At 41.3% G+C, this 257,848-nt stretch overlaps 1 protein-coding gene and 1 long non-coding RNA gene across 6 annotated transcripts; one reads left to right on the plus strand and one right to left on the minus strand.

The window, feature by feature from the left end:
• Positions 1-3,602: 3,602 nt before the first annotated feature.
• LOC137482570 (uncharacterized) lies at positions 3,603-7,349 on the plus strand. Its single transcript, XR_011004141.1, has 2 exons — positions 3,603-5,057; positions 6,289-7,349. It is a non-coding gene; the product is annotated as an uncharacterized lncRNA (long non-coding RNA).
• A 4,147-nt stretch (positions 7,350-11,496) lies between these two features.
• On the minus strand, positions 11,497-187,930 carry MAMLD1 (mastermind like domain containing 1). Of its 5 annotated transcripts, none has more exons than XM_068204980.1 (6): positions 187,803-187,930; positions 138,328-138,401; positions 44,670-46,376; positions 15,326-15,472; positions 13,964-14,045; positions 11,497-13,680 (listed from the first exon to the last, which is right to left on the minus strand). In XM_068204980.1, the coding sequence occupies exons 3-6, from the start codon at positions 46,254-46,256 to the stop codon at positions 12,665-12,667; spliced, it is 2,832 nt and encodes a 943-aa protein (XP_068061081.1). In that variant the 5' UTR covers positions 46,257-46,376; positions 138,328-138,401; positions 187,803-187,930; the 3' UTR covers positions 11,497-12,664. The 5 variants fall into 5 exon arrangements, with proteins under 5 accessions (XP_068061081.1, XP_068061082.1, XP_068061083.1 ...); XM_068204981.1 differs by having other exon boundaries at positions 138,328-138,404; XM_068204982.1 differs by lacking the exon at positions 138,328-138,401.
• Between the last annotated feature and the right edge of the window lie 69,918 nt (positions 187,931-257,848).

Here is a 257,848-nt window from a genome sequence, read left to right on the forward strand (position 1 = left end):
GTTCAGTGACTGACCTGTCCCTTTTTTTCCTCCTACATTTCCAAGACACCTACTGGCACATTTTTGAGGGACTGTTTTTTACATGCCTTCTGGCTTCCGGTCGGTATTAACCAGGCCTGTCTCCTTGGATCTCTGCTCTAGCCACTCCACAGTTTATCCCCAGATAATGTGTATTATGACCACAGCTCAAATGACCTTATACACTAATTTTTTTTTTCCCAGCTATGCCTCCTCAGTGCAGATTGACTTGCTTTCCTAAAAAACTTTAGCTTGTATCTCTAGTACCTTCCTATGACTCTTCGGTGTGATTTCATCTTCCACTGCACTCACAACCGTCCTGTGAATCCCACACATGCATGGTCCGGCACCCAAAGGTGACGTGTACTGGAAGAAATGTGCTTAGTCCCCTGACTGATGATCCACCCAACAGCTTCTTGGATCTGCAAGAGCATAAATTATTAACATTATTAACATTTTGTTAATTAACATAATGTGGGACGTGAGTGGGGTGTGGGGATATTTAGGCTCTCTCTGATTTCTGAGCCTGGTCCTCGTACTGTTGTATTGTAGGATATGGTGCCTCCCTTGTAATCAGTCCAGACGGCACACAAATACTCCACCCTCCAATCCCTGGACCATCTGGATAAAAACTGGTTAATTGACAATGCTAATGTCATTTTCAGCTCAGTACAGTTAAAATAGTGTCAAGCCTTCTCCCACAAGTACTCTCTACTTTATCTATTACGCTATTATCTGCCTGTATGTAATCATCTTTGACTCAGACCTTTCCCTAGCCCTTTATGGTCAGACTATGTCTAAATCTGTCCATATAGCTAAAATTCCCATCGTCTCAAATCTCAATTACTGCAACATCCTTTCCCTTGGCCTTGAAAAATATAACCTTGTCTTATTTATATTTATTGAGAACACTACTAGAGTGACCATTTTTCTAAGTCTGTCATTCTCACCGTGTTATTCCACTCTTTTCATCCCTGTGCTGGCTCAGCCTACTCTATCATGTGGATCCTCACCTACCTGTCTTTGCTTTGGAAGGCCTTGGCAGCCTGTCTACTTGCCATTTCCATTCCCTGCTCATATCTAACTGCAGCTCCAATCAGCTCACGATGCCAGTTTTCACAGCCCACTTGTAATACATTTAAACATGTTCTTTTGTGCATTCTTTTCACTGCCTTTTATTTCCAAGGAGCCTATAAATGGCCCAAAAGTTACTGGCAATTTTCCTTGAAACCTCTCCTTAAAACTTTTCCTTCCTGTAGTCTCTACAATAGAGGATCACAGTTCATTATGCTGCCTCTCATGCCTGTATTCGTCAGTTCTCTAATTTCATAATTTGTAAAGTATAAAAAGTATTGACCCTGATACACACCAGGCTCTTGTAGCACTATGGTAATGCAAATAATAAATAGACACGTAGAACTGAGATGCTGGGGGGAACTAAGGTATTATGAGATTGATAATATCAAAGTGCAGTTTGAGAGCACAACAATACCTGATAATAATATTGACTTGTTTTCCTCCTATTCTGGACAAAAAACTAAGTGGGGGTGAGGAGTCTGCATCTTTAAATCAAGCCCATAGGTCAAGTTAAAGATGATTTATGTCCATTTACCACACAATAATTTTCTCTTGCTGTTTTCAGTTGCTGTCATGACAGATAAAATGGAAAGGACAATGCAGTGTTAAACATCAGAAATCCAGAGATGTGTCTGTATCTTCACATGTGTACATTTTTTTTCCTTTTACAACTTAGATATTAGAAAAGATATGGTATATCAGTTATTCTTTTGCTTTTCTAGCACAGTGCTACTTACACCCTTTGTTTCCTGTCATTGTCCTTTGTTTGCTAACCTGATGTTTATTTTTATCTCTGCTAAATAAAGACCTCCAGATTTAATTCTTTTAAGCTGTACTTTAAGACCTCTTTAACCTATTTCTGCCTAGCTTTCCCCTCAATTAGCCTAATTGTTTCTTTATTAAGTAACACGTCACCAAATAAAACACAGATAGCACCCTAAAAAAAATCTGCCCCTTTCTGCTTGACTCACAATAGCAATAAGGTGAGTTATATAAGAGGTTTCTTGTATTTCTGGATCCTGCGACTCCCAAAGGCTGGAAATAGTAATTGTATTTTGGGAAGCACTTTCAGAAACACTGACTGAATACTTGTTATTGTGATTTCAGGCAGCTGATAGCTTGCCTTTGGATACCTGGGCTTGCATACACAGCACTGCTGTCACCAAAACCTGGCACTTGGCAACTGATGCATACAATATATACCTGTCTAGGTGTATGTACAGAAATACACACATCTGCTGTCACCACTAGGTACACACTGATTCCTTGTCTTCAAAGACAAGGAAAATTAGTATAACGTATTTGTTGATCCCATATTTATGTAGGACACCCCCCCCCCCCCCCGCCTTATCTTCTCTATGCAAATATTAGAAGCAGTTGGTATGTTTTATTTGAGAAATAGCTGCATTTCACAGAAAGGCAAACTCATTCTCACATGTATCATACCTAATTTGCATAGTACATAAAGGTTTTAAGAGAATGGGAGTGTTTGGATTAGAAGAACCAAACAAATGGAAGTTAGTAATATACATTGAATTACCTGATCTGTCAGTGGAATTAATTCTAGTAGAACAATGCTACAAATTAAGAGAAATAGAAGAAAATCTTCAAGCAAATAGAACACAAAAGCATAAGCTTCCAGTACACTTTCTATTGCAAACTGCAATATAAAATTATCTGTTAAATGTATAAATATAGCTTGTAAAAGAGAAGGACCCTCTAGACTAATACCTGTTAAGTGCTTTGGTTTTGCTTTGTGCTCTGAAGTTCTGTGAAGGGCTGAGGTTCCATTCAAATCCTGAAAGAACTCCAGTGACACAACTCAGGCAGCTGAGACTGCAGGAGTGAAGTGGTTGAAGTTAAAACACCTTGTAAAAGCAAAAGCATCTGGGCATCAAACAGTTTTATCAGCAAAAAGAAAACTGTTCAAGATGGACCCCCAAACACCCTCCTCCTATTGTCAAGGTCCACACATGTGAAGCTTTAACTACAGTAGTGTCTGGATCACTTACAATTCAGCATGTAAGAATTATTCTAAGCATCATTTTTAGTATGCGAATGAGCGTGACAGAGACAGGCTGTCACAGCAGAGTTAATACATGCTCCATTCACAAATACTCTTTGTTTTATAGCTTAAGAGTCACAGCAGTTGATAGGGCAGGACAGGAAGCCAGCATTTCCTACTCACAGTGGAATATCTGTGAATTTTGAAAACACAGCACAGCCCCTTTCAGCTGTCATCCCACAACAAATAGGAAGTGGCTTCAAAATTCAGACAAGCTCCAGACAGCAGATTGCAGTTGCTGAATGGCAAAGAGTCTCAAGGTCACAGACCAGCTAGAGAGCCTGCAGTAAGACCAGCATTTTGAAAGCCTTTTCTCTTTCAAATAGTGCATTTAGATCAGATAATTTTTTTGTTTGATTTCCATGATAGTATTTGCTATCACATTGTTAACAGCAGTGAGTGCTTGTGCACCACAGGCAACCAATGAGTGGGCAAACTCTTTCAGGCACCACTGCTCACCAGAGCTTTACTGATTTCTATTTCTCTCAAGCCCAGTTGATCCAATAATTTGGAAGAAATTCTTCACTATCAGGTGTTAGTGATGCCCTTCTTGTTGGATTCAAGCCTCTGTCGGCAGAGGCTGCCAGTGCACAGCTCGAGGAACTGAAAGGAGCTTTGAGTTCTCCAAAGTTCATGCTTTATTGATTCTGGTTTAATGAAAATTTTCCTCTACCATGTTTTGTAGGCAAAATGGATCTAATCTTGTTATTCTGGGGTGTTAATCTTTATAATGAAAAAGAAAACACACCACCATAGTCATTTTGCCTAAATATGTCATGGTGGGAAGAAGAGAAACTGGGTTTCAAATGTAGTTTCCCATTGTTAGAGAAAACTGTCGTTTACAGGCAGGGTTAAAACCAACTGGCATTCATGGTGTTAGCAGGAACCTTTACTGCAACTATCAATGAAGGTCTTTCTCTTAAGTCCTGTGGGACCAAGGATCATTCCTGTGGGACTGAAAAAGCCATACTGTTGTGGATCATTTGGCCTGGCACATCTTTACACTCTGGAATACAGGAGAAAATAACTTTATTATGAAGCAGAATTTCTTTGGTTGTTCTAATGAGTGAAACAAACCCTCTCTCAGCTCTGCAAAATCACTGAGACAAAGTGGGGTCTCAGCTGCCCTGAATATCACATCAGGTGCTGATATGGGTTCTTCAGACAATTAGTAAATCTTCAAGCAGCCACCTGAAAGAAATAATGGCTTTTATTGGAGCTAATGCAGTAATTTCTTCCATGAAGCTTCTTGTGAATAATCCCCGCTGGAAAAATTGTACACAATTTCTTTTCATTTATATTTTAATGCAATTTCTTATACAACAGTGACCCTCATTCAGGGTTCAGAAGATCAGAGCACTTACAGTAATCTTCACAGCACTTTTTATCTCCAGCTACAGCTTACATTCACAGCATGAAAAGAATAAGAAGTTAATGTACCAAATCAGAAGGTCTCTGTGTAGCAGTGTTAATCTCAGTGTAGAGCTATTATTTATTAGTAGACTTATGGTAGCATCTAAAGACTAGGGCCTCATTGTTTGGGCACTGCATAAAATACACAAAAATACATAAAAGAATATATTTGCTCTCTAGGATAGCTCAGAGTTTAAGTTTGAGGATGATTTCAGGATGGGGACAAGAGGTACTACAGCTATAAATACTGCCACAGCCAGAAGCAAAACTTCTCATGCTTATTGTAGATGCTGACAAGAGGAATAAAATTACAAATTGACAGAGAATTAAAATGGAAACATTATTCTGGAATCAGACTTCTAAGTGCAAGAAGATGAAAAGAGTCTCCCTGCCTGATTTCACGCCAGGACAAGCATGGATGCAGATGGTGTCTCACTACATCTTGGGTACATTAACCATCCATTAGAAGCTCAAGAGGCGTCAGGTTTGAGTTTCTGAGCCAGCTGGTCATGGAGATGTCTGCAAGATGAAGCAGGGGGTAGAATGGTGAAGCAGTTTCATATCCCTGTGAATTAGAGTTCTGGAAAAGCATGCTCTTGTGGTGGTAGGCTTAGCATGTTAGCTTTTGGCATGGCAGCTGGAACTGGGGGCATCTTTTCTGGTCTGTACACTGGTAACCATTCCAGGATACAATGACCTTTTTTGCTACCTCTAGTAAATATGGTTTGTCTCCTCTCTGTTGAATGCTGTATCCCTGTAACAGCTCACTTCCAGCCACGTCCCTCTGAGAATGAGTCTGATGCAATCAATTCTTGTGTCTAAGCACACTCCCACTCATCTTCCTCCCCCAGATAGATGACTTTGCACTGTTGGTTAATTGTACCAAATTCAAAATACACTAGATCTAGTCTTAAACAGCTACCCCTCAAACTATCTGTGGATGAGGGACTATCTGAATTTTATGGGTAGGTAAGCTGAGGCACAGGCACTAGTAGCCCCTTATTTATAGTGACAAGCTCACCACTGGGCTAGAAAGCCTCCCCAAAGGAAGGAAAGGGCTCTACAGAGCAGCAGAGGAGTATTCCACAGCGATCAGCTGTGTAAACCCACCTCCCACACTCCCAGCTCTGCACTAACAAAGACACACTTTTACATTTTTGCAGGCTCCACTCTGATGGCAGGCTCCAGGGGAGGTGACTGTGCCACAGGATTTGGGGAAAGGTTGTCCCTGTTCAGAGGGGTCACTTCAGGCTGCAAGTGAAGCTCTAGCCATGCTGTCTCCAGAACATTTATGCACCCTCCCTCCCTTCCTCTGTCCTTCCTTCATATCAGGTTTGCCCCAGGTGATGTTACAGGCCCAGCAGTCCCACTCTGGCCACAGCCAGCTGGGCACTGGAGGGGGATGCTGCTCCCTGTCAGCCAGAGCAGCAGCCATCTTCCAGCCCGTGCTGGAGGAGGTTTGTGCATCACATTGCACTTTGTGCATCACCTCTGTGCTGCACAGAGGCTACAGCCAGGCTGCTTCCCATCCAAACATGTGTCCATCCTCCCCACTGCAAACAGGAAACTCCTGCTTCCTCTGAAGGTGGATCAAAACTCAAATTTGCCCCTTTTCTCCTGCTGTCTCTTCACAGGTCTTTCCCCTGCTGTCTGGGTACTTGCTGCATTAGTGTTAGCAGTGTACCACAGATCATAGGCCAAAAACCTTAGCCAAGTAAATAACTGCAGGTTTGAAGCAGGAGTAGGACTCCACCTGCCCTTCAAGATGCACAAGTGGCACTTTTGAAGAGTTTGTTGGCAGGAATATTGTCCAAGAAGAACATTTTCTGTGTGAGCCCAAGCCCTATGGCAGGGCCAGGTGTGCCACATCACAGAGGTAGGAACAAAGTATTGAGTAAAGCAAAGAGCTTGCACAGAGGAGAGGTGGAATCCATGGCTGCTGCCTACCTGCCAGGCTGCATGCTATCCCTGCCAGAATTAGCCAACTGCCTCTTAAGGTTGGAAAATTAAGACACCAAGGGGCCTGACTCACAGCCCTCTTTTGCCCGCAACAAGCCATACAGAAACAACCAGCTTATCCTCCCAGATCTGCACAGCTACTGCTGGTAACACACAACCCACTGCCCATGAGATGTGGCTGCTGGTCCTGCTTTACTACACTTGAAAAATCCTACTGGTGTCTGTCTGCCTCATTAGGCACCTAAATGTCTTTGGGATTCGAGTCTTGAGCCTTTTGTGCCTCATGGTCCCCCACTGCTAATGGACATCGTCAACTATCCTGAAAGAGCACAGGAAAACATATATATTTATTAAGGATTGTAAGGCTCAAACAGGGGGTTAATGGGAGCTGCTTAGGCAAATAGTGCAGTCAGCTAATAGGTGAGAGAGAATAGTGATTTATGGCCTGAGAAGAGGAAAGGAACAAGGGGCTGTCAGGTAATTCTCTTTCCCTGGCTGCCATACAAAGCCAGCAGGGTTGACAAGGAGCAGTCTGTAAACTTGAAACAAAACATGTCTCTGCAGCTGGATAGTCAAGCACAGCTCTATATCAGCAAAACAAAAAAGAGATTTCACAACTTTTAGATTTGGGCTGGTTTCCCCTCAGGGAGTGAAAATAGGCCAGTCTCACCACCCCTGCCACTGCCCTGGGTCTTGTCTGTTCCAGTCATCCATCAAACACAGCACAGCTCCAGGACAGGGAACCCAGCAGGGTCAGCACACATGTCTTTTCACTCCTTGAAAAAGGATTAAAGCAACATCAGAACAATTAAAATGTCCTTTTTAAACTACAAATGTAACTTTAAGCTTAAAAGGGCATTTCTTTTTTTTTCTCCAGCCAAGCTGGTTAAAGATATTAAATTGCAGCAACAAAAACCTTGATAAGGACAAAACCAATGTGATGCACAAACCTCAGGAGCTTCTCAGTGGTTTTTGGCTTTGACACACGTTGAGACTGGCAGCAGGGTTCAGCCAAGGGCCCTTTGGGCTGTGGGGATAAATCACTGCTGTGGCAGTGGGTTGTTTTAATCGGCATGTAAGCTGTTGTGAGAAACTTTCAAAAAATTTAGAAGGTTTATTATAGCCTTATCAAAAAATACAACAGAAGACTGAATAGAGAAGATAGTACAGCGGCAGGAGCAAAGGATTCTACCACCATATGCTCATCCACACAAGGGATGATCCGCCCTTTAAACCTTTAGCCCCACCCAAAGTCTTGTCAATCTATTCCGTCTTTGCTGTCCAGTGGTGGAGATCACTTTCCTACATGTTGATTGGAGGTCAGGTGCTGCCACAGCAACAAGCCGACCCTCCCAAATGCTCATCTATAACACAACCATGGCTGTGACTAACTACAGCTCCAGTGCTTCAGCCTGACTGCTTTAATAACCTGCTTGTCCCTGGTTTCATGCAGGACTGTACACAGGAGGCCTCTTGCCCAGGCAGAGTCTTAACTTCTCAGGAACTCCTGCATCTGCTGACCAGTACTTCTGTTTTAGCTTGCCCAGAAAAGACCCTTATTGGTATTTAAAACATCTCACTTTTTTCTAGGCTTTTTAATTTTAATTTGCTATCTATCTCTATACCTGTATCTGTATAGCTCTATATATCTATATCTAGCTATATCTATATCTATATCTATCTATACCAGGGAATAGAATGAAACAGGCATTAATCTGGAGTTTAGCACCAAAACCTCAGCTCAGCCGGAATAATTGCCCAGGCAGATGTGCCAGGGCCAGTGTCCCTCCAGGAGCATGTGCCACCTGCCTGTCAGTGCAGACGGCGGCAGAGACGCAGAGCTGGTGCAGTGGCCACTTGCCTGATGCCTCCCCATGTCCTTGCTGCCCTGCAGCACCAGCAGGGAAAAAGTCCTCTCCTGGGGCCACCCTGCACATGTGTGGCGCCTCTCCCACCATGAGGGTCATCCAGGCAGGACCATGAGACAAGTGCCAGCTTCTTGCCAGGTGCTTGCTCTGCTCCCAGAGAGGTGTAAATCAGGGGTTACCCTGCGGCAGGCAGTGGAATAGCTCCTGATTTACAACATCCTACACAAGAGGAGAGCTTGACCTTACACTTCAACATCAGTGCAGCTTCCTTTGTTGAAAGCTTCTTAAGACAGACATGTAATCAATCCTGGAGAGCCACTGAGCAGCAGGGCTCAGGTTCTGCATAAGTCAGGGCTGTGCTTCCCAGGGAAATTGTCTGATCCAGGCTCCCATGACATCTATTCCTAGGCACTCCCTGCCTACTGTCTAATAGGAGAGAGTGTGTTTTTGTTTTTCCTTTGTTATAAATGGGCTGCTTTAGATTAATACAATCCACAATGAGAATTTTTCTATAGTAAGTCTGGCTTACCTATGCTACTAATCTTTCAGTGAGAGAGGCTTTCAGCGAGCTCAGGTCTTTGGAAATTCTGGACTTTATAGGCATTTGATGTTATTTTAGAATCCAAGAGGAAAAGCTTACTGCCTTGCCTCTGTTTTTTCATGGCCATAATTATGAGGGCAGTCTGGTGACGTAACTTGTATGGAAAATAAATGATGGCATTCAACAGTGAATGCTGTCAGACACTTCATTCCTTGTAACTATTTTAGAAATCCAAATTCAGTTTGCACTGCCAGAGCACCACATGCTGCTCTTATTTATGTTTGTATAAAACCCGTACTGTACCACTGCCTTCAGGAGATCTATTGTGTGTTTACACTCCATGGTGGCAGAATTTGGCTCACAGTCTAAGTCCATGTACATCTTGTGGGGTGACCTGCTGGTCCAGCAAATACAGCAGGAGAACTGTGCAGGTATTTTTAGTCCTACAGCTCACTAGCCCTTACTAGCTGTAACTATTTGCCTTAATGATCAGACTGTGAGAGTGAAAGCAGGATGACACTTTGAGCATTTTCACACTTCAAATAGAGAGAAGAAAAGGCAAGGCAAAGTACAGACAAAGGTAGTTTTTCTTCCAGAAAAAACAGACAATTAATTGCCATTAACTGTTACAGCCTGACACCAGCCAGGACTGCAGTGCTGGTACTCCAGCTGCTGGAATGTTTGCCTGTGGTCATCATGCCTTTGCCCTGCACTTCCCTGTGCCTGTGCTCTAGCCCAAGCTGCCGGCAGACCCAGGGAGAGGCAGCAGCCTTGTGCTTGGGCTGCAACCCAAGCAGGGCATTGGTCATTGTGGTTATGTGCCAACTCCCCAAAAGACATGTTTACTAAAGAGTAGTTACAAATACAACCAGCAAGACAATAATAATTATACTTAGTCTGGTTCTTCTTCCAACAACACCTCTGTGGCAAGGAAGGATCATCATTCCCTCTTGAGGCATGAGGAATGGGATATGGAGGGGTGAAAAGCTCTACCAGCTGAAAAGGTAGACAAAAAAAAAACAGAGTAAAACCAAGTGTGTACATAACAGAGGTACAAGATAAACTGTTTTCCAAAAATTCTGTTGGAAACAGTTGGCTTTTGAAGACATCCTCCCCACAGTGTTTGTAACCCAAATCATGCAGAACTGAAAAGATGAAGTGTGTATTGACAAACAAAATGAAGAATGAAAAGAGGACATTTTTGCTGTTTTTATTAATATCCCAAAGAGGAGCATGCGGGCAGTAGCCTTCTCTGCCATCAGTGGCTGCTGTGCTGCCAGCCTGGAGGGCTTGAGTGCCTCTGGATTCCAGACCTGTGTCAGACCTGCCACTCCCTGAAGCTCCCTGTGCCCTGGCAGGATACAGCTCATGACAGAAAAGCTGCTGAAATGGTGCCAGTTTTCACAGCCAAACAAACTCACCTTTGTCCTTACCACAGACTCACTCATGGGCATTTCTCCCCCTCTCTGCTGTCCAGAGGCAAGTCAGCATTTCTGCCTTACTCAGACACTTGCTGGGTTCTACAGCATATTTTTGGCAATTGTTTGATTTCCTTTGCTGGAAAAACTGGCTTTTTAAATTTGTCACCCTGGTTTCATACAAGTACACGTCAAACTTGAGATAAAGCTGGTTAGGGGTCATTCCCCTCAAAACCTCTGGCTCCATGGGATCTGCCTTTGCCATCAGGAAGCCACAAGGATCTCTGACAAGCCTGGAGTGGTTGTACCCATGGAGGTCTCCTGCCCACCTGCGCAGCAACAGCAGAGCATGTGCCTGGCTGCTTTAAACCCTGACTGTCCCCTCTCATTTTTGACTTCAGGAGCTGTTTTCTGCCCTTTGGCTCTGGAGAACAGACTCCTAGAAGGACCCACTCCAGGACAGGAACGTCCTTGCCAAACCCCTCCCTCCAGCAAGGAATCCCCCCAGGAGATTTCCTCATGTTTCAGTTCCCACAGTGTGCCTCAGACAAAGGGCAGGAACAACACATCTCCACCAGAAAGCTGGGGCCATGTCTGGCTCAGTTAAATGGAGGCAATTTTAGCTCCAGATTCTATTTGTGCATTTATTTAACATTGCTAAAGTTTTCCTGTTCTTTCCTACCCCTCCTCTTAGCCTGGCCTTTCCCAGGACAGGCACCAGCTCTCCCATAAGACAATTTCTGTGTCGAAGGAGTGACATTCTGTACCCACCACTTCCCTTGCAGATGTCACAGAATAAGCAAGGTCCCCTTCTCACTGCCTCACACTTGGAATTTACAAACAAGAACTGTCACTTAAATAAACATGGTTCTGTGTAAAAAAAAAAACTTAACAGAGATTAATTTCACATTCACCTATAAATTATACTTGAAAAGGACAGTGGGCCTCAGCAATCCCACCTTAAAATAAAATTAAAGCCTGCTTAAACTCTCTGTCTGGCCCACTGCTCCTACCAACAGCACACATGCATTTGTACATGTCATTAGACTGACATTGTAGCATCCTGGACAAACCAAATTAATTCAAATATCTGCGGGTACATAACACTGTAGCTGAAAAAATGAGCACATAAAGATATGCAATTTTCCCCTGGCAGTTTATTATGGTATGAAGAAAAAAACATTCTGTGCTTGAAGCTGACGTTATATTACAAATGTATTGCGAAGTATGACGTGACTATTAAAATATGATTACACAAAGTATGAACATTTTAAGAAGTTTACAGTACAGCGAATCTTTTATAAACAGACTCTTAAATATACAGAGGACAATAGTAGCTGACAGAGAAACATCAAAAATTAACTATTAATGTTTGTAGACTTTTCCCCTGAAAAAAGTCTTACATTAAAACAGAAATTATGAAAAGCCTTAAAACCAGGAACAAATCACCTGTACACTACAAATATACATGGTAGAGGTGCACAAACCAGAGCTACCTTTTTGCTGAAGGCTTCAGTGGCTGGAAACTGGGCAGTGCCTACCCAGCACCTTCTGTCCAGTGTGGCCACCATGGGCCACACCACGCCGAGCCTGCGACCCCGGGCACACACCCTTCAGCACTGGAAGGTCACGAGCACACACACCCTGCAGGACAGCGCTGGCACAGCGACCTACTGGAGTGTATCAAACTGAAAACATGCCCAGGATCTGGCAAATGGATCTCTGCAGGCAGATCCCTGAATGCACTGGGTGCCTGGATGGGACCTGTGTACCAGGTTCGGTCTGCAAGACTAAGTGACGAGGGAATCAGCAGCTCCTTTTTTGTTTTTTTAATGCAACTTTTCAGTATTTCCTCTTGATATGGGAGAATAGATGCCACGTTTGATTTCTGCTTAGTCTGGTTGCAATGACACCCCTAGATCATGTGTTAAGTTATGTCAAAAACATAAGTATTTTATGCTGTAATACACAGTATTACTGAAACTAACAATATTATTTGCATATTTATAACAAGGTATAATGAAATCCCTATAATAAAACCAAAAGTTATGCTATAGATTTATTTACAAAGAGTCCAGCAAAGAAGTATAAATACTTCTACATTTAAGGTTTAGGAAAACATAATTTACAAAATATTCAAATATATACAGTCGTCTGAAAAACTGCCAATATTAAACTTTGATGCAGGCAAAGAATTGGCTGAGTCTGTTCCCTCTGTATTGAATGAGGCAGTGGCTTTCACAGGTTGTCTGTTCTGTTCAAAGCCATACGTGTGTTATTTACAATGAGGCCGCTTCTCTCCAAGCTAAACGTGTCCAGAGCTTTGAGCATGCTGTCCCAAAATGTCATCTATCATTGTCAGATTGTTCAACCACTCTTCGTCGTTGCTGCTGCTGTTCTTCATGAGGGAGTCGAGGAAGTCAGTGTCGCTGCAGTTGGCAGGCATGATGGAATTGCTGTGCTGGGACACAAAGTCGTACTGGGGCAGCTCGGCGGCGGCACTCATCCTGCTGAAGGCGTCGGGCTGGCCAGTGGAAGGGTAGCTTGGTGGGCCGAGGCCCGGGGCAGGATTGAGGTGGTTAAAACTGGACACTCCTTGGGGCAACGATTTCATAACATTCATAGCTGGCAACGGTCCCCTGGTTAAATTGTGTCTCAAGTTCTGATTACTCACTGAGCTCAAGCCCTGGCCAGACTGTCCCATGCTCAGTTTCTGCATCTGCCTGACCTGGATTCCAGGAGCGATCTGGTTCGGTGGCACCACAGCCTGCTGGGAGAACGCCTGACCCGGTGTGCTCGGCCTCACGCTCTGTTTGGAGAACACCGTGTTCCCGGAAAACTGCTGCATGCTGGTATCCATTTGGCTTTGATTTGGCATTCTTGGCACAGTAGTCGGCGTCCACATCTGGGCAGATGAGTTGGGGTAGACGTTGGGGATTCTTGGCACGCTCGGCTGCCTCAAGTGCTGCTGTGTTGCAGAGTGGTTTGCTAAGGAGCCAGAACTGAAGCCTCCCATTGGCATTCCCGGCCTCACAGTGGAGTGGCTGTGAACAGTTTGGCACCCCGAGTTCATGCCTAGTGAGTTCTGGCTTGGCCGCAGTGGGATGTTAAAGTCAGAATTAGGTGGAAAAATCCCCTGCTGCTTGCCAGGGTTGTGTGGAATCATCACCATCGTCCCACTGCTCTGGCTGGCGGTGGCTGAGGCCATGCCAGAGCCCAAGGTGCTCTGGAGCATGGCTGGGTTTGACGGCAGCATGCGGTGGTTGGGCGGAGGAGCTGGAATCACCTGGTTGCAGTCAGCAGGAATGGGCTGCTGCACAGCTGTGGACAAAGAGACATGTTAGCTGGTGAGCACAGATTCACCCTGTGGCTAGACCTTTAAAAACTGCTGCTCTTTCTTTCATGTCATGGGGGCTTCTCCTTTGTGTTCTTTGTAACAGAGTTATATGGAGGCATAAGGAAACAGGAATCTCACAATATGTGATTAAATGCTAAATGCTTGTAATTCAAGGCAGAGAATCATTAAGTATCTCTATTTAACCAGACACCAGACCCTGGCACCTCAAGGATTTTCAGACCATTTTCAGGCCATTTCCTTCCTTACCTTGAAACTGGTTTATCTGCTGAGCTGCAAACAAGCTCCTCTGTTCAGATGTTACTCCTAGCATGTTTTGTCGCTGCTTTTCCTGGAAAACAAGGGGAGTAATAGTGAAGTTGCAGTCTCCTGACAACCAAAAGAGTAGCAGACACTTGAAGTGTAGCCACTGTCATAACAACCTCTTCCCATACAGCCTTTTCCCCTCCTGCTCTGATGAGACTCAGCCCAGAGAGCTCATTTCAGACTGAATTATAATTTCTCACACTCCCCTTCATGCAAAGGTGTCCTGATGCCAGCCCAGCACTGAGAACTGCAATGTTCAACAGATGCCATGCAGGCAGCCAAAGGGAAGCTGGACAAACATGGAGATTCCTGTGTTCACCAGCTTATGAGTCAAGTGTGCTGCCACTGGAAGCTCTGCCCATGTGCACCATCCCCTTGTGTGCTGGTTGCCACTTCTAACCAGAACACGGGAGCCAGGGATCCACAGCAGATGCTCCTTGAGCAGGCATTGCTGGGCTAGTCCAGATGACCTGATCTGAGTCTCCCACCATTTAGCCCCAGAACCCACTACTGCACTCACATCCCTGCTGTGGGCAGCAGCTGTGACCTGGGGAGCTCTCTGGGGATGGTGGAGCTCTCCCTGTGTTAGAACAGCTCAGAAAAAGTTGAAGCCAAGTGATGGCAGAGAAGCAGAGCCGGGTTTGAAAGGGAGTTTGATCAAGGAGCAGCACGGGACTTCACTGAGGATTTTACTGAGCTACTTCTCATCTCATTTCCCATCCACAGAAATGAGCCTCCTTGACCTAAATCCAGTAGCACTTTCAGACAGTCAGAGGCACGCAGTCAGAGCTGCTTTACCCAATTCATTTGTGGGATTTCTCCATCCCACCTTCCTCACAAAGCCTGTTGCAAACCTCCTACAGGGGCTTCTGTTACTAGAGAGACCAGTCAAATCCTGGACAAATTGGAGCCTAACATCTGCTCTGCTAAATCCCCAGGGAACCAGAGAGAAAGGCAAGCATGGAGAACATCTCTCTGGGGCTGATTCACCTTCCAAGCCTCTCTTCCCTGCATCTTCCCTCCCAACTCTGTGGCTGACCAAAAATGACATCAGGGATACGGAAGTGACCAAATCCTTCCCTTGCATATGAGGGGGCAGATCTGCATTCAACTCTGGCAGAGCAGCACTTGGCCTTGGCCTCTCTTGGCTTCATGCTAGAAGCCACAGCCTTAGTCTGACTCAGCCTAGCAATTCCAGGGTCACTCTTAGTGTTTGCTGACTGACGATTTCCTCATTCCAGTTAGTCCTGTCCTTCCCAGTGAGGTGGAGAGCACAGCAACCCACAGAGGCATTCGGCATCGTACCTGCATCAGCTGCCGTTTCATTATCTGCTGCTTCAGTAAATGGTTCCTCATCGTGTACCCATTGACCGTGGCTGGTGCCGGCACGGAGCCGCCGCTCGGGATGGAGCCTGGCTCCTGCAATCTGGCAACAATTCCAGGGTTTTGATCCTGCCAAGAAAGAGGAAAAAAAGAAAATTAATCTCATCAGGGAGGTAACAACAGAAGCCCTTATCCTCTCTACTGATGCCCTCTCTCCAGTTTTTAGCTGTCCCAAGGCCAAAACACCTCATGGACTCACGTGGCCCTGTGTGTTACAGTGAGGACAGTGAAAGGTGGGGGAGTGCTCTGATTTCTAAGTATCAGCACAAGAAGATGTGAGAGAAGCTAAATATTAAACCAAAATTCCTCGTGTGTTGCCCAAGGCCATGGGGACCCATTCACTACCACTGCTGCAGTCACAGGGCTGCCTGGCTGGCAGAATGGGTGGGAGTAAAGCATCACATTTCTCACAACTTCTCCAACTGCTATACTGAAAGACAGAAGGAAAGGAAAATTGCATCAGGGTAGGATTTGGCATGTGAATATAGAGGAAAAACCTACAGGAAAAGAGTGAACTAAAGGCAAAGGAATGGAAAAGGTGCCATCAGACCCGGGACCCAGAGAGATAAGGAAGATGTGGGTTTGGGATTAAAGTGGTTCTTGTGGGTTTCATGATCGGATGAACAAGAAGAGGTCACTGTGAAAGGAGACAAGAACATACAAAAATGCAGGGCCAGGTCATGCCTAGGCACAAATCAGTAATAAATGCAGTGCGCTCTGCTCCTGCCTAGCACAAACCACTCTCTTTCTAAGTCCTCAGTGAAAGATCCAAATTGACTTTGACAGCTGAGCTCTTGCCTCCAAAGAAAGAGTACGATGCGGAGGAGAGAAAAAATAATTCACCAGAACACAGTGAAGACAAAACCCAAAATGGAAAAAGAATTTAAAAAATACGGAATTCTAAGCATCTTAGGAGCTGGCAGGTATTCAGGGAAATACAAGAGAAAAATGAGGGAAGAAGTCAAGGCCTTGCTGAGTACAAGATCCTGTGAGTGCTGTACCCAGGAACAGCAGCACCAGAGTATTCCCCGTTCTCTGTTTTCACATCCAGCTTCTACATTATTTATGATGTATTGTTATTATTGGAAGGGAGAAGTATGTATATTATATCCAGCATTCTTAGCTGGGCCATGCTTCCTTTGTTTTCAGAGTGGAAGCCTACATCCTTTGTTTGAGAATCAATGTTATCAGGAGATAAGCAAGAAGAAAATGGTTATTGCCTTCTGACACATGACAATTAGAAGCATGTTCAGATGGAGAAAACAGGATACAAGCCATGCTTCAGAGGGGCCAGAAGGAAGCCTTGAAAGGCATTTGTCACCAGGAAAGCTTCTGAGCCTGGGGCACCTTTCCACAGAGGCTTCACCATGAGGAATCATCCAAGTCCTTCCAACGCATCCTTTCTAAGAGGGATTACCAAGAAGGTCACTGAAATTACTCATTTTTATGGTGCCGCCTTTTGTTGTAGCATTTTGGTCTATTATGCAAAAGCACAATTGATGAAATGTAAATGCCTGCTAGATAATTTACTAAAAGACACAAACCTGCAGCTCATCACTGCTCTCATTATCATTCCTATTCATGGGCAGTCTCGTAAGACTAGATTTTATTACTAGTGGTTTGCTTACAATTCTGCTGGACATCTCTTCTCCTCCCCCTTCCCTCCTACCCATTTTACTCCCTCTCTCCCACAGAAAAAGAGGAGGGGAGGAAAAAGTAAATATGATTTACTACAGATGTAAATATGAAAGTTCATTTTAAGCTGGCAGTCTGCTTTCATGTCAGACAGGATTCTGCAACCACAGTTAAGCTTTGAATAATGCAGATTGCCTCTGGGGGAATATTTGAAAGTGGAGAGATTCAGTTTGTGTACTCTGCACATGAGAGATGCTGAAATGTTCATACCACCAAAATCCCTGCCATCTATCCAATTTCCTCCAAACTTGTCTTGTGGCATGCAGAGGGTCTGTGCTTACTGAAGCAGAGGAGTTTTAGTGCAAGGACAATCATTCTGATGTCTTGCTCTGGGCTATTGCATTAACAAGTCATAATATAAAAGTCTCTTTTCCTAATCATGTCCACCTCATTCTAATTTCTCCCAAACATCATCAAGAAAATAATGTTGATGTTTCCATATTATTAATGGTAAAGAAGTGTAAATCACATTACTAATTGCAGCTCTTGTGCTGTGGTGGTACAACTGCTTAATTATATGGGATTTTCTGCAGGCACCCTATAGCAATAATGACAATCAGCAAAGTTCATTTGCAAATACACCAAATAGGTTGCTGAGTTTTTCAAAGCAAAGTTGTATAACACTTAATTAGCCAGTAAAGAAACAATCTAGAGATATGCTGTTTGCTTTTGGGGAAATTAGGACAAAATAGCACAGCTGAGAAGACAAAGAGTGAATTTGAAATCCTGACTTCCACAAGTTCACATTTAGGTTAAGACAAAAAAGAAAAACAGAAAGGAAAAGGAAAAAGTTCTCTCCTTTCACCACTAGTGGGAACTACTGTATTCCTGTACAATAAAAAAAAAACCACTCGCACGTCATGACTAAGAATAGCAATGGTGTAGTCTAAAGGACACTGCAATCTGTACCAAAGGTTAATGAACTTTAAACATTTTTCCTTTTCATCACTTCCCAAGAAAAATCACTTTCCTTCCCCTAGTAAAACCAAGCCAAAGCAGCCATAATCTTAACTCGTCTGTAGTTTGGATTTATCCCATTACAAATCCAGCAAAGACGGCAAAGAGAGGAGGATTCTGGTGCCAAAGCTGGGAGTGTTGGAAGTGGATGTTCCCACCCAAGGGTCTGTGTGGCAGAGCTGTACTATAACACTGGAGGGTGCAGAGAGTTATGGGAGGTTCTGACTCTTTGACTTAAAAAAGAAAAAATTAAAAAAAAAAAAAAGAAAAAAAGCATTTGCATGTGGGTATCAGGGTTTTTTCTCCATTCTCCCCTCCCAAAACTCATATTAAAATGGGCAGAATTCCTAACTAAATGGCACACCCCACAGACCTGGAACTGGAGAGTGAGTTTGAGAACATGTGTTCCTGTTGCCAGGCAAAGTGTCACAGCAGGTCCAGATCTCCTGCAGCACTCCCCGGGCTCCCTAATGGGGCAATTTCTGCTCAGAAAGGCCTTGAGGAAAACTACACAGTTCTGACTTAGTATCTCATGCACTAGTTCCAAGAGCACGGAGAAAAGAGTCATCTCCAGGCTTGCAGGAATGTGTAATGCTTCTGTTCAGGCCAGTTCAGGACTGACTGCCACGGTGAAGGCCATGGCACAGCCCAGTGAAACCAGTGCCCGCAGCCGGCCCACCGGGGCGCGATGGGCAAATCCGCGGCCACCGCACCCAGCTGCAGCCAGCGTGGGCTGCTCCAGCAACCACTCAGGCAACTGCTGGATGGAAAGCGTGCACACAGTGCCACTGAGCCCTACTATGTACATTCATTAATTGACATCCTTCCAAAAATCCACTGACAAACTTGAGCCCCATCATATGACTATGCAGAAAATGCACAGCTGCAGCAAGTAAGCGTGGAGATGAATCGTTCTGTGTGAACACAGTTGATAAACTTCAGCCCTCAATACTTAGTGATATATCCAGTAATCACTTTGTGACTTCACTTAAGCAAGAATGAGTAAATTTATGGCCCCTAATTCCTCTGAATCCTCATTAACAAACAGTCCAAAAAGAATTTAAAAGCAAGACTTTCTGAGGAGCTGAACCAGAGCTGTAATCACTCTTTAGTAAGTATGTAAAAAACCCTCTAATCTTTAATAAAGAGCATTCATTGTTTTTTAGGACTATGTGAAAATACTAAACTCACTGATCATTATTAAACTTTCCCATCTGCTCTTAACGGTGTAACTCCAAAGAATATAACAAAGAAATTGTACATGTTAAACTGTATTGACTTAAGCCCAGAGCTATTGGAGATGTACAATTTTTTTTCAGTGAGGGCAGGAAGGGGACTGCAGGCTGCTAGACAGTCTCATTTGTCCAATGCTGAAAAGACAGTTATCTGCACCAAAATGGCTCTCGGAAAGGCACATTTGCTTTATAAGAAATAAGCTGCCAGGTGAGATCATTCAGCATTATGTTAAAGGCTCAGACAATAAAACTAAGTCATGAATTTGAATAGTTAACAGATGGACTAATTAGAGACTGAATTCTTCATGGTTCTAATAGATAACCAGGTCACAGCAAGGTTATGAGAGAGAGGCAAGCAGCACTGCAAATTTCAGTAGATATCTGCAGAGCTGGGGAAGAGCTGCACTTCCTAACTGAAAGCATTAGCAGTAGTGGAGGAACAGAAAAAGGGCTAATTTAAAATACCTCTAGTACCTGAATTTAAAAAGTTTATTCCATTTCAAAAGACACTGCTGATTTGAGAAATACTCCCTGTACTTCCAATGGGGCATCCAGCTGAATCCAGCGATTTCAGAGCTTAAACCAGAAGGGCTGTTCAGATGAGCCACAGCATAAAAACAAAAGACCAAAGGAAATGAGGCACCCAGGGTGGATGTTTGCTCCAAGCACATGAGTGGGACAAACTGCCTTTTCCACCAGGTTTGGGTTTTTTTTGGCAACCAAAGGTAACTTAGTTTGAAGTATTTACCATGATATCACATAGTAAATAAGAAACACAACAAACAACCAGAAAACCATGGCTACAGGACTTGAGCAGAGCCACTCCTGACCTGCTCTAAGGCCTTGGCTCCTGGGCTGGGGACTTGTGGGCAATCCGTGCTCATGGCAGGGACAGCTATTCCCTGGGGGTGGGGTGAAGTTTCACAAACCAAGTTTTGTTCTGTATTTTAAGAACATCTGTTACATAAAGGGAGTTCTGTACTCTGCTGAGAAAATGCAAATACTAGTTTCAAACTAATGCCCCTGCATTTCCCTGCACTCCCACCTGCCCCCTGATGCATCCTCTTTCATCCAGGAGCTGTGCTGCATCTCTTTGGTGGGGACTTCAAGCTTGGGCAGCACTTCATTCTGAAGCCCAGGACTGAGACCCCAGGAACAACCACACTACAACTACTACATACTAAGCAATTAAAACACCAACAGTATTAAAGCTGTCTCACCCAACTTCATGGGTTTAAGTTTCATGACTTAGAATGACAGAGAAGCCACATGTAGACTCCTGGTGTGTAGTGACTTTGTGCATACCCACAGGAAACCCTGATGCCACCTTTACAAAGAAGGCTCATGGCCTCCACAGCTGTTAATGCACTTAGATACTAAGACAGTGACCTATGCATACAAAAAAAGCCAACAAAATCCAGGGTCAGTTTGTCAAAAGGATCATGTCAGCCCCCTCAAGAGTGTGATATCTGTGAGATGCCACTGTCATTTGCTTCATGCAGAGCTCTGGGGTTACCTGTGCTTCTTGCCTCTGCTTCTTGCTCTTAACAAAACTCTCCATCTGCTCTTTGAAAGTTTTCTGTCTTTTTTTCTCTACTATTCTGTTCACAATTCAGAGATGCTCTTCAAGATAAAACAGCCTTTCAGTTCAGAAATGCTCCAAAGCTTTCTGTTTGTTTGTGTGTTTGCTTTAGCACAATGTATGAACACTGATAAAACAAACTGTGCAGTTCGGTGGATCTGGGGTTTTTTTTACCCATCTTTCAAGCATTTACTTGATACACAAGCATATGAAATACTGCCAGACTCAAGTTTCTAAGCTTATCTTGGGGGCTGTCAATCAGGAAAAGGCTTTGTTTGAAGACTGTAAGTGATCCGTGGGTATATGATGTGGTTAAAAAAAAATCTTCCAAGATTTTTGTTCTTTTCATACAGCATGATCATGTACAGTTTCCTTGAAAGGTAGACCTCCTTCCTTGCTAGAAGCAGTGACAAGATCACCACACCTGGCTAGCAATTTTATCAGGTGCCTTCAAGCAAAGCAGATGAAACACTGATCTCCTTATAGTTGTTCTTACACTTCATGCTGTTCAAAACAACACAAAATTCCTTCTAAGTATGACAAAGTGCTTTTAAAATGCAACCACAATTCTAATATGATGGAAACTGACTCCACTTCCCCTCTTAAAAAAATTAATTGAATTAGATAAAGCTTTTGTGCAAAAACTTTACCAATATTGTCAGAGCTGGTTTCATCCATGAAAACACGTCCTTAAAGAGCAGCAGCAACCAGAGCAACAGAAAGACAGAAAACCCAGAGTGAATTATTGCAATGGGGATTTTTCTCTTAGACAAAAATGCATCCTTTAGCAGGCATGTGGAAATCAAGCTGTGATGCTGTTACCAGCACCAATATAGTTATAAGGAACAGCTTTGGGAGCAGCCAAGAGCTTGAGGAATGGAAGAGTTGGTGTGTAAGAGACAGACACAACCTTCCAGGGACTGCAGTGCTTGCAAAGAGGTGTGATCAAGATTCCAGCAACAGCAGCTCCCTTGAAAATAGTTCCTTTGGCCCAGATAAACTCCCAGGCCATGGGTGAAGGTAGCCTGGAGAACTGTTTTGATCCACGATCCTGAATGCAAGGCAAACCTTTCAGGAAGACTCTCTGCCAGGTCCCTGAGGACAGTGGGACTGAGGTGCCTGCAGTGTTCACACACTTTTCTTCCACCTGAGAGCAGCACTCTGGGGTCAGGCTCATCCAACACCAGCACTCTTTAACAGAAACTGTGTCTGTTACTGTTTCTCTGTGTACGCACCCAAAGATGCAGGGATGGGTGCTTTGTACCTCTCTGTATAACATACAGTCATGATCCAAAATTGAATTCTCTGCACAGAACATATATTTATATTGGGTTGTACAGCTGCCGTGATTCTCCAACCCTTGACACCACTCTCTTGTTCCCACGGAGGGCAGCTTGCCTATAAATTGAATGAGATAATCTAAAACTCTATTTATCTCACCTAATTTCAGCTGGTAGTCCTGCCTGTCTCTACAAGGTTGTGCTAGCTGTGATGACAAACTACAGTATCTTGTATCTTATAAAGTGGTTTGACTTGAGCAATCCTTGTGTTATGTCAAGTCATGCTCTCAGAGGTGTCAATGAGATTCCAAAGGAGTCAAGTTAGCTCAACACCCAGCAGAAGCTGCTACAGGGGAGTGCAATGACTGGCTGGTAAATTTATGTATTAGGGAGAGCAGAAGAGATCTGATAAAATAAATACTGACTATTTCACACTAGCAAAGTGAAAGTCAGAAAATCTTGAGCTAATGGGATAAATCAGTTTTCTCCCTGCCCATTTCTGAAAAGCTCTGTGAACTGCAATGAGGTGTAGATCACTGAGATTTTGAGAATCCCCTGCTTTCTCCAAGTTAACATTTCCATTAATTTCTTTTCCTTTGTCATGCAAAGGATCAATTTGCAGAGGCAGATGCCCAAGTCTTCTTCACTTTCAATAGTAGTTGGCTGCCTAACAACTTCAGAGAAGCCCTTTGCATGAAAAACTCCCCACATGCAAAACCCAGCATAATTACTCCTGATTTCTCATATAAGTGCACAAACAAAGCATGCTCTGGCACAAAGATCACATCACTTTTTCAGTATTAAACTTCTCACACCCTTACTCTTTCCTAACAGATGAAACTAGTCCAACACCTAAAAAGGGTTTCATCAGATCCTCTGCCCAATCAGGTGTCAAAAATCTCCACTGTAACTTACAAAACAAAATGCAGTGATCAAAAATATACTAAAATAATGGATACAAAGAAGGCTGTGACTAGGTAGTCCTCATGATCAAATTTTTAAAACCAAGATATTGACACGTTAAAAATGAAAAATGTGTTAAGGTGACCTTGAGTATAGGGAACAAGGAGCAATTCCATTATGTTTTTAATGGAAATTATTATTAAAACACCTGAAGCTGAACTGTTGTAACCAAGTCAACTCAGTATCCCCTTAAAAAAATCCCTTTTCTCCTTTTCCATTCAGATTGTATTTACAAACTGTTAGATGTCTCATTTTTTTCTTGTGTCATTTCATTATTACAGAGTTGAGACTAGCCATCTGCAGCTTCATTTCCTAAAGCTCTGATTTGCCCTTGGAGCAAGGTCACCCAGAACAAGAACATAAAATTCTGCTTTCCTCAACTGACAGTTCTTTATATCTTCCTGTAAATACTCCCTACTAATTTTAAATAATATTACCACTTCATACTCCCCCTCATACATACTGAAAGGCTGATATACACACATATTAATAAGGATCTTGTCATTTAACCACTGCATGTCATATTAGAAGCAATTAATGGTGTTTATTTGCTGATAACACAGGCATTTTGAGCTCCAGCTCAAGAATCCCTGGTAGCTCCATGTGACTTGCAGGATATTAGCTATGGGTCAGAAGTTGGGATCCCCCCATTCAGCATTATCATATGCTTGGAGCAACTCTATTTTCTATCAAGCAGGAAAAAAAATGCAGTCAATGCACAAAAATTACCAGCTGCTGTAACACCATATGATAGGTGAGTGATAATAAAACATCACTAGGTGTATGTGGGTTCATTAATTGAAATCAACAGACCGGTAAAGAAAGATTTTTCAGGTGCATTGAACAATGTTCCCAGCTAAAAACAAAGAAAACTGAACATGGAATTTCTACACAGATCAGATATGACTTGCGATAAATTCTGGAGCATCTTCTCTGGAGCAGACTGCTGTTCTGGATTACAGCAAAAACCAAGAAAGCAAAACAAAACAAAACAAAACAAGGCAGTGTAAATTAAATTGAGAATCTTCGAGACAGCTACCAAAAAGAAACAGGGAATAACTGAGAATAATCAGCATTAGCTCTGGGGGTCAGTCTCATCCCCGATCTCTGCCTGCAGATGCTGGCAACAGCAGACTGAAGGTCCTGGCTCTAATCTCCAACACAAGGTGCCTATCTTTTGGCACTGGAAAATTCATTACTGAGCGGATGTGGTGGAGTCTGAGATACACTGTGCTGTACGCAGCCATCTGCCTCACAAAGAACCACGTGAGAGCTTTTACCTGGGTGTCTCTAAGGGCCTCAGCAGTCCCAGTCATGCAGACATGAAGAAGGAGGTCTGCATGCAAACACCCCTGGCTCTTTGCTGTGCATGCGAGACTCTGAGGAGTACAGCCACAAAAGCCAGTGTCCCTCTGGACACACAGTGCAGGGTGCGCTCATGAGACAGTAAGCATGTGATTTGTCAGAAGGAGAAGTGGCAGCTGGGATCATGACAGGTGAATTCCCAAGCCTCTAAAGGAGATGATCTTGAACAATTGGTTTGTTTCGTTACTGAGTCACAGGACAAAAGCCATTTGTATGGACTTGGGCTTACTTGACTAGGACCAGTTTCCAGTTCTGTCATACAGAGATTCTTCATGTGACTATGGGCAAACAACTTTATTGCTCCCTGTCTCAGTTTCCCTCCAAAAGGAATTAAAGATCCTCCCAGAAAGAATGAGGGAAATTTCCTGAGGCAATGTGAGGGTTTACTTCTGAAACGTGCCTCTCCCTTGCCCTGGGGTCATGACCCCACAGACCTGGCAGAGCTGCTTTCCTTGTTGCTCACCAGTGAGAGGTAGAAGGGCTTTTCCTGCTTCACTCCACATACAAGTCATTGTCATGTTCTCCTCTCTGCACCTCTCCTCCAGGTCTGGCCACAGCTGATTGCATCTCAGAACAACACTAATGGAGCTGTAATGGTCCCCCAGGACCTCTAACCCGGCTGCACAGCCCAGTGGAGTGCAGCATGTCCCAGCCATATGCCCCGTGATCTCGTGACTTGACCCTTAAATCCTCAAAAAACTCTGCTTGCAACAGCTTTGGACATCGCAGCACCTGGAGAATCCCTCAGTGCCCAGCTGGAAGCTGTGTGAAGAGAGCTTGGTGCTGGGACAAGTCAGCCCTATGTTTTGTCTTTACAAAAATAAGAGACCGGCTGAGGTAGTTTCCTGTGAAAAACTTGGGATCTTCCTGCAAGTCCTGCTTTATATTTTATTATGACAACTTCTACTGCAGGGAGAATGGTCCAGTTTCACTCCACAGCCTCTCACACATCCCTGTCTTTGCCCTGTTCCATCTGCATTATATGTCCTTCTCTGTCATTTGCATTGCAGATGTTTTTCATTCAAAATTTATTCATGATGAGAAAACCTTCCAAGTGCCTCCAAATACCATCTTCTCATGTCAGTCAACATTTCCCTGAAATTCTGTGGGATTCTGGTGTCTCTGTCACTTAAGATAATAGGAGTATAGGAAACACGTGCCTTTGAACATTTGGGCAGCCACACTTTTGCTGTAAGGAAGGAGGGACGGGTACAAAAGAGGCTGGGAGGCTGGAGCTCGGCCACGCTCCCTGCGAGGCAGAGATGCTGCAGAGCACTGCACGTGTCTCTTCTGCGGAGACACCGCGTGTCAACAGTTAACTTCCCTTTGTTCCCATCCAAATGATTAAGCTTAGAAGCTTGCCTGGTGACATCACCAGAGTTTAAACATGCTGGATATGGTCCAGGGAGCCAAAGTTATTGCTGACCCCATGGTTACTGATCCACTCTGCAAGTAGCTGATGTCTGCTCTCACTTTATGAATTATTTAATGGGTTAAAGATTGGTCGGATCTTCTTTATGCAAATACAGCTATACATTGGGCAGGGGGATGTAAACATGCATTAACAAGGTTAAAGTCATATACTGTAACTACACTGTTTTCAGCTTGCAGCTTTATTGACTTAATCATGCCAGCACCGCAGCCAACAAATCATTAAATCCATTCCATTCTTCTGCTGGTTACCAACCACAAAAACAGAGGCAGGCTAACACAGAGCAAATCTGGGAGGGGGTGGGGAGGGCAGCGGGGTGCGGGGCCGGGGAGAACAGTGGGATCACTATGGAGTGACGCTGGCCTGTCACCGCCAGCACAAAGACGCCAAATCTGTCTTTATGGACTAAGTGGTTTCATGGTTTAAAGTGACACACTCATTTGTTCCTGTTTTGCAATGATTATAGAAAAGAAGAAGGGGGGAGTGGGGAGAGGCAATAAAAAGCAAGCTGAGCTTCTTCACACCGTAACGGGGGGGAGTGTGTGTGTCTGTGTCAGTGTCTGTGGGTGTCTGTGTCCATGTGTGCCGTGCATCCTCACAGAGCCACAGACCTCAGCTGCAAACATCCCCCAGGCCAGGGCAGAGGAGATCTGGGTGCTTGTGGCACCCGAGGGGTCTCAGGCTCTGTGCTGCACTCACTGCTAAGCTGCTGCCAAACGCAGGCATGATTTAGAGTTCAGCATAAAAGCAAGGAGACATGGAGCATTAAATCAGTCCTTCCACTGCCCTCCAGGAGCAGCTCTGACCACAGAGAGCCATGGGAGAAGTCTCTGCTCTCAGACTGACCTAACAACTTCACTTTCAGAAAAAGGCTTTCATCTTTGGCCTGGCACTTAACTGTAGCTTTTCAGATCCCTGTTCAGGACCCTCAGAAGCTCCCTGATTGTCAGGAGTGTGCAGAACACAGGTGGTCCACCCCAGTCAGCAGGTTACTAAAATACTGTTTCTAGGTGGTTAGTCGAAGACACCCAGCTTTGGAAATGGAGCTGTCAGCTTATCAGGTTTGAACCTGTAAAATCTTTGTTTGTCACTGCTGTTGTTCCTGTTCATTTTTTGATGGAAATCATCTTTTCTATCACCAATGGCTTGGTGCTTGTGCTAATGGAGCATCCTGTCAGGACACAGGCATGTATGTTACAAGCAGGCTACAGAGTAAGAATTCAGCATGAGCTCTTGGAAACCTTCAGACATCAGGATGCTTCTTTGCTTCTTTTACTGATGCCTATTTGCCAGCTTTCCTCCAGTGCAAGAACATGAAATAGACTCTCTCTGTTTGGGGAAGACTCAGCTACACCAGGAGAGATTCCTGGCCCATTTCTATTTGTTATGAAAAGAAGAAATGGTCCACAAGCTCCCTTTGCTTCGCTTTCTGGGTACAAGCAGCTCAGAGCTCCCTGTGAGAATAACCCAGATTTTAGAATCCTACCAGCGCAGGGGCTTGGCAGATACATTTGCACTTTGTCCTGACATACACCACTCCAGACCTTTTTGAACACCATCATTATTCGGTTTATAGTTGCTTTCTTTAGACCCAAACAACTCTTCTTACAGTTTGAGTTCCAACCTTGCCTTTTTTTGTTTACTAGTCTCCAGATCCCTATCACCCAGAGACAGCTCCTGGCTCCATATGGTGGAAATAAACATATCATTACTTGGTGCAAGAGTCAGCCAGAATTCCTCAGAATTCCAGCCTCCAAGAAAGAGCCTGTCCCCCTGCCTCTCACCTTCAGTGTGGAGGCAGTGGAAGACACCATCAAAGGTGCTTCTTTCCAGCCACCACACTGGAATAACAGACAGAAATTGAAATTATTTTTGGAAGTCAGAAAGTAAAAAGTCAGCTATTTAAGGCACCTGTGTGACTTTCAACTTAATTTACTTTTATGTATTGGATCACCACAGCTGCTGTTGCCTCCACAGAGTGGGAATAAAGGCATCTCCAGCAGGCAAGGGCCAAGCCTCGGTGTGTTTTCCAGGCTTCCCTCACTGCAGCCAGCCCATCACACCTTGGAGGTGCACATAATGGTGAGCTGAAATTATTGTCTAAATATCTTCTCCTCCACTGGCCACAGGAGAAGTCTAAATGATGGGAGCAGAAAGATGCATCCCAACCAGCCACAGAGGAAGACTGACAACAGTGAGCTCTAAATCCACAGCTCACGAGGCCCAAACCAGTGCTCAACCACACAATGGTTTGCCTTTCTTCTGGGGTTCAGCAGCCCCAGCTCCACAGCTTGATCTCAACAGAACCACCTCTGCTGCACTGGGCCAGCACTGCCTCCCTCCACCGAATGCCAGCTCCACAGCTCCCTGCCAGCCTCACCCACCTCCCATTCGTGTGTGCTTGAAGGCCCCAGCTGGCCATTTGGGGGCTGGTGAAGGACTCAGCCTGAGAGCACCTTATCCGTGCCCTGTGCTTATCGGGAGAACGCGGGAATGCGGAGGGGGCTCCCAGCTTCGCTCATTAGTGACAAGCCGCTTCACAGGGAGGTGACAGCTGTGCTGATGTTTCAGGACCGACACACCCAGCCTGGAGTAACACACCACTTGGGCTATTTATAATCCCTGATTCTCGAGTCTTAAAATAGCACTGCTTTTATTTTTACATTTTAGGCACACCGGTATGTTCAAGCAACTCCATTCGCAGGCTCCACACCAAACACATCACAGGCAGTCTCGGAAATGACACCTGGGACTCTGTGCCTCCCCTCGGAAAGCAGAGGAGGATTTCCCTCTCCCCATCACCCCTATCTCCTTGGCAATTGTGAGTAGCCCTATTTCCATGTATTTACATACAGACTGCCTCTTCCAAAAGCATAAACTGAGGGGCCATGCAGGTTGTCTCTGCAGACACCCAAGGAAAGCAAACAGCAGAGGTGTTCCAGGCGGCAGAACCTGGCCACACGTCTGCTGCTCTCATCAACAGGCACCACAAAGCCTCTGAAGGAGTTAATGGGTCCTATAAGAAAGCAGTACTGTTTGTTTGTGCTTTTCTTAAAAAACAAAGGTCAATATACAGAACTAGTCAAGCAAACCAGGGCTGCAGGTCTGAAAGGAGTGCTTCCTCTAGCTGCAGCACAGCCCCAGCTATTTGTTCTCTGCTCCCTGGTGCCACAATGTACCTTGGTTGGCATTTCTTAATGACTGGAGCATCCATGTGCTCTTTGTAGAACAATTATAAAATATTCAGGGCAGGAGAAAAAAATTCCTTGCACAGCCAAGCTCCTCCAGCAGACTGCATAGGTGTCAAATGGTAAATCGTTAGGTGTTTTAATTGCAGAGTTATTTATACCCTGGAACTTGTTATTAACATAGGAAAAATAGAACCCATTGCTACCCATAATTAAAGGGATTATTATGGGACTGCAAAAGCATGGACAGCCCCAGCCAGACCACCTCTTTTGTCAGTGGTGACTATCATGGGGAGGAACATTAAACAGAGGCCCACTCTTCAGCCAAGAAGTTCAGAGGAGTGGTCCCAACATGTGAACCCCAATTTCTTTACTCAGTCTCACCCCATCACCCCTCTGCTGCCTCTGGCCACAGGCCTGGCATTAAGCAGGGGAGCTCTGAGGAGAGGGTACTGCAGGGGTCCAATCCCATCCTTCCCTAACAGCAATGCTTTTCTGACCAAGGGGTGCACAGATAAGACACATCCTGGATTTGGCCTGGAGTTGCATAACTATCCTGTTAAAATTCAGGATTAGCAGGTTATATTTTCATTTGCGAGATCATTATCTGCCCCAAGAAAGGTTTCCAATTTCACCAGCACTAATCAGGAGCCACAATGGATTTCCGGTCTCAACAATGAGCCTCGAGAGCCTTTGTACCTTGTGGAGCCAGTTTCAATTCAAATCTAGCTGGAAGAGCTATCATAGCTGCATGTTGAACAGATTAGGGAAAAAAAAAAGTCACTGCTACTTACTACTGTAACTTATTTCTAAATCCATTTCTTACAGACACAAATCTCTCTGAGCACTGAAGCATCTCGCAGCTACGCTCCCTTTCCTGGAATGACACCCTCAGTCTCCCCAGTGGCACTGAGCAATGATCCCCATTACGGTTCTGTGCCTTAAAAGAAATGTGTCAAAACTCTGCACTGGTGCCCACCTCAAGTTCTGGTATAGGCTGTTAAGGATATAATAAAAAATAAGCAGCAAACAGGTCCAGAATACAGAGATTAGTGTGCCACGACAGCCTGTGCCCCCAACAACAAAGAGCTGCGTGCCCTGCACTGGGCTGTGGGCTCAGCAGCATTTCCCACTGGAATGCTAGCACCCAGACAGGGCATCCCAGCACAGGGGTGCACTGGCATAGGACAGTCAAGTACTACTGGTGCCTTATTTATACCTGGGAGGCCCAACAGTCTCACAGGAGGCACTATCTTTGTGGACAGAGAGGTGAAAGGCTTACTGACAACTGGCTTCACCAGATAAGTAAATTAGGCCTGGGTTACAGTCTTCATGTTCTCTCACTGCCTCCACTCCCTGGACTGCATGAGTCAGTAGAACTGGAGGGAAAATATTCAGAAAATTCTACAAGTTCAGGAATTAAAGAGACATCTCCGAAACTTGCCTGTGGCACTCAATACCAGCTGAAAAATTGGGTTAGCTTGACATTGTTGCTGGAGGTGAACAGAGCTGGGAAGGCTGGCTGAGTAGCAGGCTAGCAGAGCCCCTGTCTGCAGAACAGGTGAGCACAGTGCTGCCCACAGCCTCATTGCTCCAGCATGGAAACACCTTTTAAATTTTTAAATCTGGGAGTGAGAACAATTAAGAAAACAAACTTTGTTTCCTGAACAAACATGAGGTTCAGACAGTTTGGGATTATGAGATACATGCAAATCTGCAAGTCCAGCCTGAGCAGTTTTTGAGGGCTGGAGAGCTCTGCGAGTTCTCCAAGGTTCAAGAGCTTTGCCTGCATAGTCATGGCAGGACCATTTCAGTGTCGAGGCTCTTCTACCATCACCAAACCAGCCCCAGCTGACAGTCACACCGCCTGGCAGGAGGCTGGGAGAGCTCTGTGAAGGGAGCAGCAGCAAACCCCAAATGTCTTGTAAATCCTGCTGCAGGAGTGCCACATCACAGGGGGCTCGTTGGAAGGCTCTCCCGCTTTGTTTGCTCAGACAGGATGCCAGGTCCTGCTGGTGATGACACCTTGCTGCCTCTCCTGATACGATGCTACCCAAGCCACCTGCCTGGTGCTGCCCTGCCCCTGTCCTAGCAGCTTTCAGAAACCAGGGCACCAACTAACCCAGGAAAAAAACAACAAACCACCAGGTTACACCAATTTTTTCCTTAATACTTCACTTTCTGCTCCCATTTGCTGCTGGGCTTGAGGAAAGAGTATAAAGACTAGCAAAAATGAGTCCACAAACCTCTGATACTCTACCCCCAAGTTGGGGAGGCTTCCAGGGGCTGGAGCAGGGGCTGCCTCCAGAGTCAGCTGGGAGGAGGGAGAGGAGGCAGGGGAGGGAGAAGGGGAAAAAATGAACAGCTGCAAAGCAATTAAGCCTGCCTCCCTGCCGTACTGTCCAAAGCAGGAGGCAATCTAATTCAGCCTGGTGCCTCTCTTCCTTCAGCCGTCTGGTGCCTGCCTGGGATTCAGGAAAGGGGCTGTCTGACTGCCCACTTTGTCTGACGAGCCAAAGGGGCCCTTCCCAGCCACAATTTCCAGAGGAAAGAGATCTTGGCTGGTGGTGTCTCTTCTCTTCTGAGAAAAACATGAACTGAATGTAGTGGCAGCAGCTTTATAACCCTCTCCTGCCCTTCCTCAGCAAACAACCAAAGTGGAGCTGGAGCAAGAAAATGACCCCGCCGGCTCTGCGGCTCAGCGCTTGTCTCCCAGCACAATGAATCAATTGGCGTCCCATCATTATTGTGGTAACTGTATCTTTCACAAGCAAGATTTTATATAGAGATAGAATAGGATGTTTTCTTCTCATTTCCTTCCTGTCATTCCAATCACGAACTACTGTTAAAAATACAATGCATTTAAAGGCTGTAACATTTGCAAGCATGTGTTCCAGTTTCCCAGCTGAACGGATGGGCTTTTGCTTTGTGCCCAGTAAAGGTGTGGAGAAACAGTGATGGAGGGGAGCCTGTGGTGCAGCGGGGTTAGAAACGCACATGTACCGAAGGTCATCTCATTTTCATGTTCCTAATATCAGGGATTACTTTAATTCCTTATTCTGGCCAACTGTTTTGCTTTATAATCCACAGCACAGGACTCCTTCCAGCCTGTCTGAGGTGGTACTTGTTCTGCTATTTCTTCAGAAACTGGCAAAAAATGTTTTATTTGGAAAATGTTAGTGAGGCAGGGCAATAAAAGCCTTTTAGTACCCAGTCAGAGGAGCAAATAGGGACTGTTAGGAGAACAGAGAACAATTCAACTCTCAGTTATGTTTGACAGTAATCTAGGCAGCAAGTACATGCCTTCCCCCGGCTTGATCAAGACAGAAATATGCAAAACGTGTGTTTTAAATGCAGCTAGACAGCATTTAATCTTATTAAATTTCTCAATACTATTATCATAAGTCGAAAAAATAAGAAATCATAGAGAAAGCAAGATTTTAGCCCACCATTCTGATAAATGCTTTATAAAGGATGAAGTTTGAGGATTATTATTTTGCTGTTCATAAGCTAAAGCACAGTAACTTTATATATTGTATCAACCTAGAATGGAGCAACACATTGAAAATAGGAGTTCCTTGCTGACCTTGTAACACATAAGGTCCCTCATGAAGGCCACAGTTCTTTCTAAAAATATAATTCATAGACATATAGATATATGCCACCCATCTAAGAAAAAGCTCAGACTCTGGACTGGGCACAAAATAGATCGGTATATATCCCCCCTCAATGCCAAAATTTTTTTCTTATGAAGAAGTTCTTATTAAGTAGTAATTTTTAATTACCTTAAAAAAAACAGTAAAAGGCAACATAAATAAATGTTGGGGATTTTAGTCGAAGTCCTAAACTATGAGAAAACACTGATATGTCTACCTTTTTCACTTAAAGATTTACTCACATTTCACACAGTCTGTGGTGATGTTATCATCATTTCTCTGTTCTTCTGACCTTAGGTGCTCTTAAACTATTATATACATAATATTCTCTGATAATAGAATGCTATTCACATTTCAGTAACAATAATTCACCTTAATGAAATAAGAACTTACACATCAAATGACTCTACCTCTATTTGAGAGATATCAGCACACTTTGGGTAACTGTAGAATCACAAATAATGACATCAAGAGTCTGACTCTATTCCTGGAGAGCTTGTACTCCCAGTTACATCAACAGGAATTTGAGATGTGTAAGAATTGCAAAAGCAGATGTTAATCTGCAGCAAACACCACAGGTATGGGCAGTCTGCATTTTTGCCTTAAGCAAACAAGAAAAACAAGACTATTAATGAGAGAAAACAGCACTAGTTTCTAACTGCATGTATAAATAGGCATTAACACCAACTAGATTCCTGAAGTGACTCATCACAGTGTAAAGAAAACTTTTACAAGAAACTTCATGTTGTTTGCAGATTTCCCGTTTACATTTTAATTCTTGCTTTCCCACTCGTACCGTGTGCCGCAACCTTAGCAAAGATCTTCAAGACACGGAAACTCGAGGCTCAAACTACAACCGGAATCATCAAGATTTACTCCTTCAGTGAACTGGTTCTCCACGTTTCCTGTAGCCAAGTAACTACAGCAATGCAAGCACCGACCTTCTTTCTCGAGCCAGGCCGAGGTTGCCCGGCCTTGTGCCGGCCCAGGGCACGGACGCTGCCCTGGCACGGCTGGCTCCGCGCCGGGCCCCTCGGCGGCCGCTCTGCCTTCGGCACTGCGAGAGCGCCGAGACCAGCACCACAAATACGGCAGGAACAGCCTAATTCCAGCTCTAAATGAGCTCAGCAGGGAATCTAAACAGTCAAGTCAATTGCCAGAATCTGCACTTTTCAACCTCGTTCTGCTCCTTTGATCAGACTGAATTTTGAGCTACGGCGATTAATGGACTAATGGAGGAAGTCACAGGGCATCTCTGGGGAGGGGAGGGAAAGGAGAAAAAGTATCTCGTACTCATCATGCAGCTATGCTGCTGGACACAATTCCGGGTAGAAAACTAAAATCCCACTGCAGAAAGTGTGCTGACTGAGCGGGAAAGGAGGAGAAAAAGGGGGTTGTACGAAACAAAAAAATAATGCTGATGTGATTGCTCATTCATTGCTTAAACACAGCCTTCGGAGCAACGGGGAGAGAAAACAGACTGCCCGAGCACGAGTGTCCTGTAAACTACCCTTCAACCCAGTGCTGCAACTGTTTATTCTTCATGCCACAGAGTAAAGGAAATATTAAACATTTTTATTATGCAAAGAGAAGCTTTCAAAAGCCCCGAGTAATTAAGCACTAAGAGAAATTGATTTGTTTAGGACAGGGATACATACTACTGATATTCCAGGGTAGCATGTCCTCATCTTGCTGGAAAGGGAAGAAACACATTGATATTAGAAGTCTGCTAATCACAAAAGAGAGAGAAAAAGTGTTTTGCCAAGATTTTTTCCCCATTTGCTTTTTTTATTGCTGCTTCTCTTCCTACAAGGGGCAAATTTTCCTTCTGCAATTGAGGAACAATAGGACTTCAAATAACCCCTGGACTGATTAAAATATTGATTTATTTGAAGTTTGGCAAGTTTGTAAAATGCTGGTACTAACCCCTAGAGGGAAAAAAACCCCAGTACCAGCAAGAACAACAACAACAACACCAGAAAAGCCAAAAATAACTCAAATGTAAACTTGAGCTGAGGCAGGAACAAGTGCATCAAAGCTTCCAACCCCCTCTCTTTTTTTTGCTGCAGCACTAATATAGCATTGCCAACGACTGCTGGGCCCCTTGCTGCATCCTTCTGCTCCACCTTTGGTCTTTCTTGAGCATACAAAGCCTAGATACATACATGATTCACTCTGCTCTCAGAAATAATCCTGCAGTCATCCTGGAATGACCTCCCACTGCGTAAATTTAGGTGTGTGTGTTTGAATCTTTACAAGATCAAGCTGTTAATGTAATGTCTTAGGCCAGGATATCACACTATTTTGGCTACATTAAAAGGGCTTACCCTCCTTGTGGGTCTCTCATCAATTCTGTAGTGGGGAAAAATAGCTCAGCACAGCTTGTGCATAACCTGAATTCACATCTGTATCTGCCTGACAGTGGTCCAAGGAATTGCGTTTTCATTAATTCAATGACAAATGTTAAATAATTCTGCTGATTATACAGAGAATATTATTTATACTAAAGTAATGCATTTACTACCTTCGTCCTTTAACATTCCTATATTCCAAGGGTTATATTGTAATACAGTATTACTTCTTGTTAATGATATTAATGGTAGCTTTTCAGAATTATGTACTGGTAATGATGATATTTGCCTTTATATGTGCTATAAAAAATTTAACTTTAAAACATGTAATAGAGTGATTAGCCTTCAAAGCCCTAACAGGAGCTGCTGCATTCTGATTGTGAATTTCTATCAATTATTAGTGCTGGCTGCTTGAAATATCCAAAGTGCTCGAGACAGAAATATTACACAGCCAACAGGGCAGACTGATAGGCTTCCTAAATGTACAGATTTTGAAAACAGCTCATAATAGTGTTTGGCTTTCAAACCTTAATGTTAACAGCTTTGATGGGACTGCTTCTAATTTGTATTTAAGACCCATTACCTCTTCCTCCAAGCAATCTTCATGAAACATCATTTGTTCTGGGGGGATATTTGCCATCCAGTGCAGCTCTGTAATGGCCGTTAATTCACACCATTTTGCTTGCTCCTGTATTAATCAGCAAACTGTGAATCATCCCAGTGTTTCCAGACTCACAGATGTATGAGAGAATCACCGAAGCCAGTTCAGTTTCTCTCCCCATTCAGTCCCACAGACAATATCAGTTCCTGTTTACAGACAAGGCTTTGTTTTCCCCCACCCACACACTGAAATTTCTCCAAAATGCCCTAAGGAAAAAAAAAAAAAAAGAAAAAAAAAACAACCAACCAAAAAACCAAAAAACCCCACCGAGTTCATTTTACCAGTAAAGTTATTTCTAGGTATTGCATCTGAATCAAAACATGTTTGTACTTTGAGCTGGTGTGCAGTGCTCACTGCAGCCGGGCAGGAACGACAGAGGAGCAGAAGAGGAAGGCAAAGGGGCAGCTCCCGTCACCCCGCCCTGCCGGAGCCAGGCACGGCATTAGCAGCATCCCAGGGACTCTCCTACACACTTGTTTGCCTTCATTCTATTTGTTAAATTGGACTTTGGTTCTGCACCTATTTTTGCCTTGTGAAGTACTGATATAATTTTAGACTATAACAAGATGATAGCAGGTAGAAAGCACCCCAAAAATCAAGGGTAGATACCATGCTCTAACAGTGTCACTGTGGAAAGTATTAAAATTATTTATTAATTTAGGCATCAAATTTGAGGAAATAAGTAGGGCATGGTTTTAGGGAAGTGAGAACATTTTCCAAAAGCCAGGCTGCTTTTTTAGTTCAACACAAGCTCCCCAAACTGTCATTTAGTAAGAAAGAGACAGAAAATACAGACAATGTACAACCCTACCTTCCAAAAACATGGGGAAAATGGAATGAAGATGTTCTGATATTAATGGGGATTTACAGCACAGTTGAAATGAGCTGGGTGTACAACAGGGTCATGGAAACCATTTCCTCCATGCTATTCCTCAGCACGCTGGGCCATGAACACACCTTTGCAATGTAAGAATTATGGGTGTGCTGACTTGTAAGTGAGGATGCACCTTACCCATCACTAACCACTCTACAAGTTGTTATTTTTAAGAGTGATACAAAGAAGGAAGTTATGGCATTCATCCTGAAGCCAAGCAGTGAGAAGTGCTCGGTCAAGCACTTAGTGAGAAGTTTGTCAAGTCCTTCCCTAGATTGCCAGGATGTTTAAAACTTCATTGTATCTAAGAGCACAGTTGAAAAAATATGTATGTTCAAAACCTTTTGCTCAACTGCTTTTAATTAAAGATTTCTGTATATGGATTTTTTTCTAATCTGTGATAATAAAGAAAGTAAAATGGGTTATGTGAGAGGAGAAAAAAAAAGCAAGAAAATCTGCAGATGGGGCCTGATTCAGCTGATGTTTAGCCCAGAACACTTGTGAACTGCTACCAAGGTGTCAGGAAAACCTGAGAGGAACAGTCCACCCGGGCTGGCAGGGTCAGAGGGGTTTGGGTACAACAGGTGAATCAGGCATTTTTCAGCATGATAATACCACTTTCCCTACACCTTTGGGAAATGAGGCTGTCTCCCATCCTGCACCGCAGAGCAGAAGGAAGCAATTGCCTCTTGCTTAGAGCTGAAAACCACAGAATCAAAGGGTTTTCAGGGCTCCCAGAGAATCCTGGTGCCAAGGCTCCCCCTCCTCTGCTCACCCACGGCTCTGTGGCCATCCCTGGACTGGAGAAGGGACACAGCCCTGCCACACAGCCCGGGCACAGAACACGGACACAGAGCACGGACACACAGCATGGACACAGAGCATGGACACAGAACATGGACACACAGCCTGGACACAGAGCATGGACACAGAACATGGACACAGAGCATGGACACATAGCATGGACACAGAACATGGACACAGAGCCCTGTCACACAGCATGGACACAGAACATGGACACAGAGCACGGACACAGAGCATGGACACAGAGCACGGACACACAGCCCGGACACAGAGCATGGACACAGAGCATGGACACACAGCCTGGACACACAGCCTGGACACAGAGCATGGACACAGAGCATGGACACACAGCCTGGACACACAGCCTGGACACAGAGCATGGATACAGAGCATGGACACACAGCCCGGACACAGAACATGGACACAGAGCATGGACACACAGCCCTGCCACATAGCCCGGACACAGAACATGGACACAGAGCACGGACACAGAACATGGACACAGAACATGGACACAGAGCACGGACACAGAGCATGGACACAGAACATGGACACACAGCCCTATCACACAGCATGAACACAGAGCATGGACACACAGCCCTGTCACACAGCATGAACACAGAGCATGGACACACAGCCTGGACACAGAGCATGGACACACAGCCCTGTCACACAGCATGGACACAGAGCATGGACACACAGCCCTGTCACACAGCATGAACACAGAGCATGGACACACAGCCCTGTCACACAGCCCTGTCACACAGCATGAACACAGAGCATGGACACACAGCCCTGTCACACAGCCCTGTCACACAGCATGGACACAGAGCATGGACACACAGCCCTGTTACTCAGCCCCGATCCTGAAGCACCTGAACATTGCAAGCAGCCTGCCAGGCTGAAATGCAGCACCTTGCCCTAAATATCTCTGAGGTAACTCACATTTCCCTATAGTGTTCACAGCACATGAGCACCACTTCCTCTTTCTCCACCCTGGACAACCCTCCCTCAGCCCTGCAGGCATCGCTTCATTGTCCTGCACATAACGAAGAGAAAGACTTCCCTGAACACCTCCAGCACCCCTCACTGCTGTTCACAGTACCTCCTGAGCCTCTTTTTTCTTTCCAATTGGATTTTAATTCGTCCAGTGTGAGATTCCCATAGAGTTGTCCATGCCCTAAATGCTCAATTGCTGGCTGAACATTTTCCATTTTATTAAACAGGTCATAACCAAGGGAAAGACCCCTCTGGATGAGGAAAGTGCTGCAGCTTTGGTGTAGTGTCCACATTAATTTCAGATCCAAAAGGTGGGTGATGGTGAGACTGGGGGAGGATGCTCCCCACATGGTGTTTAGGAGGATTTGGTCTATTTACAAGCTTCTTCTCTGCAGATTGCTTCCCCTAATGATGGGCTGTGTGGTGTCCAAGAATGCTATCAGCACAACAGACAGCTAAACTGGAAGGAATTATGAGTGCATTAGGCAGAGCTGTTGGAAACATCAGCGCCTGCAAACATCTTAAAATACAAGCCCAAAGAAGTGGGAAGGTTAAGACATGGCCGCAAGGGCTCCACTACAACAGGGGAATGCTTTGAAATACCCAAAATGGAACACAAGAAGACAACACATGCAATTTATAAAAACACTGCGAAAAAGCAATGGGCTCAGAAGATCAGATGTGAATTAAGGTTTTTGTATCTTGATTACTGAACTTCTGAAAATGTTGTATTACTGTTAACGTGTTGAGGCCAAACATCCCATTTTGTTCCACAAGTTTATTTCTTACTTTCCAAAACTTATCTGACATTATTTATTCACAGGGGAGGGAAGGAAGAAGAAGGCAGTTGACAGCTTCAGTCAAGCTCCTCTGAGACTCTTGAAGAGAACAGAGAATCTCCAAGTTTGAAGAAAATATCAACTCACTGGCAAATGCACAGATAAATATAAATTCAGAAATGACCATTCAAGAAGATGTTTTAACATCTCTGGAGATGTCAAACTCCAGGCTCAGCCTTATTGCTCTCTGTAATCCAGATTCATCACCAGCTTCCTTTATTCCCCTATTCAAAGGCACTTAATTAGCTGAAGGGCTTGTTGCTTTGCCTTCAAAAGCTCTCCATCCCTCAAAGGCTTTGCTTTGGTATTGTGCTGCCATTGTCCTTTGAAATCAAATCTGGTTTTCTCTTCACAGCATTGGTAAAAGAAAAAAAAAGGCAGATTTTAAAAACTTGGTTCCCAAGAAGAAGAGAAGAGAGAGAAGAGAAGAGAAGAGAAGAGAAGAGAAGAGAAGAGAAGAGAAGAGAAGAGACGAGACCAGCAGAACTTCATTCAAAGTGGCTTTAAAAATAAGTTTGACCCTGAAGAAAAAGGGTAGGGCATTGAAGTTGCAAATGAAATCTGGCAAGTACTTTTGGTTTTATTAATAAAGCACGATACTGTAATTGTTTATGCATTAGGAAGATGCCTTGTGATATCTTGGAAATCCCAAATAAAACATAATTTTCCCTGTACTTGCAGGAGGACTGTATGTACTCAGATGATACAGGTTGTGTTCTCTGCTTTTCCAAACTCTTCATCAACCTGCATCAGAGCTTATAAAGTGCTGCTGAGTCAGAACAATCTCACCTAACAGCCACAGTGCACTGACTTTTCACAGGCAGAAATAACTTCCCATAATATATGGCACCCGGAAATCAGGCCACGGTATTACTATTTCTTCATATTAATAAAGGCTGTATTTTGTATTCCATTATAGTTATTTAACCTTTGACATCTAACCTCTGGGTCAGTTTGCTCTTTGTAACAGCACATTTCTTCTTCAGTTTTGTTCCTATATTTAGAAAACTTATGCTCTGAAAGAAAATTTTTTACTTTAAAAAAAAAGTATATTTAATCTAGCTCAGAAGTTTTGGTGTTTCTCTGCAACCTATAGTTTATTCTTCCAACTCAGATACTGTATCGCTGCTTTTACCACAGTCAAAGAAATACTTTGCTTTTCAAAGGATATTTTAGTCCTCAGCATGTTCTTCACTATCCCATATGCAGTCCATATGTAGTAAAAATACAGCCACTTTTACTGCAAATAATGTTAGTTTTCTCTCTGTCTCTTCCCTTGTCATTTTTTCTCTATCAGTATTTTTGGCAATGGAGATGAAACAAATATACCCTTCACTGACAATCCAGTGTACAACTCTCTGGATGTCAGCAGGAATGCAGAGAGCTCTAAGAATAGCACATTGGGTTCCTACGGTGCAAGTGGAGCTCAGAGACACAGCGTGTCCCTCCCAGACAATGGCTGTTTATCACCTACACCCCCCCAACAAAACAACCTTTTCAGCTGTGTTTTGGTTCTCAGCATTTCACACACAGAGCAGTCAGTGGGCAACCCTGCCCTCCTCCCTGAGACTCCCAAGTTTTAACTCAGATCAGCTTGGGCTTGGAAAAGAATAGCCACCAAAGGGTTTATTGTGTTCCAGCCTGACTTCAGCTGTGCATATCACCGGCTGGTTTTCCTGCCTTCAGGGAGGAGGGGATCTCTCCTTCCCCTGCACAGAGCCCTGTGTCTGCTCTTGCACTGGAGGGACTGACAGAACAGCTTTTCTGCAAGTGGGGCGTTGTATCAGCATTGCTGAAAGCAGAATTGGGCCCAGGGTATTGGACATTCCAGAACAAGCAATCTGCAAGTACAAACTCTATTTAGACATGAAAATCAGGGAGATGCCCAACTAGGCAACCTGCCTGGGCAAATGCAGCTTTTCATGTGCCCAGAAACAGCCGACAGAGTCAAGTGGTGAAGCCTTACCCCTGAAAACACTGTGTGATAGTTCTGGAGACTACCTTTGACTCTGGCATTTACTACCATCTTTCTATTAGGATTTATGAGTCCAGACCTTTGAGTATAACTTCACTCACCAGTATCAGCCCTACAGGAATAAAATGAAAACCTGCCCACAGCCAGAGAGCAGCATTAGCCCCACCAGGCTTTGTGCTACCACACAATGCAAACTGTCAGCGCCTCAATCAATACCCGTCCATGCTCAACAATAAAGACACAGTGATTCAGATGGGGGACATGAGCCCTATCAGATTCAGCAGTTGTCCAGGCAAGACAGGATCTGGGACACAGATAGATTACACTTAAAAGATACATCACCACAAAAATGGTAGAGCCGTGAGGCACCAGCAGTAACCCCGCTTTTGGAATGTGGAGTGTTTGCTCTAATACACAGTGAAACAACAGCAAAACGCTCACTCTGGGTCTACGGCTGCTGCTCTGTTCCCCATGTTGCTGTGCCTGCTACAAGGATCAAATTTCATGGTTTATTGTTCTCCCTCCAACTGGCCACCATCCACATTCTTCTTCTGTACAAAGCTGCACCTCTTGCTCCCAAGAAGAGAGAACTGTGCCTTCTTTTTATAAATTTTAGTCACATTTGCAAACACACACACACATAAAGGAGATGACTTAAGCATTAAACAACATTTCTGGGAATGCTGTTATTTTTCTCTGAGCAAATTTCTATGCATGAGGCTAAAAAAGGGCCATTTTCCACCAGAAATTTACTAATTTTTGAGATGCAGAAGTTGTCTCCCCCATCTTCTGAATCTTTAACATTGTTTAATGAAACAACTGCTCTAAGCTTGAAAAGTCCTATTCATCACCTGCCTCAGGAGGGAATTTGCACCGAAATTTTGCAAAGCTCAAATTCAGCTCTGGATACACTGCTGGAAATCAAAACCACAGTCACTGGGGCTATTTCACTCTAATGGAGTAAAATTGGTACAAAGCAGGTGGGGTCCACAATTCAGTACTATCTCTCAATGGAAATAAGAAATCTATTGCAGACGAATAACAGATCTCCATGCTAGATTCCATGAAACACAGTAAGTATCCCAGACTCAAGGATTCCTACACAGAATAATTTTCCTATGTAATCTTTCTTTTAATTCAGCATTCAGGATCCATTGTCTTCTATGAGATTTGCAGTAAAGTTATCAAAACCTTACAAAATGCTCCACTCCTGAACATCCACCATGTTTCTTCAGCAGTTCAACAGACTGTAAAACTGGAGCACTGTCATCTGGTGTGTAATTATTGGTCTAAGTCTTCCCTGTAAAATGAGGGAGGCACCAAAAGCTTACCTAACTAGTCTGAAAATGTAAAATGCTCAGCACCTGTAATCATTGTCTTAACTGTCCTTGATCTTTCCTGATAGCAGCAAGATTATAATAACTCTCTTTCTGACAGTGAGAATCAGCTGAAAATGCAGCACAGGCAGAGCACCAGGAAAGTTGCTCGAAGAAGGAATATTTCGGCCAATTAGGCAGAATGACTTCAGGAATTTTTTTTTTTTTTTATGTCAAATCAGTGATGCAAGGGGTTCAGAGGTATAAACCGAAAAGCAAAGCAGGGAAAACTGGGGCATAGAAACCTCAGGAATCCAACAAGAACACTTCTACTTCACAGACTCAGCGGTGAAGCCAAAAAAAAACCCTCAAAGGTTATGGACGTATGATCAAAAATGATCATGTCACTGTGGTTAACAACTTGTTAGTCCTCATGCAAGATGCAAGAAAACACCATGAATATCGTCTTCACCCACACCTGCCTCCAGAGTAAAACATCTGGTGGGCAGTAATTCATGGAACTGCTGCACTTTGCTCCCTTTCAATCGTATGTCTATCGACAGGCCTGGGTCCCAAGCCAGCAAGACTCTCTACTCTCTGTTTAACCTGGGTCCCGCCGAACACGAGCAGGGTCCTCATGTGCTTGAAGCAACAAACTGCTCTAGGTCTTTGTTGAATAAGGGGCCTTTCACTGGTAACCCTTTAAAGAACACTAGATGTGCCCCCCTGTTACCTGTTCTGCACCTGCATAAGCAAATTCAGTGAGTCACCAGTCCTTCCCAGCCTGTTTTAGGCTGCTGCAATGCAGTAAGGGAGAACGGAGGGAGCACAACTTGGAAAAGAGTGAGCTGATCCTGAAGAGGCACAGTGGCAAAGCACCTCACTGACTTACCACTCAGAAGCTGATATTTAGTAACTAGGCCATATTTCTCATTGCTATCACAGGACATTATGATATTTAGTTACACCAGCATTACACCAAGACTGATGAAATCCCCCTCCTTTAAGAACCAGTCACTTTGCAGGGAAGAAGGGCAAAGAAGACCTGGCTCTGGAGTGCATTTCACACTTCAGCTCTCAAGCAGATCCCAGCAGAATTGCAGTGATCAGTCTCTGCTTTGCTGGGGGAGAAGTGTCTCAGTCCTTCCCAAGCTGCTGATGGAGTGACTGTGTGCACAGCTAAGCAGCTTGGAGGAGTCTGCTTACAAAGTGTTGGTTCAGCCTAACAAAGCCCTTGGATTGGTGGTGAGGTTCGGTGTTTCCAGCTATTCTTCCAAACAAAAAGATGTTTATTCCTCACAGCCAGGCTGCTCCCAGATCCAGTCCCCAAGCCCTTCCCTGCTCCCAGGACCCTGTTCACAGTACAACTCTCTGATCTGGGGTGGTAGCAGATTCACATCTCCCACTGAGTCTCAGGGAGGAGGTCGCTGGACAGAAACCAGGGCTGTGCCTCACTTTTGCCAGCTGCATTTTTGCATTTACTGGCTCGATTGGTATCACAAGATCACCATGGGTGGGGAATGGCCCTCATCCAAAGCAGGGAATGGCTTCTGGCAAATGCTAGTAACAGGTATTTCAAGTCTGCCTCTTTGCTATTCAGGAGCTATACTGTTTGACCTGCTGTCCACGAAGGACACATTTTAACTTCATTTCTCACCCCACCTGATCTCTTCTAGCCTCAGAAGCATAACACAGAGATGAATTTGTTGAAGGGCACTAAGATAAAAAGAAGATATGCCATCTGAAAGGATAACATGAAACATGCAACGAGAATATCTCTGGAGATTATAATATAAGCTAAAAGAGACTATCACCTATACAAATTAAAAAATTATTTTAAAATAGCACAAAATTCTCCACCAGGCTAAAAAACAGGCAATGCATAGTGGAATTACGGTACATTTTTAGTTGAAGAAATAAATAAATCTACTATGATAACACCAGAGTTTGTTATTGCCTTGTCCATGTATGCACTGTGCACACCTCAGAAATTTAGTGACGTTGCATTTGAAACACAATGGAAAAGCAAAGATAAGAAAATAAATGACTCGGTATTTTCACATAAGCCATGTAAGACAGAAGAGAGGTTCTCACCTGTCTGCTTTGAGATGGCAGTGTGGCAGCCTGCATCTGTCTCTGCATCCGATGTGGCTGCATCAGCTGTCGGAACTGCTGCTGGAGAAACTGGCTGTTGTTGGTCTGCTGGGACTGCTGCGTGGCTGGAGTCTGCTGCTGCTGCTGCTGCTGCTGGAGATAGTGAATGAGGGACTGCTGTCCTTGTCCTGCTGTCAGAGGGGACATTTTTTGAGTAGCTGACTCTGAGGCAAAGTGAGACAATGGTTTGGTGTTGTTGAAAGAAAACTGGTCTTGGCTAACAGGGCTCTCATTCACCAGACCTGGCTGTAAGCTACTGGATGGCTGTTGCATAATTATGTTCATATTTTTGGTCTGGTTTGTAGTCATTGATTTAAAAAGCGAGTTCTGCATACTTGTGGGATTGCTGGTGGGAGTGATATTAGACATTAATGTACCTTGAGGACTGAAGGGTTGCTGATGCAGAGCCGGGCTTGACAGCTTTTCTGGCCTGTATGGTGGAGAAGGTCCAGTATTTGTGGAGGCCATGCTGGCAACCAAGTTGTTCTGTGGGCTTTTAATGCTGCTGGCTGGCAAGCTGGCTGCTGTTAGAGCAGGCAGCATGGAGCTCTGAGGGCTGAAGGGCTGCTGGCTCAGAGCTGGACTGGAGAGCTTCTCAGAGCCATAAGGGGGAGAGGGGCCATTGGATGGGGTGCTGCTGGAAGTCATGCTTGAAAGCAGAGTGTTTTGAGGACTCTGAATGTTGTTTCCTGGTAAATTATTAGCAGGCATGCCAGACACCATAACATTTTGAGGACTAAAAGGTTGATGGTGTGGGGATGATCCTGCCCTGTAAGGCGGAGAGAGACCAGGAGGAGACATAGTTGGCCAGCTGGGAGCCTGTACTTGTTGCTTTGTACCAGACACCTGCTTGCTGGCTGCCAGCTGCTTTAGCTGCTGAGCATGCCAGTTGGAGCCAGGCATGTTGGGCAAGGGTACTGGGAGCATCGGTGGCGGCTGGTTTTTGTTCTGAGCTGCTGTAGAGATGGGTGATGCAGCAGGTTTGTTTGAGGGAGGAACTTGGAAGTTAGCTCCAGCAGATGATGGTCTCATCTGAGGGGATCCTCCACTGGCTGGATTGCAGCCTGGAGAAAAATCTTTGTTAGCAACATGGTTCTCCAAGTGGGAAGTCTGTGGGGATGACTTTGGAGTGGTACTTATGTTTGGTTGGGAATGACTCAGACCAAGTGGATCTTCAGCCTTGCTGCACAAAATCTTCTCCAGGTCCAGGTCATTGGGAGAAGGATCAGGCATTTTGGTCAGCTCTTCCAATAGATCTTGCAGTTCCTGGTCCACAGACTGTAAGCTGTTTCCTTTCTCATCATAATGGACGATGTTGTTGGTCTGCCCTCCTATTGACCCCTTCTGATTTATTTCTGTGTTGGCTGGCACTGAGAACGGGGAGCCAATGCCACCACCATTCATGTGATTGTTTTCAAGGAGCACCGGGTGCCCTGCGACTCCCAGGGAAGAAGTGCTGTGACCGCTGGAGAACGGAGAACTTTGCATTTCTGGGCACACCATGTTGGGATTGGCACCTTGGCCCATGGCAAGGTTTACATCGTCAAGACAAAGTCTTTTACTGTCATTTGGGAAAGTGACATCAGGCACGCCACTGGAGGCAGGAGAGCTATCATCTTCCAGTTTCCTTTTAATGGATCCCTGTAACTGTGAAAACATAAAAGGAAGAAGAAAGAATCCATTATTGACCATATTCTGACATGTGCTGAAGCTCCACACTACAACACTGGGTTGGAGGTAAAGAAAATTAAATAATACAATTAAAAAGCCAATCATGTAAGACAAATTCAGTCAGGATTTAAATGTGTGCAACTTCACCAAAATCAAAAGAGTTATAATCAGACAAAGGCTAAATCTCATGAATTGGCTTTAAAACAGATGTTAAAGCTACAAAATACTGTCTGTCATGTGACTATAATAGAAGTTTTAAAAATAGTTTCTGGTTGCATTTCAATTAAGACATTATACTCCCTGCATAACAAACATGCCAATGTTTTTATGGTAACATTTTTTAGGTCTAAATGGCAAATCTGAATGAAACTCTGGACTGAAGTTAGTGACCTTCTGCCAGTGACTCGAATTAAATTTAGACCTGAGACAATTAAATTGTTTTACATTCTTTATAGGCCAAACATCTGAAATAACTAGCATACTTTCTAAACAAACCAAAACAAACCAAATTCTCAGCTATCTATCTAAACAGACTTTCAAACTTCCTATCACAGATGTTTCAAATTCCAGAAAGAGTAAGTAACAGCTAAACTTCTTAATTTTTGTTTATTCTTCTATGTCTAAGGCACTGTGAGCTTCATTCTTTTGAAGGACTGCCACTCATTCATAAAAATGGACATGTTTTCAAAATACAATTATATAAACATCTTGACCTACAAGAAATGATGGAGCTGTAAATTCACAAATCTTAGGGAAAAGAAACTTGCCTTCTACATATCAAGAAAGTGAAACTGGAAACAATGCTTCTCATACTATTTCAGCATATGGCAATCTCTTCCACATAAAATAATCTACGGCTTTCAATTTTAACAAGCATGACCTGTATGTCACAGGATTAATCAGACCTTAACATTGCTGCTTCAAGTGAAGGGAAATAACTATTATGACCTTGTTTATCAATAGAGGGAAGCAGTATATAGAAAAGTATCTGATCAGCACTGGGAAAGTGAAAGAACACTGGTTCCTCTAGGCCAGCTCCCAGTAAAGCATCTCCCAGCTCTGGGCTACAAGTCCAAGTGCTTCCTGTTATGTAGTGCTATAAAAAAAATCCCATCTAATAAAAGCTTATATCAACAGAAAAGTCCCCCCGCCAACCCCAGCATAACCAGATCCACTCTAGGGCTATGCTGCATATGGCCAACTTCTAAATATTACACTAATTTTTAAACACATTGCAGTTATGCCTCAGCCACTGCACAACTGCTGCACTTTGGTACAGTGTCACAGCACTGTCACCACAGGGTGTGTGAAGGCTGCAGGACACAGGGTGGGTACACCATGTGCAGCTCCTTCTGCACTGTGCAAACAGCTGATGCCCACCCCTACATTCAGCCTGTCTTCAGGCAATCACCCCCAAACGTCTATGGCCCTGACCTGGGAACACGGCAGGGCTGCCTGGTGGCTCACTCAGCTGGTCTCACACCTCTCAACACTTATTTCCAAGTTGGTGGGCAGAGGGACAATGGCAGATTTGTGCCTACAGTTGCTGAGGGTGCAGATGCAGTTTGGGATTAGAATCAGACACTGCCATGCTGGTATGCACTTTACAGAGACATTCGGAAGAGAGGATACAAGCTGGTTGTCCATGATCATCATAGCTCACTGCAGACTACAGTGAGCTGCTGAACAGCTTTTAGGAGGTGTTAATCTACCCTCCATCACCAGACACAGCAGCTTTGGCACTGTGGCAAACAGACCTTTGGGTATTTTCCCTTTACTCCCCAAGAGTTGTCCCTTACAGAGTTACTAGTGCTCGTCTCTGGTGATCTCCAGTCACATTGCTTTAACATGGGCTGTGCTCAAAAACCACAGGAGGGGAGAAGTGAGGAGAGCTGCTTCCAGTGCACATTGTCTGGTTACCTGAGAGCCTCTTTGGGCAGCAGGGTCTGTGCTGGGCCAGGATTGCTGTTCTGTGAGAGACTGTCCCAGTGTCACAGCCAGACACTGCTGCACCATCAGACATTTGCTTAGCTTTAGGAAATGGAACCAGGCCTAAATCTTCTCCCAAATGTTAGTCTAATGATGGATGAAATTGTTTTCCTTCATTTTCTCTGCTAAAATTAAGCCAGAGATGCATGTTTCAACAGATGTTGCCCTGTGTAGGCTGAAACATGTTGGTAGAGCCTATCTACATATATTTAAAACTCAGACATGTATAGAGAGTATTAACAGGGGCTTCACACATCCAAAACAAACAGAATGTGCTCCCAAGCTGCACCCTGGGAACCTTCAGGCAGGAAGTGGTGGGGGATCTCCCACTCTTAGCCAGCTGACATGCTGGCATGCATGTCCTTGCCAGCTCTTCCTTTGCCATAGGACATTCCTATGCGCTGAGTTACCGGGGAAAAATGTGGGCTTTCTAAACACTCTGAAAAAACAGTTTTTTAACTGTTGCACTGGGGAATAAGTGTGATGGGAAAACAAAACTTCATTCCCCCTAGACTGTTACTAGATATAAACAGATAAAATAAGGCCATAGCTTTCTGATGGCACAGGTATTCCAAAACTGGGACAGGACTTTTAAATAGGATGATGTTGCTTAGCCCTCCCGAGAAGATTTGCTGTAAGAGAGGCAGTGAAATTAGCTGGGTGTCATGTTCTCTTGAAAAGCAAGATTCCTGTTTCCCAGGTGAGTATTGCACAAGTACCATAAAATCCAGAAGACCAATTTCTCCCAGTGCAGGCAGGTATAACCACAGAATTTAGTAACATTGCTTTTGCTTAAGACAGATTTGACTACAGCCCCAAACTTGAGAGAGAAAGATATGCTCCTTAAAGCAACTAAAAAAATCACAGAATAATTTTGGTTAAAAGGGGCACTTGGGTGCCATCATCCTTCTGCTTCAAGCACATCACCAATGTAAAAAACAGATGATAGTCACCAGGCACTTAAGTATGAAGTTTCCATTATAAACAGAAATACCTCCTTGCTCTGGCTGAGAGGTTGTTTTCAGTGCTCCCCACTGACACCTCAGTGGTTGTTTCTCCCACACAGCACGCTCTGGGCTGGTGCTGGCTGTGAGGAGCCCCAGCTCCCAGTGACTGCTCTCCATGCACATGCTGCTGTGGCAGCCCTGACCAGTGCAGGGGACAGGAACACAATTTCATGTTACTGGGACCCTGCTTGGCTCAGACACACCAACCACAGTGGTGGCAGGACAGCATCAACAAGGCACTACAACTTTTAGGATCGGGAGGTCCTGGCCTCACTAATTCAAGAAGCTGTTTGCTGCAGAACATTCCTTCATCTGCTTCCAGATTCCCCAGGAAGAACCCGATTTATTCCAACTCTTTTTCCTCCTCTTTTTGTACACAATTCGACAAAATCAACAGAACTGAGAACACCAAAGCATGTTCTTCCCCTTTCTCTGCTCATTAGTATATTCGGCAGCTCTGTTTCAAATTGAATACCTGAGAAGTGAGTGGAAATATTTTAGAAATGCATCACACACACACACACACACACACACACACACACACACACACACTCCTAAGCTGGCTGGAGGCTGCCTATGGCTCAGTATGGGAAAGCTTCATTCAGATGTGCAAGCAAGGACGAAGCAGACAAGCAACAAAGGGGCTCTTGTGAATTGTCAAAATACATTAAAATGCACTGGCATGCACAGGCTAACTTCTGTTTGGGAATACCTGGGAAACAAAGGCAGCTCTCCAATTGAGGGCATATCCGATTAGGAGTTCTCCATTATCTCAGGTTTGCTTTTAGCAGTGATCCCAGCACTGCTGTCCTCTCCAAACCAGCAGAATGTCTTTCTGGGAAAGACCCAGTCATGCAGGAGCAATGCTGCTGGCTCGACATGGCTGCACAACCAGAATAAATAATAACTGTTTACGCTGCTCTGTCCACAGAAGCTGCACAGCTGTGGTTACAAACAGCTAATTTGTCACACGCTCCCTCCCTGCACCAAACTGATTCCCTCCAAGCGGGCAGAGCACTCCACAGGCTTCTCTTGTGCAAGGAGAGAAAGGCAGCCTTGGCAGGAGAAGCCAGTCCTTGGCTGTGCCCACCTCAAGCTGCTGGGGCTGCCGTGAGGGTGACCTTGGGCATCGAGCACCTTCCAAACTTAGGAGGTGGTGCTGGCCTTGAGGAACTTACTGCTACTCAGTGAAGGGACAGAAGAAGGCAGGAAGTGGCAAAAACTGAAGCAGAGTGATCAAATTGTTAATAAATACATACTGTGATGTTCCATTGGATTTTAATAACCAACCACATATGGGCATCTCTGGACTGGCTCCCTGCTTTGCCAGCACTCACAGCCTTTCTTCTCTTGTAACATGTCAGTTGTCCTCAGCTGCTACTCCAGCTCTCCCTGTGAGCCAGACTGCCCCATGGCCCTCCTCACAGCCCCTGTTCATTCTCCACCTGGAACTCAAGCCTTCCTTCACCTGCAAGTGGTAACCTGGGAAGGAGCACCTGCATCCTACACTGGAAAGCCTTGTTTCTTTAGCCTCACAATTGACTCCTCCACTAGAAACAAGCCACCTCTAACCAGATATTTCTATTTGGGCCAACATACTGAAGAAATGGGAGAGGAAAAACATTAGGCAAGATATTTCAATGCCTCTTCCTGTGCCTGCTGTCTGTCAGAGAGTCAAGCCTTGATTTACAACAACCGCAGGGTGCTGATTATTGATCTGCACCATCCCACCCCACGCACTGCCACGGACAGATCCAACCTACAGCAGTGATTCCCACACCTACACAGCCTCTTCGAGGGAGCACTGAGACCAGTGGGATGCTGCCATCCACACCCTCCCTTGGCAGCTGCCCCTGTGTCCAGCAGCATGGCCAGAGACTCTCCTGATTTAATAAACTGATGTTCGTGGATCCATGACTGGGGTATCCAGAATGGGAGTCAGATAACCTTTCACTAAGAGTCTCAAGACCCTTGTAACCTTGGGAAATTCCATGTGCTGGTTTTTCTGTTTGTTTCACTGAGGAAAAGAAATTATTGTCAAAGGAGATGAGGCAGGTGGGGAAGATATCAGTCTCACCACAGATCCTGGGATTTGCTAATGTGGTGGCAGCTTTGCACAAATCCTTTCAGAGCAAGACACCTGGGGAATCCAGGTCATTGACAGGCTGCTAAGATCTGGCATATCTGAATTATTTTGACAGATAGAGCACTTTTAATTTTTGGTGGAAGGACTGAGCAAGGCAGAAGCCTGAGATAAACAGAAGTATTCCCCCCCCCCAGTATTTTCTCAAGGCATACTGCAAACTGTTCCCTCTGCAAAGTATAAAACCTGAGTCTAAGGTTTGCTTAACTGAACTGACCAGAGAATCTATCAGTCTCTGTCTCTTTCAAACACTAGACACTGCCAAAACTGGAAGTATGTATTTGCCAGAGGCAAACTGTTTGCAGCATTCAGCGATCAAGACTTCAGCCTCTGTGGCTTCAACAAGCTTCAGCGAGACCTATCTGCCCATCAGCCCAAAATGTTTCTATCTGTTCTGACAAAAACAGTCATGCAATGAGAAAATGGGACTGGCAATTTTCCACATAAAACAAGAAAACGTCACAATTTTTTTTTTCTCCTGTGCCTTAAATTCACAGTTTGGAAAGTTTTGTGCTCTCTATTGCTCATTTATCCACACTCCAGACAGATTTTACTGTCCTGCTAATATTTAGGGACAGTTGGTGAAAAAGAAGTGAGAATGTGCCTGTGTGTTTAAAGGCTGGAAAGTGGATCTGATATGTAATATTACCTTTTAAATAGCAGCAGTTACTTGCAGACCCTCTGTGTTGGGTAGTAGGCTGGCTTGCACATGAACAGCAAATCCCAAATGCTCCTGGGCAACAATCCCACTCCAGTACAGCAGGACCTGGCACTGCAGTAAGTGCATTTAGCACATCTGTAGGTTTCTGTTTGTGCATGCTGGCTCCAGTTTGGTAAAAGACACTCACATTATATACCTGAATCCAAGAAAAATTGCCTCCTGCTGACCAGTGAGCAGCTAAAGCAGTACCTGACTACAAGAAACATAAACTGCATTTTATCAAAATCATATCTCAGGCTACAAGGAGAACTCAAGGAGGCTCAAGCAATTAAAACTACCACTCACTTTTTCCAGACTAGGATTAAAAATAAGCTAAAATCACATTCTTCCTACTACTTTGGGCTGTTTGACCCCTCTGATTTCAAGCAATTTGAGCATGGATGGACATTAAGTTGTCATTTTACAGTGTCAGGAATGAGATCACAATGCAGCTCCAAGATACCAGAGGCATGCACCAGTGTGCTGAAAAATTGCAATTCCCCAATTCTTCAGGTAAGGAATACCAGAGTAAAGTCCACTTTGGGGTCTGTTGGGTACTTGTAGGCTGCAAAGGTGGCAGATCCCTTTGTAATGAGGTGTGGTGTTAGAGAAAGGATTATGAATAGGGAAAATTCACAGGGTGGATTTCCTTCTATTCATCATGCTCATAGATATAGGCAACTGGAAGGGAGGATGTAGGAAGAGGAACTGGGGATGTAGGCAGTCACTTTAACCATGAAAGGATGTTGGTTATTAGCCAGCTTGTATGCATTATGTGGATTGTTTTTACCTGACACTACAGCTTCTCCCAACTCCCATCTTTAAAACAAATATAGTAACAATAGGTACTGGAAGTTGCTACTTAGGTGTGCACATGTGAATCACCTCCTAAACACTGCTGCTACATGTGGAGAGTTTGATCTCTCAGCACACGAGCATCAGTTGACTTGATGACTCCGGAGTGTGTGCTGATCCTTTGTCCCATTTCTTGCAGCACTCATCGAGATCTTCCCCAGTTATTCCCTCAGTAAATCAGGGACCACATACTGTGTTAAAAGAGAAAGAACAAGGTGTGTGCTTTCCCTTAATAAATCTCACACTCCTGTTGTGAGTGCAAAGCTGCAGGAAGCAGGGGCTGTGCTCACACACCCCCTGAGTGGGCACTGTCAGAGATCACAAAACACAGAACTGTGCCCTTTAGCTGGTAAGCACAGAAATCCCAAACATCAAACATCATGACTAAACAAAACCAGAATAATGTGATCTTACAATAAGCTTAAGCCATGGAAACTAACAGGAAATTCAACCTGGACTACCATGAGCCTAAGGTATTAGCGTTCTTTTTTTCTAAATTTTAACAAAAAATAAAGGGGAAGAAAATACTACAAATATGATTTTCCCATTCACCAATTTGTGTGAATGCAATTACACTTATAATGATAGAAAGATGTGTGATCTGTGTCTTGCTTTCAAAGGGAACAACTTACAGCCTACAGAGCAGCAAGTTTGTGAACAAGATTTTTCCAATTACCCCTGTGAAAAATCACAGGAAGCATCATTAATGTCTGAATAAAGGTAACAATGTAGGATGAGTTCCAAGGAGAAAAAAGATGTAGCCAAGAATATACCTATTTTGCCATGCTACACAAGCAAGATGCATGCAAGAGGCCAAGTACCATTCACTATAAAGAAATGCAAAAAAGAAAAACAATCAGCAGCTTTGATATTTTTCAGGTCAGACAGAATTACCAGACTCATTTGGTAGGCACCAACAGAGATCTGCCCTATCAAAACAAATGTTCAGAGCCTTCCCATCTTGTCTTTCCTTAGCAATTCATCTGCTTTCGGTATTAATGTCACTGTTAAAGTGGAAATTTTTCCAGGAGAAAAACTGCCGTTGACAAATGGATCTGGAAGAACAGGACTACTGCCTGCTCCTGCGTTGGGCTGCTAGCAGGAGATCACTGTACAGATGCCTTGTAATTAGTCATCTGAAGACTTACAGCAATCACGTCACGCACATTGTTTGGCTGTAACTTCCACGTTCCATTTAATGACAAGTGTTATTAACTAGACATCTGAAGACAGAACAAGTTCTTTGCCTCTTGGTTTTAAGCTGTAGTACAAGAGCATTTCTTTCGTATCTGGCTGTAAATCAAGATCAATCTTAGACTCAATGCCTCTCCATCAGTATTACCTCATCTTAGCTCAGTTTTAATACCAGCAGTATTGTTTTATATCTTTTTTATAGTCCATTAATTTCAAAGTCCTATGGAACACTTTGCAGTAATTTTGTAGACTACATTAATTTCTCACAGGCTGAAGAATTGTAGATCCTCTCCACTGAGCAAAAAGTGATGTTTTTGCTACTTGGGTCTCCCAGGATTCATAAGATACTTTTCTTTCTTCTTTTTCAGCCCCTAACACTGGCACAGTTATGCAATGACCACAACCAGAAGAAACAGGATGTACGTGTTCCTAAATTATGAGGTAGGTTTTCCATTTAGTAGATAACCAGATAAAACCCAGTCTGACACTTCTTTTCTGCTACATATTGTATTATATTTTTAATATCCCAGAAGACTTAGTCCTGTGGTTTTACCAAATTACAGTTGCCATTCTGTAAAAGGTATAGTTGGGGAATTAATAGCCTGGAGGCAGAGCCTCCAATTAGGTCAAACCTAGGGACAAAAAGCTTTCAAATTCACAGAACAGTACAAAACAATGGGATTTCAGTCTGAAAAAAGGCCATTTTTATTCCAACAGCTGAAGTACTCCCACTTACTCCTCCAAAGAATAACAGCTCCAGCCTCCTGTGTGTGGCTGCCTTGAACACTGAGACCAGCACTCTTACATCTGCCCGCCCAGTGCCCTTCTGCTGACTGCCTGCACTGGAAAAATGATCTATTAATGAATTTAGAGCTTTTCTCTAGGCTTGGGCAGGACTAAACATTTAAAAATTCAGTTTGAGGCTTCTCCTAAGTGGTACCAAAAACTGGAGCACAACTCTTAAGAAGGACGCAACAAGTGGGGGCAAGGAAAGAAACATCCTGAACAGCTCCTCTCCTGCTCCTTTGATGTTGTCTGTCTTTCAGAAAATGAAACAATAAACAGGATATTGATTAATACAGATCCAAAAAACCAAGCCTCACTTAGAGAAAAAAGATAATCAATCTAGTCCCACAGAAAGTGGGTGTAGAGAGAAGTCTGTATAACAGCCAGAAGCAGAAATCTTTTTGTAAGGCATGAGGAATGAATATTTAATTTGTTTTTGACTACTTCATGTTATCCCACCACTTTCATCTTTACCAACCCAGCACCTCTGCTATGCTCAGTGTGCATCAGCTGGAGTATGAATACGATTAATTGGAAAAATGCTGTGTGTACACACCTTTCTTCCTGCAGCAGGGAGATGACCAGCTCAGCATATAGCTCTTTCTCCTGTAGTACCTGCTCTTTGAACATAGCTCTTGAACTCACCCAGGGACCTTTAAAGGGATTCTGCATGTCAGTGGTACTATGAACCCTAAACCAAACACAGATTCCAGTCCTGATGCCTTTGTTCTGTATAAAGCTGCTGTAATCTTGGCCTCAATTAAATAAATCAGCTGGACTTGATGATCTTAGGTCTTTCTCAACCTAAATGATTCTATGAATATTTTGGGATGCTGACTTCATCAGGGATGACATTTCATTCTTTGCTCCTTCATCCTAACTAAAGGAGTGAATTAAAAATACACAGGAGTTGGAGAAATCTCTCTGCCAGAATATGCAATGCCAAAGTTACTTGGGTTTTAACCAGAGAACCTCTTGACTTGCTGATACCAGTTCCCCTCTGTCCTAGAAGCAATGTTAATCACACATTCATCACTGCAAATTGACAACATAAATGCTGACTTATGCAAACAATGTTAGAGAAAATGGTGTTCTTGCTGCAGAAGTGAATTACACAGCCTTTTAAGCTTTCTTCACTTCTCAGTTTTATGTAAACTCTAATTTCTAAGCTTTTGTTCTGCCTTGAAAGGTCACACGGTTGAAAGCCATGAAGCATAGCATGTGTTCCTACTGATATTAAAATACTGTTTACCAAATCATGCATATAAATATAAAGAAGAAACTGTTTGCAACCTACTGCGTTAATAAGAGATGATTTGTAAGACAACACAATTCCAAGTATCAACATGTGGAATGTAAAGATCTGATCTCAATCACACAATGTGATTTTTTTTGGGCTGTTTTTCGAAGCAAAGTCTCTGCACTGCAATCACACTAACTTCTGATGATACTGTATTTGACTGATTAAACTCTTAATCGTGCCAGTGCTTAACTTCAGGAATATAAGTGGCCTTTTCAGATTTGAGCATATGATTGCAAATTTGCAAGATCAGGACTTCATTTGCATATTCAAATTGCAGAACTGCATCCTCCCTTTGTCTGTGTAAGGCCAACTATAGCGCTCCAAATGCTAAACAACCACCGTAGAGTTGGACAGTATTTTTAGCATCGCTGTGGTGCACTCCTATCTTTAGCTGCTGTGTTCACAAACAATCCCACAGGACATTGCATAGCTAACATAGCTCAGGCTCTTCACCACATTCCAACTTTTCTCCCAAAACATGGTGAAAGCAGAGTATAAAACAGATCAGTTCAGGAGCTGCTACAGTTTCCTATGATACATTGTCTTGAGCACAGTCGAAATGTTTTCAAGCACAAGAACAATAAAACCTCAGCACATTCTCCTCTGGAGTGGTGATGGAGCTTGCTGTGACTTCCTCAGGGGAAAATACAGCTCTACACTCTGAGTTTGCACTGTGCAGATAAATCAAGTAGGACAGGGAAGGATTTCTGCATGTTGTTTCCTAGCAGGATGTGCCCATGGGTTCATGGCAAACTTCTGGTCAAAGCTTAACCCTGCAAGAGAAGTTAATAATTGAACTTGCCAAATCATCACAATTTCTAAATCCAACTGCGTCTTGTTTTTACAAAGGGGCATATTAAACCAGTGAGCCATTTTATTAGACTCATGCTCATGTAACAAAAACATGTGTTAGCTCTTGAGTGCCAAGTACCATCCTGGAGGGTTACCAATCCCTGATACAGACTTTGTAGCCAGACTGCAGTATCTGTCATAACAGAGGAGGTAGTTTGGAATACACAGGATAAAGCATGCTGCTCCACTTAGGAATACTTTACATGGTTCTGGTCTCTTTGTAAAACCCTAGGGAGATGAACAGCAGTGGGGGGAAAAGAGCTTGAAACTTACTGTTGGTTGTAATGGGACTATCTCACAGAAGCGTCCTGGATGGCTGGAGCTCCCTCCTTCAGGAGGAGTTCCTCCTTCCCTTTAGGAACTTTTGCAATAGGTGCAGCATCAACATGCAGCTGCAGCAGCTGGGTCAACTCTGAGTGCATAGGAAATGCTTTTAGAGTCATCTGCATAAGGCATTTCAAAACTACAGGGATACCACAAAGAGAGAAAAGACTCATTGGGAGAATGGCAGTATTAATCAGATCACTGACCTTTGAAGCTTTGAATATGAAATGCTTTGCACACTGAGCTGGAGCTGCACATGGAGACAATAGCCTCCAATATCTTGATTTACAGAGGAAGTACTGATGGAATTCCATATATCCTGTTAATGGTGAGAGGAAGGGAATTATGTAAAGGAACTATTTTTTTCATTAAGTGTCTTAGCTAAGCCTTGCAGATGAGCCTAGACACTTGGCTGCAATTTAATTTCAAGGGGACAAGATAACCTGAAAACTCTCAGAAAACCCTAGACCTTGTGAGTGCTTTACAAATAGTCTCCTCATTTCCCCATTTCACTTATCTTCTCTCCCAATACTACGTGTGATCAAACATTCTCTTATTAGAACTCTTTAAATGCTAATGGACTTTCAAACAAACTGTGTTCATTTGCTTCCCCTACCCCACCACAGGTGTGGCTGTACATCTGGAAAGTGAGAACTGAGGAAATAGTACCAAGGCTAGGGGAGTGTCCCTTGGCTCTGCAGCAGCAGCAGAGCAAGCAGAAATGCACAGGAGGCAGTGGCCAGGCAGCAACACGTACCGTGTACTATGGCTGCAATACACCATGTCTATAATATACATGTGCTTTTTTTTTTGTTCTGGTTAGTTTTTCCTTTTAAGCATAGCACAAGTTCAATTCAAAGTATCACAGTTTTTTGTCTGAAGTGTTCACATTACACAACATGAGCATCAGGTTAAAGACAAAACAAAAAAACCCTGCAGGTACTTTGACTTTTTTCTGAGCCCCTTATTAAAAGACAAATTTTCAAATGAGTAGAGGCTTTCCCTCCACCCAGAGAGCAAGGCTGACATCCTGGGTTATAGTCCTTATCCTAGTAACAGCTCCTTAACTGAGAAATGTGGGTTGCAAGACTTGGCCTTTACTAAGAAACAATGATATTGCAGGAAAACTCACTGTATGCTTTTGAACATCAACACTTAATTACCCTTCTATTTTCTAATACAGACACGATGTCTGGAGTCTAACAAACACATTCTTCAAAGGTCAGAACACTTAAACTGTGTGTACCTAGTTTAGGATGACAAACCTGTTGCTGCCTTTTAGCTATGACATTTCAGTTTGCCCACAAGAATTACACTACTTCCCCTAAAAGTTTTCAAGCTCAGGAACAGTGTCTGAAAGTGAAGGCAAAACTCTTTTCAACACCAATCTATCACAGCTGCCACTGAATCCTGTGACTAACTGAGAATTCTGCCTTTCCTCCAAAAAGGGCTCGAGCCACCAGCAGACACAGGCACAGGGGCGCCCTGTCCACTTTGAGGAGAGGGGCTGGCTTGGCTGGCTGGCAGCCAACAGAGAGCTGCTGCCCAGGCCAGCACACACAACCATTCACCAAACTGTGCAAACCTGAATGAACAACTGTGAATTCTCCCAAACCACACAGCTGGAGGGCAGGTAGCTCTTCATTTTTTTCTGAAAGAAAGGGAGGAACTTCCTCTTTCAGCTATCGTTACATGGGTTGGTGAGGGTATAACTGCTGCAACCATCAGGAAACGACTGTCCAGATGGCACCATGGAGCGTTCCTGGGGAGCTGCAAGGACCTTGCAAACTGGGAACTAAAGTTTGGATTTCCTGGAAGTGTTCTCATCTGTCACTAAACACTGTGTTGTGCCCACCTTCAAGTTTCAGGGCACTCAAAGAATTGACGGGGCACCAGGTTTAACCCTAATCCAGAGAGGGGAGGTTCACTTAATTTCAACAGAGCTGTTTGAGATGACCTCATCACTTCAGACCATATTCTTTCCCAGGGGCTCTTTCCCAGAAGCCAAGGCCACACTGAGCTAGCTCTGGGATTAATTAGCATGGGTGGGCACTGTGTTAATGTAACCCACCTGGCTGGGACATGCTGGGACCTCAGCAGGACATTGCATGTGCTGTGCTCAGGTAGTCTCAGCAATCTTAACTGGAATCGTACTGAAAGTCCCCTTAAGGACATCTTAGGCACAGTAAGATGAGTGTCCTCTATAAGAAATTACAGCCTCTCAGGTGGAAGTAGCTGAACCCCAGCTGAGAAGCACTGACTGATTGCAAAAGCGATGGAGATGGAATAGGTGAGCCACTACAAAGTGGCTGAGGGTAAACGTTTTATCTCACATTGGCATAGAGGCTGTCAGGTACTGCTCTGTAGAAGGAAATGAAACTTCTTCAAATGCACTAACTTGAGTACTTCCAAGTGCTTACCCTAGCTGCAACCCCTCACCTCCATCTGTACCTATTCAAAGCTCTGCCAGGCCCCCAGCATTTCCTGCACACATCATGACCATCAACTCACCAGCCATTTCAGCAGCCTCCCATTCCCAAGTTCCTATAAGAGGGCCTACTTCTCTGCTGAAGCAAATTTCCAGCAGCGTCCCTCCTAGTGCCACCAGCACCACTGGTTCCCCACCACGGCACATACCCAGCCCTGTGCACCTCATCCCTGTGGGGCAAGAGATCTCCAGTTCTTCCAAAAGAACTTACTTCCTACTGAACTAAGAGACTGCAAAGGAATTGTACCTGGTTTCCTGTGCTTCAGTCACTACATTTACCAGACGTGATGTAGGAAATGGGCAGGAAACGCCAACCTTATGTATGGCAGCAATTCTTCCCCCTCCCTCCATGACATGTTTTGAGCTCTCCAAAACCTGACCTTGCACTTTTTAGTGCAGCCTTTCTTACACAAACATTTGAGTCAGATCTGGAGCCAAAACCAAATAAAAAGCCAAACACATTAATTTTTTTAAATGAAAAAGGCTGACATCCTGATTTATGCCTATTTGTACTCAAATTTAAAATGTACTGTGTATTTTTAACTGCATGAATTTGGTAATATCAACAAAAATTAAAAAAACTCAACCTATTTTATACTCCTTCCGATACTGATGTAAAAACTCTTAAAGAACTGATATTATTTGGGCTCCATACAGACATCAGAGGTGCTGATGAACAAGAAAGGTGTACTATGATTAAGCACATTCGTTAGGAGGTTTCAGCTGTTATATTTCTCCCTTTTACAGTCATCTTCACTTTGCTTCTATTTCAAAATCTAATCAGAAAACCAACACAGAATTAGTCCTTCACCTTGTTTCTTTGCACAATTGTTTGGGCAATGTATTTAAAATAGCACTGTTCTAACCTGGCATTTTATATTTACTTATTCCTGGCATAAATGACAGCCTAAAGAATAAGGAATTGCAATCAGATACAGCATGTCTTTCTCTAGTAAAACTACCTCTTTTTTCCTCTTGAGCACCTAAAGTTGAAATACAATTTCCCTCTTTTGTTTCCCCATTCATTATATACGAACAGGGACAGATAAATGTCCAGTGTATCTTTAAAGGAAAAATGCACCACAATTTATCAGTCCTCCAATGCAAAAAAACCCTCCTTCGGCTTGAATTTGAAGTACTTTTTCTTTGTATACAACAAGACACCAAAAATAACACATGGGAGAAATGGGGTGACATTGGGGCAGACTGCTGATTTACGGAAGTTTCTGCTCCAGCTGCGCCCTGCGTGTTGCCTTACACAGCGTTTCCTGGTTTCTGTGAGACAAATCTGCTCTGTAACAAGACAGACAGTAAGTCAGAAGTGTCAATATGAGCAACTCCCTGAAAACAAACTTTGCTTATTTACAATACAGCGTTTCTAGTGTGGGACATGGAACTGCACTGCGGGAAGGAGCTCGCCTGGCTCCTGGGAGCAAGCTGCGCCCACGGCAAAGCACAAGGCCCCACTCCTCAACTCTGCCAAGAAAATGGCATTCCTGGGAAAACAATGAGCTGGCCAGAAGCTGGGTCACCAGGTTTCCTCACCAAGCACTTGTGCAAGATGAGATTCTGCTTGTCACTAAGTGCCCCCACTCCCAGGGTTCAGGTGTTGGGGTGCCTCTCGGGATGGGGCCAAGATAGGATGGCACCTTGGGCAGCTCTTGCACAGCAGCTCTGAAAACCACGGGCTCTTCAGGACTGCCCATTTCATGATGCCAAAATGAAGCTGTTACGGGATTCCTAGATGGCTCTCATGTTGCCATGGTCCGGATCTCTCACTGACCCACATTAGTTTTGGGTTTTCTGAAAGAGGCCGAACTTCTTTTCCCCTTAAAATGTGCAGAAGCTCATGGATTGAATAGGAAGGCTGGAGAATTAACCTCAAGTACATTTCCACTATTTTCCAATGATTTGTGCCTAACTCTAAGGGCAATCCAAAAACAAGGAGGAATTTCTATTACCCCTTAAAAACATGTATATCTCCATATAAGAAAACAGTGGCAGCCTTCACCAGCACATAGTAAGCTCCTGGCTTCTGAAGCACACGGCTGTCAAACAATTAAGCAATTTTTATAGAAACCTGGTCCATTAACAAGCTGAACCATCAAGCAGTCACACAAGAAAAGCAAACAACTCCAGGAAGAGCTGCTGTCTTTCCATGCTGAACAAAAAACTATTTACAGTAAGCAAAATAATGCAGCTTCTAATAATGCTTTTCCTCCCTCTCCAATGCATCTGCACACAACTGTCCTTCATTCCTGATGCAAATTTGAAGAAGCAAACCTTGCCCTTGTCTGTGCTCACCTGTCCCTGGGGGTTCCTTCGTGGTGATGTCCTCCCAGCACCCATTTTGCCACATTTCAGTGCCAGCTGCAGATTTCACTGGGTCCAGGCTCTCCACTGCCCCATGCATAAAACACACTTCTGTTTGGGTATCTGTTTGGGTATTGGTCATCCATAATATTTTTTAAAATAAAAAGCAGAACTTGGGCTTTTCCCCTCTGAAATCTGTCTTTAGGATATTCTATACTCAGAACAATCTGTATTCAGATTTATAAATGGACCTGAGCTGGTGAAACAACTGGAAACTTTGCTGCTGATTTCAGTGGGCATTTCTCTGTGTAGCCGCTCACAGTTTGCTCTTTTGAGGATGAAATGATCTCCACATCTTTTACAGCAACACCAGCACTCACCCTCACTTTCCGCATACCTGTGCATCTAGACATGAATAGAGATTTTATTGTTTCTGCACTTTCCATATTTGACTTCTTTCAAACCCCATGTGCAATACAAATAACTGCACTACAAGGAAGAAAAAGTACATGTTTAACACAAATATTTATAACTCCAAAGCCTTGGACAACAATTGAGATAAACCCAGCATCAATGGCAGTACAAGCTGTGCTGTGTGATTCAGGGGGGGTCCTCAAGGTGCAATTTGCATTTAATGCTTCTGCCATTAGCTCAGGCTTTAGGTGAAACAAAACACCCCACCTCATTAGGCAGGTGGAATAAAATGAAGGTGAGGTTTACAACACTCCTCCTCGGTGTGGGAAGAACCACATCACTTGACAGGCAAGGTAATGCTATGTCCTTTGATGAAGATTTAATTTCTGTAATTTTTATTTCTGAAAAAGGATTGACCCCCTCCCCCGCACCGTTTTAAGTATGCTCCCAAAGGCATTCCTAACAACAGCAAATCTGTGTGCAATGCTCTCCTCAAATCTTCTGCCTTTCACATATAGGCCAGCTGCTCTCCAGACACAGCACTGGGCTACAGAATCGGGCTGCTCTGATTTATAACCGAGGTGTTTAAAAGAAGGCAATCTAATTATTGACTTGATAGCCCACAATGTCTGCAGTCAGCAAAGTTTAAAAAATGCAAAATATTGACAGGATCAGACAAATACATAATGAGGGAGTTATTAAAATGCAAATTGCCTGCCTTCTGGTACTCCTGTGGTGCATGGCACGGGACCCCAGAGCCTGCATCCCTCTAGCTTTGCGCTGGTTAGAAGGAAGAAAAGAAACAGAGCTGGGGAAAACAAATGGGTAGAGCTATCGCAGGCCAGCTGGATGGGACCCCACACCATGGGGGTGCCCCAAAGAAAGACAATGACTACATGGGAATGGGAGGCATTGCAAGAAAAGGCAGCCCTGCACACATTTTCCAGACTTTTCCAAGATTTCAGAAGGGTCCTGGAGCAGAGGGAAGCACAACAACAACAGTTAAGTGACACACCTATACATTTATTTTGGGGGAACACCCAGAAGCGAAACTTTTTGCAAGTTGGTGAAACTTGATATCAAAATGCATGAAAGGCACCACATTAGGATTTATTAAAAAAAAAAATAAAGTCCAAATAAAGGATATAACAGAAATCCTCTGTCCAACCTGCTCTAGGATGCTAACACCTGGCTTTATAAGTTGATATGTTCAGAAGAAAAAGTTCACTACCCTGATCCAGTTTGAGAAGTCATAACTGGAAGGTGAAATAGGGTATTGTTACAAGGCATAGAATTCCTTCCCTTCTCATCTCTGTACCCCACTTTTTCTTCTCATTTAAATAGCCTTCTAATCCTGTGGACTGTCTGGTATACACTTATTATTTTACCTTGCAGACACATTCCTTTAAGTCTGAGGGCTGTGTATGTGTCTAGATGTCTATAATAGAACGAGTAAAATAATATCATTCCCAGCTGGGCTGGATGATCTAAGCCCCCACCAGGAGAAAACTTTGATGCATAATATAATTTCATGCAATGCATTTCAGTCATGTTAATATTACTGTAACAACTTCTAAAAATGACTCCAATATAGACAGTGATACCTAATTAACAGGCAAATTCTAAGGGGGAAGTTAAATGCTAATTTTACACTGGCATTTAGCCTAAGAACTTCATTATGCCATCTTCTATTTTAAACTGTAGCCATCCCACCTTGTGCTGTGCTGCCGCCTGTTATCAGGCATATTGCGTGGAGCACAAGAATTCCTTGTAAGACAGACAAGGTCACAATGGTTGGGGCTGGGTACCTGCCTGAAACCAGGAGAAAAGCTGGGCCCTGCCCCCAGGAACCTGCAGGGATTCTGAAACTAAGCTTTCGCATACTTTCATGCTTCCCCTTGAAGGGGAATTTTGTGCAGGGCACTAAAGTGATGGTTGGGACAGATGGATGTAGCTGCTCAGGGCTCCTAAAAAGGCATCAAAAGGAAAAGGACACTGCAGCAATACAATCCCCACTGAATATTGGCCCTCTCCAGTACCTGGTTAGAGCAGCCATGGGCAGTGTGGGGTCAGGCAGCCAAAGGTTGCTGAGCCTTCCACACCACTGGTGAGCAGCACTGATACCAGCCAATTCTCCATCTCATCTTTCGGATAAATAAAATCCTAAATAGATGGTGCTTGAAACACACTGGCAAGGGCAAAGGTGCAGAAAAATATTAAAAAATACTACAAAATACTTGAACTTACAGCCAGGGCTGTGGTAAAGCTGTATCAGATTTGCATAGAAATTAGATGCCTTGTTAGCTGCAGATAGAAGCACAACTGCCCAAATTTAAACTTCCTCCTTTCCCCAGCTCACCACAGTCATTACAAATCATGCGGCTGAATGAAAGCTGAAAAAGCACCAAGAACTTGGCAGTTTTGCTGCAGTGAGTCCCATAATAAATGAGAGACAAGGGGTGGCAGCACTGATAATAACAAAAACACATTTTGTGCAAAGCAACCTACTATTGTTCATATGTAAAATAGATCATGTTGCTAAGAGGGAACAAACTGTCCTGCACTTTATAGATAGCCATTTTATTACAGATTCCCCCTGACTGTGACTCAAAACTCACACAATCTACACACCCTTTCTTTTTAATAAATGCACAAGATACACAACATGGCTGGATGATGTTATGCTGCTCTAGACAGCGGTTTCAAATGCAGAGTTGGAGGTATATTTCTAATGTGCAGTATCACATATAAATTATTAACTAAAGTTAAGGAATGAAAGCAGAGCAAAGCATCATCTGCCCAGCTAAAGTCAGTTCCTGAAACATGCCGAGCAGCATCCCCCTGTACTCAAATCAAACGGGCTGGAGGCAGCACAGTACCCAGGAGCCCTGCTCCCCACGGCATCTCTTCCTTGTCTCCTCATCTTTCTCCCTGAAGCAATTCAAAAATCCTGATGGTTTCTTGGGAAGCCAATTTTTCTCTTTCCCTCCCTCTGAAGTGACAGTGGCTAGGTGGGGTTTAGTTTTGTGAGCACCAGGCCTTTTTCCTAAAGCTAAAAATGTTTATATAGATGTGAACAGTCTTGACCACGTGCAGGAAAATCTAGTGCATTGCTTATCAGTCAATTTGGCTTCACACCAAGAGTAACACACTGCTATAAAGGGCCAACACAGTGTGAAAAAGGAGCTGTTCTACTAGAATACACTCCGTTAATTCTGGTTGAACTGACATTCTCCTAGGACAAGAGCTCAAAACACATTTAGACTGTTGTACTAAGCGTGGCAGGGAAGGGAGCAGCAGGCTGGTTTCTCTGATGCCACTAAACAACAGGCAGACACCTCCCGGCTTCCCCCCATCAAAAAAAAAACCACCAATCTCCTGGAAAGCAAATGTGGGACAAACTCTCACAGCATCATCTTCCACCAAAATAATATACCAGGTTTTGAACAAAAATCCCCGCCACCCTAGCAGGGAAAAAAACCCTGAAAAGTCAAAAATTCCAGCCTTGCTAGACTTACTGTAATTGTCCTTTATAAGAAGAGCCCTCTAGTTATGTGAAATGACATTGCCTCAGCGACCCAGGCTCCCCACGCTCCACACAGGAAGGAAGCAGACACACATCTCTTTAAGAGCCATTTCCTCTCTGCTCTATTAATTTCAGAGATTAAGCAAGCCACTCCTTTGTGGCATAACAGAGCAAGATAGAGCCATTGTGTTCGAGGAGAGTCCAGCTCACTGGCTTCCTACCTTTCAGTGGGGGAATGCATTAGCACTTTATTCTCAGATGAAACACCAGAAAACTTCCAGCAACCCTAAAACCCTCCTTATTCTTAAATTACAGTTTCAGCACAGAAGAGGCCACCAGCACCATTCCTCTACCCCCCACTGATGAGAGTTTCAGCGTCTCACTGACACAGTTCAGGATGCAAAAAACCCAAACTGGTTGCATTTGAGAAGGAATTTTCTTTTCAAGGGCCCTGAAACAACAGGATTTATTTAATCAGGATTATTTTGCTTGGACACATACATCCCACCTCCTGTCCCTCCCTGCCGTGTTGAACCTGAAGCACTAAATTTTACCATAATTTTTTTCCTCTTCTTTTCTTCCTTTAAAATTTATACACCCTTTTTGCTCTTCTGCTTGCACCAAGTCCCTTCAGCTTATACCAGATGCCTGATGACCTTTAATAATAGGGAGGCCATCGCCTCTCCATTTCAAAGACTATCACCACATCTCGTGTTAGAGCCTGGGATCACATGGGCAACCAAAGCAACCACCGGCTGACCAGAGCCTCAGCTGTTCCTAAAGTTTTCTCATGGAAGAAGACAGAAGCAGGAGAAGATTCAGCCAATGAAGGGTAATTTGGGATCCCCAGTCCAAGCCTGGGCTTCCACATTTCCTCCTAAAGTGCACTTAGATGTTTTATCCTCAGCTTTCCAGGTTTCTTTCCAGACTGTTAAGCAAGCGAGGCTGGGAACATGGGACGCTTTTGGAGTCAGCGGCCATAGGAAATACCACTTTGTGGGGGCGCACAAAGCTGCAGAATCCTTGAGACACGTTCACATTTCTTACAGTGTCAACATGGCCCTTACTAAACAGAAATGCCATCAGCAGCAAACAGATACCTTCAGGGGGAGGGGGAAAAAGATAACACACGCTCAGGGCTTTTGAGCAGCAGCAGAAGGAGCGATCTGCTGGCTGAAGCAGGAGCGTGTGAGCCAGAATACTGTTTGTACTGTACCTTCCCTTGCAACACAGTCAGGAACACAAAACTCATCCAGATAAAACAATCTGCCTATTCAGCAGCTTTCTTTTCATGAGCTGCTTCATCTTTGCAGGCTGCCCCCCCCTTCCCCCTCCCCGCTTCCCAGTCACCAACTGAAAAGTTCAGAAAGAAAAGGAGAAAGGAGTTGTTCAGACAAAGGGCTGATTCTCTGCGAAGGGAGGGCACACACACAGAAAACACGGTCACGGTGTTCTGGGCACAGTGCTGGCACGTTGCTCTGCCAGTAGTTGTAGGAGTCTACTCCCCAGGCTCTGCTTCAGGTTTTGGGACCATGCATTTCGAAAAAGGAGGGAGCTGTAGCTCCAGCACCTCCAGCAGCAGCCTCCTGGATGTGTTCTTGGCCAACACTGTGCAGCTGGGTATTTGCACCTCTGTACCTTCTCCCAGCAGCTACACGGGGCAGGTCCCTTGCAAGATTTTGCCTGTCTGTTCTCAATAGAAATCTTAACCCCATCCAGAGGTTTTTCCTCTGGGACAGTCTCTTGCAAAAACTAGTTTGGGTGTTTGGGGGTTTTTTCCCACTATTAAACACAGACACTTTTCTGGTGTATGAATGTAAATCACCAGTTCATATTGCAGAGGTGACTCAACAGCCATTTAGAAGCCAACATGTAGTTACTTCTGGATGGAGCAGGATGTGATTCAGCAACTACAGGCAAGTAGCAGTGTATTCATTTCATCCTCAAGGCTCCTTTTTTTCTTAATTTTTTTTTTAAATTCAGTTTATTAATTTTTAGTTTGTTGGGTTTTTTTTTATTGCAGTCATTACTGGTCTAACATAACTCTTCTTTAGTATTCAGAAAAACTGTGAGGAATTGTAGTATTGCCACACATCAATAAGGCTAAAAATCCTCTGCTTGGCATCACATTTGGCTTAGCCTCTGGAAAGCTTTCTTCTACATTTTATCAAATTTTCACCCAAAATGCAGCCCCCATTACAGCTGTTTTACACCAACAGCTGGAAGCAGCTCCTCTGTTGCTCTGTCCTCTTAGGACAGTGCTGGAGCAGGGCACATCAGGTGGTGGCCCCTGCTCCCTGGGCAGTTTGGAGGATCACAGTCACCTTCCACCCACATCCGAGCTGCTGGGAACAGCAGAGATGAGGCGATTGCAAAACACAGGTGAGATGTTTATTTTTTACTGTGTTCTTTAGGAGGTACAGAAATGGCTGCACTGAACATATCAACCTATAAAGCTGAGCAGGAGAAGCCCTGGTTAGCAGGGATGATGCAGGATGTGCACAAGGATACAAGGACAGGCTCAGTGCTTGGAAGCATTCCTTAGCATCTTCTCCTGAGCAATTCTGAGCGCCTTCATCAAAAGCAGAAGTATTTACTTTTACATAGTGCTTTGCATCAAGGCTGGCAGGGGGGAAGCAAACTACCTGAGTCCTGAAGATCTAAAAGGCAGGATTCATTAGTTTTAATACTAAAAAATTAAAAAATCTACCCTAATCATAAACTCAGGAGCTTTGAGTCACTGAAGAAAGAGACAGGGATTTTTTTAAAAATTGTAATTTTGCAGTTTAGAAGCCCAAACTGAGTGACAATATTAAAATCATCAGTCACAGCAACCTCATTTCCAACATAAAAACCTTTGCTCACATCTTCTGTACAGGCAACTCCTGTTCACTTATTGCCTTTATGCCCATCCTGACTAAGGAAACAAACATGCTCTTTGCCACCCACTTTGTGTGTGGCTGTACTTCGCTGTACCACTTCCAGGGATTAAAGGGAATTTGGTGACGGGGTAGGTCTGGACCAGGACTTTGCATTAGCATGCTTATTGACAGGTGTTTTGGTCTCCAAATCTGGAAAACAGCTCCCCATCTACTTAAAGCTTACTGCTAAACAAATCTTCACTGGGTTAGTTAAAACCATGAATTTAGGTGTTTGTATAAGAACCCTTTTTCTGAAGTACAATAATGGCCTATTAGTTTTCATTTAAGTTGGGTCCTAATGGAGGTAAATAAAATGAAAAGGATTGTTTTCACCCTGCCTGCCTGAATCCCAGCACACACCAGCTGATGAGCAGTGTGACTACCTTGCTCAGACAACACCCTAGTCCTCCTGATTTAAATTCTGCCCTGAACAGTTCACCTTTCCGATGTTTTAAATCTCAGCCCTGCATGCAATAGTTACCTTCGTATAGGCTAAAGCAAAACACAGTAGAAATAAACAGGGCTCAGCACTCTACAGGCACTTTGAGGAAAAAAGGGGGAAAAAATTTAAATTAACCATAGGGCATAACTGCTTCAAAATTTGGTTGTTCAGAAAAAATTACCAGTGTTTCTTTGCACACGGAAATATGCTTCTAATCTTTGCCACAGACAACACCAGGAGCAAGGAATTAAGCAATGAGCTAAAATTGGTTCAACTCTAAAAGCAGATTGTAAAGTGAAGGGGAAAACTCCCAGGGAAAGCCGAGAATAAGGTTTCTTAATCTTACACTGAAGGGTCATAAATGTGCAAGCTCAATACCTCACAACCCTTTTTGAGTAAATAAAGGTTTAAAATGTTCTTTCTTTAGTGGGACTGAATTCCTTTCCAATGTGACCTCAACATGCCATTCCTCTGTCTTTATCTGCCGACACAGCAGAGCTGTTGACCTTTCACCAATGACCTGAGCAATCAATAAACAGCCCACAAACTATCTCCACAGAAATTCTTCACCAACCAGTTCCTCCTTGGCTCTCTGCCGTTCCTGAACTTTTCCTCAGGCTCTCGGCTGTGCGTCAGTGTGACTTAACAAACCACACGAGGCTCAGAAATACATTTTCTTGGGCATTTCCTATCCAAACATATTAAACCTGTAAGTGCTTTTGCTGTTGTTTGCAGTGCCACAAGCTGCTTTCATTTTACTGTAGGATCTACAAGATCTCTGCCTCATGCTAAGCACTTTGTGTTGACTTCCAAGGACAGAATCCAAACTCAAAATAACTCAAATATGCTCAAACTGTTGGAGAGTAAGATTAAAAAAATCAAGAAAAAAAAATCTTATTAAAGATTTGCCTGAACAACAACTGACAAAATTTCATGTTAAAGAACATCATTAAACGAAAAATGAAGAGAGTCAGTTACAGATGCCTGGAATAGGAAGAGAAATTAAGGCAGGTCAGAAAATACTAGTGTTACTGTGGGTGTCTCTCAGATGAGCTCCAATGCTATAAATTCTGTTGTACTGTCACATTACATGAAAAAGGATCGACTGCAACTTTTCTATCAATATGATTTATGAAATCCTGGCTCAAACAGAGCCATATTTTAAAGGTGTTACAAAACGGGAAACCAGTCAAGTGGTGCAATATGTGTTACTGGGGTAAAGAAGAGAGAACAACCATTCCCTGCAGAGCTTACAGCAAACACACCAGAGCACTGACCAAGATCGGAGAAGCCAAAAGAATGAAAACTATCAGATATCAGCCATAAGCAGAAATGAAATTAATTAGCCCATAGAGTCTGCATCAAACTGAGTGAATAAAAGGTAAAGCAGACCTGCAAGTACTGAAAAGGGACTTAGATTATTAAAACTGAAAGAGTAACAGTTTGAAGAGCTTATTCCCATGACAACTACAATGTTTAACGGAGATGGAGTTTTTCTACATCTCTACATATACATACACTCATATATATAAACTTCTTAGTCTATATATATTTTTATATATACAATATCTAAGGAAGAGCTTGCAATGGCTCTTAAAACATTAATAATATTAGCTGATCCAAGATGCCTGAAGTTTCAAAACCCAATAAACCTGCTAAAATTTGCTTGAATTGCTACTTGCTCATATGCTCCACATACTCCTGAAGACTGATATATTGATTGTCTCCACACCATTAAAAAAAAATTGCAGCATGATTACAACTGTTTTCTGAATTGTTCTCTTACATTAATAATGTAAATCAGTACTAAGTGAAGCATAACATGGTATTCTTTTATATAGATTTTTTCAGTCTCTCTAACTTGAAAGTATGTTCACTGGGCATTGTTACAACCCACTAATGACAAAGATTAGGTCTTTAAAGGGCAATGTCACCAAAATTTTAATAGAAGTGATAAAGTGATTAACCTGCTTGTTGCAGAAGTGTTTGCATTATTGCCTGCACTGAAGAGAGCTGCAATGTGTGCAGCAGCTCTGGGTTATTTATTTATCCTTAATATAAACAAGCCAGAGTGGCTCAAATAGCAGTATTCAACAGATTGCATTGATGGATCAATACAATGTTCCACTGAAATTAAACTTCAAGCAGACAAGAGCTATCAAAGCCTTTAAATAAAAAAAATAACCACTTGGCCTTCTTGTAATTTCTACGTCCAGATCTTGCAGGCTGATCCCTCTAGCAGGATTTCATGGGTAGGAGCCCCTGCATTTCACCTGGGCTGTTTCATGCCTGGTCAGGATGCCTGTGAGAGCTGCTGAGGCTCTGTGTGAGCACAGGAGCCACCTGCACTAAGCCCCAGGCCTTTCTGAGGCATCTGCAAATAACTTGGTGAAGGACAAGAATTACACTCTGCAGATGTCTACACATTACAGCTACTTCTCAGTGTAAGAGTGGGAGTCAAACGTCCTGTTTGGGATTGCTTAAATAAACTGGCACACATTTCCATCTGGCATCTCTCTTGCATGGTCTGTGAGTGCAGGATGCTGGGTCAGGAAGGAAGTGGTGTGACTGCTGGACAAGGTATACAGAAAACCAGGAGCCCTTGGCTATCAGCCCTGGTCCTCACCTGACTCTCTGTGACTGCATCACCCCACAGTGCTGCACAGCCACACTGCTATGACAAGAGGGACGAACTGGAAATAATATGGTGGAAGAAAATGCAAGCCCACTTTCCTTTTTTTTTGCCTCTCAGGATGTACAGAAAAGCCCTTGAGATCCCAGCACTCTCCAGGTCAAAGCTATGTGGGAATACTTGAGCTGTGCTGGGTTTTTGGCTTTAGCTTTTTGTTCTTTTAGTTTTCTTCCTTTTCTTTTTTTTTTTTTTTTCCTTTTAATCTAGATGGAATTAATTGAAAGTGCTGCTTAAGAAGAAAATAAGAATGTAAAACTGGAGAAGCACGATAAGTAGGTGTATTAATAAACAGGCTTCTAATTTCTTATCTTTGATGGTATTCAGTACTATTTTAAATATTCTCAAAAGAATCACAAACATACAGAAGGTCATATAAAAAATCCCTGATGAAGCAATTTAATGCTAAATTAATGCTGAAAATAGGTAAGCCCAACTCTTGGGATCTTGGGTATTTTCAAAGACTAAAAAAGAATCAACACTACCCAAAAATACCGTGTGTTTTTCAGATTTTTAAATATTTATTTCCTAAATTAAATAGAGCAGGATTAGCTGGTTCTTACAGCTTAGCAGGAAACAATTTAATTTCCAAGCCAATTGTATATTGACAGTTGGCAACAATGGGTTTGCTTTTTAAAAAGAGAATGGGAAAATAGTTGTGCATTTCTGAAACATTTCCAGAGAATTTCCTTTGAGAACACACTGAGTGAAAAGTATACAAACAGGCATTAAACATGAATGTAATTTAATAAATATCCACTCAGCTATATGGTGTGATAAATAGGTAATAAGAACATAATACAGGCATTTACCGTTCAGCTTCTAAAGGAGCTGGAAGCTAAAACAATAATACTTTCATTAGACTCTCCTGCCTGGCATCAAGAGCCAATTTCCACCTATTAATATGGATTTCTATTACCTGCCTTGTGAATACTGTTAAACCATTTATCAAGCAAGAAGCCATATTTTGTCACTTATTACAAGCAGAAGGGGAGCAGAAGGATTGCTAAACCATGTCACATTAGAGCATCAGATTAAATCATTTGACCTAGAAGATATTCCACTTACATTTAAAAAGGAAAATTAAAAAAAAAAAAAAACCAAAAAAAAAAAAACCAACCAAAACACTGCAGCCCTGCTTGTCTTATATTCAGTAAGACCTCTTGCAGGACCAAGTTTTTTCTTGTGGTGTCAGGAGAAAAAAAAAAAAAAAGGAAAAAAAATCAGTCTGCAGACTAATTGTAATCTGGGTAATTAAACATGCCTCATTGGTTCTCTTGATCTGTCAATAGTGGGTAGGAGGAGGTTGATTTAAGTTAAACGACTCAAGCCTTATGAACGTTTGTCCCTTTTTGTGTCCTCTAAGCAAAGCATCATTGAACGGAACCACAGCCAAATATGAGGAGCTTGGAATCAAATGTTTATTATTCAGATTACAGGGGATGCCCAGAACACGCCGGGCAGTTTTCTAAGTGCAGAAGGAGGTGCTGGGACAGGTCCCTTTCTCAGCTCCTGATTCCTACCAAGAGCACACATCCCCGCTCACCCTGAGCAGAGGGAGAGGAATGGAGGGACGACAGTGCTATCACAGAGATGACAGGAACACAGCTATTAATCACATGTTTGTTGCTAAACACACTAAATTCCCACTTTCCCACAGCGCTGAGGTCTCCTTGTCCTCACCCGCGGTTCTCAGCTGCAGTGAGCAGTGCTCAGCAGCTAATGGGTCCAAATGAGCATTTAGCTTTAGCCCCCTCCTACGTCCCTGCTCCGCCACTCACCTCTCGCCAGGGTATCACGACTATGAATTTGTCTCGCTACTCACACTGGAGCAGATTATAAAACATGTCTGCTTCCATGCCTGTGATAAAAGCTCCACAATATGCACCTCAGCCACTTTCTCTGGAGCAATGACCCAGGAGCAGTACTTGTGTTCCTCCCACTCTACACAGCTCAGCTACAGATGCCAAAAATACTTAAGACCTCAATCCACAAGGGATATATACAGGAGCCAGTAAAACCGCAGAATGCCAGCAAAGTTTCTGAAGTTATAATACCTCAAATTTTCTGCTCTGTGTTCACTGGAGTCATTGAAGATACTGAAATTCAACTGGGATGTCTCAGCTTTCCTTGCCTCATTCCCTACTGCTGAAAGACCACAAACTTGGTCACTTGACTTCAACCACTTGGTGCTCAGTTACTCCCCTCACCTGGCTATTCTTGTTTCAATTCAATTTTGTCCAGCCACTGAAGTCTCCCTCTGTGTATCTTTCTGTAAGACTTCCATACAACTTCCACTCCTGGCACAGCAGAGAGCTTCCAGCATCACACATTCCAGTGGGGCCAAGGGACCTCCCAAAACTCCCACTGAGAAAATAACATTTCTCTTTTCCTTCCCTGAAACCTCGCAGTGACCCTTAAGTTAGTGAGTTACTCAGAAATCACTGAGCAATCAGGCTGCTCATTATACTCCTCAATGAAATTATTACCACGAGTAATTCTTAGTGCAGTACTACAGGTTAGCCAATCTTACATCCTCTTCAAAAGACTCAAAGAAGTTCTGCACCTTTGTGAAGCAGATTTTTAATTCCTCTCGCACTCTCAGGTAGTAGTTTTATCCCATATTTTACTGTTTCTCATACTGCAAGTTAATGCATACCCATTTATTTCTCAGTGGTCCTTTAATCCTTTTCCGTTCATGCTGCAGCTCAGCATAAGGATGAGGGTATCTCTATAAGCCATGTGCTCAGGAGGCTCTATCAATATGCATGCATGGTGCAAGGCAGAAACATATTTCTGCTGAAGAAGAATCAGAAGTTGGGGTCAGACATTTCATACTTTAGCCAGATTCTGATAAGACATATTAGGAATTCATAGGCCTTTTATCATTTTCAACAGCAAGAGGATTAGACCCTACACTGACAAGAGCAAGAACATCAGTTGTTAGAAGAAGTATGTGCCACACTGAAATACAGTAAAGTACCTGAAAGACAAAATGTATTGTCTGACAAAAACTCGCTAAGCACTTTCAAATTCAACCCAGTGATGACTTGCCGAGTCAGTGCTTCATTTGTCTGGCAGAGTCAAAATGACAATGACTCCTGTTCCAACACTCAAAAATGCAACAGACGTGCAAAGGGAAGCCAGGATTTAAACCATGGCCTCACACAACAGCAAAGATTCAAACTATGCATAATATACTGATGCTTAGGCCATAGGGAAGAAAGGAACAGTAAGACTCTTTATTTGCATTCTAAGATTTTATGCAGCAAGCTTTAAATATTGCCAAAAATCCCAAAGCAATTTTTTTTTAACCCATATTCAGGAAAAGGTAAAGATAATTATTCAAAAAGCCCCAATCTCCTTCCAGTCTGAAGAAAGATCCCAAAACCAAAAAGAATCTCAGTTTCATCCTTCTTTTCCCTAAAATATTGAGAGTGCTGCAAATATGTTACAAACTAAATGACTTTTTGTACAGAACTTTTAAAACCCTTGACTTTTAATAAGGTCGTGCATCATTTGATTTTAATTACAGATTTTTTTATCCCTTAAATTTGACTAAAAATGATGTGATTTACAAAGCAAACAAGCCAGTTAAACAAAGCTAATTAAATTCACTAGAGACAGCCTTGCTTTTCCCCTCAGTGAGTGTTTATTTCAGCTCCCAGTGCTCTGATAGCTCCTGACAGCTTGCTGGGACACAAGAAAGAAGTAGGTCAGGGTAAGCTGGAATCAGCAACAGAGGATCCCATTAGACAGGCTTGTAGGGTAATAGGGAGCTCGAGGAAGTGTGTGATGTAGTGACAGTGTTAGAGACACATAACAAACAGCCTGAGGACAGCCTCCAGCAGAACCGGTACATTTATCTTCTCTGTGTTATAATGACCCCTCACACGGCTTACCCAGTCTGTGGTTTCTCTACAAGAGGTGCTGGATAAACCCAAGGACAAAGCTGCACGCTCGGCCAGGTGGTGCCGAGGCAGCGGCTCTGCTCCCCGGGCAGGGCTGGGCAGGGGCTGTGCCCGCTCGGGCTGGGAATGCAACAGGGAGCTCACTGCGCACACAGATCAAAGGAGAAGGCTGCTTTCTCCTAACCAGCGTCTAAAACGTACTGATGATGGTGCTTGCAGTGCCGACACTGGATCTGAAAATACCAAGCACCCCAAAGGGGCAAAAAAAGCCACTGTGGTAGCTAGGGAGTGCAGCAAAATCGTGTGATGGGGCACAGAGGATGCCTGCTCCCCACTGAGCTGTTCTGGGGAACCAGCACCCTGGTCCTTTTATGGCACTGGATGAGGCAGGAGGGCTTGGGTCTGTCTCCTCATACCACAACACCTCTGCCTTTGGGAGCAGGGACTGGCAGGGAGGAGAGGCTGAGAAATCTGTGGCTTCTGCTGGTTTTCCCAGATGGGTTTGCTGTGAGATGAAGAAACATCAGCAGAACCAAGGAGGAGAACATAATTAAAAAGACCAAAGTGATCCATGTAAAATATAAAATGCTCTATGTACCACTGTTTTAGATGATTTAATGTAACGTGTATTTTTACCACATGTATATATACCCAAATACTTGCTAATGCAACTCCTCATTCCTGAGGAAAAGTATAAAAGTATTTTGTTTAAGTGCCTGAGCTTAAGAGCGGAAAACACAGCACCACAAACTCTCCAGTTTTAATATTAAGTCAGAGGCAAGTGGAAAAGCAGAGTGCTAACTCCCCTTGTTCTTCTGACTACTGCTCACACCATTAAAAGTTCAAAGTGTCCCCACCATCTCTGGTAGTGCTGTACCTACACCAAACATTTTAATTATGAGAGTCCATTTCTCAGGCTCACGCACAGCCAGAGAGATTCTCCCCAAACCCAAACTGTGTGGCTCACATTAAAAGGAGAGAACAAGTGTGTGCTGTCTCAGAAAATAGGTACTTTTGACAGGAACAATTTGAATCGCCATGGGCGTAAACAAACACAAATGGAGAATGTTGTTTTATTTTGTTCAGAGTTCAATACATTCACTCTGCTCAGAGATGTCTCCAGCATCCACTTTACTTGAAGTGCCTGACTTGGTTTGCAGCAGCAATGGGAGGTCATCCTAATAGAACAGGAGTTTCATTTTTCTCACCCCAACTCCATTTCCCCCTTCATTCAGTAAGAGTGCATCATGCTCAGCGTTTATTCCCTCTGTTTCTCATTACAAGCTTTCTGCAGCACAATCCCCATCCGGTGGCAGCCGTGCTTCCTGTTCTTCAGGGGGTCACGCTGTGCAGTCACTCGCACCCACCCATTTTACGACACCACACATCCCTTTCCTGCAATTTTTCCTGACAGTTCCACTGACTTCACAGAGGTTTGGACTGATTGACGCCTATTTGCTCCACCCCTGAGCATGGAGGTAAAATCCCAGCCTAGTTCAATGTCCTAAAAAAAAACATGCATGTCCTAACGAAAATATGCATTAGGATAAAAGCATTAAAATAAAGGAAGACAAAGAGAATCATCAGAGAAGCATTGCCTGCAAGGAAGGAAGGAAGCTTTTAATAGCACTAAAATATAAAATTGATTTGTACACATATTTGATAAAAATCAATACAATTAGCAAGTAACTGAATACTAGAAAGGGAAATTGATTGCTCGAGGGCCCAGAGGACTCAGGGCAATCAGTCCATTCTTCTAGCTCCTCCACTCTTAATAAAAATTTACTTTTTCATAATCCTGCCTGAACTCTTTGCCCATTAATAATGCCACTAAATAGCTCTTCTTTTAGCACTATTATTGCAGACCTGCTTGAATTACATTTGGAGGCAGTTTCGAGTGGCATGTCCTGGCCATTTTGCTATCTGCAGCACAAACCTCCGAGCAAGAGCATAAAAGAATAAGGGCTAATGAACAGCAGCACAGGCACACTTGAGAAGAGCTTATAAATTTAAGTACCAAAGTTTAAATAAACGGATTACCATAGAATTGATTTGCTACATCAATTTGGTCAGCTTTTGCTGATACATCATTCCTGCCTCAAAAGAGAAGAGCCACCGGTTTGAAATAACTAATTAAGCATTTTGAACCATGGCCTTACAAGGGGAGTGGGGCTGCACTGCTTTGCTCTCCTGCCTCCCTTCTCTCAGCCAGTGACTCCTCACTGCAGCATTAAAATCATTACTCCACGTGAAACAGGAGGCTCAATTTACAGTCAAATCTAGACAAAATGAAGTGGCTTCTATGGCCACCATCTCAGAGTGGATTTCAGTTTCAGGCAAGGGCATATTCTCTTTCTTCTTTAAGGTAGGATTGGAGAACTAAAAGGCAATTGCTTTTCCCCACACAGGAGGAGGGAGGCTCCCAGGGGAGCCTCCCAGGTGAGGGTTTCCATTACAGTCAACCAGCTGTACAACCAGATTGAGGATGCACAGAACTCATATGCATCTATCAAAGAGGCTTCTCTTTCAAAAGATCAGATGCCTTCTCAGACAAGAACTTTCTCAGATGTTAAGCTTTGTCCGCTGACTCCTCTTAATAGGAAGCTCTTTAAGCCAAAAATTACCTTTGGGCCCTCAACAGGTCCCCTGCCAGTCTCCAGTTCAGGCTGACATGGCCTTTGCTGCAAACCAGGGCCCTGATGTGGCAGTAAAATTCAGTGTATACTCAAATAGAGCTCTATGAGTAGCCATATCCAAACCAAAGGTAAACAAATATTTTTTCCAGATTAATGAGATCCCTTGCATGCTTAAAATTCAACAATGTGATTTAAGCACTTTCTAATGCAGTAAGCCATTGAATCGATTAAAATAGTATATGCATCTCATCATATTCACTTCAGCAGAGACTCTTATTCCAGAAATCTCAACATACACTTCTCAGTGATCCAACCAGACCAATGACTAAACTGGGCCATTATATAAGCCTAAGGAAAGATCCACAGGTGCTTTGCAACTCAAGTGGCAACCTGTGGGAATGCCTCTGTAAGGGAGGACGAAGGAGAACAGGCTGGCAGGGCACAAGCCTAAGTGATCCCTCACTGAGTTTTTATGATGTTCTTACTCCGAAATCTGTCCTGCTGCTTCTTCTTACTAAGAAGAGACATTAGTCTGGACTCAGAAATAGAAACCTGAAATTACACTGTTTCAGTGCTGGCCTTTCTTTGTAACCATTACCAAACTACTTTAATCTCCTTGCTTCCGTTTCCCTGCCTTTATTAATAAAGCCAAGGGAGTAAAACTTACTTCACCTAACTCATACATCTTTTGTGAAGATGAAATGCTTGTTCTGTGTAAAGTACTTGGAAGATGAAAGACATCAAGTAAATATTAATCACAGTCACCACACCTACCAACAGGATCTTCAGTACACTGATTTGGATCCGTGCTTGAAGAGGCTTTCTTTGTGCAATTCAGGAACTATGCTTTCTTGGAGTAGTAGAGCTGAATTAAAGCTAATCAGGAATTCCCATGTTAATCGGCCTTCTAGCATTCACAAGATCATAAGAAGGATGATGCTTCCATTTCAAAAGACAGCACAGTGCCACAAAATGAATTACATCAAACTGGCTGAAGCCTATTTACAGCATGGTCATGGAGGAAACTATTGGAGTTCATCCACTGACATTCATCTCAGGGCATACACACTTGTAAATCAGCTCCTATTCAGTAATGAAATGTCGAGTGACTCATTCTTTCTACATTTGAAAAAGCTCTCAGAGAGAACCAAAGAGTCTTTTACTTTCATGTCTGCTTTTATAAACACTGAATTACATCTCCTTACTTCAGGGAAGCGACAATGCTTCAGAACCAGCTGTAAAAGAGAACATTACCGTCTTTGGTTAACAGAATCCAAGGCCACCTTAAGATCCCAAATTGCTGTTGAAGGAGATTTGAAAAGATGTTTAATTAGCAGCTCAGATGATCTTCTGACCTAGCTTCCCAGTGCACAGCAAGGTGCACTGGTCTCATGCAGACATGCCCCCGAGGCTGTCCCAGGGAAGGCTGGCCCAGGGAAAGCCAGCCTGGGGCAGGCTGGCAATGCCGCTCCGGGCACTTCTGCTGTTCCATGTGTGTCAAGGGCCAGATTGTTTACTAACATCTTAAGCAACTTCTACAGCTCAAACTCAGCTCACCCAGCCATTGCTGTCCTGATGGCAGTGAACTGCAGTTTGGCCAGGTGAAAGCTGCCCTCACTGTTTCTGCCTGAACCAGCGAATTCACGGAATAAGGACAGCAGGGCAGTCATACCTTGACTTTTGCCCCAGTGTTAGCACCACCTCACATCCAAGGGGCACATCCTGCAGCTGCACAGGGAACAGCAGCTGTGTTTCAGCCAGCTGTGCAATACCTGGGCTGCCCCAGCCCCGTGCTCACCCAAAGAAAAATCCTTCTGACAAAATAAACCCAACCAAGCCATGACTGTGATCATGGGGAGTGCTACTCCCTGCCACAGCTCCGCCTGCCTCTGGAGAGGCGACACCAGGTGAGATCCCAGGAGCAGAGCAACCACAACAAAGGTAAGAAAGGAAGAGTACAAGGGAAAAAAAAGGGTTGCAAACTTAGACAACACAAATAAAGAAAAGCAGTGCCTGGAAGTCAGTGTCCAAGGAGCACAGAACAAGTTTGCACACAGGAAGCACTTACTGCTTGAATGGAAGTTGTAGGAGATGCTGGACCTTGTGGATCCGGCACGTGAGAGATTCCAGCCTTACTGAGGCAGTTCTGGACCTGCTGTGCCTCCATCATCTCCCAGATACCTGCCCAGTTTCCTTAGCTCTCCTGTCTCCTTGGCTTTGCCCTCCCTTTGGTCCCAGCCTATCCCAGCTCTCTCTCCCCTACCATTGCCTCCTTGTACTTGGGACCTCTTCACCTCAAGGTCTCTGGTTCTCCATGTGTGGCTGCAGCAGCCCCAGCCCGCGCAGCCGGGCCGGCCGGTGCCGCAGAGCGGCTCCGCTGGTGCTGGCAGTGCCGGTCCGTCTCCTCGCCGGGATCCAGCAGGATGAATGCACAAACAAACAAGCTACACTACCAACACAGCTATGCTCCAAAAGGAAATGACCACTGGATGTTATTGCATAACCCTTCTGAATAATGAACGCGTATTTCTTGAAAATACATGCCACCTAATCCCCTCGGCATTGCAAACATGTACCACAGGATGGTAATTTAAGTTAATCAAGCCCTAGGCTCCATGCAAAGTTTAACAGTTTGCTTCGCTACAGTTTGAGAAGCAGATGGCAAAGCACTCAGCGGCACATTTTCTGCCATTCTTGTACAAAGGGCTGTACCTGTTTCTGTTCCAGGCATGAACACCAACAAATGGATGTTTGCTGGACTAGCTGGCCACTGAATACCCTGAAATAACATACACGTAGATGCTCCACAGGGAGGTCTTGTGGGCAGCCAGAATTGGTCATTTCCTGGCTAGTTTGCCATTACTGCCATTCTTAGCTATGATAAAATTAAAGCTACAGGCTAGCATAAGGCTCTTTGTAAGTAATCCAGGTCTTATCTGCAGAAGAACCCATATCCACAGTCAGTTCCATGAAGACAAGTAGGTTTTCTTACTCAACAACACATGACACTTGCTGTAGCTCACAGTATTTCTATGTAAACTGTCTTCCAAATGACTGTGCCTGGCATGTGGGCACCAGAAACCAGTCTGAGGGTGTCATTTGGATTTCAAACCACCTCTGTGGACAGTCACCAAAATGCTCTTTTTCTGGCTAGTTTGTGGGATGCTGGGCTGGGGGAGAGAACAACTGACAAGGGGAAAATATGAATTTGTAGGTAATGTGTAAGGCCAAAATGATTTTAAAGAAAGGGTAATTCAGATAGCCTAACTCAAGCTTTTTCTAGGTATCTAGAGAGAATGGGAAGCGAGGTGGTGAGCAATGAACAGTTTATCCTGAGACATTCAACATCTTCATAATTTATAAACAGCAGAAAAAAACACGCTTCTCCTTCAAAACAGGGAGCTCAGCCCCCAGCATGCAGCTAGTGGTGGAGTGTACAGGGGATGCACTTACACTAATTGACTGGGCCATGGCCACGGCTGCCCCAAGCATTTCTGGAACTAGCATTTCTACAGCAGCACCGAGCAGAAACGCTTCACGTTTATTAACTTGTTTGGTTTTGATTGTTGGATTGGCTCCCCATTCCCAAGGCTCTCAGATTTATTCTTTTAGCTTAACACTACAAAGTAATCAAATCACTCTGTTACAGCTGACAGACTGTGGGAGCCCTGAAGGGGAGGGAAGAGCGCCGTCAGAAGAAACAGCTACATTTTCTCTTACATCCTTCGCACTTGCCCTAAACTTCAGATTTGACTCATCTACATTTCTGGAATTCAAGAATATTGAACTTTGACTGACATGGGAAGTTATTTGAAGATGCAGGACTTTCACTTGAAATTAAGTCTGATCTACCTCCTGGGATCAGGGACCAAGATTCACATCTCGTAAGTACTGAAAAGCCCAAATGCACTCTCATTCTGCTTCAAGTCAAACACAAGTGTTGCTACAACCAAGAAAACATCTTTCCAATGCTATGTAAATTCAAACCAACAAATTCATACCTGAGAAGAGGAGATGAGATGGAAGATTCAAATATGCCTTTGTGCCCTTCCATCAAACGTGTAGAATAGGAAAGAACAGGAAGACAAAAGAGATGGCTCAGAGAGTCAAGATTAATATGGAAATGGAAAAAAAGGGTATGCCTTGGGCTGGATTTTGTCTGTCTCTCTTCAGTACAATTTATTTTCAGCTTTACACTATGCAGTATTAGAAAATGCTTAGCACACAACCCTTGATGTGAAAGACAAAGAACATTTTTCTGATTTAGATTAATTTCAATGTCCTTGTCTAATGTTACCCAATGCAAAATTAGAAAGAAATTACTGCTTGCTTGGTCATGTGTTTTTAAAAACAATTTGAATGACCCACTGCTGAAAGTATGGACAGGGTCCCCTGTTATTAAAATCCAAACAAAGTCTGTACTCAAACTGACAGGGTAAAGCTTGAAGAAAATCCCCCAATAGGTTTCTTTAATCGAGAAAAACAAACAAAAAAACCCATGAAGCCTGTGAACAAACAGTCTTACAGGCTTTGGACTTAATATACCAACAATGTCAGGCATTTCAATGCAGTAGCATCAAAAGTAGATATTTACTGCTTGGTAGTGAGTAACCCTCTGAAAAGGGAGGAACAAAAATTCCTTTTTAATGAGTCACCATTTGACAGAGATCAAAACCTTTTGCCTCTATTGCTGACTAGAAGATTGTATAAACTTGAGTTTTTCTCTGTGTGAATTTATTTAAATCAACACAATTAATTAAGAAAATAAGTAAGCTAACAGAAGTGAGTTCCTTAAAAGTACCTGACCATCAGCAAGATCCACTGGGTTACTGAAGTATCAAATACATTCAGAAATTATTTCCTTATATAAACTTGGACTTGTGAAAATCCTAGTAAGATTTTAAGTAACTAGTCCAAGCAAAGTGAAATTATACTCAGTATCCATCCTGAAAACCAAATAAAATGAATGATACATAATTATTCTTAAAATAATGTGAATGTTTACATAATAAATGTTGTACACTAACACTTGGGGACAAAGCTACTGGTATGTTTGGAACTGTTACAAATGTCTTTGTAAAATACTGACTTTTTTACTATTGCTGAAAACTTAAACCATTAAGACCCGTGACAGAGAATGAAACATTAAAATACATGCCTGAGGGTAGATGCCATTTTTGTCTTTAAATATTTTCTTTACCCCTACATGAAATTCTGAAGTTTCAGCAAAAAGAAAGATACTATAATGTCATATTGGGGGAAAAATTAAAAAAAAAAATCCACCTAAATTGGCATTATAGCTAAAGCAAAGAAATAAAACTGTTGTTCACAGTGAGGGGGTTTTCCAGGAGGATATACCTGCCTTTATTTTGAATATAATTTCCAACTATTTGAAAGGACTCTAAAGACCTCATCTGGTAACAAGCACTGATGATTTATGAACTATTTAACTAGTTAAGGAAACTTAGTGTGAAGGCAAAGGTAAAACACCATCATTCCCATTTTACAAGGGACAAGTAAGAACCTAGGAACTATTTACTCCTAAAATTGCCTCCAGCAATACATACATACAGATATTCAGGCCTTTTGAAAAAAAATGTTGACAACTTTGAAATTAGAATAAGTATTACTCAGCCTTGGCTTGTTATATGAAAACTCATCTCCACAAAAAATCCCACTTGCTCCACAGAGCTATCAAACCATCCTGTGGAACTTCTGACCAGCGAGAGCATCTCCAAACCTGACTGTCAGCTCATGGAACCACCCCGTCACTCACATCAGTCAATCTTAATTCACGTTTGATTTACTTGTAGATTGGAAGTAATTAGAGTAAATAATTACAGTAACTGGTTACAGTTTGGAAATTGAGAGAACTGAAGAAAGAATTCAGAGAAATAATCTGATCTACTACTGTAAAGAGAATCAATCATCACTTTCCTCCCATTAGTCTTTTTGGCAATCCTGTGTCACTGTTGTCACAAGCCTGGATAACGATGCCACATTAATTCTCCTTTTGAGAAAGGAAATACAAGCTGTGACTCTGTAACTGTGTCTTACCTGACCTTGGGGAATCTTTATGGGAGTTTCCCATCAAGTACACCTACAGTTTTTACTGAAGGAGATTTACTGAGTTGGGCCCATGCTTTGTAACTCAAATGCATGACACAGAAATATACAACCAATCTTCTGTTTCCATTTGAAATAAACTATTAGTACGTAACTAATGATTTTTCAAGTCCAACCTTACATGAGAAATTACATTTTCAAAGTAATTTTAACAAGCCTGGCTCAGAGTTGATGAACAGAGTGCTGGATGACAAGACTTCTACTGCACATTTCTGATTTAACACCAACAACATTTAGCTACATTTTAGCTACCTAAACTGGAGATAGCCTTCATTTCCCAAACCTAACCTTTCCAAAACTAAAAAACCAACAACTGACACCTTTGTTGTAAATATTACAGAATTGGAAAAGAAGAAAGTCATCTCATGTTTTGTAACAGGAGCGGACTCACTCTCTTCCTTCAAGACAGCAGGCTGCTCTCAGTGTGAACTGTGGCACTGCTGATGTCACTGTGAGCAGGGACAAGAGGACATACGGCCTTTTGTACTGTTCCCATGATGCTGCATGTTAAAAAAATAAAAAATCTAAAATCATTATCCAGGCTGGAAGAAGCCCAAGCCATCATAAATGTTTGTTTACTGCAATTTGGCAGACCTTTTGAGAAAAAACAACAAACTACACTTAGATATGCAATCCTAAACCAAAATGTCAGATGGGAATCCATTAGAAAACATGCAATTACTCTGAGGAAACCATGAATTATTTGGGTGAAACTTTTGCTGAGATGCTTATTTGAGTGTTTCTCTGTAAGCAGATATCACTTCTATTACTGTGGCTATAACTAACGAGTTAACAACACTATTTACACTAGTACTGTTGTATCATTAGAAACAACAAGATTATGTACTTTAATTCTAATGCCAGCACAATTATTTTAACACCAAGTGTGTCAGATCTGACTCTGTACCCCCTAAATTAATTTCAGAGTAGTGGCTAAATAAAATGACATACTTCTTTGTGCTTTTGTTACAACACGCTCATGTGCAGCAAACTGTGAAGAAAATGTAGTAATTAGAGGTTAAATTAATCCCTGACAGACAGGCAGCTTAGTAAAGCTGGGCCCTCTTCAGAAAACAGAGCATAAAGCCTGCCAGTCTTTCAGAATTAGGCACAAAGAACAGGGAAGATTGGCAAGTCCCTCACTGCTGTGATCCAACCAAAGGGATGGAATGCTGAGAAGTCGGTGTAAGTCTTGGAGCAGCCAATACTACCAGGCAGATCTTGTGACAAATGTGATTTAGAGCTCCAAGGGATTGTTGCTGCAGCCGCTCCAACTGCCTGATCAGGATCAACCACTTGAAATTACAGACAGTCTTCTGCCCAGCAGAACAGGCTTCTAACCACCATGTAATCCACCTTGAGACATTAATGAAAGCGAACAATGGCATTGTATTTCACAACATAACTAGAAAGTTACCTTGCTGCTTCAGATTTTAATGCAGGTAATGGGTTTCATTGCCCTCAACAGAGTAAATGTGCTGGGTTACACTGAAAGCAATAAATAGGTAGGTCTGGGGTAGGTGTAACTCCCAAATCTGCTCGGAGTTTTGAGGTACTGAATTCTAAAGAAACTTACACAGAAAAGAAAAACCGTGCAAGAAGAAAGAGGCAGCCAGGTCATGATGATGATACCCACGTAAGTATTTCTTTTGTATGTGTGTCAGCAGAGGTAAATGTTTTTTTCCAGTCTCTGTAGCTGTGGCACATGAAAGTAGCCAGGTTCTAAATCCATGCAAACACAGCCTGTTATCAACAGGAGGGTAAACAGAAGGGCACCTGTTCTGTGCTGTGCGAGAAGCATCTTGGCTCCCGTGCTGGCAAATCCTGGTGCAGGAATCGCAGAGGCACCACTGCCTCCATTCCCACAAGATGCTTTCCCTCCAAAGGTGGACGACACAAGGGACAGGCTTCTCCCTGACTAATGCTGCTGCCACTCAAGAGATTGCCTGACGTGGGGTGACACACCCCCACAGGTAACACCTGGCCCTGCAGAGGGAACCTCCATGCTGCCTGCACCAGGCTGAGTACCCAGCTGTCCCTGACCAAATGGGAAGGCACGCCGGGCACCTGCAGCGCGATCACCAAGAAAATAAAAATAACTCCAAAACCAAATGGGAAAAAAGCAAAATGCCTGTATTACAATTAAAGTAAAAGTCAAGCAGGGGGCCAGCAGAGATTGCAGATCTCTGTGGAAGTGCTGTAACACCACCAGCATTTCTGTACTACTCAGACCATCAATTATTAACAAATTAGGACACGCCTGATGGGGTACTTATGTAACACTCCTTTATCAATAAAACTGCCAAGTCCCTTCAGGGAAAAGCACCGTGGATCTCAACAAGTCACAGTATGACACCTTCCTCTGGACAGGACACTCCAGTGAATTCTGGTCTGCCCCTCCTCAGTCTGGCCACCCATTCCTGAAGAGGAATTCTGGGCAGCCTGGCAGCCCCTGCCAGAGGCCCAGGGCGCACCCCAGCCTCCCGTGAGCAGCAGCCCTTTAATCAGGTCAGCGCTTATCAATGGCTCATTGTAGCGAGGAGGCAGCTCCGAGCAAAGGGCCATATGAAATCCTGCATCCCGCTGCATCTCCCACGCCTGGGCCCCACCGACTCCACTGGCCCCACGGATACAGCCTCCAGCCACACACTCCCTGGGCAGTCTAGCTGGCTAGTGGGTAGTGAGGGGAGGAAGGAAACCCACAGCTCATTCCTCTGCTCTTCCCTTTGGGCACAAAAGGTTCTCCGCAGGAGCCAGGTAAAATTCATCCATCAGAGAGATAGTACACTGAGCCCTGCTTTGCTTCCATTTAGCTTCCCCCATCAGGCGAGGATGAGCAGGGTGGAGGCACAAAACAATTCCCTGTCTGTACTGAAGGGCCTGATCCTTGAGCCCATAATTCCTGAATCAAATCTGAGCCTCATCCACTACAAAATTAAAAAGGACTGCTAGGCTGGGCCCTGAAGGAGAAAGCTGGGCGTACTCTCCTACCACCCAATCCAAAGAACACCTTGCAGTTAACCCAGTGCGCACACCAAGGGTAACAGCTCTGAAAGACCTACTGCACCTTGGCAAGTAAATGCTGCACAAAATAAGTACTTTCTTCTTAAAGGAAAGTAATGACTTAGTAATACTTTCCCCTCTATTTAATAAAATTAAATTGAGCCCAGTGAGAAGGGCTCCCAAGAGGAGTAAGTACTCCTTCCAACTCATTTGCATTTGCAAGTTATCCCACTCTGACTGCACTGCTCTCTGGTAGTGTAACTGGTGACTTCTAAAACCATGGAGTCACATCCTAAGAGCCACAAGCCCTGCTTATGCTGTGACCCTGAGATATACTTTCATTGTGAACTGAGCTAACATACCAGTCCATAGCAACTGCAATGAGAAATATCTACCAGAAGACAAGGACGTAAAGTGAAACCTCTAAATGACAGAGACTTCAATTTTCTGTGCAAAGCACTAGCCGTGATAATGCAGAACAAGGGAAGGAGACCATGATACAAGCACAGACTGTTTTGCAAAGTTTCCCTTCAGCTGCTGGCAGTCCTGAAATGGGTTACAGAAAGTTAAAATTGTGGTACTCATCACCGCCTGTTCTACAGGGCTGTTTTTAATAATTAAACAGCATTTTTCTATTTCTATTTTCACTTAAAACAATATTCCAGTATCTTCCAAAAGCAGTCCAATCCTGAAACAACCCTAATGAGGGCAGTACTATACACCCAACCAGTTTCATCACGTATTTTTTCAGCTATTGCCTTTTCAATGGTACCGCTTTTATGGGTGCACAACACAAAACTTACTACAAGCACACAGTGGTATCATGCACATTTGGCATTTTACAGCTGTGCTCTGAATTTCCCCTTCAAAATTACTGGCAAGGAAGGAAGTTCTGTGTAATTTTAGCACTCAACAGCTGAAAAAATTAGAAATGTCCCAACTGTTTGATATGTATAAAAGAACAGTTGAAAAACTTACAGTTGACTGGTGCTACCTAGGTTACCCATCAATGGCATTGAGACTGGTATATTATTAAGAGAGGTGTATGATGGGAATTGGTTTATTGTGCTGATCCATAGTAACCAACTCCTGTTCGTCCATCATTTATCTCTCTCACCAGCGACATATGGGTTTGTCTATTCACACTCTCAGCATTCTCTCTGCTCCAACAAACAGTCAGCCTTTTCTGCTGGGATAAGGAGATTTTTTAGTTACATCCATTATGTGCGTATCAACATTTATGGCAGGAAGATAATTGCCAAAGAGCTCAGGGGGATAAAAGCTCCCTCTTTATAACACAAACCCCCTTAAAAAATCAATATTGATATAAAACAGTTCAACACAAAGCCTTGGTGTGTCTTCTGCTTCCTTCAGTTCAAAATGCTGGTTTTGGGGTTTTTTTTTAACATTGCAAGTCAAACTGGAACATCAGGTAGAAAGCCTTCATAGTGAGTTACATCACTGCTCTTCCCACAGAGGATGATATAGCAGTGTACAATATTAATTGTTCCTCAAAGAAGTTTGCAGCAAATGTGTCAGATATAAAGAGGGCTCCTTGGAGAGGTGCCAGCACCATTTAAACTGATTTAGCTATCTTTATTTGGAGACCATACCAATTACTAATGAATCGTAACTTATAGTCACCTTCGCCTAAACGCTGAAAAACGCTGACACAGCCAGCACCAGGGAACAATGAAAACCTGGGGATTCTGCCCCTCTCCCTATTTCAGGAGCTCAACCTTCTACTACTCCATCCCCTAGTTTGGATAAACCCATTTGTCACAGCTTCTACAAGATTTACTTCACTTTTCCATAGCTATGTACTCATAAAAGTTATTTTAAGGCGACTTTTATCAGAGTAGCAAGTAACATAGAACATTTATTGATTAAATTACAGGGAACCAGTGAGTTGCACTGTACTTAACCTACAGGACGACTCAGGAATTTTTCTTACTGTTATTCTTGCCCTTGTGTTTCCTTCTGCCTCCCTAACTTTTGTCTCTCTCTCATGAAGCCCATTATTGGGTCAATTCTCGTCCTACAGTCACACCCAGGCAGGTTAGTGACCTCTTAAGTCAGGGCAAGAGTATCACCCTGACACCTGGGATCATGAACTCTTCCAGTAAATCTTCCTGCATATTCAGAAACCATCTAGCACAATAGCTTCCTAATCCCGTTTTAAATCTCCAAATGCTACCACATTGTAATATTTACAACGGGGTCAGTAAAAAATAAAACCAAAACCATTGTATTTATTAAACACTCCTACCTGTGTTAAGAGGAAGTAATACAAAAGAATTTTAAAAATATAACTGCCTCCTTTAATTACTAATTCCTCTCCAAACCCTCTAACAACTACCTTAGCGTTAAAAAAATCCAAGACACTTTACAGTTCAAAATACTTAGTTACAAGGAACCAAAAGCAAAGCCCTGTCAATATGTGCTTTTTTGATTTTGAAGTATTACTTAAAAGGAATAGAGTTGAAAAACCACATGTAAAAAAGAGAAAAAAAAACAATGAAAATAAAAAGCTGGATTGAATTTGAGCTGCTCAATTGTGAACACTGAGCAGCTTTTCACTCACTCGAGGGCTGTTAACTGCATGTTACCTGCCTCACAGTACAGACTATTTGTTTTTTATCCCTGAGCAACAGACTATTTCCTGGTTGAGTTTAAAAACTCTGTGACGTTCCAATATCAACCCACACATGTGTGTCACTGTCAACGTCAGTCGCAGGAAAACATTAGAAGTCACCCCTTGCTAATGCTTTCCTAACATGGAATTTCCTTGTACCTCGCCCCCCAGCCCACCTCCTCCTTCAGCTGAGAGCATCCTTCCCAAAGTGCATTTTTTTTCTCCCTTCTAAACATATGGCAGGGAGAGAGGACTGAAAATGGGCAGTGCCAGCACTAGATCGCTGCTTTTTTAGGTGCGCGCGTGTAACTTACTCAAACTGCTCTCGCTGCCTCGCACCCGGCGAGCGCGGCCGCGGGAAAAGCCCCCCCGTGCGCGGGGGCTTCCCCCCTCTCCCCGGGCCGAGGGCTCCCCCCGGGCACTATCAGCGCCTCGGCCGCCGCTGTCCTCCCGGCACGCGGCTCCGGGAACGGAGGGCACGTCCCGGGCAGCCCGTCTAGGGGGCGGCGGGGCCCCGCTGACCCGGGGATGCCGGTGCGCCGGGGGCAGCCCGCGGCGGGGGAGGCAGCACCCAGCTGCCGGGACCGGCGGGTTCAAGGCCGTTCCGGCTCCCTGTCTCCCGGAGGCACCATATGGTCCATCTTGCACATCAGCAGCTTTATTTCCCCATCAGCTCGGCCCAGAGGGGGAGCTCCGGGAGCAGCAGCCGCCCCCTGCCCCGCAGCCCCCCGGGGCACCGGCATTAGGCATTACCCGAGGATTACGGGGCTAAATAGGGGAAGACTCGCGTTATATAACCGGGGGAGCGTTCCGCCCTCACGGCGCTCCCACAGCCCGCCCTCCGCCCCAGCCGGGGCGGCCGCACGGTGGCGGGGGAGGGAGGGAGCCCGGCGCCTCCGCCCCCGGCCCGCGGAAGGGGCCAGACGCAGTTAATCCCCCCGCTGGCAGGGCGGGGGAGGCACCGCGGGGTGCCCCCGCTGCCCGAGGAGGAGGCGGCGGCGGAGGAAGGCTCTTCCAGGAGGTTCCTCGCAAGCGGCCGGCGCTCGCAGCGTTCAGCGGCTTCCGACGGGACGAGGCGAGACGGCCGCGCGTCCCCCGCACGCCGCAGCGGGGACCTGCCCGCCCGATCGCGCCAGGCCGCGGCTCCGCGGCGCCTCCCGCCCCGCTCCCCGGCCCCGGGCTCCGCCGCCCCCCCGCCGGCAGCACCGTGGAAAACAAAAGCGGCCTTTTAATTTATTGTTCCGGGGGGAGGCCGGGGGGGGGGGAGGGGGGGCGGTGTGAAAGGAAATCAAAGCCCGTTTTCTTCCCAGAAACTGCCGTTCTCCCCGGGATCCCTCCGAGTCACCCTGGTGACAACTCCCCTCCAGCCAAAGACGAACAAAAGCCGCGGTGCCCCCGGCATCGGCGCTCCTCCGGGCCGAGCAACAGGCCGGGAGAGGCGGCGGAGGAGGGACCGGGAGGAGGGACCGGCTATTGACGGGGGAGAGGGGCAGCCCCTGCCTTGGGGGGAAACGTGGGACCGAGCCAGCGAGCGCCGTGTTTACCCTGCCATTGCTCTGAACCCCGATCTTAACCACAGCATCAGAAACCAAAACAGTTTAAAGCGTGAGTCAGCACGCGTTTTGTTCACGCGTTCTGTTCCGAACACACGGACGGTCCGGCAGCGAGCGGCGAAGGCGCCGCGCCGCGCCGGCAGCAGCGCCCGCACTCGGGGCTGTTCCCGCACACGCGCTCCCGCAGCTCGGCTCAGCGCCGCGCTCCACGCTCCCGTCACAAACAACCCAGGGCTCCTTCGGGGCTCGGACGAGCCTTTTGTTCACAATCCTGCCTATCGAACGTGCGCTTCAGGTTCCCAAAATAACCCGGCACGCGGCTGCCAACGCAAATACCAGGAATTATTTAAAAAAATAATACTAGAGGGACCACCGCTAGCCCCTCCACGCGTGACACCCTCCCGGCGGAGTCCCCGGGCGATGACGGGTTTATCCTCCCCTGCCTGTCTGATCCAAGTTTAGCTGGAAATCCCCGGACGATGGCTGAGCCGGCCCGGCCGCACTGACACGAGAACCCGCGGGCTGGCGGTGCCGGGCGCACCGGCGGGTCCCCGCTCCCGCTCGCCCCCGACAGCATCCACCGCCTCTTCCCGCAGCATCCACCGCCTCTTCCCGCAGCCCAGCGCGTCACCACCCGAGCAATGACACGGAAACCCACGGAGCGTCCCCCGCTGCCGCGCACTGGCTGCCCCGCCGCCGTGCCCGGGACCGCACCGCACCGCAAATCACATTCTTCACCACCATTTTAAAGCCCACGGACCCCCTCCCTCCTGCCCTCCTCTCCGAGGTCTGACTTCAGCTCTGACCAGAATGGAGGGCGAAATTCCCCAACCAAGTTTCTGTCCCCTTCCCTCCGGCGGCCCCGGCACACGGGACCCGCGGGCAGAGCGAGCCCAAGGTGGGCACTTTCTTAAACCGCCCCTGCAAACTTTCCAGCCTGGCTGCGACCGTGCCGAGCCCGGTGAGCAACTGTTCCGAGGCTGTTTAAGTCCTTTTAAACCAGCTCCTACTTTCCCAGCCCATATCGATTTCAAATGCTACTTACTGGAATATGTGGCTCCATCCGTGGTGCTTCTACCCGCTGGGAAACCAGCAGCATCTTGGACTGGGGATCAACCGGCTTTTAGATCCACTTTGGCTGTATTGAGCAAACCCAGCGCCGCAGAGGACTCGCAGCCTGTTTTCTCCTTTTAGGTTCCAGACAAGTTCATCCTGGCGTTGCAGTTTGCTAATGATTCACTGTCTGTCTCGATCTGCTCACTACATTTCCATCAACCCACAGCTTCCTCACTTAGAAGGTGGAGTTTGTGGGGTTTAAGTTACTGATAGGCATATCTAAGTGCTGTGTCACTCAAAGAGGAGGAGACACACACACACTCACACACACAGCCCGCACACTCACACACACGAACGGCGCCAGGCTTAAAGGGGAAGTAACACTTTCTTCTCTACAGAAACTGGACACCTCACAGATCCAAGGATTTATTTTTTTTCTCCGTGCATGAAGGCGAAAATTAACCAGCCTATGGTCAAAATTTTACACACAAAATCTGCTTTGAATGTTTAGCACCTTCCTTGTAGAGTTTCAAATTCATTTAGTACAAAGTCAGGTCAGAAAGCTACTGGCAATTAATAGATTTATTTTCCCTTCCAAATCAAAGTGCTCAAATAACTAAAAAGAGAGCCCAAAGCATGAAATGTAAGGGTTTGAGTTATTCTTACAGAGGGTAGTTTCCTGTCCCTTTATGACATATGATATTCAGCACTTCTCACACAAAAGGGTTAAACTCATTTCGCCCAGGTGAACCCAGGTTAGCAAGAAGGAAACAGCAGAGTTCTTTCATTTTCATCTTTTGTGCTATGTACATGTCTTTTTGAAGATAGACACAATTCCAAACAGAGAGCTCCCATAAAGCCACGCACTTCTCATATGACTATAAATGTGCTTGCTACAAGCTGCAACCTCTGAATACTAATTTTGACAGACCGTCAACTGAAAGCTGAGAACCTATTCAGACCTCCTCTTGGACTGTGCAGAAAGAACTGGGAAGAGCAAGCTGCAGGCAGCTAGGAGAGCACACTGGGTCCACAAATAATTGCTGGTATAATTTTGTTTTATTACCTTGCTAAATCACTACAACTGTCACTCCTACCCTGATAAATTGGAGATGCTAGAAACCCTGTCCCAGTACATTGACTCAATGGATGAGGTGTGGAAGACTTACTAGCATTTGTAATAAAATGTCTAGTTTCTAAGATCATTCCTGAAATAGTGATATGAGTAAATTATGCTCTGCAAAATTAGGAAGAAACTTATTTGAATACAATCCCTTTACTGTAACCAAATACATAAAAGTGGAGCCAGAATCTGGCCTCACTTTCCTGAAAGTTTTCCAGACAGCAATCACCTTCAACTTGCAGTGAACTCAGAGACCTCCAAACCCACTTTGTACCCTGAGCTAATAAATATTGGCAATAACAGTTCATCAACAGAGAAACATTGTTTTTTAGCTTTGTTGAAGCCTTTGGCTTGCCTGTGACAGCTGTAACAATGGGCCTGCTTCCCTGAGCAGTATTTGTGGTATTTCAGTTTGCATTGTTTGGAAACTTATTGGTTTGCTTTTCTAGTGCTTTTGCCTTTTATATTATTGAAAATTACTTTGATCTATTTTGTCAATTGAAAAAAAAGAAACACAAAAATAATAAACTTTTGGGGGTGTAAACACCCTGAATTCTACAGCTTCTGAGGGCCAGATCTCAACAGGTTTCAGTGACTAAAGGGAGGTGTGTCAACATCTGATGTTTGGGTTTGCTGGGCTGCCCAGACCACATCTACTACCCTGCCTGAGGTGCTGAGGCCCAAACACAGCATTAGGGCATCCGCATGGGATCTAAAAGAGCCAATATGCTGAGCAGGAGCCACCTAAAATGAGCTCAGTGAAGATACACATTCATCATGCTTGAATTAAGCTCCACCTGGAAGGAAGTGCCACTGTCTGCCCAGTGTGCAATGTCAGAAACCCTCCTCTGAAGATACATGTGTGTGTAAGGGCTCCCATCTTTCTCCCTGGAGATTTTTGAACTAGAATACGTATGTATGGAACATGTAGGGCACCCAGGGATTCACACATGCTGTAGCTGGACCTACTGACAACACCATGATCAGATGATGAGCAGTGGGTCCATGTCAGTTTTTCTGTATCAGTTATTGTCAAGAAGTTTTGTCGTTTATGACTCTTGCCAAACATCTGAAGTTCCTGACAGATGACAACTTCCTAAGAACTATCATTTGCTTTGTTTGTTTCATAAAACTAGACCAAAGGCCTCTCCCAAAAGGAAGATGATGTGGGTAGGGTGTATTGGAGTCCCATCCCTGCTCTGCACAGGAACGATGCTGCTGCCTTTAGTTGCCAAGGGCGTCTGCTTGCCAGGTAGTGGTTTGTATTCTCCTCGGTGAGGTGGGGTGTGCTCTCAGAGGGAAATCAAATCAAGACACTTTTAGCAGTTAGTCCATGACAGAACTGTGGCAACATTTTCCTTCTGAGCCTGCTGGCTTAAGCCATGTAGGCTGTGGATGTCACTCCAGCAGCTCAGTGCCAAGTGTGCCCATGCTGCCAGACCTGGTGCACTGGGCTGATCGGCCTGCATGGTATGTGCTGGGGTGCTCAACAGTGGCAAGGACAGCTTTGGGTGTGCTCAAAAGCCTCATTCCAGCTGGCCTCTGGTGTTCCTGACATCAGAAAGGACAACAGAAGTCTGAGCAGACAAGGGCTGCCCCACAGCACATCTTGTACACTGAAGGGAAGCAGCAACTGAGCAGCACAAGAATTTACCACAGATTCACAGATTCACTGATTTACCACAGATTCACCGAAGGATTCACAAGTTTGTCAGATGGATGGCAAGCATGTGATGCTTTCTACTTGCACATTTGCCTGAAATCAGGTGAAATCAGTGGCTTGGGCTAGATGAACCTTCAGTTGGACTAGTCAGTACTGAATTTCTTATGCTAGATCAGATCAGCATTCCAGCTAATTTGGTATCTTGTCTCTGACCACAGGCAATAACTTCTGATGTTACAGAAGACAGAAAAGAAACTTCTACTGAACAGTTGCAGGACAAATTGCAGGTAGTGGTGCAAGCCTCTTAGCAAGTTTCTTTATAAGCAAAGCCAGTCTGTAATTGGCTGATGCTCAGAACCAGGAAGGCTCATGTCCTTTGGGTACTTCCCCATAGTACAGTGCAATAAACTAGGGATGAAATTACTAATGCATGCAAAATTTCAATTCATTTCAGAAAGTCACAATACTATCAGCATCAGCAACATTGCGTTGAGTAAAACAGCATCTCAGGTCATTTCTGAATGTGTTTAATTGCATGTCCTTTTTCATAGAATCAAACCATTCTTTGATGCTATGGTTTGGGTTGGAAGACATCTTAAAGACCATTTACCTCCAGTCCCCTGCCATGGGCAGGGACACCTTCCACCAGACCAGGTGGCTCAGGACCCCATCCAACCCCACTGTTAACACTTCCAGGGATGGGGTATCCACAGCTTCTCTGGGCAATCTGTGCCAGGGCCTCAACACTCAAAGTAAAGAAATCCTTCCTAATATTTAATATACATCTACCAGCTTGCAGTTTCTCCCTTTTCAGTCCTATCAATACAGGATTTTTTTTCCTACTAGAAGTACATGGAAAATACCTAAAAACAGATAAAATGCACCAATAAACAATTTTAATTTTCTCAGTAATGCTCGCTACACTGAGTAATTCTGTAAGTCATATATAAAAATATATGTATGTGCGTATAATTGGTAATGTAGCAATTCAATTCTTTTAAAGAAACATTGCTTTTAGGAAAATTAGGTTCAGAAAAAAAAAAGCTTTTGATTGTATGCAGCTAACTAAAGGTTTTCAGCATCATCTTCACTGGACATGAATGAAGAACATGTATGATCAACTTTTTATAAGTCTTTCAACTTCCATAAGTCATTATTTACATGAGTTCCCATGGAAGTCTATAGGTAAAAATCATCAAAGCATGGATGCCCATACTAACATTTCAGTGGGTACATGAATTACTTTACAAAATTATATAAATTAAAGTGAATTACAATTTTGTCTTTTATAAAGAAAAATAGACACCAATCTAATCTCTCTGTTAGAAGTTAACAGATGACAACTCTATGAGTAACTTCATATTTTCAGAAAAGTACATCACATAAAGTGTCTGTCTTCTACTAAAGTATCACTTAAAATCAAGTAGTTAATGTCTGCTTAGTGGCTAAATGCTTTTTTCAAATTGATATATTTTGAACTTAATTTTTAAGCTCAGAAATCAATTATTTGCATAGCTCAGAGATCCACTTAGGCACATGCTAACATTATGCATGAGTGTCTCAGAATGGAAGGGATTACCCAAGTGCTGAGGGAAGCACGCAGATGATCAGGGTGGTGAAATGCTGACAGGTTGCTCAGAGGGTTGGGGGATGTCCCATCTCTAGAGACTTTCAAGGTCAGGTTGGACAGGGCACTGAGCAACCTGATATAGTTGGAAAATGTCCCTGCTCAGTGCAGGGGGTCTGGACCAGATGACCTTTAAAGGTCCCCTCTGACTCAAACCATTCTGTGATTCCATGAGCTGCTTTTGTAGAAGATGTATAGACATTTCAATCCTGACCATCTTGCAGCTAATACGATTTTTCATTAAAACCACAGAAGCTGATACAAATGAACATAATATCACATTTAATAGCTCTATTGTCAGCAACAATACATTGAAATGTTTGATAATGCATGACATTTCTCCAATTCTGACTTGTGCATAAAACATCTTCCCTCTTGAATTGTGATGTGTGCTCTCAGCAGGGCTGCTGCTGGCTCTGCCCAGTGAGCACAAACCCTGTGCTGGACTGCAGGTGTGTTGGATGGCAGGTCTGAGGCTGCTGCACATTCCACCTGCAGCCTCAGTCACATCTAAGAATAAAGTGACTGTCATTTGCTGAAGTGAGAGGTACCTGCAAACACTCAGGCATTGTTTAAACAAGCCCCTGTCTCTCCCCAGGAGATGCCTTTTCTCCAAGCATTATGTTCAGCAGCCTTGTCACATTTATCAATTGCTCCAGCAGCCAAATGGGCACAGAGCCAGGTCCCAGCACATGGGGGGTATTGGATCAGGAGCAAACAGTGACAGGCATCACTTGCCAAATTTCCAGGTTAACAGTAGGTCTAGGCAATAGGACACACTTATTTGACTCCTGTACCCCACTGCAAGTAAGACACCACTCAGAATATGTAATAACACAAACAAAGCTTAGCAATAATTCTAGCCTTGCTGTTTCTCACTGCTGGATCACACCGTTCATATACAAGTGCAATGATCAGGGACATACAGACCTGCCTCAGTTCCTCTTGAAGTCAACAGAAAGGCAGAATCTGACCCATACCTGATACAAGATATTCCAAATTCCTTTAAAATCAAAGCATAAGAAAATGCTTCTACATTCACACAATTTTGCTTTCCTCAGAAAACACACAGTTTTTCCTTAATTTTCCCTTTCATTTCTAAAGCTGTCCTCTCTTTGCTAAAGCTATTTTTTAAAACATTCTCTATTTCACGACTGTCAAAGTATTCTTTCCATGCCAGATACATGGCAAAGTTACATATTCTTCAACTCAAAACAATTTACATGAATATTCATAAACTACCTGATGGCAGAATTGGCCCTGAGATTTAAACCCGTAAAACTCACAGAAACAAATGTTACCCTCTTTCCTTTGTCAGAGATCCCTTGGATCATGCTTAGAAATTATACTTTTATGCAGTTGCCAAGAAAATGCAAAACCAGTGCATGAAACATTGTATGTTCTGTTTATTAAAGAAGAGTGTCTGTGATGATACAGATATTCAGCCAGACTAGGATGCTGCCAATGTCAGTTTGTCATTTACTAGAAATTATTGATTTCAATTCTTGGTTTCCCAGGGCTACTGAGCATATCCTGTCATATAAATATGCATCCGTTTGCTAGAGGCTGCAGCCTTCTGTAGAAATGAGTGGTGTCTCAACTAGTGTCAGATTTCTTGAACCAAAAAAATAAAGCTTTACTTCCCTTCAGTAAAGGAATGAATAAAAACTATTAAGATACATTTCCATGTCAAATACAATATCAACAAAACTATGGGATCTATCCAGAATTGTACATTTTGTTATTCAAATAAATATGGTAGCACAGTCCAGAGAAATTGTGCTACCACCCTCCCTGTCCCCCAAAGGAAAGTACAAGACCAGTAACATCAGACTTCTCATATAACTCAAGAAACAGCCTGAACTGAACTACTTTTAGGTACATATAACTTACAAGTCAGTTATGCAACATGCAGGTGCAAAAGGATGACGAGTATAGTTACACTTTGTTATTAGGGCCAAGAGTGATAGTTGAATTGCCAGCACTTGTAAAAAGCAGAAAGACCTGGGAGCCCTTGGGAGCTTCAGCATGTGTGTCCTCTCAAACTGTCCCCCTCTCAGGACCCTCTGTTCTCCTGCCCATCTTCTGCTCCTGGTCACCCAATGCATTCCTGCACAGTGTTTCTTTCATTTAGTCCTACTATTCCTTAAGACTTTCTCTTGGTCCTTGTGCTGTGTTCACACCTCTAATTCCAGCTACTCACTCTGCTGTCTTCCCTTTCCCAAGGGAAGTACTCCAGGGTGGAGACAGGTCTCTCATCTACTGCTGGAGCTGCCAGCATGTGCCACAGGGTACAAAGGCATTTTTGGAATTTGGTGAAAGATGCTGACAATTCTGCTGCATGCAGAATGTGGTCCATACCCATCTTTTTCTCCAAAAAACCTCCCAGTTTTACCATCACTTTTCTCAAGTCAGTTGCATGCCCTAATGAATTCTATGTTTACAAAAATACAAAATATTCAAGGCTGACAGTGGTGGCAGAAATAACAGAATAAACAGGACAGCATTTTCTTTTGTCTTTTCTCTTGTTTATGTACAGTGCAGAATAAATTAAGTTTGGGAACAAGAGAGAGGGCACAGCCTCACAGGACCAGCCAGTGTAACCTTTGCAGGTAAAGACTGTGAGATGGACAAGAATCAGCTTCGCTCCCTTCCTGCTGCTGTGGCTGGTGCAGCTGGGACAGGGAAGGCACTTCCCTCTCAGAGAGGTGATGGTGATCATTCCTGCTCCGCCTTCCAACTATACCCACTGCTGTTTGGAGCAGCATCACCTGCAGTTTACACATTAATTACACTGGGGGAAGGTGGGTTTTGCCATGGCAGGATGGAAAAGGTGGGAAGCAGCTTCCAGCCGTGGTGGATGTTGCCTGGCTGATGCCTATTTCCCACAAACACAACAGCCCCACAGAACAATGACCACCACACTGTGAAGGAAGGAGCCTTCTCATTTGGGGACAATTTTCAACTGGCTTGGAAATGAACCCCTGAATCCCTTCTGAGCACTCTGGCTCTTCCTAAAGTATTTGAAAACAACTTATTGCCAGATTATGGTGAGATCATCTTGCTCTTGCAGGAAAAAGAAAGGAGAGAGAAAAGGAAGCACTGCAGCTTCCAAAGCCACTTCAGTACTAATAGCAGTATGATCCCTAATCAATGCAGAGGGGCTGACAGCAACAATAAGTGTTAACTGCTGAGCTGAAGGGGCTGTTTAACCTGGCTAGGAAAAGTTATTTCTGCCACAACTATTTGAAAAAAAAACATTGGCAATTAAATTAATTCAAGCACATCCTCTCTTTTCCTGGGAAAAACGTGGAAAAAAAATCCAGGCAGAGAATGAATGGCACCTAGATTAATGAGAAACTGCTCAAGAAGAGAAAAATAATGGTTTTCTAAAGTATATTCATATTACATTTTGTGGTAGCACCATATGCTAGTTTCCTAGATGCTGGTAATCCTGATGTATTTTTATCTTGGCTAGTACCAAGGAGGGAGCTGTACAAGGCCAAGTTCTTCCCACATATCCATGTTGAAAGCAGTTTACCTTCGCTCTGCGTTGTGAATATGAACCAAGACAGCCATGCAACTGCTTCAGAGCATGCCTTTATTTTCTGGCTGTATCTGACTGGCTTTTAAAAATCATCCTATTGCATCTCTTGAGTCTTGCATGAAGCCTCTTTTTCAATGATAGAGCCCAGAAATGTTGGACTTAGAAATCACAAGCCTCTACTGCTTCCATTTAAGGGTCAGATTCACTAATTAGATGCAGCAGGAGACTATAAATTGTTCATGTTCCAGACAGAGGAGAACAACAAAAAGCCATTCTATGTTAGTGGGGATGTATTAACATATATGTAGGACTTCATTCTTCTCTAAGTTGAACAAATATTCTTTAATCAGTACTTAGAAATCACTTCTGAAGGTGATGGCATTCTTCCATTACTAGACAGGGACAAACAGCTCTGACTGTACTAGAAAAAAGAACCACCACTAATTAATGTTGTTTAATTGGATACATTTGAAATATCTATACCACAGGTGACCCTAACTCTAGTCTGCTGCTGAATTATCATACTAGCAGCCATGCTGCTCTGCTCCAGCTGCCCCTCTAGACACTTAACCACAGATCTCGATGCAATTTCTGGTGCAGTGATTCTGAGGCTTTTGGGGAGTCAGCAGTCCAAGGATGAAAGTGATCACACATTCAAAATTCACATTATTTTGAAGGTTTTTGAAAGATGCTGGTATAAGCATGTGTCACAGTTTCCACAGGGGCCATGGGAAAGGGGTTTTGAGGCAGCAGGATTGAAGTCAATGGCAATGAAATGCAGCACAGAGCTCAGAGCAGTTTTCTCAGGTGGGGCTCACCTGATACAGAGCAGCCTAAAGAGGTGGGGCAAGAGGCAATTGCAACTTTGGGTGTAATGCCTAGGAGGAAAGCAAGCCATGGTATGTCCCGGAAAAGCATGGGAGCCAAGCAGCAATTCACCCACAAAAAAAAAAAAAAAAAAAAAAAAAAAAGAAATTGTAGATTTGTCTCGGTCAGGGACTTTAGGAGGAAAATCCAAATCCAAGTGTCCCTGACCGTCTGGTTAGCAATTCATGCTATGCTCATCAGCACAGCATGTGACTCCCTGTGACCACACTGCCTTTTGGTAACTTTTAGCCACTCTAAAGATAGGTGTGGTAGCACCTCGGAGTCACTCTGGAAACCAGGAATACACGTTTGGGAGGCATCTTTTATAATTGGCATGGCTGAGCTGCAGCTCTGCCTCAGGCAGAAGGTAGACTCTGTCTCGCTGGGGGTGGTGAAATGAAATCTCTTAGCAGAGAAAGAACACAGAGCAGCTCAGAAGCCTGGAGGAAGGGGATGGCACCTGGGGTTGCACAGAACCTCCTTGCAAAGCAACTGGAGGGAATTTTTTTCCCCAAGTGAGGGAACTGTGCGGAGGATGTTGTTTCCAAAGTCACCAGTGAAGTAGGGAAATTGAAATAATGAGCTACAGGAATCTTTCTGCATTTTGGCAAGATTTGAATCCACAGCTGTTTATAAGAAAGTAATTAGTGGCCTGTCAAGCACTTTGAAGATGTTCTGAGTGCTAGAAAATTGTGATAAACTTATCTTTCTGTGCCTCTGTGTCTTGTGAGCGATTATTCAATCAGTGGGGTTGTTGACTGGAAGACTCAGCCAAACAGTGATTGGGTTTCTAAACTATTAAATTACCTCTAATGAAGAAGGATCAGAGAAACAACCCTTAAACACCTTAAACAGAGCAGCAGTATTAACACACAAAATAACTCTCAGGAGAAACCTCCAGACACTTGCCAAGGTTGGCTTTGGAGCCAACTGTGATACAAATGCATAAAATATTAGTTCCTTAATGGTTGTGAAGTGTTGCTCTTTAAAGGTTACTGTCTTCCTGTCCAGACAAGGCTGCAGTGGAATGATGAATGAAGTGATCCATAAATCTGAGGTTTTCAAGCACCTGCAACTCCCATTGGGATCAACAGGAATTTTGGATTACTGGGATTCAGCCAGTAAAACCTGATTCTGCATGAGATTAAGAATCCCCAGGGCTATTGGCCTCATCAGCCACAGTGTTTACCTGATGAAGTACTTGGAATGATGGCTCCAAAAATGCTGATTATTTGGACGCATGTTTCTGATGGGAGACTTGATCTCTAAAGCACAGGGACCAGGTCTGTGCCAGAGAGGCTGCCTGGAAGTGAAACTGGGAAGAAATCTCTCTGTGGCTGGCAGAGAAGAATAGTAATCCCTGCAAAAAGTGCAAGACAGGATTCTGCTTCTGAGGCAATTTCTCTCTCTTCTCCATTACAAGTCTCACCATATACAAAGAGCTGACTTGTTATTGGAGCTCAAAGGAATGAATGAGCTCAAAAGAATGTGACGAGGAGAGAATGCTACAATTCCACTGGGAAGAGCTGCTTCTTTTTCTTCAGCTTTTCCATTCAGTTAATATTTGACTGTGGCCTTGGAGCACAGTGTCATCGGAATGCCTCTGCCCTGCTGCAGCACCGGACAGGCGGCTGGAGCACAAACACTGCACCTGCCTGTAGCTGTCTACAAGTGCTGTGTGTGTCTGCATTTTTGAAAGTGTCTCACGGTTTTGTTTCCTGTGAATGTGCATTCAGCCCTGCACACTCGTGAAATGCTTAGCTGGGCTTGGGAGCGTGTTCATAGCAGGCCACAGTGGGGGGATGGGGCAGGGGAAGAAAGAGGGGCTGTAAGGCAGCTTGAGAACTGATACCATGCTAGTGTGAAACTTCTTTGTGAAGGGAACAACACTGCCAGGTTTTGGCTTAAAGATTCTCAAACACTCCAGCAGCTTTAGAAACTTGTACGTGTCCTAGGCTCAGCTGTGTGCAGACACAATGCTGGAGAGAAGCCCCCATTTAAAATGGTGCCAAGGCTCCAACAGCTTCTGAAATTCCAGGATCAGGCCCTAAAAATAACAACACGTTTGACCCAACATAGCCAGCAGAGCCAGGGGAGATGACAGGCTGCACAGCATAGTTCTAAGCCAGCTTTCCTAAACTGCAAACCCATTAAATATTTAGGTGGCCATATGCAAATCATTTAAATTCTGTTTCTCAGAAGCACACCATGGTGTACAGATGTGCTTTGTGCTGAGATCCTCATCCTAGGCTTTCAGCAACTATTTATTTTAAACCAGTAAAGGACTTAAGTAATGGCTAATTGTGAGCTTTTTTTAAAGAGTATTTATTTATAAGGGGAGGAAGGGGAGGAAGCAGAAATGCAAAGACCTGAGTTTCTGTCAGAGCAAACTCACATAGAAGAAAACACACTTTTTTGACTGTACCAAAACCCCAGGATGGCTCAGATATTTCAACCCCCTCCATGGGCACCAATTTGCTAATTCAACAAATAAACAGCCCTTTATGTAGGAGCTGTCTCGTGGACACTGTGAACACTTTAGAGACTAGGGCCCCAGATCTTCTTTTCTTAATGTCACTGTGAATTTGCTTGTGGAAGTGTATGACACCGCGGAGCCCAACAGCTGAGCTCATGCTTCAGGCATTCTCCCAGGACCGAGGGGGAGGGGGCTCTCTGCCAGCCCTCGGCCGCCTCTCCCCTCGCATTTACACACACACAAATCATGTTATCATAGTGAAAATATGTAAGAATTCCAGGAAGCAGAGGAAGTTTGTATGTTGACCTTAATTTATTTTTTTTCCAGAGGAAGATCACACCGAATGTAAAAAGGATGGTGGACGCTAGCTAAATTCATTTGCAGATATTTTAATTTTCATTGCAACTCTTTCTTCTGCCGTATTTTGTCTTTTAGGATTAATGCTGTTTTTACTTTATCCCATGTGGCTACTTTGACTGAGAGAATTGCAATCACTTGGTGAGAAGTCTATGAAACCTATTTTTATTAAAAAAAAAAAAAAAATTTGTAAAGGAGGTCCCAGGGCATTCTGGTTCCTATTTTCCATTACAGTACAGTAAAATTGGGTGAGACTGTTTCTGGAGGGAAGGGAAGGAAAGGGTGGATTAAAGAGTGGGCTAACACATTAGGTTTTGTCACATGGAGGCCTGGGTTTTATTTTGTTTTATAGTTCTGGGCTGGAACTCTTAAAATGCTGATCAGTTTGGCCCCAAACTCAATTGCACTTCTAAAAACACACTTAAATTTAAACCTGCAAATGCCTTTGGAAGACTGTGGGACCTTAGAAGCTGCTATTCTGGGAAGTGCAGTTACCTGCACTGGCTGGTGGACAGCACCTTGCAACATCCAATCATTCCCAGCAGCTCATCCCTGATTCCCTGCCTCTCTCCCTGCCACCAGCTCATCCCAGCCTCGCTGCTCCTTTCATTAGTACCCACACCTGTGAGGCTTTGCACACATTCCAACACAGCCACTCCACCACCCCTAGCACACTGATACAGAGTACCTGAGTCCTTAAACACTCATCTCCCTCCATATACTATGGACAATGTGGTCACACACTGACTTGTAAAACGGCAAGTAAAGATACCCCATTCCTCTTAACTGGCCAACAAGGAACCCAAGCATGGAACATATTCCTGTTTAATTGCAGGGGTCAGGTGTCTCTCATCCTGGCAGCCTCCATAAGGAACACCAGCCATGCCTGGTGGAGCACTGGCTGCGCCCTGTGCCCCCAGCACACCTGAGCCTGGTGGTTACTCCTGAGGAACCTCACGCCCTGTTGTGTGCTAGGGCTCTTCAGGTTTTGTAAAATATTCTTTGACCAGCATATTTAACTTGTAATATGACTGGGCATTAATCCTGGACACATCTTGAAGAGTTTGGTTTGAGAATTTACCAGATTGCTTAGAATTTCTTTGCAAACTATTTCATTCCTTATGTTTCTCTGTTGCAAACTTAAGCTCGAAGCCTGATTCAATTTTAAATGAGCAAGCCTGTTCTTCTAGCTAGCAGGCAGTCTGTGATGTATATTTGGGCCAGGCATCCCCACCCAACAGCTCTGCTCAAACAAGTAGGGCCATCACAGCAAAATCTCCTGAACAGCTCCATGTCGGCAGCCTCCCTGAAATCAAGGGATATGTCACTGAAGCTGTCAGTGTAGGACTTGTCCCACAGAATTTATTGCTCTATTCAAGTTTTCCTTTATTCTTTTCTACATGTTTTCTGAATGAACTTTTTCCTCTCTCCCTCTGCTTGCCCCCCATTTTATTCTCTTGTCACATATTTCAAATACACACCTGCCTTCCCTGCCTCAGCTCTGGAGGGCTCAGGCAGAAGGTGGCAGGAAAAGCAGTATTTGAATTATATTTTTGTTTTCAGACTATTCAGACACAGAAGTAGGCAATGCAAGCCTGCTACTTTGCATGTTGCAGCACTGAGGCTTTTTTCTTTTTAAGCCTACAACCCCCTACCAGCTGCAGTCTAGATTTACACCACAGGGTAGAATACAGTAGAACCAGATTGGAGATTAATCAAAGCAAATTCTGACCCGCTGTTACATGTGTCTCAAAGATTTAAAAAGTAAAAATAAAATATGAGGAGGCTTTGCTTTGGTGATAAACATTAAAACAAAAAGGCACAACTTTCCCAAATATGCTGTGAAGAGAAGACAGATGCCTTTCTAAGGCTTCTTGGTGTCTCTGGCCATTGTTGTGGATTCGTGGCCGTATGCTGCCAGCACGGGGAGCTGCCCCAGCAGGGTCCAGCATTCCTGGCTCCAGCACATGCTGTAAACATCCAGCGCCTTCTGGGGTGTCCGAGGCAGACTGCAGAGCCCAGCTCACCTGCCTCCTGGTCACTGGGAAAACTATTGATCCAGAGGTTTTGGTGTAAGTTAACCACACTGCCCAGGAGAGAGCCAAAAAAACCCTGGGATCTTTCTACACAGAAATCCCTTCTAGTCACTTGTTTGTGACTCTAAATCGTATAGCTTGTGAATTATAAAAACAGAATGTCACATACAATGATGAACTATCAGTTATCCTGAAATGTGACATATTCTTCAGCTTTTAGGGGTATTTTTATTCTGTAGGGATTACAATCAGGTGCAAGTTTGTAGTTAGCCATCACTAGAGTAGCACTGCTAGTCTTCATTAAGAACTTCTACTTAAACTTTTGGGCTACCATCCTCAAATGGCATAAACTAACATAGCTCCATTTAAGTTAATGTAGCTCTACTTAGCTGCAACTTCTGGGGAGCCAGCTTGAGCTTTCTTGGGAAGAGAAAAAAAGAACAAAAACCCAAATAATCAGTAGGGTGAATATATTCTATTTTTAAAAAATATATTCACAGGTGGCACAGGTAAATCACTGTGTTTAGATATAAGAATTGAGAAGATACCAGGACTTGTGAAAACCATCTGTATCCAGAAGAAGGAAATACTCCCATCCATACTGGCCTGTATGAGATATTTTAAAGACATCACAAATGGTTTTAAGTATCTTTCTCAGCAAAGACATGGCTGAATTGGCCCATGTGTGTAATCAGGGCAGGGTTTTACAGTAAGGCCCCGATTCAGCTAAGTGCTGGAGCACACCTTCAGCTTTTAGTGCATGAGTGGCTTCATTGAAGTCCATAGTAATTACATGTTTTGCTGAATCAGGACCTGAATTTATTTGGGGCAGGAGGACCTTAATATCTTCCAAGGAATTATACTTATTACAGGGGACAGTCTATAAATTAGTGTTTAAGTTAAAATCAATTTTTAGATAATACATATCCCTAAAAGACAGATTGTTAGTTTGTATGAGCTTTGTAACAAAACTTTAATTAAACCCTTTTTAAATAAAACCTGTCGTACATTATACTGCTAATTGACTTGACCTGGTACAAAGAGGACTCTGCCAGCTAGAGGAGACTAAAGGAGATTATTCTGTCTGGTGCTGCAGTGATTGTGTGTTAATAAAATTTATTTCTGCAGTCTTGCCCAACTCCCTATTGTGTATTCAAGAAATGTGTGGGCTTGAAGCCAATCATCACAAAGCAAAAAGTAATAAAACCTCAAAAGCTGACTTTTTCTACCTCATTCTGCTGCTTTGCTGTAGCACAAAGTACATGGCACAGTCTGCTGCATGTACATCTCAGAGTTCTCTTTTTAAGTTATTTAAATTTATTTTCGCAATTATGTTAAACTCTGCACCTTATTAATGTGTGCACAGTAACAAGCAAAGGACAATTAAAGGATTCGAAAAAGCTCAGTGATGAAATAGTCTGGGTGTGGCAATCATATTTTATTGCCACTACAGTGATTACATACAATATAACACATCTAGCAATTAGAGAAACATGTTAATCCTCCTGGCCCAGACCTATTTCACACAGAATTCATTTCAGGGGGCCAAATTCTTCATTTACCCTCATGTACATAAATCTGAAATAGCTTCTTGCCAATCAATAGAATCATTTGGATTGACATTCATGTAAATGACAGCAAAATACGACCTGCTGACTTCACAGAGTTATTCCTGATAGATGCTGGGTGCAATCACAAAAAACTAATCACAAGAACTTATGCAAGAAATACATGGAATAAACAGGAGGACTTGAAAGTTTTAATACGTGCTCAAAATTATGAATTAATTGGCACAAGAAACTTGTTGGAATAATTCACACGACTAGAATATTAATATATCTAGTGGAATTTGTTCAGGGAGAAGGACAAAATGCTGCCCACAAACACATTCATCCCACAGTGTAAAACATGGGAAGAGATAACCAGCTGAAAATCTCTAGCTAATAACAGAGGGAGTGAACACGGGTGCTATCACAGTAGAGGAGGGGTTGGGGAGGGTGTAGAGAGTAAAGCCACAAAGAACAGATGGACAGAACTTCTTTTGGAGGGCAAGAAGATGAATCATACACACATCCAGGCCACTGGGCTTGGAGACAATGGAGGCACAGGCAGGAGGCTGATGGAGATGCCTGCTGGGACACTGGGATCACAGGACAAACTCCACGCTGCCAATGTCCTGTGGGAGACAAGGCTGGAGAAGCAACTGAAGGGAACATTCTTTACTCTTCATTTTAAGAGTCAGGAGAAACAGGTTTAAAAATAGGCAAACAGAATGAAATTTGGTGACAGTTATCATGGCATGAGAAAACCCACTGCTCCTGGAAGGGAACATGAATAGCAAATAGAAGCAATAAATTCGAAAAAAGACAGATGAAATAAACTCAGAGAATTTTAAGTATTATCTCATGGGGAATGCACTCAGAGTTGCTGACAGTTCCTTAAAATAGTTCTATTAACAGCATGAGTGCAAATTATCCCAAAGCAGCAAAACTATTTGAAGTGTTTTAAGAAACCACCTTAGCTAAATCATGGACTCCTCCTCTCTGACCTCAAACATGAGGAAGGCATAGAAAGGTAAACCTAGGTCAGATTATTGAAGACCAGGAGGAAAGAAAAGAGAAAGTGTAGGGCCCAAATCACAAAGGTCAAATGAAAACACATTGATGCAGAAAGGACAAGAAGAAAATAGGATGTAATCCTACTTCATAAAGAGAGGAAGATGAGGAAAATGTGTTGGCCTTCTATTGAACAAGGCAGGGAAAGTTATTGACAGGTGATGCTTGAAGAGGCTGAGGGCTTGAAGGTTTTTTCATGCAATCTTTACCAAAAAGGTCAAATGAGGTTAGGTGGGAAACAGCAATAGTGACAGAGGTAAAAACACAAGTGGAATCAGGAAAAGACAAATTAAATAGTGCTTAGATAAATCAGCTCTTTCAAATTGGCTGGGCCAGATACAATTCATCCTAAAGTACTCTACTGAACTACCTGAAGCAATCTCAGGGCCATGAGTGGTGTTCTTGGAGATCTTAGGGGATATGGCTGAATATCCACAAGACAGAAAAATAGCAGATAGTGTGTTTTCTTACAGAGAGGGGAAAGATTGTAATGGGGAATTAAAGAGCATTGAGTGAAGGTCAGTTTTTGGAAAAATATGGAAACAATCATATTATTTGTAACTACTCAGGAAATAACAAGGAGATGAGTAACAGCTAGCATGGCTTTGTCAAGAACACAGATTTGTTAAACCAATTTAATTTCCTTCAGTGGGAATGGAGGAGAAGCAACAGATAAATCTCAACTTTATTAAAGCTCTCCAGGATCAGCCTCCTCATGGTCATAAGTAACCTAGGAAAAATACAGTCTCCCTCTACCTACAAAATTCTCTCTCAAACTGGAAGTATGTTAAATACATTTCTGTAGGTATCTGCCCTGGATTTGCTCCTATGAAATACTTCTACTCCAGTCTTTTATGCTAGATCAGAATGACTTAGTTTCTGCATACAGTAAAAGTGAGAAGGGCTGCACAGGTGATACCAGGCCATTCTGAGGAGGTTTGCTTGGAATACAATGCGATTTTTCACAGCTGGGGCAGTATAGGCAGTTTGTGGCAAGTCCTTTCAGTTTTAAAGAAGATACCAAACTGAAAAGATCTAGCAGAGAGCACTGAGAATAGCCAGAGGCCTAGCAAACACAAGCCACAAGGAGAACTGGAAGGAATGCTCTCATATAGTCTGTATGTAACATGCACTTAAAAAAGGAAAGGAGTAAGTAGTCTTCCTTATCCAGTGTGGATAGGATAAGAAATATTGGGTTAAACAGGAGCCCAGGAAATTTAGGTTAAACATTAGGAAACACTGGGTAATAATATGGCTAGTTAAGCACTGGGAAAGATCGCCTGGGGAGGTCGCAGAGCCGCCCTCCTTGGAAGGTTTCAAGAGTAAGCAAGATGTACACTTAACAGAAGTTATGCTTTTAAAGTTGTGGCAGACTTAGATGACCTCTAAAAACCCACTTCCCTTATGGCTACCATACCCCATTTTGAAAGGATAATTCCCTCTAGGGAAATGGCAGCCGTGCCTGGATGCTGGAATGGCACATCACAGCAACCCCAGCCTGCTCTGGCGTCAGCGGCTCAGCAGGTGCGTCAGCCAGTGCCTCAGCTCCAGCAGAGAGGTGACCTCCTGCAGGCACCTCTGTATCTGAACTAACTTCTCAGCTCTTTACTGAACCAGGAGCTCAGCTGGCAGCCCTTCCCCTGCCAAGGTGCAAACACAACTGCCCAAGTTTTTCCCATCCGCCGTTCACACCTATGGCAGTGCTCAGCCAGGAACTGCCGCTGAAGGACACAGAGGGACTTCACTCAATGCTCCATGTTTCCAGAGAAAACTGAACTGCTGGGCAAAAACATAGCCTGCACTCCATGCTCTAGCTAAGAATTCATTTCAGAGGGAAACAAAGTACTGAAGTCCAAGTTAGAGTCTCATGTAGCAGATCAGGTCCTACCCACTGCACCTCCTGCACAACAACCTGTGGGTAACACACTGCAGCCAGAAGACATCGGATCATTGGCCACTAGCCAAGAATTTATCCCTGCAACAAACGTGTTGCAACCAAGACCTAGCCATGTGTAGAATGCTGAAGTAGTTGCAGTTGCTGAAGCTTTCCATTAAAATGGTAACTAGAATATCTATCACCAAGCTCACAGTCACAAAGATATTAATGTTCCTAGCACCCCCAGCAGTCCCAGACATGTCATTCTATCTCTGCCCACTGAAGCCACAGTGCTATAAGAAAGTCACAGCAGTGCTGTAAGAAAGTCACAGCTCCCAGAAAATGAGGAAGTTAGTTTATCTGGACTTACACAGCATGAGATGACATCACTAAAATGATAATAAAATTGGGGAAATCAGAAGAAGATAGAGCTTGTCTGCTGGTTGAAAAGGCAAAGTGTACTAGAATTCTTGCATTCCCATCCTGTACAAACACTGATCTCTATCTTAGGGTGTCAGTTGTAAAGGAGGTGTGATCTGTTACACAACATATTTCATTCAGTTAACAACACTTAGTTACATGCTAATAAAGCATGTATTAAGAATACATCAAACTAATAATTTAATCACAATTTCTTCTCCCATTCCCCTTAGCCTGGATTGGATTTGAGGCATAAAGAGGATCCATTAAGCATTTTTCTGTTTCAGTAGGTTTTTATGGCATATTGGGCCAAGTTTCTCAAATTTGTAGGAGGAAGGAGATAAAGCCACACAATGCATGTGCATACTCACACACACATAAACACAGAGCAGGGAATGAGGAGATGATGTAGCCACTGGCAGCATGTGTCTGCTCTTGATTTCCCAGTGCCACCGAGCCCTTCCCTGGGTTACACAGTGGGTTTTTTTTCCATGTTATTTTGTGTCTCAATGCCAGCACTGATTGTAGTGATTGACTGAGCTGGTGCTGCAGGATTCAAAACAACAACCCTGGTGGCAGCAACTCAGGGAAATGCAGAGAACACTGGGTTAATCCAAGGAGAGAAGAAACAATGCTGGTGATCTTCCAGCTCTGAGCATCCTACAATAAATTAGAAATAGCTATATTCATTGTTTTAAAATGAAAGATGAAAGCAGAGCCTGGCAGAAGCATTTTAAACACTCTTTGCTGGGCTTGAGCCTGTGGGCACCCAGAGAAAAAGTCCTTTTTCCTTCACATTGAGCTCTTCCTCACACATCTCATCCCACCAGCCTCAGACGTGGGCTCACAAAAGCCATTCCCTCCCTCCCATTGGGGCACAGGGGCTTTCTCCCTGCCTGTCCCTGATGTGACCATTTACTGTTGTTCACCTCCACTGAAATGGAAGAGGTGCTCCTCACACAGCAGCTCCTCCTCTGGCAGCAGTGTCCCTCTCCCTGGGGTCTCCCCCTCCTTGCTGAGGATCAATGAAACCCTCTCAGACTTCACACCTGCACCTCCTACCAGGGTGAAGGAAGTGGAGATTCTTTTCCAGAAGCAATGTTTCTCCTTGGGAAAAACCCCTAGAGGATTCAAAGACGATCCTTGAGCTTTATGCTTTTGTTACTTTTCCCCACCATCCCTCTATCTCTTGTGATCTCCTGTTCCTTCTCACTCCACTGCTGCTGCCTCTTAATTAAACATTTTGACACTGACCCTATTTTCATTTTATCTAACTCCCCTCTCACTCCCTTCAGCAGAGTCCCACTGACGTGGTCCCCATTATGTTTCTTCTCCCACTCAGCTTATAGTAGTAGCTACTTGTCTGTTTTCCTGATAGGAATTCAGCCTTCCCCTGGCTGCATTATGAAGATAAGCTGCTCCTGGTGACAAAGGAATCACTAATGGACGTGCCTGCTTTCCCATCCCAGGGACAGCGGCTGCTGCTGCTGGCAGGAACTTTTCCCCTAGCACAAGTAGTTTTCCAGCATGCCCTGTAAAACAGACCACATTTATGATTGCTGGCATACTCACAGGGTTACCAGGCAGCTTTTTTCAGGACAGACTTTACAACTTGCATATAGATGGACCCAGACATGGCTCTGGTTAGAGACAATGGGAGATTTACTATTGCATGTATTTGCACCATGATTTGGTGGCTTTGTATAAACAAAATAGAAACAGAACATAATTATTTGTTTGCCAACCCACTGAATGTAGGGAAGAAGCACAAAGTTTTATTCATCTGCAAGCTCAGCAGATGTCAGTGTATGAATGGCCTGATTTCAGTCTCGTTTTTGGACTAATGAAGATTTAATAAAGCTAACAGAACCATGAGGTAATTCTGGGTTTGAACAAAAAGTGATTCCATATCATCCCATAACTTGTCACGATAAAACATTAACTTAACCCCATGAATTTTGTTGGTGGTGTTTTGTTAGAACAGCTTCTGAGGGGAGTGATAGTTCAGTCATTATTTGAATGTCTGCTATAGTGGAGTCTATCACCACTGAAAGCCCAGAATAATGGCCTGTGTTATTCTTTTGCATCTTTTTCTATACAGCTTTTGAGGGAGCTGTAATTGAAGAGAAATGAAAGGGCAGCCAAACAAGAGACAATACTGCAAGGATCAGTACTGGAATGTGAGACAACATACTTTAAAAGCTGAAACTTTAAAACTCCTGCTATGTGTGTACTTTTGAAAAGGATAACATCAATAGAAAAAAAAAAAAAAGAAACCCTGGCTATTTTCTCCTGATTAAGAAATAACCAAACTACTTTTAAATTTTTTTTTTTTTGGTTTATAATCTGGTGGCCTCCTATGAGGGCATGAAAAAAAGGATTAATGCCTTCACTGGGTACCTATTTTTTACTGCTGTTCTCTTTAGAAAATGTGATTAACTAAAAATGTGAAAAAGAGACACATGGAATAAAGATATGAGAATACCAAGGCAGGGTGTTGCGAAGCAGGGACCCTACAGCAATTTCCACAAAGCTTGCAAAATATGAACTGCTACTTAGCATCAAGTCCTGTGTCAGCTGGGTCTCCAGTGATGTCAGTGTTATACCCCCTGCTGAAAGCATTCCTGGTGCTTACAGAGAGCTGAAACACCACAGACAGCATTTTCCATACTTAAGTTTCAAACTCCAGTACTTAGAGGATTGCAAGAGGATCACCACTGCGCACTGACTGATGCACCAAGCTTAAATTTCCCTCCCGTTTCTACAAATATGAGAAGTAGAAGCTCTTTAGAAACCTGGTGTAAAGCTACTGAAGCCTTTTAAAAGCCACTGAAGTCAGTGAGAATCTTTACATCTGTCTCTTGTGCTCTTGGATTCTCCAAATACTTATGTGTGTACTTAATGTTCACATGAACAATCCCACTGGAGAAATGAGAAATTGTTTGGCTTAAGCTCAGAATAGGGCCAAGTTTAAGATGGCTTTAGCTAAATGTGGCCAGGGTAAGCCCAGACATAAGCCTTTCCCTACTCCAGACAATTCAGCAATACTGTCAATTTCTGAAATTATCTGTGCATCTGAAGATATCTGGAATATGTTTGTGCTCAAGACTTAAAATGATACAGTAAAGGACTGAGCTTGTTCAAAATAAGCTGGATCCCAAACATAGGAGTCACTGGATCATAAGCATAAGAATACTGAGGCTATTTCAGGCTGCAATAAGCAATGTTTCCTCCAGTGTACAACCCAAAAAGATTAAGTTTATGTTGCTTTTAATGATGAAGAGTTTAACAAAGCATAATTTGGAACCAGTTTTCAGTACTCCTGCCAAACTCTGAGTAAAACATCATTTACCTCCTAAGTGAACATTTTTTCTGGCAGTTTTGTATGAATTAAACATTTTGGTCATTTAAAGGAAAAATGTTAAAAATCTGGAGTGTTCTTAAAATAGCATATCAGTATACTTGAAATATCTTTTCTGATTTTAGGGAACTCCCCCATGCATGTAACGTGCTATGAAAACTATTTTGCACAAATTTCAGAGCAAGCTTATGAAAATAGTATAATGAGGCAAAGTGCTCAGCAATGCCAGAGCATGGGGACCACAATGCTGTAGTAGATGATATCAGGATGATGGCAAAATAATGTCACTGCAATCACTGGAGACTACATTACTGTGTCAAGATGATGGCAAAATGAATTTGATGCAAGTCTATTGAAACTCTGCTAAAATATCCAGATGATTGCAACATATCAGGCAAATGCCCCAGAGGCAGTGACTGATACATTTATGTTAAAGTATTTCAAATACACCATTCTAATCTATGTTATCCCAGCAAGATCCTGGTCTGCTAATGCTTTAGGCTGACACCACCAACACTGGCCAAGGCTCTCAAAAGGAAGCTTTGCCTTTTGGTGGAAAGTCCTGATGATCCCAGGCCATTCCAGGATACAGAGTCCATTTGGCCTTCTGTGCATGCACAGCTATTAGTTTGAGATTGCCATAGCTGAAAAAAACAAGTCCACTTCAAATGTGGCCTCATATGAGGTGAGCAGTTCTAGGAGTTTATACTGTGGAGAGACAAAGTGTGCCCTGATGCTCTAGATGTGGAAATGGCAGGTGATAACTAAGAATCACAGCCAAAACAAGGACAAAGCTTTCCCGCTGTGGAGAATGGTAAACATGTCACAGGTAGCAGAGAGCGAAGGCAGCTTTAGCATCTTCTCCCCATATAAAGCAACGAGTTAATCAGCGAGGGATGCTGTCTTAGATGAACTAATCATTCACCCAAAGGGGCTAATTTTTTTGCAGCAGTAAGAGATTGTTCCTGAAAGTCACAGCAGAGTTCATGGACATTGAAAGGAGTTAGCTGTGGAGAGCCTGATGGAAGCAGAGCAGATTACACTGGAGTTTAGCTGAGCAAATTACACTGAAGAACTGTATCAATTACAAGTAACGATGTCTTCTCCTTTTATGCAAGAAAATCTTGCAGAACATCAGCCAGCATTGCTCCCTGCTCTGCCAGAGCTGACAGTCCCTTAGTTTTAAGAGCAGCATGCTCAGCAGGAATGGTGCGTACTGACTGCAGGACTGAGCCCTCGGAAGATTGTTACAGCAATTAGTGCAGAAGCAGCAACATTCCTGCTATCAGAACAAGAAGCTGCAAGAGCTATTTCAACAGAAATAGTCAAAGCTGCTCTAATTATATGTTCTTTGCATAGGCTGGCAAGTACGATGATTTTAGAAACTGGGTTATTCAAGCTTCTGAGGTTACAAATGCTGCTGTGCCAGCTCCACCCACTAAGTAAAAGGTTGCATGCTGCAGTCAGCTCTGGCTGCTTTAGTGCAGCCACAGCCATGGGCAGCTTAGAAGGGGAAATAAGGCTGTTCAAAGGACAGCCAGGTGTGTTTAGGAGGTGGCCTTGCTGGACTTTCAGTTCTACCACAGGTATATTTCAACAGTGGTGAAAAGTGTTTTCTGCCATTTGCTAGTGGAAGAGGCCTTTACTGGTTGTTTTCTAATCTTGCTGCTCTGACCCACTTGTTCCTCACCTCCAGCTGACAATGCTGGGCTGGCCACCGCATTCAGCTGTGCCCTGGATCTTGGGCTCATCATGTCTACTGTGAACAGATGGAGCTTGGGGTTCCTGCAAATCCCATCTGTTCCTGCAGCAGCCAATATTAGTAGTCCTTTAAGAAGTAAGCCTAGGTCCCTCCAGAAATCCCAGTCATCTTTCTTGCTTTCCACTGTCACTTACTGGGGCAGATGGACCAGGGAGAGATGACAGAAATGTCAGCAGCACCCCCAGAACTGGGGGCACCTCGTCTTTCCAAAGAAATATGAGCAGGGTCCTTCAGGCCTTGCTCTGCAAATGTGGACTTGTGGCCACCTCTGCCAGAAAGCTGCCTCACCACAGTGCAAATCCAGCTGCAGGAGCCTGTACCTTATGGGTTAAATGTGCAAAGGAGGCTGATGAAAATACAGGGTTTTGCACAACACAGTTCACAGCCTTAGTTGACCCTGTATACTTTTTTGGCTCAGATTTAAACACCCAATCCTAATTTACAGAATTTTAATTGTTCCTGGGCTAAGTTATGTGAAGACCTACATTCAGGCACATCTCTCCACGCAGCTACACTCACAAAAGAAACCACATCCAGGAATTCTGTCACTCCTGAAACTCCAATAACAGGGAGAACAAGTACCCTGTGGGAGATGAGACTCAACTGGAACCCAGCCTGCTTCAGCTCAGCTTTTCTGCTCAGAAAAGAGGTGAGAGATGAAGGGAGAGAAGGGGAACACAGACAGCAGGAGTCCCTTTGCATGCAGCTCTTCAGGTGAGAGGGTTGCCCATGTTTATGCCACAGGCTCGGGCTCGGCTGGAAGATACAGGAGCACATTCCCATTTCAGATTCCTGCCTCAGCTGTCTTGCTAGTTCCTGTCAAGGGAGACCCAGCCACCCACCACCATCCCTCCCCATTTCCCAGGAAGGAGCCTGGCTGCCTGGGCACCAGGGAACTTCATTTGCATGCCCAGGATCTTGGACCCACAGGGAACTCTCCCAAACCATTTGGTCTAAATGCAGCCCCATACAGGTGAATTATAAACCCCATATTAGAATGGCTGGTCCTATAAAAGTGGCACAAAGGAACAGATATGGCTTTATGTGAACAGAAGAAAACCCTCCCTCACTACAGGGATAAAGCCAAGTGGAAGTGATTTCTGTGCCTTTCCAATCTCATTAGGGATTTTAACTGGGAACAAAGGGGTATTTGGGCTTTGCTCCAGTGATCTTCCACTTCATGTAAACTCCATTCCAGTGGTGGAGAATGGAGTGATCTCGTGATCATTTTTTAAGTCCTCCAGAGTCTGTCAATATAGATTGATCAGCATATAAGAGGCTATAGTTGCATCTTTGACATCTTCCCCATTCTCTAGTGCTAAGCACAATTGTGCTTTTACATCTTTTACAGTAGAATCTGGTAGAAATACAGATTGTTTTGTTTCCTATCAAGACAAAATTCTGCTTTCAATAGCACTAGCTGAATACAGAATAATGCCATTAAATTAAGTGTTGATGGCTATTAAATTATTTGGCCCTCAAACATGCTAGTCAGTGGTTGAAATACAGGCATCTCTCCTGGAGTCACCATGACAGTAGCAGCAAGCAACTGGAATGTGAACACTGTTCTTTCAGCATGAAACTAGCTGTTGTAGCTCAATTATTTCCTTTATTTTTCTACTGTCACTAATATAAATCAATAGTTTTCCATCTGCTGCCATTTCTAGACTTGAACCATGTATCGCCTTCCGAACCATTATGCAATCTCTTGACACAAACCCATTATAAACCTTTCAATTTATTCTGCAGCACAGCTCTGCTAGTGATATTTACATCTATAACATACGCATCTCATACTCTTTCTTGAAGCCTCTTTTATTGCACCACATTTTCACACTGTACTCGCTTCAGCCTCTAGCCAAGGCAAACACAGACAAAAGTATACTTCTTAAACATATTTCCATTTCAACTGCAGACTTCAGTATTTCCAGTGAGAGGATCATAAAGAGCTGTCAACAGAAAAAGGAGTTGACTTCAATTTCTAGTGCAGGAGGCTTGTTAAAGATCACAGCACTGTAGTGGATATTGAACTGTTCCACTCAGTGTATAAAGCTGCCCCTCAGATGAGCAAGACACAGGCACCCACCCCAGCTGCTGTGCCCATCAGACACCCTCTCTTTTCCAACAAACACATCCATACATTAGTTTCACAGCATAGAAGCAGCAGCCTGACAGGACCTCTGTCTTTGGTGGCAGAACACGACAGGTTTCACTGCTGATCTAACAGGACCATACTTGTTCAAAGTCACACCTGCCTTCCTGACAGACCTACTCACAGTTTCTGCTGGTCTTGAAGTAAGGCAGGTGGTAACTACAGAAGCAAGACTCTGCTCAAAGTAGAGCATGAAGTAATTTCCCTCTTCGTATACATATATATATATATATATATATATATATATATATATATATATATTTCCCCCCCAGGCTAACTGCTATCTTGCCTTGAAATAGCACTCTGCTTAGCCCACAACCCAGTCTTCAACAGAAACACACAAGAATGAGAACATTCCTTACTGGACCAGGCACTGGCTAGTTGGGTGTAACATCAGATCAACAGTCAATCCACAGCAATTTTGGAAATGTTTTTAACAAGGTTTACCTGGGAAGGAGCTTAAAAAACAAGATGAAAAACAAGTAAGCGGAACCCCCCATATTGCCTTGGTGAAACCCCCAAACGGGCTGCCCAGTGGCAGTAGGCACGGCTCCAAGAGAACGGGGACTGTCAGCCACGGTTGTTACCTTGCAGGAAGATGGGAGCTGCCACTGTGGATCACACCTGCTGTCCCTGGTACCATGGGCCAGAAGTGGTGTACCTCTAATGGCTGATTATAGAAAAGCCTGCCCTAGAGGGAAATACTTCCTTAAGTCTCATCAGCCAGTACTTACATATGCTGTGAATCATAAACACTTAAATCTCTTAAGATTTTTATCCTAGTTAACATCAGTGTAGATAAGCTCATTACCTGTTTCTGAACATTTAATTGTTCTTTCTTGAATACTAGTAAGGTCTCCATATTTTATTTCTCACAGAGGCAGAAAAACAATACTTTGTTTGTGAGCATGAAGTCTGAGTAACTTTACTCACTGGTGATGTCTTGTGCAAGCAAGACCCAGCATTGCAGGCAGGCTGCTAAATAGGAACAGCATGCAAGAAAATTAGGAAAAAAATTCCATATCTTGAAAGAAAAATGTATTTCCATGTCAGGCACGGCTTTTGGCTTTGTTATTATGAAAGATGTCTTGAGAATTCCCTGATGCACCTTTTGTATCAGATTCATTGTTTTACATATCACTATTCTGTCAGACCTAATTTGCCCATTTCCTGAAGTGTTCTAAAAATTAGTTTTCCTCAGATATTTCCATGTGTTCTTAATGAGAGGAAGCTTCACTTTCAAACAAAGTACAGCCCCACTCACTGTGTTCACCGCTGCTCAGTGGTTTAGCCACAGCTACACCCTTAGCTAACTTGTCAGTGTTAGTCAGGACCTAGCCAAGAACAGCCTCCCCTCTGTGTGCTCGGCAGCATTGTTCCAGCTGTGATCACTGAACGGCTTAAGAACTTGCTCTGGCACATTTGACCAGTTTATAAGAGGGAAGCTGGACTCACCACTTATTGCTGTGTTACTTAGGGGTTTGGGGTTCTTTTGCCTCTTTAATCTCCCTCAATGTTTTAGTCACAACATTTTCTTAGGCCAAAGAAAGAAATATGACTTTATTTATGTAACAGTATTCTCATTGACTTAGGTTTTTTCTGTCTCGTGTTTATAGCATAGTTCAGTTCACACAAAAATGTAACCTGTACACAAACCCCTGGGTTTGGCACTGGTTGCTCTGCTGATGAGCTAGTCTGCTCTTCATATGCACTTTATTCCTTGGCACCATGGCTTGGCACTTGGTCATATTTCAGTGCTGTGTTCACAAAGGAAACAGGACTGTACATAACATGATAGCAGAACTACCCAAAGAATATTAGGGCTGAGGTATCTGCTTGCAAGCAGGAGCATGACTAAGAAATGAAATAATTTTGGTGTATATGGACTGTGCTGATAATCACACAGAACTACTGAGAGCATCCTATGTCTACCAAAAAGGTGAAATGCTGGTTCTACTGAAGTAAAACTTCAGAAGTTTCCAAACACCAGAGTAAAATCAGCCACAGCTGACTGCTCATGCACTTAATAGGTAGTGTGCCTTCTCTCCTGAAAAACCTGCCTCTCGAGTATTTATAAAGCATTACATGGTGTCAGAAGTTATCTTAAGCCAAAGATGGTGCAATTACTTCCCCCAAGTCTGCTGGCTTTATGAGGCAAGTGTGCAGAAAAATGGTATCAGCTTAGCAACATTTTGAAATACTCTTCTCTGCCATGGGGCTGCTGGGGGATTAGCTGAAGGGCAAGTGGTGACACTGCTTGGGGCACGGGGTGCTCAGCAGCCCCCTAAGTACATGGTGGGAAGGGAGAAAAATAATTTAACACAGCATTAGGTGCTAAATAAAAACCTTACAGTGATTGGGAAGATCAATCAGATTAACTTACACTGTCCCAAAGCAGAAGGATCAACTTCAGAATCAGTGGGATATGCTGGGGTGTGCCATCCATACATAAGCATCACAGAAGTACACACAAAGAAGGCAATCACATACACATTAATTTCAAAAATTTCAATCCTCTACTGCCAAAATACAGTGCCAGAGTGGTAAACATATAAGATAAGGTTTTCAGTCACAATCTGATTTCTTTGTGCCTTTACTCAAGGAAACAGGGGCTACAGCAGCTGCTGTAACCCAGTAGGCATCAGGTTTACCTAGCTGTGCTTTGGGTAGAGCTGAAACGTTTGGCTTCCCCTCCTTCCCTAAGTTTTACTCGTCATATTTCCCCAGCCAAATGCGCCCCACTCGCTCGTGTTGACAGTGACCCCGCAGAGACTCCCAGCTTGGCTGGAGCCGCGATGAACTTTCTGCTTCTCCTCACTGGGTGTGCCCTGTCCTGCTGGGGATAAAACGGCGCATTCAGCTGGTGCTCACCACAAGGAATAAATAAAGCCAGGAAGGAACTGGAGGCTGGCGGGAGAGCCGTCGGTAGCGGTGACGTCCGCGGTGTTTGGCCCCGCTCGGGGCTGGCCCCGCGCCCGCCGCGCCCCGCGCGTTGTTGGCGCATCAGCCGCGGGCGGCCCCGGCGGGGCCGAGCTCCCCCTGCCCGGGACACGGCGACGGCTCCTCACTATCCCTGCCCGGGACACGGCGACGACCCCTCGCCATCCCTGCCCGGGACACGGCGGCGGCTCCTCGCCATCCCTGCCCGGGACACGGCGACGACCCCTCGCCATCCCTGCCCGTGACACGGCGGCGGCTCCTCGCCATCCCTGCCCGGGACACGGCGGCGGCTCCTCGCCATCCCTGCCCGGGGGACACGGCGGCGGCCCCTCGCTATCCTTGCCCGGGACACGGCGGCGGCCCCTCGCCATCCCTGCCCGGGACACGGCGGCGGCCCCTCGCCACCCCTGCCCGGGACACGGCGACGAACCCTCGCCGTCCCTGCCCGGGACACGGCGGCGGCTCCTCGCCATCCCTGCCCGGGACACGGCGACGGCCCCTCGCCACCCCTGCCCGGGACACGGCGGCGGCTCCTCACTATCCCTGCCCGGGGGACACGGCGACGACCCCTCGCCACCCCTGCCCGGGACACGGCGACGACCCCTCGCCACCCCTGCCCGGGACACGGCGGCGGCCCCTCGCCACCCCTGCCCGGGACACGGCGGCGGCTCCTCGCCGTCCCTGCCCGGGACACGGCGGCGGCCCCTCGCCGTCCCTGCCCGGGACACGGCGACGACCCCTCGCCACCCCTGCCCGGGACACGGCGACGGCCCCTCGCCATCCCTGCCCGGGACACGGCGACGAACCCTCGCCATCCCTGCCCGGGACACGGCGACGACCCCTCGCCACCCCTGCCCGGGACACGGCGACGGCCCCTCGCCATCCCTGCCCGGGACACGGCGACGAACCCTCGCCATCCCTGCCCGGGACACGGCGACGAACCCTCGCCATCCCTGCCCGGGACACGGCGGCGGCCCCGCCGGCCGGCCGCGGTAACTGCTGGTGGAGCCTCGTGGGGAGAGGACCCCCAGCTCCCCCCTGCCTGGAAAGCAGCTGTGCCGCTGTGGTGCCACATCGCTGCTGTGCCACCACCTAATCCAGATCTGTGGAACCCACAGCAGGAGAGCCCAGAGGTTGTTTTTTTTGTGGTTTTTTTTTTTTTCTTTTTTTTTTTTTAAATTTTTATTTTTAGGAGGAAAAAACGCAGGAGAGAGTTTCCCAGAGCCAGGCTAGCAAGCCAGCACCATACTCCTGAATTAGCACCACTGGAGCAGAGCAATTCCCAGTATCAGCTGGGAAAGGGCAGGAAAAAGCGAGGGAAGCAGGCACAGGGGAAGGTTTAATAGAGAGCCTATCTAAATAAGTACCATGTGCTACTGCCAGGAGCCCCAGCTGTCAGCACCACCTTTCACCTGAGCCCGCCGCAGGACGAGGATGTGTGTAGGCAGTTTCTGGTGACATTCAGGGAGCCGAGGACCACGAGCTGCTGCCTCCCACGAAGTGCTCAGTGCCCGGGTGGCAGCAAAGGATGGGGCTGAGGGGGAAGGGTGCTGGTAAGAGGGATCTGCGGTGGCTTTCATGTACACCGCTTCACCTCTGAGCCACCTGAGGTGTCACCTGAGGTAAGGGACAGTGAACACCATCTCAGCTTACTGGCCACAGGTGCTTTTGATAGCTCAAGGCTGCCCATGCTCGGCCCAGCTGTGCCCTTGACGGGCCCAGCCAGAGGTTCCTCACATTGCTGGGGCACAGCCCAGCAGTGAAGGCACAGAGCAGACAGCCACGAAACCACCCTGGTGAGGCACGTCTGTCTCATTTCTTTGAAGCTGGACAGATTTCAGAATGACTCAATAAAAGTTACAATTAACAGTATTGAAAAAGATACTTTAAGGGAGGCAATTTGAGATAATGCAGCCTGAGACCATATTAGCCTTCTGTGGAAAAAAAAAAAAAAGAAATCACTGTGGAGGAAAATGAACATATTTAAAACACCCCAAAAGTGTTTTGCCACCGAAATTGAGGAAGGAATTGATCACTAATACCTGGATCCAGGACCTGATTTCCTATTTGAAAATTTCTAGATTTCATTATGTCATTAAACAAGTGCCTGATTCAATATTCTAGTTTGCATTCCAAAAAAACCCACAAAACAAGATACTGTGTGAAACAACTTATGTTTATATGTTCTTCCATGCCTTAAAAAAATTTGGCACACAGTTTTCTATGACATTGTTCAAAGCAGTGTTTTATATAATTGCTGTATTTCAAAGGCATATGAAACTGAAAACTTGATAAGAAAATGAGAAGTGGAATGTTTAACTTCAAAGAGAAATAAAACCTCACTTCCTACTTCTGCCCCACTGTTCTACGTTGAAATGTGAAGCTTCATACACAATGCTGTGATTTATCACTAGTCAGAATGTAGAAGCTCGCTTCTACTGTAATAAAGACTGCCCAGCCTGTGGAATTTTGTGATGCCCAACTGTGAATGTATTTTACTCGTAAGTTACATCCACTCAAGAAAAAGACATGAATGAAACTTCAAGATGAAGGTAAGGAGCAGGCATTAAGAAATAGCAGGTTAAACCAGCCCAAGGCTTACATCAAACTTCCATTTTTTGGTTAATTTCTTAAAATGCTAAGCCAAAGATCAGAAGTACAACTCCAAGGCTAGAGCAAAGGCATCAGTAGGGAAAACCACATCAGTAATCAACAATATAGAAACTATTCTATGGGGTTAAATTAGTATTTTTAGGAATCAACATCCTTTACACTCCTCTGTTTCAAGTTAAACCACAAACAACCAAAAAAAAAATCACCAAAAAACCCTAATATCAGAAAAATAATCTTTTTTGTCCCTGCTACCTGAGGCCCACCAAAGACCAGAGGGAAGCAGGATGGTGCTCAGAGGACTCAGAGAGCTCAGCTAAACCAGACAGGGCTCACCAGGGTCTGTTACCCACCCAGTGGGAATCCCATGGAGGAGTGAGTGGGAGCAGGAGCCCAGCTGGGATCTGGATTTCCTGACTGCTTCAGTGCATGCCGCCTTTTATCCAGGGCTTGTGGCAACTGCACAATTAAGAGCTTAATGCATGTAAGATATACTTTGCAAGCAAAACATTATTCATTAACAAATCTGATTAAAGTGCTAATGCAGTGAGCGCTAGCACAAGTTCAGAAAGACAAATAGTCTCAGTGGTGCAGTGTTTGTGAGGAACATTACCTGTAAATGGATTTTAACTATTTAAATTGGCTTCTGTTCAGGAACTATGAAAAGACACAATGTAGCACAGAACACTTCATTTAGCTTACTGGGCTTAATGTGAGGATGAAAAAATCCTGAAAATTAAGGTTTCTGACTTCAGAACACTAATATGTTTAATTCTGCAAAGATATCTGTGTCATAATCTTGGACTAAAAAAAACCAAACCAAAACAAACAAACAAATAAATAAATAAATTCCCCCAGCAGCACTTCACTGATTATTAAAGATTTGTTGGTAAATGGTAGAACATTTAAAACCCATTCCATATAGACTAAATCATGTTCATTCCTGGATTCCACAAATGTGCTTTGCTGCTGTATTAGTAAAACTGTTCAGCTTTCATCCCTTTATAAGCCTTGTGATATTTCAGATCATGGAGGCAAGTTGTTACAGGAGAATTTTAGCTTTTATCTTTTTAGTAAAGGTGTATTTTCATCATTTTGGCAGAACTAAAAAAAGTTCCCACTGGCCACAACAGACATCTGATGGCTTTCCCTCCTTTCACACACCTACTTTTCCCAGTTTTTTCAGAAGCCTGATGTCAAATCCTGTAAGCAAGTAACTCAGGCTGATACATGCAAATAAACTGTAATAGCTACTCCTGCTTGACTGTGGCCCTGCTAAATACAGGTCCATTGTGAGGCCTTTAGAAGAACTATTGCATTGCAGGCAGACACCAAGCCCTTATCTGCAGCTGCTGCGAGTGGCTGGGCAGGGTGTGGCAGCCCGAGGTGTGGGATGTCTCGGAAGGATTCCCGGCGCTGTGTTTTACTGCCTTCCTTTGATCCCTCTCTGGGAGGTGGTAGGTGCACAGCTTTGACCTACTGAACCGAGCTATGCTAATATGGCCAGAACACTGCAATAATTATTAAATCGTATGACCGAGAGTTCCAGTTGCTTCTGTACAATACCAGCCTACCAAAAGGCACATTACTGTGTAACCTGAAAAATGAATAGTTTAAAAAACTCTAGGTGGTTTTTTTTTTTGCTCTTCCCATTGATCTTTTATTTCATTCTCTAAAACTCAAGATAAGCCTCAACTCAAAAGATCTGAGATCAATAGGAGTTTTGACTAAATCAGAGCTATAAGATTTGGCCCACAGTTTCTAGAACTACTCCTGCAGCCTGAGAAACCTTGCTAGTCAAATCTCCCAGTGATAACAAGCTGTGTACACACACTGTTTACAGTGGCCTAATAGAAACTTTACATTATAAACTCAGCACCTTTTCCTCTTATAGCAGCCTTTTTCATATGTTCAAATCTTGTTTGATGGCAGTCACAAAACCAAGCAGTTTGCAATTTCTGAAACATCCAGGGAGACAGAAATCAAATGGTGCTCAAGCTAGTTAATTAAAACATTTCAGAATCTTTCACCTGTGGAGTCAAGCTGTTTTGTTAAGAGAAGAATTGGGAGACTAACAGAGCAGGTGCTGCTGCAAGCACAGATTGCCAGAGAAAATCACTTTATAGAAGCCCATCAGAAGTAGTCTGACTACAGGATCTAATAGAGAGGGCAGTGTATGCTCATTGCTTCTCATTACCTGATTGTGAAATCTTTAGTTGAGGAGAGCTCTTATTGAAGTCAATAGGGATTTTCCCAGAGTCAGACTGCAGGATTGGGACCACACTGTGCCATTATGGTAGATATCACAAAGACCAGGCTGCCTAGATTAGAGTTTTCAATGGCAGCATCTGATCTGAAGCCAAATGAATTTAATAGAACACTTTCCATTGTTTTCCTTGCAGATCAGACCAGGGGAAGAGTCACCTAATGGCTGATATAGTAGAATGAAGCATCCTTGAAGTTGTTTAACAGGTTGTGAATATATATATATATATATATATATATATATATATATATATATATATATATATTCTCCCTCAAGGAAAAAAAATAAAAAGAACAGTTATTAAGGACTATGAAATGATAGCACAGAAAGGAAAAACACCTAAGCTGCAATCAGCTGGAATGATGTGCATCCTGCTTGTTATTTCAGGGCATCATTTATTGATTTTTAATGGAAAAGAATGTTAAAAGGTCAGAAGCAAACATCTGCACACCACTGCACATCGAGCAGTACCAGTGAAGTCAATGATGCTTGATCCATTTGTGCAGAAAGAGTAAGGCCAATGCTTACAACACCAATTGTCCAAGACATGTCCTGCTGGGAGGTCTCTAGAGCCCAGGCTCTGGAGGACCCCCTTGAAATCATTACCAATGTATGCAAGCAAGAGTATTTGCCTCTGTCAGCAATTTGCAGGACACAAGCCTTACTCTGTGTGATCCTTGGGGCAGAGGGGGTAATGTATCTGCATTTATATGGATGCCCCAGTGCTACTTAGGATTGTAGCTAACAGCATAAAAGCACACAGCTTCTTTCCAGAAAAAGTAAGAGAAAGGAAACTAGAGGATATTTTAGAGGACTTGTCTGAAAACATTGACTTCAGGAAGAAACCTTCCCAAAACCTTGTATTCCTACTAGGTTTTTAAAATGCAATCCCACCTTCCTACTCACGCCAATAAAAGTTGTAACCAAGATAAGGCATTTTTACTGGGTTGAATATTGGTTTCCCAGTGAACTCATCCCCTTCTGGAAGTTCATCTTTGCTAGGACAGATGTGTTATCTGTGTTTGTGTTAGCAGTTACCTTTGTCCTTTGTCCAGAAGACAAGAACATGGACTTTACAGAAAAGAAAGGGATATTCAGAAAGAACAAGTGGCAGAAAGGTGGATGTGCAGTAATGAAGCTTCTTTTTCCAACTTACCTCTGTTCCCTCCCATGAGTGAGCCAAACCAGTAAAGCATTCTCCTAGTCTCAACTGTACTGCTTGATATACATGTGTGAATCAAAGCAGATGAACCTAGAGTTCACAAGAGCTGCCTTCTAACATATAGGATTTTTTTCTTAAAAATATCATGAAAAGATGATTCTATTGTAATATATATTCTGTGTTTGCAAATGCACTATTGTTTGATATGTGTCAACTTCCCAGGGCTCCTAGCATGCATTACTGCCAGTAACCAGCCCTCTCAAATGAGCATACCAGTCAAGATGAGATTGTACAGATGTACTTCATTATTTTTCAGAGGCAATCTGTCCTTCTGGTGCCCCCCCCCCCCCCCCTTAGATGTTCTTTCAGAGAAGTAAAGAGCCTTTTAAGCAGTTGCTACCTTTCCATCCCTGTTCTTTTCTAATAGGCGATGGCTCTCTTCTAGAAGACTTGAGAAGGGCACTGAACTGGAGTCAAACTTGAGATTCCCCATGTATCTACTTCTTCACTTGCCAGCTACTGTAACACTGAATCACCTTCCAGGCTAAATTCATGACATGGAAGTCCTTTTATGAAAAGTGGTATGTATTATTATGGTATCAATGTCTGATACCATTTTAAGACAAGTCTTAGTGCAAGATTTTCTCTTCGCTCCTGAAGAGGGAATGAGTAAGTATAACTACTCTTCTAGGTGCATTTTCCTCAGGAAGCAAACCTAGACTTTCTACACCAAAATCCCTAAGCATCACTATCTCATATGAGTGGACCAAAGCTCTGAGGTGGATGAGAAGCCATAGCAGACTGAAGCCTCTGTGCACATATAACTGGGACAAAGAGCCACACGAGTCAGGATTACACATGCGTGCATAATTATATGTTACCCAGCAATTATGTGGAGAAAGCACTGCCCATCTAGATCTGCAACAGCTACTGTGCACGCACACAAAGCATCTACATGCTGCCTTATTGAGGAACAGGAATGAAACAACTTAAAAAAAAAAAATCACCAAAGAGGACAAAAAAAGCATATGTTAAGGTATGATTGACAGCCGCCATAATGGACTGTCATGTCAAAAGAACTGCCTTGCTAATTCTCTTACATAATGAGCTAGATGCTAGGCTCTCCTTGCAAGTTTGATTGTGCACCCTTCCATCAATCTTACCGACATCTTGGCATCTAAAATACAGCAAAACCACTTAACAAGGGCTCTTTAAACAGGAAAGAGGAGGGATGTCTCTGTGTATTAAATGTGATGTGGAGGTTGCTATGGTAAATTTGAACATGAGAACATTGCAGTGCAAAATTCCATACTGGTGGCTAGAGCTGAGGCTAGACATGCCTCCAGGTTCTTTAGGAATACTTGGATTGCATTATTCGATCAGTGGAAAAAATATGGTTCTGGTGACACTTTCATGGTAAGGATAAAAAAAACTGCCTTTGTCTAATTCTTTTCTTTGTGTGTGTCTATAGATCCCCAGAGTATTGATGAGGAATATCCAAAATGTGTTGTAGTATGTTCTTTCTGCAGCTTTCAAATATGGGGCCATCCCCCAGACTCCCTCAGTAACTAGGACTGGGAATATATATGCATTTCTCCCTGTTTTTGTTTTTTTTTTTTTTTTCACTTTGTCTGGTTGTCACAGTTACATAATGCTGCCAGTTGTAATCGCAGCTCAGTGGTGTTGTTAGGCAACTCCGTTAGCTTTAGTTATCGAACTGAAAATTGCCATATAGGTGTCGACTATCTGCCCTGCAGTTCTGGTGATTATAGCTTTAACTATTGGCACTTCCCGCATTACCAGTTCTCCAAGTTCCCATTTTGCTTGCCAGATTTATAATCCACAGAGCCCCTTGAGCTGTGAACTGCTCCCACCCAAGCAATTGGAGATTAATTGCCAGCTCTGCTCCAGGGCCCTGTAACAGAGGGGGACTGAGCTGCTCATCCGAGTGAAGTTTAGTGTATAAACATTTACTGGGATTTACTGTTCTCAGGGTTATTTCACGTTTCCCTTTTAGAAGAAATTCCATAAAAAACCTACTGATTTCCCAGCTCCATCGTGACATTTCTTAGAACATTTTTGTTGTTTCTACTAAATTATTATTGCAAAAGTACCAAAATAAGTAACACACTACAAGCTCACTGATATCTCCATCGTGGCCCACAGCACACAGGAGCTGCCACCACCATTATGCCTACTTTATCCAGTGCCTTTGGAGTTATTTATTATTGTTTATGCTTGTTCCATTTCTCTGTTTCTTCCTATTTTTTCTTGATCACATTTTAAAGTTTTAATAATCAGTTTAGCCTATATTCCCTTTTTCCTTTTGGTCAAGAAACATTCCTCTCCACAAAGTGGCATTTTTTGCATGCACGATTCCATTGTTCTCCCTCTGCAAAAATCAAACTGTCTGGCAGACAAGTCCTGGGCTGACTGAGCACAAATGCTGATCTGACTATTCAGTATGATCCTCACAACTGGAGTTATTTTCAACGCCCTCAAACTTCCCTCTTTCCAGCACTTGGCTGGTTTCAACTTTCAGGGGTTTTGTGCAATTGCTAACAACATCAGAGCCATCTCTGTGCTTTTGTTTAAACACATTTAACAGGATTCTTGACTTTCTTTAACTCAAAAATACTCTCCTAAGGCACCTCCCTCCCATGGCTCCAGAAATCAACCCCATTCTTTGTACTGCATCTGTGACAACAACAGCACCAATTCTGTCTCACCCAGCCAACCTCTACAGTTTTCACAGTCAAAAATACCAGCCACAAAGAAACAAATTTTATACCTGAAATACCATTTCTCAAGCTCTGTCAGTACAACACTTGTTTAGCTGGGATTTCTTACTCATCTCATGCTCCCATCTCTCCTCATTGTAGTTCCAAGCTCCTCCAGTGCTCTGGATTGCTTCCAGCCCCTCAGTGCTGCTTCTTATTCAGCCTTTCCTCTCACCTCTTTCCCAGCAGCACCCAGGAAGCCTCAAAAGCTTCATGTCCCTGCAGGACCCTCCCTTATTTGCCACAGCTGTTGCCAAATTACTGCTTTTACTGTTCAGTTATTAGAATTGCACCAAGGTATTTAAAAGCTTGTGGCTGTACCTTTTAAATTCATGGGGTTAGAGGTGACTTTCTGAAAGCATGAACCGATATGGGGAAGTTACCAAGTCCATTTTATTAACTTTAAATTTCATTGCTGTCCCTTATTTCTTTACCACTTCTGATAAACTTTCCCCCAGTATTTCTGTGTGTATTTTTCAAAGCTGTGTGTCTGTTTTGGCCACATATTTGTTCAATTTGCTTATGAACACTATGGTAACAAATTCATCCTATGGGTTCCTGAATCCTGCTCCCATATACAACAAGTCTTGCCCATTCTGCACATCTCAGTTTAATGTGAGTGAGATATTTGCATAGGCACTGGGAGTGAAATTCGGGGTGGCAAGAATATTTATGTGATGAAAGCACATGTTACAGACTCTATTCAGCTCCTGTCTTCTAGCTCTCACAGGCCTTCTTGGTGATCTCAGATACTGCTTTACTCCTTTATGACTCAACTTCTTACCTGTAAAATAGTGAGGATAATCTGTTTGGAATGAGTGGTGCTTGTGAGGTTGTAGGGAAAAAGCTACTAGACAGGAAAGTAAATAGAAAGATAAAATGATCTTTTGCTCTCATCTGTTGGAGTAAGTTTTTTTTCCACCTAGCCCTCTTCAGAGTACTTGAAAGTGAAAAAAGAATTGTGTTTCTCAGTGGGCTAGATAGTCTCAGCAAGAGCATTTCTCCATTTTTAAAAAGTATTTCTCATTTCAGTTGTCATTCAGGGAATCTGTTTTGTTTGGGTTTTTTTTCCCCCCCACTTGTGTATCTGTTCTACTTCTAGCTTTGTTACCTTGAGTTCAAAAACATTTCCACTCTTACTATTCAGATGGTTTTGTGTTCAAAAGTCCAGACATCAGCAGTATATGACTTGTAACACGACATTTAATATTTTTTCAAGTGTACATTTCTCTATAGGGCTTTTGAAATTGCTTTTAGTAAGGGCAATCTTTTAAGAGAAGAAAAAAAAAATCATGGCTGTCTTGCTTTGCATTACCATGTAAAATCATCTTTCTCCTTTTTGCAGTTTTGTGGTTTCTTCTATGACAGTACAGATTAATGGATGCATTTTTTGTTTCTCAGAAAGATCTAATCATAGCACGGAAAGAGAAGAGAAGCCAGTGAGAAGCCTCTGATCAGCTAACTCTCCCTAGATCAAATGCTCTCTGTTTGGGAACATCTGCCTTAAAACATACCACCTGTTCATAAAAAAATACCAATAATAAAGTGCTCATATGTCAGACATTGCAAGGAATGTTTAAAACCTTATAATAATCATTCCTTGTAAAGTAACTAGGTTATAAATTTATGCTGAAAATACTGAAGAACCAAAGCAAGTACATCTGCCTCTGTGGTTGGTATGACAGGATGGTACATGTAGAGCCATGAGCACATTACAACATTTGATATTTTTAATCAAATCCCATTTTAAGATGTGATGTGTGTTACTCCACTAAAGGTCATTTTAGTTACAGTAGCATTAGAGTTTTCAATAAAACATTTTAAATGCCAGTTATATAACTGCTTTTAAAACATTTAACAGCCACATTGGTTACATGACCTGAGACAAAGGATATTTTCTCAGCACTTTGATATATTGTGGCTAGATTATCCTTATGGGAACGTTCAGTTCCATAATGGCCTCAGGTCATCCCATAATATGTGGTATAGGATTTTTTTCACCAAAACAATAATTGCTAATGAAGCCAATGGTGATGGAAGTTCAATGACATGGCAGAGGATGAAGACTGCAGTCAATAATAGCAGCAGACACTGGCCAGTACAAGAAGTTCATCAGCACTCTTCAAGGACAAAGAGATGTAGCAATAAGGAACGAACACACACAGATCTGGGTCTTAGCACTGCATGGACATTACAGAAAAATAACTCAAGGAAACAGAAATTCTTTCCTCCTCTGCATTTCCAAGAGTTTTTGCACCATGAGTTTTTGCAATATGCTAGAATATGAGATAGATAAGACAGGATATGTAGGATATAGTTTCAGGACTTCCTAGCCAGGTGTACCTGGGCACATACAGAGATACACCACTCCATACCTCTCCTGTGAGGTGAACAAGCTCCACGTGATGTACAGGAGACTCATGCCAGGTCTTATTATGAGGGTAGACAGGTTCCTGTTAGGTTCTCTGCAGAAAGGTATCAGTGGAGCAGCATTTTCAGCTGTGGCATCTCCCCTGCCAACTCCCAGATGCTGGATCTCGCTCCCAGACCCAGCAACCTTTCTGACTCGCAACCCACGTGGCAGATCATCAGCCAGTCAACAGGACACATTCCTCTCTATTTCTTTAATTTTTTCTTTCTTACTTATCTCTTTGGGTTTTGGGTTCTTGTGGTTAGAGCCACCTATCTACCTACTCCTATGCAATCCTGGACTGTGGAGCATGGATGGGGTTGGCAGAGGGTCCTAGCCATGCCTGTAGACTTCTGCTCCCTCAAAGCAAAGCAAGTGGATTTCTTTTTAATAAAAAGAAAATATTTGTTGCAAAAAATGAAATAAAAATAATATATTGTTATTTTCTTCTGCTCTTAGCAGGAGTTATTTGATGACCTTCTGAGGGCCTGTCCAGCCTGAATTATTCTAAAAAAATGTGTATATTTGTTGAAAAGCAATATAAGAAAAACCAACAGTGGCAATCCTTTTTCACTGCTCTCAGGCATCATGTCTTTCTCAGTGACTTCAGGTCATAATGAAATTAAGAAGTTTCTGTGTTTCAGAATATCTTTCACAGCCAATTTTATCACGAGCCAATGAAATAAATGTTTCCAAAGTGAACAGCTGGCATCTCTTTTCATAAAAGATTCCCTTTTAGAACACTATTTCCAAACAATATTACAGTGGCTCCATTCACATGGCTATAGTTAAGACTGTGTCAATACTTCTCTTATAACCCTTGTTTTTCAAGGGTTTTTAACTTTACAGCTGAGCCATAATTAGCTGGGATTTGAGTTAAGGCACAAGAGTTTAGTCTGTCTGTGATGGCATTTTTGCTAATATTAATAAAATCAGTTTTAAATCATAGAAGAGTAAAACACAGTAATTTATATGCATAACAAGGATTCTTGAACATTCAATGGCTTTGATTTTAAAAAAAGGGATTTTGACAAGTGATTAGAATATACTGTGATCTCCATATATTCTGTCTTTTTAAAAGAAAAAGAGCAAAAAAAAAACAACTTTAGAAACTCAGTTTGACAAACATGGAAATTCAAAATCGAAGTAGATGGTCACTCCTTAATTTATGTTGTTATGAAGAATGGGTACAATAGTCTCATTAAAAGGCACAGAATCACGCTTGTGTTCTGTGGCTTTACTCAGTTCTTGCTGGCATGTAAGCAGAGTTTTTAATACTTGATTTCATTTTGTTAGAGAATTTTATGACAATACCAATTTGCATCCTGCCTGTTGTTTTATGGGCACTTCAGTCTCAGCCAACAGCCCACCTTTCTGCCCCCCTTGTTTCCAAAGCCACTCTTCATCACAGTGCAAAACTAACACCTCCTGTTTCTCATCCCAGTCATCCTCAGCTGGGCTCCTCTACCAGCCCAAGTCACCCTTTCAGCACGAGCCCACCCTGGTTTCTGTTGCTGGGCTCTCCTGGCTGCATCAGGATTGCACGGCAAGGAGAGCCAGATTTGGTTCACTCACCACATATCTTAATGGCAGCACCTGCTGGCTGTCTCCAGAGAGGGAACAAACAGTGAGGAATACCTGAGTGACACACAGGGAGGGTACAGCCAAAGATCTCACAGACATTCAGAGTGACCCGTGCATTAATACAACCACATGACCCTTTCTTCCCTGTGTTGGCACTGGCTATGTTTTCCTCCTTCTTCCCTTACTAGGCAGTTCTTCATGCACCCCGAATTTGGTAACATAATCTTGGCTGAGCTAGGAGACCTTTTTCCTAAACACAAGGATAATTGGGGTGATTTAGAAATACACCTATTTTAGCCTAGTATGTTATCTCCAGTGATGCTGAACACAGCAAAAAGGATAGACTTTCACCTCAGCGTTCCAACACTGTGGAAACAAACACAAACCTTTAACGTTAGAGTGCAAACAGCAGCCACAGAGCTCTCCTTGTTACTGCTGCTGACTGATCCGTTTGGGAATTGCAGGCTAGGATGACTGTATCCCTCTCAGGCCAGAGTTAACTGTATTACACAGTCAGAAGCCTTCCTGAACTCCGTGGCCATCACCCTCCACAAAAGCATGAAGTTAAAATTGTTTCTTTGAATTCAAATGGAATCAATACTTCCCAGGAGACAGATGGGCTTTTATTTTCTACACTGAGAAAAGAATCAGTGTCTGGAATTCTGGTTTAAAGTTTTCATCCAGCTACAGGACATCACCACGAAAAACCAGCAGAGACTGGGCACCTGCTTTTTTGCCTTGATCAGCCCTGAATCATAGAATTTGATATTTTATATAAAGGGAGCTTGCTGTTGCTCTTGCATGCATCTTTTTAGACTACACGGTCTGGCTCAGGCAAGAAGGCCATGCTTATTCTTTTTTGGAACTTTTTAATTTTTACATGTAGCTGAATCCTCTAGGTCAATTGTATCTGCAGGGGTGGGAGAGGAATTTAATTGCTTTTACTTCCTACCTTCATCTCAGGGTGACCAGTCCATTAATAATGCACAGGAAGCAACTAGGAAATGCATGGTAGATTAGGGATTAATTGATATTTGGAAAGATTTCAATCCACATTTGAAGGAAAAGGTTATGCACTGTAGTCCAGCTCTAGTTACTATGTGCATTTGATTATTACTTCTTACAGCCCTGCTTCTTCTGGTTTTAGATGTTTTCCCCCTTCTTTGGCCAACAAGGCTTTTACAAAAATTTCCTTGTTTGTTTCTTGCTAGAGGTATTTTCTACATTTCTGATTCACACCACCCAATATCAAATAAATACATATATTCCTCTGTATTTTCCACTAACTATGAGCTTTTTCTGCACTGACACCACCCACAGTTCCGTTATGAACAATTTGACTTTCCAAAATGTTATTGATTTCTCTGCTTGGAAGGTACAAGATTAATAGCTTTAGAGGGAAAAGTCCTTCAATCCATTCACTGAATAGGTGCTGCAAGCTTGCTTCAATGCCTGCAGATGTGCTTCAGCACATCACTTTTAGTTAGAAACATGAGTGAGACACTTCTCAAATCAACAAGGCACTAAAATACAGGAAACAGATGGGTAATTCCAGTGATGTCAGGGCAGGAAGGTATGATTTAGTTGGTTTGAAAAGGACGAGCCTGACAACTTGGCTTGTTTTGCCATGGAAATGATAATGACTTCAGTAACTTCTTTAGCCATTTTAGAGGCTCCAGAACAGCTAATACTGACACCCATAAAACCAGTAACTACTGGTAGCAGAACTTGACTCTAGCTGTCATGAATAAGGGATGAGTGTAAAGAATAGAAGACTCAATAGTAAAGATATATTAGATTCTTTTAAGACCTTGAGAAATTCACCATCTTTTCTCAATGCTAATTACATTAAAAATAGACTAAAATAAGGGATGTAACATAAATGTCCAGTTACAAGCATTTTGATAATGTTAGGTGAATTGGGCAAAGACCTTTTGAGGACCCCTGCTGTTACAGCAGCTTTTATGACGGTATTTGAATTTGAGAGTAATGGATTCTTCTAAGCAGCTAAAGCCAGACTATTTGGAAAAGGTTCAGGGCTGCTAAATGCACACTGCAGAGAATGTAAAATTTGAGTGGCCATCTCAATTTAGGACTAAAATGTCAAAGGAGAGGTAGACCTGTGTTTCATATGTGGTGCCATGAAGTATGTGGAACGCTAATCATGGAAACACTTAAGTACTTTTGTAATGAACTGCCCCTTTGGGAGCAGAGCTAGACTAGTTACAAAAGTCTGTCAAGATCCAGTAAGCGAGTAAAGAAACAGTGATGATGACTATCCTTTGCAGTAATCGGTTGGGATTGGAGAAGTTCATCTCCTGAGCTAGTAAAGGTCACATCATAAGTGACTTTCACAGTCTACCAGTGAGTGTTTTGCACTGCCAATGCAGTTCTGTTTTAATTCCCTCTTTGACAGACCAAGAGAAAGGGAAAGTCATTGAAATATAAGAAGTACCTCAAGAAGATGCCCTGGAGGAATCTTTGCTCACCTCACCACATCACATGGTCATAAACAGCTCTGAAAATGCCACCTATTTGCCATTGCATGACATCTTACTCAAATACCCTCTAATGAGCATGAACAGTAAGCAGCATATCCTATATTACAGTATTAAATTTAAAAATAATGCTTTTTGCAACTATTGTTAAGAGCAGTTTTCAAATCCCTTCAGTATTTTTAATCTATAGAGGTATTTGGAGTATTTTGCTAATTCTGGCTTTACTAATGTATTTGGTGAAGGTTATCTGAGTTTTGTCTCTTAATCTAGGAGACTTTGCAAGCACTGATTTATCTGCTTTGATTCATTAAATAAATGAAGACAGAATTGTAAACTGTAGTGGTGCCACAATGGAGTAGTTATGCTTTATTTTAATTAAAATCAGGATCTAAAAAATATTTTATTCAGCAGCTATCTACCTTGCTGTTCTTGGCCTAGTTTCTTCAAGTACCTAGAGATTCTGCTGAAGTCTTCGTTTGCTCAATCTGCCAAATCCAGAGCTGCATTCTGTGTACAGCTCAGACTGCAGGCACATTTTCAGCCAAAAGAATCTGAATTCTTTGGTCATAAGCATTTGTGTAAAGCCAGTGTTACTTTTAGACAAATCTGCTCTACTTTCCACAATTTCCAGGCTTTGCACCTTGCTGTGGTTGCAAACTTCCCCTGTAACATTTGAGGAAAGAAGACTCTTCCATTTCTATTTTACTTTCCACCCTCCATAATCCTTTCCACCCTTTATTTTCCACCCTCTTTCCACTCTCCATAATCTCTGCAGGAGCCCAGAGATTGTCACGGGCAAATCTCTGGCTCCAGCGAGTTTTCTGACCAAGAATCACAAAAAAATAATGAAACTTGTGCAATCATCACAGCACAAAGCAATACAAGTTCTTTCAAACAGAGGAAGCAGAACCTAAAAAGAGTTTTCTTACCTTTGGTGAAACTCTCAGCTATGTGGTTTATGGCTGGGCCTCTTTTCTTAGTCATGCCCAACATATCCTGAGTTCTGCTGGAGAAAGTGATTGTAATTACCAATCAAATAAATATGAGTTTCCATTACAGCTTATTTTTCATTTTAGTTGGCAATGATCTCATCCCTCTCAAAACTAGTTAGATATTGCCTTGGAGACCACAGGTTACCTGAATGTTGCTAGGATGCATCATTTGCCTGATTCTCTCTCCTTTTCCTCAGCCACACTGCCCACTCTCTGTGCTGTTAATCCATTTGGATATTGCCATTCTGTACCCCTGTGCTGGGAAGTTCCTAAGTGGCCATGTTGCTTACCTTCCTTCTCACTGCACTGTGCTTATCTTGAAACACTGAACAGATAATATTTGCATGTGCATTTATTCCCTAGATGGGCTGTGTCGGCCTTTTGTGGGAAATGTTGCAAACAGACCACAAATGAAGTTGATGTGAAACTGAGAAAAGCAGGTGGACAGTGTTATATATGGACAAATTGAGAGGGGATGTGGAAGACAGAACAACCTACTACCTAAACTTCTATACAATCAGTGCAGCTTATCTGATTGACCTGTATTACCACTGAGCAAAAAGCTCAAGTTGGAAAGCCCTTGTTGGTACTGACAGCAAAGGGAAATGGAGTGGAGAAACCTGAATGAACTGAGTTGAAAAAAATAAGTCACCCAACTACCTTTTCCTTCCTAATCATCATGTTTTAATACAACAGAATAAAGTGGCATATGAAAGGGTAATGTGCATTTTCTTCAAGGACTTGTTGAAACCCATAATACAGTAGCTTTGTAATTTACTGGTAATATGTACACAATATAAAGGATCAGGAGCAGAGCACTATCACTATATTTAGAGATAATGCTGCTTTTCTTTCATAGGCTTGATATAAACTTTGATTACATAGCATTTCTTTAATTTGCTGCTATTCAAGAAAACCCTTAGAGCACTGCAGCATGCAATGCCTCTCTTTTACATTTGCATTTTTTAATTTGCATTTTTTAATTTCCCAGACTGCAGCTCCACACCTACACAGGCTTCCCCTGTGGGAAGGAATAGAATATATTTCAGTATGAATGATACTGTTTTTCTTCTCAAATAGCTGTAATTATTAATTCCAGAGATTTACAAAAAAAATCACTTTGCTACTGTTTCACTTAAGTGTGTAGGTTTTTTTCCTAACTAACATCAGATGCCAATCTATTGCTCCACTGGTACCCATTTTAAATAGGGCAGCCAAGCAAAAAGTTCAGACTGCTCAAATGACTGGCTGCTGCTCTCAGCAGCCTGCTCGTGCATTCCTTGCATACCCCAAAATGACACTGAGTGCAAGAGGAGTTTGGTGCTTTTAAAGGAAGAGCCATTATGTCCATAGTATGTTAAGCCCCCCGTGGCACGTTAATGGCAAGAATCTAGACCAGGTTACTCAGCACCACAGACTATTTGCTAACCAGCAGGGACCAGTTTAGTCAATACTTTTAAACATGTACTAAACCCCACGTTGTAGGAGCTGGGGTACGTGCCTGTGGCCTGGGTGATCCACGTTTTAAACCCTACTGTTACTCTCTTGGATGGGGACCTCAACACAATTCTCTTTCATCTCTTAAGAGTGTCAGGCTCTTCCAAAACATTCAGAAAAGGCTATGACAGGAATATCCTATAAAACAATGGTTGTATCACTCACATGGCAAGTGACAAAGTTGGGACATCTCATCAAGTAATTCAACCACTGGTATTTCACTGCATAAAACACAAATTGTAGCAGTGACACTGGAAGAGGCTAAGAGAGCCCACAGCACTCAAAATATCTGGTGGGCAGAGCCCTTCCAAGACCTAAATTTAATTCCGTATGCCAGATTTAGCAGAGAGACATTTAGCTTTCCATTTCCTAGAAGATGTCCAATAAGCAGAAAAAAAATATTATTTCTTCCTCACTCTGTTTCTAGAGAAGCGTTAGCTTCCTTTGCGTACCAACCTTCAAGAGAAATTTCAGAATCCCAGGTGACACCTATGCACTCAGAAGCCAGAGAGCTGTCCTTCCCTGGGAAATCTGCTCCTGTCTCACCCTCTAGTGCCCCTTTCAATATGCTGGCTCCTGGGACTGTCACTTTAAACTTCCCCACCTGGTCCAGCTTTGCAGGTACAATCAGTGCCTAAGTTGGATTTCTGTATCTCACACAGTCTTGCCCCTTAAAAGCCTGGGATGCTAAATTTGAGGCATGACATAAAGAGAGAAGGCAACAAGCAAAGTTAGACCTGGAAAAAAGAAGGCAGCAGCAGGGCAATGGCTTTGCTCAGGAATTTAACCAAGTACTAATGCCTGTCTGTTGGAGAGTATCTGTCTCCAGAACAACTCCATCCACAGGCTGAGGCAACAAAATGAATTATTTTACTTTCTCTATCCAAGACCTTGCAAAAGAAAATTTACAAACACATTGTGTCTTCCCAAGACTGAACGTTTGCTCACATAATAAGGTGGGGGGGGGGGGGGGGGGGGAAGCTTGGAAGACTTTTATATAACAGTACCATCTCACAACCCCTGCCATAACAATATTTTATTTGTCAGTCTTTTCTTATCCCATGTCTCTTGAAGCTTGGCTAGGTTACTCCATCAAAGGGCAGGAGTAATAGCATCACTTCAGATAAAAGAAGAAGAGGGAAGTGTGCTGTACACAATCTGCCCATCACATCAGCTCACAGTTACATTAACCAAACAGGCACCACTCTATGAAGAGTTTACAGACATGGCAATCCATGTCAGCTGCAGCTTCTTCTCAGGTATGGGAAAAAATGCTCCACTCTTATGTGGTACCTATAACTCAAAACGCTGTACACAGATTAATTAATGGAGTGTTCTTTATGCACATCAATACACTGAGTCAGAGAAAGATTAAATAAATGACAAAGCACAAAATGTAACAGACATAGGAAGTAGCAGAGCCATAAGCAACACTGAACTCCTGGATTTCAGAAAAAAAAAACAAACCCTACTCTAATGCAACTATATCATTTCCCTTTCTTAAAGTATATGTTTCAGACAGCAAATTCTGCTGTACACAGCACTGAGCACATCATCACCTCTTTGCAAGTACTGAACTGAATAAATAATATCATCTATAATTCCAGTACCATGTTCTAAACCACTAAATCTATTGCAATTTGAAACTTTTGTACTTAACTGACTTTGGTAAATATAATTCTGAAAGCTGCACTATCTTAGTACGATTAATTAATATGTAATAATAATGATAATCATGACCAATAATGCTGCTTTAATAAGGATTTAATCCTACAGATCATTTTATGAAAGCACTTTGATAATAATGATTATTTATTCTTACAGTGCGTTTTTCATGTTAGCAACTTCAAGTACCATGATGATTAATAAAGCTAAAGAAATAAGGAGATATAAAAAATAACAATCTTATGAGATGGCTAATATGCTGAGCTTATTTAATAAACCTTATCAAATATAAAACTGTAAAGGACATTCTCTTGGGAGAGGGAAAAAAAAAAACCCAAACATAAAGCCCCTTAAGGCTATGTCAGCAGGATTGAATTGACCTGTGTATCACTGTCATTTCCATTGTCACTCTAGAAAACAAAATAAAATAATACATAGCATTTAGTGCATTATGGGCTAGGCTGTCAGCTGGTGTAAAGAGGTGCACTGGCATTAATCTAAAGGAGCTGTGCATCTGGCCCAACATTTTCAACAGCCTGCATAAGCAAGAGACAATACCTAATATGTCTTGTCCAGGATGACTTCAACACCCAGCAGAGGAAGGTCACATACTGTCAATGCTCACATCCTCTGGTGACAGTGGATATACTCAGCTACTTAGCTAAGCATTGGGACCGGGCATACTGGGATCTTTCAGGGGCTTTTTTGGCTGTAATAGAAGTGTCTCTTGCTTTCCTTCCTGCAGTTAAGCCAAAGGCTTTGGTAGGACCCAAGTTAGATTTTCATAGATATTCATATCAGGCCAATAGAAAAATTCCCCTGGTCCAAAAAAATCCTCCACAAGGAGTCCTTTTAGCCTACAAAACATTGCATAGGCAGCATTTTGCCAAAATAGTTTAGAAAGGAAATCACCTGAGCTGGCACAATTTATAGCAGCAAAAGAAATCTTCAGCAGGATGGTTTATATAATTAGAGAAGTCTGGTTAGCAATACAGGCTGTTTTTATACACAGTACTCAATCCTTATCAAGAAGCTTTTACTGGTTTGACTTTCCTGGCAAAGTCTTGGAAGTAGAGACCAATTTTAAGAGATCTATTCATCAGCAAAGGTCTCTCCTAGAAGGTGAAATTTCTTGGACTGAGTAACTTTCTACTTTAAAGAGTCCCCTGAATTTGTTCCTACCTGGCACAGATTGCTCCACAAGCAATGTGAAACCAGGAAGAAATGGGTTATGGATGCACAAGAGAGGAGAGAAGTCCCAACATGGAGGTAAACTGAGACATGAGATGCAAATGGAAATCATCCACAGTGATTTGCTCATGGGCTCCACACCAATGTCCACATGTTTGAGCCAGGGAAGTGGAGAAGGGAGTATCAACCTCAGGTGTGAGACAGGGATACAGGAGCAAGTCTTCAGAAGAAAAGTTGAAGAAACCATTGCAGGGAAATTCTGCAGTTCTTCCTCTTCATAATCATACTTGCTCAGGCAGTGTAGGAAATGATTGCACAGAGAAAGATACAAAAGAACAAAAAGAGATGCCAGAAGCCCTCTGATAAAAGAGAAGCCCAGCCCATGGTCAGAAAAACTACATGATGGTAAGAAATAGCTGGCGTGTTTTGAATACACACTATACAAACACTGTCTGAAGTTCATGGAAGTACTGAATGGAACCAACTATCTCTTTGTTAAGGGGATGAACAAAATTTCATTCCAAATAACTATCAAGAGTAGCCTCCAGCCACAGAAAGCAAATCTGAACAGGAAGAGATCTTAGCAGATCCAATACCAGCTTTCTACACTACCGGTCGATCCTTCTCCAAACTAATTTGTGAACAAAGAGAATAAAGGGCACATCATATTTTCTAACTGAAGAGTAAATTATGTTGAATGAGAATACAAAGTCATAAAACATATTCAGGCTATTAGCTATGTAAGAACTGAGAAGAAGATAGAGTGCTCCACACTGCATTCCTAGTGTTACATATGATAAGTAGAGACAATAGAAATCAGTGGGAAAAATTGGCATGCAGTGATTTCCTTCCCTGGGCCTCCTGCAATTTGCAGAACTCTGCAGAATTTCTTGGGCTGCTTGGTCAGCTTTCTCTTTTGCTGAAATATACTTGGATTTCAATGCTAACTACCACTGCTACAAAAGGAGGGTAGTTATAAAAGGTTGATTTGCAAAAATATTTATAAATTCTGCAGCTTTCTATTTTTAGGTGTTCAATTTAAGGCTTCTGGTGGCTGCAGACATCTGTCTTGTCAGAGATTTCTCTGTGGTGCTAATAGAAGTAAAGACTTAGATTCATCATTAAATGGGAACTGGGACTTTGATTCTACAGAAAATAGAACCCAGAGGAGAATCATAAGCACACACATACATTTTCTTTGCATATAAATGTTTCTATTATTCTGATGCCAAGACGATTTTTTGCCTTTTCTTTTATATACCTTTTATATAACTTTTATGTATCCTCAGTATTCTTAGCATGCATACTTGTAACTCCTTAAGTCTGATAACTTGGCATAGTCCTAGTATTCTGTTAGGCCAGGAGACCAAACATCCTAACTTGTAGTAGGAGGCTGGAAAACCCTACACTATCTTGGGAAACCAAGGCCATCTCTAGAACATAGCCTATAAACTGGAGTTTTGGCCCATTCAGGGGGGAATTCCATGGATGGGGGAATATCACACCATTCATCCAGACCTCCCATTAGAGCATCCTTGTTAGATCTGCTAATTTGTAAGGTCTATAAATTGTATAGGTGATCTATCGTGTGTGTGCATTGCGGTGTATCCCACCTTGGCAAAGTGGTGCACCTTAAAGATCCTCATTAAAATACTGAGGTAAAAACCCTTTATCACTTAACTGTGCTGGCTCTTAATTTTCTAAGACCAGGATAAAGCATCAGTTCCCAGGATTGTTCAGCAATGGAAATAAATAGGAATTTTGTTAGGGATTTCCAGAGGGATCAAGATGGAGCCTGGCTGTAGTCAGTAACAGCTTTCAGGACACCAGCAAGCCTAGAACTATAGAATCTTTTTGTATGGAAAAGACCTCTAAAAACACCAAGTCTAACAGTTAACCCAGCACTACCAAGTCTACTACTAAACCATGACCCCAAGTACCATCTACACATCTTCTAAATGCCTTCAGGGACAGTAACTCAACCACTTTTCTGGGCAGTCTCTTCCAGTGCTTGACAACTCTTTCAGTGAAGGAATTTTTCCCAATCTCAAATCTAAAGCTCCTCTGGCACAACTTGAGGCAAATTCCTCTTGTCCTATTGCTTGTTACTTGGGAGAATAGACTGACCCCCACTTGTACAGAGTGATAAGGTTCCCCCTGAGCCTCCTTTTCTCCAGGCTAAACAGCTCTCTCACCTGCTTCTCATCACACCTGTGCTCCAGACTCTTCCTTAGCTTTGTTCCCTTCTGTGGACACACTCCAGCCCCTCAATGTCTTTCTACTTATGACGGACCCAAAACTGAACACAGGATTTGAGATGTGGCCCGACCAGTTCCCAGCACAAGGGGATGGTCACTGCCTTGGTCCTTCCTCCCACCCAGCTTGATGCCATCCACGTCTGAGGATGCCCTCAGTCCCCTTGTTCAGATCATTAATCAAGATGTGATGAGAGAACTGGCCCCAGAAATGAGCCATGGTGCACACCATGGTGCACACCACTGGTGACAGCCCCATCTGGATGTAACTCCATTCCTGGCCATCCAGACGGTTTTTACCCAGTGAACAGTGCACCATCCAAGGCACAAGCAACCAGTTTCTCCAGGGAAATGCTGTGGGAAATGGTGTCAAAGCGTTGGCCTGTCTAATTTTCTCCCTGCATAATCTCATGACATCTCTGTAGTCTTCCTGAGGAGGAGGAGACCCTCCTCCTTCTGTGTGCTCCTTCTTCCAAAAGTCATAAACTCTCCTTTTGTTCCTGAGTTACAGCCAAATCTCTCTGTGCAGCTGCCTAATCTTTTGATACATGGGGACAGCCTGCTCCTGTGCTTTTACATTTTCCTTCTTAAAGTATGTCCAGCTCTCCTGGACTCCCCTTCAGGACTGCCTCCCAAGGGACTCTGTCAACCAGTCTCCGAAACAGGACAAAGTCTGCCCTCTGGAAATCCAAGCATGTCTGTTTGTTGGACTAAGTTCAGCCTGATGTGAACTCCTAAGGTTTGTGTTCCCTTTCACTTAGTCTGTGTTTCAGCCACACACAGCTCAATATCTCTGCTTAACCATGTACACTTGGTTAATGGTTCCCTATGCAGTCTGTCAATGCTCTCCTCAGTTATTTTGTATTTCTGTATAATTTGGAATGTCATCTGAAGTAAAATTAAAGTTACCAGAAGCCCATTTGCTCAGTGTTTGTGCTAGGAGAGCAAAGTCCAAGACTTGAAATGGAAACTTTTTCCTTGAAGGATTATCCCAAATAACATTTTTACAAAGGCTGGAGAGTGTATCGTGCACAGAGAAGAGATCATGCAAAATTTCTCCTGGAGTCTCATCAACACCATATTTGAACAACAGAAATGCAAAAGAGAGAGGAAAAACCTGCATGCCTGTCCATGGGATGATCAGCATGGACCATGTGATAGACGTGTGGTGTGCTAATTATGAAAATTCTATTAGCTAGGAGAAGGCTTTAGAACAGCAGAGTTTAAAAATGTGATTATCCAGGCTATAAGAAAGAATAAAAGAATAAATAATAAAAAATAATAAAAATAATAAAAATTCAGGCTATATAAAGAATAAGAGGTGTTGGAATGTTCTGGAGTACACGGAAAGAATATTAAAGCACAGCAACTAGGGAAAGTTTTTGGAAAAATCACCCTGCTTACGGGACTAAACTCAGGTGTGGTTCACAAGGCAAGCAGTGTGCTTTTGCCATCAGCAAGGTACAGGGCATGGAAGGCAAAATTAAGCTCAAGAATAAGTTGGTGAAAACTGGGAGAACACCTTCTTGTCTCAGATCAAATCATGTGGTTTATGACATGGTTGGTTTTGATCAATTTGTTTTGCATGCTGCAGCTTCTACTACAAAATCCAGCACAGGATATAAAATACTTTGTTTGTTCTTATGATTTCCATTTTTCCTTTCCTATAAGGTTCAAAAGAATTGTTTGCTTGTGCTATTTTGCTCATACCATACTTGAAAGTAGAAAACTGTGAACTGTTTGTTTATCCTCAGGGCAGGTGCTCTGTAGATTATCACAGTCAAGCTTTGTTGTTGTGCACTACAAAGTCTTCAACCTTGACCTGGGAGGTTGTTTTTTCCCATTTCCCCACCCTCTGAGAAAAGGAAAAATAAAGTGAAGATGGAGAAGTCACTCTGTATTCTAAGCTAGTGCTCTGTCTTGCTTTAGTAAAGCCTTTGTTGTACATAAACATGTACAAGTTTTCTAGTTACCTGTACCTGGTGTTAGTCAACAATGAAGCTGGTCCGGGGCTGGAATCACTGTCTTAGTGTGGGTACAAAGGCAGAAGTGCAGGCTCTTGTGGGGAATTCAGCAGTGTTAATTGTATGACTTGGCAACACTCAGGGGAAACCTTCCAGGTGACATGTAAGGAAATAACACACATATATCTTACTTCAATATGAAGGAAATCAAAGTGCTCATCTCCCTGCAGTCTGTTGACAACTTTACCCTTACACTGAATGATGACATGCAGGTGGAATTATCTTGTTCCATTAAGGATCTTTTAGAAAAACATATATAACAACAAAAGTCTGCAAAGGTTTTTTCCTCCCAGACAAATATTGGATAAATCCTAAATTCTGGAGTTATTTCAAAAGAGTAAATCTGTAAAAAATACAAAATGTTTTCTATTTATTGGTGTGTAGGGAAAAGTAATACAGTAAATTACTGCTCCAATCCCATCCCCTGGTATGATCTGTGATACAAGATAAAAAAGCAGACTGCAGCTCAAAACAGGAGGTGCAAAGGTGACTTTTGAAATCCCCCGATCCCAACCTAATTGCTAGACAGTCCCAAAGCATAAGTTAGAGCAGCTTCCAGCATCAGCATCTAAACATGCTTTTTGTTCTAGTACAAAGCCCATCAGGCACCAGGCACCAATACCACAGGAGTATTCTCTGGGAAAACAATTAATAGGTTCCAGAGCCATTTGCTTCATCAGCCTGAAGAAAGCCCTATTTAACTCTTTGCATAACTTCAGTATTGACAGTTTTGACCATATCTTCTGAGAATATACCACAGTGGCTGCTATTCATAATTTAACAACGTTTCTACAGTATCTTGTTGAAATATCCTCCTGATAATCCATGAGTGACTCTTATTATCTGAGCCTGTGAACGTTTCTGCGTTTTTGTTCTTCTGCAGAAATTTAAAGGCTTTAAACAGCCATTAATCTCAGGTCTATAGACCTCAAAATGTATTTAATAATCTTGGAAATATTTTCTTAGGCCCAGAGAGACACAGATTTGAAACTTCGGACCAGACTGGTTAAATGGCTAAAGCATGAATACATCCCAGATATTACCATGGATGTTTGTCTTGATTAGTCATTAAACTTTGATATGCACAGATACTTGGCATCAAATCACATTTTTAAAAAATTCCTACCAGTGGAAATTTGACAGTTATGAAACCCCTTTCTTCCTATGAATGCTAAAATGTGACAAGTATCAGTACATAGGGCCGCTGGGTTTACACAGGACATTCACATATGAACAAGTGAAATAATTATTTATCATGAGAGACAGAAATATTTCCCTTATTTCCTGCAGTGACAGAAGGGCAGATGGGACAAATGGGTTGGATTCTGATCACATGAGGTCACAGTTTGCAGGAATGAATACATGGGTGTAAAAATGACATAGGGCTAAAAGCAATCTGAAATAGATCTTTTTCTAAAATAAGAATTTTGTTGACTGTTGTATTTTAAAATGAGTCAAAGATAGTTAAAAACTCTATTAGTACAAAATGTAGAAGTTAAATTGTTTCATGCTTCTAGGTTCATTTGATAAAAGGAACTTTCCTAGTTGTGATAAGAACCCCTAAACCAACCCTATCTCTATTTATCCTTTGGCTATTCCATCTCCTTCTCCAGGAGGACCAATACTCCAGCACCACATAATCAGGTGGCTGGCAGCTGGGGCACCTCTGTGCTGAAGAGTCAAACCCATTAGATGTGAAAAAAAAAGAAACTGTGTCAAGGAAATCTCCATCAGTTATGCCCTGTATCTTAAAACTAGAAGCTCCAAAGTTCTTGCAGGGTTACAGGCCTCCAAAACAAATCAACTCTGCCAATTGTGAAACACCTTAGAGCATGTATTGGAAATAATCACTGTCTTTTAAAATGACAGATTAAAATCTCTAGTAACAAAGTTCTTCTTTCCTTAAGCAATCTGTAAGCAATTCCACTCACTCTTGCAGTGAAGGATTTGGGTGTTCTTCTGAATAGCTTCCAGGAAGCCCCACTAGCCTGCTTCAGATTGATTCTGATCTTGCACCAGCAAAAAATAAATGTCAGTATACTGTATCAGAGGTACTTTGGTGCATGTCCAATATTAGGCTCCAGCTGCAGACCTGTATATTATTATGCTAACAAGTCCTAAGCTGGGCATTCAGAAGAGTTGTGCTGGAGGGGGCCAGGGAACAGTCCTATTTGGGTACAGTAAGTCAGCCACACAGTCCAGTTCCCACTGGCTATTCTGTCTGATTTATGCCTCAGATGTTTGCCTCAATGCTGTCAGCATGCCAAGGAAGCATTGGGCACACAAAATCAAGGCAAATATCATGTCTCACTAAGTCATTCATGAAATGACTGTAGATACCTGCATCCAAAAAATCTGAAAGCTCTTTAGCTGGAAGTGCCTCTTTGTGTGGTTATGTGGAGTCCTCTGTGTTGAAGTGAGGGAAAGGTCCTTGGCTGTAAACAGAGTATGAGACCATACCCAGACACTGCTTGAGAGAAGAGTTCCAATTCCATTTAGTACTCTGCAGAAAACACCTTGAAAAATCCTCAGTAGCTGCAGTGGCCACAGGTCCAGCCATGTGTGCACTGTCCTCACCCCAAACAAAAAACATGGCTCACGCCTGTGGTACTGGCCCAGCAACAAACTGCTCAAAGAATGGAAGAACAAATCTGGGGGAAATTATTCTTCAGTATAATTTCAGTTGAAAGAAAATATTTCTCAAACTGGGCAAACAGTAACTCACAATCAGGACTTGAAGACACCATGATTAATTCTGTCTTTCTGAGTTTTCAAACAACTGCTCCAGGAAGTACAAATTACCTTTTTATTTGTAATTGACTAACTCTGAAACCTAATGATGGCAGTTAAAAAAGAAAAGTTTAATATTTCATTACCTGATAGCACTAGCAAAATATTTAGCCCAATATATCTACCCATAAGCCCCATACAATCTCCCTCCACGTGTAAAATCCATGTGTCCTCAATCCATTCTCCACTGACTTTGTACATGACATTTTGTATGACACAATTAGGCAATTTCAACCTAAAAAGCCAGTTAGATTTGCCATACAACACTGCAGATGGAAAATGGAGACAATGGACAAGACATTATGAGATACACTGAATACCACAGTAGAAGAAAACCCATGGTGTGGCCCATGAAATTATTCATTTTCATATTTAATTAATAAAAAACTTTGTCTAATTTCCACAAAGTTTCCAGCCTCTTACAATAAAATACAGCCCTGGAATCTTGACATCCTCCTGCAAAATTCTGGTTGAGCTGGGTATTTAAGAGTAAAAATATTAAAGAAAAAGCCCAAAGCCCTGATCAAACAAGAGCTTTAATGCTTAAGCTATTGTAAACAATTTTGGACAACAGTTTTCAAGAAGATAGTGCCTGTCTTGTCTACCAACATCTTTTGAAAAGCACTAGGTTTTGACCAATATGTAAGACTAATGTAAATCAGAAGCAATCTCCTTGAAGTTAATAGAGATCAGATTCCAGGCTTATAAGCTTTTGCACACTGAATTTAACTATCTGTCATGCCTGTGAGGTTACAGCACAGACCTAAAAGAAGGTATGGTGTAAGATCAATGTTAAGGAAAGAGTTTCATTTAAAAGACCATCTTTTCCCATCAGACATGATAGGAGATTTATTATTCCAATATTATTGTTGAAACTAGAAGAGAGAGAAAAAATAAACAGGAACATATATTTTCATTTTATGACTGTGAACAACATTTCATACTGTAAACATATCTTGGTCTATAACATTTATCCACTAAAAAATAATTTCAATACAGTCCTTATTGCTAGCTCGGCAGAGCCTCTCCAGAACATTGTGTTAATGATTAATATGAAGTCAGTGGAATTCCACAGTTGCTGAGAGTCTTGTGCCCAAGAATGAACTGCATTGCTAAATCAGCAAAGACAGTTGTCAAGGTAACCTCTATGTAATCTATTTAACTGGCTCCCAAAACACCAATCAAGGTCAGATAACGCACTCAAGCACCATATGAACACACTCATACGGCATAAAGCTTTGTATCAAGACAGCAGGGAGGAAAAAACCTCATTAGGAAGCAGGGGAAAAAAAATTTCAGTTTTGAGAAGTGTTAATTGGGATTGCAGTTAGCTTTGTGGGGAATGCATGCTGCTCATCTGAATATGTTTTATCTATAGCAGAAGTAATTTCACTCCAGTTCAGTTTGAATGGTAATATCCTTCTACTAGTGTTAAAAAAAAAGACAAAAACAACCCACCCAAAAAGTAAAACCAGCCACATATAAATTATTTATTTCATTTATTGTTTTATTAATGCATGTCTGGCATCTACACTCTCATACAGAGTTCTCATTTTGTTCTCTCTGCAATAGATTATTGTGTTACTTAACAACAAATAAAATGCCATCAGCATCTCAGGGCTAGGGAAACAGCTCCCCACACAACACAATTCCACAGGTCCTGCTCCCCTGAGGCCTCTCTCCTCCCGTGAAAACTTTCCAGTCAATTCTGCAAAGGAGAAGGATCTGTTTGCATTACAATCTGATGGGTACCCTGAATTTTCAGTTGTATTTACTTGCTGTGAATTCAGATTTCTATAGCCATAACAAGGGCTGGCAAGAGTCACTGGGGTCTGAACTGATTTTATTCCAACAATTGCTGCGCATACAAATCAACATCCTTTGCTTGATATTTACTGCTTTGCTCAACATTTACAGCTTTGCTCATCCTGGAAGCAAAGGACAGTAAGCATTATGAGAATTAAACAGGCTGTCTGTTTTCCTTGGAGCCTCCATACCTTGCCTTCTGCTGGGAAGCTACAGTACACCACAACTTCTTATAGCCTCTACTCCTCAATGAATCTCAACAAATATCCCTATGCTGCTTACAGTAAAAGTACATATCAGGGGAGCTATTTCCTTCCTTCAGTTATACACAGAGTGTGCTAATTCAGGACCCTGCTCCTGTTCCACAAAGATGCCAAAAGGCCTTGCTGTGGAAATGAAGAGCTAAAATTAACAGCTCCAAAACTGCAGAAAGCAATCACAGTAAAGGCTATGTAACATCTGTGTGTTTAGACAATATCTCTGGCCAATGCCATACATCCAAAATAAAAATTCTTCTTTAAGGGCAAAAGACTACATACAACATATGTGTACATCATACATCTCAGATGTGATCGTGAGAATCAAGAGTTACCAGCAACTCTGCTTAAGTTCTAGACATTTAGCATTTCTCAGGGTTTCCTCCTTTGTAACAGTGTGTGAGATCTGTATGCCTGTTGGGATCAGTGCAGGATCCAAGGGCAATAAAATCATGTACTAGATTAGGAAACAAGGAAGACAACTGCACATTCTAGTCATCCCCAGTGTGGGAGGTGTGATGGTGCTACAAGCTGCTGCTTATCATGTTGCTGCTAAAGGCAACCATGTAGGCAGAACTCACAGCCTTCTCAGAAGTACCCCAGGACTGCTCCGGATCCACTAGGCTGGGAATAACAAAGCTGCTAAGCTGCCTCCAATTTTCCTGAGAAAGTCAGGCGTCAGGAGAAGACGAACTATGTTGCCTGTCACAGCATCTCACCTTACAGATGTAGGGCAGATGTGCACTTACATGGTGCACCCACACACAACACACATCATGGTTGGGTTCCAACACATGCTCTGAGTTTCCATCTCAGGGAAACAAGACTAAAGGCTGAGAAGGACCTAAATGTTGTCTGGATGTGGAGTCAGGATAGATGTAACATGAACAATTTCATATGAACATCTTAAGAATCCAAATATTATTCATGACATTTTATGTTAAAATAACCATCACCATAAAACCTGAACACATTTCCAATACTCAGGAATTCACCACAGACCTATTAGATACAAAAAGCTGTGGGCTTCATTTTGAGATGAAGAAGCTAATGAGGATGTTGACTAAGTGACTTGCTCAATGTCAACAGGATGCACGTGGCAGAGTCACAGATGGATGCCAAGAAACCCCCAATCCCCAGCCCAGATGAAGCACTGTGGTCTCTGTCTTTAAAAAAACGACTGCAGAGCCCTGAGTACCCACAAAATCTGTTGATTTCAGATTTCATCCAGAGGTGAGAGCATTTGGTACTTGTCGGGTGTGTTAGCACAAAAGGAAGGAGCTTGTATATCTTTTCAAGCTCTAGAGACTGTGGCTGCTTTCAACAAGAAATCAGTAGGTTGTCTCTGGGTTTTGACATGTTAGACACAGAGAAATTGACAGCTAACGAAGCTTTGAGACAATTACAGTGACTCTCCCATGATGAAGAGAAATCCACTCCTGCATTGCTGGGCACCAGTGCAATGGAAGCTGGACTACTCATAGCATTTCCCACTACAAACACTGATCTGACAATGCAGATAAAGAGGAAAGAGGATGAAAACTGAATGCACATTCCTTAGACAGACAATGCCAGAGATGCTGTATACAGTCAATCAATGTAAGAGTGTTTCTTGTCCGGGCAAATATGTGATAAGCCAAGTTTCAGACTAACAGGACTGTAAATATAAGTATTTGTTGCCATGCCTAAAGTAATTTGATATTTCAGCTCTCACAAAGTGGTTCTGGATTCACAATGACTTCAGCTCTTACATGCCTTTGAATGTGGATCTAGGTTACTTTTGAGTTAATTTTGTAACATGAACAGAACTCATTTAATTTAAATCAATACTCTGCCAGTGTACCTTTCGTGTGTCAGCTATGTGTTTTCTTTATTAATCCCAATTAGAATTGTAAACATGGACTGTACCTAAACCCCTCTTCTTTGCATCCATAAAATTGCTCTTCTATTTCTAGGAAGTTTAATGTAGGCATGGGCAGCAGGTAACAAGACTTGCTCTGTGAGGGTGTAGCACAGCCAGTGTAGGCAATGCTGGCAGGAGATACCACGCACTTCCTACCCAGAGATAGGATAATATAGTTCTTGTGGACAGCCAAATATAAATATGCATATGGAATACAAAGCAGAATGGTTCTACTGTCCAGCCACAGAGGTAATTTTAAAAGCCATGAGTAAATGTATATAAAACCATCACATTTACTGCACCATCTCTATTTTGCAAATTGTTACAGTAAAGTCATGGTTACAATCATTTCAGTCAGCACTCCCTTTATGGAAGTAATTTCTGGAGGTCACAGCCTGAAATAATGTTTAATCTGATGAAAAACATCATGCTTGGAGATTTCTGAGACTTAAAAAAACCCCTTAAAACAACCCCCCACAACAACATCATCAAAACCTATCTTGAACAATACTATTTGTTGATTTTATTAAATAAACAAAGTTTTTTTAAAGGGGTTTCTTTTTTTTTTTCTATTAAATTTGAAATACTAAATTTAAAGACTTAATTTGCTTATTCCTAATACCAACATATAAAACGAAAAGCTCTGAAGCAGTTTAAAAAAATTGCAGGTGTGGTTTTCATGCATCTCCCACCCATCCATACACTTCAAATGTACTGCTAGAGCTGTGTTTAAAACCCTTGAAAGCTGGAGGGGAAGAGATCCCTACAGACCCAGACCCATGCATGGCATCAGGATCAGCACTCACATCTCCAAAGGAACATGAGCTAATCCACACAGTAAGACAGGATTTACAAGACAGACTGTAATAGCTCCTAAGATAGCTGTTACTGCCTCTGTGTTGTTAATGTGTTTGCAAGATTAGTATTAATTACCCAATAAGGGATATATCTGTTTTGAGAGCTTCTAATAAGTCTGTACTTAATATTAAGCAAATCCCATGCAAATGAAATAACATATGATATAAGCAAGAAAGTATTTAATTATTTGTATGTATATTAAGGGTTTATAATAATTAAATCTGTCTTTGCAGGATCTACTGTAGGAATATATTTATGTATCTATGAATAGTGATTGTATGAAAGGATATATTCAATACAGACATTCAAGGTTAAATAAACAAAGGAAAGGTGATATGAACTTCTGATTGTCAGTGCACTCAAACTTAGATTCCTTTGATTGTAGCTGTTTATCCTTTGTATAAAGAATGGTGAGTACCTGTCTGCCCATCCATCCCCTCCCTTCCTCCAACTTTATTATTCCTGGCTTAGGATCGTGTTCTGAACCTTCTTAAGCATCCTGCTTAATATGAGAATTGCAACATTTTTCTTAGGTAAACAAGACAGAAAAAATAACTGATTGAAGGAGCATCATTTCACTACAGCCCACCAAGCAATCCTGACTCTTAGCAGATGGGACCCCAGCTAGAGACTCTGACCCCCGAGTCAGGCACTTGATAACAAACTGCAGGAAAGACACTGCTTCTCCTCCTACTGTTCATCCCGTTTCCCAGCTCCTGTGCAGCAGGGGAAGGGTGTGGGAGCAGGGGATGCCCGGCTTGGCCGGCCCGAGCCGGGCGCGGTCCTGGCACGGGTGCGGAGCGCTGCCAGCGCTGCCGCCTGTGTCTAATCAGCCCCCACAAGGCTCACGCTCGTTTATTCCACTTGGATTCTTCCGCTCCATATCAAACCACAACAGCCACCGATACTAATTCATCTTCATTTTCTCAAGAAAAAAAACCAACATGGCAACTCGGGCAAATGTTTATATAAAAATGTGCTTTTTATCTCCTGATGCCTCTGTGACTGATTTTTCCTTCAAGAATAACAGATGGCTTAACTGTACCAGGTAAAGACTTTGCATGAGTTGGTGACAAAAAAAAAAGGGTTGTACAGTGGGTTTTTTATAACATAAATCTCCCCCAAACCCACTCCTGTAAACAGTAATAAGAACATGCAGGGCTTTTTAATTGAACATCAAACTCAGAAGTCCCATTACATTCACAGTACAGTATTCAGTTAATACATCCTTTGGGGTTTTTTTTTCCCTTTGTCCCACCCACAGAGATGTTACAAATTGGATTTAAATTAAATTTCATTCTAAACACATATATTCAATCATAACAAAACAGTGACAAATTAGCTTATTCCATTTAAACTCATTGTATGCTGAGGCTGAGTGCCTCCTGCTCCAACCCAGGGCCTATTTCCCAAAGGTTGGGTATTTAAAGAACTGACGCACAAATGTGTGTGCAGCTGTTAGCAGGGGATTTGGTTTGATTATTACATGAAATATCAGGTTGAACTGCAGTGTGTTTTAAAGGGTGAATATGGAAAAGAGTTGTTTTTATTATTGCATGAGTAAAGGGGTACAAAGGGATGGGTAGAGAGTACTGCAGAGGTAAGTGCAGCTGTTCTAGAAATGCCTACATTTACTTTTCCCTCTTTCTTAAATGTGATCTGATACAAAAAGCAACCTGACTGGTAACTTCCCTTTCAACATAGTCTGTTGTAAATCCAGTGAAACACTGTTCCTCATTAGCTACCTTTCCTGTGTAGGAGTAACTATAAAGAAATTCTCTTGTTTGGTTGTGGGTTTTTTCCCATCATGGCTGGGCCCTTGCTAGTTTTAGCATTTAAAGGAAGCCAGAATGGGTCAGATGTGGAGAGAAAAGAACAAATTTGATATCACTCCTGAGAGAACTTGGATAGATTCCAAATCAATCTGTCTCAGGGGGTGGAGGGAAGGGCAGAAAAATCAACAGGCATGAAAAAAAAATCTTGAGTGTTACCATGGCTGAACATCAATTGTGGTTAGATCAAACACTTGTGAAGAAGAGGATATTGAAACCGTTATTTGTAAAGAAAAAAGCCATCATTTCAAAATTATGGTGGAATGTGTTTAGAAAATAAACATTCTCAATTTGCCCAAAAATTTGTTAGGTGTAAACAAACACTGCTTTTATCAGATTTATGCAGTCTGTATACACTGAGGACATTTTAGAGATAATTCAGGACTCCTTGTTAGAAATTTCGGTAACAGGTAGGACTACACTGTCCCTACATGGGGATGTGCTCTAGCTATCTACTGTCTTAGGGTAGTTAGTCACAACTGCTAACAAACAGGAAAAAAGAAACAATTAAAATTCTAATTGGTTTGAAACTTTAAATCCTATCCCAGCATGCACTCTTATTCCTCTACGTACTACCTAAATCCTAGCAAACCTTCTTACCTTCTCTCTGTGGGCCAGCCATGCACAAATTTGCTGCTTCCAAAATTCCAACTCCAAGTTTAACTCTGCACTTAATCCTGCCAGATACCCAGAAGCTATGACCTTCCCTGACCATGCTAACATCCACACAAGAAGGGCCCAGTACCTAATGGAATTGGCTCTAAAGGAACATTTCACAGAACTGCTTAGGGTGGAAAAACCTCTAATATCAGGAAGTCCACCCATTAAGCCAGCACTAGCAAATCACCACAACACCACGTCCCCAAGTGCCACATCTACACGTCTTTTAGATACCTTCAGAGATGGTGACTCAAACGCTTCTTTGGGGAGCCTGTTCCATTGCGTGACAACCCTTTCAGAGAAGGAATTTTTCCTAATATCCAACCTAAATCCCCTTTGACACAACTTAAGGCCTCTGGTCCTTTTGTTACTTGGGAGAAGAGCCCAACCCCCAGGTCACTACATCCTCCTTTCAGGCATTGTAGGAAGTGATGAGATCCTTCCGCAGCCTCCTTTTCTCCAGGATAAACACCCCCAGCTCCCTCAGCTGCTCCTCATCAGCCTTGTGCTCCAGACCCTTCCCCAGCTCCATTCCCTTCTCTGGACAAGCTCCAGCCCCTTCTTGTCCTGAGGGGCCCAGGACTGAGCACGGGATTCAAGCTGTGGCCTGGCCAGTGCCCAGCACAGGTGGATGGTCACTGCCCTGGCCCTGCTGCCACGCTATTGCTGGTACAGGCCAGGTGCCACTGGCCTTCCTGGCCAGCTGTGCACATCTGGCTCCTGTTCAGCTGCTCTCTACCAGCACCCCCAGGTCCTTTCCCTCTGGGCACCTTCCAGCCCCTCTGCCCTGACCCTGGAGCACTGCAGGGGGTTGTTGCATGTTTGAAAAATAAATAATCATAAATCAGGACACCATTTATGGTAGCTGTCACATGAATTTTCCCCCACATGCCAATGGTGTGAATACTGTGAAGTTCTTCTGTATCTTCACAGCTGTACCCAACTCACTGCCCAGGTGTAACAACTCCTGGCACTAGTAGTTTTTTCCTTTGCCACAAGAAGGAGAGCTACAGAAGTGCTGATTCCACCATCACCAATAATTTTTTACAGCTACAGGACCTCAAAACACATTCCCATTTTGCACAAGGTCTACTGAGCAGTGTTTGAGGTTGTACCATCTGCCCAAACAATACTACCACATTATTGCACCCTATAAATCAAATACAACTGTAGGAAAGCAGGTGGTCATAAACTAACAGAAAAATCAGACCTATAGTGCATATATATTAGACTAGATCCACTCATCATGTTGCCCAGTGGTTGAATGCAGACAACAGGCCAATTTGTTTAGGTTATCTGTGGCTGGCAGGGGTGCTGGGAGAGTGCGCACATGTTCTGGATAACAAGGCTTGCATGTTCTGACTGGTCTGACAGGGAAATACCTTCCCTCTGTCCTCACTGCTACTTGCTTGCTGGGGGTCCCAGAAAAAAACCATCCAGTGCAAGGATACCCTGGAGGAGGAACACTTACCTTAGCAAAGAGTGAAGTGGGGCACCTGGGCTAGATAATGATGCTTAGGTAGACGAGGAATTGCAGCCGGAGATAAAGGGAAGGGATGTCTCGAAGAGGTAAAGGAATTGATGTGGGTGGGAATTGCAAGTGGGGCAGAAGGGACTTGAGTGGAGTGGAAAAGTTGATTGTAGCTCTGATTAGATGGAATCTTCAGCAGCCTGTCCACTGTTTGACACCAGGTTTGCTGAAGAAATATTAGCCTCAGTGAGAACTCTGCCTGAGCAAGAATCTCAAGCTGAGAACTGTAGTAAACAATCTGGTTTTTTTAGTTGCTTAGGGGTATTTTTGGGTTTTTTGTTTGCTTGCTTTTAATAATCAAGGACCTTGAGCACCACCAGCAAGATAAGGACAAGAGACAATGACACATCCTCTGGAATAGGAAATGGTACCCATAGCACAGGATTATGCTGAGCACCAGGGCACAGTCCCACGGCAAGCAGAGCAGGGCAGTTACTGTAGTGGGTCTTGGTGACAGCTCACGGAGCCACAAGTGGATAGTAGGCTACAGATCGACTTCAAGGTCAATTGAAATCCAAGTGACATTCCAAGGCAGGGCTGGGGCCATGCACACCTACACTGCAGGGACTAAAGACCCAAAGAGGAGCTGCAGAGGGGCTCCTGGGCCATGGACAGGCTGCCAGGGGCTGGGCAGGGCCACTGGATTGTCAGGGCAGGTGGGGTCCTGATAACCATCGAGGGGTATCTGTCAAATCTGCCAGCACACACAGGGGCAGCTCAGTGCAGCAGCAATGCCAGCAGCATGTCATATCCTAACGCTGAAATAAGGACAAAGCTTAATAGGCACAAGTGACCCTCATTCCAAACCACTGGAACTGCTCCGGTGAGTGCAGGTTACACCAGTCAGAGCCAGGGAGATCCAGCCTCTCTTGATTCTGAGGCCAGTCCAGGCACATTTTAATTAAAGGACAGAAAAGGAAGCAGAATAGTATGAGTTAAAACCTACTGCCAGCAAAAGCCTCATCTTTTAAATATTCTTTAAGACTACTTAAGTATTCCTGCCCCAAAGAAGCAAATGAGATTATTCACATAAGTAAAAACTACTTACACAAGCTACGGTTTGCAAGACATTTTACCAATTACAGAGACAGATTTCTGCAACAAAGTCTTACAAAATATGCAAATACCACTTTTTTCTACTCTCAAAATAATAAAAGCCACTGACTATCCAAAACTGCAAATTGGAGGGAAGAAAGGGAAAACTGCAACAATAACCCCTCTGCCAATGGTGTTGTTTAAAAATTAGTTTACTTCAAAAAACCATATATATCCTCTTTACTTTCAGTTATTAGAGTATGATTTCAAATAAAAAGGGGCACTTGAAATTAGCACCAGGAGATGCTTGGACACAGAAATGTGTCTGATCATAAAATTGCTTACAATGTTAATGGTAAATCCGTTCCTGTTTGTCATGGCCACAAAAAACACCCTGTTTTTTGAAAGGATGAGGTCCTTTATGATGTTGATAAAGTACTCCTCTTGTAGAAACATAGGGTACCATCAATCAATAACATTTGTCTCTGGCTTCTTTCATTGACATCCCAATATTGCAACAGCAAATCATAATCCTAGCAAAGTGAACAGGCTCTGGGGAAAAGCAGCTATAAATTGGGCCTGCTTGGATCAAATGAACTCTATCATGAAGGTCTCTTAAGCACTGAGTGTTTTACTTTCTAGCAGAACATTCAAATTGAAAAGAAATAGGCGAATTGAAAGTAAGAAGCAGAGTTAGAAACCAGACAGTCAAAGTAATTTGGTTCTTCAGTTAATTAGCAGCAGATCACCCTGATAATCACTGTTGTGCATGTTTTTCTTTAGCAGTTACTGATTTCAGTTTACCTCAATATTTTCACGTTTTTTCCTCCTCAGCTTGGGAGATTTCCTTAGGTGCAAAGCTCAGGCTCGAGCTGAGCAGATATGACTCCGCTGCTTTAAGGAGCACGAAGGGCCTGTGGAGTCAGAGGCTGCTGCAGATTATAAACAGCCCGTTATGTAAAACTGCTGAGCTGCATGGGTTTAAAGTGAGCTCATCAGGGTTTAGCTCAGGGTGACCACGCACCAGCCTAAATGAAACCCAGAGTTTTCCCTGGCATAGAAAAAGGCAAGCAAAGAGAATCTTGCACCAAAATATGCACGTTCAACTGATGCAACGTTGCCACAAAGATAAGTCTGAGCTCTTTTTGTTGACCCTTTAGTATATTAGCACTAGCCCACTTAAACAGCTCCAATTTTCATAAACAGATTTAATCGTGTCTTGTTATCATAAGAAATTATCATTACAATTATTCCCCTTCAGTACCCTGGAGCATGCTGTGTAGTGCAGTGTCAAAGTTCAGTTTTGATCTGGGTCACACATGCATCAGGCCATGAGAAGGAAGAAACCCAGGTACTTTAGTATTGAGCTGTTACTTCCACCTAGGAGAAGTGCACAAGCAATCTGTCAATACATGGCGGGCACTGAGACCTCGAGTCAGGGAGGGAGCTCACCTCACAGCAGATTTTACTGAGGTTCACTGACGCCAACACTGTGCAAGAGGTCCAGCTGAACTCCAGGAGACAATCTAGACCTTGACTGTAGGTAACATGCAATGATGTAAAGGGAAAAAGTAATTAAAGAGCCAGTGCAGCCACACTGACATGCTGCATAGACACTTTGAGAGTGATGTTGCTCCACAGTTCTAGAGTACAAAATTCTGCTGCCTGTGTACTCTCACAGATCCATGCTTGATTTTCATGTGCAGTTTGGTGCACACAGGTAGTATATTCAAAATCCAATTTTAATCACAATTATTATCAATTATTATTATTATCAATTCCAAGTAAAGTAAAAAGTACTCCTGGGGACTGTGGAGATGTATTTCTGACACAAGGAGCAGGATCTAAAGGCAGATACCTTACCTTCTGACTCAAGTCTTGACACTATTTACAATTGCTTTCCCAACTGCACAGGTGTCAAAAATAAAGCAAACTGTATTGTGCAGAAAAAGTAACTTTGACAGGTCTAATTTACTGAGACTGATTCATGTGACAGCATAAACAAATCATTCTTTTCAAAGTCTATATTGAAAATGGAGTAAATTGATCGTGGAGTCAAGTGCACTAGTAATTTCAGGGAGTATTGTGATTTCATTTGTAAAACTATTGCAAAGAGGAGAAAAACCTGTCTTTCAGAGCTGGCTTCAATTTTTGCACTAGTCAGAGCAGTAGAAGAATATGCTGGTTAAGAGCATACTGCTACTAACAGCACTTTTCCTGTGCAATCCTGTTACTGTGTATTCAGGGAAGTAACATGAGAAATCCCCTGAGAGCTTTCTTACAAATATACAGTGGAGATCAACAAGAAATCCTCAGAGTGAACAAAACATTCTGTGTTTTCTTACTGCTTCTGTAGGGGCAGAATGTTGTGACTGATTAGAACACCAGTGTAACATGCATTTTCTTACAGGAATTGGTTTTTATGCTAAGGAGCAGTTAGAGAAACAACATTATAAGAATGATGTTTTTTAACATGGATTCAAATTATATAATCTCTGAAGTCATTGTTTTCTTGCTCTGCAGGGGAGAGGGCACGTTCCTGAGAGTATTTGCTAACTGACAGCACCCGAGCTTCTTATCTGGGAATGAAAACGAGGGGGACGCAAACTTTGTGAAGATAAGCAATAGCAAAACTCGTGTGTAATGTATCCAGCGAAGCTAAGGATCCTCCAGGCAGAGAAAGTGAAGCCAATAAGTTATGCTAGACAGGCACTTAGAGAGGGCTTCTGGGGTCATGTTTACTAATCTCTCTCTCTCACTCTGTCAGAGTGCAATGAAGGACCACAAAGCATGCAAACTACAAGGCAGATAAACAGTGAATTATTCAAAACGATACCTTCATGCTTTCTGTAAAAATAACAGTTAAAAAAAGTTAAATCAAGAATGCATTTAACCAAAGAAAAATTTTAATAGCCCATATCCTCAGTATGCCAAGATCACAACAACTGGAATGTGTCTTGCAAGAACAATTTTGTCCATTTTGCAATAAATGGATTTAATAACATGCCCCTGTTTTCTCCAATCCCTTGACTTGGTACAGCCCTTTGGCTTAAGTTCCAGATGATCCCCTCTCCTTCCTTTTTTTTTTTTTAATATTTTCCCTTCCATATATAGAAGGTACAAAATCTATTGTTTGTATTTCCAGGGGAGAACCAATTCTGTCTCAAGAATATTCACCTTTGTGTTCATCTTAAAGCTTCATAAGGTCAACACAAAATAGGGAAACAGAGCATTAAATTTCTAAAATCAATAGCATGTACATAAATTGACATTCATTACTTTACAGCGATTTCCAGTTTCTCCTTGATTGATTAAAGCCAGGGGTTGAAAGTAAGTGCTTTTCCCCTGCCTGGAGAAATTCCCAATTGTCCATGCTGTGAACCTTCCATTATGAGACATGAGACAGCGGTAGCAGTACATGGTTCATTTCACACCGCCACAAAATAGACTTGTCATTCCACAATCGAAAGTAAGGAACCTGATGGAAGAGCAATGTGTCAAAAACTTGTCAAAAGCGGCCTGTGCTTAATGACAACTGAGAACAAGGAAACCATATCCTAAGGTTATCACTGGCCAGCTCTCACACACGGGGAGCAGAGCAGAAAAATTATCCTGTTAATTTGTTGTAAGTTTAAATGTGATATTGAATGGCAAATAATATTTTTCAAACTAATTAATTTTGATTCCGCATTAATTTAGGGAAGATACATATTTACAGTACAATTATATTAGTTAATTTACAAAAGCAGAGGGGCAAAACCACTTAAATAAGAGCTGCCTAAATTAATGCTAAGAAAAAAGAGATATTTTCTCCACTCTAAAAATGCTGGAAAGCTAATGCTGCATTAAATGTCCTGTTATTAAGGGTTTTCTCTACTAACATGATAAGTATAACAAATTGCTATTTTGTATGAATTATGTTAGACCCTGAGAAATGATAATGTCAAATTCTGCGGCACAGTGGAGCTGAACCAATTAGATGAGTAGATAATTTGGCCCTTCACACTAATAACACATCGTTAGTTAGAATATCTTCAAAGAAAAACATGTATCTGGGGAATACTTTGCAAGTAGGTGATGCTTTTTAAATGTTTATACAATGGAGATGGGGATCTGGTTTCTTAAACCTCAAATACTAGGAAGGCAATTCCATAAAGTGGGGATTATAACTATATAGAGATGACAATATTGCTGGGTTTATTAACAGTTACAGAGCACATGCATGTGCATATGGTGTATATGTCTAAAATACTTTTTCATGGATGGGCTGATAAATGAATGATGGGCAAAGCTTCAGAGTCACAAGGATTCATGAGGATTTACAAGTTTGGCTGCTTATATCTGAAGCCCTTCAACTAAAAAAGGCTAGAAATGCCACTTTAAAAGGACCTAATGTTAGATTTACAGTACATCTTGGTCTAGAGCAGACCAAGAAAAGTTTCACAGGACTGTCTTTCCTCACAGTGCGTTTTTGCATTTATTCTCCTCTCTGAGCACGTGAAAAACTTTCCAGAAGTTTATATTACACCCTCAAAAAGGCTTAAGTTCACTTCCTCAAAGCAAAGTTTAGAGGAAATGATACACATGCCAAATCACTTGACCCTGCAGGAACCTGCACAGGCTGCAAGTCAGGCTGCCTTGAGAGACCTCCTCGTGTCACAAATGCCAGAACAGTTTTGTTCAGTGGGGATCCAGGGAGGTTTCCACCTGCATCCTATTTGGTCATGAACTTCTGAGTGGCTGCAATTTCTCTGAATAACACGTTAAAAGAGCTGTAATGGCATCTAACAGCAAATTCTTCCAGGCAACTCACATAAAACTTGTACAATTCCATTTTTTTGACCAAGAGAGACTCAAAGGCAGACATTCACTGAGCCATAGGGCATCACAGACATGCAGGGCAGCACCACTGCTGGGGACACAGGGCAGAATTCTCAGTACCCTGAGGATTATTTTGTCCATGCACTTTGTGATCCTTCAGTGGCAAAGGAAGGATTAACGGATGAGTACAGTGGAGGTCCCTTCCTTCCCAGGACTCCCAGGCTATTTGCTTGCCAGAGCAGTCTCGTTACCTTCATTTGTCTCCCACAGAGCTTGTCATGGAGTCAGGTTTCCACTGGCCATTTACAACCCGTGGACTTTGCCACACTTTTCTGGAGCTCAGAAGGTGAAATCAATATTATTCCTGGTGACTCAGTTACTGTTTGTGTGTGGGGGGTGTTCATGAAAGCCTTCAGGAGAGTTTCCTGTGTTCATGGGGAAGTAGAGAGTTCCTGTGGAAGGAACATCTTTGGCAGGAAAGGCAGAGTATTGCCAATTCTGAAACCAGCCAGCTCTAAACTTTCAAAAGTGAAAGGATGAATAAGGTTTATATATATACAACTCTTAGTCCACAACAGTCATTTAGGGGAAAAAAATGAAATAAAATCAATGTTAACATAACAGGTAACCTGAAACTGCTCTCTGAAATTATTTTCTAAGGAATAATTATCATTTCAAGGTGAACTGAATCCAAAACCCAAGGCCAAAAGAGGTCTTGGACTAAATCAGGCAAGCACACCATGCTTTGTTGCACTCTCTCCTGGTTCTCTTTCTGGGAAAGAGTCTTCCACCTCCCATCTGAGTTAGGTTACTATTAGCCTTCAACATGCAGATCCACTGTGAATACACCACAAGATGGTTGCTGTAACAGAGCACCATGGGATTTGAAAGGAAAACCCAAGCACAAAGAAAAAACATAGAAAATGTAATGTGGGACTTTAGGAAAGCAGCTGTTTAATTCTGGGCCTTTTCTGCAAACAGAAAATCTCAGAAACAGCAAGACTCAGAAGAAAATCTGAACTTTGAGGCATAATTATAATTTAATTTCAGTAGTATTAGCAAACACCTGACTCCTCTACTCCATACTGAAGGAACTGTGGCTGTGGAGTGAAATGTGAGAGTGTGTGTGCCTGGCAGAGGGGAGGGCAGCACTGACATTCCCTCTCAGTCTCACTGTTCCTGTTCTCAGAGCCATCTCTGTCTATTCTCCTCCTGCTACAGACACTAAACAGCATATTTGGTAAAGAAAAAATCCTTCCATATTTAAAGGACAATAGGACAATTCGCTAATTGACTAAACTGATTATTTTAAGGGCATTTACAAAACCATTCAAAAACCATTCACCCCATCAAGAAAAAAAATTCCAATTGGTGTCGGGGGCTGTCCTGAGGGATATACCACTCTAAGCCTCTCAGCATTGCACTGCCAGTGTCTTTGTTCTTGACCTGACCTAAAAAAGTGCTCTCTTTATGAGTCACAGAGGATTTATTTTCTGCCTTAGCTTAGCCTCAGCTTCTTTTAGGTAGAAAATGACAGTTTTGCTCCATTGTGGCAAATGACCTGCACTTTTTATGATGCAGATGATTGTCCAACAGGATCTATGTTGAAGCCACTAGTGTAATTGAATTTAGGAGCACAACTGCCTGGAAATGTTTACTAGAAACACCACTCTTGGGGATGGCAGTAGGTTTTGGAATTTTCTCCTATTTTCGTAGAGATATTTAAGCCTAAATGTGCAATTTATCAGAATATTTTACAAGATACTCTTTTATTGTCCAATGAAATATTTAAAGTGTGAATTAGATCTGTAGTTCACACAAGTCCCCAAGAAATGTACAGGTTTATCTTAATTTGCACCAACTGAGGGTCTGGTTGTATGAAAACTCTCTCCTTTCCCCAGTTTTATATATTAATTTGTCTCTTGAATCAGCTCACAACAAAACCCTACAGTCTATATGCTCCGTTCTGTAACTTGTCAGAGATTTTTGTACATCTGCAGGGAAACATTTCATAATCTAGGCATTAAAGCTTACTGATATGTACTTTATGGCTTACAGAAAACTCTGAAAATATGTTTCAGGGTAATGTTTATTTGGATTTAAAATAAAACTTGTGCAGAGAGAAGTCATAAACACTATCTACTCCTACAAATTTGAATCAGTTACTTAAGAATTGTCTCTCCCAGATTATCTAGGGAACTCTTTCCTTAAAATGATTCCTCTTTGAAACCCGAGTCTGGGTTATAGTCCTGCTTTAAGACACGGGAGCCTGGTCAGAGACAGCTCCTTTCAGCCACTACAGCCCTGCAGTGACACCAGTGTCACTTCACATGGAACACATTTACTGCAGGTGTGAGCACTCTGCTCCAGAGAGACAAAGTCCTTAAGTGGGTCCTAATAACACACTGTAATTTTCCAAAGCAGAAATACAGCTCAAATTCTTGCACTGGATCAAGACAGGCTGCTGGTCCCTGGGCCAGAACTCTTCAGCTAAGGAAAGTTTCACGGGTCTGAGGCAGTTTATATCACTGAGGAGCTGGGCCTATGTTTTTTCAGGCTTATTGAAGACTGCACACATCCTTCTATTTGCTGAGTATTTTTATTAATATTTTTTACTTAATTCCTGCTCTGTAAATTTTAATTTCCAGATCTCAGGTCTCTGTAATCAAATCAAAACTTCATTATCTAAGCAGTATTGGTAATGCTCAAAATCTGTAACCCTAATCCCACAGTGTTGTAGTAGGTGATTTTAATTATTTTTTCTTTAAAATTCTGATCACATTCAAGAGCTTTTAGTGAAAAAAATTCCTGGAAATAAGACAAAACTGTCTCAGAATAATCAAAAGCTAGAAGAATAGAAAATTGAAGTATATTATTTTGAAATCCTCATGAATTTTAATCCAAATTTCATCCTGAGGTGGCTGAGCAATTAATTTTGTAGGTATGCTAATTATTTACATATTTTCCTATAAATAAAAGAGTTTAGACATCTATCAACGTTTTACAGAGCTGTATTCTGTACATTATGTAAACAATGCAGTGCTAATGCTACTTCCCTCTCTTTCAACCTTCCCATTGGTTTTACATCCTGACATTTTAAAAAAATGTAAATGTTAAAGGTTACCTACTTCTATAGGGAAGTCATTTGCTCTACCATTCAGGGTAAAGGCACACCATTACCATCTGAAATATTAAATCACTACCAATTCATACTATGTGGGAGTTTTGTAGAGCAAATGGATTTCTCACTGATTGCCACTGTTACTTTCAAAAAAAAAAGTGCATGTGATGAGTGGAACCAGCTTGGGGACCCTGCAGTGCAGTGAGAGGGCTGGCACTTCAGTCCTGCAGATGCACAGTTGTTGTCTGCCACACATGTCCACCAAAAGGGAGAAGATAAAGTTTAGCATGGTGGGACTGGAGCTGTGCACACTGTCCACCCACGTTCCTGGCTAACAGCCCAGCTGTGGCCCACCTTCCCTGTCCTTCAGGATAGCTGAGAGCAGGATGTCAGTGCTGCTGGACAGGCTGTGGGGAGTACACGCTGCCCTCTCTGGATCCAACCCATCCTGACAGAGCCACGGAGCTTCGTTCTGTGTGGGGAACTGAGCCTGGCTGGGCTGCTGCCCCTGGGTGTGCTCTGGAGCTTTGCCTAAATCCACACTTCAGCACAGGCTTGTGCATAAACAACACTGATGGTGAACAAGCTGGGACTTGAGAATCAGCTCAGCTCTACATTTAAGCAGTGCTGTGGATGCCACATACTCAGCTTGAGAATTCCCTTTCACCTTGTCTGGAGCAAGGGGTGTACACAGCTGCACAAGGGAGTCCAAGGGCTCCAGAACCCACTGAAGTCAACAGAGGCTTTGGATTTTAAGTTGTTTCTGTTCCGTAACTGCTGGAGTTTTTGAGATATGCAAACCAGAGAAGCCCACAGACTTTCCATAAACAGTACGAGAAAGCTACAATCCTTCTCTAACCACATCTTACACATTCTGTGTATTACTGCAGGACACAGAGTCCCACTGGATGTTATTTATTTCTAAGAGTATTTCCACAGACTTCCCTGACTTAAGAAGCCTGTATGCCCAGATGCAAAGGCAAACATTGCTCTTTGTGTGTAATGTTTGCTGAACTGGGCTCTAATCAGCTGTCTGCCTCCTTTTTGTTCCATTTTGTTTCCTTACAAGTGTACGCAGTATCAGATGTCATCTAGTTTTTGTACATATCTAGCAAAAAAACATAAAATCTCTTACTGGATTACCTTTGCTTAATATGACATATACCAAAGCCTTACACAGTCAGCTGTTTGTTAGATTTATCGTCCCTTCAAAAAAAAATCATCAATACCTGTGAGATGTTACTTTCATGTGGATTTGTGCATTGAGAAACTGTTGTCTGATAACTTAAGCATAAAGTAAATCTTCCTTAGCTAACAACATCAGAAACAATTTCCAACAAAAGCTTCTAGGAAATATTCAATTCACTGTACAAAGATTCATTTTTATCTCTGTATTATACCACTGATGTGCCAAATGGGAGCAGAATTGCCTGCACTGATAGAACAACATGCTCTCCCCTCCTATGGTAGGCATTTGCTTTATTTTTCTTTCCTGCACTCTGGGCAGATAAAGGCCATGATATTAAACTGTTCTGCCATCTCGTCATACTTTGTTGGTTACTGTTTAAAATATAGCAGATGTAGCTTCAAAGTGATATGAGAATGCAGTCTAGTACCTAAGAACAATACACATCCCTTACTGAAGGCTATTTATTGAGGAGAAAGCATTTCACACATCTGTGTGTTATACAGAAGATGCTTTAATAAGGTTATTGTATTTGCCTGTCATATTGTACTAGCTTTGTACTGGAAATAGTCTTATTAAAGAGAAAGACTGTCTTTTCTATGACCAGGGTCTTTGATATTTAGAGAAAGATAAAACAAAAAGAATGAACTGCTCGAGCATTTCTTTGACATTCTGACATACTATTTCCTAAGCTGATGCTCTTGAGGTGAAAGCTAAGAAAAGCAGAGAATGAAATGCTTTGCCTTTTCTACTCCCTAGCCAGTAATAAGCCCTTTCATAATCAGCAACAGTCAAAGATATTCCACTCCATCAAAACCAAACACAAGTCATCCCCTGTGGAGCCAACAAGAATTTTCAATTTTCCACCCTTTTAGTACAGGTGCTTTTTATGAGCAACTTCGAAGACTACTCAGTGCTCAGCCATCTGGTCATATCCAAACCCCCAGATACTTTTGTCTCAAAGGCTATTAGAGAATAGTTTTAAGGCAAATGAAAAAAAAAAAAAAAAAAAAAACAAAAAACAAACTAGGTGCAGCATTCTTTATTGTGAACTGTACTGTGACATGCTGCTCTCTCACAAATTCAGGTACGTCCCCTCCTGAATTCTAAAGTGAGTTTCATCCAAGTCCTTCATTTTCCAGGATGGTGGCAACCAAGGGAATGAAGCAGAAAAAATGTGAGGATCTTCAAGGCACCATTAGCAGCTCCATTTTTGTTCATACACATGCACATACCACCACAGGAAAAGAGATTTTTACTAGGAAATACATTCTTTCTTATACTCAAAATGAAGTCTTTTGCAAAAAGTGGTCGTAGGTGTTCCACCTTGGATTAATGTTCCATTTCCTCCAATATATCTCTGCATTCACTGCTTTTATCTGTCCCCAGTTAATTCTCTTTTCACGGTTTTCTCCTCATTTTCTCTTTTACCATCTTTCTCATTTTTAAAACATTTTTTGCTATTGATTTTCAACCCTAATTACAACCACAACTGTGCATTTTATTTTCTCTCACACAGCAGGTGAAATTTCATCACTGACTACAGTGAACTTGCACTGATGACAAACACAATGGACTACAACTGGCAGCAGCTCATTTATCAGCTGTTGCCATCAACCCATTTGAAATAAATATAAATGCCTGAGTGCAAAACAAGTGAAAAGTTCATAGAGCAGGTGGATAATAACTTCCACATCCTGAGCTTCAACAGTCTTTTTGCATCTCATTTTCTGTCAGCCAAGAGAAAACACTATGGTATCTCTCATATTTCTGACCAATCATTAGGATTTGAAAGCAAGCACCTGACACCACCTTTTCTCATGCTTATACTTTTGTCACCTTTCACCTGTGGAGTTGGTTCTAACTTTTGCTTCAAGCTGCCCTTTCTGATGAACTTTGCTTCCAAATAATTCCTTATGTTTTTAGGGTTTGTTTTTGTATGTGGGTTGGTTTTTTGTGCTTGGTTTGTTGTTTGTTTGGGGTTTTTTTAAGTATAGAAAAGGTAACAAGAATGGCAACAATACTGCATAAAGGTATAGAATAACCTTTTACACAGAGAGAATTAGGATTTTTCAGAATGGAAGAGTGATAACAATCAATGGATAAGGTGGAAGGCTATAAAACAAAGAACTCAACTATGAACAATTTTTTTCCTCACATACCAAGAATTTTTTGGTGTACCCATGAAGTAGCAAGCTTAAAACAAAGAACAAAGAGAAGTATTTTTTCCACCCAGTACAGAACTGAATTGCAGAGGCTCACTTTCACAGATTGTTTTAGATGCAATATGTAAAGAGTGACAAAGTCACAGAGTAACTCCAGTGGCTGCTGTAAGCACAATGGTAAAAATCCTACTCTGCTCATGAGAAATGCAAACTGGTGTTTGCAGGTCTGTCTCTATCTGTCCTCATTCTTACCCTTCCTTAACTATCAGGTACTAACTACTATTCTAGTAAGAATATAAGATTAAATGGACCTTTGGTGTGGCCCGGGTATCTTCTTGTGTTAACAATAAAGCTGCAATGTAAACCTTTTGATTTGACATTGTTTACTGGAGAGTGGGAGGAAGATGTTTTCCCACATTCAGCACTGGCCTTACACGATCCAGATCCACCCCCACTGCTGTACCTGGAGTCACTTGCACATGAATCTGCCTTGTGAATCATGCCTAAAAAGCATACACCACTTGCTTTGCACTGAAGCGTACAGATAAAAAATGTTTTTGGGGGCTGGGTTTTTTTTTTTCTTTTTTTTTTTTTCCCAAGTCTATGAGTGGATGCTTCAGTTGCTTGCAGAGATCAGACACACAGCAGAAGTGTTTCCTCTCTTAATGGTCTGCTATCTTTAGAATATGACTAAGTTTCTAATTTTTTTCCCCACCCACTTGCATAGCTCAATACAGCTGAGCAATACTGTAGACATAGCAATGAAGATAAACGACATACTGAAAATATTTTTTTACTTTAAAACTGACAGAAATGACATACAAATGTCTGATCCCAAAGCCAGTATCACAGATCTATTTGCCTTGCCTGCTGAAACCAAACTTCAAGTAACTAAAAAGCAATAATTCCCTTTCTTGAAAACATTTACAATGAGATTTCATGTACACCATGGCAATAAACATAATGTAGTAACAAATTGCACTGTTGTCCAGAATAAACTAACCTATATATTGCTCTGAATGTCTCTGTCAGGCACAGAGACATGCCTGCTCTTTTCAGTAACATTCAGGTTGTTTCAAACTGTGATCCAGTCAAGCCTCATTTCAGCAGCTGTCTCTTGAAACCTCCCAATACAGAAACCTTCTTCTAGAGACTACAGTGTACACAGAAATTAAGTTTAATCATGCTTAAGATACAATGCTTATTCTTTGAGGAGTCTTCTTCTCATACAGAAATAAGTTTAAATCAAACACTTGTTACTCTGGATTCAATATTTTATAAACACTGCAAAGTACATTTACAGACATGAGGGAAAGATTCAGGAAAGTGTAAAAGACTACATGTTAGATCAGCTCAGCAGAAATATATCCTATTGGCTTAATATGTATACACATATGCACAGAAAAGAGCAGCTTCACAAAACATACATTTCAAGCTGCTCTGCAAGTAACTCTCTATTTAATAATAAGATAGGTTATGCAGTACCCTTATTTTATGATCAACATTTATCCTATATTTTGCACTCCACACTTGTAGATACATGCTTGAATTAGTGTGAGACAAATGGCATAATTTCAGATCCACTAAACCTTGGAGACTTATATTGTCATGCACACACAGCATGCACTTTACTACTACCTAGGAAGCTGTATCTCTTCACCTCCTCCTCTTTTTCAAAAGAAGCCACTTCTGAATAAATGGGATAAATAGCCCCCAGGCAGATACTTAGAAATCACAGCTAAAACAGGCCCTGGTTTATCTGTAGGCAGCCTCAGTGAGGTGGGTGCAGGGAAAACCTGATCTCACACAGTGCAAGGCAGCTGAACAGAGCTAACAGAGTGGGCAGAGCTGCCCACTGTGGTGCTCCTGCTAGGGAGAGCCTCCCTCTTCCCACAGGTTTATGAGGCAAGGGTGAGAGAGACTTTCTCAACTGATCAATATCAGGCAATATCTAAAACAATCACAGCCCTCAGAGATGCTCTGCAGTGACTTGGGAAGCTCCAGAAGCAGCATATTCTGCACAAACTCCGTCTTGCCAGGCTCCACTCCAGCCTGGGGAATTTTGGGGTTTGTTTTGCATTTTGCTTTTTTCTGGTTGCTTTTTTTTTTTTTTTTTTTTTTTTTTTTTTAATGTGCTTATTCCACTTCTGATCTGGAGAGCAAAGTTTCCCCACAGTACAGTGATCCTCTGTAGCATCCATGTGCCTATAAACATTCTCATGACATGCATGACACAGACCTACATGACGGGACACTGCCCCTTCTGTGTCCAGCAAATGAGGCCAACTACTCCTTCATCAGGGGAAATTTCTGTACTGTGCTCAGCCTAGATCCATGTAGGAACTGCTCTGGGAAAGCAGTGAATCCCCTTTATCAGGTAAAGGCATGCTGCAGACATCCCCATACCAGCAGCAGCCCCACTGCAGCGACTGCCCACGGAGCATCCTGTTCACTGTGCCCTCACAAAGAGGAGAGAACATTTTCTTCAGTCATGCTAAAATCACTTTCAGGCTGCAGTACATTGGACAAGAGTACTTGTGAGGAGCTTAATGGCTGATATTTAGGAGCAGCAGCATCCTTAATAAGAGCTGCAATGGTCAAATGTGAAACCTTCAGGAGCCTCAAGCCACTGCATACTGCATACAGCAGAACCCTTCCTTGTACTGCTGGATCTGGGAAGGGGCAGCTGGTACTGCCAGGTACCACAGGAGAACTCTGTGCTGCAGGAAGAACTCACTGTTCTCCATGTTAGGGCTACTACACCTAAGCTGACCAAAGAACCCAGCCCTGGACAAAAGAAATACTGAAAAAGTGTGAAGTTTTCAAACATCTTTAAAGCTCACTATGATGCTGACATTTACCTCATAAACATTGTGGCATGTGTTTCAATATGAAATTTGCTTGGTAAGATGGAGAAAGAGAACAAAAAAAGAGGAATGCTAAATAAAGTGATCTCTAGGAGCTGAGCACTGAATAAATCCTATGTGTTGTCAATGAAGTGGCAGTTTTACAATTAAAGTATTTGATTTTCATAGATCTGTTGCAGCAGGTCAGAGGAGAATAGGAATATAAAGTTTGGGGGTGGGAAGTCACAGAAGGAGGCACAAAATTTTCCCTTGCAGAAGCTTAACATTCATTTTACAATTGATTCACTGAACAGAAGCATCTTGCCACAGCAGCCACCCACGTAATGATGACAAAGCACGGTGAGTGCAGTGATGATGGCACAGCACAGTCAGGCAAGACACCTCACATTAGCCATGGGTGGCTAATGCCACTACCCCAACACCCGTACTCTGAGTTTTGCCCACCTTCTTGCTGGGTAAAAACAAGTTACTTCAAACCTCAAGGCAAGGAATACAAGAAATGAATATGCATTCAAACAGGAGGTCTGTGTTCCCTTATGGATTCCCTTAGGAATATGCTTCCCGACACACTGCAAGGTATGTTATGCAAAGAGAAAACACTGACATTTCATATAAAATAGTCAATCAGGACTGTATCATAAATATATAATTTCATTTTCTAAAAACACTCTAAAATGACTGACATTATTCCCAGGAATTATTCTAGATGAAATTGTTCAGCCTTCCTGTCACTCGTGAAGGATGCAAGTGGTTAGGTTTATTTAGGACAGAGATGGACGTGTCAAGCCAAGACACAGGGTGAGCTGGAGGGAAACATTAATGCACTAACGCTAACCTGTTTTTATATCATGAATCTCTCTCCTCAGTCCCCTCCCCCAAGTATGTAAATTGGCAGTAAATGACTGGCATTCACAAACGTGCCTCCAAGCAGGTTAGGGATAATTAGTAAAGCATGTAGACACCCTGTCCTAAGAGCCAATTGTGACAAATCCACAAAATAATGAATCTCTATTAATAGTTAATGATGTATGTCAAGAAGAGCCCAGACTTTGGGCTCTTCCCCTTTAAGCCTGTGTGTTATCCCCTTGTGTTTCAGCTGGTCCAGCTGAATGCCTCCCTCCCCATGTGCAGGCCTGCTTTGAATCCCAGCCAAGATGAAGTAATTGAAAACTGCCAGCCCGAATACTTCAGAAGTCTATCGTGGAACAAGATTCAACAAGCCTCTTCTCAATTTGTAAATATGTTGGAATATAAGTAGTAAAAAGGCTCTGATGTCAAACAAGTTTAAGCATTAGCCGTGTTCCTTTATGAGTGCTACAGCGGTGCTTAATGCTTCATACATTAAACCCTATTAACACTGCAAAGTTATTTCATCCCTGTGTTCCTCACACTGTTTTGCTCATAGATTTTTTGACACATATTTTTTAAAATCATTCATACCATTCAGTTACTGCAGTGATGTATATGTATTGATAGTTTTAAAGTCATATTTAGAGGTCTAGGTTCGCAAAAAATCATATTGGTATGATTTTGCTTGACACAAAAGAAAATTAGTTTTAGAAAGAACTTGTGTTTTGTATATTTTGTTTCTAACATGGTAAGTTACATATTTTGCGTATATACATATTTATGACCCACTATGGGGTTGTTTGAACATACTAAAATACCAAAGTAAAACATAAACAAAACATAAACCATTGCCATGTGAAGAGCGATCAAGACTAACAGTGAGAATTGAGATGACATTACAATTTTATGATGAATGTTTTTAAGTCCTCCTGGTTGTTTGCAACTTACTGGCTCTTGATGCCCAACTATTACTGACAGGCCATGTGCTGTTAATTGGACTGAAAAAAGGACTTGCTCCAAAATTCATCACTCTTAATAGCTTAGCCTCTTTGTTGTCTTCACAATTAATCTTCTTGGTACCAGAAAAGCTGAAAGAGTTAACTCTACACACAGTGGATCGCCAAATTTGAACCAAAAAATTTTAACCCAAACTTCTTGGATGTGTTGATCCAGATCAGTGTCAGCTTATGTCCCTCCCTAATTATTTAGAAGAACAGCTGGTAGAGTATTTGTAATACTTGATTCCTTGTGGCATATATAGGAAACATGGGTTTTAATTTGATCTCACAGAAAAGGCAGAGTTTTAAAAGAGAATTGAGGTGATTTACTGTAATCAGTGGAAGAGCAGTGCAGCCAGCAGTGATAAAGAACAACTTTCAAATTATCTGATTTTAACATGACAGGGTCCCTCTGAGAAGCTTTTACACCCTCTGTTTAAAAAGAATAAGGAGCCTATAAAACCTAAGCAAATGTTTCTGACTACAGCCCCTACCTTTGTGAGACAAGGTTAGTGAATCCCCATCCTTTATTTGCCTTTCTTTGTTGTCTCTTCAGAGACACATCACTGCAAGTCATCGAACCCTACAGAACTATCAGAGGTAAAGAGCAGCTGAGGGTTTGAAAAGTGCCAGAGCATTAATTAGCTCAGAATTCCTCACTCTCTAGATACAATGAAACTTACTCAATCACAGGATGATGTGGAAAGCCTAATAGCAGCTTTATAGTTAAAGCACAGGAGTGGGAGGCAAGAAGTGCAGGTTCTATTCTTACTGCCAGCACCTGTGTGCAACCTTCAACAAACCATCCGTTTTCATTGCTCATTTTCTCTGTATGCAAAGTGGGAATAATTGTGCTCACAGGACTCTTCTTAAGCTAACTTCATCTCGATCTGAGAAGCACTTTGGGATCTTCAGGTTACAGGAACCACTGAACTGTAAAATATAATTTAAAATATGTATTTTACTGGATGTGCTTAAAATAAGTATTCCCTATGCCAGTGTAAAGAGGAATTTTGAGTGTGGGATAACAAGTCTAGATAATTTAGCTGTTACCTTGAAATGTAAAAACGTTGTTTGCAAAGGATTTTTCAATTCAGCAGATGACTGTAAAGCAGCACTTCAAACAGCTTTGCCCAGAATATCTATTATTAGTAAACAACTGTGCCTTACAGGATTATTTGCAAGACTCTGCATTAGGTACACTTGAGGTAGGCTTCTGAAAATAGAGCTTCAAACATGTTAAAAGATAATATGTGTGCACATGGATAAACTTCTACATTTTCTACAAACTTGCATTTCTGTTCTAACAGAAACAAAAGTAATTTCAAAAATGACATTCAATATCTGACACACTTTTATGCTCAGTAAAGGTGCTACATTGCAGAAGAACAAAGCATGGAGCTGGCCTGGCTTTGGCTATTTCCTGTTTAGTCAGAAATAGCTGTTGGAGTTGTGTTTATGTCTCACATCACATCAGCAAACAGCAATTGTCCCTAAACACATCTGTCCAGTTGGTCCCAGATGTAAACACTGAAAAGTTCTGTTCTCTGTGACCGGTTTTGGGAACTTTATGTAGGAAAGAGCAGTTACTGTGTGAGGACTCCTAGTAGGACTGGTGACCCTTGTCAGACTTTTCCTTTCAAACAGATGCACAGATTTGTCCACTAAAATCATGTTGCCTTGTCTTCATTCATTATAGTGCACTGGAGCTTTGGTGCTCATCTCAGCGTTTTTTGCTAGGGCCTTTCTACCCACACAAATGGTAAATATTTAGTAAATATTTGTTGTAAACTTCAAACATAATCTACTTTGAGAATTCAGATTGTTAGCTAAATTAAAAAGGTATACTCTGCATGCAATCATCAGTCTGACTCCAAGTAAACTGGGGCTCAAAGCATGTCAAAGTCATAAATTCTTAAGGTCAGACAAAGCCTTAGTCATTAACAAGAGCACAATAACTGGAAAAAACAGTATTATTTGAATTTGACTTCCAAAATTGAGAGTGCTGCAACATGAATTCATCTACATCAATTGGCAGAAAATATAACAACAATCCTCACTTGCAACAGCATCCTTCTTATCTCAGGACTTTTATTAGAGAACTCTCCTGAAGATTTTCCTCTACTGATACTCTACTCAAAGGGAGTACTAAGCCATGCCAGGGAGTACAACAGGAAAGATATGGCAGCCCTATTTTGATAAACTAAAACCACTGCCTCAAAGTTTATCTTTACTACTTTTGCAGGAATGTGATTGTATGTTACTAGTGCTTGGCACCAAGGGACATCTACTGCCACCAAAATTGCTAGCAATAGACAGAGACCCAAATCTACTATGTCAAGGTAAATGTAAGTTGTAAGTAAAGAAAGACAAGTTACATTCTTTATCCAAAACTACACTTTACAAGCCTTGTTATATAAAAGCTCTCACACTGTATTTCCACCTGACATTTCCAGTGTGTTTTAGGATTGCCCTTATTTCTTTTCTTTTCAAGTCAAGGGACAGACAAATCGCCACACAGGACAGACCTGCAGCACTGTTGCAGTGTCAATAGGTATGGTGACCCACTGTAAGGGCTTTCTCCATTTTTGCAGTGGAAAAGCTCCAAAGACCTCTGCCAGCAAACATTTAAGAAAGCAGCTGAATCTTTGCCTTTGCAAAAGGAGAATAACAAAATTACCCAAAGACAAGGTAACAGCTATGCCTTTACTTTACACATAAGCTGACCATGCAGGGACAGCTACCAGCATTCTCCTGTAAGAAACCTCTAGAATAAGCTGTTATTTTCAGCCCACAAATAGCACACAATTTCCAAGGCTACTTATCTTCTGCAAGTTAGTCTCAGCTCTTTCCAACACCCCAGAAAACCCTGGCTGTGGAGCCTTTCTCTGCCTTTTCTTCTGCAAAAGCTCCCAGTCCATAACCCCCTCACCCCTTCCAGGCAGGCAACCTGTTCAGCCTGCCAGCTGGGAACAGACCATAGCTGATTTCCAGCACCTCTGCCATTTTACAGCCTTGGCCAGCTGTTCTTGCAGGGCTTTAAAGACCAGGAAACTGCCATCCTGCTCACCATATAAAAAGAGGATATGCCCTCACTGTAGGGGAATTACCAGCTTTGCTGTGCTTGGCAGAGCACACAACCCAAACCCCTGTAAAACATTTGCTTTACACAAAAGCAAGCTGAGAATAGAGAAGTGGAAGCTGTCAGATATGCCTGAATCAGGCACACAGCATTACCTTCATGCAATGTGACTTTGTCTCATACTGAAATAGGGCACAGCTGAATTTGTAAATAGCCTAGTATTCACTCCTCTGTCCTTGTGTAAATTAACCAGGGACCTTTTGAACAACAATTCTGTGTCCTCTGCAATCTCTTCTGGAGGCTCCATGTGGAGCCACCTTGTCAGGTGACTGAGATCTTCCAACTCCCATACCATGAAACATATCGGAGATGAAGGCAGCTTGTAGCCAGTGGTGAGCTACGGTGATATCAAAATATGGAAGCACCTACAGGAAAGACTTTTGTAGATACTTCTGTGACAATTCTATGCATGATTTGATGGCGATTTAAAAATTAAACTACATGGTAAAGTTTATTTGCATTATTATCTTATATAACGCTTTCCTTTGAAGTGGAATATTAAGTTAATCATTTTGGGTTCAACTGTAATAGAATCTAATCTGGGCATCTGCAGTCCTGACTATTAGCTGCTTTTATGATCTTGTGGATGTTGAGTTGAGCAATAATAAAAAAGTGTTACAGTATAAATATGTATGTATTTCCTGGAAAATGGATGCAGTCACCAGCCCTATTTGTGTTACTGCCCATGAACCAGCCATGTTCAAGGTCCCACTTGTACTTACACAGCAGAACTTAGATGTCTCTAGCAGCTGCTCAATGAGAGTGGTTTTGTTGAGAAAATGTAGCCCAAGCTTCCCTGCTAAATGCCATTTATTTTATTTTTATTTGATTTTCCCATGCCACTCATGTCCTTGTTTTGCCACCTGCTCTATCTCAGTCAGCATATAATTTATGAAACTCTGTAAGAAGGATGGAGACAATCTTCCTGTTACAGTTCTGTACAACATGAAAACAAAGTGATCCTGGGTACAGGAATGCAGCCATAGTATGGTTTCAAACTAGATCTGGAAAAAATCTGACGGATTTGGTAACATTGAGATTTCTAGGTAGTTTAAAATGTGTCCATTTGTTTTTGCAGTGCAAATAGTCACCACCAAGAACAAACGGTTCCTTGAAGTTAACAAAACGGGATCAGAAAGCTGCTGCTCCTGTTTAAGTCATTTGGAATTTTGCCACTGGTACAACAGGGCTGAGATTTCATGCTGGGATCTAAATGTGAATGACCAACCCCATGCCAGAGGGGAAGCCACACATCCTTTTCTGTTTTGGTAGGCTCAATTGCAAAAATAGGTAAAAGCAAGACCATGCAAAAGTCACTCCACCTCAAAGGTGAGATTTCCTGAGGAAAAAAAATGGTCCTGACTCTCCATTAGCAGTGATGTGTCATGACTGATTTTGGTGCAGATGCAAAAGAGGGCAAAGAAATGGATCTAACACATTTTTCAAAAAAACAGGACTTAGAGGCTTCCACTCAGATATCGTGAGATGCCAAGTTTCTGCTGACTGTGCTTAATAAACATGTTCTCCTTGCATTTGTCTGTGCCAAACCATGAACACTTAAAGTAGTTCTAAACTTTGTCTTGATAGCTATTTTTCTTTTTCTCATTCATACTCTGACTTATGTATGATTTATAATGTTTCTACTGGGAAAGTTTCATATGCAAGTAAGCTTTCCCTTGTGAGAGTTTGTACATTACCATTTGGAGGCATCTTTTTACTTTTACTATAGTAATATTTCCTACATCGATTTTAAACCTCATCATTACTGGAAATTGTCTAGGTAATAATTTTAAAGATGTTAAAGAGCTGCTGGTATTTCATGCAAAAGCCTGAGAAACATTCCATTAAAAATTGTGCTGGTGATAATTCATCCAAAGGCACACTTTTCTAGTCCCCCTCTTTTACTGCAGACTTGGCCACCAGAAGTTACACACTTGATTTCTAAATACATGATTGGCCCCAGCTCCTCTTGTTTGTATTTTCCCCAGAGGAAGATGCTGAGTCAGACAGAGATAAAGAAAAGAAACTTCTAACACATCTAGTCATTCATCGTGTTCAATCCAAAATAAAGAGGGCTGGGTTGCAACTGTCTTTGAAGCTTTTTTTTTTATCAAAATCCTGTAAAAACCTCATATTGAGACTTCACACAAACGGAAAAGAAATAGCAGTTTTACTGGTACCAATGCAAGATCATCAGCCCCAGCTCATGTTATGCAATGAGCAAAAATGAGATGGCAACAATGAGGAGAATTTTCACTCCACTGAAGACCTTTTTTCAGACATTTTCTATTCATAGTTACCCTTATTATTACTTGTTTTCAGTCACTATTCACACACTGGGCATAAAGCATTCAACTTTTTATCTCTATATATTTTTACCTACCTATTACTTTCATAGGTATAACAAATTAGCTGCATTTTCATTCAGTTCTTTCACTAGCATGTTGAATTTAAACAGACAGTATTCAGATTACATGGATTAATTAGATGTTTTATTCAAAAAAAAAACCAGGAAAATGAGTTGCAGAGTATAATATAAAACACAGCAGGCTTTGACATTCTGCCTGGAAGCTGTTTAAAAAAATAATAATAATTAAGAAGGAAATGAAGAGTACACTGTATTCTGTGCATAAATAAGATATTAAAGGCAAATATTTGCTTTTAGATTATAATGAACTCAGATTTACACCAAAAATGGACTTGAGATGTTAATTTAGCTAAATATGATCTCTAATCAGTCATTCCTCTTGCATCATCTTCCATGGCTATGCATAATTATAATAGAGGTGCTCATACTGTAACACAACCTTTCACTGTAAGCTACAGCCTGAGGATGTTTTCTCCCCTTATCCTTGAATCCCCTTTGCACAGCCCTAAGCCCCATCACACATTTGGAAGGAACAGTTCAAAAACTAGATGGAGTATAATAAATTAATCTGGACTTAGTGGGTGGATAAAAGGTCCAGCAGGGGTTTGTTACAGACCCTGGGGACAAGAAGAGAGAGGAAAATGGAATACTGCACAATGACATTAGTAAGGCAAACAGAGATAATACTCTGTGTGCATGTGTCTGTGTGTGTCTGCAGAGTGCTGGGGGAAGGGTGGCATCAGTATTCTCAGCCTTGAATCATCTTAATGTAATAACGATTGAGTACTGCCAGCCTGCTTCCAGAGAGCCAAGGAAGGAGTGTTTCTACATCCGCCCTTAAATTATCACACGCCCCCAAATCACAGCCACAAGAACTCTACAATAAAAAGCAAACGGCGTTAGCAAGCCTCCATTCTGAACACTCCTGGGAATTGGAAACCTTTGTTCTCTGACCAGATCTACCCAGAGAGGGAAGGTGTGCACAGCCTGCATCAACTTATTATGGTGCAACTTTTTAATAGGAGATGCAAGAATGAATTCTTGTGCTTTTGAACAACAGGTAAACACAAGTGTTAGAGACCATAAACTAGGTTTGTCCTGATACATGCTCTTACATATAGTGCCACATCAGTGTTTAGAGCTAAGGTGGCAGCTGCACTGTGTTGGCCAGTGCTACCACCTTTCCAAGGAAAGATTAAACAATAAAAATGCTTCTGTTCTACCCATAAGTTGTGAAATGGGCTCTCCTTTTCACACAGACTTGGACTTCCTACATGCTATGAACCATCTTCAGGAAGAACATCAAGGTAAAAGTGTATAATTTCATAAAGGAAACATTTCAGAATGCAGAGAAGCACACAGCAAAACAGAGTGCAAGGAAAGAAAGAGGGGGCTCAAATGGATTGAGAATGGCATTGTCAGAAGCCTACAGACCAACAGGTTTGGAAAAGTAATTTCTGATGATCCATTTCAAATTTCTACCTAAAATACGAAACATATGAAAGAAATATTCCTGTCTTGAATATATATTCATCACAACTCAACATGCAATATGCACTCTGAAACTGAAATGAAACAAAACTAATGTAATTGAAAAACATGCCTAAATAGCAGCTGCTCTTCATTTCCTTTTTCCATACCTACTGTATGCAAGGGTTTGCCATAGCTCATGCAACTTGGGCCATTACACATTATATCAAAGACTATAGATGCTAGTGCTTCCCATTTTACTTTTCCAGCAGAATCCTGGATGACATCTTTAGGCATGTACAAGGAGAGGGAGATAGATATTGTACCTTCTGCTCTACTGGTATCTGAGAAAACAAGCTGAAGTGCCTTCTACCACTCCTTGCACTGACCAGATCCTCCTCTCAGCTCTCCTAGAGCTGTTGAGGAAAAGCAGGGACTTGAAGGAGGTACTCCTCCTCGTACTCACTCCACATACATCACTCATACTCTCCCCATATCTACTTTTTTCTAGAACAATTCTCCCAACACTACAGACCTATGCTTTTTGAAGAGGAGTTTCCAATTTTGAGCCTAGCTTTAGTTTAAAAACATCTTTTTTTTCCTACATTCTCCCAAAAACTGCATCTGCAATGGAATCTTTAGAGTACAAGAATTATGTGTGGTTACTGGCTTCATCTCTGCTGGATTCCCAATGGTCTATTTTTATCTCATGATCTCAGAACAATTTGGGATGTTGCACAACAACCAACAGCTCTGATGCAAAGAAATGGTAGCAATGCAGTTTTTCAAGTTAAAAATCTGGATATGATGCTGGATTTGCAACATTTGACTGGCTGAAGATTGTGAAAGGAAACAGCTGAAGTAGAGTAAAGGATATTACCAAGAAAAGTACCCAGAAGAGCTAAAAGTTAAAATAAGGTCAAGGTTATCAGGTCTTTAGCAACATCTTACATATAATAAAAAATATGAAGATATGTAATTATCTGTAATTAACTGGACAGTGGAGAACATTTCCAGAATATGCAGAGAGAGTTCATTTTGAAGTCAGAGCAACTTTCTTCATCTGCTGGGGCTGCATCAGTCTGTTGCCAGAACGTACTCAATGCTGAGTATCTCTATTCCTGCATAACTCTTATTCACAAAACACAAAAAGAACACAAACAATGTTCTTCCTTTAATCTGTTTGTATGTTTTAGATAAAGCTATTCTGGTAGTTTAAGACTATTTGTTCAGATTGCACAAGCTATTCAGTGCCAGAGTTATTTAAATCCTGGGAAGAGGTACTGCAATAGATAGAAATGATGTATGAATAGTACATAAATGATGATAATGGCAGGGCTGATTTAATAAATGGAAACTTTAAGCTGAAAGCATGAATGAGAAGGCCTTGGATCTCCAGCTCCACTGATGTGGAACATGTGGTCACAAAAAACTGAGAGCAAATGCTGCACATTGCTCTGCCCACATTTATCGCATGCTCTGAAAACTGGACACTGTTGGATAAGTTACTGGAGCTGCCACCTTGCAGATGATACTTGAAACTGACAATCTAATCATCTGCAGCACTTTTTGTAAAGAATAAGGAATTAGCTATAGTGAACTGGCCTCATTTCAGCCTGCATAATTACATCCTGCACACCTATGATTACTTTGCCTTTTCTTAGGGGAAAAAAAGAATATGCTCTTCCCTTGCTGTAAGCCTTTTGCCTAGGAAATCTCAGCTACAGCTGTAATCATCTTGTGCTTAAGTCGATACCAAACTTTTAAATTTGCAATGTTCTTTGAGATCATTTATTCTAAATCTTAAGATTATTATTGCAGATGTCTCAAAGGACTACATATTCCACCCCGCATGTTCCAATAATGAGGCATGACGAGTAAACTGAGTGTTTGGTTTCTGATTCCTCCCCCTTTTTTGCCCTGCCCATTTATATGCTTTGAAAACTGAAGTCATAACACTGTCGGAACTTTTTTTAGTGGTTTAATAAACATTACATGCTTGCACTTGCTTTGCATTTTAATAGCAATGCAGTGGCAATAAGACACTTCCACAAATATAATGCATGCAATTACATAAGGTTTTAAGGGCGAACTTTTTGTCAGGCATATATACACACACATTTTTAAAATCTTTTGTTCAAAACCTAAAAATCCTCTCTCATTTTTCACTTTCTCATTATGGGTACCTGACTGCCTTTTAGGTGGGATTTGAAGGGCACACACCACTTGGAGCTCTTAAGAGCCAGATCTTTGTGACTGTATCACTATAGTTAGCTTCAGTGGAAACTTTTCAGTGGTACCAGAAGAGTACCTATGGAAGTGGTCACATGGTTGAAATGGCAGTTTTTAATCTTTCTTTTTCTTCCTTGAGGACAGTTCCAACACAAGGAATCTACTCCCTAATTTGCATATATATATATACAGTTCTACTTGATTGTATTTGTATGTTTCCTCTTCTGCCTTCTTTTAACTACTTCAGTGCTCTCCTATATTTCAGTATACACAGCAAAATGCAGCTTGACTGTGTTCAGGGTGTGCTGCTGCCCTGGTGTGCTGTGTTTCAATGTGGTGTGTCTGATGCTTGTGACCAGCAGACAGATGCAACAGAACACTCAGGAGCAACCACTGACAGCATCAGTGCTAAGAGCAACAATGGCCAAGCATTGCTAACACAAGGAATTTGATTCAGGATTTTCAAGTCCCAAAGTATTGTAATAGCCTGTCCAGGGTTTTGGTTTGACCCATTTTAAATATCTTGCGTCTATTATGCAAGTAGACCTTCATTAACCTGCCCTGAAGTTCTTAAAAATTAAATTTAATCTCACTAGAAAAGATTCAAGTAGTAAAGTGGTAGTTTTAGTTCTAAGGGATATAACTTATACTGTGTTATGCTTCTGATTTTGGACTATCACCTCTCTCTCTCTTGCCAGGCTCAGGGTGCCATTCCACTCATTTTCATTCAGAGGAAAATTGGATGACCAGAAATAAAATTAATTCCAGAGTCTGGCTCAAAGTGCATTAAAATAAACAAAAGGACTCATATTAACTTTAGTAGAATACCTACAATGTTTAGCAGAGCACTACAGTTAAGCCAAAATATGCATATAGTTTTAAAGGAACAGCTTTAATATTCCATGCTATACTGACAATATTTAATCTATGTTTATGCTAAGCAGCATAACTTTCTTTTATGTTTTAGATGTCCACATTCATAAATTTACAGTATAACACTGTATTTTGCTTTTGCATTAGGTTCAGCTAGACTGTTATCCTGACAAACATTTTCAAAGATTTTTTACTTACTAAGTCAAGAGACTACAATCAGAATTTTTCTGCTACATACCTTCACTGGTCTAGGGATTATAGGCTTGAGCAACTTACATTGTACAATAAGCTGCCAAATGAGATGAGGTAAAACAGTAACTCCACAAAAGGATCTAATTCAGTGTACTTACTGTGTGCTAGCATTAGTCAGTGATTAGGTTATTAAATCCTCTCTAATTATTATTTGAAGCTTTTCATAAATAGCTTTTTGCAAAATGGATCTTATCTAAAAAAATTAATTTATTGGATGTTTACAGGCTTAAAAAAAGTGATTTCATGATATAAACCCAGAATTACTTCCTTTTTAAATAAGCCAAATTGGTGCTGTAATTGAGATGAGCATGCTATTTTTTTTCACACAATAATCTGATATGGGACTTTCTTCTCTCAAGAGACTTGCTTGATCTGCTCTTTATAGACATTCAGTCTCTGTAAATATGCTTTTGGTTTCTTTATCAGTAATAGTATTAGACCTGAATGCTTCAGTATACAGTATAATGGGATATTAAAGGGCTTTCTGTATATGTTTTAGACAAGCTAGTCTAATAGAAAGCTAGTCTAAGAGATAGAAAATCACATTGCTTTCTTTGCCTTTTTTTTCCCTCTCTGTCATTGTTTGCCTTTTCTTCCTGCTTGTACTTTGCTACTGAACCATCTGACTATCTGTGTTGCCATGGGAAGGACTGCAATGCCATAAATTCAGAGAAAAATAAGTTCCTATGTTCATTTTTTCCCCCATTTTATTCTTAAACAATCATTAGAACAGGTTAGCTGCTTTCATAAGGGTATTCTGGCAGTAGAGGAGGATTGTAAAATATTCATTTCTGGAAAAGATACAGCAAAAACATTCTACTTGTTTCACAGAAAGGCACCAACCTACACAGGCAAAAATCCATGCTTCCCAACTTGTAGATACCTGACTGCTTGAGAAGTGAGCCAAATTGTGGGCAGTAATAGTCTTATGGTAGCTAATGTGAAATCCAGAAATGCTACAAAATTGAGTTAAAACATGCTGAATAAAAAAAAAGTGCTGGATGCCTCAGAGGATTTGTGATGTAATTCAGGAGTTTTCATTTTTCAAATCAATGGTTAAACACCCCACAGGCTGAAATTTGCCACCTTCTAAAATCTTTGAAGTGTGGCCCATCCAGAGGGAGCCCAGTGGCCTCCGCTCAGTTGCCAGTGCCAGCTCTCCCCACTAGTCAAAAGAGCTGCCTTATGCAGGCAGGCTCTCACTCAGTGGGCTCGAAAGGCAAAGGTCAGAACACCTTCCAAAAGCAGGTCCTCCAAGTACCACTGGAAATAACATACCCGGGTTTGTTCAACAGAAACCTCTTTGAGCCACAGACTAAAGGTCTTTGGACAATGGGTTCCTCAAGTCACATCTACTGAAGTAAAAGGGAATGTACCACCTGGGCACGGCAGAGGCAGAATCACACACTGTAACAGGATCCAACTTCCTCATGTAAAGACAGACCAAGTGCCTTTACATGTCAGAGTAGGTCCTAAATATTCAACACTGCAAGGGCCACTCAGCATCACCAGGCCATAGCCCCACATTACCTGCTTTTCCCATCCCGGATCAAGACTGGGGGCTCACACTTACTCCCTCTGGAATTCCAAAGCTCCAAACAGGCAAAATGAAGACCCTCACTGGTACTTGGCAATGAACACAACCTGGCCCTACTTCTGTCACTGTATTAATCATCAGTGCTGACAAGAGGAACAGCTCATTTTGACCAGTAAACAACAGAAATGTGATTCAGAAGATACAGGGAGAGCCGAGCATAGACTCACCGTCCTGTCTGCAGCCACATGCTAATCTCACGTTTGGCTGATGGCTGTGTGCTGAGCTGCTCTGTTCAATATTTTGCATGTTGATTGGCTTGTTATTCACTTCTGCCTCTGCTGGAAGCCAGACTAACCTGTGGGGGGAGTGTGGAAAACAATTACAGTATATTGAAATGGTCATACAAGTGCAGTACACTGCAATACTTTACATAATTTATTAGGTGTTAGTGCACGCACTGGCACTCACATGACAGAGATCTTAACAAGACCAACAAATAGGACAACATCTGCATTCCTGTAAGAACATTTGAGATGAAAATTTAACGTTAGACCAAAGCTGCACTTATTGCAGTGCAAACACTGCAATCAAGTGGTCTGCATTGACTTGCGATGTATTATGTTAACATGCTATGGTTGCCAGAGAAAAACAGAAATGTTCATTACAGCAGCAATTAATTGCTTGCTATTTTTGAAAATTAACAGTTAATATATTTTTCCAAACCAATCCAATTCAGTGCTACTATGAATTTTCATGCATCATTTCTTTATTTTTGTCCATATTGTGCACACAAGGTCAATTAACTGGTAAATATAATTATTTTACAAACATAGCAAGCAGCAGCTATTATAAATAACAACTTATTTGCATATTTCCTTGTTTCTGAAGAAAACAGCGATGTTACAGGTCTGAAAATCTTTGCAACTCTAATATAGTGAGATACTGTTTTTAAGTAAATCTTCTGTTTCCGTAGGTATTCTAGTCAACATGCTATTTCTTAGATGAAAATCAGCAAGTACAAGCTGGGTTGAAGACTTCAGAACTTGTCTCATTTGCATCTTCAAAATGGAATGGAACTGAAAGCTTTCAAGCTTTACTGTTCAGCACCACAATTCTGTTGCTCTTTGTAAATGAAACGGAAAAGAGATGTACGTGAATATATCACACATTTTAGGGTAAATTGAGTTTTTCAAATTGTAAATGAATATCATTGTTTGTAGTTACCTTCACCGCATTTCTGAAGTTGAAGCTGTGAGCTGAATTCTGCCTGAATTTTATGAAAGATCTGGGAAAACATGACTCACAAGATTTTAATACTGGTAGACAAAGACCCCTTTCTGACACTATTTTTTATTTCCAGGGTCCCTTTAAATAAAGAAGATATTCAAGACTGAGAGACAATGGAGAATGGCTGAAAGGATGATTTCTTTTAAAAGGAGAAATCAAAGGGCAGCACTCCTCGTGTGCACTATATATGGCAATCTCTTTGGCTGAATATCGAAGGACTGGCTGGTACTCAAATGCTGTGCTGAAGTTGTGTGGCTAGGGAGGTTTTCCTAGACATATTTCTTGATGACAACTGCATGCTGTTGGATTTGTTTCAGTGACTGCGAATCTGTGAGCCATGCATATTGTGTTCCATTTGCCACTTCACAGGAAAAAAATATTTAGTGAGCTTATGGCAAGCAGGACACCTCATTTGTGCTGATTGGGGTAGACAGGGTGATTCGTAGATTCACACATGCTGAGCTTCAGGCACTTTGAAAAAACTTCATTGGGCAAATTTGAGATTCATGGCCCAGCCCCAGTGCAATTCATGTGTTGGGGTGCTCCTACTGAGACCCACCAATGGGAGCTGACAGCTGCATACAGTGCAGTGGAAACATTTTAGAGCTTGCTGTAAAGAAAATAGAGCAGTCTTCGCCTAGCAGGGAGAAAAATCGATGAGTCGGCACTTGGCAGTGGTGACCAGCAGGAGGATGCTTCTGATGAATGCTGAGTCATTGATTTCCCTCCCTGATCAGCAGCAGCTGCTCCATTCACACTGCAGAGCCTTCCTGCCACGACCACACGTGTCAGCAGCCTTTATTGTCATTAAAGCAAGAGGTATTAGCTGACAAGACACCCAATTATGTATTTTTTGTTTCAATAGCACTACCTTACAATTTCTAAGTTGCTTCTCAGCTAGGGCACCTAAAAAGACATTCATATCAAGGCAGGAGATCCAATAGCACAGGCAGCTCACAGGTACAGGCAGTATTTGCACAACAGATGTGTGAATGTCACCCAAGCCTTCGGTTTCTTTTCTAACCAGGAGGCATAAATTTCACAAACTCAGAGCACAGTCAAGCCAAGAGGTTAAGACATCATCTGAGAAGGTAGACTGCAAGTCAGCACAAAGCTTACATGTTTAAAAGCTGACAAATGTGTAAATATGCAGAGGGACTGGGCTCTGCTCATGTGCCATGCCTTCAGTCTGTGGTATAACATGGTACAGCTGAAGACCAATGCATAATTAAAGTTTGCAATTATATGACAGTAAAAAAGCAACAGGTAAAACAGGTGAGACTACAGTGAATGACTACAATGAAAGTATAGTCAGAGCAGGTTATTACAAATCTCAGCATTTGATGATGATGTATGTTATTTCTTAACATGTTCTATCATTTGTTATATTGTTTACATTGCTGTAATTGTTACTTAAAAAGTTAATGTGTTTGTGTATCTGTTTGAATTGATCTCTAAGGAAGCAGTTTATATAAGGAGAAAAAAGAAGAGAAGGGGCTGTCATGAGATAAATGCTGTTTCTCAGGATTACAATCAACTGAAATACACTATTTATAGACAGGCACTTCACTGCTAGTAGCAATGCTGAGCCTCTACATTTCAGGTTCCATTCATCGCAGAATATGCATGACTTTGCCTCAAAAACACTCACAGAAAAAGTCATAGGTCAGGCTTCTGTGCTTGAACTGGTATTTTAGCAAAAGCTCATGTGGCCAGCCACAAACCCATTCCCCCTTAACTCTACGGGTGTTTGTCCTCTGAGAAAAGAGCCTCTTCACCACAGTGACAAGCCTGGATTCAGGAGAGCCCATCACTGGCAAACTGTAGTTTCCTAGTTAATTCAGCTGCAGATTGAAAATTGATCTTTTATAGTTTGCTCCCTGCTTTTTTAAGGCACAAGTCCACTTAAATTCTTTTGCTTTTTCAAGTGACCTCATCTCCTGGCTTCAGTGAGTCCTTGTTAGAGCTGCAGTGAACTCAGTGGTTTTAGTTTAGATAGATTTTGGAAGTGTACATCAGTTACAACATCCACTCAGGTTAGAGTGTTTTTTGAGTTTATCAACTCTAAAATTTAAGATAAGCATCACTGCCAGCACCTTTCCTTATCTCCCTGCATTTCTGAAAGCCTGCCTTCACTCTGCTGTGCCTGGGGCAGCTGAGCAGACTCCTTCTCATACCAGTGGTTGCATTAGCGCAGAAGCTTTCAAGGATAACTGCTGCTCCTTGGGGAGCCCCAGAATAGGAGCAGGCAAGAGTGCTCTCATTCTTTTATTCTTTCACACATCTGGGGTCTGAAGTGTCTTAGGCTGTGCTAAAAATCTGCTAACTTAAGAAACAAGTCTTTGAAATCAGATTGTCAGCTATGTTGCAGGTAATGAGCTGTGCAACTTCTGAAATCATACACGTATCACTTTCTTTAAAATTGTTGACCACGGGTATGAAAAAGACAAAGCAGAAATAGCAAATTAATTCAAAAGTATAATGTGACCCTGTCTCATGTCTGAATTTCTTTGGTATGATCCACATGGACATAAATGACTTGCACATTAGCAGTTGCCACTGACACAAATAGTGTTCTTGTAGTTCTCCATTTAATTTGCCAATGATTTTAGTAAAATATTAACTTTGTAATCTGAAGGCTGGGTTCTGGTACTGACTGATGACCAGGTAATAAGGAAAAGAAGAGGAATCAAATGAAAAATAAAGAGCATGACAGACACTACATAATTTCATTATTGACTGAAAATTAAAGAACACTCTATTCAGGACAGAGTTCAGAGAGAATAGGATACTTGGTGTGTAAAATGTTTTTAACTCCTATAACCTTGATCAGAAGGGGATATGCTATCCATAAATAATGAATTTCCAATACATATTATGCATATTGGGACACATAGCCCAAGTTTTGGAGAACAAGAAGTTTCATTAAATAGATGTTCTAATGATCAAGATTCTGCAATGTTTAGATCATATCTGACTAATACAATTAAAGATTTAGACATAATTAATATAGATCCAAACATTTGCCTAATTAAAATGAACAGGGTAGAAAGAATTGATTATACATTTCCTTATGAATGAAAATAAACATACAAATTAGTGTTCTTCTGAAGATAATGTATAACTCTAAGGCTTTGATGATAGGAATCTCACATTATTTTTAATGTTAACATTGCTACCGATCAGAAAAAATGTATGTTATTACAATTAGTCAGTCAGATTGTCCAAATCAGCGTATGAGTTGATGGAACAATGACAATTTACCATATCTGAGAATCTGCTTGTTATCTTCAACCAATGAGGAACACAGAATCAACATTTGTAAAGAGGAACACTTCCTTAGAGACACTATGAAAAAAAAAAACTTTTTTCCAATGAAAAATGAAAATCAATGATAACACTGCAAAGGCTGTCACCATCATCAGTACTCGAACAGCCTCAGTATACATAAAATAAGAAAATTTATCTGAAAATAAATTCAAAAAAAGCTTCCCATAATGATGCGAAACTCTGAGTAGGGGTTTAAAATTTTTTCTTGAGCTCTGAAATCATTTAAGATCCTTGAAAAAAGACTTTATCTAGATGGGATAACATTTGGAGTCATTATATTGTGTGTATCCCTTTCTGTTATATTCCTGAAAACATAATCAGAGTATTCAAGAACAGCCCCAAATAGGCTGCCTTTTGGACACAGAAGACATCCTTGAAATATATTCCAAAAACGCTCAAATGTTCAGAGAAACAGCTGTTCAATCTTATGTCATATCACTACACCATTCTTGTTGCAAAAGATAGAGACCTTGCATAATCAACATATTTTCCTGGCATGGTCTCCTATCACTCCTGTTCTCACTCTCTAACGTAGCGGCTGCATTAGCAGCACTTCTGTTTGACCACATATGCTGAAGATTATTTTCTAGAATAGACTTTCACAGTTGAAGCTTCATGAATACTGCTGGTCAGAGCTGTCAGGAGCCTTCTTCACAGAAGACATAATTTTACTTCTAAAGTCATCTGGTCAATATTTGTTAAATCTTATAGAGTGGTTTAATGATGTGGGACTAGAAACTCTGCTGATATAAAACTGATAAAATTGTAATATACTCAGCAGAGATGTGCTGAATTAGCATCAGTACAAAATATGTCCCTAAAAGCTACCATATAGGAAGACATTAAGCAGGTAAGCATCTTTTCAAAACTGGTTTAAATGTAAAATCTTCACTTTCCCTAGATGTTACTTGGGAATATTCTAGGCCTTAAGCAAAGCTATTTGAAGGCAATATCCTAGTGCAGATAAGAACTGAATTTGGCTCAATGTGTGCTCACTAGATATGCTCCACCCTGTAGAAACACCTCTCCCGGATCTTTATGGCAAAAATGTAGGACAGAGAGCAGACAGTACTAGTTCATTTTTGCTCACTTTTTAAAGCCTTCTTTGCAAGCATCTTTTCTCTCTCTGTGTATGTGCATGTGTCTACCCCTCCTCTTTCATTTCTTTTCTCTGTAGGGCATTGAAAGTGCTTTTCAGGTGGGAGGGCAGCAGTGTAAAATTGACTGCCATTCTAGTCAATTTGCTTCAGCAGCCATTCCATGTGTAAAGCACTTTATACAGAAGGAAGCTTTTTAGACAAGAAGACCAAGAAATCCATTCTTTTACTTCCACATAGTCCCTGTGAAATCAGAGGTTTCAAGAACTCATGCGAGGATAGAATTTGGCACGAAACCCACTGGAAAAAAAAGCCCGTTAAGATCTTGCAATCTGTTTCCCCTTGTTTTTCTTATTAGCAGAAGAAAAAGAATTTGCTCTAGAGAAGAAAGTCCTTACCCAGGAACTTCAAGCAGGCTGTACACAGCACCACTGGAGCACTTACCACTGACTTCTACTGCCTGAAACCAAATTTTAGTTTTATTTTCACATCAAATAGCACCTAGAGAAATATAATTATCTGTCTACATCCAGCTCGTGTATCTCATGCTTGGTTGAGTTGGTATCATTCAGTAATAAGTACCATCCATTTCAGTCTTCCGTTGTTTACTGTTTTTCTATGACATTACATAACTTTTACTTAACTCAGTATTTAAGTTGTAAAGGCTGTAACCACCTTTAACCACTTTCACTTAATATGTTGAGGACAAACACGATTGCTTTTGTTGCTGTTGATCTAGAAGGAAGGTCATGCTCACTGAAAACATGTGGTTGCTACTTGACATAGGAAAACCCAGCAGCCTTCCACGTGGCCAGGACAACATCAGACCGGTCAGGTATTTAGTGTAACAAACAAGTATTTTCAAGACAGAGTCTCACTGATTCTTTCTCACAAAAGCTTCAAGGCCATCATTTAAGAAAAATCCAAACCAACAACTAATTGCCAAGTCCACCATGTAATCCCAGTTAGGGAAAGTCTCCTACTAGTAACCCAGAAAGCTGGCCAAAGGAACCGTGGGCCAACCTGCATTGCAAAAATATGGATCTGGCCTCAGGAGGCTCTTAGAGAGTGATTTAAACCACTCGGGGCCAGCCGAGAAACAACTCTCCTGGAGAGATTGCTAAAGCCTCTCGTTACAGGTCAGAGAATGCTACGAAACAGGAAGGAACTTCAAGAAGAAATGTTGAGGCTACCCCAAGACGTCCTGAACTATATCCGTCTCATTCCAGACAGGCACTTTTTCTAACCTCAGACTAATGAAAAAAGGTAATGGTTCTAATTTGTGTTTACTGTCAAAAAAAGCTATTTGTGTTTACTGTCAAAAAAAGCTTTTGCCTAAAGCCTAGAGAAACATTTTGTTTTGTGCTTGAATCACTCACTCTGTCCTGTCCGCAAGGTTATTCCCTTTGGCTATGCACCAGCTTTCTTCTGTATTTGAAGACTGCTATCATGTTTCTACTCAGTCTAACCTCTTAAACTAAACCTTTAGTCTAAACAACCCTCTTTTCTCATAGGTTGCTATATTTCTCTGTTCTGGTGCACACAAGAATTAAACCTTAACTTAGCTTAGACCTTTTCACAGCTGTAAAAGCTAAGAAATACTTCATTTTGCTCCTGTTTCTATAACTCAAAATTTTTCCCCTCCACTTTTTTTTACACTAGTATAGCATTCCCCATTCATGTTCAAGCTGTAGACAGCTACAACCCTTAATTCCTTTCCTTTATGACTGTAAATTGATTAGTTGTTTCTCACTGAATTGATTCTATGAAAGATTCTTCTAGTCTAAGTACAGAAACTGGACTTATTTTTAATTGCGTCCTGGGTTTTTTTTTTATACCATCTTTCTCATTTGTAAAGATCCCTTGAAATTCTAATCATGTTCTCCTCTATACCTGGAGTCTTCAAAGCCTCAAATCTGCAAATTTACTATGAACATTCCTTACCCAATCAATGAAGTCACTAATGAATATTTAACAGTATCTGGTTCAGGACAAATCCATGTGAAACCACATTTGATATATACTTTTCTATTTCCAGCAAATCATTGGTAACTATTCTTTGACTTTGTTTTCCCAGCTCATTTTGCTAATACTCCATAATAGGTCTTCTTCTAGATCTTGTTTTTCCAGCTTAAGACAATGTTATGTGGAACAAGAATGCTTTAAAGCATCTCTAAAGTTGAGATCTATAGCTTCAAGAGATATGGGATAGAAACACAGTTCCTAGGCTTTTAGTAGCTTTGCACCTGCAAAGAGCCCTTCCTGAGCAGTTATACACCTAGGGGGTGTTGTCTCTTCACTAGCCCCAACTTTCTCCCATAAGGAAATCATGTCCAAGGCAAAAAAACCCATTGAGCTGATACAGAAATTCATGGAGCTTGGAGTGATACGAAGTATGGAGATCAAGTTATAAAGGTATGCTGTCTCTGAGCATTCCTTCACACCCTTGAAAAATCTTGTAACTAAAGATCCCTGTTCCCACCTTCTAATTGTGGAGGGATTCTGCAGGTACGTGCAACAAAAGCTATTACCACCCAACCACTTCACCCAATCTAGCCAGTTCCATCAGTTTTACCTCCTTCACCTCTACCAGTGCTGGAGAAAGGGAGTATCCAGACCCAGACTTGTGTCCTAGCTTGGCCCAGCTGGGTGATCAAAGGAAGGAATGTTGGCCTGAATTTCCTCAGTTACGTGCATTACATTAGGCCCTTATCATTACTTTGATGTCAGTTTTTGTGGTTTAATTATATACTAAGAAGTATTCTTAGGTAAGCCAGGAAGAGCTGTCCTTATGACTCAACCAGCTACTTTTTGGCCAGCTGACTGTACATTTAATTAACATCCTGGGCATCAGTTCTGCAGTCCTACCCCAGGCAAATCTCCCATCAAAGTGAATGGGAGTTACCATCTGTGCAGGGCTGAGCAGAGAGTCAATAGAACAGCACTACAAGTTTGGGCAAACAATCTTTATGAATTTTTCAGTAAAGCCGTTAAAATTGTTTTTAGATTAAAATATTCCTTTTAGTTTGAAGAGATTAATTTTTTCCTTAACTAGTGTGTTTGAGTCATTTGTAAGCCTGATATTGGTGAAAACATCAAGAGAGGTCTTTTGTACTCAGTCTTCTAATTTGTATTCCTTCCTTGGTGTGGGGACATTTGAGCATGGTGCATCTCATAGAAGCAGTGTATATGTACCACATCAAGTGCACACCAGAGAAGTTATTCCTTTGACATAGATAATTGTGCATTTAAAACTCCAGGTTGAAAGATACACTCTGGTCAATGCCCAGAGGCAGCAAACATGAAGGTGTTTAACGTTTGGTAGTAGGCTAAAGTTTTACCCATTGAGCTTCATGGTCAATCCGCTCTCAATTTCACAAAAAAAAAAAAAAAAAAATAGTTTCAATAGTTCCAAAGCACTGTCCCAAAATTTCAAATTCTGCTACTGGATAACCTTAATCAAAAATACATACTATAAAATCAAATAAGTGATGGGTTACAACCATTTGGATCTTTCACAACACTGACTATAAGAGACAGTATAAGAACACAAACAAATCCATGATGGTATTAAAGACTTTGGAAAAAGCTCAGTGGGACTGAGAAGAATCCCATGCTAGCCTCCGCCTTCCCCAGTTCAATCTGATTTTGCTGTTACCAAGGTCGCAGCTTCCACAATGGTGCTGGGTCCCTTGTTAAACCCTGCTCACCTCAACACAACCTCATCCCTCAAAGACTTACAGACTTCCCATAATAGTCACAGCTCTGCTTCACTTCGGAGTTGTCTTGGAGACAAGAAGGTGCCTTGCTGGCTGAGGGACAGAGGAGCAGCACAGCTCACCTCAAGCGGCGAGTCACTGCTCTGGAGCTGCAGCAGAAGGGCTGGAGCAGCAGACAGTACTAATGCTTGAGGGGGACAGAAATGGGCTGAAGACCACAGCACAGGATATAACACTTCTACTGCAGCATCAGGACAGCCCAACAATGCTGTGTGTTCAGCATGTCTAATGCACATGTTGTATGGGGATTGTCCGATGTGTTTCTTTTAAAAAGCAGGCAAAATCCAAGCGCAGACCCTGCCAAACTCAGAAATGTAATTTGGATTGAATGAATGTCATGCTTTGCCTCAGAAGGCAATAACCTTAATTTGGTCCCCAGCCACAGTGGCCACAAGAAGTAGCAATAAACTGCATCTGTGATTCAGGAAAGAGTAAAAACTATGAGAAAATCAGTGATGGACCAAAAATATCTGCACTAGAAACATACATTCATTGTATCTCACATGTCTCACAGAAAGGCTGTTCTTTGGCAGAAATAACAGACACTGGTTTATTTTGTGGAACAGGAGACAGAAGAGATTTTTTTTTCATACTGAAATGATCAAAGAATAAATTTAGGGTTTAGTTTTCTCTATATTGTGTTTAATTGGGGCAGGGGAAAATGGGGAGGTGGAGGGGCGGGGGGAGGAGAATTTAAGAATCTGGTTGTCCTTAAAGAAGGTTTTCAGCAGTGAACTGTGCTGGGTAGAAATCTATCTTGCACTTGTCACATCTATATTAAATTATCTACTTTTTTCATTTTACAAGGGAAGACGTGAGCAGAACATTACTCAGCTGTCAGGATACAGGACTGTGCTGCTGAGCAGAGTAAAGTGAATATATTCTACAATGCTGCAAACCCAGCACAAAGGTACCAGAGGAGGGATTTGTGTCACCAGTTTTTCCTCCTGTGTTCCTGGAAGGCAGTTTTCAGTAGGCTTTGTTTTGACTGCTTTTTGCCATGAATATATTTAAATGCGATCAACAGCCCTTTCTTCTGTAAAAATAGTGTCTCCTGACTACAGTGTTACAGATAAGGACTGGAAAAATATTTTTAGCTTTCATCAAATACAAACTGACCAATGTAAAGCTACTGTGATGACTTATACAGATCCTTGCCAAAATACCAAAGGGTAGTAAAGAACAATCCTTGCAACTCAGTTTTTACTATGTTTTGCATGTATTTTGATATATCAGAAAAATAGTATGTTATAAGAGCATTAAGACACATACTAAGAACATTATAGATATTATAGTCATGCTTCCCTAGACTATATATATGATAAAACAGAAAGAAGACCACAGAATATCCTGATAATTCCCCACTTTTATCTTGAAATCTGACCTCATGGGTCTTAGACTTTGCTGTAATCAATTTTCCCACTTAAAGGAATAAACATGTAAAAGAGAGTCTTATAGTCCTTGCAAGGACAATTTTAGACCACAGAGTGGTAAGACTTCCAGGGTTCAAAAAATGCCAGAAAGCTAAACCTGAGTGACTGAACTGTGACCATAGAGGGTAGACAGGGAATATGCTTGGGGACAGTTAGAAGTGACATTATAGAAAAATAAATGCTGAAAACTGAGATAGTTCCTGTGCCTATCACTTCCTTCCAATACATTTGCATGTCAGTAGTGCTTTTTATTACATTTCCCTGACTGTCAAGGTAGTACTGTACTTCTTGGTATGGCAAGAAGTTGAATAAGAGCTCTTTTATGTGAGAAAGTTACATAAAATAAAAATAGAAAGTCATATTACAGAGTGTTAGCAACTTTTCAATGTATGCATGTACTCAGTATTCTGCAGAGTAACCTCCCTTTATGTTTACTACTAGCTGAGAATATCAGACTATAATACTAAGCAGTTAGTGCTGTCCACATTTAAAGCCTAATATTTCATACAGTTCATCAGATAGAAACATTGCAGAAGACAAACAAAAAAAAGAAGAAAAAGCAAATTTACTCCACTAAATAAGCAAGCAACCACAAAGGCAAAACATCAAATACCAACCCTGAGACATTTTCTACAAAAATATAAACACCCCAACTCTTAAAGCTGTTCCTAACTCCGACCCTGGTGAGTCACTGTGCATGAAGAGCTGGACATTATTTGTTTGCCAAGAACATGTTTAATCTAGAATCTGCAGACTGACACCAGAGATGCAAGAGATGCATACAATGCACTTCCCCAGCTCATTTTCAATAGGGGAAAACACCAAATCAGCTGCCAAAACGAGTGCAAATCTTCAGTGTCATCAGAAAGCGCTGAACTTAGACTATGCCGTCTGTCTCGTCTGCTCAGTTTCGTTTCCCCTCGCACAGATTCCTCTCAGCAGTTGCACTTCATGTGGCATTGGGTTACACAGAAGCCTGCTCAGCTCTTGTTTGATCTTGTTTGTTTACCTTAGTCATGTTATAAACTCTAAATCTATTTTCCAGCTTATGACAAGTGCGTCCATTATTTTTTCTTTCCAGCATCATTAACGCTGGCCTCAGCAATGCTGCTGTTTTCTAGTTTCCATTTTCTCCTTTGACTGAAACAGCTACAGAGGTTTATGTGCAATTTGACTTCTAAAGTTCACCAAGCTTTTGCAATTCCTTACTTGTATACTGAATATGGAGACAAATATATTTTTTAGCTTTTTTTTTTCCAACTACTTTTGTGGAATGAAAAGGCAAATTGACAATTTGAGCCCAGCAATGTAATTTAACTCAGCTTGAGCTAAGTTGTGGCAAAATACCTTGAGAAAGAGAAGTAGGAGGCAATACATCTCTTCCTCAACCAGAGGTTTTTGCTAGGAAAAAATAAACTTCCATCTTTCAAGTTCACTGTAAGTCAGGAGGGTCCAGCCTGATACCCACTCCCTTGAGCCTGTTAGTCTGAGGATGCTGCTGAACCACCCCATGAATGAGTTTCTGGAATGATAGTAACAGTGCATCTCTAGACCACCTCCAGTTTCCACTTGTGCCAGTGGCATATCGCATGGATCTCTGCCTTTCAACATTTCTCATTTAGCTGTATTCCAAAATTGAGGACCAGTATTTTCTCTTAAAACAAAGACAGGACTTACCAGAACACTGTTTGATAAAAAGAACATTCTTCTGTACTGCTGAACATCCTGCCCTACTAATAAATTCATAATGAGAATAAAAAGTGTTCAGCTCAATGGGGAAAGGATAGATCCTTGTGCTTCTTATAAATATAGATACATATTTTACAAAGATAATTTATAAGCCAAACCTAATACCTCTTTGTGTCACAGCATATGTCACAGTCGAGCCAGCCATGCTACACAGAGTAACACCACACCACTTCAGAAGGCTTCAGGTATCTGCCCTTCTTAGTCTTCAGCCCAACCTTTTATACCCTCATGTTGATGCACTGCACCTGTGTGCCCTCCGTTCCCTTTGTGGCTGCTCAGAGCACCTGGGCACTCCTCATTGCTGTCAATGCTGCTCACCTGCTTCTCACAGCTGTGCCCACTGGGGATGAGGCTCAGCCCCACTCCCAATCACCACAAACTGTGTGCCTACATCTCTGCACCTTCTGTAGTAAAATATTGGAGACAATGAAGAGGATGTAATTAGTCTTCATGCCATATGAGGAACCTCCTACCTACACTCACTGTGAGACTGCTAATAACCAGCATTCTAAGGAAAGCAGCATCTTTATCTGCTTTGGAGTATATTTCTATGTATTAGGGTATTTCAAAGGCATTTCAAAGTCACACAGCAAGATCTCATTCCAACACTGACTTCTCTGGCAGCAAGAACTGGACTCTAAGATACTGCCCAGTTTGCAAAAGCAGAAAGCTTTTTCAAAACCTGCTCTCTGAAACATATGAACTCAGGTCTTTCTAGTCCTTTACACCAAAGTTTGGCAGAGCCACTGGAAAGCAAAAATGCTATGGATCTTCTTCATTATTAGCCTTTTGCCCAAGATGTTTTCCTCACTATTTGGGTTTTCTTCCTTTCCATTCTTTTCTTTAGCTTAAGAGGTTCTGCATCAGCTGCTAGAATATGGATGCCCAGGACCCACTGTGGCATTATGAAGTGTTGTGCTAAAGCTCTGCAGACTCACGTGACAATAATTCCACCCGCCCATGCACATAGACTATGTATGGTGGATCTGTCTTGACATCCACACTAAAATTTCCCAGAGCTTCCCTTCAAGACCTCAAGGGAGATATCTTTACAGTTCATGTGCCTTATCACTATTATTTTCAAACAAAGTGGTATGTGGAATAAATGCCCTGTCCTCACACAAGGGAGACAGGCAGTAAAACCAGAGTGCCACTGTATGAATTAAGAGAAAGATGAAAAACATTGAGATAATGTTGTTAACCACAGCACTTGACAAAACGTAGTATTGTCGCTAAAAAAAAACCCTCACCTAACACCCAATACCTGGTGTTTTTATCCCAGTACACAAAATTCACACATGTAGTTACTCAAATTAAACTATTAATAAAAATTAGATGACATGATACAGCTGAACTACAAATGACAGGACTTTCTGTATTCTGTTCTACTGACTTTTTGCTTGTGGTTTTTGTATCCCATTGTTATTTTTTATGTCACTTCAGTTGTTTTGGAAAAAGACTGTATTTTTACTCATTTAAATGTCATATACACATACTTATTTACCCAGTAAATAATAGGAAGAGTTTCTTGATAATTTGGGAAATCTGAAAACATACTGTTTATGAACTCGAAGTTGAGGAGGGACCAAGAAAAACAGTGAAAAGGACAGTATTCCTATGAGGAGAAAAGTGGTTTTTAATCTGTAAACCTCCTGCCATTGAAAGATGCTGACTGGAAAGGTCAGAGTGCCACTCTATGTTTGAAGGGCAGGGCCTTAGCTAAAGAGGTACTTAAAGAGAAGGAACTCACAAATCCTGGCAGGACATATACCCAAATCCTAAAGAATAATTGTAAGCACTTAGGACAGCCACGGAAAATGTCAGGGGAGAGGTGAGTGTTCTATATGGATATGGCAATTTTTCATGCTAAAGCAAAGAGAATTTGCTCTTAAAATCTCTCTGCACGATGTGATGACTTCTTTGTCTGTGTTTGTATGGCTGAAACTGATCCATCAGACAAAGAACAGGAGAAAGAGATGATGAACCTCACCAGATTAGAACTGCTCCTGGAACTTCAGGCAAGGGGGACTGAAAGAGCCTCCTTTTCAGCAGTGATGTCAGATGGAATATCTCTGCCAGAGAGAATGGCAAAGGTGGTGCCTGGAGCATAGTCAGTGGTCCTGGGGAAGTTTGGAGTCATACAGATTCAGACACAATCCACTGAATGCTGAATTTCAGGAATGTTATCAGAGCTGTGCAACAGTCCTCACCAGTAGTGCTGCTTGTGAATGTACACATAAAACAACTGTCCAGACATGGAACAACACCTTGAAATAGCTGCTTGGTGTCTCCAGAAAGAACTGATTAACTTGAGCAGTTCCATCTTCCTGCAATTACAAAACATTAATGAAATTCAAACCCCACAGAAAAGTATGGATCTGAATGTTCAGGAATACTTGGGAAGTGGACAATTACTTGGCCATTTTCTAGAAAGTTTGAATTGTAATCTAAATTAATGGAGTGCACTATGAGTCACACAATTATTTCACAATATATAATCATCAGACATCCAACCCATTTGTTTAGCAAATTTTGTAAATTTCCTAGTGAAAGAAAAAACCCTAATCTAACATAAAAAATCCACTGCACTTCCCAGTATTACTGCACAGGTCCTCTACCTGCACATCACTGTTTGTATTTCTCTGGGCCAGCCAACACATCAGGAGGCCGTAGCCAAAAGCACAGCTGTTAGGGATACTCACTGCCACGTCCTACAGTTGCAAACTTCACCAAATTCAGCCCCAAAGCTTCTTAAACAGAGCTACATTTGGTAGTGCTTGTGTGCAGCACTTCTGGTATCGAGACGTTTGATATTGAAATCACATATGCCCTTCGTTCTAAAATAATTAGTGATTGTAATTTTGTCCCAGGCTGTGCACTGTCTGCTCAGACACCACACAGAACCCATGGCTGTGCCATCTGCAAATACATTTGAACAAAAAAGTTTTGAGCACCTGCCAGAAAGCAGAGAATCAGCAGAAAAATACATTTACTCAAAGAGAATGAAAATTTGCATGGCAGCAAAAAGAAACCAAACATTGCCATCACCATTATGCTGCTGAAGTGCTATTGTAAATGTGCATTGATTGTTTGCTCACTGACAGCAAACAAGAAACAGGCTGCTTGTGTGGGAGCAGGATACAGTCTCTTCAAAAAGAAAAGGATCTTCTAAAATATCAAGTCAAACTGCCAGGAAATGGATCTGTCCATTTTTATTTTTCAAGTGAGAAAAATAAGTGGGTTTGGTAATTACAAAACCGCAAACAAACCAATCAAACAAGCAACCAAAAAAAAAAAAACCCCAAAAACCCAAATCGGGCTTTTCCCTGGAATTTCCTGAGAAAGACTGTATTGCCTTTAGAGCTTAATTTTTTTTTTATTACCATCTATAATTGTTTCCCAGGGTGTAATCACTCACATGTAGCTAGAACAGTACTGACTGGAGAATGTCTCCTATACAGGCTTTATTTATTTTTTCCAGAGAAGGGAGACAGAGGCCTGAAGCCATGATTTTGTCTTCATTCTGTGTGCAACATATCTCAAGGACAGAGCACTGGACTGTAAACAAAAGGGACAGCTGTAAGGTCATGAACATTCCTGGAAGCCTATTATACACAAATACAATGTGGAAAGAATATGGAAATCAGACTGAGCTTTAGCAATATTCATTTTATGCAGAGTTTTACATGTTTCTAAGAACCCAAGCTATTTCAAATTCTATTAGATCTTTTGTGTTGTATCATTTAATGTATTACAAAGCAGCTTTAGCTAACAGCAGAGGTGGGGGAGAAGTACAAATCTCACAGCAGAGCATAAAATAACCTTATTGAGTCAAAATGTTGGGTTTTTTGGAACAAAAAGTAACCCTTTTTAAAAAATGGGAGTTTCAGTGCTAACTACACTATATGGAGACAACTGAGGAAGTATAAACAGCAAAGAGATAAGAAATGTTACCTATGTGTTCTGTAGGTTATATTATTCCTACCATCTTCCATTCTGCTAGTAGGCTGATCATTTTACACTTGTCCTTTAAGTAAATAAATAAATAATAAGAAGAAAAAAGGCCCTAATATTAACAGCTTCATGACTCCAGGAAAGGACAGAATTTGGGTTTTGTTTTGGTTTGGGTTTTTGGGATTTTTTTATCCTGTGCAGGGTAATATTTTCAAGACATGTTTTTCCCTGCATATTGTGCTTACACAGACTTTTTGGTGGTGCTCCAATAGAAAAATGTCTGCATGTGCAGTTCTAAAAAGCTTTTCAGCAATGTAAATTATTAAAGACACAGGGACTCAAAACTATACAAATGCAGTGAAAAGCAAAATCCCTGCTGGCTGCTGTACATGACTGAGTTATGCATTGCTTTCTCTTTGTCTTCATTAAAGGTTGCACAGGAAAATCATTCTCTGTGGTTCCTCTTCTGTGTCAAATGCTCAACCATATTCTGTGTCCATAGCACTGCCTCCTCATGCAACACTCACTAACTCTTCAAGGTAGTATGGGGACTAGAGTAAAGTTAACTGGATACTTCTAAATCCTTCAGCTTTGCATTATCACGTGTGGCTCTTGGCAGTGCAGTTGCAGGAACGATTACCCATTAATTCTTACCCATAATTTTACTGGATAGTATGTGCCAAGAATGACACAATGTCAAGTTAAAAAAATATATAAAATCTCTCACCTGCTCCTAATAACTCCCCCTTCCTACCTAATCCTTGTTTTTGCCTGAAAGAAGAGATAGGCCTCACAGTGAGCCCTGAAGGTCAACAATCTTGAATTCCACTGGAGCAACAAGAGCAGCAAATTCCACAATTAAGAACTAATATAGGAATGTCAGAGACCCATGTGATTTTGGTGGTTGTAGTTGAGGTTCAACTCCATGCATGAAAGCCCTGCTTGTTAAAAATCAACACAGCAAATTACCCTACAAACAAACTGGAGGCCAATGCCTCTTACAGATGGCAGAATCATACTCTTGAATATTGAGCTAATATTTACTTGTTGCTGCAGCATCAAGTCTGTGTGACAAGCATATGCCAAAGTGCCAAGAACCTCCAAAGACAGCACCTCTTCTGTTCCTCCCCAGCTAACAATTGGCAGAAGGAATACAATATTGTTTCTGTAAGAGCTAAACAGTGAGAAGTGACCTGCACAGTCTTCGACAGACGGAAAATCACAAGCAGAAAATTAATTTCTCACTGAAATGCATTTCTCACCACTTTTTTTCCTTTGATACCATTATAAAAAAGTATTTTCTATTTTAAGGAGGTCTCCTGAATCCACACATCACATGCAGAGGTTAAGTATTTTATTGGCACTTTCTCCTTTAGCAGCTACTCAGTCCAATGAATCTGTCTATTCTACCTGCTCTGCACTACTCCCAGTAAAATGTGATCAGTAGACAAATAGGAGAGCAAGAGGGAGGAAACAGCATAGATGGTCTCAGTGCCAGCAGCTATCAGCTAGGCAGGTTTGTGCGCCATTAGGAGAAAGAGATACAAAGTGCTCTTTCTGTATGCTCTTCTTTGTATTAAAGCAAAAGCTCCAGGGAGTAACTGAAAATCAAAGGCTGACAGGGCACAGTGAATCTGAACAGTTATAAGACAGCTGGGGAAGGGGAGGCACACAGGTGCAGAGTGGAAGGAGGAGAGGAAGGAGGAGATGTGAATACAGAAATAAAGTTGAGCAGTAAAGTATAAATCCGCCTCACCCCTTCATCTTGTTCCAGCAGATTCTGGCAAACAGCTAAGTTTAGTTATTTTAGAGTTTTTCTGAATTCTGTTGAGATGCAAAAGTGCTTTCAGCATGTCAGACGTGTTTTCCCATTTTATATTTCTTAATTGTTCAAATACATTTAATGAAGCCAACATAACCAAGCATTTGGAACTCCCTGCTAATATACCAAAGTGCTGAGGCAATCTGAGTGGATCTACTTGCAAAACAGTTCCTGTTTTATTTGCTTTCTGTGTTAAGAGTCCAGTGCCACAGAGGACTTGGCAAGCCTATAGTGTTCAGTGTTTATCATGAGGAACTGGCTTTTTATTTCTTCCCAGGACACAATGTTGATACAGAGTGAATTCAGTACTGAAACAATGCCTCAGGATGACATTAACAGACACTGCTGTGGCATATGAAATCTTTCAATATTTATTCTGTTCATATTCCCAGCAGTAACACTGTAGTTAATAAATGCACCTGAAGTCTCCACTAGAATTTTTCATTTCCCATTCTAAGCTGTTTTAAAGTGCTCCTGTGCACTTTACAGTAGTTGTTCTCTTTTGTCACAAACATGATTTCTTCTTAAGAGTAGAAGAGCCTGATCCCTGTAGATCCCAGAATTACCATATCCTACATATTAATCAAAGTTTGTGAATCTACTTAAGATTATAAGATTAAAGTAACCTAAATGTTTAAATTACAAATAAACGTGTATTTATTTTTAAAAAGAGCTGGAACATGTTGGCAGTCTTAGAATTCACACTATTTTCTTGTTGGGTCAATAGAAAAGGATTTTCTCGGCTGATATTTGAAACAGACTGCTGCTAAATCCTATGCAAAGTCTGGAATGCATCATGCCTACATGTGCCTACATTTTTTTATATCACCAAGATAGCTAATTACACAGCATAGCTTATTTATTTATAACTGTATGACTTTGATGCTCTGATGCCTATGCGATTCCAAAAGTCAAGTACAGCTTCAACACAGGTACTTGCTTGTGGATATAAGTGCCTGAACAGCAGGGAACTGGACCATCTCAGCTCATTTCAGGAGCTCATTCAAAAGCAGTGTGACCAGCAGGTCCAGGGAGCTGCTTCTCCCCTTCTCTTCTGCCCTTCTGAGACCCTGCCAGGAGTTCTGCATCCAGCTCTGGGACCTCCAGAAAAACAAAGACATTGGAGTGAGTCCAGAGGAGGCCCCGAAGATGCTCCAAGGGCTGGAGCTCCTCTGCCATGGACACAAGCTAAGAGAGCTGGAGGTGTTCAGCCTGGAGAAGAGAAGGCTCCTGGCAGACCTCAGTGCCTAAAGGGGCTACAAGAGAGCTGGGGAGGGACTTTCTGCAGGGGCATGGAGTGACAGGACAAGGAAGAATGTCTTCAAACTGCAAGAGGGTAGGTTTAGATTAGATATTAGGAAGAAATCCTTCCCTGTGAGGGTGGTGGGGACCTGGTACAGGTTGTCCAGAGAAGCTGTGGATGCCTCATCGCTGGAAGTGTTCAAGGCCAGGTTGGATGGGGCTCTGAGCAATCTGGTCTAGGGGAAGGTGTTCCTGTCCATGGCAAAAGGTTCAGAACAAGATGGTCTTTGAGGTCCCTTCCAACCCAAACTATTCTGTTATTCTGTAATTCTGTGATGATTCAATGATTTCATGCATGGAATATGGCAGGTCTTACTTTGCATCATACTCCAGGTTATGACAAAAGTTAAAAGTGCAGTCTAAAATCCTCTCCTGTTTTAACTATCATACCTCCACTTGCTTCTGTGGAGCAATGCTAAGTGCTGAAGAACTGGACACATTTTAAAATTCCTAATGAAAATTCCCTTCAGGTTTCACCATTGGGATCACTGAATGGTGCATCAGTGTGTGGGCTGTATGTGACAAAAGGGTTTTCTTTAATACATGCTGAAAATGGAAACTATCATTAGCAATGATGTTCTGACTGTGAGGCATTTTTCAGTGACAACTTTTACAGAGAAGTGAAGAGATCTGGCCTAACACTAATTCAGGGGTTTTTTAAGCACAAGTCCCATACAGAAATCCAATGACTGTTACCCAGTGTCCTACCTGCACCTCAAAGAAACATATCCACAAGAGGAGTTCACCTCATATTTTCTTAGTGCACCTCCTGGAAAAGCACTTAGGGACTTAAGCACACTTTTATGTGGTTATTTGTATTTGTATAACATTTACAGGTAAATGTGTGCGGATCACTTCACCCTGACTAAACTAAAATCATCCCTTAAACTGAGCAAAACAAAGGTTTCAGAATAAAATTCCACTGGGGCTTTAGGAACTGAGGAATACTACAAATTTAAATTACAACTTGGTAAAAGGTAATTATCCTTGAGGAGATGCTTCCTCTAAAAGCGGTTCCTATCTTAAAAAAAAATGTCATAATCTTTAAAATATATGTACTTACAAATTTAAAAGACCGTTTAGTAAGAACTTCATGCACTCAAAACCTTAATTTATACTGTAAATTAATAAAAAAGGGATATATTGTGAATTTAAGTCAGGACAAAAATCATGTAAACATGAAAGAGCAATTTGAAGAACAGACAACTGTCTGAAAAAACTCTGGCAGTTCTTATTAATCATATATAATCATACTTCTTCCATTTGTTTTACATCACCATGAATTTGAGTAGACTCAATATCCCATTTTTACAGATCCTTCATATGGCCAAGCAAAAGACAAAATGTCATTGAGAATGGGTTCAAAACCACTGCAAGATCAGTGGATTTAACAGCAACTACAAAACAACTTACATTTAATCTCTTTTTACACTAAACCACAAAAAACTTAGGCCCTGCTTAGACTTATTGGAAAGATACAGAATAATGTGAAAATATTAAAAAAACTATTCTGACACAGTCCTTAAAAAAGTTCTGTGGTAAAGACTGCCTGTTGTAGCAGTTCTTTTATCTGTTCCTATTTAGACCTTTATTACAGGGGCACAGCAAAATGCCAGCTAATGAATGAGAATCCAGTTTATTTTCACCGGTTCCCCCATGATCAGTCCTATATAGCTGAAATGTGTTTTCCCAGCCAGGATTTGACTTTTTTTTTCAAAAAAGTCAACTTTTTTGAAAAAGTTGACTCTTTCAACTCTGCTATATTCTGGTCACATATTAATCCTGGTCTTTTTACATCTTCTCTTTAACTAGGTACACAAGCTATTGTTTTAATTGAACAAATAAAACTTAACTCTGGGCTGCTGTACTCGTTAACCTGGAATCTAAGTGCAGGTTTCTTTAGCAAAGTTTCTATATCTATCACCAGGAATGAAATGCGTGCAGACTTCACATGTGACTTTCCACTCACTTTCAATTTAATAAAAATAGAATCCCTAAGTGTTTGAATGTACAGTTCCCACTTTGTTTCTAAATTTGGGCCATTACTTTAAATTGTTGTTTGAAGCATCTCTCCCTAAAGGAGATCAGAACGAAAAAGGACAATGTCTAACTGTAAAGTCGTGATTGTGGGGGAGTTTTCTTTTACTCAGTGCTCTGCAAAAAGCTGTTTTGTGGCATTGCAAAATGCTATGATTTGTTGCATCTTACTGCAAGGTGAAAGGAAACCTCATAATCTGATCACCACTGTATCTTTACAAGCCCTGAAGATAAAGTATGGAAAATCTATATCTGCAATGTTATGTCTGTTGCTGCTGCGCTCTTTATTAATCAATCAATGCCTCTCAACAAAGCTCTTTCAGCCTCCTCCTGCAGCAGTTACACCTATAATCAGCTAGACAAAAACAGTTCAGAGATGCACCCTCTGTGCTTCTATGTAATTTACATACACTAAAAAAATCCCTCAGCATGCTATTCATAACATATTATGTAGTATAGAACACGTCACATTATGTGCTGTATAACAGCCATTACTTAAATTGGCTAAAATGGTTTTTTACATTCTGAAGTAAATTTCACTATTAACACCAAATGGATTAGATCATTGTTTCCCTATTTCCTCCGCAAGTAAAACACAATTGTTAAATAAGTCCCTGACCTTCCCGTGCATGTAAGTTAGGATGAAAGTACTGTTACAGAAATGACTGTTGTAACAATTTGTAAACATTTGCACCTGATATACAGACACCTTCTGGCTAATTTTTAATAATGAAAGGGAAATTTCTGTATTTTCTGAAACTGAACCACAGTCATCAGTGGAGCAAAAAGCATCCCATACTGCATTGATAGGAGCTTCAGCTGCTGCCATTACTGTGCCATTTCAGACACTGCTGCCCTACAGCACAGATCGATTCACTCGCCTTTGCTTCACCATGGTTCTCTAGGGGCCTTCTCACCTGAGTTTAGCCTGGTCATTTTCACCCCCTACTGTTTCAATAAAAAGTCAGATTTGGAAGAGTTAGCACAGCAGCTAGTGACTGCACACTGGATTTTACTTTGCTTTTTTTGTAGGTGAGTAGTCCAGAGGGAAAGGAGCCTTCATTTCCCCAGCTTGCCCACCTCGTGCAGCCCCTGCACAGGAGGGTCAGCAGATCCGCAGTGATCAGAGCTCTGGGTCAGCTGCACAGAGGCTTGCAAAGAAAGTCATCTGTTAAGTACTCAAGGAAGGATTTATTTAGAAAGCTTCCGTAGGAGGCCAGTGATGTGGATACAAAGGGTGACAAGTCCCAGGTGCTCTACTTGTTTCCAGGGCAGGAGCAAGGCTTACAGTGAGCTGGGTTGCTCTGGAAAAGCGGTAGGTAGAAGCTTGGTTGTAGGTATGTTGTCTGACTCTTACAGAAATGTTGGGAAGCAATAAAGTTTTAGTTAAAAGCACATATAACACTTCTAATAAGCTTCTCTGAAGATGTCAGCACTGTAAGAGATGATTTCTGTCCCACTAAAATCAAACATCTGGCTGTTAGAGAAGATGAGAGTACCTCAAATAAAAAAGAGGATGTTAAAGCATTACAAGAAATGTATATCTTATACAAACCAAACTATAATATGCTGTGGTCACAACGAGCAATATGATCTCTTCAAACAGCTGTTTAGGTATTTTGGTGAAAAAATAACACACAAGACTTGCCTAAAATTTAAATCCCTCCTTGTATAAATATCTCTATTTTCAACTGCTTGAAATAAGATAGCAGTTCAGTTCAGCAGTTCAGCAGTTTCTATTTCATCTATTGTGATGAAATAGAAAGAAAAAAGCTAGAACAGTAGAAAAGTTAAGATCAGAGAGAGTTTCTTCCTCTGTATTTTCATATCCCACTTACCTTAACAGTACCTGAAAATGTGAATTTGGCTGGTTTCTTTGAGAAGTTCATTGTGGAACATACTCTTACCAAGAGTCTGAATTCTTAGGAACCATCACTGGCTACAAGTAGAATAATACACATTCAATTTGATTTTTTCAGCATGACGCTAAGGCCATTAACTGAATTCAAATCCACATACTCCATGAACAGATAGTAAAAGCATGAATCACCAAGCTGAAATCTAATTCTCCAGACACCAAACTCCACTGCATCACTTATTAGCAGATACAAAGCCAACAAAACATTTCACCCTCCAATTCCAGGTTCCAAATGCTATCTATCATCATTTTGATCTTCAGTGATAGAGACTACTGGAGACCACAGAACATTGCACCTAAGAACAAATTCAGAATGTGGGCAAACTGGGACAACATTCTCTCTAAAATATTGCTAAGCTTCCCTTCATTACCGTAAGGTCTTAATCTCAGTTTTGATCTGAATAGGCCAGAATTTTGTGGAAGTCTGAATCCAGTTCTCTACTTCCTAGCTGAGGTCTATATTTACTGATGCAAATACAGCACCTGAGTTTTGATTCAACATAATCTATATATCCATGTCACCTTCACAATACAGCATGGGCTGCATGGGGAGGAGGTGTGGCAGTAAGAATGTCCCTGAGGGTGAGCTATATTGGATGTAACATGCTCCAGAGAGCTGTATCCACTAGCATGGCATCAAACACACAACTGGATTAGCAAATCTCATTGGACAAGTCTGGAAACCACAACAGATGCTGGCAATCACAGAGACAGCGTTGGAGTGCAGCCTCACATATTATCCTCACCCTCAGTACTGCTATGTTGAATTCTGACAGGGACTGACCTTTCAGTCAGAAGATCTTTTCTGTTTGTCTGCTATCAGATAAATAGGTCTTAACATGAACAGTATTTTAACAAAAATATCTAGCTGTGTCAGTTCTCTATATGAGCAAAAAGCCTTCCACCAAAATAAGGTGAGAGAATTAAAAGAAGACCACCTCTCTCAGTTATGTGATTACCAAAACCGAGAGAGCCTTTACAGCACAATGTGCTGCAGGCCTTAGAAGTCTGCAATCACTCAAAAGTTAGCTGGGAACTTTAAATTAAATTTTTTCTATCATCTTCTTTTGTCAAGTATCGGTACACTTTGCAGTTAATACAAGACTCAGGCTGATTTGACAATTTACCTGTACAAGGCACCACAAATGTGCCTCTTAACTGCTTTTATACTTCTGCAGATGTTTTTATGATGTCTGCAGCTGGAGAGGGAGCTGACTCACTTGTTGGCTTCTAACAACTGACAAACCTAGTTAGCATTCTCCTTCAGGCTTGGCGTTCTAAGAGAAGCTAACATTCTTCCTTCTCCAGTCTCCTCTAACTCCCTGTTCTTTTGTCACCCCCTCCCCAACCCTCACCTTTTCTCTTCGTCTCAGAAGCAATTGCTAACAGAATTTATATTCAGCATTTTATCACATGGCAGACATCTATTTTTCACTTGTCAGATTGGCCAAAATTAAAGTAAAAGCATGTTAGTACCTAATCAACTAATGCAGATTCTCTGAGTGAAATAGTAGTCAAAAAAGGGTTTTAAAAAATACTTAAAAATTATTGAAGTAAGAATACTCAGGCTTGCATAACAAGGGACAAAATTTCTGCATATCCATTAAGGATTTTTTAAATAAACTGGAAAAAGGCAGAGGATGGGGCACAGCTAAAAGCTGGAAAAATCAACAGCCATAAACAGCAGATCCTGTTTAAACAAATCTATCTGTAAAAAGAAAACTGAAAGTGAAAAATTCTTTATCCTCCAATAAACAGCTAAAAATTTACATGTGAGGCCAGTTTGAATAGGACCTACCATGTTTAATATATTCTGGGTTATATTTTGCCCTAGATGAATAAATTAGAGGCAGCCATTCCCCAAGGTGAAAATATACATTAAGAGGAAAGACACCGTGCCAAACAACCTTTCATTTATTTAAGTAGTAGTAATAATAGCAGTAGTGGTGTTTTCCCTTGCTTGCAATGAACGTAGGTGGATTTTATCTCCGGTGCAACATCAGAATGCCATGTAAGAGTTGTAAGAAACCAGGTGACACTCCTCCCTGTTTGATAACACAGAGCTCACTTTTCTCTTATTGATTCTCCCACATAAGTGACCTGTATGGAACATAACATGCTGGTTAGATTGTGCTCCACAATGTTTGAGAGAGAGTGAGCCCAGTAAGCAAAAGGTTCCCAGCTGCATAAACAATCATACCCTGCTAACTGCCTGATATAAGAGTGAAACAGCTGTATTAGCCTTGGCAGAGAATTATTTCAGACACAACTGCACTTGATTTATTTAGGAGATCCATGAACATAAAGCCAGACTTGAATTTCTAGGAGCTGATATGGTAAGACTCACTTCATCTACTGCTGTGTGCAACCAAGGTAAAGCAGCAGCAGCAGCCTGGAGTGGACTGGGACTGGACACTTCTGCCCATGGTATAGTAAAGTCATTTAAGAGAGGATGGTTATCTTTCCCTTTTTACCAAAGGACGGGGCGCAGTAACATCTTTTCTCAGTGATGAAGAGATCAGAAGGGGTTTTGATATTTGAAGATACACAAATCACAGTTGTATCAGTTTTCGTTACACTGAATCATATTTGGGTGGATGAGTTCTGACAAATTACAGCCCTTTAAGGACCCTGTCCTCTCCATATTGCACCACACCAGCTGCTTGCAGCTCCACCCCTGCCATTCTGCTTTCTGTCCCCACAACTGTACAGTCATCTCGAGATGACACAGCACCCTTAACTTCAGAAATGGCCAATAAACCCATGAAGCAAAACTTTCTAGCCTGTTTATCCACCCTCTTCAAGTTTATGAAAGCAGGTTCTCAGAGTTGACAGTTCTTTTTGATATTAATAATGCCCCCAGCAGCATGTGGACACATGTGACTAAATTCTGAGAACTTTTCTTACCTAACAAGGTAACACTTTCCTAAGGAAGAAAAGTAGTGGTATTTACTCTCTTATAAAACTATATACTAAAGCTAAAATGACATAAAGCAGTAATTGTAATTTTAGTAACCTCTTTAAAGGCTGTAAAAGCAACAGAGCCAGGCATCTTTTCAAATTTTAAATAAACTATAAAGAGAAGTGTTTTAAAGGTCAAAGATTGTAGCAAAACAAAGGAGTTAACTTCCAGTGCACATTGCCTAAATGCACAAAACTTGTTCAAATGACTAAAACAAAACTGAGTTAACGGGGTGGGGAATTTAAGACAGGAGGGTTAATCTCTGTATTCCAGGAATTAACCACAAAAAACCACCACAGAGTAAGTGAAGTATTTGGAAGTATTAGCTGCTCCCAGAGAGAGTACACTGAACTCAGTGGCTCAGTAAACCTGTCCCACAAGGCAACTTCTTTGTTCTCTCACACAAAGCACATTTAAGCACATTTTTACGCAGGATTCAGGATTTGGTTCTGGTATTTTAAAAGTGGTAAAATATGTGTAACCCTGTTGAATGCCATCCTGAACTCAGGACTTCTGTTCCCAGGTAAATTCCCAGTTTCCATGTGATCTCAGGCTGGTCACCCAGTCTTGCAGTCTTTCAGTCTACCAGCCTGCAGTATGGGTATAATGGTATTTGTCTGTGTGAATAAGATATTTTAAGACTGAGCATTTATAGCATGGTTTAAGAGTCTCAGATGAAAAGTATTACATAAATCCAAAGGATTTAATGCTTAGGAAGATGAAACATGAAAAATTCTTGTCAGTTATTTTAAACTATTGGCAAGAAGAGTTTTTAAAACCCATTTTGTTAAATTTGAACATATATTTATGAAAAAAGGCTTTTGGGGTAAAGTTTCTAATTCTTTTTTGATTACCCATTTTTAACAAGTTTGCTTGATTTGCAGGAATGGGAGACAATTGAAATGAAACTGTAAACCAACAAAAGTCAGAATATATTGTAGATGTGTACAAAACCTACCAGTTTACAACCTGCAAAAGCTTCCATTCAAAAAGGAAGGCAACCTGCCACACACTGCAGAAGCAATCCATTTTGATAAAATGCATGTCTTTGTGAATCATAAGCAGACTTTCAACAAAACTGTCTCTCCTTTTCTCCTGATTCCCTGCAGACGTGTGCAATTTTCACTGCCTGTCAGTTTATCAAAAAGACCAGAGCATCAAATTTCAGCTCTGGATTGTCAGGTCTGATCCCTATTTCCTTTCAAATTCCAAAATACTGACACATTGATTGGAGTTCATAGTGTCAGACAACAGCACTTAAGATACATTTTTGCTAAAATATAGCTTCTGATCTATCTTTTATGTTGGGTTGGAGTTTTTTTTTTGTTCCTTTTGCAGCCTCAAGAGTATTGATCTGGGACTCATTTATATATGATTTTCACCAAGTAGAAAGCAATTCGCTCAAACAAAACAGTTCTTTTGTATAACCTTTTAAAAGGGGGCCCATCAGAGGGGATTGATCTAGCTTATTTAGCTTGCCAGGACATCCCCCTCACACTTCCATGAATTGCCTGGATTTTTAAGTTCCCAAATGCAAGCAAGAATGATCTATAACAAGTGCTCACAGCTACACAGAGTGCTCGGTGTATCGCAAAGTTCTCGCGTCTTAACAACATGTAAAAGTTGTGACCCCGGCAACAAACATTTTCATATGCACACACACAGAGAAAAACACTGAATGTTATCTGTAAGGCATCTTTAGCAAATTCATTATCAGAGCAGATTTTCTCCATCAGATAGTATCTAGGAATAATGTCTCAACACAGTGTATAGATTCTGACACAGGGTCCTCTCTTAAGTGTGGATCTCTGAGGTACTCAAAGAGTCATCCTGGCTCCTCAACAACTGCCCTTTCCCACTGGAGACTGTGAGACTGTGCTGGACACTGCCCACACCTGTAATTCTGAGGCAGCAGCAGCATTCGGGGTACTGTGGTAGCTCTACAAATTGCGTAACAATGGATTTGAAGCACTCTAATTCATGTGTACGCTGTAATTTAATGTAAATGGTTAATTTGATTCTCCCTCAAGTGTGGAAGTCGGAGAATGCTGCAGTGTTTCTCCAATTACGCTAAGTAAGCTCACCTTTTTTCCAAAAGTGCACAGTGAGGGGGAGTTTACTTCCTCCCTCCCCCCACCAGTATATTTAGCGATTTGTGCAGACTGTGTGTATTTGGTTGTGATGCAGACTGAAAGGTTTGTTTCTGTCTTCCCCTTCAGAGAACACACTTTCCCTTTTTCTTAAATTTTTCATATTTAAACCAAGAACCCTTTGAGGGTAATCCTTCTATATAAATCCACATATGTGTTTTTTAAAAGTGTGTATATGTATACATACACAAATATTTTGATCCAATAATCACCTTTTTCTGGGATGGCCATAGAGGAAGCAGACAATGAAATACCTGTTCCACCACAGTCTCAACTAAGCCTTTCCTTTCAGGGACAAAAATTGTCAGGGCTAACTGTGTTGTTAAACTCTGGTCACATGTGGGAGAAAGATGGACAGGGTAACACTGCTTGTATTCACTGGATGGAAATTTGCAGAAGCTTCTCAATAACATTTGAAAGGAACGAAGAGTAAGAGTAAATGGGAAATTTTACAGAGTTTGAATTGGGATTAGAGACTCATTGAATAAGCAATGCTTACAACTTCCAAAGATGAAATAAAACCTAAAATAATATAAAATAGATCTACTAAATTATTTATGTTAAAGCAAAAATGTACGTATCTAAAATTCTTTGCAAGATATCTGCCCCCTTCAAGAATAGCGTATGAAAAGTTACATGGATTTTATCACATTCATTCTTAAACTTTTCATATCTAAACCATGATACAAAAAGCTTTTGCACTATCCTTATAATTAATTTTCTATTCCTGTTAATTTCAGAGAGCTTCAAAACATATATATTATTTTAAAAAAATACTAGGGAGACATTCAGGGTGGGGGAGGAGAAAACAATACAACATTATATCTGTTCTAACTGATAAAATCCTAAATTTCCAAAAGCAGAAATGCTTTTGTCAAGCACCTGAACATAGCATGGAGAAGGATACTCCATAGGCAGCTCAGACACATCAGGCAGCCAAGGGAAAAGATGTATAATTAACTGAAGAGGAGCCTAAGAAGTTGTGCTGGCAGCACACAGAGTTGGTGGGAGCGGGCCCCGCGCGGGCGCGCTGCAGCGCGAGCACAGATTTCCTTCTGCGGGAACTGACCTACATTCATTGCACGAGCTGGAGCTGCCGTTTGCTCCTCTCAGCAGAAGGGATCTCTGTTCTGAGGCTTCCAGATAGCACTGGTTATATCCAGACAAGCTATGTACAGAACAATGAAACCACAAAAAGTGAATTTCTAATTACAAGGATACATGAAACATTTCTTGTTAATACACTGTATTTGTTTATTGTGTACTCATTATAGCACACACATATACAGCTGCATATACTAGCTAAAAGAGCTGGTTTTCATTTTTAGGCATAAAGGAAATGGTAAAACCTATAATGGCTAGAAGAAATCCTTTTTTTCTTTTTTTTTTTTTTTTTTGCTATGCTCTTTGTTTTACAGGATCTAAAATACTTTCCTTCTATGTGAATATGGAATTGAAGGATAAATAGATGAATGAAAATAAAGAATATGTGCTGTGATGTTCCCCCTTTATTACAGAACCCTGTCTTTATGCAAGTAAATGAGTACTTTACCAAAAAGGTTAAAATGCCTTTGGCTAAATGAGGGATTGGTTATGAAGTTTTCAACATTATTACTTTTGATCCATTAGCACCTGAAGGCCAAGCCAAGATCCGTGTAGAAGTCTTGTTGACAAATCATTTACAATTTAGTTAATTAATACCTAAAGAAAACCAAGGCACTGAGAAGTTGAGTGACTTGCTAAGGGTCATAAAGTAGTTCAACAGAAGAGGCAATAAAAGAGTCCTAGTTGACTTTCAGCCCACCTCCCTTCCCACTGTGCCTTTCACCCTGCAACACACAAGGCCCAATTTTCTCCATGTGTTACTTACTCTGTCATATAAAAGTATAAACTGGCAAAAACAACATGGAATTCTTTCTACTGGAATTAACTGGCATTGGTATTTCATTTCTGAGAGGATTCCATCATTTATCTTTCACAGAGTGAAAAGGAATTCCTTGTAACTCAACCCACAAAACAAGAACAAAAACAAATTAAAAACAAAAACCAAAACCAAACATTTCCAAGGATCTAAAATATTTCCAATACCTTTTAAAAAGAAATGGACCAGAAAGCTACCCTTCACAATTTCTTAATTCTTCATATCAGTTCTTCTACAATCAGAACCTCATTACTGCTAAGTTTTGAGGGAAGCAGATATGGGAAAGCTATGAAAACTCTCCAACTATGAATGCCCTCAAACACAGAAGACTCTTCTGTCAGCATGGATACACATATGTGGGCTGGGATGCGAGATCTTTGCAAAGGCATAAAGCAACTGAGTGTAAGCTGGTCAAAAAGTCAGATATTTTTATTTTTAGGGAGATGAATCAACATATGACTCAAATATTGTGCAGAAACAAAACACACAAAGTAAAACATGCCCTCAACTCCCTTGGAATCACCATGGTGAGACAGAGCTCTTTCTTTTTTCATCAGCTGTCATGAATTGCTGTTTATATGCAGGCCTTCTATGCCATCTATGAAGCACTTACACAGTGAAGTGCTGGACTCAGTATCCACTGGCAGACTCCCTTTCCTTCCCTGTCTGTCCTCCAGCGCAGAGACAATTTTTCAGATCTGTTTCTAACCAGGTCATGGTAAGGCTGACCCAGTTTCAATCAGACTCAGGTTTTGCCTATACAACTCTAAGTAGTACAAGACCAAATCCACCTGTAACACAGGTTTCTGTACAAAGCAAGCAGTGCTCAGAGCAGAGCAGGCAGCAGTGCTGTCAGCTGCCCATGGAACCTCGCGATCAGCTGGCAGTGATGCCTCACTGGAATGGCCAGTGATCTGGGGAAGTGGGCACAGTGCCACACCAACAGATGGGCAGGGGTCTAAGGCAGCCAAGAGACCGTGTATGTGTGTCAAGTGAGGGTACTTAGGGCAGGATTCCCATGGCTATCCAGCCTAAGCTTGCACTTTGACAGAGGAACGCGCCATTGCTAATCCAGCTCAGGGCTGGATTAAGTAGGAAGGAAAAAGAACAGCTTCTATCACCACTTGGGACTCAGGATGGTTGGGTGGCTGGAACAGAGAAAAGCTTATTGCTGCATTTTCTTTTGTCTTTTGCTGCAACACTCACATGGGAAACTATGTTCTGAGCAGATACAATATGAAAACCAGGAGCTACTGTCTTCAACTGAGAAAGAGTTTTACTTCCTCTTTTTAATATACATACATATAAGGAATACTCCTCTTGCTAACCCCTTTATTAATCAGAGCAAGAATGTGAAGTGCCAGTAATAATTTCTTTATTTCTGCTGTACTTAGGTTATGCAATATTGGGAATAACTGCTACACAAAACATACTCCACACATTCCACTTACATTCCACTTACTCAATTTTTCCAGTCCCTGCATGGAATTAATGTGAGGTATGCAAAGCAGAGGTGTGGAACAAAATCTCCATTCATGTCAAAACCTAAACTGCATTACAAGTGAACGTTTTGGGTCCAATTTAAACTCAAAGTAAATCACAAAACAATCAATAGGATCACAGAGGGTTAAGTAAGGGCTGGATGTGTAGCTTTAGTAACTACAGTACAGAAGTGATTACCTACATTTAATTTGATGTTAATGCATGCATAAGCCTTCTGAAAATAATACTGTAAACAACCAAATATTCCATAATCAGGACTAGTTATACTCAGATGACAACATTTAGGTCATTCAGGATCATGGACTTTAAATAATTTCCGTTACACTTCTAAGAGGCCAGAGGTATTATCACCATACCACATGTAAAGAACTGACACCACGAACAGCTTTAAGGAGTTGCTTACTTTGGATGAAACAAGTGGCAGTGGTGATGGATTTACAAGGAAGTTTCTGGTTCCTAATTTTGTGGCCAAACCACTAGATTTTAGCAAAGGTTTTAGGGCCAGAAGAAATGATTTTTGCTAGGACTGCTAGGATTGTAGCTAATATAATGTTTGCTATACAGAAAAAGCAGTCATTCTGAAAGTTAAAAAACAACAGGGTTTGATTCACAATGGCATTTGCAGGAATGCTGCACAGAGGAATAGGAAGCAGAAGAGAAAGGGACTGCACATCATTTGCAGACCTTTGCAGTCCTTTGGGCTCATTGAACGCACAGAGCCTTGCAACGAAGGTCATTGTGAATAGGTTCGAGTTTGAATGCAAGTATTTAAAATACCTTTAATACTGATTATCTTCATAAGACAAAGTTAACGTTTTTTTATTATTCTGCTCAATAAGGGTTAGAAAAAAATTACATTCATGTTCTCACCAGTATGAAAATCACATTTGTCTGAAGAGTTCCCAAGACTTTTCTGGATTTAGTTGCATGCCCTTAAAAAAGCAGCATACATTTCATGAATGAATGAATGATGTTCTACTATATTATATGATTATAAAAAAATCATCCTAAATTTGATATGCTGACCTTTCACTTACCTCTCCTTCAGTCAGAAAAAACAGAAAGAAAGAAACTTGGTTTTAATGAAAAAGGTGCAGTATAGGAATCCTCAGTTCTATTTAGAAACTCAACGATCAGGCTGTATTTGAGCTGCAATCTTTTTTTGTGAATGATACTGATAGTTCAGTACAGCTACAACTAGACTTCTGCACCTTGGCTCTCATATTCCAATATTTACATCCTGGTGATTAGTTACAATTTTCAATGGTATACCAAGGGAATATTTTCTAATTTTATCACATCTGAATTTTTTTCATCAGTTCCAGTCATTCTGCAAAACCAGGAAAAATATCATGCAGGAGAAGTACCAGAATGGCAACATTTAACAGAAGAACAACCCCATCCTATTTAAACATGGGTTGATGAGCTGGGGAATACAGAATGCCTTTGGATTTGCCTGCCTGTAAGTGGTTCTGTGAAGAGAACATAACAACATAAGCTTTGTGAAGCTCCCAAAAATGAGAAAAGCATGTTGTGCTGTATCTCATTTCTATGTAAAATTAATGAAAATAAAGCAATGCACTTCCCATGCATAATGAATAACCATGCCAAACTGTATCAACTTTTTCAGACTTTCCCTCTAGAGGGCTTTTAAATGAGGTCAACAGCAAACATATCTTTACATTTGATCTGAGTGGGAGCAGCACACAGTAACAGTACTTGGCCATGCAAAGTGCAGTAACAAGCTCTTCTAATTCTAGTGATGTAAAATAGAATACAAAATACTACCCTTGCATTTGTACCAGATATGGATTTCACAGATTCAGTTATGGAGAGAAGACAGGACTATGAGCAGAGCTACACAGTCCCCATTAACAATGCTGAAAAGATCAATGCTAACTAAGCACAAGAATGACAAGCCCATATGTCAGATTCAGTAGGACCAACAGCACGTGCCTGCTGAGGGGGAATATTATTCCTTAGAGGAGTTTCAAAGAATCAGGCAAAATGCTCCCATTCTACCTCAGAAACTGATAATTATGATTCTATCTTAACAGAAAGCAGCACCACTATGGTCACGATAAGGAAAAGGCAGCACTAATTAAGTAAAACTACCACAAAAGCTCACGTTCCATTTTCCTGATTGGAAGCTGATCAGATCAGCACAGCTCAATTTAATATTGTACATTTTTTTCCTGGTCCATGCAAAGACACTATTGCTTGTCTATGACAGACCACATTTTGGAAGTACAAAATATACAGCAAATGTGTTGCAAAACTCAGACTCTTTCGTTCTGTGCTTTAAATAAGTCAACTACTGTTTTATTGCTTTTATAAATGTGCTTTTATTATAGAAGAGAAAAATTCCATTTAAAAAATTATTGGTAGTGTTCTGGAGATCTCTCTTAACCCTGGCACCTCCTGCTTGATTTCTCACTAACTCTGTTAATCCCTTTTTATGCCCAGCAGCCTCACATTGGTATGTCCCAGGGAAGTGACAGACACAGGAGTATTGGGGATCCTTCCCAGACCCTCCCTAGGATCTGTCTCCTCTGCACTGCCTTTCCCAGGCTGTTTCACAACCTCCTTCACAGCCTCACCACAGTTAGGACTTAACTGTGGCATCTTTGCTCCTGAGAGGCTGCAACGTAGCGGCCACGGATAAAGCAGCACCCCAGCAGCTGCAGGCTTGCCGTGCACGGGTAAGTTTAGAACATGTCACAATTCCCATCCCCAAAGCAAGACCAAATTGGAGCAGGCAAGGCTGGAGTCCCTAGGCCGAGCAGCCCCCTCTCCTGGAAGGATGCTCTTCTTGGCCAAGGAATGAGATCTTACCCAGCCACTTGGGAGAGGGCAATTTGTGTGAGAGAGTTGTACATAAGAGCCTGTTGCAGGTGTTTCGTTAACATAACTAACCTAATTAAGAACCAGTCTTCTCTACCAGTGGGGCTAGAATTTGAAGATAACATCCTTGCCTAAAATTTTAAATATTAAGGGTTATTTTTTTATTTGTTTGTTTGTTTTTGAGAGGTGGGGTTTGTTTTTGTTTTTTTACTAGTTGTATTACTATTGTTTTAATTATCATTAAATATATTTTCAGCAAAACTTACAATATCTGATTTCCATTGAAATAACACCGTGCTAGGAACTATAAAATACACTCCAAGTCTGTTGTCCTGGAGATCTTGTAGTCTGTATAGACTGTTTTGTTTTGTTTTTTAGATGGAGGACATAATCACTGACAGAGTGGTGTCATAGGCAGTCTCACAGAAAATGTCAAGAATCAAATCCACATCTCCAAAGTGTTACTCTAATATTTTAAAACCAAGGCAATTACTTTTATAGGTATATTAAAGCATTTTTTTGTTATCATTTGAAATATTTCCCTTTTCCAGATCTTCTCTGCCTCTAAAACTTTCTAACTCTGGAGTAGGAATGCTTTCATTTAACTGGCAATTATCCATGATTTTTAATTAATGAGTACATTTTGTGAAGTTCAAAGCAAAAAGGCTACACTTTATGAATTCATTCTTTCTTGCAGAGGCATTGTTAGAGTGCTTCTCTGCAACCCCTTTTGCACCACTCACAGGACAAATCAAACCAGGCATCAGCATTACAGAGCTAGGCCACCAAAACTTTAAAGATATCTTGATTACAAACACAGATATTGTTGTTTGCTTCTCAACAGAAGGACCCATAAACCATAAATCACTTCACAGTTACCCCTTAGCAAACCTCCACTTAAAATGGTAATAAAAAGAAAGAGGCACCACCATTTCTCCCCTGAAATGCTGAACCCTGGGATGGGAGCCTCACAGATCTTTTTTTTTCTATTTTATTTGTTATTTGTTTGAAATACGGGGTCTTCTTAAAATTATGAGAAAAAACCTAATACGTACAAACATTAAAGAAAGCTTCTTCCTTTAACCCAGCTCTTGTCACACTGCATCTATTCAGCCAGACAATTCATAGCCATAATAGTGGGAACACAACATTTTTATGTTGATCTTCAAACTGATTATTCAAAATGGGTGTTTCAACTTCCACCTCTCATTGAACTGAGAACTTGGAATGTATTTGTTTCTGGTGTACAACTTGTTAAATACATTTATTTGTACAGTAAATTCTAATGTACTCAGGCCTGCCATTAAAAGCAAAGAGAATCCTCAGAACAATTACAGCTCAGGAATGTGAACTGCAAAGCCATACCCACCCTGTTCTGATATTCTTCTCATCTGTATGTCAGCATTTCTCTCCAGGATGAGTCAATGCAGTTGATTTTGCCATTTTCTTTATACATGTTATTTAAAACAAAAGTTACTTAGTTGCACTAAACTGGCAGAAAGGGATTTGGAAGAAAAAAGACATCCTAAAGTTCCTGGAGAAGAAGCTGCAACTATGCAAATTGCTCACAATCTCAGCAGTCTGGATGGAATTTAGGGAATTTGGGTTAAGCCCCAAAGTGAGCAGAACCTACTGGGAAGGTGGAGTGGCTAGGCTAAGTGATCACTAATTTGGGCTCTCTAAGGTAATTTACATTATAGTAATTAAAGTTTAGATTCCCTTGCTGTTCTATTTACGAACTCCATTAACCTATGACCTTTCTCTGAAGTTTACACCCAACTGTTTAATTTTTTCCTGAGCAAAAGAAAAGCAGTTCCTATGGAAGTTATTTCTCATGATAATTAATTGTATTTAGAGCCCGAGAGGTAGATATACACTTTAGGACAATCCAGCTGCAATGTTGTGCTGTGTAATTATGCTACAGATCCATCTTTTTATCCTTCAGATGAACCACTGCTAATATTCTTGGTTTTGTTTGCCTTGATTTTGCTTTAAGTGCAGTCTGCCATATGCTTTTCATCTAGTTGAATTTAAAATGATGGGTAAAATTCTGCTGCAAATTACAGAGATGCAAACAAAGAACATGCTTTGACCCTACATTCTTATTTGCCTGTTGTTAACTCAAATTTAATGTCATTTTAATAAGCAAGGGCAATAACTTTTATGCTATGCATCAACACATTACATGGCAAGAAATAATAATAAAAAAAAAAGTCTGTAGCTTTGTATTGCAGCTGAAACAATATGGTATCTGCTTCTCTGAACAGGTATGACCATATACCCAGTCAGTGAGTCACAAACCAGCTCATTCTAATCCACAGCTGAAAGGCTCTGAAATATATGTCAGTTTCTTGCTATGTCTTAATACTTGTCTCACACTCTTCCAGCACGTTATGATTTGCAGAGTGCTGCTTCTGGATGACAGACCTTGAGTGCTGAGGGCAATTGCTCCCATCCAGAGGCTCATCCTGTGCAATACAATGGCTTAAGAACATGGAGTAGAACAAGGAGCCTACTTCGTAGTGTGGGGGGAAAATCCTCTCCCAAGAAAGGGAAGGGAGTTAATCTGAGACCTTGTGCTTTGGGGGGCTGAAAATGGGCAACATGGATGGAGATTTGTGGAGAAAGGGGCTACATAAAGAGTGCGCTGCTTCTCCCAAGAGGGGGAGAGTGCACCGAGAGAATGAATGAGTGTGTTGGGCACCAGCGAATCAAATAGCACCATAAACATCAGTAAACAACAAAGCTCCAGAGTTGCTCTCCATTTGGAGATGACCAGGCCTCAGGAATCTACTGCCCTTCTATACTAGACCAGCCCTTGAGAGGCAACTGCACCAGGCACTGACACAGCTTTATCTATAGATTAATACATTGCTATGTATCTAATGTGAGGAGCAGAGATATGTGCACATTCACAGAGACACTGCTTTTCTGCTGTGGGAGGTATGAAGGAATATCTTATGCTTGGCTCCAGAGTTATATTCATATAGATATCTCATAGATGTTTTTCCAGAAATAACTTATGACAAGATCGCTATATAAAATAAAGTTTTAATAAAAAAGGATTTCCCAATACCACAAGCTAACTATCCTTCAAGTTCACATTTTCCCTGAGAACCTGGATATGTTTTTTTTCAATTTACATCACTAAAAATACACAGCATGTTCATTTGTATCATTGATACAAAGACATGACCATCTGCCATCCTCAAGACACCTACAAGAGATTGGTGTTTTTCTAACTAATCTTGGATATGATATAGTCATATCACTTTTAATGTCTCTGGGAAGAGACATCAAGAGCTCAGACACCAGAATTTGAAACAAAAAAGTAGCCTGCACTTATTCCTTTAATAAATTAGAAATTTGTCTCTTCCAAAATTCAAGTAAATTTTGAGGCAGTGAAATAGATTATGTTAATCAGATCATCAAGTTGTCATGCTGTTAGTCCTGTTCTACCAGTAAAACACTGAAGGATGTAATGCTATTCATAAACAGAGATACATTTTCAACCAAAAACATGAGTTAATTATTTCCACCAAAATTACTGTCCCTAGTCAATCTGAATACAGTTTCTTATCCACATTTGCTCACCAATATGTAAATAGGGTGAGTGATGTCTGAGAGCATCTTATTTATATGCTGATTAAATAGTAATCATTCCCAATAATTTCCCAGGATGTAGATGCCACTGCTTGGGATTGGTTTAAGATTATTATCTGTGAAAGTGCAAGAGTTTGTTTAATTAAAGTTATTTCAAATTATGATTAAAGCACTTCTATTTTGACTAATGTGTATATATAATAACCCATGATATATGTGGTCTTCTATCTGTTGTTCTAATCTATTAAAGGGTTTGTATTCACAGAGGACAGATACTGTGAGGGTTTTGCAGGAAAGATTGAGACAAAATGCACATCCTGAATTAAGAAGCCAACGAGATCTTATGTGAAATCCAAAGAGGAAAACTTATAACACATGTTCAGAGGTATGGGGGAGAAATGTATTTGTGATAAACTCAATCTACATCAAACAAGCTATATCTCAGGCTAACCTTTTCTCCTGACTAAAGCAAAGGCATTGCTGATAACAGAACAAAAACTGTCTCCAAACAGGATTTGAAACAATACAGAAACTTCCAGTTTTCAAATAACTCTTGCTAAATTACTCACATAAAGATGACAAAATTCATTGGACAAGAACACTGGACATTCATTGGACACTCCTGTATAACTTTTAAATTCCTGTTTAACTTCCAAACTTGCATATTAGTCTTAGACACATTCCAGAAAAACCCAGAATTATATAAGACATAATTTCTAGTTTTCCAGGGTTTTGTTAAAACTAACAAACTAATTGCATTTTTTGCATGGTTAATTTAAAAAACTATGTTTTTCATACTTCACATGAATAGAAATTACATGTTTAGTGTTGTGCAAGGATTTAACTTTTGATTAGAAAACAGAAGTTGCAAATCCATTAGGTAAATAATTAATCTGTAAATTACTGAACTAGCTTAGTTACCTCTTCACCAAACAACTGCACTGGCAATAGTTTTGACATTTCACCTGAGAACAAAAAGAAAACACCGGGGTTTTGCTTTGTTTTGTTTTTTTTCAATTTGATCAAAAGCCCACAGAACTTCATTTCCTAGCCCAGGAGAAGATAATGTGCCAGTAGTCTCCAGCAGTGACAGTACCTATGTCCAGTGCTGGCACAATAGCCTGGACCTACAGTGTCCCCTCTTTCCCTCACCTAGGTGCACTAAGTCCTATAACAGCTATGTATGTGCAGTACATATATAGATAGATATATATATATATATACACACACATCTAATTCACATGCATTATCACAAAAAAAAATACAGCAAAAATTTTTCTGCAAAAGTTTTCTTAAAAGCATTTCTATTGTGTCCCCTCTTCACAAACTGTTATGCCATTTTTCTTTTTATTAATATAATGAAAATCCTTACACATTTGGGGTTGCAGTTTACAAGTAGCCAAACTTTCAGTAAGAACAGGGTAAGCCATGTCCCAGTGCTGGCTGAGGCTACAGAAACATTTACTGTGTAGATTCTGGAGTATTTAAAAATTATTCCACAATCTGAATTCATTCCTAAAGATGTTTCCAAAATGTGTATAAATCACATCAGTCCCCTTGGGCAGCAGAAAACCTATCTTTTTTCTCTGCTTGGTTTCAGACTGTGCATACTGTGTGGTATCATTATTAGATATCAAGAACAAGTGTGATTTTCTTCCTTGGTGTGAAAAGAACATATGATCACTTCGTTTCAAACCTACAATATAGGCTAGAGCAGGCACCTTTGTGTTAGCATAGCTTCAAATCTATAATTTTCATTCATTCCCTGCTGGTGTTGTTATTTCTTATCTCCTCTCTGCTCCCTCAGTAACATATGAGAGGGTACTAGAAAAATAAATAAATAAGTGGACAGATGAATGGAGCATTCCTTGCTTTAAAAAGATACTATCTAAACCCCAAAACTAAACCTAGTGCCCAGTATTTCAGAAATCACCTTCTAATATCCACTAGAATGTGTTTTTTCACCATACTAAAATCAACAAAGCTTTGTAGTAACTATATCCCTGACCAAGGTTTTAGTGATGACCATTCTGTCAAACATACTACAGACAGCACAGAAGAGTTACTATTTTTCTCTATTTTTTTCATTTACAGTCTTGCTAGTTGCAAGAAAAAAATTATGTAAAATGCCACCCTAAATTCATCTCTAGATTTAGCACCATGTTTTTAGCAGAGCTACAGATTGACTCAGAATATTTTAAGGACAAATCTTGTCATAAATACTATATATGAAAACTTCTCCCCCCTCGTTTATCTGCTCTCCTGAGAGAGTAGTTATGATATTTTTATATTCAATATGAAAACTTTTAACTGATGTCAATCAGTGGGGTTGTTGACATCAAAACAGTTAACGAATCAGTTGGTAGTTACTAATAACATGTACATCTGAACTAGTAGCTGAATCTAAAGCACACTGCTAATCCCACTGGTTCTAGGATGTTTCCTACCTGGCTGAGTCCCACGTGCAGTGCTCACTGCAGGCTGCTGTGTGTGGCATCTGACCCTTTCCACTGAGGGATAATGAAACAACAGAACTACAAAATGTCTCATTCTGCATTCAAACACAGTCCAAGAGATGAGAGCTGGCACAATCTCCTCCTATAATTTTACCAGTTTACCCTTAAAAATGTCTCAAAATCACTTGATGCAGTAAGATCTTGAAATCTGAAGACCAAGTGCCCCATTTCTCTATAGCTAATTAGTCCACACATCCTGCAAAGCAAAAATATAATTGTCTCTGTGTGTAAAGCTATCTGGGGGGAGCCAGTGTATTTGCATGCTAAAATAAGGGACTGTTTTTAAAGATAGATCCCTCCATTATAAATGGGATATCAGAAAGGTGCCAATTATGAAGAAGGGGTGTACTGCATTATAAACCAACTGCCTTGTGCAACTAACTAATTGCTCTACATGCTGTACAATCCAAAAATATAATTGACCCTGTCTGTAAAGCTATCTTTGGGAACAATAAATCATTAGCATGCCAAAAACAAGTGCTAGTTACAAAGCAGAGAGTATGACCACTGTGACCATCTGCCTCTTAGATGAGTGAGCTACACTTTTTTTTTTGGGGGGAGAGAAAAATACACCCTCCCCCCACCCATCCTCTTTTTCTTACTGCTGTCCAGAATACAAACAGGGCTTATGGGATTTTATGTACAGGGCATTTGCAGTACACTGCAGTAGAGGAATATCTTTCAAAGGAGTCTTCTGTTCAGACTGAAATCCTGATGGGAAGGATCCCTGTCAATGGGAGTACTGTGTCTTTGAATACTGTTTTGGGTTGGCAGAGATTCTGTCCTAGGGATGCTCCTTATTTCCACCTGGAGAATGGGTTCCACTCAAATACGTGCAGAAAGTCCTTTACTCAGGCAACAGGCTTAACCTTTTCCCTTACTAAGCAATAAACATCAGTGAATTAGAGACATAGGGGAATGGCTGTCTGTGTACTTGGAGTAACAACAATGGGACAGATGCTGCAGCTTCTATGATCCCAACCCATTGTGACTAATCAGCTGTGCCAGAAAAATACCCAAGATTTTGATAATACATTTTTGTGTTCAGAATGCACGAAATGGTTCAAAACCACCTGCATCTTTCATGTATAAAGCACTTATGTATATCCATGATCCAGAAATACTGATGTTTACATTAACTATCTTTGCCCAAATTTCTCATGCATTGAGATATTCATGAGAAGAAGTTTCTTCTTCACAACTTTATTATCCTTAAGGAAAGCTGCAGAGAAATTTCTATTACATTGTACCACTTTAAGCAGCTCCTGGCAAATGCTTCTGTTTATTTTCCTGGTATCATTTTTCTGGTGGTAAAGTAATCCAAATGTGTCTTTATAAGTGGACTCTGTTAAGAGTCACTAAAAGACACTTGAATTATAAACTGAAATTAATTGGATCATGTTTTTGAAGATTCTGATGGGACCTGGTAAGAACTTGAGTTTTCTCCTGTATACATCTTGTAGTGGAGCAGGTAAGTGGAACAGAGTTTATGAATTGTGCACCATTACTTCTCTGCTTTCAAGGACTTCCCAACACGCACTGCTCATGTGAAATAAATTCTACAGTCTGCATTCAGGAATTTTGACTCCTGGGCTTTCATCCACAGGCTTCAATTCGTCTTGGGAACATGCCAGAAAATCCCTGGTGAAAAGCACACAAATAAACTTCTTGTAAAAGGGTTTACATGTGTATACAGAGGCGAGTTCCTATCAGTAAATACCTCACTAAACCTAAACATCTGTCCTGCTGTGGAGCATAAGTCGTTTTGCTGCCTCACATTGCCTTGTCATATTTATTTGCTGTTTGCAACTAAATGTTTTCTACAGACCTGTATTCCAGTTTTAATACATTTTAACTATTTATTCTGGAATGTCTATAATGACACTGTGGAATGTCTATAATTTACTCATTCTTTAGTAGGCCTTCACTTTAAACATAGAACAGATTAATTTCATTTCACAGTATTTCAGAAGAGTCATGTACCTCTGAGCTGTTCTTGGAATGTTTTGTTTACTTGAATTTTCTGCCTAACTAAATGGAAACTGATAGACTGAGTCAGCAGGAAAAACAAAAAAAAAGTGAAAAGGGAAGAGAAATGCAGTCAACAAAGATTTTCTTCCAAGAATGTTCACAATCTAAAATATTCCAAAGCAATGATTAGCAAACAAAGGCTACCAATCTGGACAGTGGAGCTTTATTTTCTGTCACTGTCCCCACTCTCTTCAACATGCTTACATATACTTGCTTGGTTCCTCACTTCAGGAGAACAGCATGAAGTCTGTCCTCAAATTATATTACAATAATTAATTATATTGCAAAACTAAATAATCAACCTGATTTACTAGGATAATTTTCTATCTTTCCCACACCATACTTTACTAATACACAAAATTGTAATCTATTTATTAGTAAAAAGATATTCTATTAATACAGCAATGTGTATTAATAAAATTAAGCAGAGTTTTACAAATTAGAAAAGTTTTGCTGTCACCAGAACTTTGTGGTAATTTCTTTTTTCTAAATACACTTTTTCAAGTCTGTTGAGAGGCACTGGAATATAATGCTTTCCTACTGTGTATTTTTTTGAAGTAAGTGCAATTCCCCGTCATTTTTATTCATAACTTTACCAAGCATCCACCTGCAGCAGTAAAGGCAACCTCATTTGTACGACCACATCTGACCCAGGGTGCAAGCCCTGAGAGCAGGGACTGTGAGCTTCCCCCCCTGAAAAAACTCAGCAGCTGCAGTGACATAATCAACACTCCCCCTTATGTGGATATTAAGGCACATGACTTTCCTTTCTTTTCTAGTTTCTGTTCTTTTCTAGAAACAGTAGAAATGTCTTGCCAAAGTCCTGAGGAAAGCCCAGCCTCTGCAGCAGCAGCCCAGGAGAGGCTCCTGGTGATGTAAGAATTATTCCTCTGAAAACCCCGCGATCCCTCGCTTGCAGGGGCTGCTTTCTGCCGAGAGCGCTGAAAGGAGGAAGTGGCTGGAGCATACAGAGAACTCGCTGCTCTTATGCAATAACACGTCTTCTGTTTCCTCTAATTGCAATGCTGTCTGTATCTGATACAGCCTCACTGTCAATATTTGGTGGTGTCATCAGTTTCAGCTTCCAGAGCTCATAAACATTATAGGGGTTCACATCTCTCATGGACATCATGTTCACAAAAATTATTTGCTCTGATACGAAACTCATCTTAAAATTCATGCTTCCTAACAAGCACTAAAGTCACTTCTAAAATTTAATTTATCGGACTCTAAAATACAACTACTATTTTATAGGCCTATTTAAAAAAAATCGGCAGGAACTGTAATATTTTTAATTAAGTTTCAAACTGAAAAAGCAAATGTTTATAGTAAGCAATTCCAACATCAGGCTGAAAAGCTGATGTGCTCACATTGGTCATAACACATCTATGAGTATTACAGTGCTTTCTCAAATTACCTTGAGTAATTCCAAACAAACTAGCACAGTTTGCAAGACATAAAACATTTGAGCAATTAAAAAAAAAAAAACCAAACCAAGAACAAAAGAATAATAGCTGACAAAAAAAAAAAAAATCCTTTTTTTCCATGCCTTTAACTCACTGTCCCACTGAGAAAGCACTATTTGACTTCTAACATGCAATTAAAACAATGTTAAAATTCTCTTCAGTGTTACTGCAGCATCTGCTTCACTGATTGGTGTCAGCTGAGGTAAAATTTTAGTCTTTATTTTGTGGGATTCTGCAGTGACTAGCAGATGCTTAGCTATTGTCTCAAACAAGCAGAATCTAAGCAGTGAAGACAACCATATCACAAACAACTGTTATAATAATCACATAATATGAGTATTCAATGCACTGCCTTCTGCATTTCTTAGATCTCACAAACTATAAGGAAGACAAGAATTTTGTGATGTAATCCTCCTCCTTCACTTCTACATGGGGAATGTAATCTGTTAGAACTGTAATAATTTAATGCAAATACATCCATCAAACCACATGCGGAAATAGGCTCCCCAAATTTATAGACATTTATTTAATCAATTATCTTAAGTTTCAAAGCTTAAAAGGACAATTATTTGAGGGTCACACAATGAGCACCCTAATAGTTGTACACAGGCTGCCTGGCCATGAAATGCAGGGAAAGTGTGAATTTCTTCTGTTAGAAAGTCTTTCTGTTAGTGAGATTCAGTTTGTCATCACTGTTTTGAGGTTATGCAATAGAATAAAAGTCAAAATGTTAGAAAAGGCAGTCACAGCTCTCAGCTCTCTTTGGCTGAGACAAAGAAATAGCCCAACATGCTGATTCCAGAGGCATCCAGAACTAGGCAAGAACTGTCCCTTCTCCCTGCAATTCTGCCCAGGCACCTTAGTCCTGGTCCCCAGTATCCCCATGCTTCAGCTACCAAACCTCTCCTGTCAGAACCTGTCAGTTATAGAAAACTGGGCCAGACTCCAGCTTGGTTTTGTAATTTAGATTACAAATGTCTTCTTGGAATCAAATTGAGAGGACCAAGCTCATTAAACCTGTCCAAGACAGCTTCTGAAGCAAGGTCACCAGAGGTGGAAAGTTATGAATTAATATACACATTCCAAAACTTGACCTCTCCTTTCCTTTCTTTTTATTTTGCTTCTCTCTTTTAAGACCTATTTATGCTCATTTATCAAAATGTTTGGTAGCCAAACAGGAAAATAAAATAATAAACAATAAATAAAAATAAAAGTATTTCTTATCTTCAAGTTTTAACAGAAATGAACCCTAATAATGGTACCTTGAATTTATTCTTTTTCATAGAATATGGAATATAAAGAAAGAAAAGACAGCAGGAACTGTCATACTGTTCTCAACGCAGCTTTAAAGAAGATGCAAAGAAAACTCAAAGAAATAGCTTTATGATAGCTGATTAAAAATGATAATATGTAGGTTACCTTTTTGTTAGAGGAAACACTACATATTCTGGATTAACTTGAAAGCATGTGAAATGACCTTGCTGAACTTGTTTCAAGAGTTTCACCAGACCTCCATTCAAATGTTCTGAGATCAGCGGTATTTTTCTGGTTGGCAAGATCTGCATGTTGATCAGAAAGAGACCTGCAGAAAGCACCTGTGCACGTCCAGCTGCTGTGAATGCATCCTGCTGCAGCCAGGCTTTTGTTATTTATGGCCTGGTGGATATGCAGTCACCATGCTCCTAAACATCGTCCTGATTCAGGCAGTCCTGCTGCAAGGAGATGAACTTTGTTAGTGGTCAGGCTGTCATAGGCATTGTACTAAAGTCCTTTGGCATCCGTCAGGTATTGAAGTTGAAGCCTCTCTCCTCCAAAGCTTTACTCCAATCATTGAATCAGGGTTTTGACTAAAATCTTATAAAATTAGACCTGCCATCACAGTGATCTCACTGTTGCAGTATCTATATATCTATGCATTTATATAGCTATAAAATCCTTTCCCTGGCTCCTTTGCATTACTCTGCAGTATTACTATTCAAGGCTTCCTAGTGGGAGCTGCTGCTGAATTGTGTGGTGACAGGGTTTGCTTTCATAATCAATTACGAATTCCACTGAAAAAGGCAATCCAATTATTCCCTAGCTCCCAACTATGCCAAGCACAAGAGCTTATGAGGCCACACATTCAGTCAGATAAAATCCAGCTTAAAACTGACTTGCCAAAGAAAACAGTTAGCCCTCATTTGGGTGACCCCATGGTCACATGCCAATGGAAATGGAAAGAATCTTCCTCTAAGAACAAGAACTTATACTGTCTCAATATCATCATTCCAATTCACCTATGGATTTTCCATTTTCACTTCTCAGAACACAGCCCCTATTTTTACATAGATTGTACTGCCTGTTCCTATCCATCCAGCTTTATGAGTCTGCATTTTTCTGTACTAAATGAATAGGTAGATTTGTTTGCACAGTCTGAGGTCACAGAGTAACACAAACTACTCTTCATGGGTGCCCTGACCAGGTCATGACCCGCCACCCAAACAATTTTTACATCATCCTTAGGTACCCACGATGATTTTACATCTATCATTCATGTGCAGAAATGCAGAGAGTCAGACCTCCTACCATCCCCACACAAACATGGTGAAACCTCTCCCATTTACATGATGATTCCCTATTAACAACTGCTTTTTGATAACTGTCAGTTAACTAGCACTTAATCCACTTAAGATGGGCTTTGCTGATATTGTAGTGTTAATTTTTTATCAGAATGTCACACAGTAGTAAGTCAGATGCTGTACAAAAGCCTAAGTCTATTACATCTACTTACATAATAAAGACCACCCTATTATCACCACAATTTTACAACTTGAATTTCCAAAGCTGCTAAATTCTTTTTCATTTTTTAACATTCCATGTCTAAGTTTTCAACCTTGAACAGTAAGTGAAAAAATGGAAATTAAATAATTTACCAGTTTGAGATTCTAACCAGTAAATTGCAGTGAATTTGTAACCACACTATCATTTTCATTGTACTACATTGGCCATTTAGGTGAATGATAACCCAGGAGACAGCACCATGCAGGGCTAGCAAACAAGTAAATCATTTAGATTGCACACTGCTTTCAACTGAAAAAGAGGCAGTAAATCTGTCCTGCCATTGCCTTCTCTTTTGTTGAATTTTCAGGATGGTGCAGTCTTTTCATTGAAACAAATGAAAAAAAAAATTTTAGAGATTTAATTTATTGTCTGGGTTTTGTGCATAATGACTGAGGCTGACCAATGCAAGGCAGTGCCCTAGAATAGGCTTGGCCATTTAAGATCGTGCCAGATTTAACACACAGCTGGCTTTAAGCAGCCAAGGAGAAAATTCTGGTTACAGCATGGCACCATCTAATGGCTTCAGCTTTAACTGCAAGAACTCAGCCAGCGTAAAGTGCTGGCCATACAAATTACCCTTCTATCATTATTTTGCTCACCCATCTCACTATGTAGCAAAGCCATATGGAAGAAAAAAAAAAAAGGAAATAATGCAAGTTTAAAATATAAATCTGGGCTGACAACTTACATAGCAGTAACAACTGCAACCTCTTTTTAAACCACGACTGAACACTTCAGTCAAGTATTTTAACAGAAAATTTAGGTATACAAGTAACACAGTGTTGTCTATACACAGAAATAACAAAATACTGTATTTTCATAGAAGCCTAAAATGGTTTGGGTTGGAAGGGACCTCAAAGATCATCTAGTTCCAATCCCACTTCCATGGGCAGGGAACGTTCCACTACACCAGGCTGCTCAAAGCTCCCTTCAGCCTGGCCTTGAACATTTTCAGAGATGGTGTATCCACAGCGTCTCTGGGCAACCTGTGTCACGACCTTGCAGTCCTGACAGGGAAGAATTTCTACCTAATTTAAAGCTACTGTCTGTTAGTTTGAAACCATTCCCCCTTGTCCTGTCACTACAGGCACGAAGTCCCTCTCCATCTTTCTTGTGGGCTCCTTTCAGGCACTGCAAGGCCACAATTCAGTCACCCCAAAGCCTTCTCCTCTTCCAGCTGAATGGTCCTGATTCTCTAAGCCTTTCCTCACAGCCAAGATGCTCCATACCTCTATCACCTTGGTAACGTCCTCTGGATTTGCTTCAACACATTTCTGTGTGGGGGACCCCCAAATTTTTAACTTACTTTTGGATCATTTCTGCTAAGAAAAGGTATGCCTAGATTTTAGGTTATTTTGCATGGTGAAATTTCACATTTCTTTGAAATTATGCTAAGAACCACATAACTTCGTACAATACTATGACAACTTCTTTTTTTGTTTGTCAGCAAGTTCAAGGTAAGAGGTAATCAGGACACTTGGGTTGCATTCCCATCTGCTGGTGACTTCCTGTGTTATACTGAGCAGATCAGTATGGCCGCATGAAAATTGTTTTTGTTGCAAGTATGGAAATGCTAATATTAAAATTCCTTGTAACTATGCCAATTATTTAATAATCTTTCAAGATTATTAGAACAAGAACTAAAAGCATGCATTGTCATGAGACAAAAAAAAATTGTTATAGCAATTTCCTTGTAGGAGATATATGGCCATCTATGCTCAGAATATCCACAATATAGGCAGAAATCTTCATTTGAATATTAGGTGTTGTTTAAGACCATGATTGACATTTAGATGTTAATAAAAACCAAGTGGTACTTGAAAGTGAAAGGCTCTGTAACTTTACCATTCCATCAATTCCATTCAACACCATTAAAATGTAATTTAGAGCTAAGAAAAGGGTGATTGAGCAGAGGAACAGGTTCCCTGGAGAGGCTGTGTGGTCTCTGCTCTCGGAGGTACTGAAAAGTGAACACAGCTCAGCCCTGGACATCCTGCTCTAGCTGCCCTTGCTCTGAGCAGGGTTGGACTAGCTGTTCTCCAGAGGTGCCTGCCCATTTCGGCCATCTGTGGGCTGTGATTTTCCAAAACTTCTGTTGCTGCTTTAGAAATAAAACCCAAAACCTCATGCAGAATTAAATCATGTTCATCTCCAAATCTTGTGATTATCCTTCAAATCTTCTAAGATTTAGAAAAGTTCCCTCTGTTATAAATATTTAAAATAATATCTCAGGCTAGCCAGGGAGTGCACTACTGGAAAGATTTAATACTGGATCTGGAACGAAATCAATGGCTCCAGAGACAAATGAAACATAATGAAAATGTTACAAATCACTGAAGTGGAATTCGGTCACAGCAGGGATATTCCATAAAATACAGATTTTTTTCATTAAAAAAAATAACCCTTTGAATAAACCAGAAAAAATTTAAAGGCAGATCTATAATGTAATTCAACTGTTATGACATATTGAAAATATATTTACAGAAGTTCTAAGAATTGAAATAACAATTTTTGAAAAGAGTGAATAGAAGTACAAAAACTGGTGATAGGGAAATAGAGTTAACACACATACCCCAGACCTCCTCTCTTTTATCCTTTAAGAGACACAGTCAGAAGATCTCCTTGCTACCATTTTCTCCACACAGACTTTCACATGTTCAACACATGTCCAGCTAACCAGCTGTTCTTGTGACCACTGCTGCCTTGGAGCCCATTCATACCACTCCTGCAAAAGCCTCTGCTGGTTCAGCTGTTAATTTGGTTGTCCCTTTTTAGGGTTACAGGGAGAAGCTTTGGAAGTGCAGATGAGTCTGACTCACGTTCCAGGCAGCAGGATGTGTATGGATACACACACTTTGGCAAAGCCAAGAGCACCATGACACTGCATTTCTACAATTAAACTGGATCCCAAATACAGCCTTGAGATCTGTGCTTCAGGGATGCACTAACACCCTGCTCCAGCTCACAGCAAACTGAGATATGAATAGGGAGCTGCTGCTTCCAATGCTTTGAACAATTAAAATCATGGTCACTTGGACAGGAGTGCAGCATATGCCACAACCTGCACAGATAAAAGAAGACAGTCTGAAATACACTGTTATTAACTGTAAGAGTAAATACATTATTCAGACATAAAACATTTTTTAAAGCAAAAATAAAAAATTATTTTGTGTACTAGAAGCACCTGCCTGTGGAAAAAAACTAAACATAAAATAATTACATACTCAGTCACACAATCATATATTATAACTTTGTATTTATGTTATATATTTAGAGGTCTGTTCCAACTACAGATTCTTGCAATTGGAATAAAAAAGCCCTCTGGCAAAATTTAAATATAAAACTGTAGACATAGTTCTTGTTTACAGGGATAGTTGTAGAAGCAAGAAAGAGAAACAACAGCCCGAGGCACTGACAAGTTCTTTCCATCTGGAAACACCATGCACATAAGGTAAGCTGCTTTACAAGGTAAGCAGAGGAATAGATTTACCACTGGTTGTACAAACACACAACAAAAGATCACCATAGGATGTACATGGGGAAATAAGTATTAAGTGCATAAATGTCTAAGTGTATTTTTTGTAGGAGAAGAAATCAGAGCATTTGGCAATGGCTAGCATTAAAACTAGGGGAAAAGATTTACCATCTTTCTACACTGAAGAGAGAACAGAACACAGATCCAGATCCAGTGGACTGCCTCCTGTTCACTGGAAATATTTGTAGAGTTGTATCCCTTACACTGACTTTAAAATGTGACTTCAGTGAAATTCTTCCTCTTCCTTTAATACATCATTCAAGCTTGGTAGCAGAGAACAGACATTTCAACAAATAGCGCACTTTCCTTTCTGCATAAATTAGGCTCATCTGGCTGGACAATCTTCATCCAGGGGTTGAAAAAACTGGTTTTGTAAATATTCTGCACTCCACTATCAGTCAGAATCTCCACTTTCCCCAGTTCTCTAAAATCATGTCACATCCTATTGAAGTGTTAAGTAGACAGAAAAATGCAAATTGCTGTTCACATTGAATGACAGTTTAGAGGGCTTGTGTAGCACAATTCAGAAACTACATTATTTTACTGCTTGCATGTCTATCCTCTGCGACTGACTGCTCCAACTACAGTGCCACACACTCCTTCTCAGAAAACAACTAAGTCATAATTTGTAACTTGAACATTTTTTTTTCTTAGCAGAGTACTTCCACAAATTTCCTCCCAACTAGTTCCTCTAATAAAGAATCTATTTCTCTTTTAATGTCCAGCCCTTTGTATTTTATACATACAAATATTACATTATATTCAGTGGTTTTAAAATTAATCATTTGGATACATCAACAAGGAAAGCTCCTTTGTACAAAAAGAAGCCTTTCTGAAGAATACCTGTGCAGATCTGATATGCTCCTAGAACAGAAAACACATCACAGCTACCCAGCAAGAACAACTTTCTCAGCAGCTACTACCTGTTGTTTCTCCTCTTGCTGTATTTTTCATGACAGTAACCCCTCTGCTGACACTGTTCACTTTCCCTAAATTGCTATCTGTGTTACTAGAACTGGCTGCCCTTTTTTCTGTATGTGCTCCCTCCCCACAAAGCTCTCCCAGTCACCACCTTCCACCTGGTCTCATGAAAATGATGTTATGTAAGTAATTCTGTCCTCTACATTCAGTACATTCTCCAGTTTACATTTGCCTATGCTGTTTATCAGGCAGACCAAATATCTTTTAATATAAAATGTTAACTCAAAGGACTTTCATATATGATTCTCTCTATTTTCTTGCTGTGATGATTTACCCTGGAACTGCCAAACTAAAGACCAGTTCAGAATATGTATTCGCTACTGACCGAAAACCTCTTCTCTGAATTTTCTTTCTAAGAAACAAAGAACCAGAATAGCATTGAGAGTCTGACACTATGCTGCAACAAACATGACTGCATCAGCTGGCATGAAATGTAGATGAATGGTTTGAAATTGATGCTGAGCTGGAAGTGTGTATTATACACCAGCTTTAAGCTATATGAACCAATCAAGTAATAATTTTCAGTTATATTTACAGCAGAACTGAGTTTTAGTTCAAGTGCTTCAGATGGCCAGAGGCCCATACACATGCCAAGCTCCCACCTTTTTGTTCCAGCCGGATGGGCTTGCAGGGCACTGAGCAGACATTGTCAGTGGCAGCGTAGCCATGCTGTACAGCAAGCTTCACAGCACAAGCAATATTTCTTTAGCCTATCTATTTTGACTTATACTGGGCAAATTTAGCTGGATTTATCATGAATTAATATTACAATGAATACAGCAAAGTCAAATAAAGTTCAACTGCCTACAAACAAAATATAAAATAAGTCACTGATTATGTTCACTGCTAACCAGCTCCAGGTGCTGAAGATCCATTCCCAGTGTCTATCTTTCAGGCAGTTGAAATAACATTCAAGGAAGTGATTAGATGTAATGAAATAGTTTCAGAGCAGTTTTACATTATCTAGAAAGAACATACCAAGTTTTGTCTTAAAGTCTCACTAATGAAACAAAAATCTTGGGAGAAGGATTGTAATATATTCGTAAGGAAATAATCTGCCACTGTAAAATGAAAAAAGGCATTTTACAAGAGGAAAGGAAAGCAGCATAAATGCTGAGACCATACTTCTAGATCTTTTTTCAGTAGTGTCCCATGGCATAACCAAACAGTGGCTACATTTTAATTTACTTTCTACAGTTCTTAGCAGAACTCTCAAGACAGTGGAATAATCAGAACATAGAAGGGTGAGCAGCCCAGAGCCTCCCCGAAGGAGATCCTTCACCCTGCATTTTAATCATTGGGAATGTATGAAGAGGCAATACTATATGAAATACATATATCAAATAACTTGGATACATTACAGTGGTGTCTGCTTAAGATGATTCCACACTTCTTTACCTCCAAATCTCCCCACTAATTCTATTCTGGTATTATCAGCAAAGCTGTAAGGGGCAAATAAAGCAGGGGAGAGAAGCATAAAAAAGGCCATACCATTAACTCAGATATAATGAATAGTCACTTATGGCACTTTGAACCATTCTTAAAATTCATGGAAACTTTGCTTATGTGAAGTTTCTCTCCTACACAGCCTTCCCTGAATTACTCTTCAGTGGGATTTCTTCTGTGATCAGCAGTTCTAATAATCAGGCACTACAGACAGGTTCTGCTTTACTGGTGCTGGGGTGGTCACAGTGATGCCTGACAGACTACAGATGAGAGGATGTGCAACACTGGAAAGGGTTAGGAGACTATCAGTCTCTTTTCCATAACCTTTCTATCCTTTTGCTCCCAATGGGATGATTTTACAGTGGCATAATGCAGGGTTTGTACACCCCATTATACGAGTCTGGAAGGAGCTCATGGGTTGTTGGGTACCTAAGCAGCCTCTCCCAGAGGCAAACAAGAGACTTCAAAGCAGGAACAAAAAAGAAAGAGTCCTGCTTAATTAGTGCTCAGCTAAGAGGAGCGGTCTTGGGGGATGACACAAGGAGAACTGATTCCTTTCAGAGTCCCTCGGTAGAGAGGAAGACCTGGCAAAAACTGTTCCCTTCTTTGGCTGTCGATGCTCAACTTCAGCTTCCCTGAGCCATGGCACCACAGACACTTCATGAGTCAGCAATTCAGAGACAACAACAAAGAATCTGCTGTCAAAACACCCTAGAAACAAATAAAAAATGGAACACTTCTGTATGTCCAGGTCTAATTTTACATACACCAAAAGAAACAGAGGTTGTCCTATCTTAAGCAGAGGTTGACATCCATTCAGTCCTTTGGGTGTCCCACAGCTGCATGAAGCAGCAGAATGAAGCTGCAAAAGGCTTTTAAACATTAATTTTGTAAATTTTTGTGCCTTATGTTATAGAAGACATTAAAAGATTTGGTTTTGTCATAACAGGTGGTTTTAGGTCTTTTTCTTACTTTTTACCTAAGAAATGTCAGGAACTAAATCTGATCTTCAGTGACTTGCCCATGAGAATGGACGCTGTCTGAAGAGAGAACAGTGTTCTAAGACAAACATATGTTCATAAGGAGCTCATAAATTATACTAAATATAGGAACAAATGAATCCTGAATTTCTCTTACAGAATTCCTACTTCTCAGAATTGTGAACCACATACATATCTGATCTGACTCTTGGCAGGTTATCAATATATTATTCAAAACAATAAATTAAAAAAAAAAATAGGAAAATTAAAAGGATAACCAAGAAAAGTTTCAATGGATTTTTATACCTGTGCCTTGTCTTTAGCAGAAATGGATTATGAGAAAATACTGTTTCAGAAGAATTTTTTTCTTAAAAGATTTCACTATGAAACCAGTTAAATACTTTCTGCTTAGATGTTTTATGTATGCATATGTATACATGAATATATTTAAATAAAACCATTTTGTCCTTTTCCTTGGTATGATTAATTTTAATTTTAAATGTTCTTTCTCAATTCAATTTTTCTCTCTCCAACTGCATCTTGGATCAAAGTTGGGATAACTAGGTACACAGGTATTAACAGAATATACCATTTGAGTGTAGAGACTTCCAACATGAATATTTTCTCTTAGAAACATTTTAATTTCTTGCTTGCATCTTGCTGTGTTGGAAACAAAGTAGATTGATTTCTCATAGTACCCAGGAGAATTCAAGGCATTGACAGCTGAGGAAAGGGACATAGAAGCTTTGGAGACATTAAAATAACAGAGACAAGAGTTTAAAAGCAGCATTTATACAAACTGCTTCACCTCCTATATTATGAAACCTACTCACGTCTAGAGGATACCACTTTGTTTTCAAAGACCAAATGAAGTGCACAGTCAGATTTATTATATGCTTCACAAAAAGAGAGATATGTTCTCTGAATAAGGAATCCATGCTCTAATGCACAGCAAAACCAATGTACAATTTTCCTATTTCACATTCTTCATACTGAGTATCATAGAGGTGCACAAGCATTTCCATGCAGGTTAATTCATAGATGGGGAAATAAAACTCATGTTGATAACAGAAATCTGTAAAAGCTCAAGTTCTCAGAACAGAGGTTTTAAAAGCAAACAGAATTAAGAGTGGCTGTTCACCACAAGGTAACTGAGGGGAAAAATGTTAAGGATGGATAAACTCTGGTGACAGTGTCTGTTTATTCTTTATCTTAAGACTAATCAAGTAGGGCACAATCAAAATATTAAAGAACATGATAGAAAATTAATTCTTAAAATGGAGATATTAACTGCTGTCTCTCCTAATATTCACGATAAGCTCTTGACAAGCAAGTGCCTTCTGTAAAAATACCTAATATTTGGCTTTTAAAACACAATGAATAAAATCTAATTTAGAAACACTTGATTTCTGTGTTAAAAAAATAGAAAGCAGAAAAGCATTATGATCTAAAGAGGAACGGAAAAACAGCATGAGGAAAATACTGCTAAAAGGAAAGAAATTATAATATTTTCATTTAACGCAGATCCAAGTTCAGCATTAAGATTGCCATTAAAATATTGCCTAAAAGCAAAGAGAAAAGGCAACCTATATTAGCTTCAGCTGTGTCAAAAGAAAGGCTATCTCTATCATTAAGATATTAACCAGTATCTATTTAGTATTAACTTCTCACCTTAATCATTGCTTTTATTAAATATGTTTTAGAATAAGAGTAGTGATGGTATAAAAAGTAAAGATGTTAATTTCACATCTTATCCTGAAACAGTCTTGTGAATAAGTACATGCAATGTAAAGCTTATGTCTCTGAATTAACAATGTGTTCATTTTGGCACCTAAACAAAATTACTACAATATCCGTAAGGTTATTACATTTCATTAAACACTAGTGCTATGCTTTCCTTTCTTCTATTAAGTCACTTTTTCTTGATATTGAGCTAATAAACTAAGGACCTATACTTTATTGAAAAAGAATCCTTCAGGATCCCTTGCAGAGTTTGTAAAACTAGGAATATTAAATGCAGCACCTCACAAACTTGGCAAGTCTTATTATTATAATTCACTTATCTAAAATCTCAGCACACTTTCAATTTGATACAGACTGGTCCACAAACTTCTGTTCCAACAAACCACTGTCACACTGATACTGACGTTTTAATCAGAAGCTGATCATCTTCAGGCTGCTCCTCAGTGGCATCACCACAAGCACAGGCCTGTGTGCAACCCACTTCCCACCCTGCACTATTTGTACTCTCAGTGAAAGGTAAACTTTAGAAATTTGGAAATTTAGCTTTTCTAATCAGCTGATAAACCATTACCAGTTTTTCTTTTACATAAAAATATATTTAAATTCATTCAGAACATCTGAATGAATTCAAAGGTTCGAAGGTTCAGACCTGCTGAAACTATATGCCTAAGCATCATGAATAATTATGAAAATTCAACTATAAATAAAACTCTTTACTGGAAAACATCCTTATCATGCAGTTCATTTGATGCCATGGCCTACTTATAAATCACAAAAGTCCAGTAACTCTTACAGAATCTACCAGAAACACTGCCACTTGACAGCTTTCAACCCCAAATCCTGCCTTTGAAAATCTGGGACAATGATTACTGCAAGATGCCCTTAAAAAGAACAAATGCAGTCTCTAGTTCCAGAGGTAGAATCTTCAGCTGTAACACAGTTCAACAAGTGTCCCCTCATACAAATAACTGCTGCCTAGGGAAACTAAATCTTCCAGGAACTGAGTTCAAAATACTCAGAATATTTAGTTTGAAAGCTCACCAGGTGATATTTCACTAAAAGTAACAGCAAACAAAGGGAATGAAAGGAATCCTTGGTCTCCTGCTGCTGCATAAATGTAATCCTACATAACTAAGTGCAACCCAGTAACAAACTGGCATCCCCACAACATTTTTTTTTCTGAGGAAACTATTATTCATCACTTTCTTTTGGTTGCTTTCTTTACACAATGTGTATTTCTTCAGGCTTCTCTGGGTTGAAGCTCAATTAGCTCTCCTCTAAATCTCATTACAGTTCATAGAACTGTTAATTTTTTATGTCGGCTATCATGAAGACATAAATGTGAATAACATTTTACTAGGGATATTTTAACACTTATTCCCTCATTTCTCTTACTACTAATCTATGACTGCGTAAAGGAAGGGGTGTTAGACGTGGGTTTATGTTATTATACATGTAGGTTTTGAGAACAGGTCTGTAGAATTCTGTGTGATTGCCCAGAGAAAAAGAAGCAAGTCACTCCAAAACAATTTTCCTGAGTCTTTCAAAGGAACAGCAGCACCAGGGGCAGGTGACAGCAGTAAGGGTACAAGGGCAGTAACAAATTCTCAGTACCTACAGGAAGTGACTCCTGTACTATGCTTCAAACTGTGCCTACATCATTTATCAACTGATTAAGATGAAAGAAATATGAAGATTCCAGGCACTTCTATCTACTCACAAAATCATAACTTTACTCCCATGCATGCCACTTCCACAGAGACAATAATCACATAAATCCTTCATTACCAACCAGTCAGGGAAAGCCCTATGGGATTCCTCACCCCTGTATAGCAGCACACGTATCTGTCACCACTTTCCTTCACATATTTCTTTTTGCTTTTACTCCATTGCAAATCCTAATGAAATGTCTTCAACAGACTTCTCAGATTCTAGCAACCAAGCTCCATATGCTTTACAATATCCAATAGCCTACTGTGACTTCATTTCCCTATTACCCTACCTTTACTGAAAAGTCCAGGAAATTAACTGAAATACAACTTTCCAAGTGACAAAAATGAGGAAGGCAACCAGGGAACTCATTCTGTGCCACTGCAATTACTGCTGGAACTGGGTGAACACAAAACAAAAATGGGCTGTAGAGGGACATGATAGGTAATGTAACAACTGAAAGAGCAGTCCAAAGCGTGCAAGATGATGTGTTTCCTACTCTAGGAAAGTACACAGCTTGAAGGCATGCACATTGGCTCTGCCATCTGAGCACAAATAACCTTGTGTGCCTCAATTTCCACTGTTGCAAAACTAACAGCATTTAGGTGCTGGTTTTGGATGGGATCGCTAAAACGCTATTCTTCCACAATATGGTTTGGGTGGTACCACCACAATATGGTGGTACTGGGTTGAACACCAGACTTGATTATCTTGGAGGTGTTTTCTAACCTTAGTGATTCTATGGTTCTATAGAGTAATTTTTCTTTATAGAAAACCACTATATATGTGGTTTGGATTTGTGCTGAGAACAGTGCTGATAATTCAGGGCTGTTTTCGTTATCATGAGCAGCACTAACACAGAGCCAACGCTCTTCCTGCTCCTCACCCACCAGCAAGAGGCTCCACAAGGAGCTGGGAGGGGACACAGCCTGTATAGCTGACCCCAGCTGACCCAGGGGATATCCCATAATATGGCACCATGCTCAGCATTTAAATGTGGGGAGAAGGAGGAAGGGGGGACGTTTGGAGTGATGGTGTTTGTCTTCCCAAGTCACTGTTACAGGTGCTGGAGCCCTGCTGTCCTGGGCATGGCTGAGCACTGCCTGCCAGGGGAGCTGGGCAATGAGTCCCTTGGTTTGCTTTACCTGTTAAACTCCTTTATCCCAACCCACTCAGTTTTCTCATTTTTATCCTTTCGATTCTCTCCTCCAGGGAGTGGCCCTGTGGGGCTGAGTTGCAAGCTGGATTTAAACCATGACAACTTATAAACTTATCTAGCAGAGGGTCCTGACAATTTGGTGGTGATATTATCAGACAACACTGGTACAGACATAAGATGCATCATCCTGTTACTATTTTCTTAAGACATGTGACACACATCAATAAGCAAAGATGTGAAATGTTACTGTAATACTTTCTCATTATTTACTAGAAGCCATCTCTCCTTCACATTCAAAGTAATCCATATTTCCCAAGGATAATAGTAATTCTTAATTACAAAATGATGATTTAGTCAGTGCACCTGCCTTTTAAGCATAAAATACATTCTTTACAAAGTATGTGCCTCTTTTGTGATTTCAAAGAACACTGCAAATGTAGAAGAGTGTGAAGATCAACAGTCAGCAAACGGTCAAAAAGCTTTCTGATGATGAATAACCCCCTTTGAAGTGGTCTACTTCAATATTGTTATTTCTGGAATTTCAAGCATGAACTCTATGAGCAGCCAGACTACACAGTACAGACTAGTTCTATTCAGTGGCAATAAAAGTAAGCTAATTTGGTACCAACTACAACAGGATATTATCGTTTATGTATGGTTTTTATCTCATAGTTAAGGACAAATTGCCAAATTCCACAAGCTATTTCCTTATTAAAGGGAAGTTTAGAAATGGAGGAGCCACATGTTAGAGTGCAGATCTCTAACTTTTTTCCATTGAAATGAAAACGTCACCCTTGGAAAACACATTTCAGTACTGAACATATTCCTTAGCTTTTTGCATTTGATCTTAATTAAAAGGATGTCATATTATAGTAAATGCAGTTTTGACAATGGGTTCACTCATTCATTGTAGTAAGTCAGAAAAAGTTTTTGTATTAAAACAGCTTAAAATTTTAAAAGAATCATCTGAAAAGGTGATTAATTTACATGTTAGCTCAAGGAAAAAAATCCCGTCACATTCATTTTCATTTTTTTTCCTTAAAAAGTAGTCAAAATATATTTGCACATTGCAACAGCATTGAGTACCCCCTGAAAAATGACAGTGCATAAATTACAAAGCAGGCTTTTTACAGCAAACACAGATCTGTGCACAAGTTAGAATAACATTTTCTTAATCCCTAAAGCAGAGCAGTGACAAATGCATCTTTAATATGTTCAAAAGCTGTTACTTTTTCCTTTTTTTTTTTTTGCCAAACTGCAGTGCTATGAGCTCAAACTTCTCTCGTTGCATTGCTCCAGGCAGTGGATCTCTGAGCATACGCGCTTTCATCCTGTGAATATAGGTGAGAGAATAAACCAACGCCTGTTTGCCTGTCTTCAGCATAAAGGCATTTGTAGCTAGACAAGAACCTGTGAGATATCAATCATGCTAATGAAACCTGACTGCTCTAAAAGGGACTGGCTGAGAGCTTGGCTTTCGTTTGATAAATAAACATCTGAAGTTGTTATCTGCTGAAAATGCTTTCACTTGGGGTGCAACAGTAACTTTCTTGTTGTAACACTAATATTTAAAGTAACACCAGAATGCACTGTATGTTAACTAACTCATTGTATTTGTCTGTCATAACTATATTAATATTAATTTCAGAAACTTCTAGGCATTGAAAATATAAACTTCTATAAATCTGACAGAAAAATATAGGTATAATTCAAAGCCTGAATAAAATTTCCCAACAGTTGTTTCAATTTTCTACCACACAGTCTAACTAGAAACTGATTATCATCAATAAGAAACCTTACATCTCTTAACATAATATGTACCTATTTTTTGGTGAAAATGTGGTTAGATTATAAACAGTAAAATAACAAAGTGATATTAGTGAGAAAAACACTAATTCACTATATCCCTTGTACCTACTCAACATGCTGTATTTATATGGCAGTCAGTTCCCAAATAGATGGCACCAGAAGATAAAAATAGTTGCTTCTCACAGCATGCAAAGAAAAGGGAATTTTCTTTATCTGCACACACAGTTCTTTGAAGCTGTCCTGATCTCGAGGTATCTCTCAATTAAATATCACTATTTCCCCTCTCTTCCCACCAAAAAAAAAAAAGATTGCAAACCCTTTTATTATGCCTAGAGGGATGGATGAAAAATTACAAACACTGCCAAGCATGTAAGTAGAAAAACTTCCTTGAAGTGGGTGGGGGTGTTTAGATCTTGGCAGCTGCTGTGTAACCAAAAGCTTTTACAAAAGCTGAAGTAATTGAAGTCTTTTCAGAGAGGCTCACTGATTCTGGTAGTTATTTTCCTGCAGACACCATAAGTTGATCAGCTTTTCACACAGCATTCACTGGGGCTGTCATCCAGAGTGAGTGCTCTCTCTGTCCCCTCAACAGGATCAATCCACAAAAGGACAAGATTTTAGAAACAATGCAGAATACATCCTTTAGCAAGCATGAAATGTAGCTAAGAACTGAAACTCTGGCTATTTGTTTGCTAATTTAAGTCCTGTTAAACAAAGACATCAGTATGGTCTAGAAAGCTACCTTCTGTGGCTGACAGGGATACTCAGTACATCTTTACTCAAATTTCTAAGGGAAGTCAAAGGCATTGCACACACTAAGATTTATTTTGTTCAACCGCCTTTTGCTTAGAAAGATGAACTTTCGTCTAAACTCCTCACTTTCTCAGTTTTGAGAAACTAGAGATCCAAGATGGTGCCCTCACTATTATGCCTTGGGTGATACAATATTGGCTGGGAAAAGTCTCAACACTCGTAAGAGCATCAGCATATGCAGACAGCAAGAGTAAGGTTGCATGGTGGAATGGGATTTTGACTTTTTCTGGTTTTAACCTGTAATTCAAAAGAACTACAGAATATGGAAGTCATCTGCACCTGGAAGATGAACAGCAAACCTGTATACAAAGCCTGTGAAGAATTGATACAGCATCAAGGAGACTCAAGTTTTTGTTTAAAAGCCAAAGAGCAAATACAAAAAGTTTGAGCACAATCAAGCAACAAGTGCTTTTTAAAAAAAGAGAATATGAATTCTTTCCTCAATGATGTATTATAATTTTCTATTTATAAATCATATATTCAATTGGTCAGGTGTCTTCTGAGATTCATACTGAGTCACACACCAACATGCAATCAAATTAAGTTTAAAAAAAATCTATTTTTTACATATGATATGAAATGCATAACAACTCCCAAAGAGAATGCCACAATGTAAGCAGAACACCCATATAATTTCTTTTTTTTTCCATGTGCACAGAGACCTATGATTAAAGTCTGAGCTCCCATGGTTTTGATGCATACAAATATGTGTTACACGCACTATCTCAGCAGGCACTCATTATGCAGTCACAGCAAAGAAAAGTAAATGCCTTACTGAATTAGAAGGAAGAAGGAGATTTTTCACCAGATCTGTTGAAAGGCAACAACTCAGAGAAAAGAGGAATTATTGCATATCCCCTTTTTACTCATCATTTGGGATAAAACAGTTTACTGATTCAAATAGCTAAAACAGTAATTCAGCTAAAAATAATTTCCAGAAGCTACAAGCTTCAAAAATTCCTTACCATTCAAAGAGTAACTAAGCAAATATATAAGATTAACTAGGCAATGTAAAACCTGAGTAAATTATTAATTTAAGCCAAAAATAACAACCTGCCCTTTACTATTTTGGGGATAAATTATATCTGTTCAATTACTTAGATGCGCAGTCACTGAAAGCAAGAGTTACTCCAGGAGATGTGGTCTAGTTCTTTACAGTATTTTTGTTCCATGGTGGATGCCAATTAACCCATCAGTTTCAGATATATTAAATAATACAGATTAAGATTCAAAGTAGTCTAAAAAAGACATTACAGTGATTTCCTATGGTTAGGACTGTATATCATACTTTAGAATCCACAGACAAACTCTTCTATAAGTGAATGTCATTTATCTATACATGATGGAAGAATTTATTTTTAAGAATGCAAATGCTGGTTACATATTTAAATTAATGAAGCATGTCATGTAGGTCAAGGACGAACTGGAGAGAATTTTTTTTAGTAGTTTTAATGCTATCTGCAGCAGTTTTCACACATTCTTAAATTAGTCTGCAGGCATTTTGAAGGTTAAGGAACAGTGAACTTTGAGAACATAATCATGAAGTTCAACGTGAAGAACAACTTAAATCATATGCTGGAAGGGTGGCATTTCAATTTTGCCAGAGGCAAGGTAAAAAGCCTAAAAACAACTGTGTTAAATGGAAACTTGCTACACAAAAATACAGGTAAGAAAGAAATAGTAAGACTAAAGCTGAAAACGACACATTTCTCCTATTTCTTTCCAGCAATGGTTCTCCTGCTCAAGCTTTACAACCTACAAAGACAAAGGGTGCAGTGACTGTAGAAATTAAAAAGTATTTATCAATAAGGAAAACAACTGTAAATCATGGAGGGGCATTTTGAAAGCATATCTCTGGGAGATCAAATGCTTCTCAGCACATCAGGAATGTCATCACCACTTATTATTACACACTGATTATTTAATAAGTTATTCCACTTCCATCTTAACACTACTAGAGGTTCATAGTTGTTACCAAGACAAAAACCCTCACAGAAACACAGCAGCTGGAACTACACTGCTGGGTCATTTAGCCAAATTCAGAAACTCCAGCTCCCTAAGATTTAGACTAGTATATTGCCAGGCTTCAGCTCAGCACGTGTACAGCCAGTGTGATACCAGAGGTGCCTACACTAAAGTAAAGTATGAACTCTAAACATGGGCACTAAGTCAAGCATTCAAATAACTTCACTAGCAGTTTTAGGGTAGTTTAACCTTTTTAACAGATGCAGAGAGTTAGAAAATATCTAGCATTTCTCTTTGCCCTCTAGCCTTTTCTTCCTTGTAGTGGTTGAAATTTTACCACTCTGCTGCTAACAGGATTTGCACAGCCACTGTTGCACCTAAGGTCTAAGGCAAAAAAACTCTCACCCACCAGAACTGTGGGCTTTTGCTGACTATTTTTGATTGTTTAAATTTTCTGTTGAATATTAAACCCAAGTCTTCCTCTTAATAAAAATATTACTGCAGAATTATTTCCCATTTTTAGCAATGTAAATGCAGAATTATTTCCTATCATCAGCTACTACTGATCTATCTTGCTAAATGCACTCCTTTCTGCACCTTACCTTCCATACTGCTGGAATAACCATGCTACAGTTGTGGAACACCTTGAGTTGCAAAGAACCTTTGGAGGTCATTAAGTCTGAACACCTGCTCCAAACAGAGCTAGGCTGGGGTGATCAGGGCCTATCCTGCTTTGAGTAACTCTAAGAGCAGAAAATCTATAACCTCTCCAGACAACCCGTGCTGCAGTTTAATAAGAACCTTCCTTGATGCTAATTGTCACAAATTATTACCAAAATAAGGAATCTAAAAATGTTGTTTTGATCAAGCACAGCAAAAACTTCTGAATTATTTTGCTCAGTTAGGAGAAAAATGCTTCAAAGTATTTAAGTCCCTTAGAAAGTACAAATAAAACCCATTTTTACCACTTAGGAGCAAAACTGGAAGAGAAAGGGATGCAGCATCAGCAAATTATCCATTGAGTCCAGGTTGCTTTATTCACTGTGGAAGTACTGATTTCACTGCCCTATTTGAAGAAGAGTGTTTTACTATATATACTTTTACAAATATGGAGTCTAAGTACCATCAAGTGCCTTGCATAGATTCCCACCAAAATATGAGCCCTGTTGATGCTCTGTAGGTTTTGCAAGGTAACAAACATCACATCCATTCATCTCCCCTCAGACCACCTGCTGGTCACTTTCCGACATTCCAAATTTCCTGTGAGCCATGTGCAGAGGTCAAAGGCAGCTGCATTATGCCAAAAGCACTGTATTCTAACATTAAGGAAAGTCTCTCACCAGACACTGTGACTGGTATATAAATGATGTACTAAAAGTGCCTTATTAGTCAGTTACAAGCACTTGTGTACTTGCAGCCCAGTAGCTACTTCAGATAATTTATTAAGAGAATACCAAATAGATTCTGTCCCTCCTTCCACAGAAACATCTAAACTTCTAATTATGCATTTAAATGCTAAGAGTTACCAGCTCATGATCTGCAAATCACAATGACAGAGATGCTCGAAAATTATTGAAAGTACATTTTACAAGATAGCCCACTTTGATTTGTGAGATAGGTAACTTAAAAAGTGTTTTCTGTGTTTCCAAAGGATGTAAAAGAAGATGATTTTCATTCTTTGAAGCTGTCACAAAGAACATACAGGAAATGCCAGCAATATACTATAATTAAACAAATATGAGCAAGTAAATCTCAATAGTGAGTTGTGTAAGACCAACAGTATTTCCTTGTTGCTGCAATTACACCTTCTAGCAAGGTAACCATTCATCAACTGAAGGTCTCTCCAATAAGAACCTCAGCCAACAAATTATTAAAATACTGTACTTCCTTTTCATACAGTATAAGGGTAATGAAAACAGTCACTTTTTCCTTTCCACCCTTACAGACACAAACAGCACTGGAAGCACCAGTCAGATTTAGACCACATGTTGATGCCACAACTGCCACCAACAAATACTTCCTTATAAAATTCCTAACACTAACTTGCTGCTATAAGCAGCTCCAGATCTTCAACTGCGGGCCATATGTGCAGGATGTGTTAATACAAAGAAAACTTCCACTTAGTCTGTTGAACCAGCAAGTTTTGATTACTATTACAGCTGGATCTTTATGTGCTAATTAGTTTCACAAATTCAACACTGGCACATTACAGAAGATTCCTACATACAGCAAACAACAAAAGTCACAGAACAATTATGCTTGTTGGAGCTTTTTACTGCTGGACTCATCAGAATCTCTTTTTCTTTTTATAAGTCAGTTGTCTTTGAACAGATTCTTTTGGTAAGAAATCCCAAAATTGTGTTCATTAATGCTTATATGACAGTTTCATAATTAGGTTACAAAGGATATCCAAGGACTGTGAAAGATAACATAATTTTTTATTTAAATCTAATTTCTGTTATCTCCTTTCTTGTGGTTAGTCACCAGGTTCTAGCCCCAAAACTGTTCTGCTGAACCCTGCTATCTACCTTTTTGCTCTGTTTCAAAATAATCCACTTCAGCTCAGGTCTGGGCTGCCATCATCAGCACTGCTACATATCCCGTTGTGCAGCTACAGCAATGATTTATTATTCAATGACAAAAATGTAGCAGAAGTGCTGGCATTATGATTTTTTATATATATCATGAGTTCAATAAAATAATCTGAAGATCTTTTTGTTTCTCTGATGTACAAAGACATTCTCTACAGATAACACAGGAGATCACATAGTAATAAGTATGAATCTCAGTAGGGAACTAGTATGCTTTATTTCAAACCTTTCAAACCTGTCAACATTTTTCATGTACCTCCAAAAAAATTATTCATTGCACTTTCCTCCCACAAATTCTCCAAATTAAATCTGCTTAATACAGAAAATACATTCTAAAGGCTTTGAATGGAAAACAGTCCAGAAAAGCATGTTAAGTTTTCTTACATCTCACTACTTCTTTCACTTTTAATAACATAGGGTGCTTAGCTAAGGACAACATTCCAGTGGAGGTACATAAATATCTGCATACAAATACTTGTATTTATGACAAAAACATTCTCCCAGTGATTCTGACAAAAAAAAAAAACAAAAACAAAAAAAAAAAAAAAAACCAAAAAAAAAACCAAATTCAGGACTCATTATTAACAAGCTGAAGATTACTAATTAATGATTTTACTTACACAAAGAGTAATGTTTAAAAACAAACAACTATATTCATAATTCACAGGAATAAAAAGTATATGGATGAATCAATCATTTGTTGGTCTTACATATTGGCTAAAAATTGATGTGCTGCAAAATTACAGTTTGGAGTGGGGAAGCATCCACTCTGTGAAAAAACCTCAGTATTCATCAGCTATTTGTTTATTCTATTGTTTCTGAAGCTTCAGAGGAAATTGCTACCTGTCTGTGGTAACTAGCCATTAAAAGAAAAACCCAAATTAGCTAAAGTAACTGCTATCTTACAAATATGGAAGCAGGCATTAACAAAATAAATAAAACAGAACTACAGCAACAAGTTCCTTCAGATGTCCAGTTTCTTTAGGCAGAACACATAGTGTATAGGTGACAATGTTTCTGGTAGCTTGTGATGTACTGTGCAAGCATTTTAAATAGTGATACAATATGTCATAGACAATAAATTAGTAAATACTGTGGTGGCTTCACAGTCCTGCTCTTTCTCATCAACATGATTCCACAGTTCCTGAGGTTAAAAACTGTCATGACTTCAGATTTTAAGCACTCAGCATAGAAATAATTTATATGTGGGAGTCTAAAGTTGCAAAATTTCATTACACTGCACTTGCCCTGTGCCATTTTCACAGGCAGTAACAACACTGGAGGCTCTACTGTCCTCAGCACTGCCAAAATTGATACGTCAGACTTCACGAAAGTTTAAATATTTATATCCAGAACTGTTATTTTCAGGCTTTGCACAGATTTAACAGCATTTAGTTTTAACTCTAGTAATTTCTGTGCACACTTTAAATGTGTATGTCAGATGTTTAAATGCCACAGAGGGTTATTATGACGTATTTACTTATATAGATCCATCCCTCATGTATGTTGATGTTAACAGGAAAGTAAAGACACTTCCAGAGGAAGTAACACCTTCTGACCAGACTCATAGCAGGAGACTTGTTGATTCGGAGTGCTGTATATGACCAACTTACTAATTTCACAAACTTATATCTGCATTCTCATCAATGAACACATAAATTAAAAATGTCCAATTTTTCATAGGCTAAACTTATGTAATCATGTTTTAAAATGTCAGCCTTTCTTCGAACATGTGCAAGTCAAAGTACTTTAGAACACTATACTATCAATTGTTTGTTGTTATACAGAGGCAAAACTACAGAACTGTTAGCAAAACCCCTCAAAAGTGATAACAACACAAACAAAAATATCACAGTCACAGTGTGATAACAACAGAAACAAAACCATCACAGTCACAGAGTGGTTGGGGGCGGAAGGGGGTCCAACCCCCCTGCTAAAGCAGGGTCACCCAGAGCAGGTTGGACAGGGTCACATCCAGACAGGTTTTGAATATCTCCAGAGAATGAGACTCCACAATCTCTCTGGGCAGTCTGTTCCAGTGCTCAGCCACCCTCACAGTGAAGCACAATAGCAAAGAACACAATTCATACAGAATTGAAAAGGGAACATGCACAGATTAATCACAAAGTTTAAATCTGAGTGTAAGTATGAACTTAGTCCTACAAAACACCTAAGCTAATAAACTTAGGTTTAAAAAATGCTCAGACTCACAAGAAACATGAACTTTAAGAAACTACTGAATAATGTAACAACGTGAAAAAATGAAAGTGATGAAATAAAGGAAGCAGAGATACAGAACTTACTACCACTGCAGCATTCGAGTTTACATTTTATAATTACAAACTAACTTCACAGGGCACTACCAGCCCTACATTTCTGGACATGTTCAAGTTGGCACCAAAACTTGAATTCTCTATTCTCTATTCTATTAGTCTGGTCATCCCATTCCAGATTTATCATTCTGGCCACACTGTCCAGACTCCCTCTTTCTTTGCAAATAGCCTCTAGGACTGGGCAGTGGATATTATGTTGCCTTTTGAACTAAGCTTCTACCCTCAATAAAACACTGAAGATTCACAACACCTCTTTATACAGAACATTCTGCTACTGTTTTGCTGTCAGATATGCCAGAGACGTAAGGTTCCTTCCCCAACAAAACTAGCTTTTCTCTTTTTTCCTTATGATGAAATTGCTATTGGCCTCTACTCCAAAGAGTGAAGAATATCCTTTCTTCACTCTGAGTGTGAAGATAATACATTCATTGAATGATCACACAGTGTAGTCATCCCATGACATTATGTGGTTTTTCAGGCCATTAGAATAAATTCTTTTTCCTTGATCTTAGCATGCTTGAGGAGCAGGACGTCCAGGTACCCCATAGGTGTTTGAACTTCTGGCATAATGAAACTAGGCAGGAGCTGCAGAAGAGTTTTAGTGCTGGTACTAAGGCAGGACTAGGACTGGAGCTGGGAGTAGGAAAACAAATTACATCTAAATGAAGCACATACTAAAATGAAACTTAGTACAGACAGTTCTTGGCTACCCAAGAATATAATCAAGTTCTTGGTGACCCAGCAATACAGCCTATTGCACTGCACAAGGTGTAGTGTCCTCCCTCCTTTAATGCAAGGAAATTCAGTTATCAACATGCGATATTTTCAGCTTGATTTTTCAAGTAAATTGCAGCGCAGGCTACTAAAATAACTTGTCCCCGTTCTAGTGGCGGCTGTTTCTGCCCAGAATGGAAGCAGCGCTGTCTCCGGGCACAGGGCAGCCGGGAAGGATCCCGGGCTCCGGGCGCCACCCAGGGACAGCGGCACGGCGAGCCACCAAAACCCCCAAACCCTGGGCACAGCTCGTCCGACACAAGAGAGCAAGAATGCATGCTAAACTTCGAAGAGACAGAAAACCCCTCTTATTTAAGAGCTGTATGTTGAGCTCTCGTTTTGTGAGGGGATGCAAGGTATTTTATAGAGTTTACCTACAACTAAGCCCTCAATTCAAAACTATGTTTGGATTTTGGACAAAATCAACCAATATATTATTTTCAATGTATTTCTGCTTGCTGAGGTATTAGAAATGAAGTTCGTTTGACATGTTTATTAGTGATTAAAACACAATATGGAGTACCCCAGTGTACATTTAGATTAACGCTGTAGGAATAACTGATAGCAGACTACTTTCTCTTTGCAAGTGTACCTAAAGAAAGGGAACCCTTCATCTAAGTAGGTACATGTAATGAAAATATACTGCATTTGCTAATGGGGACAATAAGGAAGTGGAAATCAAAACACCTGACAACTAAGAAGGCAATTAAGTCTGATATATGTATATAAAAAACATCCTGAAAACAAAGAAATAAAAGGATACAGAGAAAATATGAAATAGTTTACTTTAAAACATGGCATAAAATTCAACATGTATAAAACAAATAATAACAAACAGAATGGTTATTACTGGAGTGAAACTCAAAACTCATTCAGTAATATACATAAGAGCTTATTAGGAAGAGCAAGT

This window comes from Anomalospiza imberbis, chromosome 14 (assembly GCF_031753505.1).
Source record: "Anomalospiza imberbis isolate Cuckoo-Finch-1a 21T00152 chromosome 14, ASM3175350v1, whole genome shotgun sequence".
Classification (NCBI taxonomy): Eukaryota; Metazoa; Chordata; class Aves; order Passeriformes; family Viduidae; genus Anomalospiza; species Anomalospiza imberbis.

Excerpts from the sequence above, each read along its gene's own strand:
- MAMLD1 (XM_068204979.1), bottom strand. The coding sequence starts at position 93,309 with ATGCTGCTGGTTTCCCAGCGGGTAGAAGCACCACGGATGGAGCCACAT. Across the intron at positions 46,377-93,255 it reads GGATGGAGCCACATATTCCA|TTACAGGGATCCATTAAAAG; the intron begins GTAAGTAGCATT and ends ATGTTTTCACAG. Across the intron at positions 14,046-15,325 it reads TGAAACGGCAGCTGATGCAG|GAAAAGCAGCGACAAAACAT; the intron begins GTACGATGCCGA and ends CTTGTTTTCCAG.